Source organism: Harpia harpyja, chromosome 1 (assembly GCF_026419915.1).
Source record: "Harpia harpyja isolate bHarHar1 chromosome 1, bHarHar1 primary haplotype, whole genome shotgun sequence".
Taxonomy (NCBI): Eukaryota; Metazoa; Chordata; class Aves; order Accipitriformes; family Accipitridae; genus Harpia; species Harpia harpyja.
In genome coordinates, this window is record NC_068940.1 from 16,225,573 (window position 1) to 16,513,930 (window position 288,358).

The following is a 288,358-nucleotide window of genomic DNA, read 5'->3' on the forward strand; positions in this document are numbered from 1 at the left end:
CAAAACAGAAAAGCCTCACTTTTTGCCTAATCGTGTTATTTCATCAGTCATTCTGCCTTTGGCCATTTCTATTTATGTGTGGACTGACCGTGCTTTATTGTAGATCTGTTTAGAATTCTGCTAAGACATCTGTGTTATATTTTAAAAATAGTATTTCCTTTTAATGAGAGCTACATCCCATGGTGCAGACAGGCCTGCCATTCTAAGTCTCAAGTGTTCTCCTTGATGACAATAGGAAGCAAATAAGACCAGATCTTCCCAACTTGCTGTTTTCCCCTGGATGAGCTTTTCTTTCTGTGTTTGTTTAGTATGTAATATTGAAGTGGTATTTAGCTTGTAATCTCCTATTAAATCAAACGAGACGGGAGTGCTGATTTTGTTTTAAGTCTGTGGTGAGGAGAGCCACTTGCAGGAAGATATTTCTTTGCAAAAGGGACATGACTAAATAATTAATTAAACAATGATTAATTATTTTTTTTCAGGCAGCAGGAGAAGGAGGTCAATAGGATAAACACTCAGGGCATTTTTCATTAATTTAGAAGTCACTTTTATGAGAACAATAAAGAAATCACTTGTCAGAAGACAATCAAAAGTTAGCTAAGCCTTGATTCTGTAGCGATGGATTTGCTGTCTCTGGTGGTTTATATTATGCCTTTGGGTTAGCAGCATTGTTCTTTAAAGTTTGGTCTTGGAGTTTGATTACCTAAGAATTAAAATTTCATTTAAAAATAAAAACGGAGCTTTCTGCAGTCTAGAGGAGGACTTGAAAATGCCACCTGAGCCAACTGTGATTAGGATGAAGTTACTTTGTGTAAAGAGGGGGTGAAGGGACCTAAGGAGTATTTATGATGTGGATAACCCATTGGCCACTGCTGGTGGTGATCCATGTAGGCACGCAGATGCGCAGCAGAACTGGCAGCTGAACACATGCCATTTGTGTCCAAAACCACACTCATAAATCATGGGTGGGCTTGTGTGTGAGCATGGGTCATATATTGAATTAGACCTTTATTTAAGCTTGTAGGAAGACATTACAACCTTTTTTCAGTACGATTGACCACAAATTATAGCATTCCCTCTGTCTGTTACTGTGTTTTGTTTGATGTCGCAATGCAAGTAGACTGTCTGGATACTGAGAGTGCAAACTTTGGTATTAGTTTTGTAGCCAAAAAGGTGGACTTTTCCAAATGGATAGCTAACGTGGGATACTTATGCTATAAAACCCTAGTTGAAACAAGACATCTGTATTTCTTATCCTGTGGTGGCAAGGTGAGCTCAGCATTTTATGCCATACCTGTGGGGTAAACTTCTAACTTGCCTACAAGTGAAAACTACAGGAGCTTTGTCTTCCCTAACATTTTATTGAGGATAGCAAATGCCAACTTCTAAAGTGTATCTTCTTTAGTAGTGAAGAGTCTGCAAGTTTCTGAGTACCACCTGAATACTGAGTATTCTTTTCCACTGTGGTGACCATATCCTTCCCTGAGCAGTTCTGTGGCAAGTCATCACTCCTATGCCAATACCACCAGTGCTTATCCTAAGATCGTACGACAGTGTAGGAGAGGGAGAAACTCATACCTCTGAGGAAACCAGGACAGTTAATGTCTGTATAGGAAATTTCTGAATACATTACATCACTGCTAGTGTGCGCAAGTGGGGAAGGGGACTAAGCAAATTCACAGCAGAAGCGGTGATTTGCAATATTTGCTTAATGAGACTAGAAAAAGAATTATGAGGAAGCATTGCCTGACAGGGAATATCTTCCTTCCCATGTGAGGAGGCTTTAAAAATAAACAAAGCTAAGGTCTGTCCATGAACTGTCAAGCTATCGTTACTTCAGTGGGGATTTTGCAGTTGTTGGGAGAAGGGATGGAAAGTGGGGTTTTGCAAGCATCTAGGCTCGCATTGACACTAGGAAGTTTCTACCCAAATGCCTTGTTGCTCCCTGCTTATTATATACACTAGACTTTACACCTCAGAAATTCCTTGACCTCTATGATAAGAAGTTTCAGTCACTCTCTGTCTTTCCAAGCAGAGCTTTTATTCAAACATGCAAATAAAAACTCACATTCTTTCCCACAAAGAGGTAGAGTTATGCTTATCTACTTCTCATGGTTTTCATCACATGACTGTAAACAAAATAATGAACAATGAAAAATATTTAGCCAGAGTTAAAAAAGGCTAAAAAGATAAACCAACAGATATTTTGAAAATGGGTATTTATAGTTATATTAATCTCTGGTCTATGCAGATTGCATGCCATAGAATTCAGTGCAATTATACTCTCTTGTACCAGCAGTGAATATGACCCAAGAGCAAAAAGAAAAGAAAGAAAAACATTTCTGGCATGTTTGAATCAGGTTTATTTTGGTGATGACTTCTTGCTCAGCTGTGCACATCAAAACAAAGTGATTGTTATGCTCTCGGTGAGAATTGTATTTATATGCCATGACACTACCAGTACTGAATCATGGTGTTCTTTCAACTCTCCCCAAAACAATGGTCTGCCTAAAAGTATTTAAGAAAATACAGCTATTATTGTTTTCTTACATGTTTTCATACACTGAATATGGGAAGTCCAAAACCACAGCTGGAGTCTTGCTGACACTTTTGTTTTCATACAAGTGAAATTTACTGTAATTTGTTTTGAAAGGAGGGTTGCTCTCCCATCAGGGAAAATCAGAGGTGTCTAAGGAATATCAGTAAAAAAAAAAAAGAAGATTTCCATTCTTGTGGTCAGTTGGTGGGTTGAGGGCGCTTTGGGCTTGCTTGGAAAGATATTCAAGGCCATGATCTGCTATCTGCTTCTCACAGTAAAACAGTTAGCAGCATGCTGTGTTCCCTGCAGGGCTTTTGCTGAGTTCTGCCTCCACCAGAGCCATCTCTGGATGCTTTCATCACTGCTTTCATGTGACCTTATAGCTTTCCTGACTCATCAGAACTTGCTTCATGTCAGGAGACCACTTTCTTTGGCATCTTGCCTGCATCCAAATAGCTCCTTTCAAGGCCTTGTCAGAGTGCTTTAGGGGTATGACATTTTTGTTCATGACCTCTCTTTGGAAATGTATGTATCTCTGTGTTTAACCAACTAAAGGCTGTTCCTACTCTTTAAATCTAGACAAGTGCCTATTTCTTACCAGGTGGGCCTTTGAAGACTTTTCTTTCTGCTGGGCAGCTATTTCTGCCTAATGTTCCCAGCCCCACAGAAGGAACTACAACTGCAGGGGGTTATATAATTTTGTAACGAAGGGGAGGAAAAGGGAGGAAAGCCTGTTTCCTCTCTTCGCATTGTAACCATCTGGTAGGAAGCTACCCAGCAGCCTCTCAAGAGCGATAGATATTTGCTGAGCAGAAACTTGCTTCTGTTTACAACAGTCTGTGAGTGGTCATAATGCTAAGGCAGGAGTGGCTTGACTGAACCTTTTATGCTGAAGAGAAGCCAAGAAGTGAAGAAAGGGTAGGGGGAAGTCTGCCCCAGTTCCCATACTTTGTGGGAAGTACTAATCTTGGCTTCTCCAGTGAGTTACGTCCCAGCCTCCTTCATAAGCCAGAGCAATGCCTTTGGAAGGGCAAGCCCAAAGATCAGGTAACTGATCAAAAGAGGTGGAGAGTGTCTGCCTTGCTTCTCTCCCACTTCATGTGCAATAAACCCATACTTACAGCTACAGATCTGCTAAGCATCACTGTCCCAGTGGAGGGTGCTATTGTCTACGCGTTGTCCTTTCTCCTTCGGACAAGAGCTAGGTGACATGCCCATCACCATTGCTGCATGGCTTAATGTAAAGAGTAAGTATAAGTAGCCCTTCATTTCATTATTACTAGTTTTGCTGATCCAACAAACACTGATTCCTGGATCTTCTTCACAATCCAGTCCAGGACCTCACCCTAACTGCAGTATGACCCCATCTCCTTGAAGAAATGCGGCTCTTCCACTGAATTGTGCCCTGTACTGCTGCCTGTGTCTGTTTCCCCTGGGGTCCAAAAGCCACAAGGGTCCTGTGTCCCTCTTCGGTTACCTCAAACGTACTGGTGCCTTCTAACCACCCCCTAGCAAATTAGTTGAGCAGTAATCTCACTTTCTTTTCCTGGACTTCATTGCTTACTAAACAGAATTACATTGCTGTGAATCACAAGCGCTACTCTGGATCTGGTGTCTATTGTGGTGGTGCAGGTACTACACAGAAGAGCCTGTTTTTTTTTCACTGTAAAATTTTGTCATAGCCTCCTGTTTCCCATCAGTTTTAATGGCTGAGGGTGCAGTCTGGAGCATTGGTGTTTGCTGTGCTGACTGACAGCCTGCACTGATGTTCACCAGTTCTCAGCAGGGCTGAATTGTGATAGCTAGCTGCCCACTAATATCTTAGATAAAAATTCTTACGTGTCTCTACCACTGACCACCACTGTATGGGGGCAGAGCTTGGTAACTGATGAACAGGCCAGAGCAGATTGTTTTGGAGGAAACCTGAGCAGATATGCAGTGGTAAGTAAGGGTGAAATAACACTATGGATTATGATCCAGTGGCTCAGTGTGTAAATCGCTGGTCAAGGGTTGTGAGGCAAGTCTGCTTTGTGGGAAATCACTCATGAGACCCCAGGTACTCTGGTTGCTCGTACCAAGACAAGGGTACCATGGTAACATCTGAGTGGAATACCTGTAGGGACAATATCAGCTCCAGCTAATGAGATGCTAATACTTGTTAACATGTGATCTATATCCCAAAGAGCCAGAGAAAGCAGAAACGACTTCTGTGGCTAGTTCTGTAAAGCCAGATAATATAGACAGCTGTTGTTCTGGGTTTGAAATGCCATATAAAACAGATAAGGGTCACAACATGTATAGCCCACAGATTTTACCTTTAAACAGTAATAGTGATTGGGGAAGTGTAACAGATCACCCTCTAAGTGTGAAAGCTAGAAGTCACCTTTCCATTTGTTCAGCCTTCGTTGATGCAGAGAGATTGACTTTGCTCCAGCGAACTCAGCAGTTTAGTCTTGCTTTGCTCTGGGTAAAACAATCTTGTTTTGTGGAACATTATAAATAGAGACACGCTTTTCCATCTCCTGTGGAATCTCTCTTGTCCCCACTTGTACACAGTGGCAAGCTACTTATCTTGGGGGCTTTTAAAAAGCAACAGCACCAATCTAGGGTTTTATATTTCTGTGTGAAGAGGAGAGAAACTTCTAAGCATACTGTTCCCAGCCCCGCTGAGTTGCAGAGAATGGGCCCATGTTGTTGTACATCTTTCCTGTAGATGTTGATGTATTGTTGACACTTAGCTGTACAGCCCTTTGCTCTCTCTGATAAGTTTTAATTGAAGAGAGAAACTGCTGAGGTGTAAGTCTGAGTTCCTGAATCCATTCACAATGGCATGAGGAGTGATTTAGCAGGAAAACATAGAGCCTGTCAGCAAGGTGTTTTGCTCAACTGTTTCTGACAAGAAATAGAAATTACAGTAGAAAATCCCCTGGCATTAGAGTCAGCCCAGTCCCATGAGCCTGCCTCTGGAGCTTGACCTTCTCAGTGGCGTTCTTCTACCTTCTGGCCACTCCATTAGCTCTTCTGAACAGGATACAAGTGGAAGGAAGAGCAGAGCTGGATTTAACCCCTTGTTCACAGCCAAGTGCATGCTGGGTCACAAACCATCATTGCTGTGTCAGGCATGGTTTTTGGTTTACAGCTCTGTGTCATAACACAGCACTCAAATTCCATCCCAGCCCCTGTGGCTCAAACTGCGTAGGGTCATAGAAGACTCTGTCCTGCCCCAGATCATCAAGTCCTACTTCTGGGGTGCAAACACATCCTACAGTCTCTTCCACAGACTAATCAATCTTCATTTAAAAGTAGTTAGATCTTCTTCTTCTAGCTCGCTTTCTTCTGTCTCCCATTAGAAGGCTGGTGGTGAATCAAATTGCATTGCCAGGCCTAATTTGCAGGTGAAGTTTATTCATTATATGTCTTCATCCTATGCCTCTTTGGCTTGAATAGTTCTTTTCCCTATGTCATGTTCATAATGTTTCATGTGTTCATAAAAAACAGCTCTGACGTGTGCCAACCTCTTTTTCTTTTTCTTCTTTTCTAGGTGAAACAAGGCAATCTTGGTGTCCTCTTGTAACATAGGGCTTCCACTTTCTCTGATAATTTTGGTAGCTGATACCTGAGCATCTTTCTTGTACATCACTGATGCTTGGTTTCTTAACCTGTGCTATACTTCCCTCAGAATTCCCCAGCCTCAGATCCTGTTCCTGATCACATTAATCCAGTGGCATTCAGAGACTGCTTAAGAACAGTTTAAGGCTGTGCAGAAAGCTGGCTGTGTGTTGAGTACCACAGGTTAATCCCTGTGAATTCAAAAAGTCATTCTATCTTTTTATGGTAAGGTCAATGAATGTCATTTAGAAATTATAACCCCTGAAGAACAGCATCATTATTGGTACTGATAGATAACCATGAAAATAGGTAACAGAACAGACCAACACAAATAGCTTAATTTCTTTCAACCAAAAAGCTATTAAAAATCTGTTAAAGATTTTTTTTAAATGTGTCAAGCACAGAGACGCTGTTTATAAAGAACTTCCATTATTTATGTGGGTTATCAGGTGCAGTTTGTAGGCTGATATCTGAAAATGTGCATGTGGAAATGCTAATTTGAAAACACTAGGCCTTGTATGATAGTCAATAAAATAACGTATACCACATGTATACCACCAGTCTGTACACATGGTGATGCTGCCCATGTGAAACTGAGACCACTGGCAGTGTCTCTTCAAGATTAGATTAAAATCTCAAGGGCAGGCACTTTCTTCTTTATTTGTGTGTAAAGCTTTGTATGTCTTTTTGACAGCTTGTAAATAATATAGCAGGGCTCTGCTCATTTTCTTTCTCATATATGAGCAGTTTCTGTCACAGCAATAGACAAGGATAAACTCAATAATATATGAAGATTAAGGTTGGATGTTGGGGTTGACTGATATAGACCTTTTACTCTGCGCAAACTCTAGCTGAGAGTTGCAGGTGAAGCAACTATTTAGACTCTGAAAATGCTTACCTGTTTATATTTGCTCTTCCCATCCACTAGAAATCATTTAAAATGAGCTGGGAGATGGAATTAAGAAGAAAAATATGACTATAACTGTAGAATGAACACAGCTACTTGAGAAAATACAGATGACTCGTTCAGGATGGAGGAAAAGATACTGAATGATAATTGGAGTGTTATCTTTGAAGGTCAGTTGTTTTCTCATTGCTGGGCCAGCTGTTCAAGCAGTCTTCCTACAGTTGCCTCTTGGCTGGGGACATAAATCTATCCATGTAGCTCATGCTGTTCTTTGTTTTTGTTTTTTTTTTTTTTTTCTCATTGACAAGAATGAGGTAGCCTACCAACCTTTATTGTTCTTGTCGGCCCAGGAATGCTGACTATGGCATTATAGATATCCTCAAGAAACAGAAATTCAGGGCCCCTGTGATATGTTTTCTGCTGTAGTGGTTTTCACCCTTGGGGTAGTTATGATGTATGATGCTGATGTATTGGCCATAACTGTTACCTCAGCATGTTGCTAGCTATGCTCTGTGTGGAATTTAAGATCCTCTCTTATCTGCACTGTCAGATCAAGTCTTCTCTTCTAACATCTTGGCATTTAGGTTTTTTTTATCAACAGTGAGCCAATGGTGGAAGAAACTGATTGCAGAGGTACGAGGGTACTTCTTTGCCTCTTTGTACTAGTGATCCTCAACCAGTGCTGTGAGGTGAGTTGCTGTACTCCAGCATTTTTAACTATAGAGCATCTGACTGTAGGGGAAGGCTTGATTTTTGACTCATTTTCTTTTGTGTCATTTACATTGGCTTTTAACCTGTTTTACCCTTCCTGACATACTGTAGCAGCAGTAAATCCAGGATGAAAAAAAAAAAAAAAATTTAAAAGACCCAGTCTGTCAGGCAGGGTATAGTGCTGTCACAGTTGCTGTCCCAGTTTCATGAAGCTTATTGTCACCTGGGTGAAATGCAAAGTCTCTCTTCTCAGAAGGAGCATACCTTCCCAGGCAGCGGTGTGGGGAGGGCAGGGGAGACAGCCACTGTTTTGCTGGAATGTCAGGAGTGGCTATGCTGGATCAGAAGAAAAGTCCATGGGGGTCAGCGTCCCCAACTCTGACAGTGGCCAGTGGCAGACTCTTAGGAAAATATTGTAAGGAGCAGGGCAAGCCCAGAGGGATACGTCCTTGAGAAATCTTCCCTGCTGCCGGCTGTAGGAACTTCTCACACCAGAGCTTAATATTGGCCTCTCTTATGTTTTATAAGTGATTGAGATAGTGCAATTTTAAACACAGCAAGAGCTGTCACAGATTCTGCTACCAAATTATAGAGGAGGTTTAAACCAGAGCCTCCTGCTTTCTCTGTGTCCCGTCTCTTGCTTTTGTTCTGCAGCAGTTACATGCACTGTCTGTAGGGGTTCCCCCAGTCTCAAGATCTGACTTATGTATAGCAGGCAGAAGTACCGAGTGTGCCTGACGTGCAAGCTATGCTGATACATTTGCAACACTAACCACATATCAGATGCTTTCCTTAAGGGGTTGTGGGAAGAGGAATTCACTGGGGAGAATGAAAACCCACAGCAAAGATGAGTGGAAACCTTTTTCTGCAGCTTTGAGGTTCCCTTTATGTGCGTCTTCTCTTCATGACTTCAGTCACTATGTCCCTTGCAGTGCTGGGTGCTGATGGCACTGGTGCAAGGCAGAAAAGAGATGGAAGAAGTAGCCAGAGACTGCTTGGCCCCATGTCAGCCATTTATTTGCACTGGTATGGGGATCTCCCCCTCAGTAAAAGGAGATGCGTTTAAAAGGGTTGTCTGGTCTGAGTGTATCCTCTGACTAAAGCAGTCCAGCTATTGACTACTGAGGTTCTGCTGCCTTTCCATCACCTCCAGCTGCTAATCTGTAAATACCATCAGCATCTGCATTAAGCCACACTCTTCACATGATGCATGTAAATCAGAATAGCACCTGTGACATTTAGTCAGCAGCAGTCATTTAGCACAGCAACTTAATTGTCATTACATAAGACAGTCAGGTCATGACAGACTAGCACCTAATATCTGACTGCTTGCTACATGAAGCTATGTGCTCTGGCTGGGATTTTTATGTCCAACTATTGCTAAAATGAAATCAAAGAGAGTGATCCTGGCTAATGCTGCGCTGCATTTCCTCTTTTTCTTCACTGTATTCAATATACCCCTTCCCACCTACTGCTTTTTCCCATCAGGGTCTGTCACATGACAAATCTGCTCAAAGTCTTGCATTAATCATGCCCTTGTGAATTATCCAGCAACATATTTCCTCTGTCAGTCAGCCTCCAATTCAAAATGATAAAGCCTGCTTGCTTGTGACTACTGCATTATCACTAGTTGCCTTCTTACTGGCTTTAGTAGCAGAATAAATGGATTTAGGCTGGTTCATTTGTAAATCCACAGCACATATATCTGCCTCTCTCCAATTCTTGAAAGTTGGAAGTCCAGATGAAGCATAGGCAAGGTTTTCCAAGAGCTAATTTAGAAAAACCTGCTTTTGGCTGTAGCTTTGTAGCAGTGTCCTGCCCTCAGAATCACTCAGGATCCAGATGAAGTTCACCCTTACAGTATGATGCCAGTACTGTAATGTTCTCATTAAAGAATCCCAGATATGTTTTTTTAAGAAACTGTCCTGAATTGATTTAATTAAATCAGAGAAATAACACACCGGCTGTGTTGCATGTGCAGAGATTTCAGTTTTTAGCTCAATTAGTTTGTCTCTATAAAGAACAAGTGGAATGCCTAGCCTTTAAGTAAAGAAGGAATATGATGAGGTAAAGAGAAAAAGAAAAAAGTTAGGTAATAGATCATTTTAATGAAAACAGTGTTTTGTATGTGGATTAAGGAGATAATTTAGGCTCTCAGATACACTGATGCATGGTGCCAGATTAAAAAAAATCATACTTCTGTCTGCATGACTGTGGCTATTAATGTTACAGATTATCCAAGAGATTGCAGTTCTTTTATTACATTCCTTTTGTGTATTTCAAAGCACTTTTGCATGGAATAATTTCACTCTTTCCCTGATGTACTGTCAAATGATTTCCTTGATGCTTATGTGGATTTTTCCCACAACAGTGAAGGAGGAAAAATAATTTTAAAGGCAAGTGTAATTACAAAAACAGTAAGTGTTTCCAGGGGAATCTGGGATGGGGGCAGTGCTATTATCATCTCTTTGATAGACTGAAGACAGATAGTAAGTCTCTTTACTGTCCCTTTATAAATCCCTCTTCTTTCATCTCCCTCTCCTTTGCCTATATTTTCCCATATATGAGACTGATCCATACTCTGTGGCAGTGAAAGTTCCCCTGTTTCCTTCAAAGGAAAATGCCCTGGAAGTGCTAGTCACAGGCCTGCTTCTGAACACTGTTAACTTGAGGGAGTGGAGGAATACCTAGATCCTCTTTTGGAGAGTTGTACTGAAGTACTGGATACTATAAAGCTTTTTGAAGGCAATGATCTTGGACACAGAAAGGCCTTTTAGATACCTAGTGGTTTATATTTATAAGGGGCAAAACTCAAAACCTCCTAAGAGTCAGCTAGCAGTGCAGCTAGGGGGAAAAAAAAAATAAAATCAAAGTTATATTTTTTGCCTTAGGGCTCAATCATTTAGTGGTAGACTACAAATTGCTAATAGCTTTTTCTCCTGTTGAGATCAGGTGGAGAGGAGTGCTGTGTGGAAGTCCACAGTACTGGGTAGCACTGACCTTCACTATGAAAACACAGATGTAAGAAATGAGCAGTGATGCTGTATGAGGGCTCACTTTCTGCTAGTCCTGCCTATTTCTCAAAGCTGGAAATGGAAAGTGTAGTAATACTGACACAAAACTGTTCTTGTTTTCCCATTGATGTTAGAGCTAGAAGAAAACACTCATTCCCCACACACTACCACGATCTTAATGGCAGACTACTGTGTTGTTCTCTTAGCTAGTTCATTCCCTTCAAAGTTTCAACACAGCAGATCAGGCTGTTTTTCTGACACTCCACTTACTTGTGCATGTGCCAAAATTTGAAACTAGTAAATATGCCTTCTCTTTCTAAATGGACAGCTTCTGTTACTGCTGTTAATCTCCTGTTACTCTGCAGTTGCTTTGTGGAGAGCGTTTCACTGGGTAGCAGTAGCCCTCTTGTCCACGCTACCAGCCCTCTTATCCACACTGGACACACATCACGACCTCTTCCAATATGTTTATGATCTGTTGTAGTTCATCCTCCCCCTGCCTCCGCTCCCCACCAGGTTCTGGTCCTTGTCCTAGGTTGTGGTTTTCATTAACTCTGAGGGTTGTAGCTTCATGTGTTGTAGGGCTTCTCATTTTCTTGGATTTTGCCTGTTTTCACTGAGTGTCAGGGCCCTGAGGGTGCTATCAGGCCTTGCTGTCTCTGACCCCAGTTCCCCTCACGGGGCCTGACCCCCCCCCCCACGGGCCCACCTCCTGCCCAGCCTCGGCCCATTCCCCTCCCCAGGGCTGTGCCTGATGCCCGGGGCTGGGGCTGCCCCGGTGCCCCCCCGGCTGCCCCGCTCCCGGCTGGGGCGGTGGGACGGGTCCTGGCTGCCAGGCCCTGCCATGACCCACCCGGGGGAGCACCCAACGCTCCCGGCGCCCAGCCCCAGGGAGCCGCTGGCCCCCACAGTGCCCTGACGTTGAGCTTTGTGTGGCCTTTGTTTTCCAGTTTTATTTTGAGTAGTATCTTATTATTTCTATCATGTTCACAGTGTGAAGCCCTTGTCCATGTTGCCTAAACTCAACTTTGCTTTGGGTTGAGTTCCTGTGTTTTCACAACTCCTCCAGAAGTTTGTTTCCCTGTGCTCAGTCCCGAGGCACAAGCATGACTGGAGAAGTGCTCCTGTTCTTTGCATTAAAACAAGCACGAAGCTTTCGGTTTCCCTGCCTCTTGCTTGAAAGCATCTCTGCCAGGTTTTTATCTGGTGTGTAGGCCTCCTCCAGCTCCTATAATTGCATTTCATAACCTCCTGTACCTGAAATAACTAAAAGCTCTTTAAAATGTCAAATGATCAGAGTCAAAGCCTGTCAGGAATGGAGCTTGTCAGAGACAAAGCTATCTTCTGATTGCTCTCCACTTTGCTGGCACCCATTTCTTGCTGATACATAACGAGCGTCTGTTTAAATCCTTGGCAGTAGCCTCCTATCTTTCTTTCTATTTCCCATGAGTTTCGGCTCTGGCTGGGGCTCGAACCACTCCATTCTCTTAAGGTGTTTTCTGAGTTTGCCTTCCCCACAGGACCAGGCATTATTCGGGAATTGCTCACAGCCGAGGAGGCCAACAACAGCCTGAGCCATCCAGAGTGTGAACCCATCACCCCAGCCTCGCGTGTGGCCCAACACGTCCTTCCTCTGGCTGCCTCTTCCATAGCACTCGGAGCACATTCGGTTCCTCACAATCCCATTGCTTCTGCTTAACGAGGACAGGTGGTTGTCAGGAAAGTTGGAGGATCTGCTAAGAGCAGGCTGACCTTTAAGATTGTTCCCACAACTTGTATCTCTTTCTGTTGCTTGAAAGCAAACAGTCCTCTTACAGTTCTTAGTCCCAGGGCCTCGGTTCTCTAAGTAATGTCAGTTTTATACATGTGCGGTTTCTTTGCTGGTTTTACGTGTGAGTTACCCAGGTAAGAGCAGGATCTGAACCGAGAGCTCCTTCCAACAAGTTTCTCTGTGCGTCTGGGGGAGTAATATCTGGGTCACTCTGAGCACGAAGCCCTTCCTTATGCCTCTGATAAAACGAACAGGCAGACTGGGCTCTACAAGATCAAATGAGAGTTAACAACTGCTATCAATCACTTTCCTTTTCCTAGAAACAGCCATTCATCTAACCTGTCTGGGGCTTTTTAAAGACAGAAAGGTTGTGAGAAGCAGACCCAGCTTCTGCCTGAGACAAAATATGAACGTTGTTGATAAATGTTGCAAAACTTGGTGTCTCACTCAGCACTGCTCTACTGGCTGGTCCTGTGTAGTGCTGTAGTTTTTACACATCTTTGCAACATTCTGACTGGGAGTTTTTGCTTTAAGAAATTTACTGCCCTTTGCAAGCCAAGACTTTCAGAGGGCCCGTGTCCTTCTAGTTTAAGTCAGCACTGCCCTCTTCTGGAGATGACACTAGGCCTTTTCAACAGGAGTGATGGTCTTTCTCAAGCATCAGCTTCAACCAGGACCTGGCACTGAGTCAGCAAAAATTCAACTTGTATATGTAATGTAAAGCATGTGAGTAGTTCTGCTTAGGTGCTTAAGGACATCAACACATCAAACTGAAACAATTAATACTCTGACATAATAGCTTCAGTGGAAACACTGGTGTATAAAAACACATGTATTTATACCACACTGAACTGCGTCTCTGAATCTTAAATTTTGGGAGCAGCTCCTTATTTGATCCTTGCCAGAGGGTCAAAAATTTCACTAGGCTGTGATAATTTGCCCACACTGAGCATCTGCGCTTCAGCTGCCTTACAACCACACCACCTCTAATCTAGTGTCTGTAAATGTTTCATAAGGTCCCTTTCACAAACGGGAATAGGCACTTGTAGTTGCTGGAGAAGGCGGCTATGAATCTCAGCTGCCTTGTCAGGAGGAAGCCCAGGTGGCCACAACATCTATGCCTGTTTGGTGTGGGCTGGATGCCTGCTGCAAGACCCTGCCGTGAGGGTCTGGGTGTGCTTGGGATGTGCACATGGACCTGACAGCTGGCAGAAGGTGCCACGAGTTGCACAGCTGAAGTCACAGCCGACGCTTTGTGTAGGTGGTTCTTGTGAAGGCCTTGAATTTTAAGTTACCTATCAAATTGCACAGCCTTTTTGAGAGCAGTTTATCTTATGGGTTGTGATGTGCTCAAGTGGTTGTAAAGGCTGAAAAGCAGAGCTAGATTAACTTTATGACTGTCACCAAGCCCAGATTTCACTTTAAATATTTTATGTGGTGCATTTGCAGCCCGGAGAAATTTGTACCTTCCTGACAGTATTGAGTTTCCTGAAAAATATGATGTGGGGGATGAAAAAGGAAACCCCAAACCAAAACTCATTCAAGTACAATGAAAAGTACAGTGCTATATCACGCTCTAGCAATTTCAGCCAAGAATTAGTGCTTTTCAAGAATCAATGACAAATGATTTACAATATCCTTGCAACATCTAATGTATGTTATAATGACAGACCCATGCTAAGTGACTTACACCAAGTCATTCAGTACCTCATCTATAATTGAGGATACCTGATGTTTAATTGTATCAGACAATGTGGTTGTTTTGGTATGATTGTCTACCAGGTTTGCTAAAAAAATAAGAACTAAACTTTGTTGATGTTCAATAGTGTTTGAAATAGATGTTTTGCATCCTTTCTTTCTGTGAACTTCCTAAATTTAGACACTCCAAGAAGAAAAAAAAAAGAAAATTAAATAAAAAAAAAGAATGGGCTAATTGATCTTTTAAACATTATTATGCCAGTGGCATAGGAAAACACTGCATACAAGGCTTTCTTTTGTAAGTTTTACTTCCCGATTGGTAACACTTGGAAATTCTGAGGAATTACGCAAAAGGTTGAAAGTGGGTATTTATCCAAGCCAGGGCTCCAAGTTCTGAATATTTCAGTCACTTTCACTAATTATCACTAAGTCTTTGTCCAGCAAGACCCTGACATTGGTAAACTCTGATCTTTTCCTTTCAAGTTGGTCACATTTTTAAGAGAAGAGTCTTTCACAATATGTTTTGGGAATGTTCATCACAAGATGATTGCTTTTCTGATTTTCCCACAGAAAACAAATGTTTATTTGTCTTTTCATTATCTGTTGTGTGAAAAGATATGTACAAGGCTTCTCACATTCGCCGACAGAAATCTCTACTGCCAGTGTAAATTAGGAGTAACTCAGTCAAAAACTATGAAGCTCAACTGGTGTGAAACTGCCCCGAAGGATTGATTCAAGGGCAATTGGAGTTAATGGGAATGTTTCCATTGACTTACATGTGCTTTGAAGTATGTCATGTGTAATGCAAAATAAGTAATAGAGTTGTGGGCTGATGGAGGTAGTGAGGAGAAATGTTCAGAGATCAGTTTTAGCATGGGGAGAGCTGTTATCCTTAGTCTTCCTCTAGAGTCAAAAGGGAGAAGGCAGTTTCTCTTCTGGGCTGTTCTTCCTTGTCACAGCTTGCTCGGTCAATAATTTGCATTCACTTTTGCTCCAGTCCTGCCTGTCTGATGCCTTCAGACCTCCACTGAATCAGTAACTCACCCCCCTTATTAGTAGTGTTGATTAGTTTCAATTATGTTTTAATGGTTTTGCTGGCAATACTTGAAACTACTGAAAATCCCATGTAAATAGTACCCAAGTACGTTTTATATAGGATTAATCATACTGGATCTAATCAGGTACCCATTTCTTATAGTAGGGTCAACAATATTTTCAGTAGAATTTCAGTATTTAGGGATTTGAAAAAGCTATGAACATACACAAGGAGTCAAGGACAATCCTCCTGAGCACACAGAGTCTTCACATAGAGCCTTGTTGCTGAGCTACCTGCAAGAACAATAGATTTTGAAAGAAAAGAATGTCTTTCAGGATTGGAGGTCTCTCTTTTTTTTTTTTTTCTTTAAGCTTTCCTTAACAGTAGGTGATCTGGAAAAAATCTACAACAAGCTTCAGCAACAAAATGGCTGCTCAAATCTGAGCTAAGGGAGACTTCTTGAAAAAAAGAGCAAGGCAATGCTTCACGGAGCCTGTGCTCTGCATACTGCAGCTCTGCTCTGCCTTGGCAGCTTTTTATTGTGATTTGTCGTGATGTAAGTGCATTTTTCTTTTCATCTGACAGAATAGCGTTAATTTCTCCTGCAGTACCATGTTGGAAGATTAAAAGTTTTTTGGCTCCCGTGTGGTATATTATAATACAGGCAAAAGCTGTGCAGGTTTTTAAAATTATGTTTGGCCTTCTTTATGTCAAGATTTTATAGTGTTTCATAGAGATTTTATAATATTTCTGTGGTTATTACAAGCAGTCAATTACTATGGAAATTATAGACTGTGCTTGAATGTTTGGAGTGAGAAATTATAGATAATTTCTGGTATGTTGGTCCAGTTTCTATGGTAATCTGAATAAGTGTGAATTAATTGCCTGTTGTTGCCATGGTTCTTTATGGTAATTCAAGACCCTTAATGTTTGAAATATACCAGGTTACATTTTGTGCATGTCTTTAGTACTTGTTAACATATCTCTTAGGATGTTCCAAAGATTACTGTCATCTCATTTCCCCTGTTTTTCACTATCTAAGGATGTTAACATGAAGCGTTGGAAGATAATCTTCTTTAAGAAAGTCCCTCTAGCCCTATTGGCTTTTACTTTGCAGTCCAAGAAGAAGTCTATTAAGGCAAATTTCCCATTACTGCTTTAGGCTCTGGTTGGGGCCCATAATCTTTCTTGTGCAGCAGTGATTGGCAGGCCATTATTTTTAACTTACCTTTCTCTCCTGCTGTTGTTAACAGATGGAACTGCTGCCAGCTTCAAAAATGTATTGGGCAAAGTAATGACCAAGTTAGCATAAAAGCAACATTCAGATCCTTCTAAACAGGGATTTGGGGGGGGGGGGGGGGGGAAGAGAGAGAAGAATAAAATGCTGAAAAAATAAAAATGAGAACACTGAAAAATAAAAGTGTTCACACCAAAAGAAAATTATTCTCCTACTAGTGTTAACCTCATGTCTGGTGGATCCGTACTGGTGGATGATGACAAGGAATCACTGCACCTTGAACGAGGTGGTACAGCACTGAAAAATTGCAATGGTCTTTCTTAGGGGGCAATCACTGTATTCAAGATAAGAATTCATGGGTAGTGTAAGGTATCATCAAGGTGTGAAACCTATACTCCTTTTTGTGTTTGGCAATGTGGTGGGTAGGTGTGTGCTATTGTGTAAGTTACAGGGACATGCAGACTGCTATCCAACATGTTATTAACTCCAAGCATTGTGAGCTTCAGAACAGACTCAGGCTCTGCTTTATTTGTTATTCAGATGAAATTGTGTGAAAAACTTGGCTATCTAAGCATCCATCTTTCCCACCATGATAGGTAGATGATTATGGGTCTGTCATATTAGTCATCATTAGTTACACACAACCCCTAAATTAATTAATGTTATTCAGATTGCAAAGTCAAGTGTTCAGGAAATGCCAGTTGAGTTTATAAATGACAGAATTAAGGTATTTGCCTGTGCAGGCTTAACTCAATCCCCTTGTGCATGGGCTTTGTGATCCAGCCTTTGATTACATGATCACATACTGTTTTTCCCACATTCACTGCCAGGATGGCCAGTGCTGTCTTTATAAGCCAGCTAATTGATATTTTGCACTCATACTTTCTTAGTGGGTGGTGCCAGGATTATTTATGATATTCCGGTCAGACACTGTAGATGTGTTACATTCCCTATTATCTACAAGGAGTGTGAGGACACTGATCACAGACCATTTTCAGAAGAATGACATTTAAGAGAGAAAGAGGAAATTTGGGAAAGTTGACAAATTCCCTATAGTGGTCCCTCCACACCCCCATTGTTTTGAAAAATGCAGAGGAAGGGGAAATTTAAAAATGCAAAAAAAAAGAAAAAAAATTTCAGCATTCTGGAAATACTGAAACAGATTGGTTCAACATTTCAACACAAGCCTGTGAATCTTTCTTGTTTGAGACCAGTGTATCTTTAGCCACTGTCTTAAAAACAAACAAGAAATCCCAGAAAAACATTGAAATGGTTAAATAACACAAAAAATTGCACCGGGCAGTTGTCTTAGATTGAACAAAATGGTTTGGGTTTCCTTAAGTAAAATGTGTTGATGCTTGTGGTTGTCTGGAAAATATCTGTTTGACTGGATCTGAAACAGTTTTTTATTGTATTCCTTGTTTTAGCTGTTGTCTTAAAAAATCAATTATTTTTGCAGTAAAATGCAAGAGTAACTGATAGCAGTAGTAGCTTCTCCATTAATCAAAATGAAATTGTGAAGTGATCTTATCACTGGCTGTAGGTACTTATTGATGGGAAATAGCTGATCTCAGGGTAGGAGAGCATTATAACTTTGCTAACAAAGGTGTAAAAAGATTCAAAGATGAAATTAGATAAGTTTTATCTTGAAGTAAAAGGCAATTGCTTAGCAGTGAGCCTTAGAAATTATTATAAAAGCCGCCATGAAAAGTGGTGGACTCACTATTCTTTATGACTTTTCAAAGTGAAGCTGTGGTTTGTTTTTTGTTAGGTTTTTTTTGGTTGGGTTTTTTTGGTGGGTTTTTTTTTTTGTGGTTTGTGGTTTTTTTTTTTAAACATGAATTAAAGTAATTTCTGAGGAAAAAAGCTAGTCTGCATATTTGGGAAGTGGCTGGATGTAGAGGTTCTGCTGGTTTAGCAGTTCGCAGATCTCCCATATTTATCCTTTTCTTGAGTTTTGAGAACAACGTGTTGCTTGCATTATCTTCAACATAATCCTAATATTTGCAGCTACCCTGCAACTCGCTGTCTTTGAGACTGATTTGAATCATAGTTTATGTTTCAGGACAGCAGCTGTTTGCTTGCATTGGTCAGGAAGGACTTCTGTTTTCTCAGTGTACAGCCAGCCAACTCTATCCTACTTTTTTCCTTTCCTCCTGAAGCAGCTGGAAGATTGGATGGGTTGACACAGAGCATGATTTTCCTAAGCCGTCTGGCTGGTGTCTCTTGCTTGCCTACTCGGGGTCATATTGATCACTGTGTTTTGAGGAAGGCATAATCTCTCTGTCAGATGGGCTGAGAACTTGCCAGCTTTAATCTTTTCCCCACATACTTAGTCTGACAGGGTCATCTTGTAGAAATCTCAAGCACAAATAGCTCTTTGACTTCACCTGTGCTTTCACAGTAACACTCTGCAGACTGAAAAACATCCTTCTAGCTAAAATCTTTAGCTTTGGTACAGGTGCTGCTTTAATACAGGAGAGAACATAGTCATCCTCTCTTGCCTTGAGTTCTGTGAAACTCTACTTTGAATAGAACTAGAGTAAGATGGGGAAAATACCCTTTGCCAGAAGGTTTCATAGGTGTTTGCTAATAGTAGGGCTCAATAAACTTGCTCTTGGGCGAAGGCATGAATACTTCAGTGAGCACAGACTCTTTCATCTTTTCTTTTTCCTTTATCTTGCTCCTTTTCCTCTAATCTGCCTCAAAGGGGGCCGAGGAAAGCTTGATACAATATGGCAAATCAAGCAACTGAGCACTGGGAGTGATTTGTGAATTGAAGTTGAGAGGCAGATTCCAGGCATCCTGTGAGAAAACTTTGGGGTCTGGAGAGGGTCTTTCTGGATCCGCAGATCATAAAGACGTGGAAGCCACTGCAGCCCAATTTGTTTCCTTGTGTGACCAGTGTTACAAGGCCTCTCTTGTGTCACTGTACTTCCTTGGCACTTTATGATACTTCATTCAAAAAGATAATAAGAATTTAAAATTATTGTCATCTGAGGAATTTGCCCAAACAGTAAAGAGAGATCCTTGTAGCCAGCATCACACACTTCTAGTTCTGTTGTGTTTCTACACACTTTCTTAGCTTTGGGTGTTTTAATGTAGAGAGATGCATTAAACACTCTGTGGTAAAAGAATGTTCTTATTTCTTCTTTGTTTCTTGACTCCTAGATGTCTGCTCTAAACTTTCCCCTGTCAACCGTCTTGAAAGATTACACAAATGAATAGATATTTTGAGATTATAATGTCCTATCACGACACATCAATTTATTATGACAGCTTACAACATGTCATGACACTACGTATCCTTTCTACTGATGTAATAGAACAAAGTGTAATGAAGACAAATATAAATTTGTCTATTTGTATAGACAAGTAACACAGTATTTTGAAATTCTGTAAGGAAGAAATAAAAGGAGGGCTCCAAAAGGTACTGGTGAGTCTAAGAGGTAAAAGGCTAGAAGGAGATGGCTCACCCAGTTTCACCTGGTGTTTTTATTCCCAAAGACCAGCTGGTAGAAGAAGAATGGAATCAACAGTTTCCAAACCTTCACTGAAGCTCTTACCTTCTATGTGGTAGAAATCTGATTGCTACCCTGTAAACAGACAGATGCCTGGGAGGCATCTTCTCTGCCTGGTGAATTCAGAAGGGCTGTAAGTCTGTTAAGGAAAGATCATGAAAGGGGGGTGTGTAAAAGGCCACAGCCACCTCTGGGATTTCTTCCTGCTGTGTGCTTCTGACCCCCATGAATCATCTGGGAATGTCTATGAGGCCACCAAGTACTAACCACCTCTGTCAGATGGGGTGAGACTCTGCAGAAAGCCGTTACTACACCCACCTCTCCTCTGCAAAAGGATTGTCCTGGCCCTGTCTGCTCCTTTTGATGATCTTTGAAGATAACTAACATGCATAGTCCTAACAGTCATCCAGTCCTCCTAACATTCTGAGAAAAATAAAATGGTTATTCACCATCACTATAAAAAGAAACAAACAAATCTTGTACCTAATTTCTTGTTTAAATTTCTCTTCAGCTACTGGTCAGTATTGTACATTTCTCTTCTCTTTTAAGGGATTGCTGATATTTTCTTTTCAGGATGCCTCTTCCTCACCATTGCAATTACTTCTGTATTTGTTGTTAAAGGCATTGCATTCAATGCCTTTGTTCCTGTAAAGCGCTCAGATTTTTTTTAATAGTTTTTATTTTTCTCACCCATTTTTCAACATCCTTCAGGAAAACCAGGCAAAAGAACTGCATATGTTTGTCTGGAATTACTATAAAGTGCATGAAATACAGAGGCAATGTCACCTCCTTTTCCTCCTAATGACTCTATTCTTTATGGATCAAGGCATCTCATCAACTGCTTTTATTACAGCATGGGAGTGTGCATGGAATTGTTTGTTCGCTGTGGCCATAAGATTTTTTTTTTACCCCAGTCCTCCAACTGTGTAAGGCATATGTTGTTCTGACAGGAGGGCATGACACTCTGTACTTTATTTTATTATGTCACTTACCAAATTTTATATGCAGTGACTATTTAATATTTGTTTCTGAATAATTGATAAAAGTATTTGTAAGAATAGATTGGTGTTAAGAGGACACTCAGACCACAAATACTGTAAATGTGATCTTTTCTGCAGGATGGGAGAGGCTTGCTCTCCTTTGAGTCTGCAACTCAAAAGGTGTGTACGCTTGGGAGCTCTTTAGTCTGGGGCTCTAAACTACCTATAAAACATTGCAAATTTGTTTAAAATTTGCATTGTAAACAATTACCATATTACTATATTCCATTGCTCTGTCTTTTAAAAAAGAGAAAATACATCTAGCTTTGATGATTTATATTTTATATTTCATACTTATTATTTAGGGGAAGCTGAGTGAAATTAATATAGAGTCACTTGAAAATATTCTTAAGGTGACACAGTGCCAAAGCCATGAGAATTGCAGGCCCTTTGATTCCTGATCTCAGGATCTGTTGCCTTATCTTCCTTGTCTCTATTTTCTACTTCAGGCATAATTAATCTAGAAATATCTGCATGTTCTTTCATCATCTGTCATCAAAGAGAGGATTTTCTGTGATCTGCTGCCTGTGAATTTTGTCATGGTCTGGCTGAGCCTCCCTAGTGGACAGTGACCAGATTGTGTTATTTGGACCTAGTGTTTAAATTCTGTAGTAGAGCCATCTTCTTCAAGCTGAATTCACTCCTTTCCATGATGTGGAGCTCCTCAAATGCTCTTTCAGGGGCACATCTTTTTTTCTAGTCCCTTCCCTGCATCTCAAAGACAGTGTTGATACATCCTAAAGTATATACACCCTGACTTACAATTTAACCCCTGGGAGCTTCGTGGCAGTTGAAATAAGGAACACAAAATTTGCAAAGGAACTTCCCAAGCACAGATACATGACTTTAAACAGTGCAGGAGAACCGCAGGTCCATGGAAATCAATACCTACCTGGATGCAGTGCTCCCTTCATCCTCCTGAAACAATTTCTGCTGACATTCAGTAGATTAAGTCAGCGTCCTTCAGTTCTTTGTCTGAGAGTTCACTTTCTTTCATGTTTACTTAACAGTTAGTGTTACCTTTCCTCTTTCTTAGCATTTTCTGGATATTTTTTATGCTTCGAATCACTGTGGGATTACTATGGCAAAAAGTCATTAAAAGTCAATGATTTTGTTACAACAGCTGGCTGTCTGCTAGGACAATACTGTTCCAGCTAGAGGACCCCAAGAGGACCCCATTCAGCTTTCTGGACAGGATTTATTCTTGTTTTTAAGCTGAGAGTCTAAGTGATACTGAAGGTTGAAATAAGAAAATTACTGTATTTATTTGAATAAGAACTATATTCCAAGAACGTACATACCCGTGGACTATTAGCAAGTGGTGCGCTTAGAACAGCTATAAATAGCTAATTTTTAAAGAAAATCCTGAAAGAAAACATCCTGGTTATTATTTATGTACTTTATTCAATGCATTAAAGTAACAAACATAATATGATGTATATTCTGCAATCTGTCACAGGTGTTTTTCCTAGACAGATGCTATAGCTCAATCAGATGTTATGTACTCAACTGAGAAATGACATCTTCCTCCTTTTCCACAGCCTGGCAGTCAGAATGGCTCAGTGAAGTCTTCTGACTCTTGTGATCTTGCAGTGTCACTTAGAAAACGTGTATCTGTGGTGTTTTAGCTCAATCTTATCAGAGTTATACTTTTGACTGCAGAACAACAGCAAAAAATACTGGAAAAACAGTCCATTCGCATTAAAAGACAAACAAGTGAAATAAATCTGCACTCCCAACAAACTAAACAAAATTGCAGTGTAAAACCACCAGAACCTCCCCAGGCTGGTGGAGAGCTTGTAAGCCAGGACTGCAGTCACTTTGCAGCAGAGCTTGCACTGCTGGTGGTGGGAATCACATGTCTGGCAAGAGGGCAGGCACGTGGTCCTGAAAAACAGCTTCTTGGAGAGACACCATTCTGGCAGTGTCTTTGTTTTGCTGTGCAATGTTGTGTCGTGGTTTGAGGGGGTGGAAAAGAGCATCACAGAGGTTGTATAGAGATGAAAGATGAGAAACAAGGGTAAAGGTCACGATGAAGGTAAAAATGAGAGAATGATTTAATAGCTTTTGTCAGGAGAGAAAAGAAATGCTTTGTAGTGTTTGACTTACCATGTTTGTAGACCTGAAAAATACAGGTGGAGTTTTGGAATCAGGAATGAGGGTGCCGATGGGTGAAAACTGCACACTTCTGAGGGTGAGCAAAAGCTAAAAGAATTTTTGGGTGAAGTGAACAGACTTTAAAAGTGCATGGAGGTAGGACCTGGTTGAAGACATGAATGACCCTTTGCAGTGCCAGCCCTGACAGGTGCTATTATTGCATCCGGGCGTAGGTCTGCATTGCCCATTCTCAGGATTCCCTCTATAATTTTGGATATTCATGGTGTAGGTTCATGGCTCAGAAGTGAGAGGAGCTGTGAGTGTAAGGATGAGTAAGAGAGAAGAGAGCCCATTAGTGTCCACCATCCATTGAGGGGATCTGCTCAGAAGATAATCCAGCTAATTCAGGGGTTTCCAGAAATGTAAATATTCTCAGCAAGGAGTTGGCATACTGGGACCTGGTGACAAGAGAAATGCAGGGGATCTTCTGTATGTGGTAGTGTGGAAGTATGAGTATAACACATCACTGAGGGAGAGGGTAGGGTAAGCAGAGAAACCTGGTTTTAATTTTCCTCCTTGGAAAATGTGAAAGAAATGATGACCAGCTTCAGTTCCACTGTGGCCTCTTTTCATGTGCTTTATGTGGGAGGTGTTGCAGAAGAGAAATGCTAAACAATTCAGCATTGTTTTATTCTATCTTCCAATATTTTATGAGGTGGTGTATGCACTATGTAAAGCACTGTATGCAATAAATAGTGTGTTGAATATGATTATAGGTATTGTGGCATGGCAGATATATGAGAAATGTCATGTCATGTAAACACTGATAGAGGGAGATGTAAAATGGGAGAATTTATTATAGCAAAGTTAGGTATTGGTCCCCAGGAAGGAATGAAAGCACAATCACTAACTGCTGTTCCACCCATAAAAATTGATTTTCCTGTCTTTCTCTTTTGGATGTTCTTATGTGGTATTATAGATTTTAAAATATCTTCGAAGGAGTAAAAGAAGAATTGGGATGTGAGCACTTCACATTTAATCCAAAATTCTTGATATAGAAGCAGTGGCTCACCTTTGATTTTCTGAGATTTGTGCTTCCTTTGGACTGCCATATATTTTTTTTTTTTTCCAATGAGATTACCTCAAAAACATGTATTAGAAGTATCTGGTGTTGAGATAAGGATGGTGGTTACAGTGGCAGTAGCATAAAGACTAATGACAAACTGGATTACTGGAAACCTTGCTGACGCTGAAAAATGCTAAATGAAATACAGGATTGGAAACAATAGGTGGACCATAATTTTATTTGTGTTAATAATTTTTCCTAACATTATTTTTGCATTTAATCTCTGGACACTGTGGATCAGAATTGTTGCTGATTTTCTACTGGTGAGAAGATAAGTAACAGGTCTCTGGTGTTCATGCTTCTCTGGGAAGAAGCTAGCTGAGCTCTGGAGAAACCAGTGGAGAGTCACTGGCCCCAATTTACTGACTGAAGTGGTACAAGGTGGACCGCTCTGAAAAGAAGCTGGGTCTGCTGGGACTGAGGGCGTTCCCAGTGCCTGTTCTGTTACTAGTAATTTCATTTCAGGCTTTTTATTATTCTGTGATGCCAAGTTATTAGGGCTCTTTTTCCCCTTCCCAATGCTCTTTCAGGCTGATCAATGAAATGAAAATGTTTCTTTTAGGGTATTAACGTCCAGCAAAGACAAGCCTGAGAGGCCAGCAATAGCTTCTTCCATCCTTCTCTGGATGGCATTCGTGGGTAGTTAGAAGGGAGCCTTTCCAGTTCATCTAATCTTTTCACAGAGATTTTACCTCTGAAGAAGAGGCAGCTTCATATATTTATCTACCTGTTCCTGGGGTCTCAAAGGTGATTTGCCATTTTCCATCAAGGGAGGGAGTGGGTACATCCAGACCTCTGTTATTTCTCTGTAAGAACAAGGCAACTGAAGAGAAAGCTCTCTTATAACATTGTACTATTGCAGAACTAATGAGCACAGCACAGCCATCCCAGGAATATAAAGCCACTTTGAAGCAGGTGATAACTTTTTTTATAACTTTCTTGTCCTCCAACAGAATTTTAACCCCTGCTAAACTTGTTCGATGTTTTGGCTATTCGCTCCAGCCACTCTTTAATCTCGAAGAGCCCAGGCTGTGGCTTCCTTGCAGAAAAATAAATAAATCGTTTCATTGTTACCCATTTTTATTTTGCCAACAGACTATATTCTGGATTGAAGTCACTGGAGACTCATTTTCTGTGAGCACAAGAACATCTCTGGGATAAAAACATCCATAATCTCTGATAGATGAGAGGATAGCTAAATGACATGAAATGATTTTTAAAAAGATAGTATTAAAGATGCAAAGCCAAGTACCCGGAAACAAAGAAATGCTGGAATTCATGCTCAGCTGAAGCCTTAATTTGGTTCCTTTCCATGCAATATGCTTTTTGTTTGCTGTTTGGTCATGGTTTTTCCACAGGCCTCCTGTTTCACTCAGCACACAGGACGACCGGTGCTCATTCACTAAGTATCTTTTAAAATATTTTTTCCACTCTTCCTTGATATGGGCTTTTATGCTTTCCCATAAACATGGACTTCTTCATTTTGCCTTGGGCTTTTCTAAGGTGCTTGTGCTGCAATAACCTTCTAGCTTTCAAATACTAAAGAATTCACAACATCTTTTAAGTAGAGGCGATAATACCACCCACTTTTTACTGACTGCAGACCAAGACCTGAAGATTAAAGCCAATAGCATCAAAAGGAAATCCAGCAGCAGAGATAGAGATTGGATGCTGTTCTTCAGGTTGACTTTCAGTTTCTTTAGCTATGAAATCTTTTTGTTCTTCCTCCAGTTTCCTTCCTCCTTACTGTTAAGTCTTCCTATGTCAGTAACATCTGCTGTGATGAAGAAAAGCTTTATGTGGTATCTCCTCATGTGGATTGATTACAGTATCAGAAAAGCTTTAGCGTATCTATTTTATTGCCCTATAAACGTTTGGAAAATGTAGGTCATGATTGTAATATCTTCTTTGGAGTAGCAGCAAAACTGAAGTCTCGGTAATTTGTGCCACTGAATTTGTGGAGAAAGGAAGAATGGGAAGTTATTTCTCCTCCCAGCCTGGTCAATTCTATTTTGTGAAATAACATTGGGTCTACTTCAACACCTCCAGCAGAACCAGTTGGCAATGGCACAATGGTCACTTCCTCATCTTAACAACTATGTTTTGTTACTTCTCTCTGCTCTTGCAATTTTTAAGAGCAGTGACAGCATTTCAGGGATTGCTCTATCTGTGTTTGCATGTGTATGTGAACGTAACTATTAATAATATTATAGCGTTTTGCAGAAGTAGTAAGAAATTCATTCAGGTGCTCACAGTGTATCACTTTTGCTGGTTAAGTTTCTCTACTGCTGTAGAGAAGAACTGGTGTGAATATGCATGGCTCACGTGTGAAAGTGTAATAATTACCGTTGGGCCCCAAACTTGTAGAACCTCGTCTAGTCAATGAATGATTATAGTGGTTCAGTACTGATAATATCCAGAAGTCTGTCCATTAAATATTCATTGGTGGGGTGCCTACTATACAGAACTGTGTGTGAGGAAGGGAGCATTTGGATGAATACATGGAACAATAAAGAGAAACTTTAGCAGAGTTCAAAGAAATGTGGTCTCTCTGGTGTAATTCACATACTTTCTCACAGATGTGTTATTGTGCCCAATGAACTTCAGAAGAAAAAAACTCTAGCTCAGCCTGCTAGACACCAGAAGACACCATATGAAGAACTTAACTACAAAGTTTAAGACCAATTAGCTCTTCTGTTACCTTAGTAGTGCTAATTCATTTAAATGGATTTGATGGGGTACAGTTTGATCAAACAAGGATCAGAGAGAGGCAGTCATTGACGGTGGCTGATGGGAGGAACAGACGTCAGGAGATTTGTTTCTTTCTTCCCCCATCCCGTTGGGTCTCTGAGAATTACTGTTTGTAATGATAGCAGGCTTCAGAAGAGGCTTGCTGCAGTAGCTAACTTATGATCCTGATTAATTTTCTATAACTCAGTAAACTGTAAATAAATGGATTAAAGAGCCATTTGATCTTCAAGAAGAGGTTTAAAGTGGCTTTGATGACTAAGTACCTGGGGGAATACAATGGATTATCATGGATAATTGATTAAAGAGGAAAGGACATTAAATTGATGTATATGTGAATGCATATAATCTACAGCTCGTGCATGTGAGTTCTGTGTATCTGCGTGCATGTGTGTAAATGCAGACACGTATATGAGAGAGCAAAGTGGGTCTATAAAAGTATACACATTACTATTAATTTACTTTGTCTTCTTTCTAGTTAGGAAATGAGAAATGAGACATTACTCTGTTAAACAGTAATTGCATTTGGAGATACAGCAGCGTGCTACTAAACTCCAGGTGAAGTTCAGGCACCAGGCAAATTTCTATCAATCAGACATGCTATCCATTAGTAAAACTGTCTGAATGTAAAGGGCAGCACTATAAGCTTGTGTGAGCTGAAGCAGTCAGTGATGACTGAGAAGGTAGATGGGTGGTATAAACACTAAAATAGATTAGAAATCACATCCCAATAAATAAGAGCACAAGAAAGCATGCTTGCTCTTGCCGTCTGCCCCAGTGTGTCTTAGCTTGGATACCAACACTTCTTTCTACTATGGGTATGTGCTCAAAAAGAGGACTCTGAGGAAAGCTTAAAAACATGTAGGACAAATAGTAAGGGGACAAAAAGATCAAAGAGCTGCTCCCTCCAGTTTTTTAATAGAAGAATGCAAAGACTTGTCTCAGCTTTTAAAAGACCAAATTTTAAAGCCCCACGTGGCCAGAAATGAAAATAATGTAAGGTAACCCTAAGACTGGTTTTGTGACCTCTTCAGATTAAACAATTGGCTCTCCTGCTTTGTAAACTGGATTTCAGCCCGCAGTATATTAAGTCAGCAGAGGTGTATAAACTTGCTAAAAAAAGAAGTGAAATGGAAACAAGAAGTCTGTCTTGACCTTAGTCCTGTGAAGGCTAGCTTACAGGAACTGAAGCAAATCTATATATTGTTTGCTCTGAATTTCATTCTTTCTCTTGGATTAAATGTGTTTAATTTTACAGATTCATTTTTCTTTCCCTTCATTTTAGTAAAGACTTTGTGGAATAGGGAAGGGTGACTATAGCTTGGGGAGGGGAAGAGGGAGGTGATGTTTGTGCCTTGTGGCAGTTACTCTCTTGCATCCGTGATGGTGCTTTTAGTTTTGCCAGTTTTGTAGTTTAAATGGTAACTTTACAGATAATACAAATGCAAAATTATATAAAACAATTCAATACTTGCTTTTGCTCCTCTCCCACATATATTCCCTGCCCAGCCGACGTTGCTCTTTAAAATTAAGTGGAGAGAGAAGGATTTATTTTGCACCAGGGCTTTAGGAAATCTAGAAAGCAGCTGTTCATTTCCACTAGAGCAACAGAGACAGCACAGACTGTCCTCTGGGAGCTGACATTGAGTATAGTACTGCATTATAAATACCATTTCCTAAATACAGACTAGGCTCCCTGCGGCTGATGAATAGACCCATGCTGTCTTAGTACAGGGACTTAAAGAACAACATTTTCCTCACTTTCAGAGCAGGGGGAGGAGTCTCACAGCATTTCTTTTACTCCACCGATTGTGTGTGTAGTTGGATAGACCTTTAACAACCATTCACGGGCTGACCTTCACACTGGCTCTGGCATCATCATCTCCCACTGAGGTGAGCTGCGATTAGGGGTGCAGATCCTTCCCAGTAGAGTGAGAAGACAGGCGTGAGTTCGGACCCTTCTGTGCTTCTAGGCTCAGGCACTGGTTTGATGCATAGCCCTTGATAAATGACTTCACAGCATCTTTGCATCGCATTGCTGGTTTGTGAACTGGAGCCTAAACGTCCTCATAGTACTGTGGGGATATAATAAGCCACACTAAATGACTGTCGGCTTTGCTGAGTGCCTGTCTTTTCTTACTCATCTGAAATAACTTTCCAGTCTCATTAGGAGAGTTAAACTCCTCTTGCATGGTAGGAAGGAATTAACTTTGTACAACCAATGCAAACTAAAAGAGACGGTAAGTAACTGGGTAAGCTCCCACTGAATGACTGCTGGAAGTGCTCATCATTAGTGGATGCTCATCTCTTTGAGTGCTTTCTTCCTCTTTTGTGTTCCCTTTTCTGCAGGAAGATATGGCCCTTCCTGTGTTTCAGATTCTTATGCACCTGTTTGCCATGAGATATTGTCTGAGGAGGTAAGGAAGTGAAGCAGAAGGCACTTTATAGCTCCCTGTATCAGCTGGGAAAAGCCTACTGTGAATTACAGTTGAACAGACACGTTCTCTCTTCCTTAGAGAAGGCATCATAAGACAAGACTGTGCTGTCAGGAAACAAACAAGCTGCAGTGGGGTTTGATTTTTTTTTTTTTTTTTTAATACCTCTTAAGTGAGTCTTTACCGCTTTAAGAGCTTCTTAATCACCAGAATGGAAATGATTGTCAGCATTCAATATGCTAACCTGCATGATCATTTTGTTTCTGAAGATGTGAAATTGCAGTAGCTGGTAATATCTTAGCCCTCATTAGAGCTAAATTGCAATTGAAACTTAGGAACCTCCTGTCAAGGTCGCTTCCATGCTGTGACACCAGCCCAAGAGCCAGAGTTTGCCACACACTGCAGCGATATGAGTAGTAATGCAAGAAATAAGAAAAAATCCTGATTTTTGCCCTCTGCATGAGAAAAAAATGGAGCTAGAATAGGTAAATACAATTTTTCACAGGGTGGAGCAGGGTTGAGTTACAACTTCAAAGACATTGTTTTGGGAATGGAAGAAGACTTTTATGTTCTCTTGATACACCACCTCAGTTAAAGCTTAACAAGTGAATTACCAAAGTTTGTTCTTTCCATCTTATTTTTCAGTGAGTTGCCTGATTATCAGAAAGACAAGCACCTACCAGCTGCTGTTGAAGTCAATAAAAGCAACCATAATGTTTGCCTTTTAATAATTGCTTCTGTGCAGGGGATTCTCCCCTGTGAATCTGTCTGCTTTTAGTTAGAAAAATGGATATTTAGAGCAATGCTATTTGCACATACTATAAGAACCAATCAACCAAATTAAACTTGTGTTAAAAAAACTGATTCCCAACATTGAGGAAACCGTAGTGTAGATGAAATATTAGGAGGAACCACCTGGAAACTGGGTGAAGTTTTTCTCATGAAGAATTTAAATAATTTTTAATAATTTGTCAAAATGTTCAGCAGATGATCTTGTTTTTTCATTGAAAAAGTGAATAGTTCATTTTTTCCTGTCAAAAGAGAGCAGTATTCAAGGAAAGAATATACATTATGTAATGACAACATTATAATAATAATAATAATAATAATAATAATAATGCAAGAGGTCTGAGTTGATGGAAAGGATGCTGGAACAGGATGAGTGAGATGGAAAGGAGGCTGGAACAGGAGTCAAGGCAAAACTTATGGGTACCTCTGTGTGCTGAGGTTCCGAGGACCTGTCTCACCAAATAGCATTGTCTCAGCAGTTGAAGTTAGAAGAGGAAAATTAAAAAGAATCACAGAACTCTTGCCATTCATCTTTCATTTGCAGATGTTGCCCCCTCTCACTGTGTACCACCAGGCATCTTATGCTTTCTGATTAGCAAAGAAATTATTTTAGGATCGATTTAATGATTTATATTCTATATTTATATTTAGTTATTTTATGTAGATACCCTCTTTTCCTTTTGACTGCAGCCAGCTGAGCTGATGGGACACAGAACTGACTGCATCAGTACCTCCAGTAAGGGCACTTTAACTGTCACTGAACATGAATTTTTCAGGTTACTGTACTATCTGTGTTCCCTGTCTGAGTGTGCTGTTTAATGCTTTGTAGCTGTTTCCCTTGGAAATAAAACCAGAAATGATGATTCAAGTTATGTTTTAAAAATGCTGATCTTGTGTTTGCGGCTTTGCTACTTCCCTTGAGTGTGGGCAGAGCAGAGCTCTTAACCAGTGTGCGGTGGTACAGCCCGTAACACACAGCAGAAACGGTGCCTTGCCCCAAGGCAAATTCAGGACAAGGAAGCCCAAGTGCTGCCTTTCCTTTCCTGTGTGTGTCCTGTCTCTTTGGAGCAAAAGTATTTCTGATGTAACGATGACACTAAATGAAAGTAAACAGGGCTGATGGGCAACGTGCAAAGAGTTTAGCTCAGCTAAGCATTCTGGTGTTATTTCTTATTAATTATTAAGAGCAGCTGTGTGCTGGAAATGGTGGAATACACAGAGGGTGACATGAACTAGCGAACACACAGTGTGAGTCACTGTATTGCTCTTCCACCAAATGCAGTTTACTGGGGAAGAGCGAGAAAGGGAAACAGTTTTAGAGTCATCATGCCTGTGGGTCAGGCACGTGTAGACACAGTGACTTTCTGGAGTGTCCAGAGCACACGCTTAGTATGAATCCTTACATCAGAAAGCCTGCGCTTTCTTGCCCTTGCTAATACCTGGCTGTCAGGTGGCACAGAGAAGCACAGGCTCACCTCGGCGTCTTCCATGCCTGGTCGTCCTGGTGTTGGTAGTGATAGTGTCAATTTGCTTAAGGAAAAACTTGTTCTGGATTCTATTTTTTCCAGTCTATTGCAGCACATAGCCCTGACTGTGAGAAATTAATTCAGGACTGAGCCATGCCATCCTCTCAAGCTGAATGGAATTCAAGCTGATGACTTAAAAGGGAAAAACCAGAAAGGTTATTGGCAGTGTCATGTGCCTTCAAGCTCTCTATGCACCTGTAAGAAAGAGTCTTCTAAATTTTTCTCCTTGGAAAAGCAGTGGATGAAGTTGTTAATTCTTTCATAGTAGAGTCAAAAGATGTTTTCACAGGACTGTTTCATCTGGACTAAAAATTGCTGTAGGACAAAATCAGGGCAGATAGAACTGTTTTAATTAATGTGATGCAGTCAGTGCATGATGTGAATCACACACACAAACAGCAAGTGAATGTGCTCTGAGTAAATTGCATTTGAAAGCAGGTTTAAAAGATGGGGAATGAGACCAGTTTTCAAAACAGAGGTGTCATAGTGCCCTTTCAGATGCCCTCGATCTCCTGCACTCCATCTGCTTCTCCAGAAGGTTGTGGATTTCCAGTCTCATGTCGTGTGTGCCAGCCCCATGTGGATGCCTCACGTACTTAAGGGCATCTAAAATGGCACTTCATGCCTATGTTCAGGCAGCCAAAACCCCTCTGAATGACTATTCCAGAAAGTGCTTGGGTGGAGCTGTGGGGCCCTGATCCAGCTTTTTGCTCTCTATTAGTAAGTCCTATTAATATTTGGTTGCTCTGCATCACTGCTAAGACTGAAAATTAAGTAAAAGCAGCCTTTACCACAGGGTATTGTGCATTTATGTCTGCCCCACTGTGGGGCAGAGGTAGAAGCAGTAACTTCTAACTGAGGTTTGAAAAGTGAATAACTCTTACTGCCACATGAGGAGCAGGTGTTATTAATCTCTGCTTGAACCACACATTAGATCTTTTGACTGAGTCAGAGGATAACATCATTTATTTTGCTAAATTAGGTTTCAAAAAGATCCTAAAAGTGAATGTTCCAGATCATATGAAACTGAACATAGTATTTTCAGTCATTAAAAACTTGTCCAGACAAGGAAAAAGAAAATTAGCTGTGTACTAATCAGTGGCTACTTAAGACAGTGGTTAACATTACCATAAATGCTTGATAGTTCTTGGACTTGAATTTGAATACTGAAACATACATGTGCCATATTTATATGGTCTCATTCTCTCTTTTTCTTTTTCTCTCTTTTTCTTTTCCTAACAAGATAATAAATACAGTTCTTTGACAACTGTTCTAATTCTTTTCTTCCCAAACTGTTCAGGTTCCTGTCTGTGAATAATAATTGCTTTTTAAAGCAGTTGCGTGTGCAGTGGAGGGCAATACATTTGTGTTTGGAGAATCCAAAGTTTTCAAATAATTAGACTGAGAGAGGGATCTTGTCTTATTTGTATGTCCATAAAGTGCTGTTATTCTATTCTGTACATGGCCATATGTCATTCTAGCATCTGAGTTCCTTCTGGCACTGCAGTAAGCAGTGTGCTTAGTGTTTTGCAGTCCCTGAATTCCTCTAGACCAAAAGCAGAGCCAGAGATTGCATTTCATTTGTTTTTCCAGCTACACTAGGGAGCAGTGAGCACACTTAGTATTTGATACTAACACCTGATCTTGGAAACATCAGAGTTATAAAACCTTCTTTACATTGGCTTTATAATACTGTATGTTTCCTTGGAGCTCAGACAATCCCAGTTTTGCAAATGATTTGGACATCCTCTGAGATCTGAATGCAATTTAGCTTTCCCTGGAACAAAATAATGATATCTTTGGGTGTTTTAAGGGCTGCTACTTCCATCTAGATGAGTTAATCTGATAATAACTATATGCCTAGAGTTTGGTGATCCAAAATTTGCAGGTTTACATATAGAACTATTTCTTTGCTGAGGAAGCAATGTATAATGAGCTCTGAGAGCTGCCAGCTAGTGTCTGCAGCTTTCACTTGTGCAGCTAAAAAATGAATTCCTCCCTGTAAATTGTGAGCAGCTCCTCGGGAATCTTTTTAATAAGTGTAAAGTAGGGTGTGCATAGCAATAGCAAATGCACTGATACCACAGTGCAAATACTTTGAAGCAGGAAAAAAATGTTTTTCACACTGTTTTGTTTCAACTAACTCAAGTGCAGCATCAAAAATGATATCCAAGACTAACTTTGAATTCTTGAAAAGTCCCTGTACTGTGTTAAACTGCAGCAGTGGAATGATGTATGAGTGTGAGAGCGAAGGAAGTATGGCCCTGTGCGTTACGCTTCGCTGTGCTTTTGTAAGGCAGGCCTTTGTGACTTGTCATGGGTTATTGTCTATTTGGAGAGCACAAAGTTGTTCTGCAACGATTACTTGCACCAGTAAGTCGTCATACTGATGTTCTTATCAGACCACATTGCCAGGGCCTGAAGCCACTTCAGAGACAGCTAACTAACAAGTTACCGTGCTTGGGTAGTAAATTACCCAGTTTTACTGGGCCTCCTTGTGAAAAAGCTTCAATGAAGCAGCTCTCGCGTTTTGACCGCAGTTCATCGGCCGGCCAGCTGCAGCATGGTGTACCGGCTGGTGGGACGCTAGCTGCCTCTCCTGTGTCAGTGCTCACAGGTCACTGCACGTCCTGGTGAAAGCTGTAGGTCAGAACTGCTGAGACTGGAACATGACACTTCCCAAAAATGCTTCACTGCAAATGTAACTTTGATATCAAACATTGGGATGCATTTGCAATCTTTCTTTTCCAGTTAAGCTTTGGGCAATGATGACTCTTTAGAACTTTCAGTTGCTGAGGTTGTACAAAAGCCCAGCCTTTCAATGACTGTCATGTTGCCTCTTGGCACTTATGGACTCTGTGCCTTCTTTATTTTGTTTACTTTATTGCTTCTGCTGTTTTCTCACAGAATTCGGTAGGCATGCGCTGTACTGGCTGAATCATTTTTATGTATGTGATGTATCTTCTATGATACCCTAGTTCTTCAAAAACATCCTGGTAAACTTTCAGCAGTTTTGCTTCAGGTGTTCTTGCACTGTGAGCAGCCTTAGATTGATGCTTTTCAGTATTCTTAGTTTCTTATTTCACTTATCTGTAGGACATGATTGGCTTCTGGCATGCTGATCAGTCTTCGAGCAGAAACAGAAGAAAAGAGAAGACAGTGTAACATCCAGGCTTTTTACTCTTTCTGCCCATTTATTATTCTCTGTTACTAAGCGAAGCAGAGCTCTCTTTCTTAGTTCGTAGGCATAGCATTCCCTCTGTACAAGAGCTCTTTCTGTCATCTGGATCACCTTAATTTTTCACCATTCTCTGAACATAAACTATGAAGATTGTCTCTTTTCTTCCTCCCTACCTTGTGAATCCCAATTATAAATTGTGGGAGGGTCACGATCAAGATGTAAAGAATACAAGATGTTGCATTATAAAGGTTTTACTGACGCTCATTTGGGGTGACCTACATAAGTCACTGGTCATGTAATGCTTTAGAAAATTAGAAGGAATTAATTTATAAATGAAATTAATGGAAAAAATGACCATGAATTTTAATAGAAGTGTAATATTAACAGGAATGGAACTCATTAAACTTTGAAATATGAGGCAGCCTCTTCATCCACTAGACTCCACAGCTGTGATTATAACTGATGGGGATTCAGAGGTATTAAATTGGCTGCATGAAGGCTTTCAAACTGGCCCATGAATAGTGTAAGAGTAAGGGGAAAGGAGGGAAATAGTTGCAGGGGAACAGCAAAGAAAATCAAGAGTGAGGGCAAAAAATATTGAGCTTATACCGTGTCTGTTCTCCAGTTCATGGTGAGTTACAATGTTCATCATCTGCATTACCCCAGGGGTTTGGTTTCCCCAGTAAGAAAGCTGGAAGAGTTTTTCTTGCCCCTTGCATCCTTGCTTGTTTGTGTTCCCCAGTTAGAAGTATTTTTCTGCTCTGAGCATGCTTTTTCTCTCTCATAAGCAGAGGAGCAGCCTCCGTGCAGCCTGGTGCTTCCCTCTGACTACAAAGGCTTCACACCACTGAGAGTGGATCCAGAGCAGCACCCTTTTGAGTTTGGCTTGCTTCAGACTGAACTGCAGCTCTCTACCTTGTATCTCTTGATTTCTCTTGTTTTCTTTCCTGCCAGGCAATGCTAAGGTGTCCTATGAATACCTGATTACAAGTTTTCAAAAATGTTCTCCTAGGTAAAAAGCATTCCTCTGTAGGCTGATGCTACCTGACACATGCAACTGAAGTGTATGTGCGTGTGTTGTCTGTCTGCCTACCTAGTGACTAATAATTCTCTTTGTCTTTGGAAAATTAAAGCTCATCTATGTCCAATTTCTTCAGCTTGATATCTAAAGTTCGGTTCTTTTCGGCTCGTGCTTTTCTTGTATGTCTGGTTGGTGCTTAGTTCTGGTTCACTTAATATGCATGTATACACCTTACTTTTCAGTTGAACTTTTACCTGTCACGGGCTGAGAGGCAAGTTATATTGCCAGGCCTCAGTTAATTACCAGTGCCATTATTTTTTTATTTGCAGTGCCTGAGCAAGCAGGAGAACAGCAGGTTAAGTCACATTTGCAAAGAGATCATGACTTAATTAGTGCTTATGAGTTAAAAAGAAAAAAAGGGATAATTAAGGGTATGGCAGTAACAGCATTATATGCCTGCCTTAGTGCTAAGGAACCTGCTCAAAATAGAAGCCCAATAGAAGAACGAAGGATTAAAAAGGTTGTGTGTAGTGCCTGAATGCAACAGGGAATTTGTGTGAGACTCTCTTCTCACAGAGGAATTAGAGGAGCTTGTTAGAGCAGGGCACAAAACCTTGGCTCTGGTTTTGCAAAATCAAATGTCTTGGTTTTGGAGGGTTTGCTGCATGGCTAGTTTAATTTTGGTTGTGAAAGCAAAAATAAAAAGCACCAGACATTCAAGATCATCCCTGCCCAGTACAATCAGAAAGGCCTGAAAGTGTCAAAGTTTTGCTTATAAGCTCTGCTGTGTCTCACTAGGAAAACTGTTTTTCCTTTTAGGTTCAGCTGTATTTTTTCCTCCAGCAATTTATGGTTATATTAATTCCCATTATTTTTAACTACTTGCCTCAAAAAGTGCTGAACTGCAAACGCAATAACTGAATGGATCACTGCATGGGATTGGAAAGGCTGTCTGTAATTTTGTTCTTCTACTTAAAACCTGGTGGCGCTGACAGTCTGGACTTTGATGTAAAGCTAACTATGGGCAAAGAGGTGCAGCTCCCCTCAAGGTAAAAGAGCTACAGCAGTTGGAGCCAGCTGAAGAGCTAGCTTTTGGGGTTTTGTGTCCTTCCCTGAAAACTAACTTGAGGGACCTCACATATGTGCTATTTGTCAGCTGGGTGAAATCTTTCTGAATAAAGTGGCAGTTAAAGGATTTTTAAAGGAATTCTGGGGAAGAAATTGTTGTACACAGTAGCGGGGATATGCCGTGAAAGGTCCTCTAGCTTTTAAAATCTAAGGGCCAAATGTGTGCCCTTAAAATATGTGTGCTGATTTCAGTGAGAGCAGGGGCTGTCACCATCACCATGTTACCAGATCCAACCAGCGCCTGGCTGCAGAGACGAAGCCACTGGCTCCATGCCCTGAAAAATTCTGCAAGGATCACCCAAAGCCACAAAGCATGTAAGACCACAGTGTACAAAAAAAAAGAAATAACCCCCCAAACCTGTTAACTTCATTTACCACTGAAGAGGCGGCTCTGGCTTGTCCTTGTCCTCCCGGCTGAGAGGAAACAGCCCCTTGACTGTGACCTGCTCCTTCTCAATGCTGCATACTTGTCTTCCAAGTTTGTCAGCTTGCTCACCATCAGGGTAGTCTGTCTCTTTGTACCATGTACAACCGTTTGCCTTTCCTACAGGTTGCTGGCTGGGAAGATAAGGTGTCCTACATGAAGAGAATCCAGCCACTCTTAAACCTGGGTGCCTTTGGCTCACTTCTTTGTGGCACTATTTTACCCTTTCCTCTTAATTTTTTAAAAACTTCTGTACAGCCCCTGTGATGTGAGTCTGAGTAATCGGACTGGCAGCAATACACAGTGGGATGGGGAAGCCGAGTTGCACATCTAGTGCAGTAAAAAATAACACTGGCACCACCCCAGTCTGCGGCAATGACTAGATGGTGATTTCTTTTGAGCATGGATACATTACAGTGACAGAGGTTGGTTTTGTTGGGTTTTTTTTTTCCCTTCTGCATGTGTGTGTGTACAGATCATCACAAAAGGCAGATGACAGTGAATGTGATTTTTTTCACTGAGTGACAGATCCATCCAAAGATAAGACCCTAGAGGAAGTTGATTCTGCAGTGGAGAACAGGCACTCTGCTGTTGCCATTTGAATATACAAGTGCGAAGATGTTTATACCCCACAATGCCATGTAGCATACATGAGGAGTATGCTTCTTCTGCTGGGAGAAGTACAGTTTGGTATTGTGGTATTCTGCTCTAGCACTGCTATGAAGCAGGGGTTACTATTTTGAGAAAAATGAAACTCTTGTGCAGCCAGATTGCAGCTAATTAACATGAACTTTTTCTATGGGACAGGACCATCCAGTAACCCAGGGGGCCTCTGAAATCTCGTGTGAGGGAAAGATTGTTAATTTTTTTTTTTTTTTTTTGGTGTGTGTGTGTGTTTAAAATTGCACATGTGACTTTTCAAATGTTTACAAATACTTTCTGAATCTGGAAAACTGATTAGGAAGCACGTTCCTTCACAAAGCCTGCGGCCCTTTGGCAGGTGAGTTCAGCACAACCTTAACCAGCTGAGGGTTGCAGTGGCTGAACTTAGTGCAGACATTTCATATGGATCTAAACAGGCCTGAAGGTTTGATTACATTTGCTTTTCTTATAGAAGCATTGGCACCAATCTCTTCCCTTGATGGATAAAACAGAAGTGGACTAACCATACACAGAATTAGCCATTGCTCAGTGTAGGACTTGGAGCAGAGAGTAAATTATTTTTTAAAAGGACATGGTCCTGAGTCAGTGGGTGCTGAGTGTGATCTTTTCTCTGATACATATTTTAGCGGATGAGGATAAAGTGTTTTGCTTACTGTGTGTGGGAAATGGAGTAGAGAGTTGTCTAACAGGAGTGCTGAAAAGTACATTTCCTCAGTCTGTTTCTTTAAGTGAGCAGCAGGGTGCTCTTATGCCTCCTAGCTGGCCTTTGGTAGAGGCGAAGTGTTAACACTAAAGAGCAAAGGAGGACTATCAGTGTCCCAGAGTCATGGTACGCATGATAGAAAGCCCTGTCAGAAATGTTTGCTGTTGGAAATCCAGGTAATGAGATGGGAGATGCTGCATTTCCTGCTGCTCCAGAAGAGAGCAGGAGCCTGTTGACGTTCAGGGGTAGGCTGCCAGATTAGCTGTGCTCCTTTGCCCGTGAGCTGCAGGTTAAGAGCCAGAGATTAACAGCTTCGAGGGAATGGGTAGGTCAGCTGGCTTTTTTAACTTGTACTTGGGGTTGTGCTGAGGGTATGTTCATGACCAGAGTATTAAGGGTTAATAGAGCACTGAAAGATGTTTTAATATATGGTTAATTAGTTATCACGCAGGCTGATTGATTGCCTATCTATTAAATCTTCTGTTGATGGACCTATAAAATGTATTACTCATCTGTAAAATGGTTATAACAGCTATAAATCATTTAAGAAACCTCATAATTCATTTATGAACCTATTCTTTAGAGTAAAGCGGGATTGATCTTCATCTTCATGCCCTGTATTTTTAAATTACACATATGATGACAGCACCTCATTTGAACACGTCTACCATACTGGGCAATTAAATAGAAAGGATCCCATGTGTTTCATAGTGGCTGCCTATTTTCCTCTCCAAGTTTTGGTGCTTGTCTTTGTGAAAGTTATCACACTGCCTTTAAAGATGCTCTACAGGGTCTGTTGCAAACCCCTGTATAGCTATTGGAGCTGACTGGAACACAGCCATTTGCTCAGTCTGTGGAAGTACTGAGTTTTGGGCTGTTACACTGCTGTGAGGACCAAAGTGTGTCTGCCAAATGCCAGGTGGTCCCTTCCAGTGGAAGCTGGTGGGGTTCTCAGTGGCTTACGAAGAATAACGTAAGCTCTTGGCCAGCATTGTTTTGGTTTGATCGAGTTGTGGGTAGCCTGGTTTAACCTGGTGGTACCTGAGGGCATTTCTGGGGTTGTGCTCACTTATGCCTATTTGTGGAGATGAGGAATGGTTCCAGGGACTGTGGAAACCTGGGAGTGAAACTTGTTCCCAAACCCTCTTTTTCCCGGTAAAACACTCTCTGTCTGAAAGGGCGAGGGCTCTGCCAGCTTTAGGCCATCTCATCATTTCCCTGCTTTTGGAGAGACCCTGTGGAGGACTTGGAGACCCTTTTGCCTGAATTGGAAGCTGTGTGGCTAGGCTGACGGTGTAATTCTGACTTTACGGCCACAGTTTCTGGCACAATTTAGTTGTTTGTTCGTGCACTGGGACTTCTAAACTCTAACAGAGATGTCACCTGCTGAACACCACGGGTGCCGCTGCTGGGTGCCAGTGTGTCTCGGTAGGACCCGCCGGGAAGCAGGCGCACCGGTGCTGCCCGCTGAAGCCAGGGATGCAGAGGGCTCTGCGGTGGGAGTGTTGGGGAAACTCTCTGAGGACTTTTTTTTCTTTTTTTCTCTGATTCGCCTACAAATGTGCCATCCAGCCCCACCAATGCTGCTGGGAAGAGACTGCCAGGGCATTTTTAAAAATGAAATTTTCAAACGCTTCCATCCCACTCCTTTACATTTTATATTAGCCTCTTGGAAATCGGAAATTGAAATCTGTTTCATCCCTCAGGTTTTCTTTTTCTTTTTTTTTTTTTTTCTTTTCTCCCTCATATTGCTTGAGCATTTGATGGCTGCTTTTTAAAGGCAGCCTGTAAGTTCATGAAATGAAACAAGCAAAGAAACAAAGTGTACTGTATTGAGATGGGGAGGATGTTAATACATTTTGCAGAAAGGCTTTGCAGACTTCAGACACAGACAGGAAAGCGAGGACACTATAGGTAATATTAGCGTGGACTGCATCCCGTAAATACCTCTGTGCTGCTCTAGCACACACGTGGATTGCCAATAAGCAGCTGCTGCCAGACAATGAAGTCGATAGACCCTATGTAATTCCATGCAAGTCTCTATGCTGTGTGACGAAGATGTTTCTAGTTGCTGGGCGCCTAATGTCTGATAAATCTTTCAGGAGCTTATTCACATAGGTCTGTCCTATGGCCTGGAGACCTCGCTTACTTGCAGAACAATTAAGAGTCCCAAATGAAATGTGTCTCATTATGGCATATACTACATTACGCCTCAGGACATGTTGTCATGAAGGCTGGACATTGGTCCAACAAATGATGCCAATTTCTCTCCGTGTCCTGTTAGTGCAGCGGGGTGTGATGTCATGCAGCCGTCTGGAGGTGACGCTGACTCAGCCTGGGCCTCCTGGCACTATGCCCCTGAAACCCATCGCCTCTCAGAATGCATCAGCGCCACAAAGCGGGTGATGAGCCTGTGCCTGTCTTATTTCTCTTTCCATGTGCCCTTCCCTCCTGTCAAGGGATTAACTTTAGGTTTGAGATAGTAAGAAAATCAGTTCCTTCTTTTATAATAAAAACCTGACTCCAGGAGTCCTGGTCAGTGTTGCTGGCTTTGGGGATTTCATCACAAAATTCAAGGAATTTGTGTGTTTTCATTAAAAAACCAGCCTCCTAAAAAAGCAGCTCAGCTTTTCCATTATTTAGAGAAGCAAGGTTTTCATGACTGGGATGTGAGCTCCAAAGTTGCCAGTGTTAGTGGCAAATTGTTAAAAACAAAATGCAATTTTTTCTTAAAAGAAAAATGTATTACAATGAAGCAAAGAAAGTTTAATAATTTGGGGACAGCTGACTTGTGTTTTTTTTGAATGCTTGTAACTGATATAACTGTTCCCCCCACAAAAGCAACCACAGGGGTACAGCAGGATTAACTATCCTCCAAGCCTCCTTCTAATTCCAGTATGATTTACCCTTCGTCTGGATACTTGGTATTAATGACACTAAAAGTATAGATCAATGATTTTTGTTGTTGTTGTTGTGCAACTTTTAGCTTCATTATTGAACACGTGCCAGAGAAGGGCTTCTGGAAATGTTCAAATTAGCAAGCACAGTTATAAGAATAGGGGGTCCTTTTTCTCTTGGCCCATGGCTTTGCATGACTGTGTAACCTCCTCACCTGCATAAAAAATTCCAGCATTAAGTAGCTGCTGCAGCCATCACTTTCTGTGCATCTTCAGGTCTTTGTTCAGGCATTTCTAGCATGGTCCTTACTTCACTGTCTGCCCCTTTTCAGCTAAAAGGATGTGAAGTGGGATCAATGCTTTCCTATTATTGTCCTGTCCTCATGTTCTGAATGTATTCTTTGCAGGGATAAACTGAACATCCTCACAGCCGAATACCTCCAGCTTCTCTCCTGTGTCTGATTCCCAGCTCTTTTAAATAGTGCCTTCTGTCCAATGTGCCCCAAATCTCATGATCACACAACAGCTCCCCTCCTGCTTCCTGCTGCTCTTGGACCTGCACACTCCCCAGCCTTGAGACGCCACATCCCCCCTTCTCATGTGAGCTGCACTGCCCCTTAATACAAGTCCACTTGCACATCTCAGTCATGCACCCTTGTGCTTGGCTGACCCATTGCCTGGGTCCCACAGGCCTGCATGAAGCAACAGGGAGAGGCCGGTTTCACCCGATGACAGTTTGGGATACATGCAGCCTCCATGGGGTCTTGGTTCACAATCAGATGCATTTTGACCCCCTCTGATGTCGGTGTTTTTAGATGGAGCCCACCCACTCCAGCACAAGCCTCAGGAATTAATTACACTTTGCCAGGGCTATCATGAAGGCAAAGTAGTTATTATTCACCATGAACTCTGTCTTGCCTATCCCCTGCACAACAGGACCCCCTTATCAGTCATGCTTGAAGCAGCTCAGCACTGAGGGAAATCCTGAGCACAGTTAAAAAAACAAACAAACGAGCTCCGAAGGCAGGAGCTTCCAGCTACGAAAGACTTCAGTTAAAAACTCAGCTCATCCAAGCACCTTAAAAGTGTCACCAGGGTCCACAAACACTACTGCAGTAGGTCAACCCCGATTGCTTGTTGCAGGGAAAGCGAAACTTTTCCTGTTTTCCGAGCGGTGCCGTTGGAGCCGTTGTAGGGTCGGAGTGGACTTCGTTAGCTATGTGGAGCATGAGGGAAGTCAAAAGGGTTGAGGGGAGGCAGGAAGCTGGCATGTGCAATGGTGCAGTTGGCTCGCAAGAAGTTGCATTAGAGCCTGACCATACTGTAGCTCCTGATCCCTTGCCTCATTTTCAGCAAAGGGGGACGCTCCAGCTTTTATAATGTATTGATCAGCGGGAAAATAATGTGCGTGGCAATGCTGTCTGTAGGTTCTCTCTGCGAAACTTTCCAGCCAAAACTAGGTCAGGTTTAAAAGCCTAACATGTGCGCTGAAGCGCAAAGGCAGCGAGAGACATGACTTGTTCCCAGTAATGATATTTTAAACAAAAGGAAAGAGCCGGCATTCTGTTTGTTTAATGGCTGCAAGATGATCGGATATTTCACTACAGCTGTGTTTTGCTTTTAGACGCTATCATAGTATTTACTTGCAGAGACAGGACAATGAGTTGCAGGCAGAAGCTGGCAGGGAGGATGCTACAGCAAAAGTAGCTAAATAGCATAATTTTTCTTGTTATAATTCTGATACATTGCAGTAGCCATTATCTACACACAAAATGAGAGATGCTCCCTGGCCTTACAGGCAGAGTAGCTAAGGTGGAGGAGATCATTATCTCTGTTTTGTGGACAGGGATCTGATACTAATAGAATAAATGACTTGTTACAAGTCTAAAGAAAGTTTACCACAGCTGTGTATGAAACCAGTGCCACATTCTCACGTCTTCTCTTCAGTACAAACGTCTTTTTTTTAAAAGACAGGTTGGCCAGCTTGTTTTTGCCACATGTCAGTTTGAGCAGCAGAGGTGGTGGTAATTGGTGCTGACAGCAGGCATATCCACCGGCAGCGGCAGGTCTCACTCACCTCCTTTCTGGGTGGTACACCCTTGTGAAGCAGCGTTTGCAGCACTACAGGTACCCAGCCTGGCAATTTGGGTTCCTCTGAGATTTTACTCTTCACTAGTGTCTCTTGCACTAATGTCTCAGTGAAACCTCTCTTCACCCCTGTTGGAGACGTGCAGTCAGAAGTCGGAATGCCCTCAGCAGTCCCCTGGGCACCTCTGGCCTACATGGACACCTCCTGTGCGCCCAGCAGCTGATGGCCTGGGGAGAGAGAAACACTCCTCCAGGGGCAACTCTGCCTCTCCTGAGAAGGGTGTCTAAGGCAATATGGTTTTCTTGCTGCTTTGTCTCTATTGTCTATAGAAACAGCTTAGACATTTAATTTTCAGATCTGTTCTGCATTTTTCTGGAAAAATGGGATCTGCTGTATTATTGGTCTCAAATCCTGCTGGGCTACACCAAGACACTCAGCTGATTTTCTTTAGCAATAGTATTAACATGTAATACTCTCCAAGGGCTACTGATAACAGAGTCACCATACACATCAAGGATGCCGTGCTGCTTCAGTAATTCATATTTACTGTGTCCTTTGATGTTTTTGGAGAGAAGGTTTGACAAAGAAGCAAAATATTGTGACTACAGCTGATAAAGTGAGACAAAGGGAATGGATTAGGATCTGGCTTGCTACAGCATTTTGCTCAAGTCTGTTGTAGGTGGGCTTTAAGGCAGCCTGCATCACTACAATCTTGAGTGCCTTCCAGTAGCACGTTAAGAGATGCTACGAACATCTGCTACTTATGAGTCATCCTTCTTTTCCTCTTTTCCCAGAGCTAGAAGGGTATGTGCTTTTTGAAAAGAAATATGTGGCTTTATATCCTATCTAGCATGTGCCTGGGGCCCTAAAATGCTTAGCAGTCTGCTTAAATAAATACTAAAACTCTTCACGTTGTTATGCTACTTTAGAGTGGGTAGCAAAGATGGTTATCCTTGTGGTATGCTGGGTGGAAAGCCACAGCACAGAAAGACCGTGAAAATTTGTCATACTCACATGTAGCATCAACATCAGAGTCAAAACCAGACCCCAAGTCTTGTCGTGCCTTGGTGTTGCTTGTTAGCAACGAGCTAGGAAAGCACATTTGGTGATATGTGGTTTATACAGGGTTATGGCTGTTCACCAAAGTGTTGGTGGGAGACGCCTTGCTTTCTGTGAGCCCAGATATAAAAATATGATACTGGGACCATTGGGGAAGGCTTTCAGCCTTCCCTTCTCCTTCACCAGACATGTTGTCAGGGTGGCTGCTGTAGTGGTTTATACAGTCTAACTCCATCTGTGGGATGGAGCCATTTTCCTTACTGACAGTAGTTTCTCTTGCACCAACCTGCAAATGAAGTCAGGGCTGGGAAGGCACTGAGCCTAGCCCCCATCAAAGAATGCTGACAGAAAATGCTTGCTTTACTTGGTCTTGTTCTAAGCAAAGTCAACAGTTTACCACATCTTTGAATATGTTGTTCATTTATCAAGGAGATCCATGAGATGGCTGAAATTTTTCAGGGAAGATGAAGGAGGCTCAGTATCTTATAAATTGGTCAGTTTGGAGCTCTCACTATGAGTGATGTTTCTAAAATGCTAACATCTTCTCTAATTTCTCAAAATTACACATAATTTATGTTGTGGTTGTTCACTACTCTAACAGTTTAGGAAAATACTTTACAATTAACTCTGGATGATAAGATTTAATAAGAGCTTTTACACATTTTTATCCTACTCATCTGTTTAGAGTTGTAAATGCAACATTGACTTTTGATTTCTTTAGTGGTTGGACAGCTGGCTGAATAGTAATTGAGAGTTTGAAATATACAGGAATTATGAAATGAAGTTTCCTTGGATTAGTAGCAGAGATAATTTTCTGTTGTGGGACTATATTTCTCATTTAACCCATAGACACGTTTATATTATCAGTAAAAAATAACTTTGCACCTGAGTTACAGCTCAAAATTCTATTGCCCACCTGCTACCGATGCCATAGGCATACTTTATGAAGTCATAAGAGGAAGCTTGCTTAGATCAACAGACTGTTGGGACAGGTTACCATTTCTACAATGATTTCCTCTGAAACCTTCATATTGTTTTTTAACTTCTCTCTGTTTCCATTTATTCCATTTATTTGTCTGTAAAAAACCCTATGATGATTCTGTACCAGATATGGGGGCCTTACTTAACTGAGGTTTGCAAAACACTTTGCAATCTCAGGACAAAAGCATACAAGCTATAGGCAAAATATGCATGTTTTTCCTTACTTTTAGTGGACATCTTAAATGCAAGACCATGGTCAGTAGGCGGAAGATTGAGGCTGTTGAAAGTATGTACCTCAACTAGTTAGTTTTCTTTTTGAGAATGTGGCTCGAAACTGAAAGTAAACACAAGTTTTCTAAACCAAAAGGATGCTCCAAGGTTGGAAGAGTTCATATGCAGGCTGGGGCTCCGTTTCTGTTATGATTAAAAGGTCACTTGTTTGCTTTGTACCTCTTTTTTTCTACCTTTTCCATCTGTGATACCTATGACCTTACAGAATATTTGGTTGAGGTCCTTCAAAAAGAAATGGCCTTTCTGGACAGGTTGTCTCCCTTTGACTGGTCCAAGAAGAATCCATTGAAAAAGACGACAAAATAAGCCCAGACAACCCACCCTGTGTTAGCACTACTGCTTGGGAGAAGAGCAGCTTTTCTCCTCTGTGCTTGGAAACACTTTTCCTGTATGTTCATGGTGATACATGTTATATCTCAGGAAGGCAACATGAAGGTTATGAGGCTGTAAAAATTCTCCTGTTCTGAACTACATTGCAGGCTATCCAGGGGCAAATGCCTCTACACCTGAAGGAAAAAGGGGATTCTTGTGTTTTCTCATTTCTCCATCATAACTGATTTGAATGATGACCAGGTTAAGGCAATCTTGGGCACTTGGAGACCCACTGGGGACCAGCAGTGGCTCTGATGCTCTGCAGTGATCATGGCAGTGAACCCTCTTCCCATTGTAAAGGGGTAACAAGAGGTGCAGAGAGGTTTTGCTCTACCTATGAGAGTGAGAGCAAGGAGAGTGGGAGCAAGAGGGGAGGACAGGTTCCCTTGGCCATGGGTTATCTCCACTACTGGTTTCAAGACGATCTCTCTTTCCCTTCCTTTGTCTTTCCCATCTGGGAGGGGTGGCCCTTGTGCTGAAGGGCTGGTGTCAGTGGAGCCCAAGAGCATTAAGCTGTGCTGGGAGGAACAGGGCATTGCACACTGTTCCAGGCTCTCTGCATGCTCCAAACAGCATCCAAATGACATTTTCCAGATTTTTCTTCTTCTAGACATGGTGAAAAAGGCAAAATCTCCTATTCAACCCACGTTTGCTTGGCAGGATGAACGCCTGGAAATAGTGAGCCTTTAACTAGGAGTTCAGCCTCCCAAGTCCCATGGTAAGTCTGGGAACCTTCACCCTTCCCACAAAACAGGAACAAAATCTGACCCCCCATTATGATGGACATTGTCATTATTATTATTATTATTTTGTTATATGGCATAGCAAGCACTTCTGCCTCTAGTATTAAATGTTGTGGCTCATGCACCTTTGAGAAAAAATTATAAGGTCAGTCATTGTGTGACTGGCCTATAGATATTAAGATGCTAGTTTGAAAATTCATATTCCCCAAGAGGCCCATTCCTTAATGGTGGGCTTAATAACAACTGAGGTCTGAAACAGACAGTGTACTGTCTTCTGCGTCAGCTCTTAAAAAAAACCCCACATGATTTTTTAAAGTCATTGTAAAGTGACACTGTTCCACTTCATCCACCATATTACTCTAATGTCTCTTGGGAAATCCAGTATCAGCATTGCACTGCTGCTTCTGCTCAGAGCCGGTGATGCAGGTGGCCTGATTTGCCACCTCTGAGGCCAAGAGTAAAATATCTTGCATGCCATTGGGGGCAGGATCTTTAGAAGGTTGATATAGGAAAGCAAAACTGAAAATCTGTTCCTAAAGCCTAGGTTTGGCAGTGAGACTCCCCAGCCCCTATTGCTTTCCTTGGATCATGGCTCTGACTCCACCTCAAGTTCACTACTGTCCTTGCTAATTTTCCTCTGCCTGTTTAAAGAGGATGCACTGCTACAGATTATTACTGCATTACAGTCCAAATGAGAGGCAAATCACTGACCTCTATGCATGAGAACAAATCCCTTAGGTGATACAGCTGTTTTGTAGCTGTGGCTTTCTTGGAGCACTCTTATGGCATATGCATTGCCCTGAGAGAGGCCACTACTGAGTGAAAGGCAGCTCCTCCTCTTCTGAGTGCTGCAGGTCTCAGTAGGCACAATTTAGGATGTCTTGGACAGAACCACTCCCTGTTTACACCAGCTGCATGTGAAGAGAATACATTAAGGCCTATTTCTTGAGCAGGATGCAATGGGCTGCCTCACATTCTGACAGGCAGGAGGAGGGAGAGCAGCAACATATTTAGCTTGCAACAGTATGGGTTTCCTCACATGCCACCCTCACTTGTTACTGAACCCACCTTCTCTCCTGGGGAGCAGCAGCCTCTCCTGGGTTTGGTCTAGCTGATAGCTAAGCTAGCATAAACCAAGTGATCACATCTGACAGCACCATAGTAATAAGACCCTGGCAGCACAAAGGCAAAAGCAACTGAATGTCCTCAACTTTGAATTTGTCTATGTCAGAACTTTTCTGGAGTCTGTCAGGCATCATTTTTGCCTCTTTTGTTTGCCTCATTTCTCTTACTCATGGCCAGGACAGGTAAGATGTGGTGCATATGCAGGGCAGACCTCTGGGACCCATCTGTCCCTGTGGATTGATGGTTCCTGGGGGCTATGGTCAGGCAGCAGGCGATGAAGCAGGTTCTAGTTTGCGCTATATGACAGTTGCACAAAGCAAAACCCAAGTAGAGGCTAGTAAATCATATTTCAAGGTGACCAAAATATAACTTTTGGGTCCCCCAAGGATGTCTGTCACTATTGGTTTTAATGAATGGTCTAAAAGGGGATTGTAGGCAGCAAATGTGATGGTGGCATAAAATGATTAAGAGCAATAAAAGCTGGAGGAGAAATGACAAAATCAAGAGGGACCTAATAAAGCTGGATAAATGGGCAATGCAGCAGCAAATGAAACGCAGCGTTGCAAGAAAATTTATGCCAGAAAGAATGATGTTAACTCTTTTTATGCATTCTTGAGTTCTGCATTTTGCTCTGAAGAGATCTGGGCTCTTGACAGGCAGCTTAAAGTGCTACTCAGTGCCTAGACATGATGACCAATGCAGTATAAGAGATGGCACGTCATGCAATCTACCTAGAGAAGACAGAGGTGGGTGGTAGGGAAGGGAAAAGGAAAACATCAGAGACTTTAGTGTTTGCCCATGGTCACTCATAAAACCAAATGTAGAGCAGGGGGCTTGAGAACATCATGCCTAGGGCCAGGCTGAACCACATGGATAAATCCCCAGAGGCCAGGCCATTAACTGAGAGAGAAGCACCTCCAGAGGGCCATAGCATCATACAGATGGCCAAGACAGGGGGAATGAATCACTCTTTGTCTAGCTCTGTTAGAGAGAGAGTGCTTAGATGGGTTGCTTAGGCCATATGCTCAATTTTTAAGTGGCTGGAATTAGTCAAATGACTTACACCCTCTGTTATTTTTTCCTCTGAACCATTTATTTTCAGCCACAGCTGAGTCTAGGGCGTTGTTCCTGGATGGTGAGTCCTTTTGTTTTTTTCCTGAGAACTGGCAGCTGTGGGAAAAAAAATGTCATCAGAGGAACAAAATTAAATGAATAGTGGTAAAAGCTCTATGCACTCAGACCAGCCTTGGAGCACAGGTGGACTGGGGACACTGGTGAGGGCATATGGGATCTTGTCCTGGCCCTCTGACATTTCTGCCCTTACAGCAGGGCAGTGGGTAGAGCGTGGGTCCCATGCAGGACTAGGGCTGTCACTGAGGTGTCTGCTGGTGTGGTGAAGTCCAGTCCCTCCACCATGGCAGGCTGAGCTCCCTGGCTGTAAACCACTAGCAGGTTTTATGTAGTCCTGCAAATGTTCATGCACTGCCAGGCCTGGCCTTGAGGAGCCCCAGGGTAGGACACTGAGGACCTGCATGATCAGCAAGTTTGTTTCACTGCCAGCCTGTGGCACCGTATGTTTCCTTTGGGCTTAGAGTCTTCTCCCCTCTTCTACTTTGGGCCAGGCCTGCTGAGCCCTGATGTGTCCATAAATGGATCCTTTTTTTTACCTCATCAGTAAAACCAGAGCGTTCTTCAGTTTTGTTTGTGGGAGGGTGATAGATGCAAGTGTTGGTTGTCTGCTTAGAGATTTCACAGACTGCAAAAACACTGTCACCTCTTCCATAAAATGGAAAAAAAAAAGCTGGGCTGCCAAGTGCTTACTAAACACCAGCTGCTAAGTGTCACAGCATCAAGCTGTCCAGCTATTGACTGTGCTCACAAGCTGAGGCAAACCTGAGGATAATCAAATAGCCTAATGGTGACATGCAGCTTAGGAAGGTGGGTTCAGAGCCTGCTCTCCCTGCAGGCTCCCCTGTGGTGTGAGTCCAAGCACCTAACGAGAGTGCTGTTGGTCCTTCCCTACCAGGTGATACGCAACCTGGGAAGATGGTCTCAGCTGCTGCAAGCCTGTCTTGCAGAGGCCACTGCTGGGGGTTTCTGGAGAGTGAAACTAGACCTTGGAGCAGCTTGTCCTGGGAAAACCCTCAGTAAATGCAGTAGGTATCTTCAAGTTGAAGGCAATATGATGCTGGACTGCATTTCTGCTCCCCTTCCTCCCACTCTGCCTGCAATGGGAGAAGTAAACCATTGCGGTATCAGGACATGAAGAACTATCCAGAGGCTTTTTGTTACTGTAGACTGTGACTAAAAGGAGAGACAGTAATGGCCTGAAAATATCAAACAGTAGCTCTGCAGAGGGACAAAGTAATCTATGGGCATTGCAGGCTTGTGTGGCAGCAAGGGACACTTGCCTTATACTTGCCAGGGAAGGCTTTCAGCGCTGAATATATTGATGCAGTGGAAGATTCCCTAGAAAGGTTACAGAGCCTTAACAGTTGAGGATTTTAAGAGTAAACAGGCATCTGCTTAAAATATATAAAACTGAGGATTAATTCAGACAGGGAAGTAGTGGAATAGATGTTGTCTCTATCTTCTTTCCTGCCCTATGCTCTGTGATTCCTGTTGCGTCAGGAGGTGAGGAAGCTCTCAGAAGTCTCTCAACAGCAGTTTTGCTTCCTGTATACCACTTCCTTGATCATGGTGGTTGCAGTTCTTTTTCTAATGTTATAAAATCAATATGATATGTGGGGGTAAGTGCTACAGGATGAGTAAAAGAATCATTATTACATAATTTTCAGTGCTCTTTCTGCAATGGTGTAAGGCAGGTTCAGGTAATAAGCAGAACCCATGGCATATTATGTTTGTGAAGGCACAGATTTTCATCACATCAGATGAACAAATGTTTGAGAAGTCACTAAAACTTTTTTTTCTTTGCTGGCTGCCTGGCTCTCCAGGGGTGCGTGACTTTGTACGAGTCTGTGGAAACAATGTTCCTGTCTTAAATTGGTACAGCCTAAGATTAGGCAAAGTAGAGACAGCAGTGTTTTGTGCACACCTGCAACAGAAACTGAGCACAGTGCGCACATGGTAAAAGTGTGGTAACTGGGTGGTTGTGTCTGCACATCTATTTTCTGGGCAATTTGAGACGGGGAGGGTCCTTAGCTAGAAAGAAACCTGCAAATGCCATTACAGACTGTTCTGCTTTCAGAAGCCTTTTGCCACCTTCCATGAAACTTGTGTTAGTGTAATTTCCCTGGCCCTTCCCATTTACACATGCAAACAAGGTAAGATCCAGGCTCAAAACTTTGATTGCAGAGTAAGAATGACCATAAATGGATATTGCATGTTACAGTCTGTCATGTCTCTGAAGGCATGAGATTCTGTCAGGGCTGTGTAACTGGTTTCCAAGCTTCTCAATGCCCCAGCCATAATGTTTCAAAAAAATCAGCCAAGACTTTCTTTTGACTTCAGCATGGTTGGAATAGAAAAGTAACTAGTCTGGTGGGCTGCACCTGGGCTGATTCATTGCTAAGGAAAATGTCCAAGTGAACAATGATAAAAGAAGCAGACAATCTGTTTGAACCTGCAAAGTGAAGGCTTGTCTCCCTGACACGATGCTCATGAACTATTTTTTCTTGATGCTTAAGGCATGTAAAGCCACAGATAAGCACTAACTGCTGTGTGCAAAGCAGTCAATAAATTGCCATCAGACTTTCCCTTCTGTTTAACTTTTATTAAAAGAGGTGCTAAGGTACTGTACTGTATGCAGTACATCATATTTATTACCAAAATTAACAAATATACAAAACTTATACATGTAATTTTCTTACATCCATTTATTGGTCTATAATACTGCATTTGTTCAAGTAGGTTATCTACAGTATGTAAACATCCCTTGGATTGACCTCACACAGATTAGGAAAGCCCATCTAACCCATGTAGTTACCAAATATAGCTTTTTCTTTTTTTAAAATTTATTTGGCTTTCATTGGTAGAATCTAATCTTCACATTTGGCACATGGAAGAGACATCTACAGTGCAAAAGAGGCAGATTTTCTGGTTTTGTTCTGAGCAGTTTAGTGGAGTCATAGTTTTAAAGAGCCGAGAATAAATTTACACAAACTTGATAGGAGACAGATTAGTGTTAACGCCAATGACTCATAGATCAGCCATTAAACTAGAGCAGAAATTCAAAGCCTCTTCCCCAGCCCTCTCAGCCAGGTGGAAAAAAACCCCTCAGCCTTGTTTCTAAAGGATTAAAAAAGGACTCTGTTAGCAACAGAGAGAGGAGGTTTAGTTTACAAAGAGCTCTCTGAGTTTCCAGTTTCAATTTTCTGCTTTGTGGGATTTTTTTTTTCTCTTGTTAGCAAGCCATTGTTTTTCCTTTTTAATGGGGAGAAAATAATCGGCGGGGAACAACTTTTCTGTGCTGGCCATTTTTCAGTGAGTCAGAGATTACAGTTGGAGTTTACAGATCTTTGAACCCAGATGTATAGAGCTCAGTAAGCTGCCGTGTACAAGGGAGCGAGAAAGGGAGAGAGCGAAAGAGAGTAATGTCATTATATTCCAGGCGTGGAGCTTTCCAATTTTGCTGTAAAAACCAGGAAAAAACTTCCTTCTGCTTCTCACTGTTTCAAAAACGTGACTTAATGTAACTGAGTAAAGCTGATCCAGAGAGACCTTCATTCGCACCCTTCTTCCCATTCTCATCCAAGCACCGTATTGCTATTTTTTAGGAGGCCTCACCCATGTCCATGGAAGCATCTGATGAGAATGGACCTAACCGGACACTGTTTCACATGGAAAACCCTATGCCATTCCTTGTCCATTACCACAGAGCCCCGCTGCTGTCCGTGGCACCGTACATCTCGGCCAGCTTTTTGAAGCGCGGCCCCCAGTCCGTCAGGTAGTCGTAGCTCTGGTCTGAGTCTGTCGTCACCGACTGTAGGGAGCTGAGTGACTCCGCCACCGAGCCATTCCCTTCAAACATGTACGTCTGGAGGGAGTCGAAGGGAGGTGCCCACAGGTCCATGTCAGCTTCATACAGCTTGGCAAGCACGTAGTTGTGGACGTTGTTGTCCATGACGCACGCCTGAGGCACGTATCGGGAGAGGCTCTCTATTTCAGGAAGCATGTCCTGCCGGTTTTTCACCACCAGCTGGGCCTCCCGTGGGTTCCACATGGCGGCGATATCGAAGGCCTCCGTGTCCTGCTCCCCGCCGCCCTCGTCGTCGTACCTGACAATGTTCTCGTGGATGTTCTCCTCCTCATCGATGATGTATGGCTGCTTCCGCTGGCGCCGCATGGAGAGGATGAGGAGCACCAGCACTGCAGGAGGCAACCGAGACACGGGGCCATCAGCAAGGGGGCAGATCTTGCAAGGGCTTCAGATTCTCTGCTGCCCTATTTTCCCCTTGGTAAGCCCAGCCAGCCCCTTGGATTTAAAGAGCTGTGGTGTTTGCAGGTAGAGGTATGTAGAAATCCCCCACCCCCCAGTCAAAATTAGTAGCTTGAGGTCCTGCTAATCTGTCCCTTTTCTCACCTTAATTCTTAACTCTTGGTGACACTTAGGACATGTATATCCAACGGTGCTTGCAATGCACTATAGCAATACTTGAGCTACTTCTAAGCTAGCCAGATCAGTTATCAGTAACAGTTTATATCTGCAACGGCACCCAGCTCCATAGAGATATTTTTTTCCTGCTATGTAACTGGGTTTTGCAGCCTGCTTTGGGGATGCCTCTTGGGCTGGGTGCTGCATATGACATAGATGGATGGTGCTGAGACACCATGGTGATATGTCTGCCTACACAGCAAAATGCGGAGCTAGCCCCTTAGTCTGCTCCAAAGCATTTTTTTGTTTATCTGCAAGCTTCCTGCAGTGCTGTAGTGCTGGCACTCCTCATCCTCCTCCATGCTGCTTAGCATGGTAAGAAGTTGTCATACAGGCACCAGAGCCCTTTACTATTGAAAATGTGCCATCACCTGGTGACTGTATTTCCAGGGCTAGAACTCAGCATAGGTTTTGAATGCTGAAATTTTGAACTGAGGTGTCTAGGCTCCTTTGAAGAGCCAGAATTGAGGCACTTTTAAAGAATTTTTCCTGTATCTTACTCCACTGCTCCTCAAACTGGGTCCCCCGAAATTTCAGGGAATGTGTGTTTTGAACTAGTATCTCATGACTCAAGAGAGTAAATAAGGGAACTGAAGTTCTTTTGATACCAATAGCTAACAGGGGACATAGAAGGTCTGGGCAAGTAAAGGATGAAATTTATTTGTGGAGACAGAACACATACAAGATGCTCAGCTCCTTTACAGCAGCACAGGCACCCTTTAAAGGTAGTGTCTCAAGGACAAAGGAGGGAGGTGGGGATATCTCCTGCCAAAAGACAAGAGGTGGAACTGGGCTTACCACTCCTGTTTCCTGTGGGAGCATATGGTCAGAAACTGCTGAAGATGAGAAAGTAACCTTTCCTCAGCTGCAGCTCTCAGTACTTCCTCCTCGCATACCCCTTCCAGGAAAACAGGGCCATACCAGACACCCTGGCACTTTAGGCATCTGGAAGAAATATTTGCAGGCCATAGTTTTCCCTCATTCCTACACCACGGAGTCTGAAGCCATATGCAGCTGACTACACCACCTAGTCCTTGATTTGGCCCCTTAAGTATGTGTGTGTCTACATATAATATATACATATACATAGATGTGTGTGTATGTCCTTCACCTTTTGTGGATCAGCAGCCCCCTGGCCAGAATTAAAGAGTTTGTCCCCTCTCAAGAAGAAGCCAAGGGTTTACCTAGCAGGACAAAGATGCAGGCGAGGATCGCAATGAGTGCCCCTCTGCTCAGGCTGACAGGGAGGACGTAGGTCTCTGCGTTGCAGGACATCACCATGCCATCATCATCGCAGCTGCACACGTGCACAGTCAGTGTGCCCGTGCTGCTCAGCACGGGGCGGCCGTTGTCGCTGATCAGGATGGGGAGGTAAAAGGTGTTCTGCTCATGTTGTCTGAAGCCAGAGCGCCTTGTCAAAATCCATGCCGTATTGTCTAAGAGTAGAAAATAAATGGAGGGAAGAGCTTATATGCAGAGCAAATACATTCAGCAGAGAAGGGAGGTTAAAAGAATCAGCCCTACACCCACATCCGTTTGTCTTCTCTCTTTTTTCCTTTGGTTTTTATCAGTTTGTCACTAATCAGCATTTTGCCACTGCCTCCCCTATTCCAGTAGCTTCTCAGGCCATAGCTGCAAACCTGCAAGGCATACACACCTTAGGAGCTGCCTTTTTACCCCTTCTGACATAAAGTGCCCAGAGCAAACTCACAGCCTTCAGATTTAGCTAAAAGAGCTTTCAGAAGGCAAGACAGAAATAAACAGTTGAAGGCAACTTGTTGTCCCTGTTTGTTCATGCTCAGCAGCTTTTCTAGACCTCACTCTCAAGCACTGCCACCATTTTGAAGATGCTGGTGTATAACCCCTGTGGACATGTTAAGGTATTCTTTATGTTTTTTGATACATGGCATGGTCATCTGCTTGAGGCAACGAGAAGACAAAGGAAAAAAACCAGCTTGCTATCCTAAACCAGCAGCAAGTTGAAAATTTGCAACTAAACATTTCTCAGTGAAATACATGCAATTTCATTGGCACTTTTGCCATTGAAAAAGTCAGAATGCTTCATGTCATCATTGTCAGAATTATTCTGCTTTGATTTGACCATTCTGCTTCATTTATCCTGACCGCCTGTTTTTTATAAAAACTTAAATCAAAAGGAATCAAAATGATGCTGCTGAAACAAAATAGTAAGAGAGTGACCTAACAGCCAGTTGCTGTTGGTCATTTCAAGGGAAATTCCTACCTTTGGGGTCTTTTCCTTCCATATTCAGCATGTTTTTTAAAATGACAGAATTTCCCAGTGGCACTTGAATTCCTGTCTACCCCCTCCCTCAGATTCCTCTGACTGTGCACCAAGTTTCCTAATCAGAAAGAAATTTGATTCAGGAATTTGTTCTTCTCTGTTCTCATCTCAGGAATGCCAAGGAAAAATCTTTGGACACCAGTGATGATTTTGTCAGTGCTGACTTTCAAGCTTTTTGGCCTCAGAGACTTCTGGAAAGCACAAGACTGAGTGTCTCCAATGTCATCTGGGCCTCCAGGGAATCTAAAGGAACCTGCAGGAAAATTTGCCCTTCTTGCAAACATGTCTGCAAATCTTGGGCCAGCAAAGATAAATGGGGAACACATGTACTTTTTCTCTTTGGCAGACCTACAAGCCCTGACCCCGTGCAGTGATGCTGTGGGATTCTTGGGAGCTGATCTTCACGCAGTTTCTTTTATTACTTGATTTTGTTTCCTGTTCCCTTGGTTCAAGGGAGGTCACAGTCTGGCCATCTGCGTCTCCAGGTTTTTACTGGTGTGCATTTGCTATGCCTGGAAATGCAGGATACCGATCAGCTACTCCCAGGTGGATTGGCACAATGGGATTGCTACCTGGAAACGGCAAGAAACCTGCTGATCACAAGTGATCTGTGAAAACCACAAAATAATCAACAAGGGATTGTTCCATTTCATTATTATTTTCCTGTCAATTCACTGATAAAATTTAAATCTTGGGTGATTTTCTTCAGTGCAGAGACTCAGGTTGCATGCAGATAAATCAGCTGTATCATCTGTTGTAGTCTGAACATCAGAAATGATTTGATGGCTTTAAGGAGTGAAATCAGAGTGTTATATACAGCCAGCTATGGAATATATGCAAACTCAAACTAGACTTGCTAGACTTGCCTGCTAGACTGAAATTGTGCTCCAAGTTCTATACTTTGTGCTACAAATCTTATGGCATCAGACAGTACTGGCACACATAAGTATTGAGACTTTGGGCTCCGCAGTTCATGAGATTAGTTTGAATTTGTGACATGTTTTTAAAAGGAGTCTCAGGGTCTTTTATTTCTTGCACGTCAATGACATTTCAAGCTTTTACTCTGAAAGCGTAAAATTCTGAAGTGTGCGTGCATGTCTATATGTGAATATATAGTGAAATTGTAGTGTCTTGTTAAATCACATGATCCCAAGAGCTGGAGCTTTGAGGAAAAACCACCAGGTGCAAGATGAAATCCCCAAAGTTGCTTAAAACTGATGAAGTGTCAGTGTTAACTGATTTCACCAGCCTTTGATATGACCCGCAGCTCTGAGTATGTGCAGCGGGTCTGGACAGACATAGATAATTTTCAGGAACGTGTCCCAAAACCCAGCAGAGAGCAGCACCCTGCAGCTCCCATGGCTCCTGGGCAAGGGGTGTGCTGCTGACGGGAGCCCTCGCCTCCTGCAAACCTCCCCCTCCTCTCTCCTGGGGCACACACAGGTGCTTTCTCTCCCTCGGTCTGTTTATGTGCCCTCTGGTATGTGGTCCCCAGCTATTAATACCACATCTTTTCATCACTGGGCCTGGTTTAGCATGAGAAAAAGCAGCCCAAAGGGCAGAACATGGCAAAGTGCCTGCATTTATGCTGTGTCAATGGAAATGTCTGAGTCACCTTAACAGTGTAGTAATTTGGTTGCATTTCTCTTTCTTGGGTGAAAGACTCACTCTCTTTAAACTGACTTACAATAGAAGTCACAAATTCTATTCGGGTGATAGCAAACCTTCATTTTATGTAAAATTGCCCTTTGTGAGGGAAAAAGACTTCATTATTCTGAGCTGGTCATACTTTGCTTGTAAAAGAAGTCACAAGCAGTGTACCTGACTGAAGCTGTGCAAAATCAGCTAGTGAGAGATCTCAAGTGTTTTTTAACCATAATTCTTTTTTTCAGGCCAAACCCACATTTCTATAATCAAGTATTGAAAGATATATATGTAGATATATATTTTTGCTGTGATGTGCTGACCATATCTCCCAGGTCTTAAATGTTCTTGGTGATAAAATTCTCCTGGTGACTCTTGGCATTACATTTTGGCCCTTTTGTTTTGTTTTGCTTTGTACTAGGCAGGCATCCAAATCAACCCTAAAGAATCGCTCTACCTGTTACTCTGCAACTGCAATACATTGGTGCCAAAGCTTGTGGTGTGACTCATCAAAAGCCAATGTGATTTGACGTGCTACTGCAGTGCAAAGGACATGCTGGAATGTGATGCAGCATGGCAGAAACTGGAATACACAATTTTCTTCCAAATTTGGTATCTGCTAAGCCCCAGCCATCAAAAGAAGAGGGCTTGTGAGGACATGAAAACCCCATTATATTAAAAAAAAAGCAAGCATGATAAGAATGCACAATATTTTTGCATCACAGCTTCCAACACAGTGTCTTTGGCTCACAGAGGGCTGGATGGTAGCACTTAGGTACAACGCTGGGCAGAGATACTGAAGATTGCAGGATGGTGGGTCCCACACCTGTGTGATCAGCAGGAGGTGAAAACTGTACTTCCCGTGGGCATGCAGGCTCGTGTCTTCATGTGGTTGTGAGAGCAAGCCATGGAGCATCTCCTTCCTGCAGTTTTCTGCCCCACTGGAAGTGATGTACCTCCGTGGAGAGGTCAGGGGAATTAACCACTGTGTAGGTCCAAACCCTGAGATGAGAGCTAACCACACTCTTCTCACAAGAAGGGCTTGGTGTCTTTCTGTATGCATCTGTACAAGAACTGGGGATGATTAGCCCAGAAATTCTGTTAGTTTTTAAAAACTAATTGTAGTAATTATGAATAGTTAGGAATAACATAGAGAAATATTTCACCAGGAGTGGGAGAAAGAGCACAAGGAAGCAGGCATTACAGACACCACCGGCTTGAGGAAGGGGTCACATTTTTTCTTGGGGATTTTCAGCACACTGCTTTTGCATTCTGCCAAAGTGTGAGGTAGACCACAGTTTTAGGGAAGGAAGAAATAGCTAAAAATTTTCCTAGGACAAATTCAAATGCAATGGGGAGGACTGCCAGAAGTTTCCAATGATGGGCCTGGCAGTGGTATGACACTGATGCCTGCACCCATTAAAATGGCTGCTCTCTTCATCAGTTCCTGGTACCCAAAGACAGAGGGCAGCAGTTAAGGGTCAACAGAAGATCAGCTCAGAGTTTAATCTGGAAATGCATTAAACTTATTTCATTGTTCATCCCCTTCTTACAGCAAGCCTCTTCTGCCGACTTTTTCTCAGCATAATCTGACCTGGATTTAGAAGCTGGGGAAGATGGCTTGCCAATGCCCTACTTCAGTAACGGAAGAGATGGGAGACCCCAGCTCAGTTCCCTGCTTTATCACATATATCCTCTACGGCCTTTGGAAGACATTTAGGCCCAGATCTTTGCAGATACTTACATGTCTACCTGCCACTGATTTTCCTGAACTCAAAGGGAGCCAGGCGTGTAAGTAGCTTAATTTCTCCTTGTCCCGGATTCCTGTCTATAAAGTGGAGAACAACAGGATTTCTCTGTCTGCCAGAGATATGTGGAGAATGAATAGACTGAAGAAGTTCTCAGAGATTAAAATGACAAAGGCCAAAGAAATATGTAAAACAGCTCATCAGAATGCAAACTGTGATCTATCTGTTGCTTGGTATAAATCAAGGTTTTAATTGTTGCCAGGAAGGCTGCATGTCTTGCACTTTCTCTTACTGCTATATTGGACAACCAAGTAATCAGCACAATTGCTAATCTTAATAGCACCTTCCCACAGCCTGGGAAGTGTTGCTGTCTCATGTTTACGTGCACAGGCTGTGACTAGCAAGGTGGGTTCTGTTTCTTGTCTTGCCACCCTGTGACATAGAGTATAGCTACCCCCTCTGTGACTAAGTCATATAATTTATGTAGTCCTTAGTGGTCCCTAGATGAAAATAAAAAATTATTTTTAGTGAAATGATTACTGCACTGTAAATTGCTGAGGCAGTACATTAATCCTTAATGTGTATATTTCAAGTAGTCAGTGCTTTGATACTTAACATTTTTATTTCAAATTTGTAACCAATGCTACCCTAAGCTTCTTGTGATATATATCTCTGGAAAACTGGTATTTTACAGAAAGCAGGAGGCACAGCCATTCAGTCACTGCTGTCACTATAAATTATCGCAAGTATGGCCTTAGACAGAAAAAGTGCATCTGATGCTGGGAATTTTGTGAGTTTCTTTTTTTAGAACAATGCCTTGAGGATGAAATGGGCCTAGTTTGCCAAATGTTTTAGCAATAGTTGTGTTTTATTTGTTCACTTATTTTGGCAATATATATTCAAAAATAAAAAAGAGGGAGACAATGGGAGAGAGAAGGGGATAACAATGCAAGAAATTTTGTGGGGAGGCTTCAGGGACACTGAAGAGAAAAACAATAGACACAATAGAAAAAAATTGCTTCTGGAATGAAAAAGCATTAGCATGCTGTGGAGGAGGGCTCCAGACTCTGCAAGTAGCATGTTTTAAGACATGTTTGGTTAGTGAAGGCAGGGGCTTCTTTATTAGCCTCTATGTTGCTCTTTCATATGCCTCCAGAGGGACAGACAGGGGCTTATGGAAGTAAGTGTGACAAGGAGGCATGTATGGGAGCAGGGACAGGCACTCTGCTTGGGGACTGGCCACGGATGCTGCAGGTGGCCAGTCTTTCTCCCCATTTATTCTGGAATTGCATGCTGATTTGTGGTACTTTACAGACTAAACTCCTACTGAAATCCAGCCCCTTCATACTGACTTTCAAAGCTCTGCACTAGGTCACTCAATGTTGTCCCTCTTTCCTGATGAAGGCTGGTGTGGACCTGACCTCAGCACTGTTGTCTGCCTGTGGAGATCCTCTATCAGCAGCAGTCATGCAAAGGCCTGCCACAGTGGGGCTTTTCCGCAGGCTCCAGAACCACCAAAGCTTCTCCAAAAGAAGAAAATTCCACTGGTTAGGATACTCAAATGCCAGTGCTTTGCCATGAGTCTTCCCACTGGTGTTTGAATTTCTACTTAGCGCATCTTATGCAGACTTTTAGCTGTACACCAAGTTACCCCCCTAAGGCTCTGCATCTCCTCCCTACCTCCCTCTCTTTCCTAGGGAAACAAGGATATGCAAAGAGGAAGAAGAAAAGTGCTTGGGGGAAAAGACTGGAACAGTACAAGAACCTTCCCTTTCTGTGCCTGGGAGAAAACATGAAGAGTACAAAAAAAAGAGCAATGTAATTCCCTTCAGATTTGTCTCCTAGTTCCAGTTGCTATCCTACCTTTAAGCATCTCCTTTTGAACGAATGCAATTTCCACTCCGGTAATCCGAGATGCCTGCAGCCTGACCACAAGACCTGAATTTGCACAAAACACTGGCACATTTGCTCGAAGAAGAAAAAGGGGCCTATTGCTAGAGAATATTTATAGAGAGGAAAATATCATATAACCTTCAAGTGTATAAAGTAATATGTCATTTTATCACTGCCTTTAAGGAGCAGGTGTCACTTGGTATTATTTGAAATGGCAGTCTTATCACACACTGTAAGACACAGCCTCTCAAGTCCAACTCAGGCATTGGAAATTAGAGTAGCTAACCGTCTGTGTCCACTCTGATTACCTTGATTGTCCCTTAGAGTAAAGTTGGGGTTGTTGGCTGCCTCCGGAGCCAAGCTGTAGTAGAAGTGCTGACCCTCCTGTGGGTCATCCTTGTCAATGGCGCTCACTGTCTGGATCAGCTACAGAATATGAGAACAAAGCAGAAACAGGTGAGAAGCAAAATATATATATAATGTAAATAAACAAACAGGTAATGTATTTATATATATATAAATATAAGCAACTGCAGCATTTGAATAAAACTGTCTTGCAGAGGTACAAGAGATAAATCACGAAGAGACTCAAGACCTTGCAGGCTTCATTTATTTTGCTATGATCATGCAAATCACTTTTATACAAAGGAGGACGTAGTCATTTTGCTTCAAATAACAGACACTTTTCTCTCATACATCCCTATCTTCTGTTGCACGTTTCTTTTTTCTTCTGAGGGCCCAGGGTGTTCAGAAGATTCATTGTGCATTAGAGAGCTTGTAAGAAAGCCCATACTTATTTTCAGCTTAATTTTTCAGGTGAAAAAGGACTTCAGGTTGATTATTTTATCACTCTCTTAATTTTAAATCAATTAAATTCTTCCCAAGATGTCAGCGGAAAAGAAAGAGAGAAAAGGCAACCATGCAGACACTCTGCATATGCAATAAATAACACCATGGAAAGAAACTAAGACAATGCTAAATCCAGAAAGAGATTTGTCACCTCACCTATAGAGGCTTAGTAAAGTAGGTCTATCAGCTTGAAGCACAGTGAGCTATAGCTCTGACTGAATAAATATTCTGACATCTTTTTAGACGAGGAATAAATCTTCATCTGGATTTTTGCATTCAAAAGTTATTTTTGGATTCAAAGGCAAATGACAGACCCATAAAGTCTTATTCACCACCTTAAAACTGATTTCAGAACTTTTCAAATGTGGTAACAGAATTTGGCTTTCTCCACGGAAGGAAGTAGTACAAATTAGCGTGCATTTCTCAGAAAGCTTATTATTTAGGACACTCACCCTTCAAAACCAGGAACAAGGCTAGGCAATGATTTCTATTCCCTATATTATTAAGGACCTCTGTAAATTAGTGAGATGAAATTATCCTGTATATGACAGTTGTGAGGACAGTTGTCCCAGTGGTGAGTAGCTATTTCATTCTGCTTCACAGCAAGCTGGGAGAAGCTTCAGCCAGCACACAGTGATAATACTAGCATAATTTTTCTTTCGCAAATCATGAGTGGTGCATCTATGTTTAAACTGTGCTAGTCAGCTTTTCATTAGGAGACACAAGTCCCCACCGTGGACCATGGGTGGTGAAGCACCAGGTCGCCTCCCCATCAGCGATCAGCAGTAGAGCTTGCATCACCTCCTGCGAGGGAGAACTCATGTCCATCTGTGACACAGGCAGACCTTGTTCAAGGGCTTTGATGGGGTTTGGAAGGGAGAGGAGCAAAGAGGCTTCACCACTTGCTTGGAGGTGCTGGTTTACAGTTTGCAGACCGGGAAGTTCTGTGATGTCTATGACTCTTTGTCATCTCCAGTTCATGGCAGAACAGATTCAGTTTGGCACCCCTTTGAAGCTGATGTAGTATGTTATGTCCAGCTCCCGTAAGTCCGGAGGTGCTTAAGGCTGTTATAAATAGGGTCTTTTAACAGTAAGCCTTGTCTGTCGCATGTGGGCCGGGCTGACTCTGTGGCACTTCTCATAACACTTCTCCTCTCTTTGTTGCTGCTACAGGACACACTTGGTGTTTGCCTGCTGGCACCTGCCCAAAGGCAGGCTTTATTTCAGCCATGAAGTGTATTGTGCAGTGAGCCTGGAAACTACTGCAGGAGAAAAAAGAGGTGCTTTATACGATGCTAATCCTGGTGAGATGTGCTTGCCTTTGGAAAGCAGCACAAACAGCTGCTGACGAGAGTTCACATGAAACGTGTGGTTAGCTGAGCCCTCTTTCCAACGCTCACCCTTTCTGGCATGCTGTCTCTGTGTAGGACAGCATCGCCTCCCCAGTGCCTGGTGTTACTAACATTTCTCACCTGCCCCGCTTTGGCGTTTTCACAAACAAAAGCTTCATAAAACCGTGCAAACTCTGGCGCGTTGTCGTTCACGTCCAGGACTTTCACCGTCACAGAGACGCTGCCCACCTGCGAGGGGTTGTCTGGAAGGAGGAGGCACAACATAAAGAAAGGCAATATACAGGAAGGGGAAGGGGCTGCTCCTCGCTCTGCTCAAGAGGTAAAGCAGCTTTTTTGCTACTGACTTGCGTTACATGACATTTTCCCATCGGGAACTGCAGTCACTTGTGGGTTGTGTGACTCGGAATGAAGTTGCAAATGCTGCTCTCTATCTATCCTGGCTTCCCATCTAGTCACATCTTTTTCAAACAAATTCCGTTAAAGACTTCAACCTGGTTCAGTCCAATGGGACTATTTCTATAACAAAAGTTTTAGACAATGCCCCATATTTTTTTTTATTGCCCTTTGACTGGGCAGTACTGTTTGTTGAGCCTTGGTACTGGTGGCACAAATTAGGAAGGGACTCTTTTAAGGATAGGCTTGTTGTTTAGTGTTTGTTGAAAGTGGTAATTCTGCAGGTCAGATACGGTTTTGTTCAGAATTTATGTTCCTTGAACTCAAAAATAGTGTCTTTGTACGGGGGGTGTGTGTGTGTGTGTTAAAATGTAATAACACATGAAATTGTACAGAAAAGCTTTCACTGAAGCTTAAAATTGCAATGAAAATTTTACATTCTGCATGACATCATTTGTGATATTTCTGTCCCACTGGTTCATTAGCTTTCTTTGCCAGTAAATCCATACATCATTTCACATATCTTCACAATTCCCAAACTAAGTGGCCACAGAATAATTTTTTTTTTCTTACTGTATTTTTTGGCCCCCAAACATCTTTTTTTCCCTTATTTAATGATAAACTCTAAGAAGAAAGAAAAAAAAAGAATTCATTATTAAAAGGTCAGAAAAAGTGCAAAAATCCAGAAAATTCTTAAAAATTAGTGTTCTCATCTTCTTTTTAGCCATACCACTTTGTGGATTCGTCTCCAAATAGATGTCTCTCTATAGCATGAAATGATATGTTCATATAAACAATAGAGAATTCCCTTACACTCTGGAATTTTCTTAAATGTTCGATGTACTGTATCCATAACGTGTCACATTGTATCACTGAGATAATACTCTTAAACTATATTGTTTCTCCCTGATTTATAATTTAATCCTTCAGCTTCCTATTTATCCATACATACCTTGCTAACGCACCTGTCATTGTGGCAGATGAATGTCTGCATTTGCACTCTTAGTAATATTGATCTAACTTTTAAAACTAGGAGCTTTATTCAGGAGTGCACAACTATGACATTTTTGAAACTATTCACTGAATTAAAATATTGTGCTGCACATGTTCAGAGCAAAACTGACAGAGGATTGACAAAGGATGAGTCAAAGGAAGACATGCCTTCATATTGCTCTCACCCTCGAGTGCTGCTACAGGGGCAGCTTTTAAGGACTCATGTGTGTATGTGGATTTACATGGAGTTGCAATGGCCATTGGCGGCTGAAAATAAAACTACCTTCAAAATAGATGGGGGTGAGTTCCTATTGTGTCACCAACCCCTCTCAGTACTAAAAAGGGGACAGAAAGGCATTGTGTGCTGGAACAGCCTGCAAATATGTGGCAGAGTCACCCTGGCTCTTGTGAAATATTCCCTCTACTAACTTCAAGTTGGCTGGTTGCATCTTGGGCAAGCTTCTTGAAACTTTTTTCTCTCAAACTGACCCATATCTCTGGTACAGCCTGGATGTGCAGGGAGCTCTCTCAGACGTGAGGAATGACTCGGCTATTGGCAGCAAGCTTCTGAAAAGCTGCTGCCCCTCAGCAGATGAACAGATCCTGAGCAAAAGCTATGTGGACCAAAGAGATTTCAGGTGAAGATTGGGTGAACCTTTTATTTTATTTGCTTATATATCCCAAGCTCCTTTATGAAGCTCACATCAAGTTAATATTTCAAACTTTTAGCTAAATTTTTCATACTGACACTATGAAATGATCAGCATCTCCTTGTTCTCATAGCCTTTGTAAATACCTGGCACAGATGAATCCTGAGATGTGTTTTAGCTCACTGTAAAACTCCAAAGCATAACAAGTTCAGCATACTAGAATATTCCAAAGCACTATGGCCCAAATCATTTATGCAGCAAGCAGATGGTGATGACATTTACTTGCTGCTGAACCAGAGCAGACTTCAACTAGTGACCTAGCAGTGTAGGATCATTGCTGCCTACCAGTCCCTGCACCACTCAATCCTCCCACGTAGGACTGGCAGCTCTGGCAGCTGTACAGCCTTTACAACACCTGCTTTAGCTGCCTAGCCCTTCTGAAGAGACAGAGTTCTTGCAGAAACCCATCAGGAAGAGTTTTAAATAAATCCCTGGAATACTAACAAATTGAAAAAGCAGCACTCTGCATTTAATTGCCAGCCTCTAGTCCTCCCACCTCCCTGTGAAAAGGAGCATAAAAAGTAAATAAAATGCGGCATTCGCTTGTTGATGTCAGAAGTGTAATTCAGTTAATACGGCTTCCCACACAGTGCATAAGAACATGTGAATTGCTGAATTCAGGTCTCTCAGCCTGCTTTGTCTATTCTATCTCTTTAATCTATGTACAGTCTGCATTCTCCTTACTCAGCTCCATGGCCAGCACAGTGATGTTGTGCCAAGAAATGTCCTCCCGGTCAAGAGGTCTTGCAGTCATCAGTGCTCCTGATGTAATGTCAACATAAAAGAACCGTCCCGGATCACTGCTCCTGTCAATTGAGTATCTGCAAGAGTACATATTAAAAATATTATGCAACCCTTGTCAAAACCATGTATTATAGCCAACGTAGTACCCCAGCAATGGGAATACTGTCATACGCAGCAGATCCACATTCTTCCACAGCCTAGTTATGTACTCCATTGACTTGTATAGGTACAGAGTGAGATGCTCAAAAAACTAGGAGTTCATGGTGCTAACGGCATTTAACGGTGAGTACTACTTGGATGGAGCTGGAAGACAGGAAGATTTAGAGGAAGAAGCCTCAAAACAAGGCACAGCTCAGCACAGGAACCTCTGCTTTACAGAGAAAATCTGTCAGTGAGGAGTGTGATTTCTTTTACTAAGCAAAATAATTACGCCCTTTCCTTAGGAACAATTCAGACAGGATGAAAATGACTGTACATCAGCTCATTCTCTGGGCACCTAGGCTGATGTGGAGGAACTGTTCCCTTCCTCATGCTTTTGTATTCTGTCCTCCTTCAGGGGAATAAACTCCACCTGCACCCTGGACCATCCTACTGATTGAGCCATGTCAGCGCAAGGGGGATGATGAGTGGCTTTCTCATATCATCCAGGCAGAAAAACAGCTCCCTCGGTGAGGTTGATTCATCATAATTACTGAACCTGCCTGGCCAATATCATGTCAGTTTAATGCTGGGAACAAGCTTCTTGCAACCGTGAGCAGGGGAGTGTGGTGGTACCTGCAGACCAGAAAACTCGGACAGGGAGGCAGCTGACTGACAGGTCTCACTGCTGTACTTGGGCAGAGGGACCATTTCGCAGGGTGTGTAAAATACTCAATACCCTTCACATGCATCACCTTGCTCTTAACAGTAGATGTATGAGTTGCCTTCCTAGCTAACTATGTTAGCATGGTAAGAGATCCTTTGGCAAAAGCCGCACATGCGCCTATGTAAATGCCACAGCCCAGAACAAAGCCCAGGCATATTCTCATTTTTGTTGGTTCTTTCTTCGAAGTTGATGGGAATCGCAAGTATGAGTCATAATGAATGCTGAACAGGGCTCGCTCTTCTGAATTTTCTCCTTTCAGCACAAATGCATTCACCGGAACAAGCATGCCAGCCTGATCTTTATATAGGGACTTATTAAACTGGGATATAAATTACTATTGAGCTGTGTTGTTGGGAAATTCTTTTACATTTTTTTTCAGAAAAATCAAAGAGGGTAAGATGGCAGGTTTGCTTCCCTTTCCTTCCCAGTACTTCCCATCTCTTCTTAAATAAAGAGATTTCTAAAGTATTTGATTTATTTAGGAAATAAGTATGAGTGTTGCTATATTTTGCTATAATAATTATTCTTGTATGAGGGCTATAAAAAGAATTTCTCTCTGACAGTTTAAGGCCAATGAGTATCTGAAATTGAATATGACCTTGTGATTAGTGGTGTGGTATTAATCACTAGTGTCAAGAGGCACAGGTAGAGTTTTGTCTGGATTCTCCATGTAAATTCTGTTAATAATACCTGCTCCTTCACACTCGTTTCCACTGTACTCTTTAGGCAATCTTCCTGAATCACTTAACAATCATGGCATATTTCCAGCCATCAGAATTTCACAGTGTAGGAGTCCAGATACCGGATGCTGGGAAAATGAGGATTTGAGAGTTCCCCCGTATTTAGTGAGCCCTTCTGAAATGTGTCCTGGCTTTTCCATACATGAAAAAACGGCAACAGAAGGGGCCAGGTCACAGTTTTAATTTCAGATGGATTTCAGCTTGTGTCACAAAATACGTATCTGGGATTTTGGTTTTTTATCTTGCTTGCTCTGTGCAAAGTGAATGCAGAGCAAGCCTAAAACATTGCCAGACTGATAATGCATAAATTTGGCATGGATGGAGGAGACCACATGAGAGGCAAGGAGCACTAATTCTTAACATCTGCATTTTAGATAGCATTACAAATAGTATTTATTCTTTTTTTCCCTGTTTTCTCTACCCCAATCATTTACATTTGTACATAATAGGTGTGGGGGAGGAAGGAGGGAGGAAAGAAAGGAAAGTGGGAAGGGAGAAAGATGGGAAGAAAAAGAGGAAGAAATTTGGGAAGGAATGGAGTTACAAAGGAGTCTCTGCATATTTGCAACTTTTTTTTTTTTTTTTAAATATATCTTTGGTGATGCATTCTGTGCTTTATAGAGTGCTGTTTCATCAAGGGTAGTGACTGGAAAGCTCTGAAGAAAACTAAGAAAAACCTCATTAAAAATAACAATGAACACTTCTACCCTCTGATAGTCTGCAGAATTATTCTTACACTACTTTAAGCAGATTAGCACAAAGCTGTTTGCACTGCACTGTTTGGATAATGCTAGACAGTAATCAGCAAAATAGGATGCAAGTGGAAAAAGTTTAGGGTAATGAAATTGTGTTGCAGACAGTATAATACTTAGTTTTATTGAAGAATTTGAGACAGTGTCATGAGAAGTATGATAACCTTATAAAGTAGGTAGAAAAGATAGGTATATTAAGGTAGCAGAGATGAAAAAAATAATTAGAGCAGCAACATAGAAAGCAATATCATTAAGAACAGGCTTTGTGTCTGCTCAGATCTCCTAACTGAAGCCCACAGAGTGGCTCATATAGATTTAACTTCCTTCAAAAACTCCAAATATTTGATGTTTTGACTCCCTCCTGCATTTCCCAGGACTGTTCCTGAACGTAGACAATTCAGAAGGTGGACTGACGCAAGGTTAGGCAAAGAGCAGCGCAACACCCAAAGTGTTTCTTGGATGACAGAAGCAGCCGACCTGCTGGGATTATTAACTTGCAGTCACTCCGACTTTCTGCAGATTGTGAAAATTAGTATGTGGGCTGGCCTTGGAGAAAAACAGTCTTCTCTGATAAACTGGCCTGGCTTGGCAGCCACTATGGAAAAGAGTGCTGTGATCACACAGACCTGCTCCTTTGGCTCCTTGCTGAGTTGCAGCTACAAAGCTCCCATGGCTGTAAATACACCTTTACCTTTATTAACTCCTTATGGGAATATCTAGCTCTGCAGGTTTGACCAGACACTATATAATTTAGTGGTTCATTAATACTTATTAGTATGCATTCAATCTACTCCAAAAGCAGCTGTGTACTTGCGCTGCTGACAAAGGCAGGCTTTGAAACAGAAGGGGGAGAAAGGAGAAGTGAGTTGATTACCTTCCTCTTGGTATGGCAGCAGATTCTCAGCGATGCTGTCAGGTTTTATACCAGTAAAGGCACAAGAGTCTGGGGTTTGTTTTTAATGTACCCTATCAGGACATGCCTGACCAGTTCGTTGCAATGCTAGATGCAGACGTTCTCCATACGACAGAAAAGGCAAGGGTGAGCTCCTGCATTGCTTTGACAGTCGTAGGAGAGCCCCTCAGTGTGTGAGATCTAGTTTGACTAAACCCACTGATGACTACTGCTGGCTAAAAAGAGAGAGTCCCTCCCACCAGTGCTGTTTCAGCCCCATCACCACCCCACCAACCGGACGTACCAGGAGCACTTCTGGGGGAACACACAAAGATAGGACAGACCTGATGGAGTTGTTGGTCACATCGGGGTCCTTGGCAGAAATGGTCTGTATGGTGGTTCCAATCTCCACGTCCTCAGGCACTTCCACAAAGTAGAAGCTGGGCTCGAACACAGGAGGTTCATCTACATCCTCCACATTGATGTGGACGGTGGTGGTGTCACGGAAGGGACCCAGGTTCAGGAACCGCATTTCCAGATGGGGGTTGGCACCCTCTACTTTCAAGGTGTAGCTTTTCTTGCTCTCAAAACTTAAAGGCTGAAGAGAAAAAAAAAATCTGGCATTAGGCACACTGAGCCATATGATTTAGGCCATATGATTTTAATTTTTGGAAGTAAAGGATGGCCTCTAATATAAACTGATGCTTCTTTTTTAAAATAAATCTTTACTATGATTTTTAATCATAAGGGTAACAAAGGTAAATATTTGCAGATGGAGACAAAGCATTGAGTGACAGTAGTATTAGAAATGGCACTGTCTACACTTTTTTTTTTTTTAATTTAACAGTTGAACTGAAAAAGCCAGGAAAAATATTTGCAGATCATTGCAGAATACATATTCTTTCATTCTTCTTGCTGAAATGAAAATTAAAGCAGCCACACCACCATTGCATTGTGATTCACCCAGTGTGTTTCATGCCACTCTGAGGAAAATACAGGCAGAAACAGACAGTACGGGAGCACCTGAAAATAAGGTAAAGATGCAAAGAGTCAGTTCCTCAAAAATAGGTCCTGGTGGCAGGGACAAGGATGCTCACACATGAGGTGGAGGTCCTAGTTAGCATCCTCTTTTGTCCCTGAGCAGATCAGAGTCTTGTCTCCAGAGAGCCCTGTCTGCCAATCTGCTAAAGGGCTCCGGTGGGAGCAGGGGACAGGGTCAGCCTCTTTTGCAGGATCCTGTACCAGTTTTTATAAGTAATCCATCCTTCCTAGAAGTGGGGTTTTTCTCCTTTCAGTAAGTGTCTTAAACACATGTTCACAATCCAGGTGTGCTGAGTGCTAGGATTTGAATCTCTCCCTGCCTAGACAATAGTTTAATTTCAAAGCATTATGAGGTAGTCTGACCTCTTCCTGTGGGAGCTCTTCCACTTTGTATGAAATACTCAAGTATTATTTGAAACAAGGAGTGGGAATGGCTTTTATTCTTTTCTTTCCTGAGATAATGGATAAAGAGGGGGCAGCTTCCTCTGTTAGTAGTTTCATGAATTTTATTTCCTATCTAGATAAAACTACTTACGTGGTGAACATGGATATAGAAATAATTAATGCTGACACTGAACTTTTCAATAAATAAATTTTTCATTTCCCTTCCCTCTTCTTTTCACAGATCCCTGAAGAGAATAGGGCCTTTCCAAAACCCAATTAGAACTAAATGGAGAATTCCATATTTAATGTGCAATTTACCAGTCTCAATAAGAGATGACTAAAAGCATCTGACAAACCAGAATGACAGTATGGAAGGACCAGTCCAACATATACAAAAAATTTTCACCAGATGAAGTACACCTTACAGAGGACACAGTCATACTTTTCAAGCTGCAGTTAGAAGCTACAAGCAATCTCGCTATGGTTAAATGGTCACAACTCTTTACTTGTATAATCTGAGGAGTTTTAATGCTGAAAACCAACACAACTGAATCCCCTTAGCTGGCACAGATCCTGAGCAAGACAAACTTTGTACCAGAAAAGAAATGGCTCAATTCTCAGGGTCGGCCAGTGGGACATATACTCTTTTTGTTACATGAATTGCTTTCAAAATGTGGCTTTATTAGTACATAGGGATTTGAGCATCATGTGTGGAACTATCATGCACAGCCTTGGTTCATTTAGACTACAGTAAGATCACTGCTGTTCCCATCCAACACCTTTGCTTTTCCTATTCAGCTCTTTTTCTTTTTGAAGAACTACAACCAGACTGGGGCAAGGAGATGGGCAGGAAAATAGAGAAGAAGGAGGATGCCAAAGCAACTGGAAGCCAAAGGTGCAAAGATCATTACTGTAGCAGTGAACTCCTCCTTGGCCAGTCATAACCCATCTCTTTTCCGCCCTGTGTGATAGTGCAGCTGGCCAATTCTGCAGCCATGAGATGTGTATTAGTTTAAGCAACATCAGCAGAAGTTTCACATGCTCAGGCATGGCAGGAGTATGTACTATGGGCCTCAAAACACCCCCTGAATTCAGTGGAGGCTTCAGTACTTGTCTACTGCCACAACAGCTTCTTTCTTCAGAAATGGAAACATTGCAGTGACATAAAAAGGCTCACGCTTTCACAGTAAAATTACCAGTACTGATGTCCTGCATAGGAATGCCTGATGAAAGACCGGAGTTCTTGAAATTATAAAACTAAAACTCACTCAGCATTTAGTACATGGGGGTGAGGAATGAAGACTGGAATGGGAACTGGTTTTCTTGTGCTGGGGAGATGATGGTCCAGTGTTACTGGAGATGCTCTGCAGTAATACAGTATGAACTGTGCAACCTGTGGCAGCAGGTACAAACAGATGATCTGAAACTTGCTTCTGCTGCCCTTAGTTCCACTTGGTAAATCAGTGACTACTGCAGGCATAGCACTTGTCAGCAAGGATTTAGCTAGATCTACAAACATATTACCCATTACAGCAGAGTCATTATGGTCTACCAGTTGCATATTTATGCATTGTAAAAAATAGCAATAAAATATATTTACATGACCAAGCAATACTTATTGTCCATCTGGCAAGGAATGTGCAATGCAAAGCTGCCTAAACATATACTAAGAAGGAGGCCATTATATCTCACGGTTTCTCATGTGAAGAAAACTATGTGAGAAACATTGCACATACACTAAAAAGCTAAGTTATAAAAAGAGCAGTTAAATCACAGAAACGCTTAATAACTATAAACCCCAACTGCATTAGGAAAAGACTTAATCACCTAGTTAGAAAAAGTCAGAAAATCAAACAAGTGTGCAAGGTCATCATATTTTTGATGCTCCTGAGTTCAGACACCCTCAGTTTGCTTTGGACTCCTTCATCAGCAACCATGGCTTTCCCTCCTGATCCTCTCATGTGCCAGTGCCTCAGCACCGCTGCCCCACCTCATCAGATTTGTCTTCCGTGGGTGCGTTCAAACCTCTTTCCAACACCGGTCTCATGGGGAGGGCAAGCAGGTTGCCTTCTCCTACGAACCGAGCATGCTGCAAAACACAGCTGAGAGGAAAGGCAACGCATGGAAACCTCTCCTTGTCTTTGTCCACCTTCCCCCAGTGCTGAGACAGGCACCAGGAGGTGTGCCATGCAGGCGGGATTTAGCAAGACCTGCTAAGAGAAAGCGATTGACCGGGCAGTGGCCGGGGAGGAGGGCAGCACGGGGCTCTCCTGGGCGCTGGGCTCCGTGCTGGCTGCGTAACCCACCACCGTCTCATCCGGGCTGTCCTCCTCCGGGGAGGCCGTCACCGGGGTGAGTATCAGCCTCATGGGCAGGGAGCTTCAAAGGAGCTGTAGCTCTTCAGGAGGTGCTCAACATTTTGTGGGGTTAGTGGGCTGAGACAACCGGCCACACCACCACAAGCAGTGGTCTTATCTGTAACTGTAAATCCTGACTTTTTGATGTCCATGATAGAAATGTTAGTTATTTTGTTTGGGAAATCTGTCTAGAAAAATGAAAGTTTTGCTTTCTTTCAAAGAAGATTTCATTCTGGGTTTAGAAATTCTCTCTCCCCCCCCCCTCCCCCATTTTGATATCCTTTTATATCAACACCAGTTGAATTTTTTTTTCTTTTTTTGCTTGAGTGGATCCAAAGGACAACTTTCCCAATATCTGGCTACTGATAATCATAACATTACTAAAAGCTACAGTCATATATAGAATTTTACAAACATTTATGTACAGCAGGTGGTTTGAGCAGTATGTACCTGATGCCAGTACATATCTGGTATGATTGATGCCATAAATTTTTATAACTTCTCCTGACATACATGAACATCTAGTAAAATTGTATTCGTAATAACAAAAGTCAAGCTTATTGACACATTTACTGCAAAGAAACTATTTTCTTTCATCAATAAATAAGTGAAAAATTACATTAGAGTTTGCATTCAACATCTATTTCATTCCAGCAAACATGCTTAACTTTAGAGACTAGTGTGCATAAACAAGAGTTGGAGAAAGGTGACCATAAATACATTCTTAAATGCTTTGCTGTAGGGCATAGAGGCTTGCAGGGTCAAATCTCTCCCATGTGTTGTTCCATTTTAGTGCACAATTTAGTTCCAGGCTATTTAAATGGAGACCATACTTCCTTATTAGTACACTAGATATGCTTAGGCAGAAATATGGTTACAATTTCATAACCTAGAAACAGAGTTGAACTTGTAGCATTTATGTAAGATTGTAGAATAAATATCCTATAGCAGGGAGTCTAAGCAAAATACTCGATGCCTTTCTGCATAGCCTGGGGTACAGAGTACAAGCAGTTTCACAGCTGCCATTTTAGAGACAGCTTCTAGCCTAATTAGCATTTATGGATCTTCAAGCAGCAATTAAAAAAAAAACTGCCTGGGTTTTATTGGTTTATAAATAATTCTAAGGCATGCTTTATTATTGTTTGTGGGACACCGGAGTGAAAAATGTGTACAGTTCAAATGCAAATATTGATCTAATTTCTTGCATTGTAGGATAATTAAGCTACAGAGAATATTTAAATAGATAAATAGTGAATCAGAACATTCCTTCGGTGGGAAAAGACATGTTTATGCTAATGCTGTCCCCACTTTTTAAAGGTTGCTCCTAGGAACACAGTCTGCTTTCATATTTTAGCAATGAATGTTAAAGAAATTGTGTTTTATAGCAGGAAAGGGGCTGCTGTCATGTAATGGGAACCAAGTTGCTACAGGCATAAGGGAATATTGCACACATAAAATGTAACCAGGACCATTAGCCATATAAATTACTATAAAAAGGAAACTTTACTACCTTTCTTACAGTTATGATGCCAACTTGGTAATTAGGATCAGTGTTAATATCAAAGACATCCAGTCCATCTCCATCCACAAGGCTATACTTCATCTCCGCATTAATGCCTTCATCCAGGTCTTTAGCAACCACACGGCCCACAGTGGAGCTGACGGGAGCGGACTCCAGCACACTCATCTGATAATGCTCTGGCACAAGCAGCAGAGAGGGAGAAGGGAGCAAAAAACAGGCTGTGAAAAGGAACCAAAAACTGCACAACGATGCAAAGAGTGGATCAGGGCAGACCACAATACTGCGCAGCCTGCAGGGAGTCTCTAGTACCTTTCCCAAAGCTGCAACACCAGTGTGATTTCCCTTAAAAAGCCACAGCCCAACTGAATTGCCTGGGAAATTTTTATTTAGGTGTTTGTCATATCAACAGGTTTGTTCAACGAGTTCTTTTCAAAACAGCAATATACCTGAAAATGGGAACTTCAACTAGAAAAATAGGGCAATTAACACCAGTGCTGTTGCAGCCATGATATAAAGCAAGATATGAAACAGATTTAATAGGACAAGCACCTTTTACTAGTTCGGCTTGTACAGAGGGAATAAATACACAAGTTTTGAGGACCACAAATCCTTTCTCAAATCTGTTACAAACTTCTTTTCAGCCCTGAACAAGGGATTGAGAGCTCAGAAGCTTGCCAGTTTCTTCCAAATTTACCAGTTTTACTCTATTAAAATATACTACCTCTCCCTACAAACCCTGTCTTGAGCACATTTGGTGCATCACTAATTTGCTTAGCAGCAAGCCTGGGGAAAGAGAGTGCTGCTATTTTAAAAGTGTGTTTTAAAAATATAAATGTTGTATCTAAAATAGTTCTCTGCCATCATACTTTATGTTCCACCCTTCCTTGCTGCACTCTCTCTGATGACTCCACCAATTATTGAGCTTTGTAAGGCAGAATAACACCAAGGATGGGGTTTGATCTATTGTCATATTTCTTAATCAAGGGTTTTATATCAAACAGATACAATTCATGCCACTTTCAAAACAGGATTGGTAATGGTATGTTCAACAAGTTGCTCTGACAGAAGAAGAAAAGTGGAAGTTGAGGCTTCTTGCTGATCTTAGTGGAGTGCTTTGATTTAGCAGTGCAACATGCAGAAGCAGATGGAGAAGAAGAATAGGAACAAAAAGAACTGCAGGAGTTTTCATTTCTCAGCTAGATGAGAAAGATGGCAAAACCAAACTGGCTTGAGACTGATCTACACCACCAGAAGAATCAGCTTTCTTTCTAAAAAAAAATAGTATAACCTTTGAAAGATTTAGTTCAATCAAACCTGAAAAGATTCTTTCGAATTTTTAACAGCAATATAGAATTATGTAGATAAATTTGATCTAAAAATTTTTAAAAAGAAAGAGCAAAATATTGCAAACCTTGCTTTGAGACTCACTTTTGTAAATACAAAGTAACTTTTCTGATAACAATGGAGTTGCCTATTTTTGCATGCCATTAACTGTGGCTGTTGTTACATATCTTAGGGTTTAACTATATATTGCCAAGATTTAGGTGAACCTTTCCTGGAGAGCAATCTGTATGACAATGCACTCTATACTGGCAGCACAGCTACCAGATGCTCCCCTACAGTGGCCTGGCTGGAGTGTTGAATGAATTATCTTTCAACTTCAACCACCGCCACATGTGCCTGATTTGACAGACATCCGTTTGGAGATAGGGTGAAAAGAGGATCAGGGCAGCAATTAGCAGCCAAAGGCAATGGCCATGAGCAGTCTAGGAACACAAAAGATCTCCTCCTTTCCTTTTTCTGTAAATTTTCCACCCTTTAAAAAGTGTTGTTTTTGATGATTTTGGAGGTCAGACACCTTTTCTGAAAGACAAGGTGGTAAATGCTCCATTTGGACATTTTTCTGAAGGAAAGTTCCTTCATCAATCTGAAATTCTGCCCATCTCTAATTGTCACTATCCTGAGTTTGAAAATGGCTGTAATGAGAGCAAAGAGCAGCTGTACAACTCAGCCAACTCTTTCTGCCTGTCCTGGCGCAGCAGGTACTCACTCTGTGGAAATCTGGGTGGGTTGTCATTGACATCAGAGAGGGTGATGTTGACTGTGGTTGTTCCAGCTAATCCTCCCAGCTGTCCACCCATATCCTTGGCCTGGATAATCACTTCGTAATATTCTTTTGCTTCTCGGTCCATGTTCATTAGAGCTGTTCTAATTAAGCCTGAAATTGAAGGGGAAATGGGGGTTTGGGAACAAAAGAAACGACAGTTAAGGAGTACACAAAAAAGGTGGAGTGTTCTCGTTCCTGTGTCGTATTCCCCATGTCAGGAATGAGACCAGACTCCGCATTCAGTCTCACCTTTCCTGGCAGAGTAAAACTCACCCAAATTAAATGCAGCTTAACAGAAGGCATGAATTTTAAAGAAGCCCAGTTAAAATGCATCAGCTCTGGGGCAGGCTGCCTGTTCAAAATTAAAATGTTGCCTTCCAAGGGAGCTGGAAAGGCGTTTCGGGAACAGAGTGCTGTGTCCGCACGAAAGGTGGGAGTGATGTGATTAGTTAAAAGAGGGAGCAAGACCAGTTTTCCAGAGCGTCCCTACCCACGCGGTCCTGGAGGCAACCTGGCATAAGCGCCCGGGCTTCGCTCGGGTCCTTCGGGACCCACGCCGGGGACTCCGAGAGCAGGCTTTGGGGAGATATAGCGCTGGGTCGGGCAGGTTGCTCCCGCCCCGGGGGGGCGGCGGGAGGTGGCCCCGCTCCCCCCGCCCTGCGGAGCGTCCCTTTCCTTGGGGGTAACACTACTGCGAGAGGACATGAGGTGGCAGCAACACTTCTCTTATGGAGGCTGCGAGGCGCCGGCCCGGGCAGCGCTGCCGGCGCCGCCGGGGAAGCGGCTCCCGCCGCTACCCGCATCCGCAGCCTCCGGGTTCCCGCCTGCGGCACCGGCCTGGCCTCGCCCGAGCTTCTCGGGTGTCTGCCTCAGGGCTGGGAACCTCCTCTGGCTTTTTCCTCGGCCGTCAGGGCGGCTGGCAAACGCGCTCCTTCCCTTTCCCCACGGCCGCCCGCATTGAATCCCGCCCTTCCCTATGTCCGTCTGCCGGGACGGCGGCGCGCAGGCCTGCGTTTCAGAGCTGTCAGACCCCCAGTACTCCCAGTACGACCCGTTCCTCACGCCTTCAGCACCTCTTTGCCCACAGCTGTGCGGGCGGCTTGCTCCTCTGCGGCACGCCGGCCGTGCGTGGCCGGTCAACAGGCTGCTCGACAGCCCCAGGGTCCCTGAGCAGGAGAGCAGCAGTGGCTGGGGATGCAGCCCAGGGCATGTGCTGCCGGGGACAACTTTTAGGGCACTAAGGGCCCCGTGACGCGCTCGGGCTGCCCTCCCGTGGGGGGGCAAATACGTGTCAGCCCCAGGCACCGTCCCAGTCACACGGCTCAACATGCAGTACTTGCACATCAGGACACTATTAACTTGAGTGATCTGCGTTTAGTCTTTATTTTTAGCAGAAAGACAATGTATGGGTTTAATAAAAAAGCAGTAAAAAGATATTGCGGTGGCAATTATCACTGTATGTAGAAGGGAAGAAATAGTGACCAGTACCGAACAATTCGCAGTGCATTATTTTAATCTTGTTACCGGGAGTCCTTAAGAGTCTCATCCTGCAAAGTTGAGTGACTCCCATGAAGTGCTGTAGCTCCTTAACTCCCATAGATATAAATAAGATATGAAAACGCTTAGCATTTTGGGAAGTATTTTCTCCATATACAAATACTTTGTAAGGAATTGCCACTCTTGGCTTGGCCTTAACACAGAACAGGCTAGATCTAAAAAAAGACGTCAGTGCCTAAAAGCCAGGCTCTGCCATGCCTATGTTTGGGGCCTCTGGTCCCTAGAGGAGGCCAGTCCAGGACACCAGGACTCAGAGCCAGGGCGGGATTCATGCTCCTCCAAAAGGGACCCAGAGGAGCAGCCATGCTGAGCAGGGAGCCTCCGATGCTGCTGCACACAACTGGTCGGCAAGGAAACGCTGAGGATGGTGATGAACCTTAAAACCTTATGGGAAAGGCTCAGATCCCAAAATAAAGGTGCTGATACCATTTCTTTCACCAAACTGCGTGAGGTTTGCTCTCTTAAAAAAAGTAGTAAAGAGCAGAGGTGATGTCCTTTCTTTTCTATAACAGCCAGATGGTTTCTTGGGAAGTGGGAGACTCAGGGGCCTTTGTCTACTCCACCTGAGGGGATTTAAATCAATGTTTTTCTGCCTTCTAGGGGAATATGATCTTGGACAGGCTGTAAAGGTATTCTGGAAAAAGGGAGAAGGAGGCTCTCGGCTTTCCTTTGAAGTTGTGCCTTCACATATACATTCATTCAGCATCTGTGAGGCCAAGGACAGAACAGGAACAGGAGCACACTCCTGGAACCAAGAGCTTGTGTCGGTAGGTGAAGGATAAGGACCCCAAATGCTTCTAGCAGTGGAGTGTACTGAAATGGGTTGCCCGCTGTTGGTGCTTTAATCACTACCCATCAATATAAAAGAGCTGGTGATTGTTTATGCTCTCGCTCTGTTTTAGAAGAATGTGAGGGCTGCAATTGCATTTTGTGGGTTACCAAATCCTGCAGGTGGATTTGCACTGGGGAAGCTGGTTAGAGTTCTGTGCCTGTGATGGGGAAACAGTTTCTGGCTCACAACTGCGCTTAGCCTAAACAGGTGACCTGTTGCCTGCTTGTAAAGGCTGAGGCAGCTCTGGACATGTCCAGAGATGCACGTCTAAGTGACTGGGAAATTAATAAATGGAGAGAAAGACCTTTTCTGGGTTAAATACCAATCAAGTACACGATTTTGGACTTAAGGGCCTATCTTCTGTCTAAGTTGTACTCTAGCAGTTAATCTGTGCTGGATCTGACACTGAATATTGCTGCTTTGCTTTCTTAGAAATCATTCAGTACTTAGCCAATCTGTGATTATGCCCTCATTTGTCTGTGGTTGATAACCTCATTACAAAATGAACATTACTGTTTTATTTATATTGTAAAGAGCTGAGGAAATAACATGCCATGTACAAGTTCGTCTTTGGCTAGACCACCTACTCCATAAACTGCTAACTTTCAGAAGTATATTATGCAGTCTTTTTTCTATTTTGTCCCCCAGGGCTCAGCAGTGACTATCATCTCATGAGTTTCTGACCTTAGCACTGCAGATGCCCTTTAGAAACTGTCAAAACCTGTCAGATTCCTCTTTTGGATATAAACCTTGGATATACACAGAAAAAGAGAGAGAGAAAGCAAGCAAAACAGAGAGGATGTCCTATAGATAAGTTTAAGGTTATTAACAAGAACACCCTTAGGTAAAACTACTCCAGATAACTATCCTTTAGCTTGCACTTTGCAGTCCTGGTTGGTTCATAGATTGCTTTTTTCCACTAAGCCTTGTTACCAGCTAGATGTGCTGAAGACATTGTTGCAATGATAAAAGCCAACACCAGTATTTACAGCACCAAACCCACCCAGCTCCTGAGCTGCAGAATATGGTCATTTAGATGAATATATGACTGCAGAAAGCATGTCCTTCTTCTGGAGCTCATTACCACAGCCTTGCTTTAACCCTCTCACAGTGCTGCTCTATCTTGGCTCCAAGACATAGAAATATGTTGCTCTGACCACAGAGAAACTGCTTGCCTTTTTTCCGTCTGCTTGAAACTTTTTTCTTTTGGTTTTAACACTGCCTCATTCCGTGATGAAATAACATACCTGTCCGAGAGTCCACAGAAAAATATGGTTGTCCTTGGAGAATACTGTACACTACTCTTGCGCTGTTCCCATAGGTTGGGTCATCAGCATCTGTTGCTGTCACCTGGATAACAGAGGTGCCTGACAAAAAAAACCCAGCAGGTAAGACCTTGTGGGAAAAAATGCTGGCCTGAAAAGTACACAGTTCAAAAATAAATTGAAAGGCCCAACAAGAGCTTTCCCACACTGAACTTCTTCATTTGATGCTCATAGTGCTTGCACTTATTGCTCATACTCATATCTCATTAGCAGTAAAGGAATTAATAGGCATAAATTCATCAGGCATCTGTAAGAAGATATAAAAGAGCAAGTACTCTGTGGACCACAGTTACAGATTTGCTGATCTAACAGCACTTTGTTACAGTTTGAAGAGAGCTGGTAGTTAAATACTGCTTGCTTCTCTTCCCCTTTTCTTGATTTTAACTATTATTTAAAGACAGCTCAAATAAGATCTATAGCTATGCTGACATAAATCATGAACTGCTATAGTGGGCATATGGATGCTGTATGTTGAGTAAGGGATGGAAATTGTACACAAATAGTGAGCGTGAAGGGATGTACCTCTGAAATAATCTCCCTGTGGGATTGCAGTTTACATTGAATGGCCTAGAGATTATACCCTGCTGAAGTGCCTTTTGCAACCCGCACAGATGCATATATATTTCTTTTCTTCAATTGGTTTTCAAGGTCTGCTTCCTCTGAAGCTAATAATGGCTTGCAGGTGATGTAATTTATCAAGAACAAGGAGAAGGTAAGGCATAACTGTTTGAAATATATGTGAGTTTTGACTCCTTAAAATGTCAGACAATGCCTTTATGAATGTATCTAGCCTTCTACATAATGTTTTGTGTTAGAAACAAATCCAGTGCTATTAGATACGCACTGGAAAATAAAGCTGAATTCAAGCTAGCCATTACCATTAAGAAACATTATTTCTGAATGGAACTTTTGTATTTGATGCCTGTCTCTAGCTTTATGTCAACATAATATCGAAGAATGAGAAGTTGAAGCATATCTGTAACTTCAAGACATGAGATTTATATGGTATTATTATCTCTCTAATGATGTCACAGAGCCAAAAAGCAATAAGCAACTCCAAAAGAAAGAAAAAAGTCCAGAAAAACAGTATTTTATGTGACTATTGGATTTGTTATATGGAAGTGGTTTCTCCTGACTTGTGTAGGTAGGAAGGCTGCTGTTTGTCTTCTGCATTGCAATAACAGGACTGTCTTTGACATGATCCCATTCTCTGAAAGTGGAGAGCAAACACTACTGGAATATTGGGATCCACTGAACTGTGTTTAGTGCAGGCTTACACGGATTAGAAGGAGCAAAGGTGCTAGTAATTGTTGTCATGTCTCCATGATTTCAAGGGCTCCTGGATATTATTTCAGCTCTCAGTATGAACTAGAATAGGTTCCTAAAATTGTGTTATTTTCTGGATGTCAATGGTTGTCTAACGGTCATTACTATGGCTACCATCTGATGGCAAGCGAGAAGGGGCACTACGTTACTGCAAGTTGTCTGAGGATGGCATGTTCGAATGACATCTTTTTTCAGCCCTTCTGCTTCCCTTGGCATGTTTTCTTTCAGAGGGGCCCAGCTGATGGTGATGTAAAGCCTGCTATCCCTCTTCTGCGGCAGTCAGGCACCCCGGGGAAAGCTCTCCTGTCCTGCAGCTCTTGCGCAACGGGCAAAAGCTAGAGTCCAAGGAGTCAGGAAATTTATGTTTTGGTGACCATCTCCAATTTGCATATAGGGAGAAGAGACTCCACAAAATCTGCCTTACCCACAGGTGACATTTCTGGAACAGAGGCTACATAAGGTCCATCCAGGAACTTGGGTTCATTGTCATTGATGTCTTGGATTTTGATGATGAACTCCGACTCTGGTTCCATCGGCCGGCCTGTTCGCCTGTCCAGAGCCTGCGCTCTGAGGGTGTACTGTGACCTTTCTTCCCGGTCCAGTCGCTGAATGGCATGAATGTCCCCTGTCGTATCATCAATTGTAAACACAATGCCAGCTCCCTCTCCTGAGAGGATGTATTTGATCGAACCGTCTCCCCTGTCCATGTCAGAGTGGAGCTGTGGAAAGGAATGGGATTCAATTAGACCATGAGCTGGGCAAGCAGCTGCTGAGAAACTTGAAGCATGTGAGCATCCTGAGGATTTTGGTCTCACTGTTGGGACTCACAAGCTGGTTTTAATGAACTTGTTTTGCTGAAAGAGGCAAATACTCACTAAAGTCTGTATCACAGAGTTGCAATTAGAAACCTTCTCCTGTCTTCCCATTTCTGCACCCACAGCTGTGCCAGAAGAAAAGGCAGAGACTCCTGAACAGGAACAGGCTCTGTGCCTTTTTGAAATCTTCCTCCACACAATAATTATCTCTTGCTTGCTTGCAATGGCCATTGAGAAGGACTCACTGCCAGGCTTGGGATAAGGTGAGGTCAGCAAAACTGCAGGCTATGCTTGCTCACATGGCTTAAGAGGAGTCAGATATTCCAGGGGTAGCATAATGTTGGGGCAGATAAGGCAAATCTGTTTGGGATCAAGGGGAAAGCAGGATGGGAGAGCTACTGAGTAATGGTGTCGTGGTTTAACCCCAGCCAGCAACTAAACACCACGCAGCCACTCACTCACTCCCCCCCAACCAGTGGGATGGGGGAGAAAATTGGGAAAAGAAGCAAAACCCGTGGGTTGAGATAAGAATGGTTTAATAGAACAGAAAAGAAGAAACTAATAATGATAATGATAACACTAATAAAATGACAACAGCAATAATGAAAGGATTGGAATGTACAAATGATGCGCAGTGCAATTGCTCACCACCCGCCGACCGACACCCCGCCAGTCCCCGAGCGGCGAATCCCTGCCCCCACTTCCCCGTTCCTATACTAGATGGGACGTCCCATGGTATGGAATACACCGTTGGCCAGTTTGGGTCAGGTGCCCTGGCTGTGTCCTGTGCCAACTTCTTGTGCCCCTCCAGCTTTCTCACTGGCTGGGCATGAGAAGCTGAAAAATCCTTGACGTTAGTCTAAACACTACTGAGCAACAACTGAAAACATCAGTGTGTTATCAACATTCTTCGCATACTGAACTCAAAACATAGCACTGTACCAGCTAATAGGAAGACAGTTAACTCTATCCCAGCTGAAACCAGGACAAATGGTCATGATTCAGAAATTTTTTTTTTTTTTTCATGAAAATTTTAGCAATAAAAAGTAGGCTGGATCCTTTGGATCCTTACATCTTCAGGAAAGAATTACAGTCGAAAAGTAGGTAAGGTAAGCAGCGAGGAACATTTGATCGTGTCCATGGCAGACTATAGAGATGAGAGGCATCCCAGATTTTCTAGGGAATTAGCAAATGGATTTATTGCATGACTGCTAATTAGTTCTGAGCCGCCACAGATAGCTGTGAATGCAACAGAACAGAAGAAAAGTAAATGCAGTGCTAATTATCCTCTAAAACAGAGAAACAAATCATCCTGGGGACTACCATTCTGTTAAACACCTGGTTCCCATGAAATACTGGAATGACTATCAAAAGACAAACAAATCACTTAATTTCACTCACACTATGAAGATACTTAACAGTATGCTCAAACTTCCATGCTTTTGAGGAATAGAGCATAAAGACCAATGCCCAGAGGTGGTATTGGTTCAGTCCCAGAAGACAGGAAGGCAATAGACTTAAGGTGCAATAATCAAAATGAGATTTTCAAGAATGGTTCAGGTGTGAATACTGTTTTCCAGTGTGATTATAATTTTGAGAGATGAATGAAGAATAGATAAATAATTAAAAAAAAAGTGGTCAAAGTGGGCTGGATTCAGTTAAGCACATTTTAAAATGCATATATGAGCTAATTATCTCAAGAAATATGGTCAGAATTAAGTGTGTGTTTAATGCTTTGGTGAGCTCAAAGGGCATATGGGAATAATTGTGGAAGATGGGGCCAAACAGAGGTAAATATTTGTACTGGAGAGAAAAATCTCGGAATAATAAGCCAAATATATGAACACAGGATTGGTAGGATTTGAAGAAAGAATGCAAATAGAAATGGATAATCTGTGTGGAAAAGCAGAAGTCAAACTTGATGCATTTGAGTACAGGCTATTCTCTCAAGAAAGAAAGAAGAAGTCTCATCTCTGAGCTATTTAAAAACACACTGAAAACTATACAATAACTTATCACATCGGAAAAAAGTTTTATAGGGATGTGGACAAATTGGCTTATCTGACCTAAGCATTTCTAATGCCAGTTGACCAGCTCTTCAGCTGTTTTAGGGCACATGTTCCCATTGACTTGGGAGCTGAAAGACCATTTCCCCAGTGAAGGGTCTGGTTGGAAGATGCTCATTCTCTGGAGGTTGTTTTCCTTACTAGCCTCTCAGCGTGCAGCACATGACCTATGCAAAACTTGGGCCTACTCCTGATTTTAGGGTAAGACAGATTTCAGCTGAGGTGGGATCTATATGTGTTTCTACGGCATGTCCCACCCTGCAGACAGATCTGTATGTAGGTTGCTCATCGACTCTTGATGTCTGCTAGGACGCCAAGTGTTAAGGGCAGCAGCACTGCAAAGTGGCTGCAAGAGCTGGAGGTGCAGATTGTGACAACTGCCTTGTCAGGTCACTGATATTTCATTTCATCGCTTTGCCACTGGTCTCTGCAGTGGCTACTGCATCTGAGAGACATCGGTCCTTTGGAGGAAGGCAGCTCTCAGGTGATGTATCAGCTAAATGGAGGAAGAACAAGCCCAGAAAAATTTGGCAGTGGCAAACAGTTAAATTTAGATGACTGCCATGTGTATTAATTCACATGCAGGCGCCAGGACTGCAAACTGGCATATCTTCAGGAAACACCATCTTGTGATTAATTTAAAAAAAGACAGTGGTTGTCGTTATTTACCCTAAACACCCATAACTCAGAGATTATCACTGTAGGAGCTAGTAAACAGGATGCTTCCAGAAGGAGGACACTATTATAGCTTTTCTAATTGATTCCGAACCACTAAGCTACATCTTGGGCATTTGTTTTAGTGCATCAGTGCATCAGTGAGAGAATGCAGCTGCTGAGACAGATACAGATGTTAGACCTGATTGGGGAATTAGAGTTGGACTTGATGGAAGAAAATGTGTTTTGGAACATCAACAAGTCCTCATTAAATAAGAAAAAGGAAAGAAAAAGAAAGAAGTCAAAGTCAAATTCAAAGTCAAAGCAAAGGCAAAGGCATAGAAAAATGAAAAAAGAAATAGAAACAGGAAAAGAAATAGAAAAAAAGGAAAAAAGAAAAAGAGAAAGGGAAAGAAAAAGAAAAAGGGAAAGAAAAAGAAAAAGAAAAAAGAAAAAGAAAAAGAAAAAGAAAAAGAAAAAGAAAAAAGAAAAAGAGAAAGGGAAAGAAAAAGAAAAAGAAAAAGAAAAAGAGAAAAGAAAAAGGAAAGGGAAAGAAAAAGAAAAAGAAAAAGAAAAAGAGAAAAGAAAAAGGAAAGGGAAAGAAAAAGAAAAAGAAAAAGAAAAAGGGAAAGGGAAAGGGAAAGAAAAAGAAAAAGAAAAAGAAAAAAGAAAAAGGGAAAGAAAAAGAAAAAGAAAAAGAAAAAAGAAAAAGAAAAAGGGAAAGAAAAAGAAAAAGAAAAAGGGAAAGAAAAAGAAAAAAGAAAAAAAAGAAAAAGAAAAAGGGAAAGAAAAAGAAAAAAGAAAAAAGAAAAAGAAAAAGGGAAAGAAAAAGAAAAAAGAAAAAAAAGAAAGAAGAAAGCATCTTTTAAAATAGCAGAAGGTGTTTGGGAAATTCAAAAGACTTAGAAGATACTGAATCCAAATCATGGGTTAAATTACACCTTCTGTCCAAAGCCCTATTTGGAAGGAATGCAGTTGTGTAGGGAGCAAACAAGGCATGAACATGGCACACTAATAAGAATTTGGGAGTACAAGAGGATCTCTGTCTAACTGTGATTTGTTAAAAACATTGGGTTTTTACCAAGGCTAGGCAGTAAGAAACGCTAGCAGCACTTTTGCAGCTTCTCGTATAACCTGCTTTTTCTAGACAAAGCAAAGAAGAGCATAAAAGACATAATACTACCAGACTGCAATAAATCTGAAAGAATTTGGTGTCTGAAGGGACTGAAGCTCACATCAAACTCAATATGAAGATGCTGCAGTTTGGGGTGTATGTAGAAGTCACTGTATTGGAAAGGTGATCCAGTTTTAAATTGGCTCTGTTTTATGGGTGGTGCAATAAATTGTGCTGCCATGTGGCTGACACAGAAGTAGGAGGAATTAATTTGTACTTTCTCCTCCATATTAAGGAATGGACTACAGGAGGAACAAAGCCGGTAACTCCTGAGAAATTGTTAACTGTGTCAACCTGGGTTGCTTTTTTTGATGAGGACAGTATAAAAGATTAAGGAGGCTACATCTGCATCTGAACGACACATTTCCCGGCAAAGGGCACGTGGAAGAGAGCGGTGCTGCCAAGGGCAGCTCAGGGGAGGACTCGTGCAGCTCCACTAACTGGGCTGTGAATCCATCCTTGACGTGCTCTCCCTTTACCTCCAGGGAGGTAGCACCTGCAGGGGATTTTTGCGAGGATGCATGAGTAAGTTGGCTTGATCTGCAGTGATAGTCTGTAGAAAGAATGCATTTTATTCACTCATTCAGCTGCTGTGGTTCAAATGCCTCTTTCCTTTGAAACAGGGTTAGGGAGTCTCCAGCACAGCAAAGTGGTGAAGTCTGTCCCCAGTTCAATTACTGATGCAGGTTAGGCTGCTGGATGAATGTGGAAAATACCTGCTGTAGCAAATGTGGGGTCTTTGGTTTCCTATTAGCCAATAATGGCTACCTCTAGGAAAGTTGAAGCCTCGTACTTATCTGTGACAGGACCAGGAACCCTCTGAAGCTAAAATACTTTAAATTAGGATCATGAACACTGGAGAAAAGCAAAAATTGTACTGACTTCACCTCAGGAAGTTTCTTTTCATTTCCCTGTCCAGAAGATATTTTGCACCTTGCCTTACAGCTACATAGGAAAGTATATTTTTCATAGCAGCCTTGAAAAATCATATTAGGCAAGCCTGGACCTGTGGTTCAAGTCAAGGTGCTTTTTGGGTTGCTCCAGTCATACATAGCTAACCAGAAACAGCCATACAAGAGCATCAGAAGAACCCCCGTCTTATGGGAAGCCTTTAGACTTCAAAGTAAAGACAACTGGACCTACGCTGCGCACTCTTTCTCCTGACACGGCCTTGGAGAGGGCAGAAGGATAAAAGCAAGGCCTGGCGAGTGGGATGTTTCAGGGTGTTGTGGGTGGTATCGGTCAGAAGAGGCTCTGCCTGGCCAGGCCTGGGACCCGGGGCCGCTGGCAGGGCTGGTGCCAGCAGCGAGCCGTAGGCTGGGAGTCCTGCGCCTCCGCCCCGCTCCGCACAAGCCCTGCCAGGGCTATTTCTGAGTCGGCCTGGGGTGACTCGGGCTGAAAAACTTCTGGCCTGCCAGAACAATTAATTCAGCCCACAGCCTGTTCCCTGCTGACCCCTTCACTAAGTATCCCTAAGACACAGGCAGCGTGCACACAGGCAGGGCGATGAATCGTGGTGGGCTGCAGCTTCTCCCGAGAGCCTGTGCCGTCAGCCGTATGAGAGGAGGGGAAGCCTTTCCCCGCCGGCAGCCCCCGCCGCGTTCATCCCACTGCTTGGCTGGCTGCTCTGCGCCCAGCTCAGGGATGGGAGAGGACGAAATGTTGGACCCCCAGAGGCCCATTTTGGCAGTGGAGTTCCCTGGTGTCTGGCCTACGCGGAGCGGTGCAGAGCGGGGAGGCCTTCAGAGAGATCCAGCCATGTTAGCTCAGCAGCGCGTAGGGCTAATTGGCCCTGTTAACCGTGGGAGCTAATTAGCCCTTGCGCGCCCCTGTGCTAACGCAGCCGCGGCGTAGGCGGTCCTGGAGAGAGCTCACTTGCTGCAGCTTGGGCCTTTGTGTGGCGGACACAGACCATGAAGGGTCGTCTCTTCGTCCCCCTGTCCAGCAGAGCTGAGCGGCAGTGAGCTCGAGAGCACTGCCAACCGCGCCAAGTTTTTGTGCTCCTAATGACACTGTCAAGTCTGAAACAAAGAGGAGTCGGTTTCTTCCAGTACTTGTTTTAGCTAAAATTCAGCTCACAGTGCAAGTCTGGAGTCGTTTCAGATGAAACTGAGTATGTGAAATAATGTGTCTGGCCCTTGTTCCAAAGATGGGAATTGCATGAAAACAAATATTAATTTCTTTAATCAATAGAGATATCAAGAGCTGAAAAGCTAGGTGCAGAGATGAATGAAGACTAATGAGGTCTCATTTGGCGGCAATCACTAGTAATGCCATTGCTGTGGGAGGAAGGAGAGCACATCTTGCTGTCAGTCACACAGGGATAAATCAGGAGGAGGTCTTTTGAAGCCCATGGATTCATTTTCATTTATACTGGTGTGACTGAGGGCACAGTTTAGCTCTGTGGGGTTGTAGAATGATAAATACAAGTCCAAAATGGGCCTCTGGATATATGATTCTTTTTTTCTTTTTTTTTTTTTTTTTTTTTCCTGCAGATGCATAGCTTGGAAGGAAAGAAGGAGCCTTGATCATGTAAAAATAAGCAATGAAATTTGAAGGCATTGTTTACTGACATCCTTTCTTAGTTCTTAATTTTTCATATCTACCTATATCTAGTCTGTACTCATCATAGTGGTATCTGATATTCTAGGCATGTAAAATCTTAACTGTATTGTTCAAACACTTAAGCACACTAACTCTCCCCCTCCTCACTTTTTCCAGATTTATCACCTTGGTGTAGACTAGAAGCAAACTTGGTGCTGACCATAATCCTTGGAATAACAGGATCAATACTTTAAATAATTCAGAGTCTTTAAAAACAGTCAGAAAACAAAAAAAGGAGGATGCTCATAGTGAGGCAGATTGTGATGGCAGACATCACTGGTCTGATTTCCATTAGCTTGTTCCTAAAGGAGCTACAGAAAAGTGAATGCAAAATACTACCAAGTAGATGGAGTGAGCTTAGGGATATCTGTACTGATGTGAGGGTTCTTGGGGTATAAGGGATCAAAAAATAGGACCCTTCATGGTTGGATTTAATGAGCTGTCCCTCTACCCTTCTAGATCTGGAGCAACTTCTCTGTATTCCACCAAATTAATCTGAGGTCAGGCTGTGGTAAGCAAGAAGATACTCTGACCCTAGACATTTGCAGAAAACAAAAATTGAAATGTCAGTTTTCAAGAGAAACTGGCTATTTAATTTGATTGTGAATTTCAGCTTCCAGCTGACTTGATCACAGACAGAAACATGATCACGAACTCTTCCTTTCTTTCCTAATCCTCATATGTCAATATAACCTTGCTTTGCCTTGACATTGTAGGAGTCCCTGGAAAGATCACTGCAGATTTTCTAACACTAACTCAATTACAGATGACGATTGATGCAGCAGATCTCTTTGAAATAGGCAAATATATTGACAGCCCCTTGAAACAGAAATTCTTCCCAAATGAAGGTGACACTGGTCAAAAGCTCTTGGGAGCAGAAGTGAAATTAGTGTGGATAAATTCACTGCCAGAAAGAAGGTAAAGGCACTTAGAGAAACTTCCCATGTTTCACCACGGTCTGCAGATACACAGATGTGTATACCTTATCAGATACCCTTCTGGTGCGGGTCTTACCTTCCCAACGTAGAGAGGGTCAGTTCCCGTGTACTCCTCCAGAACAAAGAACTGGTTCCACACCCAGCTCCGCTTCATACGCTGATGCAGCTTGTCTGACAGGTTGTCTTCTTGCCCTTCAATGAGGGGCCTGGCACTTCCTGACAGCACAGTTGTGGTAAGGTCCATCAGTCCCCAAAAATACAAGGAGACACCAAGTCCAAGCAAGTTCTTTGCATTGCTCATTCTACCTGAAGTCCACATCCGTTTACTAGGGCTGACTTAAAAGTCAAAACACAGTATCTTAGGTCCCTTGAGAAGAAAGTAGGTCCCGTGTGTAGTCCTTTGAAATGTCCAAGAGAGATCCTAGTTCTGAGAATGGCAGTCTCCTGTAAAGTTAAAGGAAATTCATAAGAGGATGTTTTTTCCCCCAAGGTGAAAGAGTTTCCTCAATAGGCAAATATGTTATAAAATATTTAATCTTTTATATAAAAATATAATATCAGGAGGCACACCTTCTGAAACTAGGAATCCTATTACCATATAAGCTGCAGAACTGGAGCCTTAGATACAAGAATCGTCAGGGGTTAGTCAATAAAGTAACAGTTCTCTACTTTGCTAACTTAGCTGTAGTGTTGCTTTATGGTATTGATTGGCATGAGTTAAGTGCATACTCTTTAGAAATATTTATGACCAGAAGTCCTTAGAGAATATTTAAAAACAGTTTACTCTGCAAAATTATAATAGCTGGTGAACACTTTGGCAACCATCTTTCTCTTTCTGTTTGGAAATTATGTCATTGTCGTTACGCTCACGTGCACGCACACATCTACATAAATATAGATATTACTGCTATATTGCAAACCTTGAATATAACTTCTAGCAGCTCCAAGTTATTTCTAATTTTAATTACTCTTTAAACCTCCCCGTTCCTTGAATTCAGGTTTCACACGCTGCTGCCTCCTCTCTGAGGAGCTGATTGCTGCTAAAAATGCAACATTTCTAGAATTTGAATGGTCAGTTAATCATTTTATGACCCACAAAAGCTTTCACAGTGCTGATGGTCACATGCTATTGTGTGATATGTCCAAGCAAGTCAAGCTAACACATTTTTTCCTCCACCAGCCTCAAAGACCTGTTTAGGCAGAGGAATGCTGACCTCTATCAGAGGACACTTTCTCATCAGTCTGGGATCTTTTGTTATCATGAAGTCAGTTTTGTTGGTGACCTCACTCCAGGCTGTGGATTGTAGCAAACCTTTCCTTCACCATTTTGCTGAGTTTAATGATGCAGTCCTGCACTCAGGTTACTCTGTCAAAACACTCCATACATCCTCTGGGGGCCTAGCATTTTTGCTGTCCTTTTTAAGAACTCTTCTTTCTTTTTTTCAGGAGAAAACCAGACTCCTTAGGAAAGGCGTATGGGGGTCTGAGGCTTAAGCAAGTAGTTCACACTTCATTTTACTGCTGTTTTATACTTAAGTCTTTAGGCTTAATTAACTGTTTTATCCTGTGGAAATAAAATATAGCAGGAGATATCTGTCAAATATTTCTAACTTCCTTGAAATCCTTGAAAGGTTTCAAAATCATAAAAAAAATTTTAAAGTGTTGCATGATAATATTTTGAAGTGAAGACTGAGACAATGCAATGTTTTCAGCAGAGAAGAAGAGAGTGTTTGAAAATTCCCCAGCATTCAAGCTGGGAGAACTGGAGGACTGAGTACACTTAGAAATCTACTGAAACAGAAATTCAGAATTTAATCCAAAAGTTGGCGGAAATCTGAAAAAGGCAGCTTAAGCCTGGAACAGATGTCCACAGGGGAAGTAAAGACAAAATAACTATCTATCTTAAACTAATTACTACACAAAATAATGTTTCCAAGTATAAAGCCCAGAAGGAATATGACTACACAGTGCTGCTAGTTTATACAGTTGTGAAGTGCAGCAGACAACTAACAGGTCCTTTACCTTGAAAAGTTTACAACCTAAGGCTCAATAGATACAACAAAGAAAGGACAAACTGTAAGCACAGAACACGATAAATCTCTTCTAAGCAGAGCAATGTACAGAACTGCTGGTTGTTTAGACATTGGCTATGTAATGTGCTAGGGCTTATTGTCTGCAAAGCCAAAGAATGGGGATTTATCTAAGCAGTACAAGCCCAGAAGGACCACAATAATCTCTGTGTGTCTGTCACTTCATGAAGAAGCTGGCAGCTGTTTGTGAGAGGCAGGGACAAGGCTTAGCTTGCTGGATACCCACAGTCAAAGGAGTCCAGGAGCTGTGTGTGCAGTGCTTGCCTCTCTCTGTCCTGTGAGTCCTTAGCTCCCAATAGCCAATATACATTTAGACTGGCGAAAGGAGGCTGAAGTCCTCTTTACGTAATAGGTACATCCACCTTGCTCTTGGCGTGTTGTCAACAGCAAGTTTTTCTCAGCATAGTCAGGGGGACATCACTGACAACCCATGTTTTGCTGGCAAGTAAATGTGGGGAAGGGCCTCCCACCATCCCCTCAACATGATTTGAGGGAACTCAGCACTGCCTCTGCTGTGCAACGGGAAGGGAAAGTGGAAGCAGGCTATGATCCAGTGGCTAAGGTCCTGCCTGGAGTTTTTACTTTAAGAAATTCCATCTACTGTACAAGTCATTTACATTTTTGTTCATGTGACAAAAGAGGTGATACAACATGATGGACCAATTCCTGTGGCAACGAGAATTGTGTTTGTAGGTGAACTCCCAAACCACAAATTCAAAACTAATGGTGCCAGATGTCTCCTGCAATTAAGTTCAGCCAACAGTGCTCAGGCAAGGTAATATCAAGACATGGTTAAATAAAATTGCAGAGTTACCAGTATGCCTGTAATGAGGCAATAGCAAAAGAAATCTGATCATCAGGATGCTTTTTCTGCACATGTACATTATATCATCAGAAAGCAAAGTAAGTAGAAGCAGTGAAATAAAGGTCAAGATCAGGGACATAAATGCTTCAGGCTCTCTGTGATAACAGCTTTTGTCATTTGAATGTCACTTGGCATTGCAGCGCAGTTCCATGAGGAACCTTTCTTGAAAAGAGTGTGCAACTCAGTGGCCCCCAGGAGCAACATCCCTAAGAGCATTTCCTATTCCCAATGCAATCTCATTCTGGGGTATGGCAACTATCAGGAAACTTGTCATTAAGTAATATAAAGTCTTGTAAAAGGGTGTTCATTCCCTGAGTACTAGTAATTTCTCCATTTAATGCCAGCCCACGGTGATGCAGTCATATATTTTTGTAGAAACAGAAGAAAGCACAAGTTTTGGGGTGGCACAGAATTTTTTTTTGTTAATACCAGAGTTTCTGGTGTCTCATGCCTTTCCAAAACTGTGAGCAAGCAGGCTTAAACTCATCACATTTTGCTTCTGGCCTAAAGGCAAATTAATACTATTAATAGCAGTATTTAATCAAGAATGGTTCCTCTATCTCTGAGGCTGAAGGAGAGTGAGTTTTTTTTTTCTGTCTCAGGTCCTCAGCTGGTATTAAAAGAATGAAAAAGACCTTTGTTAACTTCTGGCCTGAGGAGCTGCTGATCTCTCTGGGGCTCTTTACCCACAGCTTCACCAGCCCCAGGCGTGTACTATTGGCCTCTGGATCTGCAAGGCCTACTGGTCAAGCAAAGTATTTCTCAGCAGTGCAAAAGGCACTCACACACATTTAGGGTTTGAATTGTGTGGTAGCACAAGTGGCGGCTGAGCTACAGTTAAGGTCATGGATGACTGAGTCTTTCAGAGGACTCATGCAGATGGCTGCTTCACCAGCCGAGTGTGATGGATAACTATGGGGTCACATAGACTGTAGACATGACAGTTGGTTAGGATGATAGCCATATGCTTTGAGTGTGCTAGCTTGGTGGGATCTCTAGCTTTAAGTGGACCTTAGCGGTTTTTGATGCAGATGGATGACACAGGCTTTGAGGCAGAGTCTGTTCTTCTGCCTCAGGCTGGGTAGTTCCTTGCAGGGAGATCAGGGGGACCAGTCATACAGAAAAGCACTTGTTGGCATGACTGAGTGAGGCAGAACTGAACCTTTAATATTCTCTAATGCAAGTTGTTTCTTGGAGCCTTTCAAAACGGGTTCTTAAGGACATCTGCAAAGATGGAATTGATGAGCCTTTGCTTGTCATATGAAATACGTTATAGAAACACATTTCATGGCTCAGCATGGGGATGTGCAAAGGATTTGAAGGCCATAAAGGGAGGGAAATCTTGTTTTCCTTGCTCACACAAAAAAATTATCAAACCCAGGAAGACTGCATGACCAAAACCTGTGGGATTTTTGCAGAGGGTATTTTATATTTCAAGAACAATTTAAATGTTTCAGAACCCTGTTCATTACCCACGTTGAGTACTCCATTGTAATAGGCTTAGCTGCATCTGTGCAGTTTAGATTCCTGACCCAAAGTGAATGCCTTTCTTGTCCCTGCTTTTGTGATGAATATTTGACTATCAGTTCAGTTGTTTAGGTTACTTTCTCTGTTCTTCCCTTGCAAACATTGCTGAAAATTCTTTTAACTGTCACTCAACAGTTACAAATATGGCTTTTGGCTTCGTAAAGACCCGTGAAGATCTGACTGAACGCTGTGCAACTGGTGGTCTATACATGGTACAAAGGAACTAACTAATTGTTCTACACAAAAGAGTCACAATAATGCACTTTTCACCAATGCAAATAATACAAATTTCTCTTTTAGCCCATATTATGAATTAAAGTAGGCATATTCCAAGTATGAGCTACTTTTCATGCTCCAATTTTAAAGACACCCCCCACCCCCAACACATATTTGTACATTAAACTATTCTTAATTGAATATCTACTTCTGGGCAAAGATGAAAAGGAAAAAGAAATATCTGCCAGCACCAACTTCTAGCTTTTCTTGCAAGTGACCCATTTATCTTCTAATTCTGACAAAAACAGCACTTCTAAAGAAAGGATAAAAATATTAATAGTTTGGATGACCATATGGGCATCCAGAGAGTTCCACTGGGATTGAAATATATTGTGGTCAATACATATTTGCATAAATGCCAAGGATTTTGTAGTTAAAAAGCTCAGACTTGAAAATGTTTATACACACGCTTAGTTTATTTGTCACGTTGAGCAAGCTGTCTCCCAGAAAGTCAGTGGACTATCTGCATTCATAAAATTAATTACATGCTTATATCTTCTATGCCTGGTCCTTCCAATGGATTTTGCCATGTAGACTCAGCATTCATGTAGAATGCTACAGACCTTAGTGGATCCCATGCAGGCACATTGCCTGAGCAGGGACAATTCATTTGCAGGAGACATATTACACTGAGAAAGTGGGGAAGAAAGAGGCAATCACTTTTAAACTCCCTCCTCCAATTTCTTTGTACATAAATACACAAATACGTGTGATATTTCTAGTATAGATATGTGAATGTTTCTTAGCAGCACGTACACTGCACTAGGAATATGTTAATGGCAAATTATTTCTGTGTTTAATGACACATTTAAAGAGTTTTCCCCCATTATTTTACCAAAAGAAACCAAACAATTCAGTAATGACCACAGTAGGAAGAAATTAAATTTGAGTGAAAAGAATTCTCCAAGTGAGCTATTTACTTTGTTCCTTGAATTTCTTGGATATTTTAAATCCAAGGTGGGGGTGTAAGTATTGCGCAGTTTTTGACTCCCCATTAAATGGATTATTCTTTTATGTTTTCACAGATTACTTAGGTTTCCTGTACCTTCAGTTGCTCACGGCTTTGTCATAAAATGCCCTTGCAATAACCCTGCAGGAGCGCCAGTCAGTGAGAAAGTGTAGGCTGCATTCCGCACGAGGCAGACCACCCGCAACAGGTGCCTGACACCAGCCTCCAGGGATGGAGGCTCCACTGAGACAGGATCTAAAATCTCCTAAGCAATTTATGCAATACTTGTCTTATTTTAGAAATCCTAATGCTTGCAGTACCTAAGTTAGGTACCTCTAAACAGACTGTCTGATTATAGTCCTAAATGTTTTTGTACTGCTTCCAGAGCTTCATATGTTTTATCTCTGGCCCAGGCCAGTCCTACTGTCGTTATTACCTATTGCTATACTTACTGGGCAAGTTTAAATTAAAAGGAAAAATCTAGAGGCATTTGTTACTTTTCTTGAAAATAGACTGGGCCTGAACATGTGTTTTTATTTTTACTTCATTTTATTGAAATCTTCATAAATACAATGAAACTTGACAACATACCATATGGCGCATAAACATTAACTCAGAATACAATCCATTGTCATAAAATTACATCTACAGACCACTCAACAATCTCTCCTGGGACACATCAGTGAACTCATTTTGCTCAAGATCTGAAGTCCTTCAAAGCTACAGAGCGCCTGCAGAGTGAAAAATCCCACAGAACAACAGAGGGAGTCCCATCATATAAATCCCAGCCTGTGGCTATAGACGCATAAAAAGATCAAAAAGAATGAAACACAGACACACAATCACAAAGTAAACATTTCCAAATAAAATGATGCTGATAACTTGCATCAGGGGAGGATCTGAGCCCCAGCTTTTACTCAGTGTGAGGTACTGTAAATAATACCGCTAAAAAGCAGGACAGAAGTACAAGAGGGTTTCAAAAGCTCCATGCTGGTCTAACTAACTCTGCTGAAGTCAGCCTCAATAGGAACTAAGTGAGGCATTGCAAATACATTGGAAAATCCAAATAAATGCCAGATAAAACAACCCCTCTTCAGTCAAGGATGTGCAAAAATATAGGATACATGAAAACAATCCCTCTTCAATCAAAGATGTGCAAAAATATAGAATACGTGTGAAAATCATACTAATTAAGCTTTCACTATTAAGGAAAAACTCCTTTTAGTTCTCACAGTCTTCTGACTACTTTTGCCATGCTGTCAAGAAAAACCCTGTACAACTGACTCTAAATTGTGACTTGATGTTCGTGTAAATATGATGTTCATGTGATAACCCTCTCAAGCACATATCTTTTTTTTTAAAAACATAAAGTCCCTCCTGTCCCCCAAAGCGTGACCTTTCTCGCTGGCTTTGCAGCTGTACCAGGAGCCTTTGCTCAGACCTGTCTCAAGGGTCCTAAGCAGTATAGGCAAAATCTGTAATTTCCTGCCAAGAATGAGAGGGCTGGGTGGGAAGTGTGGAATTTCCTGTGCTATAAAAAAGGAGGAAGGAGAAGGATGGGTCAGGTGTGGGGTGAAGATCTGGTGCGTGTCGGAAAGCCAGGGTTTCTGCAAAGGCATAAGAAGATAAGACTGTGAATACTGCTGTGACAACTGAAGCTCTGCAAGCTGAGAGGCCAGCAGGAATAAAGCTCAGGAATACAGCCTGCTGCCCTAGGCACTGGAGTACTTATGCCCTGAACAGGACCTACTCACAAATGTTACCATCCTCTTTGAGAAAAATGTACTTAGGCCTTCCCTCTATTTTTCATTTGCTTCCTTCTGCCCATGTCCCTCCCCTCTTCCAGATCCTGAGCAGGTGCCTTGCCTGATCTGCCATTCCCCTGCAATGGGATAACACCCATTCCTGTTGTACACTGGGAATGCATTTTAAATCTGAGGTGTCCCTGTCTGTGCTGCGTAGTGGCTATGGTAGCAGACCATGTTCTCTAGCTACAAAACATTGCATTTTGGGTATGCTAGTCCCCAGAATATGACATATTTCCACATAGCAGTGAAAACTGGACTCTTTCTTATCCCATGGCTGCTGGATAGACGATAAGGCTCTCTGAACCCCTTAAATGCCAAAGATGGAAAAAGTGTTATCTCCTATCTGGAGACAGATAGGAGAAGCAGCTGTCTGCCTGGAGCAGATAGAGGTAATATTTCTTCCCATGCATAAAGATCAAAAATAATGATAGGTAAGGGCCTATGTCCTGTCACTGGGGAAGACAACTTCCTACTTTCATTATGACTATGTTCCTGGTTAACTTGGCATTTCATACAGCATTTTGACATATTAGAAATGGACCCAAACCAACCCACTTCCAAAAGCAGCTGTTGAAGACAAAGAAGTGAATGGGTAATTTCTTTTTCCTACCAGAAAACAGTATTTGGCCATCTTTCATAATAATTGTATGCACCCACTGGCACATAGTGTTTTTGGTTTTTGGGGGTTTTTTTGGTTTTTTTTTTGTGTGGTTTTTTTTTCTAAAATTGTGGCTGTATTCATAGAGAAAGGATCATCTTTAACCTACAAAACAGCTGTAGGTGCTCTAAGAGGTGAAAAATCTTTCCTCTAATTCATATTTCTTGACTCTGACATTGCTTCAGCTGTACAACACTGGCATCTGTACCTTGTCTTGACCTCTCTGATTGTCTTGTCTGAGCCTGAAGACATACAGCTAACCAACAGAATGAACATTTTCAAGCCAACCTCAAGCTGCTGTCTATGAAATCAAACCAGCGAAAGAAACAGAAGTCTTACAGCCTCTTTCTCTATCTGAACTGTTAAGAGTCTACCTTGTTCTTACCACCTAGCTTCAGAGTGGTTCTAGAAATACAGAATATGAGTGCCTAGCCTTCACAGGACACTTTCAAGCTGAAAGAATAAAGTAAGAAGGAATAAAGATGTGCTGATCTCATTTGTCCCAGAACTGTTCTAGTACAGCAAGAATAAGGTTCGTAAAGCCTGAAAAACAACCTCAGATGTTTGCATGCCAGCCTCCAGATTTTGGTCTTCAGACTCAATTGTTGCATTCTCCACAGGGAGTGTATGTGAGGTATTATCTAATGGTCCTCTGTAAATGTGACATGCACTAACCACACCCCTCATGAAGAGGACTCTAATCTATTTTCCATTTTCTTCATAATCCACTGCTAGGACATGTTCCCAGCTTTGCCAGTCTCTCCCATTTCAGAAAGTGAGTATCCTAGATGAAGCGGTTCCTCTGACTGGATTTCTTAATGGCTAAGAAGAGCTAGCATTTACTAGAATATAAAAGATTTCTTAGGCTTGCTGGCAAATTCTTGGCTTGGCAGTTTGTTACAGGTGAATCTTTCAGAGGAGACTCCAAAACCCTTCACTCCATCTGTCTTAGTATTCGATTTGTAATGTTGATGTAATAACAGCTTTTGTAAGAGCTGAAGTATTCTTGGCCAAAATTCCCACCCTTCCATTATCTGCTGTGAGCCATCTGGTTGCTGTCCTTCTTCACAGGGAAGGATCTTCTGCAGCTGTTTTGAGTCTGACTTCCCAACGAAATGAGTTTATGCAGTGATATAATTGCATTGATATTCCATTAATATTGTGACAGACAGGTAGAGATCCCAAGGATTACTGTATTTCTATCTGCTCCCTGGGAATTAGCAGGTGCAGTAGGGAATGGAGACCCAGATTAATGCTCCCAGTGAGGAAAGGATAGGCAGTTATACAATCTCTTTGACCAAGTGATCATCTTGCATGCAGTTCCAGAGCAGTAACTGAGGTGTTTTAGCTGGTATGGCAAGGGAGCTGGAAGGAGCTGGAATTATTGTGTGCATGAAGGAAGAGTTATGGGGAAAAGACATAACTATAACAAACCAGGCTTTGTAGTTCTGCTCCTCTTCGCTCGTTTGTTAATAACCTTATAGGAAAATTTTATCCCTATATAAATTCTAGGGACCACCCCGCTCCTGAAAGCCGCCTTAGTGATCCAGTGGTGCACACCAGTGCAAACTCTGAGTATGGACCTGAGAGTAAGGTATGGCTTCCATTCACTGTTCTTCACTGGTAGTCACCAGCAGGTCATTTGGGGCCTCTTTAATATCTAAGTGTACCTTTTTTTTAGGTAGGGAGACATCAGCCAGTGTATGAAGAATTAATGACCCTGACCACAGCACACAAACACAGGAAGACCCTACAGACAGCATGGGACATCAAGGCCCATTTCTCCCACTGTCGGTAGTCACTTCATGTAATTCCTCAAATAGTTTGAAGATCCTTTCTAAATTCTCAAGAATTCAGACACAGACTGACAAATATGCAATCAAAAGAGAGCAAGAAAATGCAGGAGGGCTTAAAGGAAAGCAAATTAAAATACATCGTGGAAGACCTTCTCAAACGAGATTGCAGCTTTGCTGTTAGGTCACCTGTGTGTGCATTGCAGCAAAAAGATTTTTCTTACGTACCTGCTAAATCTATTCTTTCTTACTTGTGGATCTGCATTTTTATTAGCAAGTTCTGCACTGTACATTTTCGAGATATCAGGATTGCCCTGCCAAACCAGATCTCTACTCTAATGTTGAGATTTTTGCCTTTGGATATTGCCAATAACTGGTACTTCCAAATAGTTAAACTCCCTCTCATTATGCTTTGGAGGTGATAGTTCAGAAATGAAGGAAATTCTGACAAAAGAAACTTGACATCAGAATAGCTGTGATTAATAGCAGCAAAGAGGATTATACCAAGAAGCTGGAAAGATAGTACTTCCCAAGTAGAAATGGAGTAGGCTTCTAGTCTGACACAAGTGAAATCCTAACCAGAGAATGTGTAAGAAAAGGAGAAAAAAGTGGTATTTTTCTGAGATGTTGAGCTATGGGTTGCTGGGAAAATGTATGAGACGTGAAAGACATGTGCATGCAAACTTAAATAACTTGCCTGAAAGGCGGTTGCTCAAGGAAACTTTGCTTCCAGGTTAAGCTGAAAAATCCAGCCTTGATGTAATTTTGTTTCTTTCTCTTTGTGGGACAAATTTGAACAATTAAATATTTTGTATTTGAAGTTTCAGAGAGGGGAAGGAGAAGTGGAAAATAAAGAACAATGGCAATATGCACCAGTGCTCAGTGCTGATGTCATTAATGTGGTATTGCTTGATACATAATCTTTAGTTAATCATAAAAAATTAAGACTACTCTTGTGAGATGCTGAAAATGGTGAGAAGAATTCCTAGCTGACCCTTGTGATCAGTTTATGCACTGAAGCATGAGTTTTGATTTCTTCCTTTTAACTGAAGAATCATTTTGTCTCTTTAAAAAATGTGGCAGTATAAATATCACCTTCAATTTCTCCCAGATTTTCAGCCTTTTACTACATCTTCTCTTTTTAAATTTGGAGGAAGCATAAAGAAATCGGATGGATCCATTTTTACTTTACCAACTTAGCTTGATCTCAGCCAAAAGCCTGATCTAGTGTCCAGTGAAAATTGATGGAATATTTAGATATTATGTTCTGTCTTCTCTCAAGCCATATAACCTACATTTTTGAAATCTCTTGTCAAATTAATCAGTCCGCACAGAATTTACCTTCAGGTACTTAGGAACCCAGCTAAAGCAATAGCCAAAACATTAGTGATTCTCTTCATGCAATTATAGAAGATGAATGAGTTCCTAGAGGACTGGCAGAGGAAACCCATGATACCTATATTTAAAGGGAAAGGGGGCAATGGGGAAGAAGAACCAGTGAATTACAGAGCCTTCATTCCAACTTCAATATGTCAAAAGTTACTGGAATGAACAACCAATTCTTCAGCATCTAGGGGATAATGAGGTGCTAAGGAATAGCCAACATGGATTTGTGAAGAACAAGTTAACAACAAAACAGCCTAATTTTCCTCTCTTTGGTAAGATAACTGGCCTAGCAGGTGCGAGATGAGAAAAATGCAATACACCTTGACCTTCGTAAAATGTTTCACACAACTCCACAACTCATTGTCGAAGGCAACATAGGGCAATATGGCCCAGGTGAAATGAGAGTAAGACAGACTGGAAAACAATTCAAAGAACCACTGTCAGTAACTCAGTGTCAAACTGGGAGTCAACAGCAAGTGGTCCTGCAGGATTTTGCTTCATGACCAGTACTATTCAATGTTTATGCTAACAGTTTGGATGATGCAGTACGGTTACAAAATGTGAGGATGACATCAGGCTGGGAGATGTTGTAAACACTTGGGAAGATCGGGTTAGAATTCAAAATGATCTTGATAAATTGGAGAAATGGTAGGAAATCAATACCAGAAAATTCAGTAAGGACAAGTGGGAAGCACAAGCCTTGGAACGGCAAAATCAAATGCCCAGGCATAGAGAGGTGAATAACGGCCTAGGAGTCAGCATTGTAGGAAAGGAGCTGATGACAAACTGAATAGGAGCCAACACTTTGATTCATGGGTTGTTGCAAAGGAGGAAAATGCCACTCTGTGCTGTGTCAACAGGATGTTGGGCAAGTTGCTCAGGTCGCGTATGTGAAGCACTTTTACTGGCATCTTCAGCACAGAAAGGCAGCACATCACAGCTTAAAGGAGATATGGACAGACTCCCAAACTGCTGCCAGGAAGACACCAAGAAATTTGAGCAGAGGTCTAGAAAAAAAGAACTTGTGAAAAAGTTAAAAAAATTCTATTTGCTGAGTCTGGAAAAATGAGATTTGTGGGAGGGCATAAAAGCAGAGTTTAGAAAAGTGTAATACATACTAACAGGTATAATAGGAAGAGGCATGATCTACATTTCTTCTTAGTTTCTAGGGACAGGTGAAGGTGCAATAAGCCTAATTTGAAGCAAGAAGAATTTAGGTTACAAGCAAATCAAACCTCTAAGTATAAGGTGGGTGACATATTGAAACAGATGACTGATAGAAACTGTGAAATCTCAATTTTTTTTAGCTTTTAAGAAAAGGCTAGAGAGTAGTCTATTGGAAGTTGTTTAGGTGACCTCTGATCTTGTATCAGAAGCAAAAGACGGAATTTAGAAAAGTCCTACATTTCTATAACCCTGAAATGCATATAAAATCACACCTTATAATGTAAAACTAAACGCATGAGTGCTCATTACGTCTAGTCTTCTATCATTTCTTTTGGTCATTTCATCTCTTCCCCTCCTCCTCCGTTAGGCTGAATCCACACATGCTGTGAATTGCCTCTACAGTGTAAATACTCAAATCAACCAGTCAGTTTTACTAAGTGGTAGAGAGAAACCTTATCAGGCATGGATAATATTTTTAAGCTTATGTGAACATACCAAATGAACCCTAGAATGATCAGTGCTTCTCATGATAATTAGGAAAAAATGTGAAGAAAATACCTCATGCTTTTCTTGATCATCATAAGAAATTGGTCTTTCCAGGAAAGAGATGATCAGAAGGTGCTTGACTGTGATTGCCATAGTGTGGGAATAAAGCATTCACTCCAGCTGCACTTTGATTGCCCTCGTGGGTCCCCACTTCTATAACAGCAATAATCTCACGACAGGTAAATCAGATCCAGAGCCTTGTATGCTTAAATGGCATTCTTTTAGACTACCCCTTCAAGCGGGGGGATCGTACCCTTGATCCCAGCATAAAAACTTTTGTGGTGCAAACTACTCTGAAGTCTCCCTAGCCACATTGAACTGTCGCCTCACTTCATAAAATGACCATCAAAAATGTTCTAGTGATTCAGAAGGGGTTTCTGTTTCTGCATGTGCTAATTGATACTTTATTAAAGTCTAAGTTAGCATACAAAAGTGATAACTAGGCCAAACTCCCTGCAGCTTTGTAAAAGACCATTATTCCCCATTACCTTTCAAATCCCTATATGAGAAGATAAGGACTACCTACCCACTTTTCTCATTGATTCCTGCCTCAGAGTATAGGTTCACAGTCTATGTATCCAAGCAAAAATAATTAACTGACCCTTCCTATTAAGTAAGTAGAACATATTTTCAATAAAACAAAGTTTGAACCCCGGTGACTCCATCATAGTGTGCAGTACAACATCATGGGGCACAGTAAGACACTCCTCTTTGCATTAGTCAGTTGAGATATAAAAGAGACCTTAGCTATTTCTGTCTTTTAAAAATTGATCGACACTTACTGTAAGAGTACAAGAGTTCTTTTTCATGTCCTACAAAGTCATTTTTCTGTTTATCTAAATCCACTTAAAGCTAGCATTGACTCTCACTTTTGGTCTATGCAGTCTCATAGCAATGCTTTACATTATTGCATTTGATCTTGGATTTGCCATGTTTCAATGCGCATAAGACCAAATTTTCCCCAAAAAAGCTTCTGGCCAACTGTCTAGATTTGTACAGATTTTGCACAGGTGTGCTGGTTTTGGCTGGGATAGAGTTAATTTTCTTTGTAGTATGGGGCTATGTTTTGGATTTGTGCTGGAAACAGTGTTGATAACACAGGGATGTTTTCCTTACTGCTGAGCAGTGCTTGCACAAAGTCAGTGCCTTTTCTGCTTCTCACCCACCGCACCAGCGAGGAGGCTGGGGGGGCACAAGCAGTTGGAGGGGACACAGCCGGGACAGCTGACCCCAACTGACCCAAGGGATATTCCAGACCGTATGACGTTATGCTCAGCATATAAAGCTGGGGGAAGAAGAAGGAAGGAGGGGCTGTTCTGAGTTATAGTGTTTGTCTTCCCAAGTAACTGTTATGCTTGATGGAGCCCTGCTTTCCTGGAGATGGCTGAATGCCTGCCTGCCCATGGGAAGTGGTGAATGAATTCCTTGTTTTGCTTTGCTTCCATGCACAACTTTTGCTTTGCTTATTAAACTTTTATCTCAACCCACAACTTTTCTCACTTTTACCCTTCCGATTCTCTCCCTCATCCCACCAGTGGATGAGTGAGCAAGCGGCTGTGTGGGGCTTAGCTGCTGGCTGGGGTTAAACCACAACAACATGGCAAATATTACTTGCTTTGCTCATTCACACCTTCCAGCTGACTTCAGTAAGAATATTCAGGTGAACAGAGCCATGAAGATATGACCTGCAGTTCTGCAGAGGTACATAAAAGACATATAAAAGAATTACAACACCTAACTATATACTTTGTAGGTACAAATGTAGCTTTGGCATTCAGAAGGCAGAGTTAAGTGCCTGTATTATATCATTTGTGCCCATTAGCCTATTAATTGTCTCATTAGCAACAATGAATAACTGCAGGCACAAAATATGTCTGAAGAAACTAAAATTTTATTCAGATACTATTTATATTACTGTGACATTCCTTGGGATGGAAGTGCAATATAAATTCATAGTATTACCTGTCAAATATCTATCACCTCTTCTCCAGCCACTAGAATATCTTTCCTTCAAGAAATATTTTTCCTGCCAATCACATGATAATAAGCAAAATACAGCTTAAATGAAATTTTCTACTTTTTAGTGTCAGAATGATCTCCACTTGCATAATATAAGGGGACTGGATTTCTTAATATTTCACTCATGTAAAATAAAGTAGTATAATATAATGTAATATAATATACTATAAAGTGATATGATATAATGTAATGCGATATAATGTGACACATATGGAAAGCACGGTGTCCATTCTCCCTAGAAGATATGACGTGCTCATGAATATGCATCATTTGATAATACCAGGAAGGGCAAACCCAACACAGGTGCAGCTCACATCGTTAAATACTTGGACAGCTCTAAGGCAGGGGGTATGAGCCACCTTTAAGTCCACCAGTTTGAGTTGCACTGAAGAGATGATCAGATCTGATTAAAGTCCATTGCTGCTAATTTCTAGTTAAATATCGAAGGCAGAGTAATAAGCCAGTGAATGTGACCGACTCAGGAAGCCCCAGCAATCAACTGCATTTTCAGGAGGATTTAAATAGGGAAGTGGCATCTTGCAAAACTCATATAGGGAGAGCATTGCAGGCTGCTGGAGTGACACGGAGATGCGGAGGGCTGGGGTGTCCCGGTTCCGCACGGAGGCAGCCTCAAGCACTGCCGGCCCAGGCTGGAACAAGGTCTTCCTCTTGTCCTGAGGTTTGGCCACTACACCCGCTCTGCCCGCCTGCATCTCCCACCTGCCCCAGCTGGCAGAGACGGTATCTGGGATCCCCGCTTTGAGAAGCGCCTACAAATGGCCGTGGGCAATCACTGGGTGCCTGGGTTACCACCTTCTCTGGCCATTTTGAAATGGAGATGAAAGACCCTCTTGTGGCTGCCCTGGGCAGAAGCTGAGCACCCTGAGGAGTCTGTACACATAAAATTTGGGCAGAGGAAAGCCTTCTTCTCCAGGAGCTGCCCCAAGGGCTGCGGGTCCCTACCTGCTCTGGCCTGTGGAGATCTCACAGACCCCCTCCGATAGTGGCACCTCACTACGTGGGGAACGTATCTGGCTGGGAAGCTGGAGGGATGGACCTGATGGAGCAGCAAAATAATCAGTGCTCCTCATGCTGTGTCAGAGGCAGGAGGAGGAAAGCAAGAATTTCCTCACGCACAAGAGCCAGAGTGCTTTGCTTGCAGAGGGTTTTAACCAGCATTCACCTGTCTTTGCAGCTTTCATTAAAAAAATGCAGGAGTTTTTTCTTTAATGATAATCCCCCCCCCCCCCCCCATTAATTTCAGAGGGTGGACTCTGTAGCAGTATTCATTTTGCTATGAAGAAAAAATGAATAAACTAGAAAAATGTGAACAGTGAATTGGAAAAAAAAAAGGCAAGGACAATGAAACTTTTGATATCTGGTTTAACATTCATTCAGTATTTCAAGAAAAGCTATAGTGTCTGTCCAACGTTATTAATTAGCATGAGCTTCATTCACTGTAACTCTTCTTTCTCTTCAAAGAAACACATATATTGTTATATATCCCCCATTTTGTTTTCCCACAAGGCACATTTCAAAACATGTGCTGTTTCTGATGCAATACCATATCAATCTGATTATGTTGTACATAATAAGATATGCCCTAAGATAGAGCACTGCACAAATATTTATTTAGAAGGACACCTTTGATGTTGTGCGAACTAAAGAAATTTTTAAATTCTACTGAAATAAAAGTGAAATTCTGTGTCACTGTAATCAGTCTTGATTCATTGTAGAAGTCTGGGCTCTGCACAAGTGCCATTCTAATCTACTTCCAAATATAAGCTTCCAACTAGACAGTCAAGACACGCAGATTAGCTCTTTGAACAGGAATTTTCTGAAAGCACAAATAGAAATGTATGTGCCTAATGCCTGTTTTACAAATCAAGTTTTCAATTAGAAGAGTTTTACAACTTCTTTAAGAATAACACGTCCATGTCACTGTCACTCAAGTAATGCATGGGTTTAAGCTTACAGCCTCCTTGAACAGATGTTGAGGAGCAAATAATACAATTATTCCCAAGCCTTTTATAGGATACAAATGACTGCAACAGACAGCTACCTAATATTTCTGAAGCACTGTTTCAGACAGCTTGTCCACATCTTAGAGAACACAGGGTGTTCATTTGTTTCTTATCAACACAAAAATATAACGCTTTCTAAATCTTCCCTGTTTTTGAGCAATCCACTGCATTCAGCGAGAAGCAATAGAGCAAATATGCTTCATGCCACCAAGAGAAATAAATAGTAGCATTACAACATACCTTTCACTATGTTTGCACTTCTCTGTTCTCCCGTCCTTTGCTACAGCAGCTCACTTTATATACTGCCTTTCTCTTGTGTGCTTCTGGGCAGTATGTGCAACAGGCGCTTCAGCAGCTCTGTCCTCTTTTTAACACAACCCGCTCTAAAGAACAAGTTGCGTTTGTATTATAGTATGCGGCAACTTCCAGGAAAAAGAAAAGACATCATCCCAAACCAATCAGAACACTCTTTCTCTGACAATTCACCCTCTTTCTCAACTGATGCACCAGTATGTGAATGGGACCAGAAATCCATGAGGTGAGGTATACAGACGCCATTCACTAGAAAGGATGCCAGAACAACATAAGCTACATGGGTGGACGGTGGGAACAATAGCAAACATTTCATGTTGAGGTGGCTGGGAATGAATAATGTATGTGTTGGGGAAGCAGTTGCCCCATTCTGGTGTGGAGGGGGTGGAAAGAGTGGGCGTGGGAGGTACTTTCCTGCTAAAGTTAGCATTTCTAATTAAAATCATCGTCTGCATAGATCTGGAAGACACCGTATGATGAGAAAACAATGCGCAAATATCCAAGGGGGAACAAGTTACCGTTGTATGGACCCACAAAAAAAGCAGCTCAGATGCAAACCCAATATTTTATGCAGACAAGCAGGCAGGCAGACATTCACAAATGAAACCAAAGGACCAAGAGAAATTTTAGCAGGCTACGTGTTCTTTTGATATGGTATTGTTTAGATATGCCATATAAATGAATGCTTCATCTCAGCTCAACCACCCTTTCAAATTATTGTTAATTAAGTAATAATCCCTGAGAAATCTGTCATTACCAACAGTTAGGAACTGGTTTATTATGTTTGCTCCAGGCTATTAATGCTCAAACACAATGGCCACTAATTGCAATAAGAACTAATTTCCCTGGAATTACATACGCATTTGTAACTATCTGGCTGCATAGTTTTTGTTTTTAAACTTTGTTTTTTAACTTGTCTAAGTAAAGCATTGGTCAGTCAAAAAAATATTCTCTAATCACCATTAACAAAAAGAAAGCTGATTTTTGTTAGCTTTGTACATTTTTAAATTTTTGTTGCAGACAACAGCAGCAGAGATTATAATCCCTATAAACAATGCATCAGCTCCAAATTCAGCAAAGCTAGCAAAACCATTTTCAGTCAATGCAGTGAGCTTTGGATCAGTCCCGACAGTTTCTTTAAAAACAAGGCGGAGGGGTATGTTGTTTTCCAACTTACATTACAGCTCTTCTTCTGTAACATATTATTAACGTAATGAGAAATCATTTCTGGGATGTCAGTGACCAAACTTTGACATTTATTCCTGTCAGCTGTTTTCAGTGTAGACAAGTTAGGTGGCCATAAGAATTATTATTAAGTATTGTTAAAGGGATAAATTGAGAAAATTAATCCAGAGGCAGGTGAAAAAAATCTACCTGGAATTTAAAGTGATTTGCTCCACAAACACTTTTTCCCTGAGCTCAGGAGCAGAGTATAAGGAAAAAGCCATAAAGAATAGCTGCCATTGTCATTGCATTTTAAAAGCATCCACATGACAATTTAAAAAGAACTGCCATTTCAGCTATTTCTTAAATAACCTCTTTCTTCCTCCATAATCATGTAATATATTTCTTTCACCTTTTGACTAACATTTTGGTTTTTTTAATAAACTTACACACTCATTTTGCAGGAAATTATATTTTAAAATGCTTCTCAGAGGTGTTTCATCCTAACAGTTTCATTTGGGTTGAATTAATGTTGAATCCTGGTTCGCAGAAATAGAAGGAGAGGAAAAGAGGGAGAGAAAGAGAAAAAAAAAAAAGAAGCTTAGCTTGTACCCCAGGTCCAAAACACACTTATCTTCAATTCACATTTTCCAAATCTATCTTACAGTAACCTTTATCTGTAATAACAAAATTATTCTGATACTTCTAAAACACATACAGCAGCAGTGTAGTTATCTGCTGGACTAGATAGTCAAAAGAGTTTCCTCCCCTCTCTTCATCAGTGCACAGTTTGTTTTCAACCCTTCAATGCCAGTTCTCACTTGATAGTATTTATTCTTTTCTATTTTTTTTTTTAGGTCCTCGTCTCCTTTTTTTCCCCATTAAGATGCGAATGGGCTGCTACCTCAGCCAATATGTCTATACATGCCTGAATAGACTTGCAGAAAAGCGGGGTCTCCTTTTGTCTGGGCCCGTATGGCTGTATGTCATTCCGCACCGATAGGCAAGGGCTCCTCTCTCCGTGGGAGATTTCCAATAATTGCCAGAACAAATTAAACTGGGGCTTATCTGTTCCTCTCTCTTTTCAGCTTGAAAATGGAAGAACAAGACCAATTTTAACTGGTGACAATGCAGCGTAGAAATAGATTGGATACAGCTTGTGTGAAGTCATGTTGTAGACAGCAGTGGCAGGACACTGCTTTGAGGAGCGAGGTGATGTTGTGCTACATGGATTCGGTCAATCCTTCTGATCGGACAAAGAATAAAAAATGAGTTGGGAGGTTAAGAGCAGTCCATCTAGTCACCATTGTCACAGGCAGAGATGAGCAAAGGAGTATTTCTGATCATACTGGAGTGGACTGGCCAGCACATGGAAGTGGAGTGGACTGCAGTGTGTAAAAACAACAGGCATGGCATATTTTGAAAAAGAGAAATGAAGTGTACAATGAATTTTGGATATTCCCCCCACACATGCCCAGCTCCTTCCCGCTTCTCATCCCCCACCATGTACACCTTGTTCCTTAGTCTATGGGCAAGCATCACAAAGTACAGTCTTAACCCTTGACAGAGCAATGGGGAGAGTTCTGCCCTTTCTCTGCGGTGAGTATTTGGCAGTCTGGGGCTGAAAAGAGTGTATTAAGAGATAATATAGTTATCAGACACATATTTTCTATAGCAAAGAGCTGTAATCTTCCTTTGCAGATGAGATAAAGTGAGTTCAAAGTGCTTTCTCCAGGCAAAGACAGACTCGAAACCACGCAAAGGAAATTAATTCTTTGGCAGTGTCTGACAGACAGAAATGTGAACCATCAGATTTGAAAGGGACCCTTAATTCCTGGGGCTGCTGAATGCCAATGAGAAATGTTAGGATCTTCTCTTGGCCAACATGATTACCGCTATCAAATGAGAATATGTCAAGCAACTTTCAACATACTGTTGTCAGTCAAGCTCTAAAAAGCCATGATTCACTGTAAACTATCTTCTCAACTGCCACTCTGCCTCAGTCATGCTCTTCCAGCCCCACAGTTAGGGAGAAACTAATAGTGAAAAAAAAGTCCAGCAGTACTTAATGTTGTCAGCTTTCCTTCTCTTTTTCTGTCAAGCTCTCATGTTCCTGCTCCATGTCAGAAAACAAAGAAGGAAGTTGTGATACAGTCATTAATGAAGACCAGAGGATGTAACTTCAGGTTACTGGAACTGGATGCAACAGTAAATTTTTGGATTTTTTTGAAATTGCTGGATGCAACTCTATCAGTAAAGTCACCCTTGCATCCTATCATGGGACATCAGAGAGAAGACATCATCACCTCCCTCTCCGCTCCTCCTCATGAGGAAGTTGTAGACAGCAATGAGGTCACCCCCCAGTCTCCTCTAAGCTCAACAAACCTGGTATCCTCAGCCACTCCTCTTAAGTCATGCCCTCTAGACCTTTCACCATATTTATTGCCCTCCTTTGGACACATTCTAATATTTTTATATCCTTATATTGTGGAGCCCAAACCTGCACACTGCACTGGAGGCGAGGCCACGCCAATGTTGAGGTGTAGAATATTTGGTACAGAACTTGGGACAAATATTCGTCTGCCACAATAAAGTACTAGGATCTTGCTTTTGTCTTTTATGCAGGTGAGTTCATTTTAACATTGCATACAAAAAGCAGGAACATAGTAAAAGAGGTGAAAACATCGGGGAAAAACAGATGGATTGAAAAAAACTAAAATGCAAAGTTACATTTTCAATTTGTAATGTCAATCCTGAGAGCAACCCTTTGACCTTAATAACTTCTGTAACCTGTAAATCTTAAATAAGCAATTGTGTTTCTTAAACAGCCCGTAACTAAACTAATTGCCTAAAGAGATGGTATAATTTTAGATCATTTTTAAATGTCTCTGGAGGAAGCTATGCAAAATTCATAATAGGTTCATTTTCCATTAGGTACTCAAGAAAAAAATTAGCAAAGTGCAAGTTTTACAGTGTGATCTTCAGTTCTAAAAATTGTGAACAGTCAGCAAAACTGGAATGGCAAATCCATTCTGAATTGACTTTTTTATAGTCATAAGCCTGTGAATTCAACTTTTTCAGAAGCATGCACTTCAGAGACTCTCCAGTATTTTAGTCCCATACATCCTCATTACTAGCTCTTCTTTTTGATCGGGGCAGATATGGGCTAGTCACCATCCAATGGACAAACGCTCACATTTGAAAGGGGTATTTTTAGAGCCCAGACAGAACTCAGCTCCTCTGTTTCTGACTTGAAAACACAGCAAAGTCAATAAAACCTACATTCTCGCAAAGAAAATACGATCAATTTTAGTCATTATTTATAGTCTAGAAACCTTTCTTATTTAGGAGGAGTCAGTGAAGGGGATTCCATGTCTATAAAATGGGCTAGATTGTCATTGGCCTTAATTAATGCCATGCTGGAGAAATCAGAATATGGAATAAAATTTGTCCTTTCTTTTTATAAATAGACAAATGTAAAAATAGAAAATAAACTTTTGCAGAAAGATAAAGAGTAATTGCACATCAGGATGAAGTGATGGATGACCTCCGAAGTGATTGCCAACAAAAAGCGAAGAAGAGGCAGCACTCACAGGAGGAATTAGCACCCATCTGCCTGCCCACTGGTGACCTCTCTTCAGAGCGTCGGGAAGACAGGACTGACTTTGCTGACTTGTGGCACTGAATCTGCCTGGCCTGCTACTTTAAACAGGAACAGAACTGACGGCTTCAAAAGGCACGGGGTGCCTTGCCAACCGTCCACATGGCTGGGCAGAGAATGAAACTTTCCCAAACCAGTCACGGCAGAATTGACGTCTGTTAGCCCTTTATTGTCTCACTGTGGCTGTCGTTAAAGGCTTAGGAAGCCTCGCGGCATTCATAGTGAGTGCAGCAGTAGCCAAAAGCAGGTTTGTGCCGGTGGGGCGGTGGCTGCCCTGCTGCTCCCCATCCTTGGAGGAGGACAGTCCTAGCGAAGGGCTCCCTGGCCAGGGGCTTTCCTCCATCCTGGCAGCCCTGGGAGGAGGTGCGGGGTACCCCTGCAACGAGGCAGCTTTGCCAGCCATGCCAGAGGAGACGAGGGGGAGAGGAGCCGGTGCCTGGCTCACCCCTTTCCACCTTCCCCTCGGTACTGATGTCCCAGATCATTTCTTGCACGGTCTCTCCCTTCAAAAACTGGAGGCAACAGTGAATGTACAGGTAAAGGGGCCTCCACTTGGAATGGAGCAGGGGATCTTGACTGGATGGAGAGCCCCAACCTTCAGCGCAAGAGCAGGTGGTGCCTAAGGGTGGGAGCTCTCCTGCTCCTGTGACTGTGCCGCTTGTCTCAGCCAGCTGCTCCATGCAACTACTTAATTTATGAGCACTTTGGGCTGGCCTCGGTTGCAAATAAATCCAAAATCTCCTTCCCCTCTGCAGCTCTAAATTAATTATTTTTGAACATCAGGCCAAAGAGGCTTGGCTTTCCCTTGATAGGAGAACCTAATCCCCTCTCCCGTCTGTTGAGGACCACCTGTTTTGCTGTTTGATGTACTGAGGCAGAAATGACACCCGGTTGATCTCGACAGCCTTTGTGGCTGCTAACCTTGTGCTCAAAGCACTGATCTCTCGGAAGGCCACTGCGGCTGCTCAGGTTTTCTCTTCATACACTCTTAACAATTCCTTTCCTGATTCAGCAAACCTACAGTGCCCAAATAGAAATAGCCCCCTTCCTAGATGCAACCTGCAGTAGCTTTTAAGCATTCACGTCACTCTGCATTATGATTTCTGGGGCTTTTAAAAGCTAGGGAAGGGCTGGAAAATGTTGTGAGTGGGAAATCCCCGAGGAACGCCCACTTGCCACCGATACTTCTTGCTAATTCTGCAGATGGCATGTTCTTTCTTCTGAACAGGACATTAAAATAAGCTCTTGCTTACGTGAGGCTATTAAAAGATGCAGCAGTCCTTTCAACAAGGGCTGTGGTGAAGTCTTCTGTGTCCTTTCCAAATTCCAATTCAGTTAATTACATGTGTAAGGCACTGTGCAAAGTGCCACCACTAGATGCTTGATTCCTGCTAATACTTTCTGGCTAACTAAATCCCCTCTGTTGTTTCATCTGTGTGTAGCAGTCATCTTCAGTTCCTACCCTGGGCTATTTGAGAGTGTACATCCTCCTTCACTGCTGCTCTGTTTTATTCCAGATGTGATCTGGGGAAAACTGAAATGATTCTTGCACATATAAAATCCATAAAGATGAAAGGTGTTATAACTGTATGTTAATTATTCATTACTAGTATTATTACACATACTAATGTTTTCCTCAAATTATAGTGTACCCCACTGAGCCATAAACATGTTAGAGAGCTGTAGTTTTTCACATAAATTTGGCACAGAACTCCAATGAATTTCACCAAAGAGGTAGGATCAAGATCAGATTTTGTGAATATAAAATCCCTTCCTCACGTAGGATTGAGTCCAGAGAAGGAAGCAACAAAGAGTTCAGAAATATACATTGTTGATAGCTCATAGTGCACCATGAAGTCTTTGCATCAGATGATAGAGCACAATTCAAAGCCAGCCACTAAAGCACATCACCATATACACAGCAAGGATACTGAAATCTCTACTGAGCACAAAACTGCTTAACACCAGCTTCACAATTACCCTGTAGGCTGTCCAGCCTGATTGACTACTGACGTCAACAAAAATAGTGACTGGAAATTCCTGCAACTAAATATGTTTTTGCCCTATAAAGCTGTTTTGGGTCTAAATACAAAGATCTCTGCACAACTGTGTGAAACAATCAACTACCAGCAGTAACGCTTAATGGCTCTGTTCAATGTAAACTGTGCACTTAGGAGTGATCATGGTATAATTATAGAAAAATGCATTAACAAATAAAGCTCTGAAGGAAAAAAGTACTCAAAATCAGATAGTAAGTTAGAAATGATGTTGTGAATCTCAGGTAAATTCAATACAAACTGCAGGCATTTAAAATAGGGATAGCAATAAAAAAGCACTGGTATTAGGTTGTTATGAATGTGTCGGTGAGTGTTCTGGTGTTGTGTTGCTTTTTCTAAATTCTACCAACAGACGCTATTAAAAGGAAATAAGATTAAGTTGTAAAAAGGAATCTTCTGCAGTGGTAATCACAACAGACTAAACAACTGCTTGTTCCCGGTTTCAGACGGGAGGCAGCTAGGAGCCTTCCACTCAGTAAAGGGGTATTAATGCTGGAATTTTCTTCCCTTGCAAGCCTGACCAACCCCAAGGCTGAAGTGAAACGATGGACTACAGGCTGTAAGCAGTGAGGTGGGAAAGGGTGTTGGATGCGGTCCTGTTGCCGGATGGAAATGTGTGTGTGTATATGCATGTGTATGCTTGTGTACCTACGTGTACATGGGTATATATTTTTAGCTACACTAACATCTTTGGATCAAAGAGGAAAGGGCAGTTTCCCAAACACGCGTGGCAGAAAAGGCAGAGCAGGGAGCTGCTGCTGGCCAGCGAGGAAGCCTTACCTATAGTACCCTGTGTAAATCCAACATTTACCTTGCTGGCCTTTTCATTAACGGTGACTGGAAAACACAATGATCACTGCAAGCAGGAGATGAGTGTAGTAAGTTCAAAACCATTTTATGTTTTGGATGTGGCACTGCATTAACATGAAGAAAATCAGAGGAGTTCATGCTCAATTATTTAGATTTGTCTCATCTGTCCAGACTGAAGAACTATGCAGGGTCGCAGAGCTGTTATCTCATGTCTTTTATGTCAACAGATGACAGGATTTTTGTTACACAGGAAAATTGTAGATATGTACATCTTCCGGGGTTTGATGACTACACAGCCTGCCTGCATTTTCCAGTAGTTCATGAAATATGCAGCCCATGTCAGCTTTTCAAAAAGGCATGTCCCTGGCACTCCTTGTAAGCTCCAGTCTCATCAGGAGATAAGATGCTATACATCATAAAATCAGCACCAATCAGCCACCTATTACTGGTGCAGGAGAAAGGCCCATTCAACAAGTGTTCCCAGTAAGAAATAATCACTAATAATGAACACTGGACTAATTTCTACATTATCTATTAAAACATAGGCTACCGTACCAAAAAAACCATCTCCAATGCTGCTGAAACTTGAGCATAAGCGCTAGAATGACACACCAAAAGCTGTTTGTAATTAGATATTTGGATTAACAATTGTGCACTTATTTAAGGGCCCTCAGCACTAGCAGCTCCCAAATGAAGCATCCAGAGACACATTCACTGACTATGTTTCAGGCTGTGACATGCTTAGGATGGTACACTAGCAGACAACTTTGTTGTGAAAAAATTAGCATGCATCTTAGGGCATTTTAATCTCCAGTTAATGTGATTGGAAAACAGAATTTTCCCATAGCATAGCATGTATTTGAGGGAGTAATTTTCAGTTGAAACAAACACTTTCCTCCAGGCTTCCCATTATAAATTAAATCTTCAAGCATTTTTCTTTCTTTTTTTTGTCTTTTTTTTTTCCCCCCCTTTACTTTTAGCTACTGGGGAGGTGGGCAGGATAAACGGAGGGCAAGACTAAGGAAAGGTTAAAGAATAGCAGGTTTCTCGGGCTGTCTTGTAAACACTAGACACAGCCTACTCTGGACTGTGCAAGCACAAAATTGCTGTTCTGAAGAGCTAGCCATACGGAAAATTTCTCTCTTTCACCAAGGAAAGAAGGAAGCTCTGTGCTAATCTTCCACCCTCTGGGGCCACTTCTGCCCTGCCTACCATCTCACTAAGGTGGGCTCTTGCATCTCCCTTGAATTCTCACTCCAGGCAAGACAAGGTTTTTATGCAGCTTTTTTTGCTCTAGACTCCCAAACCTTCAGCACCACTTCAGTGCAGACATAAACGTTCATTTCTTTTGCCTTTTGTGAATCTCAGAGTTCACCTGACTTACAGTGCAAGGGGGACACTGATGTCTGACTATAAGGATGGCATGCAATGTTTGCTGGCACCCATTGTGCCCATACACAACCTCCCTAGGATCTGCAGATGTTCAAAGGGCTCAGGGGTGCCCAGGACTTAGGCAGCAGGAAAGCAGCCTCTGATAGACAGCATCTGTGTAGCCTGCCATTTTTTGCAGCCCCAAAATACAGCTGCATATCACATTGCTGGGAGTAATACCACTTGTATTGTCAACCTTGAGAATAAAGGATTTTTAGCTGGATTTCCCAAAGAAATGGGTGTACAGTAGTTTCTTTCTGCCTGTCAGTTCTCATCTAATAAAATTGGAATCCATTTAGCCAATTTCAACCCTATTTGACAGAGAAGATGTTATAGTGCATAAGGAAGAGGATTATGTGCGATATACCCAAAGGACTTATTTTGCACAGAAACTTTGTATATGCATGCATTTGGGTCAGGAGCAAGCTCTTCAAAAATATCTGCTTCTTTAATGTGCCACGTATATGCTGCTTGCATGGTTGTGTAATGGATGTCATCTTTTTAATGTGTATTTACAGACAGTTTAAAATATGCACTGGGATCTTAATTTGGAATGAGAATGATAGTATGCAATTAAAATCTGAAATGAAATATAGCAAGAACATTGTAGGTTGTAATTGCAATTATTACCAGTAAAAAGATGACGTGCCTGAGATATGGTCTGTCTATCATTTGGTGAGTGAAAGTTCTTCAGGGAAAGAACTGCTATTTGTTGTGAGCTTGTACACTGCCAGTCGCAGCGGTCACCTTGATCCTCTCTACTAGCACAATAAAGATGAGTTGACTTGAGTTGGGTTGAGTTCAGTTGAGTTAAGTTAAGATAAGATAAAACCAGGCAGTATCACAGATGACAATGAGTGACATTAGAGCACTTCCCCTAGTTTTAGAAGATGGCGTCAACACTGCATCTTCAGCAATCCCTGTGTGGTAAAAGTTAGTGACCTTTTAATGGTGACAGTTATATGAAGTGGTTTGAATAATTACCCATGAAAAGATCCTTTTATATATCTTTACAGACATCCTGCAATGAGATGCTCTTTTGTGGCATTTTCATTTCCATTCTAAACCATATTAATGATTCACTGAGTTGGAGAATCAGATGGGGGAAAAAAAAAAACCCCAACACAATTTGCTGCTTCCAGTGCTATTGCCTGGAGGCTCTGCCTCGCAAGCAGCCAAGCACCTTCTGCAGCCATGGTGGGTGAGGGCTCCTCCGATGGAGCAGGGAATTTGGGGTGCTCCACCTCTCACAGGACTGTCTCACTCCACTGCAGCCGTTTCCAGGCAGATGATGGCAAAAGAGCATCTGAAACAGCTGCAAACAGCAGTAAACAAGCTGCAAACAAACCTACTTAGGGAAATTCTCATTTGATGTTGCTGGCTTTATCACTTGCATCTATAAGTTTGCAAATAATTGCTTTCATTTAATTCAGCCTATAGCATACTGCAGCAGAAAAAAAAAAGGGGGGAGGAGCTGAAAATTGGAGAAAAGGAGACTGTGTAACAAGCAAAAGGAGAGACCTTAAAGCTGTAAAGCAGTTTGAAACATGGGGGGTTTTTTGTTGTTACAGCTGTTTTCTTTTTTTCTCACAGATGTTCAAGGAAATATCTATAGAGTAAGAAATATCCTGCCCATATAGGAGAGGAATATGAGCTTAATTATATCTGTGTGCTTTTGCAGGAAACCACTGGGGTGATGGAACCACTTGTATTAATTTCATCAAACTCTTCTGCATTATTATCATCCTGCAGTAAAGTCAAGCCTACATAGATCTAAATCTCCTTCATTCAAAAGACGGATCCCAAATCAGTATTTCTTTTCTGTTTTGCATTTTCAGCATGATAGACAGAATAAAAAATATGTTTAGAGAATGGAAGCAGGCTCCACAATGCCCACACAGACCTGTACAGGATATGAAATGGAATTTAGAAGCATTTTATGCCACATTCTTTTAGACCATTGGTGAAGCTTAAAACAGTGGTGATGACAACTGATAAAAAATATCAATATTCATCTTTTCAGGGAAAAGTAACCTCAGATCATTATGAACCTGAGGCTGAAACTTAGTTTTGTGAGATTCAGAGGTGGTATCCTCAGAAGCCTGAAGGAGTCTCAACCAACCTTAATTTTTCTCTGCAGTTTGTTCATGGCTACATATCACCAGACAATTCTCTGAGCTCTGTTGCAGGTGGAGACGGTTCCACTGCTCTGAGGATCCTTACATAAAGTGGTGTAGGGCACCAAAAAAAATAAACTTAAGTAGCAATCAGACGATCATAACTTTCCTGAGAGTTGCAATACTCTGTTAAAAAACAACTGTACTTCAGCATCAACTTTCCTAATATTTCAATTGGCTCTTTCTTGTGAGAAACAAAGTGGGGTAGGAGGAGAGAAGGCAGATTTTTTCCAAGGTCTAAGCAGCTGTTGCAGAGAACATGAGAAGCACAGAGCCTAGGACCTCGCAAGGAAACTAACACTACAAGGTTCTTTCCTCATGTTTTTTGCCCACAGTCAATATTTTCACAAATTCACTTGATCTGATACCTTCTGTCTTTAATTAAGATGTTGGTGGGTATGGTTTGCTTGAATTTATGCCAGAAGATTTATTCTAATCTCCTCCTTCTATGATATGCTCATCTGGAGGAGCAGAAAAAATGGTTCACCAGTTCTTATAAAGGGGATTCACATACTCCCATAACTGTGTTGGAAATCCCTGTGAATCTGGGCAGAAGAGAAACATCACTCAGTCATGTCACTATTTTAGAATAGTGTTTGCTGTCTGCTGCACGCTCTGACTCCTTGGCTTGCAATGAGTGGGACTGAAGTCAATGAGTGCTCCCTCCCGTGGAAGTCTCTGTTGCGATAGCTGGAGCTGAGGGACATCACTTTGGAAGGTCTGAGGCAAGAGAACAGTACCGGTCTAAAAGTCATGGGCCATATTCATCAGAAAGTCAGAAGTGGAAAAAAAAAGCATCAGTCTAGACAGTTCCTAACACAGCTACTCAACCAGGACCAAATTTGCCATTGATGTATATTAAGAAAGTACTTATGAATAGCTCACAGAATAAGGTAGCCCTCAGCATGAATACATGTATTGCAAAACAGCCACAAGCAGGGAAAAGTGCTGCTTGAACAATATCCAGTGAATACGCTATTCAGCTGATCTGTATGGTTGTTGTTTAAAAAACATCAACAAAACCTCCCCCTCTCTTCTCAATATTCAGATTGCTCTGTTCACCAGAAATGGTACAACATGTCCCTGCCATTGTAAGCAACCTGCAGCCCAACCCACACCAACAGTACATCTAGGGCACAGCATGTCTTATAATGAAGGGCTCCCAGTGTCCGTGTACTCCTTTTCAATGCTCTCTGTACCTGCTGTTGATACAAAGGACTCAGAGGAGATGCCCCTCTCCCTCACCCACCTCTCCATCCTTCATGCTTTGCTCCCCACTGCCGCTTTGACCAGATCACAAAGTCGTTCAGGACGTCTCTTTCCCATTTTGACTGCTGCAGCGTTTTTTCTGCCCTCCTCTCCTTTGCTCCAGCATTACAGGCCATGTGTTAGCAGCCTGGTTTATCTTGCAAGCTAAATGGAAGGTGCTGTTAGTGCACTCAGCTGGGGATGGGCAGAAAGGGCCAGCCACAGCCTCACAGTGCCGACATCGTGCACGAAGCCTGTCCATGGTCTCGCCATCCCCAAACAGTCTCAGGACTGAAATACCTGCCTTTATCAGAAGCTGTGAATGTTTGGCTTTAATGAAGTCCAACAAAGATACACTGGGGCTCAGCAGGCTCATGTTTTAGATACTAGGGTAAGAAGGTAAGGCATCGCTCCATTCTCTGCATTAAAATGAGGATTCAGCATGAACTGCATAATTAACGACTGAAAGGAGAAAAAAATGCAATTGAACTAAACCTGACAGCATAATGCAAAGAATCAATAGCTTTATTTGCTGTTTAATGATGATGATACTGTTTTCATTTCATTATATGAGTCACAACCAGCTTTACATTGGCTTAATTGTATTCCTTAGCAAGTAAACTGAGGCATGCAATTTACGACAGCAACACCTGTTAAAGAAAGCTTATTTAAGGCTATCATAAATTGGTCCTGCACAATGAAATGAATTTGTTTCCAATCCAGCACACTAGATTATTAAGACATGACATCCTGTTTTGTTTTTTTTTAATTAACAATAACATAATAAAGATTTCTTTTGACTGACAGGACAGAAAACCCAAACAGCCTGTAGCAATGCATCTTGTGATCTGAGCTCCACAATGACCTGTTTCAGTTTTCACATGTTTGGGATTACACAGTAAACCCTACATCCCTCTGTGAAGTGTCTCCAGCTTTTGGCAATGGTTGAACACACTGTATTTATTGCCTTTCCTTTTCATGGCCTCTCTACCAAAAATATCACATAAAAGAAGCAGAAAGGGGAACAGAAGTGGGTGAGAAAAGAACTCAAAGGAGCCAGCTGAGGAAGGAATGACTGTCACAAGACTGAAGTCATTGTAGGTGTTTTTTTTAAGCAAAGTAGCAATGGGGAACACTCTACTCATTCATTTTTTTCTGAAGTCTTACAGAGTGGTTCAGCCTTAAAGAGGTTTAGCTGTGGTGTATCTGGGAAGGGACAGAGCTGCAAATGAGTTTCAGTAGACTGCGATGCAAGGAGGCACTGGTAAAATGACAAACGGGTCTGGGGTAGCCAGTGACCAGTTCCTTTGTCTTCAGTTCTCCTCTCCTCCTGGTCTGTTTTGTCCACAATTCCTCTTTCTCCTCACTGTCTGCCTCCCTGTTGGTCTGGGTCTTTTTAGCAGCCTCCCTTTCCCCCCCGCATCCTGGCGAGGTCCCGGGTGGCTGTGTTTGTCATGGCCCGGGTGTGCAAGTTCAGAGGTGTAGAGCCCTCCAGGTCCCTGGGGTGCTCTGTGACCCCTCCAGGACCCAGCTGAACGCCCAGAGCGGGGTGAAGGTGAAGGTACAGGCACAGCTACGTCCATCCCGGGCTGAGCTGAGCCCTGAAGCGCAGGTAAAACAGGCAGGTGCCAGGGACCATTCTGGCACGCATCCTGCCACGAGCACAAGGGATGCCAAGTGCTATTTCTGCTCCTCAGCTTTGGCCTGAAGTGGCAGCTCTCTCTGATTGAAATAGATTTAGTTTGCTTTTGCCCAAATGGTCTCTTTTCCCTCCCTCTTCTGCATCCTGCAGTGCCCGTGCTACTGCTGGATATTCAGTAGTTCATGTTTCGGGGGGACTCATAATTATTATTGCCATTCCCAAGTTGCCTGTGCTTTACAGGTCTGCCCTTAATTCTGGTCTCAATTACCAGCGATTGCACATTTTAATATTACTCTGAATTGCTGAAGTGAGGAGCTTTAAACACCGGCCATATCACAGCTGAGGCCTAATATTGTTTCTCTCTAATCACGAGTTGTTAGCTGTGGAGAGGTGTTGAGGTGGCCCTGACAATAGGGTGTCTGCATGGAAAAGGCAGATTTTCATGGCTTTGTGTAGAACCTGCAGATTTCCTTGGGGACCTAATGAATTAAACATGAAGCTTATGTATACCATGGTAGATATAATTCCATGATTAAATTCAGCAAAAAAAAAAAAGTAAAAAGGCATCTACATGTAAAGACCTCCAAGACCTCTATGTCCCACAGCGTAATCAGGAGTGTTAAAATGCAGCGTTACCCTAGGAAGTTCTGCTACAGCAAAAATCACATTGTGGGTGTCTATTTGTTATTTCATGTTGATTTTCTGCATAAAATACATTCAGGTTGAGAGTAAAGTGCGTATTTGTTTTCTGACTGCAGAACTTGCAAACCATATGTAGATCCGGACTGGCAATGTCTTTTACACAGCTACCAAGCACGAATGGCTAATTGGCCAAACTGTGCCGCTGTTGAACCTTGTGCAGTTCTATTGGCCTCACTGCAACTAGGCAGGTTGTGACTAATTAGCTCTCTGTAAACATTTCTGAGGATGATGCATATGATGATAGAAACCTCAACTTCTGTCTGCCTATTTGCATCGATTCTGCAGGGCAAAACAAAGGCAAAAGCAGAAGAAACTCAGAGCTTTGTTAGACACCCTGAGCAAGAAGATGCTCTTTTAATGTGGTAATTTTTCAGAGTAAAGTTACATACGAATGGAAAAAAATCCTCTTCTTCCCCTGCCTTTGGGCTACTGAATGCCTTATTAGATGCTTCTCTCCTGGTGTAAGAGGAATGCCTGACAGAGGACCGTCAGCTTCTTGGAATGATAATTCAGGATCTTCACTCCAAGTGTTCACGAGCCCGTTTCTCATACACAAGGCCAGGAAGGATTTTAAGTGAACTGCGGATTAAAATGTGTTGCCTGGTTCTTCCCATGATAGCTTCTGAGAGTAACAAAGGAAAGTGCTTTGTGAGCAATTGGCGTCCGTTCCCTTCCATCCCTGTGCATTCAGAGGATCACACGCAGCCTGAAGATAAGAACAAAGCATGGCCATGGAGACCTTCGGAAAATAACACGCCTCCTCTTCAAGTTGCTTATGGCTAATGTTTGCTACTTTCCTTGTATGAAGGCAGAAAATGGGGGTAAGGGAATCATCCAGATTTCCAAGGAGGCTGTGAAGATAAATACACCCAAAGCTTGTCAACAGCTCTGTGCTATTTACCCAGAGTTGATATTTCAGTGCTGGCACATGACAATCTTTTTCCACCCAGAGGGGCATCTGACTCTTTAACAGCCAGGATGTATTACTTCTGAAAGCCTGTCTAGCCCAGAGAATCACAGGTATTTTCTTTAAATGCAGGCCTAATGTCTGACTAAGTAATATGTCAGGACTGGTTTTGCAGGGATTTCTGTTTTGCAAGTTGTATTGCTTTAAATGCAAAGGAAAGTAAAGGTTAGTTTTGTTTTGTTTTTCTCCTTTTGAACTTTAAATAAACAAAGAAGGAACTGCAGAATTAGAAAGAACCTTTATGTTCAAAGCAAGACTTGACTCACTTTGAATAAATAACAACACTTTCCTGTGCTTAAAGATCCATTAAGTAAAATCAAGTTGCAAGGTCTTGATTGTCATCAGATAGCTGCCGTATGTTAATAGCCTTCATCTGTACGTGAGTACGGAGAGGGAAAACGCTTTCATAGAAAATGAAGCAAACAAACAGCACTGTTTTGTTTGCAAGGGTATTAGGAGTCTGCAGATGAGTGAGATAAACAATTGCTTTTATTAATAGCAGCAGATCAATGCCACTAGATTAGCAGAAACTGAGAATAAAGCAGAAAAAGAGAAGAATCTCTCTGTCCAGTCACACCCTCTCTCCCTCACTGCTGAGCACAATCCCTAGCTATGAACAGCAGCAGCAACATACCCTGCCAAGTATGGGCTCAAATTTTGAGACCTGATAAAAAATTTCCCCAAATTTGAAACCTAAACAGAAACGTAGCCATCTGCCTACACTGAGGATGGGCACGTTATCTGTGCTGATGTAAGAACAGATGAACGAGTGAATGACTCAGAAAGGGATATGGCTCCTCTTTGGCTCTCCACTTTTCTTCTGGGAAGAAGAAACTAATCCAACCTAAGAAGGGTTGGCTTTCTGTCTTTTCTTGGCCAGGGAATAGCTGCCCGACTCCAGCTGCTTCACCCATACCCATGGCGGGAGGCAGGAGGTGGGAGGCAGGAGCTCCTGCTCTTCCTCCTAGGCTGGAGTCAGAAAATGATCAGAGCCAACTGAGAAGCAAAGGCGCGGAGGCAAGATGTGCGGCTGGGAGTTTTGAAGGGGTCCTGGGAGCTAATTACCAGGCTGATTAGCACTGAAAGTCAGTGAGTGCTTGGTTATCTTTGGGCTTGTCTCTTCATTGGGGTTGGAAAGCTTTAACCCTCACAGGCCAGAAAAAGGCTGTATGAACCCCAGTCCTTCTGCTGGCACGTTGCTATAAAAGCTTCCACGAAAAAAGGAAAACGAGTTATTTATGTAGGCAGTTGAATGTCAATACAGCAGTGGTTATACCAGAACCTTTGCCAGCGTATCTGCCTGAGAAAATCTCACACTCTTCATGGCTTACACAATTGTGTCATTTGGAAAGAAAAGGTGCAATTTAGGTACCTCTTCTCTATGGATATTTGAAAACTTCTCTCTATAGAATTAGCAAAAAGAATCAAATTTGGAAATTATAAAAACAAAAGGTGTGACAACTTCTGAAAATTTTAGTTCAAGACATTAATAATTACCAAATTATTCTCTTGATAGTCTCTTCATTACATTTTGAATGTTTGTTTTTTAGTCTCAGCATCTAACATGATATTAACATATCTGAGAATTTACATTTATTGTTCTATACATCACTGTAACATCAGTGACAAAAGCTTTGCTCATATTTGGGTCAAAACAGTCACTTCATGATGTGATACATTTCTGTAGTTTATCTTTCCTAGAAGATCAATAATCATCAACTCCTGAAGGAAGTTAACTAGTCAGATCACATATTTCCATGACACTATTGCTGACTTCTGTGAAAACTGCAAAAGGATTTCTGTTTTGCAAACCCCCACACGACCAAATTCTTCAATGCTGCTAAATGTTTTCCTGAGATTCCCAGTCGTAGAGAATTCAGACTTCGGCACGGGATGTTGCAATTAGATGATTTGCTATTGTAATAAATAATGGAAGCTAAATTACACTTAGCAAACGAAGGAACAAGAGCTCTTTAAGTGACCCATTATCCTCTTTATATTATCTTGTTCACATGGTATATTACAAAATTTAGTCATTCAAAATGGGTACCCCATTTCTTATTTTACACTGGATGCAATTTGAGAGGGGAAAAGTGATGTATATACTTTCTTTGGGTTAATCAGCTGTATGTGTCCAGGGGGAAATAATTTGCAACTTGCAGTTCTAGGGAAAAAAGCTCAGAGGTTGTAATGGATCACACCCCCAACGAGACTCAAAAACGTCCTGCAGCTACAAGAAAAGGAAATGCTGTAGTGGGATGTACGAACAGGGAAAAAGCAACACATCTGAAACAGCCCTTCTCATTACACTCAGCACTGAGAAGGCTTCACGTGGGGTCACGTTCAGGTTCGGGCACTACGCCTCAGCCAGCGTGTGGCTCAACTGGAGAGAGGGCAGAGGCAAGCACTGAGGCAGATTAGAGGTCTGGAAAACGTGACTTCAGAGGAAAGCCTGCAGTTAATTAGCCGAAGAAGAAAGAACTAAGGAGGCAGCATCGTAACAGTCATCAAACACATAAAAGCGTGTGGTGAAGAAAGGCACAGCCCGGTCTCAGAGCCCAGGGTGGACAGCCGACGCAGGAGGCCTCCCTGCCAGCGAGGAAGAATCAGGTCAGACTTGAGGGAGACCTTGCAAGGACAAGGCTCATCAAGCACTGCGGCAGGTTGCATGGGGAGGCTCTTGTACCTCTGTTCCCAAACATCTTTAAAACCAGGCTAAACTGGAGGTATAATTGATCCTGCGTTCAGGCAGGGGTGGCCTCTTGACCCCGAAGCCCTGCTTTATTTCCATTATAGAGATGTACAAACGCTGCTAAGCCAGCGCAGAGCACTGACACCCCTCTCCCAGGCGCCCGCCGCTGCCAGTGGTTGGCGACTGAGGTTTCAGAGGACGTGCAAAAACTCTGTAACACGCAATAGCAGAGCAAACTGGATGTCAAAGAACATGTTAGTATTTGGCTTCCTCTTAGAAGAACATGGCTTTATGATCTGCTATATTTTTAAGCTGACCCAGGGTAACAATAGAGTCTCAATGTATGTATGCATTTCTAACCTTTTAACATTTTTTACTAGACTCTTGGCCTCAGTGATAGCTAGTGGCAATGAATATCACATTTCACTGTGCTTTTGGGTAAAATATATCTCATCTTAGCAGTTAGTTATATGTTACACAGAAAAGGTAATTAGAGTTCCCAAGTTGCCTCCTCTATAGTATTTGTTACTTGGTATACCTCTACCATGCTTCGTGTTATTTGTTTAATCTCCAGACTAAACAGCTTCACGATTTTCACTATCTCTTCATATGGAAGTCTTTTTGTTCCTGTAGTAACTTTCATCACTGGTCCCTGAATCATCTCTGCTTTTTTCTGACTGAAGCAAGGGAAGCAAATGCATGGGCATTTTATTTTTTTTGGCGGGGGCCGGTGGGGGAAGGAGAATTTTATGTTCCTGTTTGTTTTTAGAGCATTTTTTGCATGGCTGATTTTCTACAGCTTTCAAAATATATGGCTACAGTTCTGAGAGTTTGTTCTGAACTTAGGAAACAGTGCATGCAAGGCATATTGATTTCTTTTGTCTATATTGATCCTTCTTCATTACTTAACTCTCAAGCCCATAAAATCTGATGCTTAGAAAGAAACCTGATAACTTATTATTAGCTTATTAGAATTTCTATTACAGGTGGTATGTGTTCTCCCATTTTAAAAGAAGAGCAAAAACTGAATTCAAGATTATTCTATTCTCTCATAGAATTAAAGTTAATCTAAATAAACATAGAGAAATAAGGAACTGCATCCAAAGTACTGTATGCTGTGTTCTGCTTGCCCACTACATATGAATAGCAGCCTTGTACTTCTTGTCCTTGCTCTGTCTTTTTAGGAACTGTAGATTTTTCAACCAGTATGCAGTGCATGGTGATAATTTGCACGTTTGCTTCAATGCTGCACTGCTGCTCCAAAGCAAATTGCTAGCATAAATACAGTCTTGACTCCTAACACAGCCAGAGGCTGAGAAGACACGACTGCATCCCAAACTCGACGCCACCTCCATACCCTTGCTAGAGGAGCTGACTGGCAATGTAAGAAGTACAAAACTGCCCCCATGAGCAGAAGTAATAGTGGCAGGAGGGTTTAATAGTGTCAAGGAGGTAAGGAAGGGTCCCACAGGGCAGAACATCCCAAGGCAGTCTCCAGGGGGGAAGCGAATCTCAAGCTTTCTTAGTGCATGGATGTGTCTCCAAGAGGTATCAAACCCTGCCTTATGAGGTAACAAATCATGGCATTTAAAAAATATTTCAATGACAATGTTACCGTTGTGAAAAGTGATCAGCTGGGCATACTCACTTTGTCTGCCTTCAGGTCCTTTTGTCACAGAATTATAGCATAAAAGATGACATTTTGTTGGAACTTTTTACTGATTTGCATTATGGCTAGAGGTAGACACAGAATTCTAATATCATCAATGGGTTGCCTGGCATTTGAGGGCTTATGTCAGATCTTTTGGGTTATATGAATATTTCCTTTGATGTAATGATATTCTTTATTCTTACAAGAGCTATTTAAAAGACAGAAAAATCTCTTTTCAAAACATGTAGTTAATGAAATAGCAGCCCATATCACCTAATGCATTGTGCATTTCATAAATATATATTGCAAGTTAGGACAGACGGCTTTTAACATTTGCCATGCCCATCTCAGTCTAATTCTTTGATATCTTCTGGGTCACGGTAGCTTTCTTTGAGAAATATGGATATAGTGTTGCAGCTGATCTGCCTTCTGGATCTTACATCAATGCAGATAAGCCATAAAGAGAGTACATGGACTCAGAGCTCCCAACCTTTGAGTCCTGGAAGTATACAAGTATACATTTTATCTACTTGATAATTCATGTATCTAGCTACAGTTTAGAACAGATTCATGTATCACTGGCTGCTCCTGTTAAACCTCTATAGACCCATTATGACTGTGTGCGTGTTGGATTGCAACTTGTGAATATTCAGATCTGGTAGGGCTGTTTTTCTTTACAGTCTTTTATACAGTAATTGAGCAGCTGTGAGTAAGAAACTACGTTTTCTGAAGTAACAGGCATCCAATTCAGTCTGTTGCACAAAATTGACTATACGAGTCAGCAGAAGTCACAGAGAACAATTAGATGTCTAATGAATAAGACTGGGAACTCTGCTGAAGTCTGAGCAACAGGCATGAGAAAATAAGACCAGAAATCAATGGTATAAAAATGGTGTGCTGGGAAATAAGCTTACCAAATAAAGAGTGGACATGCTACTCCACCTACCATTTCCTTTGGGAGGGCTATATTTGGAAAGCTGATTGGAAGGAAATATAATTAGACACTAAGGCCAAGAATACAAGTAAGCAGATAGTAGTGTGTGTGATGGGGACACCTCCTCTGATCACAGGATGCACTCTAACACTGCAGGACCTTACTTCCCCTGATCCTGGAAAATGATGCGATTGAACCAAGGAAGTGTCAGAGGGTTCTAAAGGATACCAACACCTCTTTTGCCTCAGGACAACTTCTGGAGAAGGTCTATTGTGTAATGAGTAAATTCCTAGTTCTCTCTCTTCTTTTTATGCTCTTTTCCATCTCCATCCCTATTTGTTCTTTTTCCATACTCTCTTTTTGCATGATTTGGATGTTCCTATACATACATTTGTGTGCTTTTTGATGTGCCTGTGTCTTTTTGTGTGCATTTGATGTGCTTGGCTAAGATGGCAGCTTTTGTTGCTACACTGAGCATACCATCAAAAAGGGAGCTACCAGCAAATCAGCCCAATGCCAGTCCAAAGACACCAGCTCTTGAAAGGGCCAAGAAGAGCATGTGTGGTGCCTGCCATTCTTTAGAAGCACCATTGCAAGTAAGAGCCAGTCTCAGAGGCCAAAGCCAATTTTTTCTGTCCTTGATGCTCTTTGCTCCTTCTTTGGTGCACATTTTGTGCTTTTTTTGTCTCCAGGGAACCCAGACATGGCAAAACAGTTCTAACCCAGCTCAGATGACATTTTGCCTTTTCTTTAACAAGAACAATTACTATCATCTCTAATATCAGCCAAATGGTTGCCAAATGTCTCTCTACAGCTAAAGTCTAAGGAAATGTGGTATATTGCTAAAAAGAAGTTACTTCACTGTTTGTCAGATGCATTAATCTTTTTCTTTTCTTATTCTGCATCTTTAATAAAGGATGATAGATTTTTAAGCTAGTTGTTTACCATGGTATTAAGCAGACTGAGATTTCTCTGTCAAAACCATGAATGTATTTAATTGTCTAATGTTCTGCAGTGACAAGGTCGTGTTAACACCATTAAGCCTCTAGACCCGTTAACCCATTGAAACCAACACAGAATTCAGCTGGTTTTCCCTTCACGCCAGGCTGTGTCCCAGGAGGCACAGAGGGTATTTTACATAAAATCAGACAATGATTTGTTAGCAAATTTTCCATTTCCTAATTTCTCACAGTGCTCACACCCAGCTAACTTTTCCAGTCTCCCTTCAGATTGCATCTTAATTACATTTTCTCACCAGTGAACTGAGTATCACCATCCTTCTGTTCAGCAAAGCAGACTGTGGGCATGACACTAAGGCTGCTACTCCTCACCAGGTCCCAGGCAGAGTTTCCAATGGCTGCCTGTTCTGCCAGAGGGACAGAGCTCACGTCTTTAGAAGTCCAGCCCACCCACTCATTCCTGGACCATGCTCTGCTCCTCCTTTTCCTGGCTGCACCTGGGAGGCCTGCCTTTGATACTGTAAAGCTGACTCCCCATCAGCCTCCAACGTGGGGAACTGAAACTCAAAAATAAGGCCACGCCTGCACCCTGGATGAGCTGAGCTGCTCCTGCATGTGATGCCCAGGAAAGCTGGGGCGCAGGACGGTGCGGTGCAGGGACTCTGGGCACGCTCCAGCTGCAACCAGGGGCTGCACTGCTGCATCCACTGGGAAGGGAGCTGCAGGGGAACGGCACCTACTAATCCAAGAGCCTTTATATTGCTTCTTGAAACAAGCAGTAAGTCTGCCTAGCACCATGTGCTACCGTTGGAGTTTTGGGTATGCCCTGAGAAAGTTAGCTCCGGATGTGAGCTGTTAGGCTATCTTTACCTTAGTAAATTAAATAATGATGCCTAGGCAGTGGACGGTGGTTGTCTGTCTTTCAAGATTGTCAGAACAGTCTCCAGTCTCATGGGCTGTTTCATGCATACTGGCCTCAGTGCTGGAAAGCAGTCTTAGACATGTTTAATTAACTAGGATAGATGTAGCCTCAGGTTGCTTTTATCATCTGCCCAGATCCTGACTGGCTGGGCTGCATTGCTCACTCTCCTCCCAGATTCTGCTACTGCTGAGCACCCAAATATTTTCATTGGCTTACTGCTGTTGTCCCTCATTGGAAAAAAAACGCTCAGCAGTACCTGAACTGACAATAAATTACAAACCGATAGAAAGACATATGCAAACATGACATAGTAACTAATTCATTCAGTAGGAGTGTGTGCATGCATGTCTGTCTGTGTGTAGTGTCTTCTGAAACCCACTAAGCTCTTGATAAACCCATGCAATCATCTTCTGCTACCTATGGTTTTGTTAAAGTATAACTTTAAATAAAATGTGTCTGATATTGTAAACCTGAGTTTATGCAAATCTAGAAAGTTATGCAAATGTGAAACCTACTTCTTGTTTTTACAGGTGATGTTGGCAGGTATATATAGCCTATCAGTTCTTAACGTGAAGACATTGTGGTGATAATACTTCTGTGTGTATTAAATGGTTCTGAAATGAAAGCAGCTAATATGTGTGCTCTAGCCAACATTCAGATGTTCACAACTCAGAAATTTTAATTTGAAGAGAACAAAAAAAAGAGCTCATCTACATCATTAACTGATGTTACACAACATTTCATTTTGAAGAACAAAACTACTTTTAAATTATAGGAGTCTTGAAAAATAGCCAAAAATCTAACTAATTTCTACTTTCACACATTATAACCAACCTGAGAAGTAATTTACCTGAGCTTTTTTTGCTTTGGATTGCAATGTATTAACAGCATGTGCAAAATTAGCACTCTCTGAAGGACAGCAAATAACTGCTGCGAGGAGAGGTCTTACTAAAAAGCACCAACAATGTTGCAAAAGCAGTCATCTGAAAATAACCTAACCTTTTTTCTTTTAATACTCATTAAAAATACCAGATCAATAACAACAGAAGCAGAGCACCTCTGGTCATTTATGCAAACCAGACAACAACAAAAAGAGTCTTTCCCCATCTACCATAAAAACACATCACCTGTGCATCAAATCGCAAAGATCTTTGCAACCATTCAGTACCTTTTCTCTCTTATAAGATTACAAAGAAAGTCATGCCAGCTGAAAAACTGGAGATTTTGTTCTTCTACTATTATATAAAAAAAGCAGCTACAAAACATTAAGTCTTCCTGAGAGGGTTTTTCTCAACAGCCAAACCAAAACAAAAAGAGAACTACTTCAAGCCACATTTACTTTTTCCACTCCTCACCACTGAAATAGACAAAAATCAATCAAAACATCCCACATCACTCTTCCTCCTCCCGTTCTCTTCACTTTCACTGAAGAGAGATTTCAGTGCTGCCTGAGCTTTTTTTTTTTTTTAAAAGAAAGCAATCAATAAAAATAAAAGCTCTAATAATATGCTTTGGAGCATTCTACATGTACTCAGGGTACTCCACCTCATGAGCTGGAAGGTAAGGATGAAGAGCATAACATACCCCCCTTAATCCAGGAGGAATTAGTTAGGGACCTGTTATGCCATCTGGACACTCACAAATCTATGGGACCTGATGGGATCCATCCAAGAGTACTGAGGGAACTGGCAGAGGTCCTTGCCAAGCCACTCTCTATCATCTATCAGCGTTCCTGGTCAACAGGGGAGGTCCCAGAGGACTGGAGGCTTGCCAATGTGACTCCCATTTATAAGAAGGGTCGGAGGGAGGATCCGGGGAACTACAGGCCTGTCAGCCTGACCTCGGTACCGGGAAAGATTATGGAATGGTTTGTCTTGAGAGCACTCACATGGCAGCTCCAGGATAAGAGGGGGATCAGGCCCAGTCAGCATGGGTTTACGAAAGGCAGGTCCTGCTTGACCAACCTGATCTCCTTCTATGACCAGGTGACCCACCTAGTGGATGAGGGAAAGGCTGTCGATGTTATTTTCCTAGACTTCAGCAAGGCCTTTGACACTGTCTTTCATGGCATACTCCTTGAGAAGCTGGCGTCTTGTGGCCTGGATAAGTGCACTATTCACTGGGTGAAAAACTGGCTGGATGGCCAAGCCCAGAGGGTCGTGGTGAATGGGGTGAAATCCAGTTGGCGGCGGGTCACGAGTGGTGTTCCCCAGGGCTCGGTGTTGGGCCCTGTTCTGTTTAATATCTTTATTGATGATTTGGATGAGGGGATTGAGTGCACCCTCAGCAAGTTTGCAGACGACACCAAGTTGGGAGGCAGGGTCGATCTGCTTGAGGGTAGGGAGGATCTACAAAGAGATCTGGACAGGCTGGATCGATGGGCTGAGGCCAATTGTATGAAGTTTAACATGGCCAAGTGCCTGGTCCTGCACTTCAGTCACGGCAACCCCATGCAGCGCTACAGGCTTGGGGAAGAGTGGCTGGAAAGCTGCCTGGCAGAGAAAGACCTGGGGGTGCTGGTTGACAGCCAGCTGAATGAGAGCCAGCAGTGTGCCCAGGTGGCCAAGAAGGCCAATCACATCCTAGCCTGTATCAGGAACAGTGTGGCCAGCAGGAACAGGGAGGTGGTTGTTCCCCTGTACTCGGCGCTGGTGAGGCCGCACCTCGAGTACTGTGTTCAGTTCTGGGCCCCTCACTACAGGAAAGACATTGAGCTGCTTGAGCGTGTCCAGAGAAGGGCAACCAAGTTGGTGAGGGGCCTTGAGCACAAGTCTTATGAGGAGCAGCTGAGGGATCTGGGGTTGTTCAGTCTAGAAAAGAGGAGGCTGAGGGGAGACCTTATTGCTCTCTACAACTACCTGAAAGGGGGTTGTAGTGAGGTGGGTGTTGGTCTCTTCTGTCAGGTGTCTGGAGATAGGACAAGAGGAAATGGCCTCAAGTTGAGGCAAGGGAGGTTTAGGTTAGATATTAGGAAAAATTTTTTTACTGAGAGGGTTGTCAAACATTGGAATGGGCTGCCCAGGGAAGTGGTTGAGTCACCATCCCTGGAGGTATTCAAAAAGCGAGTGGACAGGGTACTCCAGGGCATGGTTTAGGGGGCATGGTTAATGGTTGGACTTGATGATCTTGAAGGTCTTTTCCAACCGAAATGATTCTATGATTCTATGATTCTATACTTGAGGAAGTAGGAAAACAGACTTCAAATCTCTGCTTTGAAACAGGGAAAGAAGGGATTTCAGATTGGACTTCTAAAGCCAGAGGGTCGTAAGAAATTTGGTTATGTGTCGCCTTTAATCTCTCATGTTTATTTTATGCCACTTTGCATAAATAATTAAGCATCCATGGGTACAAGAGAAACGAGAGGGACTTTATAGCTCTGTGGTTAGGGTACTCACCTGAGAGTCTGGAAACCTGCTTTCAATTTCCACTCCAAATAATATTTGTCTGTTTTACACAGTGGAACAACAGTGCTAGGATGCAGAGCAAAGACGCTGCTTCCTGAAATAGCCAGTACCCTTTTTCAGGGTTCAGCATATGCAGGTTCTCATATGGAAGAGAGAATTGACTGAGATTGCCAGGATGGACATCAGTGGACATCAATGGCAATTGCAAACCCCCTTCCCTTTTAGCTAACACACTGCCACATCCCATTTCTGTCTGTCCAAGCTGTTCCACAAATACAGCCTAGATTCACAGTTATGTTTGGAAATGGCATATTTTGGAAGGGCATTATTTTATATATTTAAATGTATAGAGAGACAGAGAGATACATTTTCACCGTAATTTTCAAAGAACATTTTTGAAGACAGACAAAAATATGTTTCTGAGGTTAGCTGGTCTATATATCATATTTAGGACATGGTATTTGCCATTTTCTAAGTCATATAGGAGACTTGGTTAAACTTTAGGCAAGTTATGAACAGCCGTATGTGCAGATACGTACTTTCAAACTGCTGACACATTATGAACTGCAAAAGCACCAGTAAAAAAAAAAATTATTATTTCTCAATATAGGTCTCTAAAACACACACATAGTTTAAAATAAATTGACTGAACATTTAAACCTGCTTAATTTTGGAATCAATTCCGCGTTTGAAATAATCTACAAGTTGAAGCAGCCGAAGCATAAAATTTGTTTGAAACTGAACAAGTTTAAATATTGAATCAATTTTGACATAAATGTGTTTGCATATTAAGGCATTAAAAATGAATCCAGTTTAAATATTAAGCTGATGAGAGGAAGAGCTGTGCTAGGGAAAAAAAGATTAAGGATGACCACTAAAATTACAACACACTCAAATATTAGAAAATCCTGGAGTTTGTTATTTAATCTTAGCGAAACAGCTATGGCTAAAGGAAGAAGAAAAATCCTGTAAGCATTGGTACGTAAGAGAGTTAGTAAGGCATCTGAGAGCACAGAATGGTGATGGGTGAAGAGTTTCTTATTCAGATTTTACTCAGTGTTTATCTGATTTCAAGGGCCATCCTTGAAAAAAATCCTCTTCCACTCACAGCTCTAGTCTGGTTTTTCCCCTTTAGCTTTCCTTGGGAGCAAAGGAAGGGCCCACAAACCTCACTCTTCCACCCTGCAATGCCACCGCACTCACAACCCATAATCTTTTGAAATGAGTTAGCTGTAATTGATTGGGACTCAAAACAAGGTTTTCTTTGTATAATCAAACATGACACGTAAACCTCTCCAGAGTCTGCTGCAGTCTGAGGAGGAATTGCCTGCCCTTTCCAAGTAGAGGATAAACTGCAGGTCATAGCGCTGTCTTGGTCATCCCTTGCCTATACCTGTGCATGCAGGATGCACACTGGGGTAGACAGGAGAGGAAGGAAAGGGAAACAACAGTGGGACACAAAGTTCTGTGTGTAAAAGGAAAAGAAAGCTAAGGCAGTGGGGCAAATGTGCTCAGGCAAAAAAAAAAAATATCACATTCTGCCACAAGCAATTTCCTTAGGTTAAGAAGTCCGGCTAAATTAGGGCCCTCTGCCTTGGACTCATCCAGCTGCAAGTGGCTGGTAAGCCTAGCATGAAGGAAAGGGTGTTACGGCTTTCCAGCTTAGCACTGCTGCTGGGAGCAGCAGCAGGTTCAGTAACTCAGCCTACATTTTTCACCTGAATTCAGATGACTGAGTATTGCCAGATTTCATGCTATTTAGTCAATTACTCACTTGGGTCACTCATCCTCTGTTGGGATAACTGCACCCACCTTGCTCTGTGTGTTGCTCTGAAAGCCCACATGGCTGGAGACAACCTTGCCCTCGCAGAGCGTTCAGCTGCACGTGACTGTGAGCCACCGATGTTTCCCAGCAGCAACCTATATGCACCTGAAGCCTAAGTCTTCCTTCACAACCCTTCCAACAAGCTGGCTCTATACCAAGGTTCACAGACCAGTTTACATTCTGCCTCTGACATTAATTCCACAGCCAGAGGGACTGTTGCTTAACCATTTTAACCATGAAATTGTCTCTTTCTCCACCCCACCACCTGGCACTGGTCCTGCTACAGAGACGAGCAGAGCTTAAATAGCATGGGTGCTCCAGGTGAGGAGTATGGAAACAGGCAGAGACACACCCTCTGGGAAAACACCCTGTAATCATTAGCCAATAGCACTAAATTGCCACTGTTGTTAGTTTTGGTACTCAAACCCAAAATTACAGAAGGATCACTCTCTTGAGACCTGGTTGTCATTTCTCCTAGACTTCACAGTGCTAACATTTACTAACCTTAGTAGCAAAGTCCATGCACCACCTCAACATCTCTTCCTGCCACCCCCAGTACAAGAAGGTGGTGCTTTAATAAGAATGAATGAAACCTGGGTCTGAAGCCTTGAATACCTGGAATGCTTAGGTCCATATTCACCAAAATAACCATTATTGCGAATACTAACAGTCCATGGGCTAAATCATTCCTCAAGGAGAACATCAAACACTTAAACCTCTGGAATGGAGTCTGCTTGTTGTTGAAGTTTCAAGGAGGATGGCAGTTTTAGCTCTTTGTACTCTCTGTGTGGAAATCTCAAAGAAGTTATTTTTTTACTGGAATTTTATTTTAATAATAGAAAAGTTTATGCATGACAAGAACTATTGTCTGACTATGTGACTTTGAAGACCATTAAGCTGTGGTTATCAAAAGACAATGTTAAAGAAGTGTTGCTTGTAGTTGTGTAATGCGCATTAAAAATGTAGTCTTCAGAGAAAAGCAGAGAGTGATGCTTGATGGTAGCAGGTACAGAATCAGCCTCCTGCCCCGCAGCTGTGAAATTCCTCACCACTGTAAGAGCAAGGCACACTGATGCTATCACATCCACCTGTATTTTTTATATTTGCCTGCATCTTTTAAATAATAATGGAACCTGAATACGCAGTGTCTCCCCCTCCTCTTTTTCTTTTCTTATATAGATTCTCCTTTTGCCCATGAGGATGGCAGACAGTTTCACTCTGTGACATGTTGCATGTCCCTTGAACACGCTGACTGGAGTTTACTCACTCAGTTTTATTGGTTTCAGGGTAACAACTCAGAGAGATAAATATTAATGAGTGTGAATAGGAGCTCAATAATTTTATCAACTGCTTGTTGTCTTTTTCTTTTTAAATGACCTGTGATCCATGAAAATGGATGATCCATGAAGTTGTTCCAAAAGTCTTATGAATGCATTTGCATCACCACCACTTGACACAATAGCAACTCGCTGAAGTGCTTCACAGCCCTGGGTGCACAGGGGTACAGGGTGTCTGGTGGGCAGCGAGGCAGTTACACCTGTTTTGCACAGCAGATAGCAGATGTGGATGTTTTACACATGCTGAAGAAAACTCCTCTGGTCTACTCTGTTGTTTCCCTCCGAGACGAAGGCCCTTCTGAACCACATGCAGGTGAGCTGTATCTCTCCATACTCTTCTGTGAGAGAAGTCCCTCACGGAGCTCATCGTGGTGATGTAAAGCGAAATCCTTTCTTCTTTCAAGTCAGGGGGGTTTATCATTAACTTTATAGGGTGTAAAATCTAACACAGCATTTTTGTCAGCCCTAGCTGTCAGGACTGGCTGAGTCGGACACCTCCCCAGCAGCTCTGGAGCACAGGACAGCCTCCCGCTTCATGGATTTTATTTAATTTCCTTTATTCATTTGCTGACAACATTTCCTTTATCCTATATCATACCTGAAGCACTTTCTGTATAAAAGGACCGAAGGAACTCGATCCTGCTTCTTCTTATCTCAGCCTGAATAGGTTAAATTGCCATGGTTACCTCTCCTGTGCTGCTAGACCTTGAAATACATCTCTATTTCACTTCAGCTTTCCAAGCTCAAAGCTGAGCTCTAGACAAATTTAGGAAGACTTTTCATCAGGATATTAGCTCCCCTCCTAGAAGTCCCCTTTTGGGTTTTGTTCATGCCTCCAGCTTCCTTCTGTGCCTGTTTAAACCAACAGTTGCAGCAAACCTCCAAATCAACAGCCTTGTCAGGATGAATAATCTAAAATTAATGTGCACTTGTCGACATGCATTACTGTTCCTGACGGAGACGCGTTGCCTGCGCTGGCTACAAACCGACAATCCTTCAGAAGAAGTTTGCTCACTGCAGTCCAAGGGCTGATGGAGAGCCGGGATAAGGCTGGGAGTCGGATTTCAGATGATAAGTACAATGGTTCCTGACACATAAGACTCAGAGTGAATTCACCAAAGACCAGGCTGCTTACTTTTTTTCCTGCTGTTTGCTTTATTCTCACTGGTGATGGTGATCGCATTTATACAACACCCCCTGAGAAATCATCTAGATCAGTTTTGAACATCTTGTTTTTACCACCCTCAATTTCAAGTTGTGGAGCAGGAACGTGAATAATCCAGCACACCACTGATACATTACAAACACACGCTTTAACTATTAACTTTGTGCCTGGCACTCCCACTCCCACCTTTTTTTCCCCATCCTTCGCTCTTGCAAGCCTTTCTTGGCAACCAAGTGTGCTCTTTTGTGGTGGTGTGGGCAAACTGCAGAGAGACATGGGGACTTTGGAGCCAGAGAAATGCAGTTCATGACAGCAGTATAGGGTTACAGCTGTTAGCACTGCACCCGCTGAAGTAATGAAATCAACTTAGAATGAAAATAACAGAATAAAATAACTGCTCTGATTTTTTTTTTGCCCTTTTTTTACACAGCTCAGTAATCAGCATTCAGCATATTGCTGTGCTTTTAAAGTTAACTGTTATGGAATTCATGAATTCTTCTTCATGAATACCAAAGGACTTGGTCTTTTGCAATTTAATAGGTAACAGAGTCACTTTAAATAAACTGTCGCTAAGCTTTCGTATGTCAACACAGTTATACGAAAATTGAGAGAGGCTTTTATTTTTGGTTTTGCTTAAACTTCATCACTCCCTCACCCTCTCTGCTCAGCTGCAGCTCGGGCCAGACTCCTCTGTCTCTGAGTCTTTCCGTTCCGGATGACCTGGCCATAGCAGGGTGGCACCTTGCACAAGGATGCTCTCACGGGGCGACCCAGAGAGCTTCTGGAAACTCAGAGGCAAGCGGTGTCCCCCAGCACGGGGATGTATTCGGGGAGAGAACACACGCACTGCCTGTACTGAAGGCAGCTGCAGCCTGGCTGCTTCTCTCGCTTCGAGCAAAGGAGAGCCCTGGGTGCCCAATCTCACCCTGCCTCACCCAAATCAGGGCTAACCCCACACCCTTTGAGACCGAGGTGACTCGTGGGGGCCTGAGCACTGCAGCCCTCGTCTCCACACCTTACACCAGCTCCCACCCGTCTCTCGTCCCCTGGCAAGGCCACCACAGGCAGGAAAATGGCATTTTTCTCCTCCAAGCCGGCGTGCACCAGGGAGGCGACACAGCTGCTGACATTTTAGCGTCTTACTTCCCGGCTGCTTGAGGCACCGAGGCTTCTGCCCTGGGAAATACCAGCCAACTGCCCTGATCTGGCCGGACGAATCCTCGGCTGGGAAAAGCCTGTCCCCAGGAAAGGCTGCTCTCCTTCCCTGATGCTGGCCCTGAGATGCTGTGGCAGGCTGGAAGCACATCTCTCCAGGCAGCTGATCTGGGGGTGGCAGCAGGGGCAAGACATAGGAGAGGCAGCTTCTGGCAGTCAGAGAGGAGCAGCCCGCTCCTTGGGAAAGTGTGCCGGGAGAGGCGTGACTGAAGGGCGAAGGGAAAGAGTCAGCAGAGAGGGAGGCTGCAGAGGTTGGGGCAAGGGGTGAAAATGCCACGGGGCAGCGGTGGCACGAGAATAGCTTTGCAGGCAGGAGAGGAAAGGGCATCCCCTGATGCATCCCCTGGTGCTCTTCCTGAGGGATGATTCTAGGTAATTTCTGGGGAATTGTAGATTATTTTTCTTTATTGTTTTCCCCTAGTCTCTTTCCACTTTTCCAAGAAGAAAATTACCTAGAATTTACAAAGCTGCACAAATAGCTAGTTGGCAGCTTTCCGCATATTTGGAAAAACATTTCCTTGGCAGAACAGCACACAGGTTTGTAACTCCGGGATGACAGTGTCATAATACATCATGGGCTCACCCTAGCATCCCAGAAGATTAAACCTAAAAGAGTTAGCAGCAGTGTTTTCTCACAAGGGACTTATTGCCTTAGAAATACATGTCCCTGCCTGGTGCTGAAGAACAAACACCTAAGCAGCCCTTGGCTAATGCTGCGTGGCCCATCTATTCATTCTTTGCTGACTGCAAACAAAACTGAGGTCTGGATGTGAGGCATGCCTTTATTTCTTGCTCTTGCTTTTGGACTCTTGTCTAGCCACGGAGGAGCATGCTAAAAGAGATCTGAATTTGAGCTAGGAGAGTTTTAGGGGCTGGAGGAAGGAGGGATCATGTGTGTGGGAAATGGGAGCAAGAAATTAAACTGCAGGAATTAGCTCCCAGTATAAAGTGGAGTTTCATGGCCAGGCACACTCATTGCTATTGTGAATGTTCCTACAAAATGCTGGGAAGTTGAAAGGTATCTGCATTTTAATAGTAAAAATGGCCAACTTGTACACTCGCAGAACTTTCATCTTTAAGGTTTCAGCAGAGGAATGACACACAGGGAACAAGGTTCAGGGAACCTTGTTTATGTCAAAAGGGAAAAGAATCAATTTAAACCCAGGTGGAGTTTGAGTGCTGGCTTTAGGGGGCTTCTGAGCCTCCAAATCATTTTCTCCAACACCCAGTTAACACTCACTGCTCTGGAAACAGGCTCTGGGAAGCTGTAGGCTCAGATGTTTCCCTGTGCTCTTTATCTGTTCACTGCCCTGCGGGTCCTGGGGACACGCTAAAGGGGGTGAACAAACCAAAAGTGGTCCCTGACAATTATTTTCCACAGAGAGCATCAGGTTCTTAATGACACATATCTCACCATGTACTGTTGGTTTTGTGCACCTTTCCATAGGAGCTAGGTGAGCCAACCTGCCTTTTTTCTCTTTTTTTTCCCTTTTGAAAGGCTCTCTGAAGACAGGCTGCTGGGAGGCATCGTCAGCATACTGACTCCCTGCTGCCTATTAGAGTACAGGTTACATCTCATCAGGTTATGCTATGGCATGTGTCTATGAAGACAACATGAGGCGAGATCATGCCACAGAAATTAACAATGCAGAAAGACATTTTCTTGATTCACAGCAAGGCATCAACTTATACATCTGAGTAGTGGATTAAGGGCTTCCAGCAGTGAGGTGGGGAGGAAATAAGAGAGCAAGCTGCCAACTGGTAAATATCCACACTAATTTTGCAAATGCAGGTATTTCATGTCTTTCCTAATCTAATCGTGAATGCAAACTGGATTACTGCATCTGACATGACAAGAACAAAACAGCACCAACAGACTCTTGAAATTAGCAGAGTGAGTTTGCTGGAGGAATTACATTGCTGATACAAGTCACTCTTGTAATAAAGGGCACTCCTAAAAGGGGGAAAAAAGAAAGTGGGAAAAATGGAAAAAAAGCAGAAGTAGGCAGCCTTTTCCCCTAAATGAGAGGTGCAATTAACAAGGTCTTTTTGCACGAAGAACAGAAGATTTTCCCTTCTGATGCTCACTGCACCATGGAAATTAGTGAGACCATCTATGATCACCTGAAAGGAGAATATAGGGAAGTATGTGGCAAATACCAAGGACAGTGGTAGCACATTCCCAGGGATTGGAAAAGATGGGCCAGTGGAGGTGTCTGGAGGTTCAGGGGGGAAATATATGAAAGTGCAGAGGGTAAGGAGAAGAGCTGTAGCCAGGCGCTTCTCTTCAGAGAGGTACCAAAAGGGGCCTCACCTGCCTTTCAAAGGCCCTCAGCTTTGGGCAGCCATTTAAAGTACTACAAAGTTACTGTGAAGAGAAAGCACTCAAAACTGGTTTTATTTCTGGTATCATGTACTATACAGAAGTGCAGAGCAGTAGAGAGTCATGCTCTGAAATCTGCTTCTCTTCTGTGTCATTTTCAGTTTATTATTAACCTGAGCCCTTCCAACTAGCAAAGCTGCACTGTTTCTCCAAGCTCCTATCTTCTGTATGGAGCATGGTTGAGGTGGTCTCCAAACTACCTAAATCTCATGTCTGGAAGAAGAGGAGTTGCACCTCACCCTAAGCTTCAGGCTGTTTCCTGACTGCTGCAAGCGTAAAAGATGACAAAAGAGCGAAAACTTGCTAAGAGAATGGTTGCAAAAAGAAAGGCTCTAAATGAGAGAGGAAACAAGAAAAAAACCAAGCAGGTCAAAGAAAGTTAAAGTAATAATAAAAAAATAATATCTCCTTTTACAGGTGTCTTCTGTGGAGAAACTGGGCTGAAAGCCAAAATGAAAAAGCTGTGACAGCAGAGAGGAACAGATCCCACGGAGACAAAATGGGAGAGGGGACTGTCTCTGCAGGACTGGTGAGAAGAAAACCCAACCATTAACATTGCTATGGAAAAGACCAAAATAATGTGAAGAATTAAAGGAGCAGGAGTTAATGGGTCTCATAGTCCTTTTCCCCCTGTCCCCTAACCCAGACAAGGAAGCTTTCCTTTGCTGATAAATGAGCATGGCTGGGATGGAGAGGCTGCTTTCAGCGAGCTTTGTGCAGTACCAAGACTTCCTAGAGAAAAGCCAGTGGCCGGTGGCAGGACTGCCTACGAGCCCTTCCACTGGGGAAGCTGGGACCAGCTGCTACAGGATGGCAGAAGAAAACAGTAGGACGCTGAGCACAGTCTGAGGAGGTGAGGAACGGGGAGCAGCAGTGATGGAGGACCTGGGGATTGGAAGCAGACAATGGCAAACACTGTGAAATCACCACACCCAACCAGCACTGCACCCCTGAGTGTGTGGAAAACCTGCCTTCGGGAGTGAAGTGTTAAAGAAAACATTAAAAGAACAAACTAGTCAGGCCTGAAGCAAAGAGAAAAGAAAAAGCCAGAGTCAAAGAGAAGGAGATGGAAAAGATCAAGCCTCAAGCCAGAAATTAATAAGCTTAAAGCTACTGAAGAAAAAAATTAAGGCAGGAAACAGTAAAGCACAGAATATAATGAAAGAGAGCCAAGTGACTATAGAGGCAAGCTAATCTCTGTTCAGCTTAGCTAGTCCTCTGCAATCAAGTTTACCATGAGGCCCAGCAGGACACTTCAGTGTTAAGAACTCTTTCTGGAATTAAAAAGCAAAGATGTTTTGAGAGGAAAGCTAAAGCATTAATGCTGGTTGTCTCACTACACCCAGAGGTTTTGGCCATCTCCTGTGTTATCCCTAATCAAGGATTTACCTCTGTTGCATCTGTCTCTGCCTCTCTGCACCAGACCACAACAGCACTGTGGTAGAGCAGGTATTCTCATGTTCACGTACCACGAGGGCTAATTTGCCTTGGCTGAAAATGTTACTGCTTACTTCGGGTTCTCTCTCCACTGGCAATTGCTTATATAACTATATTTTTTTAGCTTGGCTGCAGCAAGCCTCCAGTTACAAACTTCTCATTCTGATATGTCATCGGCATAATAATGTCTCTGTCTACTCTGGTGATGGGGAAAGATTATACTTTTGGGCATTTTTTCTCAGAAATAAAGCCTTAACCCATTTCATTTCAGTCACACAATTGATTCTTAAATCTTTCTCCCCTGATGCCTTCTATCAAACTGATACATTGATTTGGGGAGATGGAAGCTTGGGCCGACCTTTTAGCCCCCATTTTCCCAGCAAGAGAGGTCTGACTTAACTAATGAGAGGACTGAAGGAAGCAAAGTACAAGGAAATAAACCAGTAACAATCATGAATGTAAAGCAACCCGGCTTTAGCTCAGTTTAATGAGAACAAAACTTGCCCCCAAGCTTTCAAGGTATTGCATAGGCTCAAAACACAACTCTTCCCTAGGTTTTTCCAGACATTAACAGAGCTAGGATTTTGCCCTACTTAGCAATTGTAGAGCTAAGAGACAGGAGGCTGCTTGAGCAGCAATAGAGCTTCAATTCCTGGAAATCAAATGCTGGTTTTGTTGGTATTCAAATAATACCCAAGGGCAATGTCTTATTTAAATCCTAGGAGCCCAGGAAAGCAACAGCAAAACAACTTTGCCTACATATGGAGAAAATACTTCCCAGGCCATAGCTGCTGCCCCAGAATTGGTCTGAAGAATTACTGAATGCTCTCCAGAGCAAATCTTCCCAAATGGTGGCATGAGGTGGCATCAAACAAATCCCATTCCTGCTTTTGTCCTCTTGTACGTCACACTCCCAATCACAGAGAACGAGCCATACCTTCCCTTTTGACCTTTTCCTTCTGGACTGATGAGGAGCCAGACTCGGCCAGGATCACTGAGAAGCTGTCAAGGGGTCTTGTGTTCTGTCCTAGAGACTGATGTTTTCCATGACTCTACAGAAGATGGTTGTGCTCACCTACGTGGTCTTGCCAGCACCCTTCACCTTCACAGTGACCGAGAAGGTAGTTTGGCCAGTAGATTTCACCACTTAACTCTTCACTAATGAAAAAACTAATGACAAAACACATCACACAAAGGCTACCACAATTTTCTGACCTTTGTGTAGTTTGTGTTTGAACCCTTGGCCATTAGGTAAAAGGCTTTATGTTTTCTAGCAATCTCTAATAATTTAGGTACCCACATAGATGTACTGAACACTTGGTTTTGTCTTATAGGGGAAAAAAAGGAAAATACAAGAGAAGGGGAGGGGAGGGAAGGGGAAGGAGAAAAGGTAAAAGGAGAAGGGGAGAGGGAAGGGAAGCAATTCAATCACAACTAACCAAGTGAAAGTTTGCTGGATGGAGTCTGCACTCTATGAATATAGATGCTGCAATTTCATGCCATCATCTTAGTGTAAATTTACAATACTGTTCCAGAAAAGCCCTAGCTCAGGGCTTGGTGCCCCTCCCAGTACCAGAACTGCACCCGTCTCCAGCGAAATCCACCTCTCTGCCCTGGCAGCCCATCCATAAGGATGGGGAAGAAGGACAATCCTTTGTCTTTCCAGCTGGCTGCTCCTGCCCATCGCACGCTGGGTTTGTAACACCGTGACATTTTGCAAAGCGGTATTGCCTGATGATGCCAGATGGACGCATTACGAGGGGAGGATGTAGCTCAGGTTGGGGTTGCCTAATAGTGTTGGCTGCAATTCAAATGCAAGCACCGTCCAGCTAACTCACTCATCCCAATTAAAGGTCAGGGCCTTACATGGCACTGCCCCCACTGATACGTACGTCGCACCGTCACCGGGGGAGGACAGGCAGCTCACACAACAGTCCTTGAAGAAGCACTGGTGCAGAAGAAGCTCCTCTGATAAAACTTAAAGGAGACTGAGGAACACACGACTGATTAGACAAAGCAAGTTAATAGAACTGATTTAAAACACTCTTAATTGTATTATTCTTGGCTAATTATTTTTTCCAGTAGGAAAGAGAAAAAACAAAAAGTCGACCAGCCAGAACTAATGAAGAAATATTTTATGGTAACCGTTTGCATTAATAATAATATGGAGTGTTATGATTAATCAGAAGGGTAAAAACAGAGTGAGTTAATTGCAGGTTGCTGATTACAGATTCTGAGACTCAGACTAATGTGCTAAGTGGACACAGAGCCAAATTTAAATATGAGGTAGCATTACTGATTACCCTGAAGTTTTCAGCAGTGTAACACAGATCCAAATCTGACCCATGGTCTTCTTTTTCTACTTGGTTTGCCTTGTTTGGACAGGTAATTAGATCAGCTGAATGCCCTATTCTTTGACTTTAGTACATAAATGGAAAAGCTTTGTTCACCAGCTCATAGTGAGCCTCGTCCCACTGAAGCAAGGGTGCATTCAGTCATTGACTCCAAGAAGCTATTGACTCAGCCCTATGTTTTCTGGAGAAACTGAACTTGGCTGTTCAGTTGACGGGTAAGGCAAGTTCCTAAAAAGAAGGAAAGCGATGGTCACTAAAAGGGACAGGCTAAGGTGAGAAGCCTGAAAAATTTTCTGTTGGTTTTGGATTATGGGCATTATGTGGGTTGCATTATTTCTAGGACACAAAAGCAATTGCTATTTAAACAAGCATTAAATCCAAGTCAGGGGCTTTGGGTTTCATCTCTGGGCCAAAAAACTAATTACTGCAAGGGTTAGAATGAATTTCTTCTTCTCCTCCTCCCGCACCTTCTCCACAGTATTTCGTAATTGAATGAGCCCATTAGAGAGGTTTTGCTTTCATGTTTACTATTTTGCCAGTTTTTGGAAGAGGGATAACAGCCTATAGGATTGTTCAAGTTTTGGCAACGCACACATTTCATTACAAAAGCTTTTCCAGCAGCACCAATGTATAGTGCAACCCTAATCAACACAGATTTTAATTGCAGGTAAGCATTAGTTATATTGTTATCCAATAGCTATTAATAAATTTTTAAATAATAGTGTATTACCCTGTTAACTGCATAACAATTAGACTCCTAAATACCTGTAATGAAATGAACAGTTCAACGCATGTTCATTTCTAAGCAGACGTCTTTGTACTTGAGATGGTCATCTGCTTCAGGAATGGATTACAGCAGGTACTTAGGGACTTTCAGAAAGTTAAGCAGGTACTTAACTGCTGTCCTACAGTGGGATGGACTTCAGCACCATTAAATTTACCAAGGCAGAAACGTGCATCTTTTCTTAAGCATGTCCTTAACTGAATAGAGACAGTGCCAAAGGATGGGGTGCTAATGAAAAACAGGGTCAGGCTTACATCTCAGTTTTACTGCATACGAGAGAGTTGCATCATATTCATTTTTAAACTGGCTAGTCCTGAATTCACTCCATTTTACAACAATAAACAGGAATATTCATCTGCACTTTAGGCAGGGTTTTTCCTGCCTTGCCGATGTCTCTCTGCTCTCTTGTCCTTCTGGGAATATAATCCCTTTCAGTGACTGCACCATTTCAAGCGCAGTCATAAAGAAATGACACAATTTTGCCATCCCTCTGTGTGTGGCAGAGCCACCACACAAACATTGAAGGACAGTGCGGACTGGGGACCTCGGCGATTCTGGATTGATTCTCCAGTGCCTGTGGAGCAGGGTCTGGGCAGGCATGCTGCCCATGGGAGGTATAGCCTTCCTGCAGATGCAGTCCAGTACATCAGATTTACAGCCCATGTCCGACTTATCTGCAAGCAAACAGCAGTCAGTTTCTGGACGTGCAGCAGTCTGGGGTGCTGAGCTTCTTGTTGCCACAAAAATACAGAAAATACCTGTCCCCTCAAAAGGTTTTCCCATCTGAGATCTGGGATTGGATCATCTATACAGGACTGCATAATACAGGATCATCTCTATTATCAAGCACAATCCCAGCACTGACTGACAGGTCTCCAGGGCCTTTTCAAAGTTGGGGCCCTGGGAGCTCACACACTCACAGCCCGCTCCTTAAGACAGAGCTCTCTATCTATGCCTGTCCATCCATGCTGCCCCTAATTAGTTCGAAACCTGTTGGCTTATTTCAGTTTCAGTTATTTCAGCCAGTTTCAGCTGGCTTAATTCAGAGCTGACAGCACCAGAAATCATTAGGACCCTACACTTACTGTATAAAATTGCAACAAAGAGAAGAAAGACCCAAATGAATGTCCCATGGAGAGAAAACCTATGGCAAGTTCTACCCAGTTAATTGTGTTTTGGGGCTTGGCCCATGCTGGGCAGCCTGCAGATGTGGCTGGCCAGCTAGCACATGGGTGGCTTGGACCTTGTCATGGAGCAGATCCCTGGGGCCTTGAAAGAGTCTGGAGTTTTGTGGGGACACTTATGGGACACAGGGAGGCAAACTTGAGATGTTGTCAGAGGGGCTCAGACTATAGAAGCCAGAACAGAGGCAATAAGGCTACTCCAGGGAGGGACAGGCATCTATGACTATAGAAAACAAATCTCTAGGACTCTGGGCTTTTTTAATTGCAATGCTTCTGGAGCAACTTGTTAAATTTCGTGATACCAACTGTTTCTCTGCTTACTTCTCACTTGGAAGTCATGTGAAACAAATCCCTGATGAGCTCTCACATCTCACTATGGGATAGACCTCAGCATCTAAGAGTCAGGAATTTACTTTACCTTTGTAGTCCCTAATGACTTCATTCAGTATCTTGAAAGCCTGATCTCCACTGCCTAAAATACTCCATGGTAATTTGTCACCATTATCTATTGCTTTACTAATGTTACTTAGGTAAATTATTATAATCTCAGGAAAAATATTTTAGTGTTTCCTTTACAACTTTGTTCGAAGTAGTCTAACCAGAATTAGATTAATAAAACATCTGTCTTTTAATATAGTTCAAAGTAGCCTAGCAAGATATGTGCATGCCCATTAATTTTGCAGTAGCAAGCAGAGTGTACAAAGGCTGATTTTAGCTACCAGGACAAGTAGCCACGTCTTCTATTTTTCTTGAAAATCTGCCTGTAATGTAGGGGTTTTAGTTCAGCCCTCAAATCAAACATTTTGGTCTCAGTTAACAACATACTTCACTAGGCAAAAGTACCAACACTCAAGGTATGTTGCGATCAAGAGTCACCTTTTGCTTTAAAGATCCTAAAGTGTTCTGCTTTCCTATATGACTTCCCATTTTCTACATCTGCACTGCTCCTATTTGTCTACTAGCCTGGGACTGCACATGCTCTGGTCCCCCAAAGCTGTCTCCATGGCCTGTACAAGAAAAGCCTTCCTAAAATATCCTCTAGTTTACAGTCAGATAACTCCTGAAGGCTCAATTCCAATTGCTCATTGGCGTCTAATAACACTGAGGTTAATGGGCAAATAACTGTAATCTATTTATTCTCAGGTGCCTACCTTCAAGAGAAAAGCCATTATGTTATCAAGAACTACCTTACCAATATTACAATACCATTACCACGACCTATTTCTGCCTTAACTCCTCTCTTTCCAGTATACGTTATCTGAACATAGCATCGACTCAGGTTCTCAAGTCACAGGAACATCAACCTTGCTTTTTTCATTTGTTTCTCCAACACCCACAACAGTCTGAATGCTATCTGAATTTAAACAGTAATACAGTACTGCAATGGAAAACTAAGTGAAGATACAAGAACAAGATTGCGCCCTCTACAGCAATTCAAAAGCAGTGTTATTTTAAATTGATCTATAGTACTTATTAAGAGCAGTTCCTATGTCTTCATTAAAACCAAAATAACATAAGGCACAATACTTTAATGACACTTTAAATAAAATTTACTGTCAATAGTGTAAAAAAATGTGGAGAAAAAAAATACTACGTTTGTCTACTCTATAGGTGGGATACAGAGCTTTTGGGAAAAAGAATGCACCTCATCCACCCTGCGCCATACAGAACTTGACAAGAGGATCTGTGACTATTTGTTGGCCAGGTCAAATATAAGAAGGAAAAATAAAAAGCTCGTAATTCTTTGAAAACGCTTTCCACAGGGACCTAGACCTGGTGGTTAGAGGTCGAAGCTCTCTGCTACACGTTTCTGTGGAGTGTGTCATCCCAGTACCCAGCACTCCTTGGGAAATGGTCCTTAATAATAAATAATAGTAGTGTAGGATGTAGGGTAGCTCGTTTTCCTCCAGGGTCTACTGATATTGTCTACCCTTTCCTATATGCATTAATGAGCCTAATATTTCAGTGGAATTCAGTGCTAAAATTCTCATTAAACTCAGTGGCGTTGGATTCAGACCTGATGCTTAAGATATGTTTGAAAATTTTCAATTCTACTTTTATAAGCAAATATTTCATGTTTGAAGACTAGCATCAGCAATGACTGAAGTCTGCCGTCAGAAGAGACATCTCTGCACTTCCACTATCACAGTCTTTCCCCATAACCTTTGCAAGGCATTCCCAGTCCAGAGCAGGGGAGAGGCAAAGGGCACTGAGAATAAGAAATGCAATTGCTCCGGGCTCCCACTGTTATCCTTCTGCAGCAAACATTGCCCATTGGTCTGGACTGCAATAGGTTACCTGTGCTGGTACGATGAAGGAGTTAGGGCACCTAACTATCTCATTTAGCCAGATGAGAAAGGACTTTCTTTTCCTTGCAGCCTACCAGTCACTTTCATGAAATAATTGGTTTTTACTAGCATCCACTGCAATGCACTCCATAAATTGGGAAGACATACTCCTGAAGGCTTGAAGCAAGACTGAACACAATTTTACAGAGCTTTTTCATAAGTGAAATCAACAATCCATGCTAAGCTATTATTAGAAGTTCAAGGTGGAATTTCTATCCTGGAAAAAAATTATTTTGAACACCCTAGATTCAAAGTCTGCAATTGCTCTTGGAAGGGAAAAAGGACCACATCACTTAAAAAAGCCCTATTTTTTTTTTTTTTTGCTGCTCTGCCTTCCTAAGCCTGCCATATCTGTACCAGCTCCTCAGAGAGGGATTTCAGTGTCGTTGCAGGAACTCGTCAGAAGAGTGCAGTGTATAGTAAGCGAGAGTAGTACTGGTGTCATGCAACGTCTTGTGAGCAGAATTAATATCCTTCATTAGTCAGGCTGATATAGCTGAATCGAAGTTATGGGTCCAAAAGCTTGCCCAACTTTATCATCTGGCCCAACAACGGCTACTACCTCTTCTTACAAAGGTCCCTTTGCGAGTCAGAGGTGCAGTAAGCACCTTCCAGTAAGAGGCTGGACTAGGTGTCCTCTGGAATGCACGCTGCGCAGGCTGCCTACAGTGCTTGGTGAGATGACACCACATAAAACTACCTCCATCTCAAGAACTCAGTGGAAGTTTTACAGCAGAGTACATCTAATGGATGCTAGTAAAAACAAACTCCACTTATTTTGTCACAAGAAGTAAATAGGGTGAGAACATCTACTACTATATTTAGGTACTTACATTCTGTTCTAATTCTAAACTAATGTACTTAGTATATAACTTTGCAACCAAGAAGCGTAATAGAATCTAATGTACTAATGCATAATACTTTTCATCCTCTATACTGCAGCCAGACAGCTTTTTACAATTAGTATTACTTTTTTTTTTTAAAGTAATACACGTATAGTCATTAAGAACTGCAATGTAATACACAGGATGTCCACACTTTTCCTCCTCCTTTATCTTCTGCATGAAGAAAAAGGAAAGAAAAAAAGATCACCTAATGTGACTAGAAGATGCATGCATAGCTAAGAATGAATACTGACTGTGTGCTCAAAAAAAAGCATTAAAACATTAGGGCAGGCATTAGTAATCCCACACTATGTACTTCAGAACAACTCCCTGCCAGAAAGAAAGATAGTGAGGACAAAAATAAAATAAAACAAACAAGCAAACAAAAAAACAAAAAAGGAATTTTATGATTTCTTCATACAAGCTAACTGAAATATTTGTAGCACAATATGGGGATGTTTCAGTCAGTCACAAAACAGCCTGATTGAATGACAATCAAATTAATTATCTACATTAACTTAACAGTTGAGAGCTCAGGTTGAAATTTAATAAACCACACTGCGTGAGGATGCTTAAAGATAAATCATAGCTTGTGACTCTGTGAGAATCATTTATTTTAAAACACTGCACTGTTTCTGCAAATTGCATTTATTAAAGCTATGCAAAAGCTTCCAAGTCTTTTCAAAGGTGAATACGTTTTGATTGTGGTGGTTCTTGTTATTTAAGAGGTACTTATCCAGTTACTCACGTTTCTGCACCCTCCCCAGTAATTCTTGGTCAAATGCGTTTGGCAGCGACATGCTGTGGGGAAAAGCATGGGTCCAGCTGTTTGCCCAAGCTTGATCCCGCCTTTCCCTATCGTCCCTCTTCAGCTTACAGCCCCAAACCCATTCACACCATTTATTCCCCCAACAGATATGCCAATGTCCCAGACACATGACCCTCTGTGTATATGGCTACTCCTCAGTTTTACTTGCCTTCCCTATGCTAAGATGTCCAGGGCACAGCCAGCGTGCTTTCAGCTGCCCGTAGGGACGCAGAAGAGGTGGCCACAGGGTTGTGTCTTATGCAGAGACACCCAGCTCCTGCCCCAGATATGGGAAGGAAGGTGCCAAAACCCTGTAAGAACATGGGTCTTACCAGCCCTTTAATAATAGCCCAGGCAACAAGGAGAAATGAGGCCAAGCAGACTGCGGCACAGCTTCCCCCTCCTCTCCCAGCTGGCAAGACCCCGGGCACCGGGATCGTGCCAGGCTGAGGGGGAGCAAGAAGTCGTGGGGTGCGAGAAAGCAGCTTCCCCATCGCTATTTCAACAGGGTTTGTGAGACAGCACAGTGCACGGTCTCAGCTTTGGGGGGTCCCGGGCCCTGCCCCGAGCGGCCCCCCTCCACCTCGGCCGCTGGCTGCATGGGGGACGTGGGGGATCGCTGCCGTCCGTGGCTCCCTGGTGGGGAAGGGGATCCCGGGGGGCACCACGGCAGCCTCACCCCCCGCCTGGGACCAGCCCCGAGCCCCTGGGGTGGCCGGGTGGCTCCCGGCGGTCCTGGCATGGGAACCGTGCTCCTGTCCCACGCAGGGTCGTGGCACGCGTGCACGCTTGACTGACGTGTGTGCGCTCAGGACCCGCAAGGTTAATTATAATGCCACCTGTAGGAGGTACTTTCCCGCAAATATTAACCTTCTGGTTTTTCCATATGCTCCCATATGGTCCAATTTTTCTTTAGTAAGCAGAGCTGTACTAGAGCTAAGAAACGACAGCTAAGCTTTACTTTTGTAATGTCAAAACCAGAAGTCACCTGACTTTGATAAATCCAGTTTTTTTTAAAAAAATTAATATTAATTTAAATAAATTTCACCTTTTCCTCCCATGCCGTAACTTCTTAGGAATAATTTGCATTCACAAGATAAATGCAATTTGATAGACTTTGTCACAAAACATTTTCATCTGTGCCTGGCAGGAATTCAGTGAGAACACTCAGATTGCCTTATCTCAGTGTCCTTTCTGCAGCCTTCTCACTTCGCAGCCTCGTTGGAGTCCAAATATGCCCAGTTCTACAAATGTAGAAAACATTACAGAAAACATTACAGAAATCAGATACAATCTCTGTTAATCTTGGGAGGAGCAGAAGAACCAGCTGTATTGCAATGTAATGCAAAACACAGTATTAATCGCCCCAATAATAGGTGAAATAAGCACACATGTTCTTAATCAATTACTACTAATTCTTATCAAGAATAAAAAAGCCCCAGACACTAAAAACGCTTGAAGCTTCTCAGGTTTCTCCACACGGTGTCTGAAAACAGACTTTGCTAGCAGATTGACTGAAATCTTGCTGGCCTTAGAGATGTACAAACGGTTGTGAGAGGAATGACCGAAACAAATCACTTCTAGAGGAGCTTTGAACAATAAAGGGCCTCTGTTTTCCAGTGAATTGTGTGTATGCACACAAATGCTCATCCATAATGTGAATTTAAAATAATCCTGATGGGACTGAGGGAAGGGGAGGGAAGGGACACATGGAAATAACTAGGCAGACTTTGACCCTTTGTGCCAGAAAACAAAGCCTTCTAGTTCGAATCTGAGATAGCAGTTCCCCTTTGACATGGTTTCAACAGACATACGGGCCTTCTGGCTTAAGCCTGTCCCTAAAGGATACTAAGACCAAGCAAAGCTTGCTTACAAGTTGCCCAAGCGCAACATGATGGTTTTAAGTGGAAACAAATGAATGGAATGGATGTAATTAAAAATCCAAACTGAATTAGGCAAAATTGCTACAGCTTCACTTTACAAAGTCAGTGAAGGGCAGGAATGGAGCATCTGAAATAGCTATTTGGCATAGGGTCACTATGAAGATGAATTAGGGTTAATTTTCTACTGGATTGTAGGCCAGGCATTGTGCTGTGGCAGAATGCTCATTTTACTGGGTATGTTTTGGCCTACTTACAACTTTAGAAAATAAATATTACAATGTTAAATTAAATATGCTCTGTGACAAGGACTTGCAACATTGGGAGAATGTGATTTATATGCAATTGGCTCATATATACCATCTAATATGATATGCACAGTGTAACGAAAGCTCAAGGGTCTGATCCGCAGTGCAGAAATGCTTTACAATCCTCTTTCAGGTTGCATGTTGTTTTTCCTTCCTCCTCTTCTTCTTTGGGTTTTTTTTTTTTTAATGACTACATGAGTTAATTAGTGGTTATGTACTCTGTCTCTTTGCCTGGCCTAGCTTATCCCTACTGCAATAAATCTCTTTTCTTTCCCTCTCCCAAGGATCATTACAACATTAGCCAGCACTGTCAACAAAACTAATTGAAAGCCACCTGCTTTTAGGATCACCCTAATGAAAAACAGCGAAGTTAAGAAACAAAATTCAATCAACTTTCTAATAGTCTGTAATTTCCTATTAATTCACACAAATGCAGAGGTAGAAAAAAACCATGCAAGACCCTTTTTTTTTTTCCCCACTGCTGGCCTTATCGTCCACTCCTCCTTATGTCTATATAATTAGAAATGATTATTTTTGTAACCTAAATCTCTCATCACTCCTTAAAGTGGAACTAATAGTATTACATTTTGTCTTTTCAACTGCAGCTGTACAAAAAAGGAAAGTACTTGCATATAGCCTTCCTATTATAAATCGATCTGTTCTTTTTGCTAAACGTTTGGGTTCTTTTAATCAGGTAGGCCCAGATTCAGCAGAACTTTTAAAGATGTCAAAGTCCACTTAAGCGCTTACACAAATGATCTAAATCTCATTGCTTCTGATGAAATTCAAGCACCTGCAGAAACCTGGGGAAAGGTTGAACATGCAGGACTGAATAGGTATGGATTTCCTAAGAGGGGCCTTGGTCCCCAAACATGCAAAGCCCTTCAGCACATGCTGAACCTCAGGCAGGTGATTAAGTGTGATTGAAGTCGATAGGAAATAAGCAAAGTGCTTCAAGATAAGTATTTTGCTACCATTGCGCAGGAGCACACAATTTAGTCAAGTGAGCATGAGTAAAGAAAACGTTCTTGAGATAGCTTAATGGCTAAACTGTCTCCCATAAGTAGTTTCCCAGCTTGTATTTAATTGTGGAGAAATAAGCCTGGAAAAGGATAAAAGTGGCTGATTTATTTCTGTTAGGCCAACTGATGTAAAATACTGAGAAAAGAAAAAAAAAAGGAAAACACGAGACAGACGGTACTAATGACTATTTGTGTTACAGCAGGGCTTAGATGTCCCAGTAAAGCCTGAGATCCCACTGCGCTAGATGCTGTGCAAACATGTCAGTGAGGGTGTTCAGTAAAGGAGAGCTGCCTGTAAACATGACATGTGGAAGTCCCTTTGAAGTCAGCCAGAACCCAAGCATGCAAGCAGTTTGTACTGTCAGGCCATACGATTCAAGCTATATGATTAATTGCTATCAAGTGTGCTGAAGCAGAAGACAAGGTCTCTCATACTATGGCCACCAAAGATATAATGAGCTGAGGAAAAAAAATAAGGTCACAGATAATATATTGGTTGTATTTAATAGTCCACTGTTTACTTCCTGGGAGTGTAAACATATCATTATTTTTCCTATTTCAAAAGAATAAAAACTCTATTTAGATGAAATACATTTAAAACAATGCAGGTGACATGCAATATGGGATAAATGCTACCTTCATGCAAATGTATGCCTCTCTCATCGATTATAGTAATGAGATATGCAAAGAAAGATCAGAGGAATATAATTTGATCCCTTTCGGAAGCTATGCCGAAATTCATGCTGGATGTAGTGTGTGTGCCTGCACAGAAGAGGAAGAAGAGTAAGGAGTCATAGTATTGCGGAGCCATCCCCAAAAAGGGCAAATTCCTGCTGCTTCAGAAGTGGACTGATGCCTACAGAAGGTCAAGGGACCTAGAAACAAGGTGAGCCCCCCAGTTTGTGAACCCACAGTTTCAATGATGCAAACATTGCTACAACACGAAGAAAAGGCTTGAAAATAAAGGCATACAGAAGAATGAAAGGAAGGAAAAAATACCAGTCAGGAATAATTATCACAGTGTATAAAACTTTCCACTCCTTTATTATCATAAATTGCAAAGTTTTATTGATGCATATTTTATCACAGCACTCTTGCCATATGTGATCTGAAGATTCAGAGCCTGTCCCCAGGGACAACGGTACTGATATAGATAATCAAGAATTCCTTTTATGCTCCTCTCAACACAGCCACAGCTCAGATTGAAATTAACATCTTTTACAATGAAACACCAGTTTTCTGCCACAACTAGACATGACAGCTGGAGAGAGAGGCCTGCTTATCCAGTTATTCCTTCAAGTCTCAGTTTCATTACGACCTGTGAAGATGTAAACTATGTACAAAGCAATGCGGATGGTCACTGAATGCCAGAAAAATGAATCTGCATGCAACCTGCCACATGAAGAAACGGGGCAGAAATGCTTCCAAATAAACCCAGGGATGAAAAGCGAAGATCAGAGGCAGCCCCTAAAAAAAAGCAATGAAGAGGAATCCAAAAGCTTTGAACTTTTGCAGTGTACACTACCTGGGTCAGACTGGCTGACGCTCGCGCACACGCATGTGCACACGGGAGTGGAACCCATGGCCAAAAAGAAACCCAGCGTGGGGCTCTGTCCTACTTAAATCCTCCAAAGCAAGGATTTTACCTAGTGGAAACACTAAGGCTGCTTAGTGTTGGCACTTGTTCCTGGTCATCTTTTTAGGTTGACTGCTTCCACCCATACATCGGCCCTGTTTCTCACGCTGCTGAGGAGGGGGGCATGGAAGTTGTTTTGCTCTGCTCCCCATGGGGTCGTACGTCACTTCGTCATCCGAGTGCCTTCCTGTAGAGCAGTAAACGACCAACATCTGCCATGTGTGGTTCATTCTCCCTCTCATCCTACTCCCAAGGGAAAACTGGGTATGCAGTGTAGTGTTTTGTTTTGGCAGGACTTTGTTTTTGTTGTTTTAAATGTACACGCTGCCATATGTTAGGAAGGAAAAAAAAGAAGCACCTTGCTTGTGAAGGAGAAGGTGGCGGGGTTTGCAATGGTCATTAGTTTCTGAGGGAGCGAGTGCCAAGGTCTCAGTCTGGCTTCCCAGAAAGTGCAGCTTCCCGCTGGCTGTTAGAAAGGTGCAAACTTCACAGGCTGTCACAGGGAGCTGGGGATGATAATGCCCTGGAATTGCATCTCTTTCATGTGTGAAAGTGGTTCAAGTACAGCTTTGAGCACATGCCTACCTGCCACAACATTTCGAAAGAGCCTGTTGCTTTGGTATATTACATGCTGGGACAATACACAGTAAAACCTACTCTATCGATCACTGGCTTTTTTCCTCGTCTTTCCTGATTAATGTCATGTCATCTAGAGGTCATCGCCAAACAGTCACTAGAGAAGCATAGAAAAGAGGATATCAATGTACATTTTGAAACATGTAAGTGGACAAATGCGCTATTAGAGGTGCAAGGATGTTCAGGAAACATTTAAAGCACATTGCATGCCTTCACTATAGATCAGGAAGGAAGTACACAAAGGAAGGTAGATGCCACTTTTCTAGCTTTGTGTCTTTGTCTTTCTACAGGTTGCACAAAACAGTACTTCTACAGTTCAATACTATGGATGAGCTCCGGCTAAAAACACGCATAATAGCAAGGCCACGTTAGGGTCATTATCAAGTAAGATAGGGAAACAGAAGGCTATGAAAAGAAGATAGGTATATGGCAGAACTGCAGCGTAAGGATCTAATTTATATTATCAGCAGAAAAAATAGCACTAACACATTAGTTGGATGATTCTTCAGTGGATAAAAAGGACAGGGCAGGACCTCTCACCCTGCATTAAGAGATCGTCACTTTCATTTTCCTGAAGCCAAGGAATTTTTGGAATTTCCTGCTCCTCATCCCACTGGAAGGACTCATGTCACTGGAAAGGGCTGATTCCCAAACCCTCAAAACTTTTTGCATTCATGAAGGAGATTCTCTTGGGGGTTACTCATTCTCTCTTCCATTATATTTTTAATTGACACATTTCCCAGAGTTCACTTTTATAGGATATTGGAGGGATTTAATATTGAAAATATTCTTCTGCATGAAGGAAACTTTGGAGTATAGGTTCAGATGACCAGGATTTCTCCAGTCATGCACACACACACACACAGAGTGATGGTTGCAACCTCACTCCAACTATAAAGTCTAGATTAGCTAAGGATCATTTGAAGAGAAATGTAGCAGTACCGATTATTTTTCCTTTTACAAGAGATTTAAGATAGAATATTTACTATGATCATACAATTTTTATATCAGATTAAACCCCCAAATTTCCATCTTGCAAGAAGTTATAGTATTTGGCATTTCTCCCGAGTCAGGCTAAAAAACCAAAATAATGTAATTTATCTCTCCATAAATTTTTTAAAAATCAGTTTAAAGAAGCAAAAATATTAACTTCTATGTTATGAAATGGGTCATCTTGAAGTTTTGGAAATAAAATGTTTAGTGTTGGGGGACAGGAGGGATGTGGTGACATTGCTCCTTGACTCCACCTAAATGGCCACAACTGGGAGCTGGTATTCTTGACCCACTTGTCTCTATCTACCCCACGGATCCTTCTCCCCAGTCAGGCTTAGAGCCCCATGAGGCATGGCAGTCTCATGGTGCTGCTGTTCTCAAGATTCTTCACACCACTGCAAAATCTCATCCCAAATACAAAATATATCTGTCAGCCAGATTTTCCTCTGTGGAGCATTTTGCCAAAAGGTCTATTTTCCCTATGAATATTTTCAAATTTAATGAACAACAGGAAAACACCTAATTTGACACTTTTGTGATCAAACCTGGTTGTTTTATTACAGCTTGCCTTTTGAATCCTTTGAGTGGGACTATCAAGGCAGAATACCAGGTAAGAACACTAGTATCAAGCTAGAGTCTCAGCGTGATGTGTAGATAAAGAAGGACTTTGAAAAGCATTTCAGATTAATCTTTCTCACAACTTCAAGTTTTAAAAGTACTATTTATAAGGAACCCTTTTCATCATTACTTTCATAGTAATGGTGGTTTTAAAAAGTATTTTACAAGTGGGAATCAAGAAGCATATTGGAAATAAACACTTTTCTATAAAACTCTTAATAAGGTAGAGATGTCATCAGGAATCTGTACAAGGTCTATCATGATGGATAGAATGACCAAGCCAAAGAGGGGGGGTCATCACTGTAACACAACAATAACAATAAATTAATTAAAAAAAAATCAGAGACCATCAAGCAATCAAAAATCAATTGCTTACTATGAACAAAACTCAGACCCTCTTTGAGTGAAACCTCATTCTAATTTCACCAGCCTAATCTCATGGAAACCAGTGAGCTTGCATTAGTGTATTAAAGAGCAGAATAACATAGACACATGCCATGTTGTAAAGATATTTTACATCTTTCTTTGAAATACTGACATGGGTCATTTTCCCAGACATGAGTCTGTCCTGAGATAGTAAATCATGGATCTTTAAGATAGATAGGGTGTAATTAAAACTAGAATATGGTCTATGGAGAAGGATCTCTCCCCACTTAAATCACATTGTTTTCATTGCTGTACTGGTGTAAATGGTATTTTTATGTATGTGTCCAGAAGAGAACTCAACTGCAATATTTCTTTTCTACTGCTGAAATATTAGCATTAAAAAAGCAGTATTTTACAAAAGTTATATAAACATAGTGCCTATAACACAATCAATTTTGTTGGAATTATTTTACACCAGCGTTCATCCTTGAAATGATATCTCTTCCTTTGTGGAATGTTTTAAAACTTAAAAATGTTATTTGAAGTAAGAATCGCCAATACATTAACTGGTAAAAATCAAAGTACTCCTTTTTTTCCCCAAGCCCAGAAGAATTAATTTTGTTGCCACTAAAGAAGAACAGATACCCAACTTTTGAACAGGAACTGACCTAATATTTCTGAAAACCCCACATGCAATTAGCTTCTTGTAAGAGCCACCTTTCAAGCAGTCTTTTTCTGCCTCTGAACTCCAAAAGCTGCTCGTCAGATCCAGCAAAATTAGGATATTGATAGAGAACCATTTATCAAGCTCGATAGGTTTGTTAGAGGCACACTTGTCTAGTTAACCAACACTGTCAGAGCATCCTTTAAAGCAGAAAGATATTAAGGCCCTCCTGAAGTGTTTATTTCTGCTCCAGGTTCTCCACACCGGTGTTTCTCCAGTGGTGGGCTGGAAGCAGTGCTGCCCTAGGAAGTGGTGCTCAGCTGGCAGAGGGTGTCCCCAAAAAGGGACCCCTCCTTGGCTATGGGGTGGTGTGACGGCCTCGTCCCAAGATGTCAAGATGTCAAAAGGGACACCTGTTACAGCAGGGCTTATGCTGGCACCCCTTAGTGCTTTGGCATTAATGGTGGGCATCAAAAGCAAAGAGCGCTGCTGTCTTCCTGACCCCAGGGCTTGCAACCCTCTGGCCTAGGTTGAAAAGAGGAAAATGTCTGGTGAATTGGGATGGCAAATTGGCGGTACGGGACTGGGAAGCGGGGGGCTGACTCCAGTGTTTGGCTTCTCCCCCACCTTGCTCCTTGATGGCCCATGCTGTTCTCTGGGCTTGTCCTACCATCACTCTGCCTTGAGTTTTTAGTCCACTGGTCAGAACTTGTTCAGCAACATTTTGATTTTCTAGATACATTCTCTTTCAAGTAAAAAAAGCACTTGTTTTTGTTTTTGTTTTTTTTACCAGAAACATACAAACTTCAACATTTTCCAGGGAAAGATTTCTCAGATCAGGGCTCTATCTTGTGACTTTCTGAGACACAAATCAAAATCTTGACCTATTCATTCCTAAATGTGAATGCTCTGATAGCTCTTTTGTCTGAGCATTTTCTAAAAGCTTTGGTTTCCTTCTAAAACACGATGATTTTGAAATCTAAGCTTTGGCGAAATAGAACTGTGATCTCCCAGCTCTGATATTTGGATTGCAAGCACTTCGATGGAGCGCTATGTCCTATGTGTTTGTACAGCACAGGGGTCTGCATCATACCTAGCACCTGCAGGCACCTCTAAACCACAAATTATAACTACTAATAGAAGTTTTACCTTTGCCTGGTGCTTTGGTCTCAGAAGCCTAAACCCGTCAAGCACCCAGATCTACTGTGTGGACAAAAGCAACAAAATCCCTATAGTATTGGGAGATTCAGAGCCAAATTCAAACATTGCCCTTACCTAGACATATAATCCCATCAGATCGTGAACCTTTGGCTTTGCCAATAGGGTACCTAACAGTGGCAGAACTTGTGCTAAGGCTGGATGCTTCTCCCACCCCATCCCTGCCTCCTTTTTCACCCAGCGTCACTTGGCTGTGCCTGCGGCTCTCATTTACTGGCACCAGTATTGTACAAGTTTCAGAGAAAGCAGCACCATTCTTTCCTCTCCTTTTCCTTAAACATTTAACATGTCACATCTGTGATTTTTCTAGCTCCAGGGTTTTTTGAGACAGGAATATTGAGGTTATCTTACTGATGTTGACAATACCCCACACATGGCAGAGGACAAGAGGATAAAACACTGGGAATGCTGCCTCTTCCCCCTTTCCCTCTTTTTTCACTTCCTGTAAACATACTGGAGAAGATTGTACTGCAAAGTCATAAATAAAGTATACTTGTCAGAAGCTATGGTCTTAAAATATTCTAACGGTTTGTTTGTGTTCTCTCCATAAATTGTTTATTGGTCAATATGGCCAGAACTTTCAAACATATCCTCCTTTGCAGATTGCTGATATTATCTCCATTCTAAATACTTTCATCTAGTATTGAGCTCTCAAAAAACTCTACCTTTTTTTCATTGATGAGAGATTTTTCTAATGCTGAACATTCAGATTATGCAGCATTACATTACCCTGTGTTTCTTATCCTTACGGAGATTGCTAGCATTAAAGGAGAACTGTATGATTGTTACTGAAGTTACTATCGGCAGTAGGGTCATGCAGCAGGGGGATGCTTTTTGAGTGGGCTCTATCTATGCAGTAAAGCAAATCAGAAAAGAAAAATCTCTGTATAAAATATCACTCAAATTTGTATTCTACTTCACTACATCATGTAAATGTTCTTCAAGTAACAGATTGACATTGTGAAATGGTACCCTGATGAGTAAATTATCATAGAAAGAAGTTCATCAAAGCAATGATTTCAGACATGTGTCTGAACAGCCCGTGAGCATACAGAACCAAAGATATCTCTTTAGCCAGAGATGACACCAATCATTAACATAGAAAACAGACTTTCTTCTAACTCTCCTGGAGCCCTGCAATGCAGGGTGTCTTCCAATAAAACAATCATCCTGCATAGGATGATATTTTAAATCAGAAGTTAGGTGGTTCAGTCCCCTCTTGATTGTTCCTAAAGAGGTTAAAGAAAGACCAATGGACTTAAAAACACTTTTAAATGCACGTAATGGTTGATAGATTGGATATTTACAGCTAGTAAGTCAAATATGTTATGACATTTGGTAATTGCTTCTTCAATAAATAACTCGATAAGTTCCTGGAGAAAAGAAGTTAATTTCTTTCAGAATAAAAACAGTTTTGGTCCACCAACTCTTTGAGGACAATTTGGTAGGTAACAGTAACTACATGGGAATTTTGATGCTCAGCAATCATTAAAAATAACAGGAACTTAAGTGTCCGGATCCTACAGTAGCTTCAAAAATCTTAGCCATGCACTGCTGGGACAATCCTTTTTGCCCACTGCAAAGGTATTAACACTGAAGCACTCGTATCTTAGAAAAGAAAGAGAACAAATCACATAAAAAACTATTTCAAATGGTTATCTATATGCATTTTACTGGTGTTTTACTAAATTGATACATGAAGAAGAAAACAAGTAGAACACCCTATAAGTTATTTTTGATACTACAATTACTGCTGTTTCAGCAAAACAAGGACCTTGTAGTCAAAAGGTTGATTGGCAACAGGATTAAAGCGGCAACAGATTTTAATCAAAATGCATTTTTTGAGGCTAGGAGTTTATAGTAAAAAATAAACACCTACCTGCCACACATCATTATATATGTTTATTCTGCAAAAACACCTATACAACCCAATAAGGGATTACAGAAATAATGCAATGGAGTGCCTTCTCCCAAAGGTGAGAAACGAATGGGATGGAGATAGCAAGTAGTTAGTAAGGAACAGTTAATGGCTATACTGGGTATCACTACTGTTAGCCATGGTTCATTCATTGCCTCACTAATAGGCACATATTTAGCAGTCATCATAACACAGATGAGTCTTAATGGGAGCTCCTTCCACTGCCCCAGAGCAGCATGACAGCAAGCAAGAGGGCACTTGAAGAGCTGGGGCAAACAGGCAAGGAGAACAGACAGGCAGAGAGAACAGACAGGCAGACTGACAACTCAGTGTTGAGCTGCTCTTTTTTCTTTTTCCTTTTTTTTTTTTTTTTGCCATTTCTCTTCTACACATCTGAACCTAACATCCAGTTCCTTAGTCCTTGACTTCATGTTGAGATGTACCATGCACAAGAGTCAGCACAACTAGCCCACCTAAAAGAGTGGATCCTCAACCACAGTTTATTTAACACAGTGCCCTTAGCAACGCCCATGAACTCACCCTAATGAGGATTAACCTTTCCAAAGTCTATACTACACAAGAAAGGTTTAGCCATGATTCGGTCCAGCATTTCTACATAATGGTTCCACTATGTATATAACCCTATTATCTACGACACATTGCTGACAGATGCCTTTCTCTTGGCATATTGATGCGATATAACCTGAAACTCCACACGCTAATCTAGGAGTCTGATTTTTTTACAAACCCCCTCCAATATCCTGTACTCACCCTGGAGATTTCTTGTGGGATCCAGCTGCTGTTATTCCAATCTCTATCTATAACCACAAACTGCTCTGCTTTCTGCCATGCTCATTCACAAGCCTGTGAAACAGTTATTGTCTTCTTTTTGTATTAGTCCCTCTCCAAGACAGAGCCAAATTCTATACCTGCCACCGATCAGATCTGTCCTTTTTTGTCTCTGTTATTTTATGAAGACATTTGTCATTTCTTTCTCTCTGCCTCACTATACAAATCCTCTGTTTTCTTGCCCTCCTGCAGCTTCTTCCTCTGTTCAGTCTCCGCCAGGTTTTGTTGCTATTATCATCATTTTCTCTCAACATGCTCTCTGTCCTCTTGAAGGCTGGTTTGACAGATCCTGTCTTGTCAACTGCTTGAAGGCTGATTTCAGCTCTTCCTTACAGCACTGTGCCTATGTGCCTCCTCCGCTACAAGTGCTTAGTGTGGAGCCTGTTCTACCAGGGCAATGTGTCTGCTCCTCATGGCCCTTCCTCGCAAGGACGGTCACAGGGACGTAAGGTGTGCAGGGCCGTGGGCTACAGGCGCTAGTCTGATAATGTCAATAGTTGACTGCTGCCTTTGCAATAGGCCTAGCAGCTCTTCCCCTTGTCATTATCAAGGACGTGCACTAGTCATTTGCCAGGATCTCCCCCGCGTGTCCATGGGATGCCCAGAAAAAAGGATGTTTAGGCTTGCTATCAGAATAAATTTACCAGCCTGTGCTCATTCCCCCTTGCCTTAGAGGCGTTCATGAGGAGCAGGCAGCCCTAATTGTTTGCATGGTGCCTGCCCTTCTCCATATCACTTTCTGAAGGAGACACAAGACTACAGCGAATCCATATGGGAAGCAGAAACAAACAGGCAAGTGCAGTGATTCCTCTCAGGAGATAGGGGAGTTGGTTGATACATGCAGCCCTCCTCTGACACTGAAAGAAACTGAGGGTCCAACTAAAACAGACATGCACCATTGATACACACTATTCCTAAACTTCCCTTTCTGGGGAGGCATTTGTCTGCCCCTCATAAGGCATGCTGATTTCCATCTTATTTCTTCAATCTGTTCCCTAAACCCATATATTTTTTGTGAAGCCTTAATATATTATACCTGCAGGTCAAGCAATACATAATATGTACCTAAATGGTTAATGCCCTCCAGATTATGCACGGATTGGAGGACGCTCAGGGCAAAACTTCAAATACTTTTTGCAGGGAAATGCTGCTTTTCATTTAGGAAGCTCCCCTTTCCAGAAGTCAGTCTCTTAATTCTCACTGAGAGTCAGCAGAACTTCACTTGCTAAAGCACTTCTTTCCTCTTCAAAAGTATCTTAAAATTAAAAAATAGACTAATTTCAGCAACGGGCTAAGCACACAGAAGGCACTCCATATATAATAATCTAGTGAGGTACCTATATTATTCTTAAGGGATTTGCCAACTACTGATCTACTACTGCTATTTTGATTTATGTTACAGCATGATTGCAATTCTAAATTAAACTCACACAAGCAAAGAAATTCATAGTTAAGCCTTTCACTCAATCCTTAACCTGCTTTGCTGTAACTAAGTTACATATTACAAGGGCTCGTAACTGTGTCTCGCAATACCTAGGCATGTAGAAAGGTTAATTACTGTATTGGGTTTGTGTGGCAAGGTTTTGGTAGTGGGGGTGCTACAGGGGTGGCTTCTGTGAGAAGCTGCTGGAAGCTTCCCCTACATCCAACAGAGCCAATGCCAGCCGGTTCCAAGATGGACCCATTGCTGGCCAAGGCTGAGCCCATCAGTGACAGTGGTAGTGCCTCTGGGATGATGTATTTATGAAGGGAAAAAAAACCTGTGCAACTGCAGCCGGAGAGAGGAGTGAGAACATGTGAGAGAAACAACCCTGCAGACCCCCAGGTCAGTGAAGAAGGAGGGGGAGGAGGTGCTCCAGGCGCTGGAGCAGAGACTCCTGTGGGGAAGACCATGGTGAGGCAGGCTGTCCCCCTGCAGCCCAGGGAGGTCCACAGTGGAGCAGATATCCACCTGCAGCCCAGGGAGAGAGGACCTCACGCCAGAGCAGGGGGATGCCCAAAGGAGGCTGTGACCTCATGGGAAGCCCGCGCTGGAGCAGGCTCTGCGCAAGACCTGCGGCCCTGTGGAGTGAGGAGCCCACGCTGGAGCAGGTTTGCTGGCAGGACTTGTGACCCCGTGGGGGACCCACGCTGGAGCAGGCTGTGCCTGAAGTACTGCAGCCTGTGGAAGGGATCCACGTTGGAGCAGTTCATGAAGAACTGCAGCCTGTGGGAAGGACCCACATTGGAGAAGTTCATGGAGAACTGTCTCCCGTGGGAGGGACCCCACACTGGAGCAGGGGAAGAGTGTGAGGAGTCCTGCCCCTGAGGAGGAAGGAGCCGCAGAGACAACGTGTGATGAACTGACCCCAACCCCCATTCCCCATCCCCCTGTGCCGCTGGAGGGGAGAGAGGTACAGAATTAAGGAGTGAAGTTAAGCCTGGGAAGAAGGGAGGAGAGGGGGGAAGGTATTTTAAGATTTAGTTTTTATTTTCTCATTATCCTACTCTGATTTGATTGGTAATAAATGAAACTAATTTCCCCAAGTCGAGTCTGTTTTGCCTGTGATGGTAATTGCTAAGTGATCGCTCCCTGTCCTTGACCCACGAGCCTTTCGTTACATTTTCTCTCCCCTGTCCAGCTGAGGAGTGGAGTGACAGAGCAGCTTTGGTGGGCACCTGGTGTCCAGCCAGGGTCAATCCACCACAACTACATAGACTCATTTTTTATCTTTGATTTGCTTCTGTAGGAGTCTAAAAGGAATCGTGTAGAAGAATTCAGCCCTGGTGTGCTCTCAACTTGAAAATGGTTAGCACCTCTTGGGCTACATTGTTGGGTGCTGCATAGTGCAGCAGGGCAAACCCTACGCAGTTTGGTGAGTGCTTGCTCCACTGGGTATCTACATAGAAGCATGAAGGGCTTCAGTCCTTCTGAAAAAAGTGAAATAATTTACAGAAAGGCCCTACTGAGAAACAAATCCACATGTTCTCCCCAGAGGCCCCACGGCAGCCCTAACCAGCCCTGTTCCTTCCCTCTTTGGTGAAGACATGGACGTGAACTAAGGGCTTGGACCCATGAGAGTACCTCAATACTGTCACTGTCAGAAAAACCAGGAGACGACACAAATGGCAAAAAGGAGAAAATCAAGAGAAAAATTCAGAAGGCAGTACTGTAACCTGAATACCTCAGTGTTTCACTGATTCTGGCTTAAGCTTGGACTGGTTACCATTTGGGGTATCAAGCCCTGCATGCTCAGGCTTTTGAAGAACTATTACAAAACCAACAGAGACAAACATTTTAAATGTACAGAACGCATTTGACAGCATACCTTCACCTTGAGCATCTGAAATCCCTTTAATTTATTTCTTAGCATATAAACTATACTTATGCTTTTCAAAGCCAAACAATTAGTTTAAAAATTGGAACCTCCTGTGACTGCATGAAATGCTTCTTTCATCCATTCATTCTTTAAATGAGGACCCGGGTCAACTCCTTCACAACAGTTACCATTTCTCAAGTCTGCAAACTCTTTTCAAAGGTGGGCTCCATCTTTTGGAATACCATCATGACACGCTTGGTAGCGTTGTAGCTGGTGAATTTTAAGTGTTTAACTTTCAGATGAAACGTATGTAACTATGTTAAAAATTCCTGTGAAAAAAGTAGGTCTTACACATGCGTTGCAGCCAGTTTTCACAGTTCTATCCTTTTTTTAATTACCCAAGGCATTCTGATTACAGAGCTACAAAGTAATCTATTTAAAACTGGGTTTTACAGTGATCCAATGGGCACAAAAAGCATAAGGAATTAAGAAGCATTTACTTCTCTTCCCCTTCTTCTTATATTGCCAAATATATTTAAATCAAACTTGTTTTAAAAACAAATATTCCCAGGGTAAGGACTTTCATATCAACTTCTTGTTGTTTCTGCTGAATTAGAAACCTCTGGCAATTTTTTCCCAATGAAATGTAAATGATGACATATCGTTAACTAGCAGCATTACACCACTAAAATACTAAGACACGTCTTGCTTGCCTCAAACTTCCCTTTCCTGAAGTGCAATGCCTTAGAGGCAGCAGTGTTTAAATGGTACAAAGTACTCTACTACCACCAGCCTGAATCTTTATTTAGGAGAACAAGCTGCACATTCTTCCCTGCCAACGCAGTATATGGGCATGTTCGGCTCCTCCATAAAACACACTCATACACTATTACTGTCTAAAACAAGGTACAGTACTGACATGACAGATTCATGTTCCCAGCTGTGACATAAGGGCTCTTTGACAATACCACAGTGAAAGCCCTATTAAGAAAACATGTGCCGGACAGTGCATCTGATGCAGTTAAATGCTATAAAAGATTTTCCAGGTGTTAATGAGTTACATGAGCAGAATGAAAATGAGATGGATCCGTGCGCTTGGAAATTCTCAAGAAGCAGGACTCAGGCTCTCAGAGAGACAGACAAACAGCGCTTTATAACCATCCCTGGCCACGCTCTGCACCTGACCGCGCGAGGTGATGAGCGACCCTGACTATTCACTGGGGGAACTGTTCATTGAGGATCGTTTGCATGGGAAAAGACAGACTTTCATGTCTTCCTGCAGTTTACTGCATCCTTTTTACTTTGCTCTATTTGTGAAAAAGCACTAGCTATTTTCCCCTTTTTATGCTTTTCTTTTTTTCCTAAAGAGAAGGAAAACATTATGCCTGTTACTTCATTTCTTGTTCTTAGTTTTATGAGGGATTCAGCTTGACCCAGTACAGATAAGAAACTGTCATTTAACCCATGCTGAAGTATCACTACTTACAGTTTATGCTTTTAAAGGACAGAAATACAGCCTTTTGCATACTTTGAAACAGCAGTGGTTGAAATTTTTCAAGTCTGGGGCTTAAGATATATTCTCTTAAGCTATGTATAAAGTCATATGTATGGGCTGCCCTGAAAATTTCAACCACTGATATTTCAGAGTATGTGCATACATTAGTTTGCACATCAGGTATCTACAGTAGAATTGTTTATTCATTTCGTCTGTTGACTTGATAAAAGATTGTTTCATTTCTTTTGCATGTGTGAATTTTATGGTTACTGTCCTTGAGGAGCTAAGTTTTGTTTTATCTACATATGACAGGTACAGCGTGGGAAGGCTGCAATGCAGATTTTTCCATGCTGTTGTGACCACAACCTCAGTCTTAATCCTGGCATACAATTGTATCTTGGAAAAAAAGATAATTTTGTCTCCATGCTAATTCCAGCCTGATTTTCCTTAAAGGGGAAGCTCCCAGTAATACAAGAACCAATGGAGAGTCTCCTCTCAGAAATTAATTTAGACCCACCTATTTTATTTCCCACAAAGACAAGTCAGTACTATTTTATCTTTCATTTCCAATCTAATATCCCAAGTCCTCTTCCCACTCTTCCCCCACCCCAAGAGAGTTACTTAAATTAACTTGGAGAACTAAATTTTCTTAAACGTGTAAGACTAGGCGGAGAGAATGAGCAAACCGATCTAACAGCACATTGACACAGATTCTTGAAATTCATGTCTTAAGGGTTAAAATTCCTCTAGCTTGCCAGGTGTTCTGTGCAAATGTTGCATTCATACAATGTAGTATCTGACCATTTAACCATATGTCAAACAATCTCTGCTATGACAACCAGATGTAGACATTGCCATGGAATGAAATTATCATTTTATTAATTACCCTTTAATTAGTTGATACAGCAGAGAACATGCAGTAATTTAGTCATAATTGGCCTGACTGAGACTCAATACTTACAGGGATGGAATCTGTTTGTGAGACTACTTGTTATGAATAACAATTATGTCTGTGACAATGCAATTTTATTACGAAGATGTACTGTGCATTTCAAACAACTTTTAGGTATAAGATAGTATTCAGGGTTTAACTACAATTTGATGGCAAATGTTTTCCTTGAATAGAAGTGTATAATCCTCTGTGTATTTTGCTAAACATGTTATAACAATGCAAGGAAGACCTCTTCCCAAACTTACTGTGGTGGCTAGAGCGTGGTTTTGACGCATTTTATTACAGAAATGAGAAGCCGCTTGGTAAATTTTGTATTTGAAAATGTAGGAAAAAGCACTTCAGACTTCTCTCAAAATCTTGTTTTTGGTCTTCAAATTATTCTAGAGTTTAACGTGGTATTTGTGTAAGGGGTACACTATGCAGATTTTTAGAAACATTCCCTCAGAACATCACAAGCACAAACTTGAGCAGTGTCTCTTACGCGATCACTCGATCACTACACTTTTTGGATTTCTGTAAGAAGAGTAGAACATCCTTAGGTTTCTCAGACTAGATAGGTGCAAATAAAGTTAGTAACATCCCCTCTAGACTGTACTAGTAAGTAAAATGCCTTGAAGAAGTCTTTTCAGTATAGCTTGGAATTAAATCAGGAATACTCTTCACAGACAGAATAGTGAGTATCACTGTGGTAGGACAGAGCACATTCAACAGCTTAATAAAAATGCTTGTAAAGTGGATCTTAACATTGGCCCTTACATACCCAATTGTTACAAGGTTTTTATACCATCATTTTGGACAAAAGTCTGGAGGCACCATTCTGTCCTTGCTCTTCTAAACTCTGTGACCTGAGCGAAGACTGCAGTGTTTTAGATTAGTTTTATACTGTTAGACAGTCAACATGCCTCGTGTTTTCTCCACTTGGCTTTCCACAAAAATCTCACAAAGTGCAGGTCAAAACCTTCAAAAAACTCAACTTCAACAAAATATAACAAATTGCTTCACTTTTCAGTGTTGAATGAAAGCTCTCTCTTTGTTTTTTCGGTAATGGGTAGCTCCTAGCTTTCTGCATGTGCAGTGACAGAAAATTACACTTAACTGAACTTCTTTTTAAACCTTGCCCAATTCCAGCACATTTACTTATTTATTTATGATGGATGGGCAGGCTACATGGATGTCTCCAAGCCAAATTAATCTTTCATATAACTACTTGAAAGTCAAGGAAGTTATATGAAAGATGAGTCTGTTTCGTTTACAGTTAGACTTTGGGTAATCCATTTACTTTGCTCAAATGACTATGGACTACTTTGTAAGTTTTCTTTGTTTTAAATAGAACATCCTGCCATCCTTTCTGATAATTAATCCACCTATTATGCTTCTTTATCATGAATTTATATATACAAAAAAACATGCTATATAGGAAAGAAAAACATTTTTTGCCTATGGTGCCATCTTCCAGTTAATATCAGTAAGTCATATTCTATTCCTTGTACGTGCATCTTGCTCGACAACTTATAACCATCTCCAGTACAAATACACACAGGTTGTATTTTCCTGCTGTGTCACAGGGAATAGCTAATACAGCGTAACAAGAGATCATTTCATTAGATTACCATGAAAGAGTCACCACTGCAAGGAACTCGAGTTGAACGGGGACACAATCACAGTGTTAAAAACTCAAAACAGTTTACCATTAAAACCTTGTGTGCCTGCTTGAAAAATGTCTTAGAGCAGCACAAAAGCTGGCACCATTAGCTTTCATCCCTGCTGAGTTGGCAATAAAGTGCACACATAAGTAAAATGCATTAATTGGTATTAGTCAATCTAGTTAAGATGTTCATTCTCCAGGCATCTTCAGATTTCATTTCCATAAAATAGGATTTCTTTAAGTCTCATAATTTGATTTTGTCCAGACCGAAATGATGTTGACACAGTGGCAGCAAAAGCACAATTACACCCCGGCTTTACAAAGGTGTTCTCTATCTAAATAGACCGGGACCCACGTGCTCCCAGTCTCACCAAGGGGAAAAAAAAAAAAAAAAGAAAGAAAACCTGCGGAAGAGGAAAAAGTGATACATTTTCCTATCATTTTCCTATCGCTATTTTTCCTCCCTTTCCCCCGTATTTTTCCAACTGTGCACTACTGATTACTGCACTTTAAGATCAGAATGAACAATTAACTGCCTAATTATTCCAGTCACACCAAGCCACAATGAAATCTTTATTCAGTGTTTACAGCAATCTTTGGCAGAGACTGTCTTGCTGTTTTTAAACCAAGAAGAACTGCTCCCTTTGGCTCCCCTCAGCATCAGCTGCCTGGGTTTCAGAGCTGGATGCCAATAATCAGCCTCCTTTTTCTCTTCCAAAGTGGCTATTTTTTTTTTTTAAGGGTGAAAAGACCTATTCTCATCAACTCCCCATATATTCTGCCTGATTTATGTCCCAGCCCCTGGGTCTCTTCCTTCCGTATCTTTTACCATTTGTGCCCCCCCCGCACCCCCTCCGCGCCGCTCCCGCAGCGCCCGCCGAGTCCCGGACCCCCCGGACCCCCCCGGGGAGGCGGTGGGGGGGAAGCGCTTCTTCCTCAGGAGCCCCGGCGAGACGAGGGGGCTGCGGGGGGGGGGGCGGAGGGGGGAGTTTCTAGCTCCTGCTGTGCAGCCCCCCCCCTTTTTTTTTTTCCGATAGGTTTTCCACTTTCTGCAGACACCCCCCCCGCGGCGGCTCCCCGCCGCCTCCGCCCCGGGAAAGTTGGAGGGAGCCGCTCCGTGCCCCGGGCGGCTCCTTTTGCCCCCCCCCCCCCCTCCGTCTCCCCGACTTGCTCCCGGATCCCGACAGCGACCCGGGACACCGGGACACCCCCCGGCCCGGCCCGGCCCGCCCCGCCCGGCCCTGCCCGCCGCGGCAGTGCACCTGCAGGGGGGGGGAAAGATTGTCCCAGGCAAACTCCAGAGCGACCCGGTGTGGGCTTGCTCCGTCCCTCACCGCCTCTTCCTCGCCCTCCGATTGCGGCTGGGCGGCGAGGGGGCCGGGGAAAGGAGGAGGAGGAAGAAAAAAAAAAAAGGATAAATAAAAAAAAAGAAGAAAAGGAGAAGAAAGAAAAAATGAAGAAAAAAATGAAGAAAAAAGGAAAGGGGAAAAAAGAAGAAAGAAATAAAAGCAACACAAATAAAGAAAAAGACGAAAGGAAAGAAAAAGGGGAATAAAAGAGGGGGAAAAGGAAAAGAGCAGAGGGAAAAAGTCCCCGAAGGATAGGACGGGTTTACCTTGCAGCGTGGAGGAGCTCCCGGCTGCCTTCCCGGCGATGGGACTTCCCTCGTCCGCCGGGTGCGCCCCCCACATCGCCGGCCCCCCCGCCGCTCCTTCCGCAGGGGCCGCGCCGGGCGCCTTCGCGCAGCGCTGCCGCTCGCTGCTGGCTCTGGCTGCGGAGGGAGGCTGGGGGGGGGGCGGAGGAGGAGGAGGAGTAGGAGGAAGAGGAGGAGGAGGAGGAGGAGAGAGGGGAGCCCCGCGGCCGCCCCGCTCTCCGGCGCTGCCCCTGGCTCCGCTGCCCGTGAATACCGCGGCGGGTCTAACGCTACCGCGGGGACCTGCGGAAAGCGATTGGTGCCGCCCCCGCTCTCCTTCCCCGGGACCCCCCCCCAGCTGCTGCCCTCGGGCAGCTCCCCGGCTGTGGGAAAAGCAGCCCCCGTGTCTCCCCTCTCTGCAGGGCTTTCTACATCTCGGGGGGATTTCCAAACGCGCCAGGCGGGCTGGGAGAAAATGGGCTGCTGGGGTAGACCAAAAGTAACGCTGGAGAGACGAAGCGTTGCTTTATTTAACAGAAACGGTATGGAGATGAAAGCTGAATTTCTTTAGAAGGCTGAATTTTAGTTAATAAACATCCTGAGACTAATGTCAGAGCTACTTTTATGGGGGTAAACAGTACAGTTTCCTGGAGGGTTTGTGTAAGACTTTGGAAAAACAACCAAATAATAAAGGGCTTTTACATCCACTGTTAAAGATCATTTTAGTGTTCATAAAAGCTGCCAGACTTGCTGAAATACTCCCTACCCACAGTACAACAGCAGCAAAGGCAGCAGCAGGACAAGGCATCCTCTCTGCCTACCAATTCGCCTCAATCTCGACCTGAAGTAACTAGGAGGGCAGATATTTCTTGTACCGTCCCTGTGCTAGCCTTCATCTTTCTGCACAGTGTGGGAAGGTAGCAAACTTGTACCAACTTTGATGACACGTACGTGTGAAAGAGATAGGGAAACTTGTCTGCTTGGGTACGAGAAGGTTATTACCTCTGTAATAGCTCCCTGTAGTGATAACTTCTTTCTGCTGCCAGCACAGAGCCCATTCCCAGTCTCAGTTAAATTGGTAAATCTCAAGCAACTCCACCAAACTCAGAGCAGAGCTGTGCCCGAGCAGTCTGTGGCCAAGCCAGTGACTGGCAGTAGGAGACTCTAAATCTCATTATCCATTCCTTGGGATGCTGCCAGTCCCTCAACAATTAGATCTTGAGATGAAGATTCAGATTATACAGTCAAGATTTGTTGTTGTTTTTTTTTTTTCTCTCCAGATTTGCACTAATGATTATTTGCAGAACTAAGGTCACACTGGCTGGTTTTCTGGCCCCACATTTTTCGTATTAACGATAACATAGTGATTTCCGCATTACAAAAGAAAAAGGGCATTCAAATCTCTGGAGAGAAGTTGTTGGAAGTTTGCATGCTGGCAAAGTGCCCAATACAAATGATGAATTACAGCTATGATAAATTAATACTTTGATGTGTTGGGAAGCAATACAATGTTCTCCCAGTTTCCTCTATTGCATGTTCATCTTTGGGCTCCTCAGGCTGATTGAACATTTTTAGTGCAACATTCCAAGGAAGCAGAAATGGCTCTCGTCAGCATCGCTGGTCAGCATCAGAGACTCAGCACGCTTCTGATAATGATAAAGCAAAACATGCCCCTCAGTACCACTTTTCCCCGATATTAGGAGAGAATACTTGTAATAACATCCTGGAAAGTTATCAGTACACCATTACTGCTGGGAGTCTGATTACAAGAGCAATGACCTGTCCCTAGAACTGAGGTGGTTACTGAATCAGGGTGTAATTTTTTCTAAACTAGGATTTTATTCACAATACTTGCTTCTTGCAGTGTATGTACACATCTCTATTTCTCTGCTTCACTATATAGTATACTCAGAATATGTCTGATTATAATTTAAAAGGCTAAACAGATGCCACTTGAAAAGTTTGCATCTCAGGTTGAGTGTAGTCTGTGAGTTTGGTTTTTTTCTCCCAAGTTGGAGTGCAGTAAGGGAAAAAAAATTAGAATGAAATACATATGACAGCTTTAATGGAATGGCGACTGCAGTGGATGCTCTTTGATTATTGCTTATACCACAGCACCATGAAGATAAAATGCAGATACTGTCTATTGTTTAAGGTTATAATTTAGGATTAATATATAGTACATAATGCAGCACTCATATATGACACAGAAAACCCAAAAGAATTCTATGATACACAGAACGAGCACTGGAAAAAATCCACACATTTAATACATGAGCTCCTCAGTTTCACATATACAGCCGAACAGGTTATCCAAACATTGTGCTTACTAAAGCAGATGTGGCTGCATACTCTAATTTCTGCCTCATGTGTAGTCTTCCTTCACAGGGACACATTTCAGTAATGTGCCTGTGACTTATCTTTTCTAAGAGCTGTTGTGTGACATACAGTAAAATAGGAGGAACTTAATTTTCACTGAGTGTCTCGTGCTCCCCCCCTAGTACAGGGCTGAATCATACAATCTGAACAGTGCTCTTCCATGCCTCTGAAATCAGAGTTGAGAGTACATTGCAAAGAATGTGTCCATCAACTCACCTGTCTCAACATTACGTGGTTTCAACCACCAGGCTTTTTCAGGAAAAATGAGAGACGTTTTCAAACGTTCACATGCAGAATGCACATATTATGTACAGAACAGGTGGGTGAAGATGTATCTTGCCTAATTCCTCAAAACCAAAAAATAAAATTACAATTTTAAACTAAAGAAACTGACCCTAACTCTCATACCTTACATGAACCATAAAAATCAATTCTTGAATACAGAACATTTTATTAAGCACAGTTGTGATTAAATGTCCTTACATGAAAGGACTGAATCTTTTCTCTCCAATACTTGATGTTCTCCCTGCCACCATACTATACATAATGCTATAACCATACAAAATAGAGTAAAAAATACTAAAGAATGCAGCATGCTGAGTGGTTTTAAAATTTAGAGGCTTTCCAACAGATGAAAGAAACATTTTGCTGTCACTGTTTGAACAAGAGAATATTGTATGCTGCAAGCTATTTACACTGTTATCCTACAAGGAAAACTTGGAAGAAGCAGCATTATATATGGATATTGCTTATGTGTTCATACAGTTTTCTGTCTTGCAGGACTGAAATGAGGAATGAGTTACAAGTTACCTAAATGACAGAGGTGAAGGAACAAGAGACGAGAAAGCTGAAAAACAACTATTTTCCACTTTTGTGTTGTCATTTCATGTCATACAGCAGCTTTTATGTTTCTGTCTTATACCTCTGCCTCACTTCATCCAGCTCTGTTCATGATTCTTCTGACAAAAAAAAAAGTTTTTGGATTTTGCAAATGTGGGATGTGTTGCGGTATCACTTTACAGATGGCTAACACGAAACACTCATTCTTTACAAATACTAGAACCAGATATTTGCACCAGGAAGCGTTGCATGAATCGATACGATGTAGATTTTGTTGCACCTTCATGGCTTTTTCAAATACTGGGTGCTCATTTAACCATTGATTTGCTTTTGCAGTTAATCATGACCTAAACTGTATTGGTTTTTATTGTGCAATAAATCATGGCTTTTCAAAACACAACAATTTTTAAGGGCCCTACAGAGTCTATTTGAGAAAGGGAAAAGGTGAATATTAACTAAAAAGAATTCCACATCCCAAATGATAAAATGAGGCCATCACCCAAAAGGAAGAAGTTTCCAAAGCAATAAACCAAAACTGCACATTGCTGAAGAAGTGACGTATAAAGACAATGCATATATAACAACAAGAATGGTGAAAGGACTACGTACGGTCATAAAATTCACATCCACCTTTGTAAAATGTTACTAAACCAGCAATAAGAATAGCTTTCAAGTTGTCATGTCCACAGGCAAGAATACCAGCTCTACTTCTATCCAAGAAAGCTCAGAATGTCACATGCTACAATGGTGAAACTACTAAATGCTATAGAGTCTGTTTAAAAAGTGTGCGTGCACACGAAATCCAGTGGAGAACTTAAAATGACAATAGCACAGCAGAAGCAAAGACACCACATGCATGTACCTTGGAACCTGTCATTCAACAGGCTTCAAGACACTACCTTCTCAGTCACATGCCTTTCTTTTTGCCTCCACTCTCCTTTTCTTCCAAGTAACCCGTGATGAGTCCCCAGGCCTAGCTCAGGACAAGGGCCTGAGTTTTCATCCTTTTCAGGGGTTTACCTGAGCTTACCACTGCCAGGCAAACTTTGTACAGGTCTCCTCCCTCAGAACTGTGTGTCTTTGCTTCTTTCCTTGTTTTGCCTTCCTTAGTCACTTAATGCAGTGACTTAGCTTCTATGTTGCTTATGTAGGGTAGGGGAAGGCCAATCTGACAAGGCTTTCTTCTTAGTCACCTTCTCTTCTATGTTAGTTAAAAAAAACTGTATTCAAACATATATTCAAACTTACTGGCCATCTGGCAGCACAGCCTCGTTTTGGAGTATTTCCTGCTCTTTAAAATAAAACCTTTGTTTGTCTCTTCCACATCTTCTTAAACCTAATTCTCAGTTTATCATTTTAGTCTTGTTTTACTCTATTGTTTCTTTGAAGGGATGTAGGATTCGGCATCTTCTTTCTCAATGGCTGTCCTTAGGGAATACACTGAATTGAACATGGACTGAATTGAACATGGACTATTTCTGCCCAAAAGACCATCACCATGGTCTACTCCATCAGTATCTTCAGGAGAGTAATTTGTGGTCTGGAGCCACTGAGGAAAACACTGCCTTTTCTCCTGCTGACAGATGCATTAGCTTTTTCTTCACACTGAGGCTTTAGAACTTCACAGCAGTGCCAGGGAATCCCAAGAGTAGTAGTAGTCAACTTTAAAGCTCTGGACTTTATTAGTTTAGTTTGAAACCTTATTTGGTTTCAAGACAGCAGCAAAAAAGTTCACAGAGTCCTACCCACATCTGAAAATTTCATCCCAGACAGAGGGCACCATGAGGCATGCATGGCTGAAGGTCTCAGAGGGAGCTGCCAAGGAATTGCTGTGGCACCTTGGCCTTGTCCTGGCCTCCGCACCATTTCAGTTTGCTTACTTTTATCATATGGCATGTGGAATTTCCAAATGCAAGATACATGCAACTGTATTATTACAATTTTACTTACTTTTAACAATTTTTTCTCCAACAATGTTTCTTATGGAATGCTGACAAGCAGATTTTCTGCTCTTCCAGCCATTTAGTAAAACAATTCTGAATACCTCTAACTGCACCAGTTAGGCAAAAGGATTGAATTATTTGCTGTGCTATCTCTACCGCAGGTTATGATGTGTGTGCTATGGACAAACCACAGGTAGTATGATGGCTGGTATACAAGCAATTGTCAAATTGCTAGCTACACCCTCGTGTGCAGTGAGAGGTAGGTAATGAAGGATTGTCTTCTCCCCATGCATGATGACAGGGGCTAATGGGAAAGGAATAAGGTGAAGAAGGAAAAACACCTCAGATCTCTCTATATGAATATTAAAAGGAACAGGCTTCTATTGTCAGAACTTAAGACAGTGACGTCTGTGTTTGGGCTGCTTTGCCTGATTGCACTGAATGTCACAATACAAAATGCAGCATAATTCTGATTGCCCAGCACTGTTCATGTTCTCTCTATGGGAACTGGGCAGTGATTTTTCTTTGAATACATCATTTACAGCTTGCTACAGTGATTCTGCAAAGTCAATACATATCTTTAGCACAAAGCAAAGAATGAAGGGCATTATGGAGAAAGAGAGAAAGATACTACAGTGACAGAGAAAGATGAATTCCATTGCACAAGCACATTACGGGTTCCATTCATAGGAATAAAATTACTTTTTTTTTTTTTCAAACACAAAGTATTTTTCAAAATGCATGTAATATGGTTATATTTAAAAAGATCTTGTGTGCAGCTTACATGCCACTACTGACATAAACTCTCTGGCAGTGAGTTACCATATGATTATCTATTGTGCAAAGAAGATCTATTTATTGATTCAAGTCACATATATTTGCAAGGCAAGGTTTGTAGACACAGGTAATATTTTTTATTAGACCAACTGATTAGAATGGAAAGACAGATCAGGCACACAAGCCCTTCCCAGAGCAAAAAGTGGTCTGTTTTTTTCCTGAGGTACTCAAGCTGGCTTCATAAAAGATGTTATTTCTCCTCACAAACTTAGCTTCTGTTACAGTCTTAGATCACTGTGACTGTTACAATGCTGCTACTTATGTAATTATAAAATACCTATCTGGGAACCTGGTTACTCCTCTGCATTATTAATAGTGTCTGACATGTTTTCACTACTGCATTGGGAATACATTTAGTCAAAATCTTCTCCTGACCACCTGAAGTAATCAAATTGCAGCCTACAAGTGTTGAGGAAGTTTACGGAAAGTAATTTTCAGCCACAGGGTTTAAGCTGTGCTAGACGTAGCCTGCTAGAAAGCAGTTACATCCCTTGGACTTGCAGTAGGTATACCCTGTCACTCCTGTGTCTTAGTTCCACAGATAACAAAAAGAGTTAGCAGGTGACCTGCCAGCTTTATATTTGCCTCTTCCTTGTGATCACTGCTGTTGCAGGGAATGGCTTGGAGTCCGTGTTTTCTGAGTGGACTTTAGGATTAAATAAGGAATAAATGAAAGATAAGCCAGACAGGGCCCTCAGTCTCTTGTCCTGATTCAGGTAAGATTTAGGATTTTCAATGGGTGCTTGACTTGAGCTTCAGAAATCCACCTCATTTTTGGAGAAACATAGCATCTTTTTCCTCTTGAAATCTACGTAATAACCTCTTAGTAATTTCGTTGCAGTTCAGAGGGTTCTTATTAGCTGTGCTCCTTCACTGTTTTTCACATGTGTTTCTTCTGGACTTTGGTTGTGCTGAGGGCCAGAGGCAAAGAGCTCAGGGATCTCCTGAACAGAGTCACCTGCAAGTCCTGTCCAGCCAAGGGCAAATGGTCTCACAGCATGTGGATACATGTCGGTGAAGAGCGCAGACATCTCTCGGTGCCCCTGGAGCCTCAGCGGTGGCTCTGAGGGGAAAGCTCTGCACCAGAGATGGTTGGTTTTCTCTGAGTGGGGAACAGAGCACGGGAGATCGCTGGGGGACAAAAATGGGTGCGTTGGACTTCTCTGCAGAAATCCCCCTGCGTGGTTTGAAGAACGCTCACTGACCTGCTGTAAGCAGTGTAGTGTGAACAATGCCAAACTGTCAACTACATCAATAAGGAGAAGTTTTAGTCTCATCTCGCCCCTTCGCAATCCCCACTGACAGGCAAAAATTGAACATGTCCTTAACACTAGAAGAGAGAAATCTATTTTGTAGTGTGCTACAGGCATGATCTAGACAAATTGCACCTATATTTTATTTGAACCCATCACAATACAACATAACAAGGCATTTCAATTACCTCAACAAGCTACCAATACAACTTTATCATTTCCATTTTTCATCCCTTTTCTCCAACTCGGCGTTTCTTCTATATATCACTGTAAATCTCATCAGTCCCAGCCCAGTTTAGGCTAATAAATTTCAGTTACCATCTCAAGCCTAATGAAAAGGGGAAGCTTGCAGTGAAGAAAGCCAAAGGCCCCAGTTACTGCCTTGGGCCTCGAGCTCACCCGTGTGAATGGGGAAGTGGACGGGCTCATTCATCCCCGCGAGCTCAGAGGGCTATGGAGCAGAGAGAGGCAGAGCCGTTGAGTCCCACTGCAGTAAGCAGGGCTGCAGGGTCGCGCCACCCCCAGGAACAGACCCATATGTCCCCCTTACGCAAAATTTAGGCCATGGTTTGAAACACGCCATGCCAGAGCACAGTCTTAGTTGGCATACGTAGAGCCCAAAGACAGACCAGAGCTATGCATGCAGGTCTGGGGTGATGTATTTAACCACAGTAACTTTTGTGGTCTTCTGGCATGCTATTCCTGTCTTCAAGGAGGGGGACAAGTTTAGCAGGAAAACAGTTATTTGCATATTAACTGGAAATGCACTGAGATCCCAACAGACAGAGCGAGAGGAAACTAATTTTGTACCATAATTATGTTTTTTCTAAAAGACAGTGATAAAGCTTAAGGTTTTCAAAGATTTTATGGATACACAGAAGAGGCAAACAAGCTAAAATAATACTGCAAATCAACATACTTATATGTTTATTAATTCTGACTAAAATTTGCCATCTGTGACTGAGCGTTTTACTAAATAAACCCCACAAATTATAGATTATTGTAGCTAAGAATCTTCATGGCACTCTTTCTTAAGCTCTGCTACTGAAATAGCTCCACTGTAAATGAATATTTACAATAAAAGTATGCTCATAAAAGTTCCAAGTGACAGTCTGTTCAACTATTTAGTAATTCGAAAGAAAACTCTCCAAGAAAAGCTCCATATCAGTGCAGTACATAAAATACAGAAATGTACGAAAAATGACAAAGGCAGTATGTTACTGTTGAGGTGCCTCTAACTTGATTGCTAAGCTGGTCGAAGTAGCTTTTCATAAATGAAATATGTCCTCAGTTTTCCTAGAATAGATAGAATAACAGCAAAATCAACAAAAAGTCTCTTCATTTTCCTTTGAAGACATTACTTTCTCTGGAATATAGTAAAAATCTGTGTTCAGGGCATGTTAGCTAATTCTGAGGCGTGTGTTCACAAGCAGATGCATAAGATGCTAATTTACATGCTTAAAGGCAACCGAAACTTTGTTTTGCATAAATAAATGTACCTGCCCAGCGTAAGAAGTGGGCTTTCCAGAATGCCCATGTGTGAGCTGGGTTTACGGGCTTAAAAAAAAAAAGTCTGATCCACTACTACTGTCACTGTATCTGTCAGTATCTGTCATCATGGCACAATTGAGGCAGAAAACCTCATGACACCTATCAGACCAAATCCTGTGGACCTTACTCAAGCAAAAAATCTTGTTGATGTCAACAAACATTTTCCCCAAAGAATGTGTACCCAACTGAGCCTTTTTTACACATTCATATTTTAGTATCATTGAATATCTGCAACAAAAACAAAATAGGTTTTCTTCTTTAACTCAGGGATCAAGGCATTGGGGAATGAAAAATAAAAAAATGCCCTCCTTTAAATCCAGGTAGGGACTACTTTTATAATTTTAGGATACGTTGGAAGGGTCTGAGTTTTTTAGGTGAATATAGAGAACTGTTTGAAGAGCAAGTTCCTTTAAAGACAAGTCACAATGGACAGATTTTTTTCCTATGAAGCAATAATTTTAATATGAGAAGCATGCACTTAATATCCAAAGCCTTCAAAATAGTAACCGTTAGTCAACAAACCTGCATCTTGAGTGCTTTTTTTAGGACCCTGCCTAGACCAGGGCCCGTTGTGTCAAAGATAGTATGTCCTTAGGCCATAATTCTAGCTGTGGTCTGTTTGCTGGAAATGACATACACCTTCAGTTTCCAGGTCTGGTAACCTCCCTACCACAAAATCCAAGTTCAGAGTTTTAATGTAAACAAACCACCATAAACTGTCAATGGCACAGAGGATTTTGCCCTCAATAGCACCTTTGGGTCCAAGAGCTGGAGAGAAGACCCCAGTCACCTTCTGCAGAGGAAGGGTACCTGCCAGAGATAAATCTAAGAGGAGCAAAGAGAACATTTTCAGGAAGCACCTTACTGGTTGTCATAGTCAGAGCTGAAAAATCATAAAAAAGAAAGTTACCAGAGAGCTCAACCTACTTTCAAATTCAGCAGACATTTTTAGCAACAATAAAGAGGAGACAGGTCTGGACATTTTCAAATGGTTTCAGAAATGCTGAAATAGTCCCAGTCCAAAACAGCACTGCACATTTGAAGGTAAGATTTGTGTTTGTTCAAAAATGAAAGACTATTGAGAAAGAAAATTAAAAGATACAAGATTAAAAAATGCCCAACGACTTATAAATGAAATAAGACATTTATTTTTAAAATATCTGTAGAAGAGACATCACTCTTTACTAAACTCTACCAGCTATTAATTTAGCATAATGTAAATGGTTTAATTAATGTTTAATGATACAGCACTTTCCACAGGAACTGATCTCCAAATACACTGCTTTAGAAAAGGGATATGGTACCCTGAGAAATACATTTATGTGAGATGGGACAAATGCATGGTTCATGTAAATCATTTTAGCTCCAACAAAGTCAGGAGAATGGTGCTGATTTCCACAAGTTTACTACCTGCATATGATATACAAATAATGTACATTAACTTAGTGCTTATCTCGTACATCTGTGTGTGTATATGTCTTGGTAGCTCTTTTTGTTTTCTGATGACACAAACCGACTTCGTAGAATCACTGAATTACATTGCTTGAGACAAGTACTTGTAAACTACAATTTTTGCAGTGCTACCCTCTAATGCTATGTATTCTGATGGCAAATGTCACCAGTCTACTAGTTGCTAAGTTATGTAGCAACACTCACACAAGATAAAATGAAGAGACTGTAAGAAAAGTCAGAGTACTCAATAACATTACTTAATAAGGTAACTTATTAAAGTAACCCCAAAACTCCAGCTGCTAAACTGCCTGTAGACGTAGTAAGAGCAAATTCAAAATTATGGAAAAGGTTCATATTGAGACAGGTGTCCTCCAACTGTACAGTATTGTAAACATAGAGCGTATCACAGAAACTAAACAAAAGACTTGAGTAGCTTTTACAGCTTTTCTTCCCTGATTTAGTATTTTTCCTTCTCCCAGATGATTTTTCAAGTTTCTTTCTTCCATACAATACGGAAACAAAACAAAAGACATTTTCAGTTCTGAAGTTCTCTAAAATGTGGAGTTTCAAACAGATGTAATTTTCCGAGTGCTTTGGAGGCTGTGTCAGTCACAGGGCTATTCTTGGTATAGCCACTGGCAATCCAAGAGCAAAGCAGAATGAATTCTGGAGCAAGAGGAAGACCAAATACCTCCAAGTCAAATTCTAACTAGGTAGAATTATCTGTAGGAAAGAATTACTAGATTAAACTATCATAGTGTTTGGCACAGAACTCTCTGGCAGGTGGCGAGAAATAAGTTAATGTAGGTGCTAGGATTTTATTTTCTTAAGATATACCTTTAAATATCAAGAGTTTTGGAATTTTTACATTGCTTTTTTTTGTTTGTTAGCTTTTGGAAATGTAGGGATGTTGTTTTCAGCGATAGTAAATTTGCTGCTCCTACAGCTTTAGCTCAACCCTATACTGGATCTACTGCAATTCAACAAAACACTGAAGTTCAACATCAGCGTAACTGTTTTCTGAATTAGTTACCTACATGCAAATTTATAATTTGCTTTCAGTTTCTTCACTGGTTCCATCACATGGTACATGTACTCCAGACAATTTAAGCTAACTCAGCCAGTTTGTCTCCTGCAATGAAGGGCCCATTTCCTTCAGTGACAATTTATGTTAATGATAATCAGATGCTTTTTTAATTAACAATGACCTACAAGCAGCCTAATATATTTCTCTCTCTCCCTGATGGTAGTTTTTTTACAAGACTGTGTCACTCCATTTCATTTGAAACTTGGGGGCTCTTATATTTGTTCAGACAGCACAGGTCCCACAGCCCCTTCATTTTTGCTTTTGCAGCATTTGTGTTCATATTTCCCTGTCAGTGCGTGTAGCTCTGAAAACAGTAGCACAGTGGGGGGCTGAGGGGGAGCTGTGTTGCTCCAGCAGTGCAGAATTGATCTTCACATGTGCAACAGCTCTGCAATTGCCCAGGTTGGCTAGACTTCCTACACATACCTAGAGTGGCTCCATATTACACATACAGAAGTAGGGTTGCCTTGGACACACTACCAAAATAGCAAGGTTATATGCTGTCAGTAATAGCTGTGGTGTAGAAGACAACCAGTAAAATCAGGCAGTAGAGACAGTAGCATATATATACAAAAGACTGCAATGCAAAATCTAATTCCTTTTATTCTACATCATATGTATTTCTAAGAAATAATATTACTTATACATTTTCACTGCAGAAGGATACAGTCCCTAATCTTGCCTCCTTCACAGAAAAAAAAAAACCAACTAGGCTTATAGTTCAGAATTGTTATACTTTCTTTTCCAGAGCCTTTTTTCTGCAGTTCTTGTCAGGGCTATTGCTACCCGAGAGAGAGTGCAGGCAGCTGCCTACGACAGAAGACTGCAGAGGGCAGCAAAAATGTGCCCCATCTCAGCTGTCCCATGTCACACTCTGGCATGTTAATACAAATCTGCTTGCCCCTTTGACTTCTGCTAATAATGCAGGAGTGTGACTTGTGATGGCTGAAGCACTGTGCATCTTGTGCTCCCGGCCTTCCCTGCTATGAGTGCAAAACCTCCTGCAGAGAGCAGGTCACACATCTGGCTAATGCAGCTGGGGTTTGGATGTCTGCTGCAGGTCAGAAGTATCTAGCAGGGTGTCAGCATCTTTTTATGCTATCTGATCGTAGCCTGATCACGTATCTGGAAGTCTTGTTCTGAAGTCTCTTGAAAACAGTTTTTCCAGTCGATGCTGTTTCCAACCCATGGCTATGTGGATGCAACAGTTTTCCTTCAGTAGCACGGAAAGGGATGTGAGCTCATTCATGTCCTAAGGCACTTCCTAACAAGAGAAAGGGAGACGAACTGGATGCTATGGTATGCTGATAACTCCAAATTTGGGAGAGTCAAACCTCTTCTCAGATCCATGTATCCTTACACTAGCCTGTAGATTCTATTGGGTTTAGGGTTTTGGACTGCTCTTTAGATAACTAGGGATCTAACCCTTACCATGTCACTATAATAGAAAAACTTCACTTAGAAAAGAGACAGTGATCAGGCTCTGGAGGCAGCAGAAAGATGACTTCTGTGGCTGCTGGAGCTGATACATTGTTTTAGGTACAGGGAATTTTGTTAACCCAGTCAGGAGCTGATAAATAACTGATCTGGATCACAGGAACCAGAGACACACTCGGAAGAAAGGATCAGCATTTCCTTGAAATCTGAAGCTGAAATACAGTGTGTGTGTGGTGGGGGGTGTTTTGTTTTGTAATTACTGGCACTAGCTGATCATCCAAGCTTCGTTGATGATTCAGATAACACCCCAAGGTTTTATCCCATTTTGGCAAATTCAGCATCGTCCTCCACAGACTGGTGGTGTATATTATGTTTTTTCTTTTAATTTGCCTTGGCAATCATGGACAAACTTGCATAATTTGTCAATTTGCAAAGAAGAGTCTTCTTTCTGTTTTTTTTTTTAAAGGAAAGGTACACAGCCACAGACTTAATGTACCAGTCTGACAATAATTTTGTATGAAGCATATCAGAAACTCAGATTATGGACAATTGGCTGTAGTTGAAGCAGAATTACTGCAGATAATTCCTGGTACTAGGACTCAGGAGGAGGTATTAAGAATCAGAGAAGGGGCAATCAGAGAAGCATAAGGGCTGAAGATTAAGGATGTCAGACTGTCAAATGGATGCACTAGCTGATATGTTATGGTTTATTCTGAGTGTAGGGGCTGTTATATGACATGAGTAGACCACAGATTTTTATTTTATCTTAAATTCACCCAAGAAATACTTTGCATTTTGTCAAATCAGAATAAATTATTCAGTTTTCACTTGTTTTCTGCCAGATCAGTTACCTGAAATCTGTATAAAATAAAGCTACTCCTGAGAAAAGAGCTGGGTGCTAGACAGCTGCCAGGAATTTCAGTGTTTCTTTCCTCACACCACATTTGCCTGCCAGCCTGCAGGATAGGTGTCACTGATGGGGATGGGGAAGGGAAAGGAAGGAGACTATGGACAGGCAGTCCTCAGAAGCAAAAAAGAAAATTCAGCAAATTGCACTGGAGAATTTTGTCTGAGCTCCAACTGAGACATGACAGCACACTGGCTAGTAATGAATATGCCTACTCTCTTCAGTATATTGGCCTTCTCTATTTGCCTACATTTAGCCCTACTGGAGGTTAGCAGAGAGGAAGACATGGGGACGGAGACTGCCAGAGGCTTGGCTTTGTCTTTGTAATTTTCCTTGAATTGGACAACATTGAGAGGCTTACATGGGCCTGGAGTATTTATGCTCTTAAATTAATTCTCTAGACTTTCCTCAAGCTCATCTTTAATCCTACACAATGTTCAAACTTTCACTTCAGCTCCATTAACAGCCAAACACCTGTTTTGGCTGACACATGAGTGTTTGAGTTCTGTTTTGACAAAAGGTGCCAGACTGAATGCGCTAGATAAAAATGTCCTTCACACATTTACACTCCTGCAGTTGCAAACAGATCTGGTACAGACATCAAAACCATGTTTCAGTTCAAATGCATGAGAACCACTCTGTAGTAATACGGGTGCTTATTCACTCATATTCTTTCATGCCTCAAATTACTCAGGATTTAACAAAACTTCACTGAGCTGAGATATCAGTTCATAGCTGTCTGGAGTCTATGACATTGGCAGTTGTTTTTGTTGCAATAATAAAGTTTATTAAGGATACTAAAACCTGTAAATGAAATCCAGCTAGACCGGTAAATATCACACATGAATGTGAAGGCATATGAATGTGAAGAAAATTTAAACAATTGACTTGATACAGCAAAGTGAATGTAAGAATTTGAGTTTCTGCCCTCCTTCCTTTCTTGCTTCCTCCCTTCCTTCCTTTAGAATAGACTATTTCAGGTGGAAGGGACATACCTCTAGTCCAACTGCCTGACCAATTCAGGACTGACCAAGTTAAAGCATGTTCTTAAGGGCAGTGTCCAAATGCCTCTTGAACACTGACAGGCTTGGGGCATTGACCACCTCTCTAGGAAGCCTGTTCTGGTGTTTGTCCAGCCCTCAGTAAAGAAATGCTTCCTAATGTCCAGTCTAAACCTCCCCTGGTGCAGCTCTGAACCATTCCCATGTGTCCTATCACTGGATACCAGGGAGAAGAGATCAGCACCTCCCTCTCCACTTCCCCTCCTTTCTGCCTATCTTCTGTCCTGCCTGCCCATCTTAATTCCTGCCTGACTGCCTTCCTTCTACCCTGCCTTCCTTCTACCCTGCCCGGTATCCTACTTTCCTGCCTGCCTTCCTTCTGTCCTGCCTGCCTTCCTGCCTTACTAAGCAGCAAGCTAGGCCAAGTGGCTTGGACCATTTAAGATCTTGCCTTCTGTAAAAAATTAACTGAAACATCCAACTTTTTCATACCTGCAACACGGAATTTCTTCTTCACCTCTGTGCTACACACACACTCTAATGAGAAGCTGCTTTGACTTTGGAACTGGAAAAGTTTCTTTCCGTTCCTCACGACAAACAAAAATAAATCACAACAGTATACATATCAGCCTTTTTCCTTGCACACTTGCAGAAATTTTTGCAAATTAGAGCTTCTAGGAAGTGTTATTGTCCCCTTCCTTTAAAGGAGTAAGCAGCATACTGTAGCATTCTTTTGTAGAAATCCGTTTGCAGGTACATGCCAATTCGTAGGATCTGATCCTCAACAGGCATTGCAAAATATCCTTGTCCCTTTTGCACAGCTAAGAAAAATGTAGTTTTCAAAAGCTTATCAAAATAATTTTATTTGGTATCTCCCCCCCCCCTTCTTAAATCTAACAGGCACCACTCAATGTTTCCCAAGCGCCCTTACCAGGGAATATTTCCCTATTCACAAATAACAAATGGGCTTACAAGACTGAGGAAACCGTAAGGAGAAGGGGACATGCAAGAGGCAGAAAAATTGGGTATTATTATACCTTCCTTAATGACCAGTGAATCTCACTCCCAGAGTAACTTTACTTGTAGTCCATTGCCTTTTTTTCATGTGCTGGTATGAACATGCAAAAGGCAAGGGTAATTTATTATATCCCAATTCCCATGCAGTAAACATTATTCATGGTTTGTTGGCACCCTCTTCCCTTAGGAAATATTATCTAGTTTTGCTTTGAGGGTCCTGCAATTAACACATCTCTGATGATTTCTGTTTTGTTGCAAGAATAGGCAGGAGAAGCATCATAAGAATTCACTACTGTCTGCTCTCATCCTCTGCAGTTTGCAAGGGGTCTCACTAGGAGGACAGTTTAAGTCATCCTTGACTGAGGAGTCGTCCTTGGTCATCTTACACTGAACAGTGCTCCCAGCTGTTCAGTCTTTCCGTGGGAAGCAGCCACTCTGCCAGGAATATTGGAGAATAGAAGTCTTTCTCTTGCTCTGAGTTTGGCTCGATTCCCCAGCCAATTTTGCTTTTGTTTGTAGCTATGGTGGCTGCCACAATATTGTCAGTGGAAACTCAGAAGGAAGTTGATATAGAGGAGACACTTTCTCTACTGAGTTCTCTAATCTCTGAATAGGAATAAGCAAAGAATTTCTCCATTCCTGAATTTTCTGCTCATTTCAAGTTCTGGGTAAATAAGCTGAGGAACTGTCTCTCTGCATGTTCTTTCACCTGCCCAACAAGACATAGGAGCAGAGACATCGTTATCCTCCACATCACATTTATACCTGGCATCCTGAGGATCACAGGGCTAGGAGCAAGTGAGTCACACCTAAACGTAGGTTCCAATTTTGAAGATCCTATGGGTCTTAACAGTTGCCCACAGATGAACATGTGTGACTTATGGTGCAGTGCCCATCTCCATGGTTTTACTGTGTTTTTTTTTCCTTCTCTTCTGGTTACCCTGTTATGAACTCTGCCACTTCCACAGTATGAGCCTTCTAGTGCCTCTCCCCAGCTTTCCTGTCTATGATGGTTTTAATTTATTTCATCCCAAACATCACAGACTCAAAAGCCTACCAACTGAAAGGAAGGCTTCTCTATGTTTTGACCAGTTATGCTTATCAGGCTAGTGCAAAATGAAGAACACAAGATCGTCCATTCTTAGCACAGAGTTTAGTGAACACCAAGGTCTGTGGGGGCTGAATGTGGTTTGGTAGATATTGCACGTGTATGAAAGACTAAGTCACTTCACTGGTAGAGTGATCCCAGAGACCTGTGGAAGAACACTGTGTTTCTTCTCACGGAAACTTCCCCATGAGTTTGGGTACTGAGAGGACTGAAAATGTGGAAGAACTTAGCTGAGGACACCGGCAGATGTTACAGGACATTGACGTCAAATTCACTGAGATTTAGCTGCCTGTTTCTGAGGAGCGAAGCCCCCGCCTACTCCTGCAGCAAGCAGTAGGTGGCGGGCACCTCTGCTCTCATGGAGGCCATGGGCTCACATGAGATGCCACAGAGGTGTCTCATTGCACTTTTCTGAGAGTAGGGTAAAGTCCTCTGGCAAGTGCTTCATGGTAATATTTTTGGGGGGAACTCCTTTAAAGGTTATATGAAACAGGAGAATCTAAATCAGAGTGTTTATTGTGTTTCAATATACAAGGTTTTCCTATTATTATTATTAGTATTCACAAACATCACTACAACTATGTTGATACTGTCCACATCCAGATTGTTTTGAAATAAAGTACCAGAAAATCAAATGCCAGAATTTACATAACTCTGGAGCATTTATCCTAGTACATTATTACGCCCTTCAATTGCCAAATACATGCCACTTGTCTGAGACAGTTTAATGTGACCTGGAATAGCTTTGCATTAATATCCTCTTAGGCTAGGTCTACATTAGCAAATAGTGCTGCACAATAGGAGGGGATCTGTAGAGTGAAACAGCTGACACAGAGGATCTGGCATGAACAGTGTACACATTTTGGAAGGGTTTACTTTGGACTAGGTCTAGTCTGATCCTGTGAACTGAATGACTGTTAGTGTCTGGAGCATATTGGTGTGCACCTAGAGTGTATCTTTTGGTTTATTTTCATCCAGAAGTTGCATGTTTTCAATACAAATATGAAACAGAGCAGAGTAGGGGTGACAACTGAGAAATTTGCTTAAAAAACTCATTCCTCATCTGAACTAAAACTCTTATGTAGAAGCACCTTGGAGATCAATTGTTTTTGCATGTAAGGAATCGAAATCTTAAAGTCAGAGAATTCATACTATGAGGCCTTAGCTGATTGATTTTAATACTGAAACCAACTGACAGAGTCCCATGTGAATTTTGTCACAGGTGTCAAGTGGCTGTGTCTACATTCAGCTCTGGCATCCAGCTGTGCACCTTCTGGAAGGAAAGGGGATGTGGTCAGATAGTGTGGATGGTGGAAAGATGGGATCCATGTGGTGCAAGGCAGAGCATACCTGCATCTCACAGCTTATCTCAGAGGGCAGATCTGGTCATGGCCAAGGTGTTTCTTGAGGAAGAGAGAAATCGGGACTCAACACTGATCACGTCAGCTTCATAGGCTGTAAGTAAGGACAGGCTGTGACCCTCTGTCTAAATGAGATATACTAACATACACTTCTGAATAGATGAGAGCTACCTGAAATATTCCAGCTTGTGAAACATTTGGAATTTGGCTGATAAACTGCAGGAAATAAAACTTTTAAAAAATGTAGCACAAAAAGAGGAGAAAATAAAAAAGCTCTTAGTCATCCCCTGGAGCTCAAACAGCCGTTCAAACAATATTCTGAGTAAAGATGAGATTTAAAGCTCAGTGCATGGGGCAGACGTTGTAAACATCAGGGAGAAATTCCCATTTCCATCTATTTCTGTTGCTAGAGCCTTGCTGTTGACTGGCATAAAACCTCATCAGCAGAGGATAACTGAGGCTTCTGGATTCTCTGACATAAATAAACTTCAACAGGTGTAATAAAACCTGTCACTATTATAGCAACATTGGAACTGACATACTTGGTCAGATCATTTCTGAGGTGGAGACCACCAGAACCAGAAATAATACTGAAGGTAAAGGCATGCTACCAATATCTACAACATCAGTAAAGTATTTTCAGGTTTATTCTCTTGACATTTCTTAATGCAGACAGTTTTGGTTTTATGCCTTTTTTTTTTTTTTTTTTTAATTTCGTGTGCTTACTTTTTGGCTAAGGTTTTTCACTCAGCAGATGTTTTCACTGAGCTGGCCACTATGACACATAGGTTTTCCAGGATTCATCTATCTAGAGTCCAGCAGAGGCTATGTGTTGTATGGATTACATCCTTTCCACCTGTTTTAATCAGATAACACATTATTACCCAAATGTTTACCTCTGGCTTGGATTAGTTTATTCAAATTTACATTGAGATCTCTGCAAAGAGCCTTCCCTTCTGGATTCTCATGTCCAGGTATCCTGAAGGACTCTGTTGTTGCATGAGTGTAAAGGGCAATATGAGGGCCTGATTCAGAGACAGTGAGGCTCTTTATATTGACTTCAACAGCCTTTGAATCATAAGCCAAGCAATAAATTCCTGCAACGTCTAAACTGTGTCAAGGACATCACGTAAGCTTGATGTAAGCACACCAAGCCACACCCCAGGTCCTTTCTGGAGAGGCAGACTTCTTTAAGCCATGTAATATAAAGACATAGCCAAATAGACACAAAATAAAGAAGCCAAATACAGGTTTCCTCACTCTCCAGTGATAGAAAGAGAGCTATAAAAAAACCAGTTACTGGCTGCATCACATAAACCACTGCTGGACACTTATCATATTCCAGCAGTGAGATATTGTGAGGCTGAATGTAGCCTTGACGAGGATAAGAGGGAGAGGAAACCTGCATAATAACTCCCACCACACCAGAATCAGAGCATTCTCCCCTCCAGCGGTGCTAATGGCATTTGCACCTTATTCCTCTATCTAAAGCCACTGCTGAGCAGAAGGTAAACCAGAAATCATTGTCTTAACATCCACATTTGGGACCTTGCACCGCCAGAAAGCTACCCATTGCAGATGCTCCTGCCATTCCCACCAGCAGGTGAAAACACAACCAAGTGCAACATGCTGCTATCAGCTGTGCTGGAGCTAACCCCATATTAGCTCTTGCATGTCAGTATAGTTACTTCAGGTGTACATCCAACTTGGCTGAGAACAATATCTGACCACTACTTCATGTTAAAAAGAATGGAGCTGTAGTAATTGTAGTTACCTAGATATACTGAAAAGGAGAGGTTTCTAACAGACCACCATGCTGCCAGTGTTGCTGGTGGCTCAAACCCTTACTTTTTAATCTAAATAGCAAAACTTACAATTATTCCCTTCCTGTCTGAATCTCACAATGTTAAGCTGATTTTCTACTCACTGAAAATGTCATATTCACAATATTTTGTTTCACTGAAATTGCACCTTTATTACATCTCTTCCCCATTATTAACTCAATTCACAGACATGGTGGTCTTAATCTTGACCTTTTCATCACTGAACCTCAGGGTTGCTACCTTGTTTGTAAACATCAGCTGGTGAGTTATGTCAAATAAAACAAAACAAAACAGAAACAAACAAACAGGCAAAATTGCTGGTAGTTACCATTGAGAACCCAGAACAGCTTTCTGAGCTTTTTCTGCACCGTGCAATGACTTAAGGGCAAGTTTGAAGAAAACAGGTGAGAGACAGTGTCTAAAATGATATGCCTTGTTATATAGCACCTGCTTTACTGAAGTCCTGTTCCTTGGCCTTTGCCATTTGCAAATGCCCTTGTATCTTCTCATTTGAAGTAACTTTTCTCCCTTTGGCTCCTGATTCATGTTCAGTATCTTTAAAATCTGATGGTCAGGTATATTTGCACAATTTTTTCATTTCAGTCCCCAAACAGCAGTGTGGAATCTCCTTACGTATGTGTTTATATGCTGCTCTTCCTTTCTCTTCTCCATCCCTGCACTCGCCTGGGCCCCCAACATCTAAATGCTGCCTAGCGTGCTCGCTCCCTGCTCTGCAGAGATGGAGGGGGCACTCTGGACCACCATCTGCTAGCAGGGTGAGATGTTCATTAGACATTCAGGGTTTAAGGCTCCTGAGAGAGCCAACTCCTAGGTCTGTGGCCAGAATCAAACACCTCTGCATAACTTCATCAGATCCTCAGTACTCTGCACAAGCTCTGTCTTGGGAGCTGAGCACACTCCCCAGCTTTTCTTCCCTTATAACAAAAGCGTTTACCATTATAATGTGCAGCTACAATACTTTTAACACGCAGCTCTACACAATTGCAGCCAGACTAACACCTACACCAGGGGCTCAGACAGCGTGCTGCACTGTTGCTCAAGCTCACAGATTTCCCCTCCAACTTCAATGTCACTTGCCCAGGGAGGCAATAAACCTTACGATATGACTCTGACATCTGTGTCCTGGAAGTCCCCTCTGTCTCAGCCTGCCGGGCTCACTGCCTGGCTGAGGACCCCTCAGAGGGTTCTGGCTGACCTCAGGCAGCCCCAGCCTCTCTCCTCTCTATGACTCTGAGAAGGTGACACTGCTGTCTGGGTTGACAATTTCAGGCAACTGCAGATAACCACTACCTCTGGTGATACCATGGCAATTCACAGCCAGCATTTACTGGCATGGGTAGGTACAGTTTCTTTTTACAAAGTAGCGGTGGCCCTAGGGCCCCCAACTCACATCAGTCGGGGGGGTTTTTTGCCTTAACTGTCACTTTGCATATATGTAATTCCCCAGACTCTGGCATCTGTTCCTAACAGCCCAGGCATTCTTGTTTTCAGCAGAACAAAATGTTATGCCTGTGGACTAGCCACTGTCAAAACCAGTTACCTTCTGATTGTCTCTCTTCTTAATGCACCTGTGGATGCTGTTTGCAGATAGACTGAAAAGCCATCTCACTTTCTTCTTGTTTTTCACAATTCCAGGCAATCTCAGGACTCTCATTTTTGCTTTTTCCTCTTCCTCCACTCAGCACAACATATATTTTGATTACCTTTTACTTCTGGAACCATGGGGCTTTCAGAGCTTACTCAGTACTCAAACTGCTTCAGGATGATTGGCTCCAGCCTTTGCTATTCACGTTGTTCATTATATCAGCAAGAGTTTATGAGTTCCTGACTCAGGCTTACTGGATTCATCCTGCTTAGCTGAAACACCTTCAAAAGGAACTTTGTGTCTTCACGCTTCTTCTTATAGTTAATGGGGAAGGAGAGGAGGATGGGAGCTGTTCTTTGGAATTGCCTCTCCCTCATTCTTCCCCCTTCATTAGCTGCAGGAGGAGATAATGAATGTAATGAGATAGGGTTCATTCTGGAGGTGTCTCAGAGAACCAAGATGGAGCTGGGACTGTGAGCAATCCAGATTTTGGAGTGTTTTTAGAACTCCTCTTCAATTGAGCAAATATAACCGGAAACAAGTTAACCCTGACTGACACAGTTAAACACCTTGCTATACCAACCCTTTATAAAAAAAACTTCATTAGGCAGTTGAATTACTTAGGGTTGGGGGGTAAAACGTGTTTTTTCAGTTTCTCTGGAGCAGTCAGATCTTTCCAAATGAAAAAGTTATAAATCGCAGTGAACAGAAGGTACACAGGGTCTGTTATCTTAGCAAGCATATTGTTGCCTTCAGTTAGACTGGGCAACATATCAGACCTAGCTTTTTTGACATAAAAAAAAAAAAAAGAAAAAAAAGAAGTTTTCCTTGGGTGGAGATAAATTCAAAGAGCTATGCACTCCCTGTAACAGCGAGGACTAAGACTCAATTATCAATTACATTGCAATTCTGCTTTTATCCCTGATGTCTTAAGAGAGCAGGAATCTGGCATATGGAACCTCCTCGCGCCTTCACAATATAGAAGAACAATTGGAGAGGAGAGACATATATCCCACTAGCTGTGTGCACATCAGGACACTACAAAAGCAGAACACTGAATGCTGGTAAATCCTTGTATTTTCTAAAAATAAAATAACAAACCTAAGAAGTACTTCCTGCTAGAGTTCCCACCTTGTCAGAGAAGCATATTCTTCTTGCCCAATCGATGTACACTAGACTCCACAGCCTGCCAGGCAAGAAGCACTAATTTTTTGTAGCTGTCTTGTGGACCCTCACAGAGGGACAAGAGCAAGTCTTCACCTGATACCTCTCACTCTGGGTTGAAAAAACTGCCGCCTCAGAGCAGTGCCTCTGTGACAGTGTCAGGCAAGAACCTTCCTGTTTTCTCCCATGTTATTCAGCAGGTTTCAGAAGAGCTCCCTTTTCAGGGAGCTGTTGATGTTCTGCAGCTGATGCCTCTCTGGCTCATAAATGCTGAATGTTGTACCATAATCAAATTCTCATAGGTAATTTGAGACAATAAGCAGCTTTTTCTTCTGTGGTTAAATACTACAGTCAACAAGGTACACACTGGTACCCTAGCAATTCATTTTCTGCTGTGAGATCGTGGTGGGTTGACCTTGGCTGGCTGCCAGATGCCCACCTAGCTGCTCTCTCACTCCCCTTCCCCAGCAGGACAGGAGGAGAAAATAAGATGGAAAAGCTCATGGGTCAACATAAAGACAGGGACATCACTTACCAATCACCATCACGGGCAAAACAGACGCGACTTGGGGAAATTTTATTTTATTTATTGCCAAATATAAAAAAAAGTAATATCTTGACAAAAAAAGACAAAAACTAAACTACCTTCCCCTCACCCCTTTTCCTGGGTTCCCCTTCACTCCTCCATTCCTGACTTCTCTGTCTCCCCTCCCCTGAGAGGCGCAGGGGGACAGGGAACGGGTGTCTGTGGCCAGCCCATGGCGGCTCCCCGCTGCCGCTCCTGCCTCCTCAGGCTGTTCCCTGCTCCAGCCTGGGGCCTTCCCCGGGGCTGCAGGGAAACCCCTGCCCCACCGGGGGGGGGTCTCTCCCGGGGCCGCAGGGCCATCTCTGCCGGGGAGGGGGGCCTGGAGCACCTCCTGCCCTCCTCCCGCTCTCCCCTCGGGGCTGGCAGGGCTGTTTCTCCCACCGTTTCCCTCAGCCCTTTTGCCCTTTCTTCCCCAGGCTTTCCCCGAGGCTGAGGGGCTCAGCTGTGCCCGGCGGTGGGGCCGCTGGAGCCGGCGGGAACCGGCTGGGTCCGGCCCGGGGCAGCCCCGCCTCTCTCCTCACAGGAGCGGCCGCTGCCCCTGCAGAGCCTCCGCCATTGCTGCTGCTGCTGCCAGCACATACATATAAAACACATGTATGCAGTGTACACGTATATTATACATATGTGTAATTCAAATACACCTGTAAATACATACATATGGCTTAATTATGTGATACAAAAAAGCTGTTCATCTCTGTAAACCCTTTGTTTGCTCAGGGAGCTAAGAGACATCATTTCTCTCTTCCACACCAGCCCTTCTTTAAGCGATCGGCCAGACCCCCAGCTCTCACAGACCGGGCACCAACACAATCATGTGCATTTCACTGCGCAATCACCAAGAAAGAGGCCTCTACAAGTAGCGCTTGAGCTAGGAGATAAATCAGGCTGAAGTACCCTTCTTTTTACTGACTACTTAGGTAGCTTGTCTAAGGATTATTTGATCCACTACAGATATTCACTTAAATCTTTTATTTTGGGATATCAGTTGTTATTTAAGACTGTATGATCTCTGGAAACTGTGAGTGGAATATCGGTATTTCTGTACTAAGTGTCCTATCAACAGCCCGTATTCCCAGATTGCTATTTTTACCTACAGTTTAGCTCCATCCAATTTAGAGATAGAAAAAATATATTAGCTAATCCAGTACATTTCCTAGAAATGTGACATTGCTCCCTGAAGTGCCTTGTATAGGCTTTTTTTCTCTTTAAACAGACACAAACCAGAAGCATTTTTAATGGGGACAACTAAGGAGCTTTTGTTCTGTTTAATGGTTTTGGTGAGATGGTTTTTTTCCTGGGTCACATGGCTCAAAACTGTTTTGTGCCTGATGTCCATTTGATCTGGACAAAACCTAAATTGCAGGCGAGATGCTGTCCACATCAAGCTCCGGGTTCCTTCGTTCCTAGTTGCCTATGCTGGGACCAGTTTAGAGACGACAGCAGCTCTCTGCGTACCTGGGTTGCCTTCTGAGCATGGTTCATATCAGGTCCCATTCTTCTGGCATCAAGGCACAGCAGCAAAGTGCCATGGCAAATGAGAAGCATCACAGGGTCCGGAGCTTAGGGTCAGCCCTGGGGGACTTAGGATCCAGCCCTTTACATCCCATTTAAAAGCATTTATCTGGTAAGCTTTTTGGTGCCAAGTTCTCCCCCTTTTCAGGCTCATGATATCTTGAAGGATGAAGGGGGCATCTGAATGTAGAAAAATCTTGTGTTTTTATTATGCACAAATAAGAAGACTTTTTTTTCTTAAAATCATCCGTTAGCTTTCTTTTTCAGTTGAGAAATGCAGCAAGAATTAAGGTTCACAATATCTGCTTGAGAACTGAGAGTGCTGATGTGCAGCATACTCTTATTTTTCATGCTTAAACTGCTGTAATTCTCTTTTAACTGGTCTTCCCACTAGGCAAATTTAACGCCTTCAAGCTGCACAAAACTATGCAGCTCATCTTCCCATTGGGAGTAAGCCAAATCTACATATTTTTGCTTCGTGGCAGTAAAGTTCTGCAGTGATTTCAAAATGTTATCACTCACATTTTTTAAAGCTCTCTGTGGTCCATCTCCAGGACCTACTGATAGCATATTCCCAGCAGTTCAAGCAAGAAGAACCTCTCAAGTATCCTCAGACTTAATCAGAAAGACGTGTCAAAGTTTCCTCATTTGATGCACAGACACAGGAATATTTTTTAAACCATATAATATTTGACAGTCGATTTCCTCTTTGCATTCCACACTTAGATGAAAGGACTTTTTTATTATTGTTATTTGGCCTTAAGTATTTTAACTTATAAATGGCCTAACACATATTTTTTAATGTGGTTTAAAACATACTTCAGGTCTGCGAATGTCTCTGCCTACTTTTAGCCCAGATTAAATTTTTATGGCTTGGTGGGGCTTATAGGGGAGACGCTGACACAATCTTAACTTGGTAGCACAAATAAGCCTCTTACATCTTTTTGCCCGCAAAAGTGAATTTGGGGCTTGTGAAAAGATGATGGATGAAAACATATGAACATTCTGCCCTTTCTTTATTCACAGGAAGGAGCAAACTGCAAGCACTAACACTTCAGTATTCCTCAAACTGCCTGATTAATCTGTTTTATCTCTGTTTTGGAAGGACCAACTATAGTCCTTTCATAAGAGATTAATTCCACCTCTGTGCCCAGCCTGTCTTTGGCTTCTACATTGAGGCTTATGTGAAGAATGCCAAATGTAATGATGGGATTTTTTTGATGGCACAGACATCTGTCAACTAGAAATTAGGCTAGAACCACCATTCATTTTACATAGGCCACCCAAAGGTAATAACTCTCAGTTAGTATTGATTTGGAATACATTTGAACCCTTGACCTCTGAGATGAGAGTCCTCATACGAAATCCCAACCCACTTAGGTGTCTATTCAATCATCTGTAAAATGAGACAGCTTGACTATTTTTAACCATGATATTGATGTCATGTGTAGTATAGGGGTATATTTTATGTGTAAACAGCTTATACAGACATCTTGGAAATACTGGAAGCTTAGATTACAGTCAAGAGCATTCAGAGTTTAACCAACTTCACTGTTACATTCAGTGCAAAGATAAATCACTACAGCAGATGAAATGACTCCATTAACGCCTGTGTGTACTGAATGGGATTATCTCGTTTTAAACAAGTTGGTCAAAATAAGTAGAGACCAGGTGACTCCATGGCTCATTCTTGTGGATGGATCTGAACCTTTGCAGAAGTCTACAACTTGTTTTCTGTAGTATTGAGGCTGCCAGAAGAGCAGCCTGTTTCCCTTTTCTTTCCTCATTGTTTTTGCTCCCTCCTGCCCACCACCACTGGTTTGTGCCTCTCCTGCAAGGACTGGCAGCTTGCACCAACACCTTTTTTACAGTTACATTACAAGCATAATCATCAAAATGATCTGCATTAAAAAACTCTAAAGAAATAGATTTAAAAAAAAACAAAGAACTTTGGTGTTCTGGTTAAACCTCCAAATTACTTTTGTTCTCTGATTTAGATTACAAGGGTCAGGTGGGGTGGGGATGGTGCAGGAATGGGGAATCAGTAAGAAAAGAAGGGGAGGAAATCTCTTAAATGAAGAAGTTTTCATTTGAAAGATGAACCTTTCAAAGAAAAAGAATACACAACATCTTTGGTCTCCTTTGTGTCATCTCCTGAGACAAGTGTGAATCCACCTAAAGTAAATAATGGGGCAAAAGATATGAATAGATGTTAAGTAAAGCCCTGTGAAATTTGAAACTTCACTCCTTTATGAATTATGAGCTGAGACACTTTTGTCCTAAATTGTAACATAATTTTCCAAAATGTAATTTTGAAGACAAAGGAAGTGAAATAAAATAAAATTAAAAAAATGCTTTTAGAAAGGCTGGAAAGACCCATTTTAGAGTGCTTGAATGTCTTATTCCAATCTTCACTTTCAAACCAGACTATAAAATTATTATAATTAAAAGAAACACCATGCTGATAATGTTCAGAAACACTTCAAAATAGAATGTTTTGATACCACTAAAAGGATTCATTTACTGGCCCTCCCCCCCATTTTGTCATAATCGACATATTCCACAGAGATTGTTTTGTTCTGATTAAATACCATTCTCTGACAGGAAATGTTGCAGTAAAAAGTTTCTGACCAAATCTAACACTGAGAAGAAAAACCATGAATATTTAAGTTTCACTTTTAATTTTCAGTCCACCTGATCTTTTTTTATCCATTTGTTGTCCATAGTTATTTTTAAATAACTCATTTAATATTAAACAAGTACTTTAAGAAAAAAAAAGTGCTGCAATTTAATTTAATTAGCTTTGCCTTTTTTCCCAGCCCATTATTGACTTTCAGAATGTTGTATTTAAAAGTAATTTTTAACAGTACCTGAATGCCCAACTTCTTATATTTTTAATGAGAAATACCACAGCACCTGTTCCAGTATTTCACGCGGGGTTCCCTGCGATGAATTTTTCTTATGCAAATGGATTAGTTAAGTTTTGCCTTGAGCTTGTGCGATAACACCACTGACTAGACAGGAGGCAAAACCTAGTGGCACATAATGATGCAATAGATCAGCTGTTGCCCACAGTTTTTCTCCTTACTATGTAACTTGCAAAAGATGCCAGAAAACAGTGTTAACTGCCTCTTGGGTCCATTGTGGAACTCTGTGCAGACCTGCATTGGCAGGTATTAGCAGTATTGCATCCATTAGCTCCATATACACAAACATTTGCCCCTGCTTGCTGCCTCCTTGGCTTCCCTGGAATTTTACATAGTCATGGGCTTCCTCCTTACATCCTCTTTTGCCACCTGTCTTATGCTACCAGGAGTCTTCTTATTCCTGTATAGAAAGGGCTACACAGCCATCAGCAAAAACTGACCTTTGGCTCCAAGAATCAAAGGTCATTGCCTCACTTGAGCTGAGGACAGCTTCCACTGACTGTGTATCTGACTAGAGCATCTTAATTAGGGTCTTCTGGGTCACTCTCCAGAAAAAAAGATTACATTTGACAGGCAGGTTAAACAGGTCTAGTTCTAAACCATGCATAGCTATATGTCCGTCAAGGCTGTTTAAGAAATCAGATGAAGCCATTTGCCCAAGCCCCATATTGAAAGATGAGGGATGGCCCAGATGTGTGATGTACATGTAGAGAGGCTTGTCCTCCCAGTTCTTGTCAGTAGCCCTAAGAAAGCTCCAAGTGCTCTTCTGTAGTTACTCCTCTGTGCACATGGCTGAACAGACTGGGTACAGCCAGAACCGGTACAGTATTTCTAGTACAACATTTCCTACATGTTGGACAGAGATCCCAGACTTGATGGAGGAAGATCATAGAGGACTGCCACATCCTGGTCACAAAATCAGAAAACGCTATTTGCAGTGGTGGGGGGAAGGAGGGGAGGATGACATCGATGGTGCTGTTTCCATGGAAAAGCACAAAGTGAATTGAAAAGATGTTGCTTTTGTGTACTTGGTCTTGAGTATGGACTTGCAAAGTTACTGTTCTGTTGCGAGATCGAAGTAAAAAACCGGTAACTATTATTTCAATATCATAGGGTTTATTCTCCAGAATAAAAAGGCAAGTTGTTTTGTACAGATGTTACAATGGAGTGTTTCGTCTTTGCCCTGGAGGAAACATTCTTTGATTTGCCCAAATAGTGTCCAGCATCTGATGCTTTTTCTGTGGCACTTGAAGGTATCTGAGGTAACTCTTCATTATCCAGGCTAATGTGGGAGGGAAAATGGGAGTGTGTTAACTTGGATAAAGCAACCTCCCCCACAATTTTAGTGTGGGGTTTCAGAGTTATACAGTGAAGTAACAGGAGAAACAAGAAAGGATAGTGATGTTGCTGCCATGGAGGATAGAGATCTTTAGGCTAGCAATGACTTAAGCAGGTTAGTCAACTTAGTCTGCCTAATACTACTTCCAGACCTAGCCTGCTGGGTGGAGACAGCTAGGGATCATAGAGCTTGGAGCATAGACTATCTGCAATGTGAATAACCCCTCCTTAGACAATTCATAGGTAACGGACAGACCAAATTACTCTTTTTAAAAAAAAAAAAAAAAATCTTTAGACAACACCCCTAAATCCACCTGTCTGGAAACTTTTGAAAGATCTGTGGGACATTTTGTACTGCCAGTCAGCATGGGCTAATATAACATTAATCTCTACCTTTTGTCTTACCTCTTGAGGCTGATTTTATCATAGAGCATTAGATTTTAGCTCCTTGCACTGGCCCCATGTCTATGAAAAGACATGGGAAAGACTGTAAGGCATGTAAATGTAGAGAAAACTTGCAGATGGGCCTCATTTTCTGAATTACCCTTAAATAGTAGGCATAAATAAGGATAATAGATACCTATCTGATTTGTAGATGCAAACAAGAACTGTGTTGACAAACCAGACATTTAAATCAGACATTTACTCGCACACCTTACTGTGCTTGCATAATAGAGGTCCATTTAAAAATCTGCTTCAAGAGGTAAAGTAATGAAGAATGTACATTGGAAATTTATTGTAATACTTTTTCACTCATTTAAAAAATATTTTTCAATAGATCTGTCTTTAAATGGGTTCTATGTAATATAGTTCTCTTGGGCTGATTATCTCTAGGAAGGCTGCTAATAAACAAAATCCTGACTCTTGCGATTTTTATCACGTGTACTAGTATTGGTAAGAACCTGTGCATTCTTCCTTTTTTAAAATGCCAGGTATCTCTGGGGAAAAAAAATCTATGGCTTTTATAGATGTTGCCTGAAGATAAGCAACACACAGACATGTTTCTGTAGGGCTCATTTCAGAAATGCTCCCAAAGGACGGAATCAAGAATACATATAATCAACAAGATTTGGTTCAATGAGACTAGGAATCTTTTCATCAGCTTTCTATGCTCATTTAAGTACTTCTGTTAAGAACTGCAATTCATGATGATATTTGCATTATAATAGTATACATATGGCTTTTCATATAGAAGGTACTCATCAAACTTTGCTCAAATTCTTGTGACTTGGTTGTACTTGGACCTATGTTTTCTTTCTCACTGGGTCCAAATACGATTTGCCATCTAGCCACAGAAATCCCTTGAACCCTTCTGATTTACAATATGGAAAGACACCATTCTCTAATACAAAATCTTGCATGAATCCCAGTTCCTAAAATAAAGGAACAAATACTTCCCTGCCTACCTCTATAAGCCTTACAAAAAATGCTGAAGACTCAGCTGAACTTGGAAAAGCTCAAGCTCCCTCTTACAACCTTTTGGTTTAAACAATTACCTAGACACTAAAGGTAAATGTCTGCAGACAACTTTCTTTTAAAATTACACTATTAAGCAACAAGCATAATATCAATAGCTGACTGATTTATGTAGTGCCATTTCCTCACTTCCTAGTGCATCATTGATTTCAACTTACAACACATGCTGCATCCTTTACCAAAAATGCAGCCCCTTCTGGAGAGAAAACTGGTCCCTGCCTAGCTGGCTGCAAAGCACCAGGAAAAAAATGTTGTGGCAGGAAACTGGAGGGGAATATCAGTGAGCAGAATTACTTGTCTGCTGAGAGCTCAAGTGTGACTGTCACCAGCCCTGTGCAAAACAGAAACAAACTCGAGTCACAGAGAGACAGAGGCAGTGTTCCTTCTTCCTGGCTCCCACTCGCTGTGTTTCGGCATTAATGCACGCCACTCACTGCTCTCCCAGTGCTGCACATCTCCTCCCTGGGGAGCTGGCAGGCGAAGCCAAGACTCCCTTGTTTCCTGAAGCTGTCTTGCCCCTTCACTTCCCTGTCTAGGCACATCGGGTGCATCACTGCTCAGCCCGCAGCCTCAAGGTCACGCAGGCATCCTGTACCTGAGTCCTGCTGGAAAGAGTCCCAAGCAAACTGCCTCGCCCGTGCCCATATACACGGACCACGAGCTCCCCACGTTTTGGCCATCCACGGCGTTGCAGTCTTCTATTTACCTTTTCTAACCTTAATACTGATTTTCTGTTGCTAATCAACACTATATTAGGTTACTCTGCCAGTAACTTTCACTGAATAACATCTCACCTGAGACAGAACCTGTTTTTCCTGGGCTTAGAAGCAGCAAATACAGGGGGACACACTCCAGACCCTGGCTGGTCACCGGGAATGCAAACCCCTGGCTCTGTTATGGCTCTTCAAAATATGGTACCGTCTGCACAAACCAGTAAATGAAGTCTGGTGTGCTAGTCCTCAGCTTGTGACCCTGTAGTTACTAACATTGCTGCAGTCTTTGTCCTATAGTCATCTTGCATCCAATAAATAATACGTGGAGAGGTGATCAGCATTAAGTTGATAGTGTTATCAGTTTATTTAACAAATAACTGAAATTCTGCCTTGGCGTAAGGTTAGGAAAACAGGCTCCTGTTCAATATTACCTGCCACTCTGTAATTCACCATTCTAACAAGAAAGGCAGAGCTTTCACATTAAAAACACATTGATAATTCTGTAATTTCACATAGAAGACAAATGGGCATAAAATCATGACAAAGACAAGAAATATAGAAAACACAAGTAATTTGATGGCAAATATTCCAGAGAAGGAGGGTGAGTTGGAATAAGAAAGCCCAGAAGGGAAAATCTGTTCAGGTAATACTCTTTTTCACCTTGTTCTTCCTCAGTCTCCTGATTTTCTCAAATTTGGCACAAATGGGAAAGTGCTGTTGTTATAGGAGGCGATGCTGAAAACTTAAATAAATCACCTCTTGAAGGCTGAAGGCACAACTGGTATGTTCCTTTTAAAGCAAACAATAGATAGCTTTTGACCATGTGTTGTCTGAGAACATCAAACCATCTGCCTGTCTTTGCCATGCCTAGTTAGCTTGAACCAGATAATCAGAAAGTTACTAATAACATCTAATGAATGGTCTTCAGTTAATTTTTGTCATATCTGTCAAAAGGGAAGATGATCAGAATAAATTTGTAATGTATATATTTATAAGAAACATTCTATTCATGTGTGTGTGCGCGCGCGTGCGCGCGCGCGCACATCTCTGACACAGGTTTGCATTTTGGCATACTTGTGGCCCAGGAAAATGAGAAAGATACAATTTACTTGTGTTTGTGACAGTATTTATTCAATTATTAGCTGATTTATGGAGATAATTCAATAAGTATGTTAAAAAAAATAAAAATCAATGCCTGCATTTTGTGCCTGAATAAAGAAAAGTCAGTGATAAATAATTACACACTGATTTGCAGGAAAAGCCAGACGCTAGAACAAACCAGACTGAGTTGGAATGATCCAGATCGCTGTTTTTCCTTAAAATGAACAACAACAATTTTAACACAGAGCATTATGCTCTGCTATAATTAATATGAGACTAAGCAAAGCCAATATTGCACTTGTTTCAATATTGGATTGCTTTTTATGGAGCATGATTAAAAGGTTCCTTCTAATGCACAGCACTCTTCACTCCGAATGATTGTCTAAGATCAGTAAAATGATCTCCACCAATGTTAGTATCACTTTTTCTCTTCTTTGACCATATCTGGCAAATGACATTTTATTTGCAACACCCATTGTACTGTGAGAGAAACAAGAGGTAGGAGAAAGCTATTAATTCCACCTCATCCCAAATCCTGTGGGTGTAAATTCTATGGCAAATGAGTCAAATATGGCTGTGACTTGGCAAATGCAGCAACATCTTTCAAACTGCAGAAGCAAGCATGATAGTTACTCTGTTTTTTGCTTTGTCTATACCCAGTGTTCACAAAAGAGTGCCCTATTTTACCTTACTAGAAGGTATAACTACTGTGCATTACTTTAGCAGGAGGCACAGATACCTTTCTGGCTGTCAGTATTTCTAAAAGGCCAGAACTTCTGTAAAATATCATTTGGAGGGATCAGAGCAGCCTAAATTGACAAAACAACATAAATGCCAAAGAAAGCCTTTGTACAAAAATTCTGCTAGGGAGAATGACTGTTTTTACTTTATTAGGCAGCACTTATTTAGGGTTCCATCCTCATCAGTCTGACTACTGATATATGTAAGCTGTTGCACATGCTTTACTCTTTTCAGGCTCAAAGAACCTTGCTTAAAAGGTAAGATTAAATCTATAGAAGAGCTTCAGTGGAGAAACTCCAGGGCCTACTCTGCAAGACACTTGGGCTTAAATAGCAACAAGGGAGATTCAAGTTAGATGTTATGAAAATATTTCTAGCAGCAAGGATTGGAACTGGTTTTCCTGGGAGAGGAATTGTCAACACTGGAGGTTTTCAAGAAGCAGTAAGAGACACTTCTGCCAGGGGTGGCTGAGGCATCGCTGTTCTTGTCTGGGGATGGACAGATGTGCGAGACAACTTCTTAAGGTTTCTTTCAGCCCAATTTTCTCCAGTTCTGTTGCATTAAAGCAGCACCACGTCAACAGAAAAAATCACACAGAAGACTGATAAACATTAAGGGGAAACATCTCACAGGAGTTCATTACGCACCTCACTAACCACTTTAATTATGCATTAATTTATTATTGATGAAAAAATCGGTATTATATCTCAGCATCTTTTCTGACAGAGAGGGCTATATAAAATGCCTCCAAGCCTAAAATAAATGGCATAAGTAGAGCTTTTTTTTTTTCTCAGCAAAGATAAAGCATCTCATCATTATCAATTAAAGAACTAGGGAAGTCTTTGAAAAGAGGACTTGTTTGCTTAAAGTACGTGAAGGTCATATTCACCCTGTAATAGTCAATGAAGAGTAGTCATTTGTTATTTTTAAGCAGGCTGTCATTTAGCCATTATGAAGATGAATAACATTTGTTATTACCTAATAATCCTCCTGTTGATTACAGAGGAAAGACACTTGCAGACACCTTATGTGCCTTGCTTAGGTTTTGTAGATTATTAATGTATTTTGATTAAACTTTGTAAACAAAAAATTACGATCCCAGTTCTCTGGATATAGTGACTGGCGTGTAACGCAAGATACAAGAACATGTCCAATCCCTAACATTTTGCTCTGCATATGTTATTGGCCTAATACTCATGTAACATAGTAAAAACAAAGTTCATTTTTTAATATCAAACAGATTGTCAATGGATCATATGCTGCTCTATTAAGGTTAGTTTTTGGATGCCTGCCTTCCCGAGGAGAGTTAATGAAGCTATAAGTTACCTGTGTGGCTTCATTTGGAGTCAGGCCTAATTACCTGGATCATGGCCACATTTTGGAAAGTCCGAGCCTCATTTCCAAAGCAGATGGAGTCACTCAGGAATGACTTCATTTGTATTAATTTGTTACACTGTCTTCTGCTATTCATCTCAGGGAATGTTGCTTCTTTTGCAGTCTAGCAGGAATGGAATTTAAAAGTTTTAATTTGGGAATTTTTACTTTATTTTTTAAAATAAATCCATTATCTCCTCCACAGCGACCAATGGTGAAGCACAAAGGCAATTAAGTGGGGTCCAACCCATGGTCATCACATGCTGCAAGATGGTGATTATGTCACCAAAGATTTATGAGGCTTTTGCTTCTTGGAACAAGTGAAATGACCAAAACAGTGACCCAGCAGCTTTATCAAGATAACCTATGGAGCACTTCCAATTGGGCTTCATAAGTGGAAGGTTTTTGATGTCAACCTTACCACAGCAAGAAAATCAAAAGAGGAAAAAAGAGAGCTGGTTAAAGGCGTAGGAACAAGGGTAGTTTTACTGATGTTTTAATATACTTGTCTAAGAGAAAGGTTAAATTACTCCAGCAGGGCAACTATACTAGAATTTCTGATTTGATACAGTTGTTTACACATTGAGTAATGGAATTATAAGAAATAGAGACTGGATGACTCAAAAGTCATTGCACTACATTTCTGAGGTTAGGAGCATAATGCAGACTAAAGCCAGGGGAGTTTAAAGGTGTCTGTGGCACAATTACTGTGCTGTATCATAGCTGACATGTCCTGGCCTATACCCTTATTAAATGAGGGCAATACTCAGCACTGTTAATCCGTGAAATACTTTACCAGTGAGCATTACTATTACCATTTTGTGCAATTTGAGAAGAGCAAAAGGAGCAAGGACAAATGAAAACACTGTCAAAGGGAAAAGTAAAGAGACTCTGTGTCCTATCATCACAGCACCTCTATCTAATCAAATTATTACTTGTTGATTATTTTCTGCAGAGAACACAAGTGCTAGTCTACTTTTCTTAAGCTCAGAAAGTGGACAGGTATATTTATATGTTGTAAATTGCAGCCAAATAATTCATTTGGGGTTTCTCTCATTCTGGCCTTGTGGCAGCAACTTTTAGTTATTATGTGTGATTGAAGACCCAGTGGTATCTGGGATGCTCCCAGGCTACAACAGGCTGCTGCTACCAGCTCAGGAGCCATCTGAGTGATTCACACCCAGTGCTCTGTGAGACATCAGCAGGGCTACATTGGTGGCTGTGCTGAGGAGTGAAGGAAAACCTCACCCAAGCAAAATGTGAATATCCAAGGCTTCCCAGTTTGTCACTTCTAGGCTCTTTTGAAGTTCATGAACACTCTGGGAGCAGGGGGAGGGATGGTAGTACTGAGCCTGCCCTAAGCATGCTCACTTGCATGTGTCGTGGTTTAACCCCAGCCAGCAACTAAACACCACGCAGCCGCTCACTCACTCCCCCCCACCCAGTGGGATGGGGGAGAAAATTGGGAAAAGAAGCAAAACCCGTGGGTTGAGATAAGAACGGTTTAATAGAACAGAAAAGAAGAAACTAATAATGATAATGATAACACTAATAAAATGACAACAGCAATAATGAAAGGATTGGAGTGTACAAATGATGCGCAGTGCAATTGCTCACCACCCGCCGACCGACACCCAGCCAGTCCCCCGAGCGGCGAATCCCTGCCCCCCACTTCCCCGTTTCTGTACTGGATGGGACGTCACATGGTATGGAATACACCGTTGGCCAGTTTGGGTCAGGTGCCCTGGCTGTGTCCTGTGCCAACTTCTTGTGCCCCTCCAGCTTTCTCACTGGCTGGGCATGAGAAGCTGAAAAATCCTTGACATTAGTCTAAACACTACTGAGCAACAACTGAAAACATCAGTGTTATCAACATTCTTCGCTCTGAACTCAAAACATAGCACTGTACCAGCTACTAGGAAGACAGTTAACTCTATCCCAGCTGAAACCAGGACAGTATCCACCCCTTATTCTATACCATTGACGTCATGCACAGTTCCCATACCTTTAGTTACATCCTGATCAATCATCACCTTTCCATCCCTTTAAGACATATGAGCAATGATATATATATATGTATACACACACAGAGATATCATTCCTTTAGTTCATGGGTCATGTTCATAAAATGTTCATTGAGTTCATTTAGTTTCCGACTCTGGGCTCCATCTGTCATACCAGTCTTTCTGGGCAGGAGGGATGGTGCAAAGTCCTCTCAGTCGGTAGAGCAGAATTGGGCTTCAGTGCAGTGTGACAAGCAGGTGACATTTGGCGCAGCAGGAGGATGGTGTGCACCGTTGGATTGTTGCATGCTGGAGTCAGTTCTGGTTCCATCACTACTGCGCTTTGCTCAGTTTTATCACAGTTCTTTTCTTGCTTGATCTAAGTGATTCTTACTATAGTACTATGGATATAGCACATAATTATAGCAAGGATAACATACAGTAGCAAGGTTATATAGCAACTAATATACAGTTTAATTCTGGCTGTTCTCACCTAAAATTAAATCCCCTTGAGGCACACATCGGACTTCCCCATCTTTTCGCATCACCCACCAAGTGCACCCAGGCCCTTGAGCAAAAGCAATCCCACGAATGGGTTTACCTTTGCCTGAGGCAGGAGTAACCCAGACTGTCTTCCCTAACATATTTTTTATGTGCACTACAGGGACTTTATCCCCTTCTACAGTATGTAAAAATTCCGACTGGGCAGGGCCACCCCGATTGGCAGATCCTCTGGCGTTGACTAACCAGGTGGCTTTTGCTAAATGTGTATCCCAATGTTTGAAAGTTCCACCCCCCATTGCTCTCAATGTAGTCTTTAACAGTCCATTGTATCGCTCAATTTTCCCAGAGGCTGGTGCATGATAGGGGATATGATACACCCACTCAATGCCATGCTCTTTGGCCCAGGTGTCTATGAGGTTGTTTCGGAAATGAGTCCCGTTGTCTGACTCAATTCGTTCTGGGGTGCCATGTCGCCACAAGACTTGCTTTTCTAGGCCCAGGATAGTGTTCCAGGCGGTGGCATGGGGCACAGAATATGTTTCCAGCCATCCAGTGGTTGCTTCCACCATCGTGAGCACATAGCGCTTGCCTTGGCGAGTTTGTGGGAGTGTGATATAGTCAATCTGCCAGGCTTCTCCATATTTATGTTTCAGCCATCGCCCTCCATACCACAGGGGCTTTAACCGCTTGGCTTGCTTAATTGCAGCACATGTTTCACATTCATGGATAACCTGTGCAATAGTGTCCATGGTCAAGTCCACCCCTCGGTCACGAGCCCATCTATATGTTGCATCTCTTCCCTGATGGCCTGAAGCATCATGGGCCCACCGAGCCATAAATAGCTCACCCTTATGTTGCCAGTCCAGGTCCACCTGAGCCACTTCAATCTTGGCAGCCTGATCCACCTGTTGGTTGTTTTGATGTTCTTCAGCGGCCCGACTCTTGGGTATGTGAGCATCTACGTGACGTACTTTTACAACCAGATTCTCTAGCCGGGATGCAATATCTTGCCACAGTGCGGCAGCCCAGATGGGTTTACCTCTGCGCTGCCAGTTGCTCTGCTTCCATTGCTGTAGCCAGCCCCACAGGGCATTTGCCACCATCCATGAGTCAGTATAGAGATAGAGCACTGGCCACTTCTCTCTTTCAGCAATATCTAATGCTAGCTGGATGGCTTTCACCTCTGCAAACTGACTCGATTCACCTTCTCCTTCAGCAGTTTCTGCAACTTGTCGTGTAGGACTCCATACGGCAGCTTTCCACCTCCGATGCTTTCCCACGATGCGACAGGATCCGTCAGTGAACAGGGCATATTGCCTCTCATTTTCTGGCAGTTTATTATACAGCGGGGCCTCTTCAGCACGTGCCACCTCCTCCTCTGGCGACATTCCAAAATCTTTGCCTTCTGGCCAGTCCGTGATCACTTCCAAAATTCCTGGGCGACTGGGGTTTCCTATGCGAGCCCGTTGTGTGATCAGTGCAATCCACTTACTCCACGTGGCATCAGTCGCGTGATGTGTAGAGGAGACCCTCCCTTTGAACATCCAGCCCAGCACTGGCAGTCGGGGTGCTAAGAGGAGCTGTGTTTCAGTACCAACAACTTCTGAGGCAGCTTGAACTCCTTCATATGCTGCCAATATCTCCTTTTCAGTTGGAGTATAGCGAGCCTCGGATCCTCTGTATCCCCGACTCCAAAACCCCAGGGGTCGGCCTCGGGTCTCCCCAGGTGCTTTCTGCCAGAGGCTCCAGGTAGGGCCATTCTCCCCAGCTGCAGTATAGAGCACATTTTTAACATCTTGTCCTGTCCGGACTGGTCCAAGGGCTACTGCGTGAACAATCTCCCGTTTAATTTGTTCAAAGGCTTGTTGTTGCTCAGGGCCCCATTGAAAATCATTCTTCTTTCGGGTCACTTGATAGAGAGGGCTTACAATCAGACTGTAATTTGGAATATGCATTCTCCAAAACCCCACGACACCTAAGAAGGCCTGTGTTTCCTTTTTATTAGTTGGTGGAGACATAGCTGCTATTTTGTTAATCACATCCATTGGGATCTGACGACGCCCATCTTGCCATTTTATTCCTAAAAACTGGATCTCCCGTGCAGGTCCCTTGACCTTACTTTCTTTTATGGCAAAACCGGCTTTCAGAAGGATTTGGATTATTTTCTTCCCTTTCTCAAAGACTTCTTCTGCCGTGTTGCCCCATACGACGATGTCATCAATGTATTGCAGGTGTTCCGGAGCTTCACCTTTTTCCAGTGCAGTCTGGATTAGTCCATGGCAAATGGTGGGGCTGTGTTTCCACCCCTGGGGCAATCGATTCCAAGTATACTGGACACTCCTCCAAGTAAAGGCAAATTGTGGACGACACTCTGCTGCCAGAGGGATTGAGAAAAACGCATTAGCAATGTCAATTGTAGCATACCACTTGGCTGCCTTTGACTCTAGTTCGTATTGAAGTTCTAGCATATCTGGAACGGCAGCACTCAGCGGTGGCGTAACTTCATTCAGGCCGCGATAGTCAACTGTTAGTCTCCACTCCCCATTAGACTTTCGCACGGGCCATATGGGACTATTAAAAGGTGAGCGAGTTTTGCTGATCACTCCTTGGCTCTCCAGTTGGCGAATCAACTTGTGGATGGGAATCAGAGAGTCTCGGTTGGTGCGATATTGCCGCCGGTGCACCGTCGTGGTAGCAATTGGTACTTGTTGTTCTTCAACCCTCAGCAACCCCACAATCGAAGGGTCTTGAGAGAGACCAGGCAGGGTAGACAGCTGTTCCGTGCCCTCCGTCTCCAAGGCAGCTATACCAAAAGCCCATCGATACCCCTTTGGGTCCTTAAAATACCCTCTCCTGAGATAGTCTATGCCAAGGATGCACGGAGCCTCTGGACCAGTCACAATGGGGTGTTTCTGCCATTCATTCCCAGTTAGGCTTACTTCAGCTTCCAATACAGTTAACTCTTGGGATCCCCCTGTCACACCAGAAATAGAAATGGGTTCTGCCCCTTCATAACTTGATGGCATTAAAGTACACTGTGCGCCGGTGTCTACTAGAGCCTTATACTCCTGTGGGTCTAACGTGCCAGGCCATCGAATCCACACAGTCCAATAGACCCGGTTATCCCTTTCCTCCACCTGGCTGGAGGCAGGGCCCCTCTAATTCTGGTCAGAGTATCCAGTATTCACTTCTCGTAAAATTGGCTCAGAAGTCCCTTCAAGAGGATCAGAAATAAGATCAGCCCTTCTACTCTGTTTGGAAACCGGAGCGGCATTTTTCCTGGTAGAATCCCCTTTTGTGGTGTTTTTTCCTCGCAGCTCACGTACCCGTGCATTTAGGACCGAGGTAGGTTTTCCATCCCATTTCCTCATGTCCTCTCCATGATCACATAAGTAAAACCACAGGGCACCTCGCGGTGTGTACCTTCTATATTCTCTCTCTTGGGCAGAGGAGCGCTCACTCCTAATAGCTGAGACATTGGTCCTTACAGGTGGGCAACAGGACATCTCCTCTTTGAATTGCTGGAAATCCTCGGACAGCTTCTCCACAGCCGAAATGCAGGCTTGTAGGGAGGAGGAGAGATTCTCTTCGTATTGACGGAGTTGGCGAGCCACTTCATCCACTGTCGGTGCCTCTTCGTCTTTCCAGGTCATTATTGCCAGTGAGTTGGCATAGGACGATGGTGCGCTCCGTACAAACTTCCGCCACATGGGTCGTGTGCATTGGACTTCGTCTGGATCTTTGGGTAATTGTGGGTTGTCCGGATCATGATGAATTGTCTCTAGCACAGCTAATTCCCTCAGATATTGGATACCTTTTTCCATGGTTGTCCACTTGCTTGATTGACATATAACATCTTCCTTAAAGTGGTACCTTTCCTTCACACTTGACAGGAGTCGCCTCCAGAGGCTGATGGCTTGTGTCCCTCTTCCAATTGCCTTGTCAATGCCACCTTCCCTGGCAAGCGATCCCAGCTGCTTGGCTTCCCTACCTTCTAATTCCAAGCTATTAGCCCCATTGTCCCAGCATCGGAGGAGCCAGGTGATAATATGCTCACCTATACGACGGCCAAAATCTTTTCACATATCCCGCAGCTCACTCAAGGATAGGGACCGGGTTATTACCTCTGGTTCTGCCTCTTCCTCCTGTTCCCGTGATGACCCTGGTTCGCCTTCATCCTTCGCTAAGCGAACTGATTTTTTTGTATATTTCTTTTTCTGTACGGGGGCAACTGATACTGGTGCAGGTTGGTCCACTGGTTCAGTTGCAGTACCGCTCGCCGGGTCTTGGATAACCGCAGTGTCTGTTGCCAAGGTTTGGGTAGCTGCTGTGCTCGTTGCTGGGGCTGGAGGGACCTCAGTGCCCGTTGCCGAGGTTTGGGTAGCTGCCGTGCTCATTGCCGAGGCTGGAGGGGCTGCAGTGCCTGTCGCTGAGGTTTGGATAGCCACAGTGCTCATCGTTTTGTTGTTAGGTCCAGAGACCTTCTCTTCCCCTTGAGGGTACTGAGTGGTGTCGAACAGGGCTCGATAGGCATGGGCCAGGCCCCAGCACGTTGCAGTAATTTGTATCTCTCTGGAGCTGCCGGGGTGACAGCATACCTTTTCCAAATATTTTACTAGTTCTTCTGGATTCTGCACTTGTTCAGGGGTGAATTTCCAAAACACTGGAGGTGCCCACTTTTCTAGGTACTTGCCCATACTACCCCACACACCCTGCCACTCATAATTATCCAGCCTTGGGGCAGATCTCTGGGTGATTTTCTTAAATAGTTGTTTAACCTTAAATGAGAGCTGAACCACATTCAGAAGCATGCTAATTCCTAGCAGTAGGGCTAGGACCGTGCTGGTCCCAACATCCCAAGAGTATTCAAATTTTTCAAAATTCTCAAACACCATTGTAACTGGACTGAAGGAGAAAGGAGAGGGGAAGAAAGGTATCCCACCCATAGACTGGTTTTCCAAGGAGGAAAGGTAAATGGTATAATTATTAATAGTTTCCCACAGATGGCTTCCACAGTATAAAGGTGACAATGCTGGGTGCAAGTACCGGATTAATCCCACAGCCGACGACTTTATCATACCATAAACCAGTGTTATACAATACATCAAAGCGAAAACCTTAATCCACCTCCCACGGATGATAAGCAGCAGAAGAGGGACTACATACAGCAAGCGAGGTGATACATAACAGAACTTTAAAAACCAGAGCAACAACTCTAAGAACACATAAATCAACATAATGACCAGCAACTATTAGACCGATATAATGAATGCTTATAACAAATTTGTTTTAACAAGCTCTGGTCAGGTTTGTCGTTATCTCAACCCTTCGAGCCCCACGTTGGGCGCCAAAAAGGACTGTCGTGGTTTAACCCCAGCCAGCAACTAAACACCACGCAGCCGCTCACTCACTCCCCCCCACCCAGTGGGATGGGGGAGAAAATTGGGAAAAGAAGCAAAACCCGTGGGTTGAGATAAGAACGGTTTAATAGAACAGAAAAGAAGAAACTAATAATGATAATGATAACACTAATAAAATGACAACAGCAATAATGAAAGGATTGGAATGTACAAATGATACGCAGTGCAATTGCTCACCACCCGCCGACCGACACCCAGCCAGTCCCCCGAGCGGCGAATCCCTGCCCCCCACTTCCCCGTTTCTGTACTGGATGGGACGTCCCATGGTATGGAATACACCGTTGGCCAGTTTGGGTCAGGTGCCCTGGCTGTGTCCTGTGCCAACTTCTTGTGCCCCTCCAGCTTTCTCACTGGCTGGGCATGAGAAGCTGAAAAATCCTTGACATTAGTCTAAACACTACTGAGCAACAACTGAAAACATCAGTGTTATCAACATTCTTCGCTCTGAACTCAAAACATAGCACTGTACCAGCTACTAGGAAGACAGTTAACTCTATCCCAGCTGAAACCAGGACAGCATGGCACTGGTATCTTAGGGAAAGGAAAGGCAGGAGTAGAGGAAGAACTTCCTCTTCTTTAGAAGGATTGCTGGTAGAAAGAAAAGGTAAGATTTCTCATGGGAGACTAAAAATTTCAGTGATTAAAATGTACACTCTGACTGTGGCACAGTATGTGAAGCAAGGGATCCAAAAGGATGGAATCATATGGGGGGAAGACAAAAGAGGCACTTGCAGGGAAATTGAGCCCCAGAGTTGTTGCAGGCTCATTTATGACTCCCTTATATCATAAACATCCTGTGCCTATTGGCACCAAGTACCTCCTGCAGGTCTTTAATCACACAGAAACAGAGTTATAAGCCTCCAGCTCTTTGTGTTTGCACATCAATAATATTATTCATGTCTCCTGACTATCAAGGCAACAAGCAGAGGGCATTCCTTTGGTCTGACATCTTCTTTCTGAAATGAAATATTAAAGCTTTGATTTCCATAGGAAGAAAAAATCAACCATATGTCTGTCCCTGTTTCTGACACTATTAATTACACACGTACCCTTCGAATTGTTGACTATTGGAAGTACAAGGAATATCATCTTTCAAAGTGTTCAGAAATGCCCTAGTATGTCAGAGAACAAAAACAACTTTCTGTCCCAAACAGCAGCCAGTCCAAACTGTAGAAAATGCTAATGCACATAATTAATTATCTTCCTCTCTGTGGCAAAAAGTCCAGATTCCTCAGCTGAAATCAACAGGTTAAATATTACTCTGATGGGAATCAGCTACCAAAATGCTTTTTATGAGCCAGGCCCCAAACTCTAAAGATGTGGAAGGAGCAAAAGAAACAAAGGAAATGTTGGATGGTTAAATGGGGAAAGGATTACTACAAGAGTAAGATCAAACATCCTGAAGGGTGCTGAAAATATCATACATATAGAAATAAACACTGTTCTTAAATATTCCTGGACTGTCCATCAGAAGGAGTATGGACTTTGACAGAAACAAACCCAGGATGAAATTATGTAAGGTCTATTTTGAGTATTTGAATGAGACTCTCACAGTAAAAGAAGTTAGCTTCACCAAAGAAACTAATCCTACCTTTCTAAAGTACTGGAATTTACTTTGTGCTCTTTGGGTCACTTTCTTAGTGTTCTATTTATTTTATGAATTGATATGTGGAAATCTCTGATGCTTCCCAAAGGACAACAACTTCATTTTACTGAGTACTATACAACCTAGGACACTACTTATACTACATAGCCACTACTTATTTATTGACTGAGACCTTAATCCTGCAAAGGATTTGTAAAGTACTTGTAAAGTATTTCTGCCATATGAATAGACCTGCTGGCCAAGGGACTGATGTCTGAATAAGCATAAGATAATATTTGCAGAGAGTTTAGAGTCTACTTGATTATGGGAACAATGGAAGAACTTTACAGTAATAGTAATGTGAAGACATAAGTTTCAACAGGTTTTAGTGAAATGAACAAAGTAAATGTCTACAACTTTTTAACTTCTTTTTTTTTGTAATTGGGTCAAAATGACAGATTCATAGTGGGACACATAAGACAGAGTAATTAGAAAACTTCTACATGTTGGAATTTTTTCTCCAATAATGGGGTAAAGTCCCAGCATTAGGATTTTTATGTAACCAGGTATGTGAAACTTAAGCATTGCATTTCAGAGTTCGTCAACAACTACGAACGGGTCAATCAGTATCTGAATTGGAACTTCAAACTCATTTATGCATTAGTTTCCTCATCTACAGCCTTTCAATACAGGGACTTTTCAATGAAAAAGTTTGTCAACTCACTTCCAATTTTTCAGAGCCAAAGCAAGTAAGTGAATGAATGAGTGAATTGGCCATTTAATATAATATCTGTTTCAACATTACCTTAATGATGCATTCTACTTCTTGGTTCAAAATGTCCTCAATTTAAAATTTAACTTAATTTAAGTTAAAGGGCAGCCAAACATATAAAGTACTTCAAAAAGGTCAAAACCAACCTAAACATTTCACAACATTAGAAGAAATAATTTTTATTTAATTTACAAATTTTGTTGGACCTTTTAGTTATGGATGTTGTCACGTTTTGACATTTTGTAGAAATTTAACAGAGAAAACATTTCCTTAACATAGAAAAACTGCTTCACTGAGTTCAGTCTTCAGGAGACAGTCATTCTGCCACTGGACAAAGTAGGTTTCTACTTCATGTGGACATGAAGTCATTCAATATTTTTTCTTTTCCAAACGAATAATGGAACACAGTTCTTGAGGGGTGTGAGAACAGGTTTTATTAGCTAACACTTTTTATTGGGAGATAAAAATCATCTAATCTGAACCTAGATGTTAGGCGTTCCTTGTAATACATTTTCTCCAAATCTCTCAAAGCAGAATTGAGAAATGTGGATCAGGTAAAAGGAGAGTGGGAGTAAAATCTTTCATAAACGTGACCTTTGGTGTCAAGGAAGACTGCAGATGGTAGTATTTCAGCTATTATATTATATTGTAATACTAAACTCCTCATATTGCTACATTGGTTCTGTATTGATTTTAAAGGAAGATTGCTTATTAAAGTTACGAAGTTCAGCAGAAATTGGGCTTACTCTCTTTTGGATAGGCTTGTTTCCTCTTATATGGGAAAAATGGAGTCTGGAGAACTTATTTTAGACTTGCCTTTTTTTCTTTCTTTCTTTTCCCCTTAGTTGGGTAACACTTTGGAAAAAAAAATTTGACTACTTTTTTAATTCCAGTAGCTAATACAAAGTTAACTTGAATTTAGGACTTGGTAACTGGTTTATTACAGCTTTTTATTAAAGGCTTGGTGTTCTCTCTTGCAGTCCCTGCCCACGCTACTCAGTCCCTCAGAGAATGACTGCATAAACTGTTATTAGATGTTTAGCACAATAGAAGAAGTGAGATGAAAGAGGTAAGAAAAAAGGAGACAGCAGGACCTTCCTAAAGCACATGTGTTGATGCTGGAGTAGAAGCTCCCTCCTTTGTTACAGCTTGCCTCTTGGCAGTTCCCTCCCTCCCTCCACTGGTGTCACTTCCAGCTGCCCTTTTGCACCCACCGCAGTTTCTGCCAGGGGAGATCTCCACCGCTTTGTGTGGCAAATGGCAGATCAGCTGTTGGTGCATTAAGATGCTCTAAGTGGGCAACAGTTTCCTGGAGGGGCTGGTTGGGAGTTATGACTTTATTACATTTCTTTCTTTCTTTCCAAATCAGTGACTGGTTGCACTTGCAAGGCAAAATTAACATCTGTACTCCTATCACCACAAGTAACCTTAGAGCATTAATTTCATCAATGTTCAGACAGAGGGTAAATTCACACAGGTGCAGACCAACTGTGTGTTTGCTTCAGGCATGGCAGAAGTGAGCTATTTCCATCTGGAAGTCACCTATTTAAGCATGGTGTTGAGTTCAGTCCTAGTGACCAAATTTAGAACCAGTGTCTTGTTAACCCAGTTATATGAGTCCTGAACTGACTTGGAGTAGAGCTGGGTATTTCTTCCAGCTCTTAGGTGTCTGTGCAAATATGATGTAGGTTCTTATATGTTTTTGAAGAGGTCTATTTCTGCAGTTCATGGATGATATCACAGTTTTTGGACACTTGCTCAGGTGACTAGTTACTTTACTGTCATGTTTGTAGAAAACCAGTATAGCCCAGATCCATTTTAATTTTTACTTATCTGTTCACCTCAACAGGTGAACAGAAATAGAGGTGGAGGGAGAAAGTACAGATTGTGAAAAAATCCTATAAGTTTAGAAGCTACTACAGGGAAAAAGAAATTGATTCCCCTAATTTTGTTTGAAATGAGTGTTCCATAGAAATCAAGACAGATAATATGTGCTAAATAGCCTTTCAGCTGTTTTTGAATTGTGGAGCTCTTTCTCATGTGTTGTATCACCAAGGGGCAAAACCCACACTACATTCAAGGAATATTGCCTGAATGATATTCATATGTAGATGTATGCAGCTTGTACATTATTACAGCAGAAACTGTAGGAGAAATCCAGTGCTGTATTGTATGGCAAGGCCCTTCCAAATAACTAGGAAACTGGACATAAAAAGACCCTCATTCATACTTATTTGGAAGTCCTTTGTTCATCTTTCTTCATGCTACTTTCACGCACAAAGCTATTTGGGCATTCATGATGAATAAGGATCAAAATGGTTTTGTACGGCACCTTTTTGGGCTTACTGTAATTACCTAGGGACACAGATTAGCACTGCAATAGCTATAAGTGCCAAATGTTGTATTTACTGTGGGAACACTCAAATACACAGTAGTTTGTCAGCACATCACTATATGGCTCTTTCTTGAAACTGCTTATATGATTATTTTTTATGTTGCATTTTTATCAGAGTATAGTGCAATTGTTTACACAATTCTACATAACCTATAAGAAGTCAAGAAACAGCAAAAAAGATCTAGTCTAACATCATGTGACTATTCCAAAAATGATGAGAAAAGCAGCTATCAGACCAGACTTCATGTCTCTTGTCCAGCCTCCTGTCTCAGACAACACCCAGTAGTAGGTGCCTCAGGAGAAGGTATATGATATTTATGGCTTAACGTGCTCACAGCTCAGCTTGCTTCCTACCTACCTGTTTTGGCTTTAAGTTGGCATATGCCCTGAAGCATGAGACTGTATTTCCCTAATTTAATGTTATCCTATCTAATATTGGATTATCAGTTTTTAAAACCTCAGGGGAAATCCTGGCTCTCAGAACTCTACTGCAAATAGTTGACTTGGTTCAGCAAATATTAGGCACCACAGAAAGCAAATAGTGTCTGGGATTCTGACAGGTGAACTCTGGGAAACTGAGCTGGAGTGGTTTGCAGGGTTATTACCCAGACTCTCTCTGCTAAAGTCTCCTGCCCTCCTGCTACGTCGGATGTGTACTGGTATGCCAGCTGCACCCCTTCCCTGCTTTCTCAGCCCAAACCTCATTAACAAAACCTTGGTCTTCTGAGCTGTTGTGCTACGCTGTGGTGTCAAGCCTTCTGCTGATTGCTTTACCAGGCTTGTAATAAGTCATGGGAGGAGGGTGGGAAACAGGAAGGTAACATCTCACACTACCCCCCTGGGGCTTGCCTGTAGGAAGTCTTCAACTTCTGTAACTCAGCATGCTTAACCAGGAAGATCCCAACCCAAAACCCTAATTTGAGATAATCATTAGAGTTTGCAAGTCACATCTAAGCAAAAGACTGGCAAATCGTGGCTATGGTATTGCCTGTATGGCACATATGTGCAGGGAATGACTGTGCTTATGGCTGTGTCATATCTCAGATAGAGCAAGACGCTCACTCAGCAGCCAGCACTTTCTCTGTCAGCTCCACTTTTACAGCCCAATTCCTGGGCCCCACATTGCCTGGCACACTTGCAGCTCCCGCAGATGTGAGTTGCTGCCCCTTGTTGCCCTGTGGTTGCACAGTGCCCTGCCGGGGTGGTTCTCAGAGGCAACACCGGCTCAGCAGGGCTCCTGCACTGCAGGTCGTAACAGCAACACACTGCTCACAGAGTGTTGCCTATGTATGCAAGACAGGTTTTGAGATATTTGCAGGAAAAGCTTTCTAAGAGTGTTCCAATTTTTTAATAATGATTCTCATTTTTTTTCTAGTCCAGAAAATCTAGGGCTTACACAGGTCACTAAATATAACTTCTGCCTTCTTAATTAACTGCTCCATTCCTTCTCTATTTTACACATCTTTAGCCTTTGTTAATGGCATATGAGTACTGGTAATGCCATTGACAGAGATCCACTTGCAGTGTTTTGGGTGTTTTCTGTCAGTGGTCTAGGCTGGAGTTTTCTCCAGCTGGCTATTGCACGTAGACTGTCTGCCAAGTAGGCTTGGATCACTTGAAAGCCATATTGACTTTAATAAAAACAAAAACTGTTGATTATCATGTTTTCCATCAACTAGAGGCAGGCACCTTCTGAATTTGCCTCCAAGAGAGGAAAGCGAATTTTGAGGCCCTGACCTGTTGGAGCTAAAGGCATCAATCTGCCAAACCATCCCCTAGCACAACTGTGATGGTTATGCTGTCTGTAGTTACTTCTTCTGACATGTACATTTTACCAGTGGTTTCCCTGACTCAGAATTAAGAAATTCTGCAATATGGGAAGTAAAATAGGTGGCCCTGGAGAATGCAATATTTTTATTACTCTCTTTTTTGTATTGCTGAAAAATATATTAGTCACACTGCAGGAAGCACTTGGAAGATATGCCCTTCCTTGGGGAACTTACAACTTAACTGAAGAACAGAACAAATAAACATAGGCAAAGGAAGAAGTGGAATACAAGAGGAAGGATACAGTCTAGGTAGACAGATTGATAAATATTTCATAACATAAGCATAGGCTGGAACTTCTCCTGCTATCAGTTGGTGGAGATTTATAGATAAGATCATAGAAACATAAGGAATATCTTGGTCAGATCAATGGTCCATTTAGCCCAGGAATCTGTTTCAGCGGTGGGAATACATGATGCTACTTAAAGAAAGGACATAAGCTTGGCCACTTTCTACAGTCTATATATAAAACCACAGGGTACCACAGTGCTCATCCAGTCTGACCTACATGACATAAAACTACAGAGCCTCACTGAATTAATTTCTCTTTGAACTAGAAGAAGACATCATGCACCTCGGTAACACCCTGTTGCTTAACATCAGCTGTGGGTTTACCCAGAGATCTTTGTGGCTTTGTTTTCCCTTCATTTAACATGTTTGAAATGTTAATGTGCTTCCTTTTTTTTTAATAAGTTATCATCACCAACATCAGCATTTTTTTTTTTTTTTTGCCTTGCTAGCTTTCACAACCCAGCAATAGAAAGAAGAAAAAGAGCTACCATAAAACTCCATGTATCAAATGATAGAGGATAGGTCCCTGATAGCAAAAGTTGGGAGAGGGAAGGGCACAGATTCCCTACACCTGGAACATTTTCTGTTTACAGCCTGATGTCCATCATACTCCTAGTATCATAGGATAAAGTCACTCTTATCTGTCAGTTTGGAGGAGGGGTTTTTCATCCATGTGTCTGTATGCCCAGGTTTTATATATTTTATATTTTGGTTTTTTGAAGCCGTGTGTATGTCTGTGCCTGTATATCTGTGTTATTTTTAATTGTTATTGTTTGTTTTTTTTTAAATAGTGTTTTTATGCCAACAGTTATTTAAATACTTATGTGGTGGTTTGCCAACAGAAATACATAACATTAAATCCTTAGGGAAGTTTTCTGCTTCTACTAACCCCACAGAAAAGGGCTATGCATTTCTTAAACAACTCTGAGAATCGTGTGCCAGATCCTTGTTTGATGTAAACTGGCTTAGCTCCGCTGAGGTAAATGAAGCCTGCTGAATAATGGTAGCTGAGGCACTTAAGACATATCAAATGAAGTGTTACACAGAAATGCACAGTGCACAGAAGCATTGCAATCCCCTTACAAAAGGGTAATAAACATCTGAAAAGGTTTTCTGCAGATATCTGTGATTATCTTGTGGAAATTCTTCACCCTGCAGTTTGCAGAACTTCTCTAAATTTTCCCTCTTTCTTTTTTGTTTTTATACTCCAGTACTAAATATAGCCACTAGACAGAAGGAGGGCCTTTTTTAACAAATTCCTCATCAGCTGTAAAGCAAGTGAAAAGCAACATAACCTTTGCTCTCTCAGTGACTTTCCAAAACAGCTGCCTAGCATAAACAACTCGGGAAATATTATTTTGTCCCCAACAGAGTAAATCATCTGACTTGAGAAACCGTTATAATATTTCAGCTCTGTCATGATTTACTAGATGCAAATCCAAAATATTTATGGTTTCCTTGATGGGTTTACATTTCTTGTCTTGATGCTAGGGGAAAAACTTCCTGTAAATAATATAATTTAAACTGTTGTTCAGCTATATCTGAACATCATTGCTCAGAATTTCCAATAGTCTTTGCACTTTGCATAGATGCTTTTATTTATACTTTGACATGATGGCATATATTTCCAAATTTATGCAGTACATTAGGTTCGCTGTTATATTTTTACTTTGCAGATTTTCAACATTTACAGTAAAAATATGTATGCATTTATTTTAATTATGGAAGTGCTTAGAGGCCATGCAAAGCATAAAGCTATTGTGTAATTACTTGTACACAAAACTGTCAGAGTTTCCAGTCTATGAAGAAACTACTTGCAAACTTAACTTTGAACAGATACTGAAGGAACGTCCTGAGGAGATGGCAGAGCCCTTCCCCTTGAGCCAGGCCATGGCAGAGGCAGGTAGAGGGATTGCTGCATGGACCACTCTGCAGGAGAGTTGGGGAAGAGGGACCCGAAATGGGGCACACATGCCCCAAGTACTGAGGGTGGCCGCCCTCCTCCCTCCGCCAAGGAGAGTATCTCCAAGCCCCAGCTGCAGCCCAGCTGGAAGGAGGAGATTCAAGTGCCAAAATGTCTTTCTGTGGCTCGGGCAACCCAGACTGCCTTTCTTCTTTCTTTTCTAGGTGGTTTAATCAGAAATGTGTATGTATATGGAGGAGTTTTTTCTGTTGGTTTTGTTATTTTACAAGGTACCAGCACTCGTATGGGGTCCTGCTACTAATTTTACTGTTCATGTCATCCCTGTATTTATGGTTGCTGAATCTTGAACGTTTCACCATTCAGATTTCAGCCTTCTGTTCAAAATAAAATAGATGTTAGGGGCTTTGGCTCAGGGTTTACATAATCTTTGCTAACCATGGAAAAGCTGCTGTGACTTCAAGGTTTGGATCTTTGCAGCTGTCTCCCTCATGGGGAGGGTGTACCCAATTATTATCTCCCGCCTGTTGCAAGGCTGCAATGTATCATCCGGATCGCAGTGCCATGGACCCTTGGAGCTCAGCATTACATGTCAAGTCCTTGTGGAAACCCATTAATAAGCAGTAGGGTCCTCCGCTTAGCTACGAGCCAGGCTGGCACTGAGTTTTAACTCGTTTTTTCTCATGCGGTGGCTGTGGAGACATTCCAGTCACACAATTAATCTACAAAGAGAAAGGCTGTAGAAAGCAGTTGGCCTGCAAGCTCCAAATGAGAACACTGCAATCTGTTGTTCACTGGTAGGTCTGCACATGGGTGGCATCCTAAGGCAGGACCCCACTGCATGCAGTGGTGTGACACGAGGATGAGAAGAAAACCATGAAAAAGAGTCCTTCTGTCTTCCCTCTCCCTGGGAACGGGTCCAGGGCAGGCTCCAGACAGGTCTGGTGAAGGCCACAACCACCTCAGGGTGCCTAAATGACAACCAGCAGCCAGCGGGGCTGGGGGACTGCTGGTCACATCCCCAACACTGGCAGGAAAGTGGGTATGACATGGTGGCTCACATGCTGCCTCTTGGCTCTGGTGGTTCAGCCAGGATTGGCGAAGGCAGGTTTCTCAGGAGAAACTGCTGGCAGTGCAGTGGGAAACAGCAACCTCGGCCGCTAGAGCTGGTCCTGCTTTTAAACTGACTGTTATCTGTGGCCAAATGTCTTCTCTGTTGACCAGAGCACGATAAAATTTCTCTAATGAGAATATATTAATGTTAGCAAATTCCCATCTAGTCAGCCATGCTCAGAAATTGGCTATTAGCTTTTTATTTAGATTTCTTTAAAAAAAAAAATGAAAATGCAATACCCCTGTCTAAAACTCGGGGCATGAACAAACAAGACATTTTAATAAGTGTGCTAATGTTCTTATTACAAGCCTCTTGGTGCACCAAAATGAAAGCCTTTCCTCACAACTCAATTATTTCCATTCATTCCATCTGCACAGAAAGCCCAGAAAAATACATGAGCTTAAGCACATTGGGAAAATCAGCGATTTTGAGTACTGTCAGATCAGGGTTGGGGGAGTGAATCTCCAAAGACATTTTGTAGATTATGCCCTCCACAGTCTATCCCAGCTTGCTTTCTAAACCTCAGGCTGTTAGTTAAAGCAGCTCTGCCGATTTTATTTCCAATAGTAGTAGACAGAGGAAGAGAGAGGGAAGGTCTCTACGACATCCAAGACTGAGGCAAGCTGTAACTGTATATGCACTTACGTGCTGTACGGATGACTGCTCAGCCCAGAAACAAAATGGAAGGCAAAGCAAGATCCGTGTCTCATGACAGCTTTATTGCTTTTCTCCCCTGGAGGCATTACAACACTTATTGTAGCATTTTTGGGAGACTTTGAAGTTCCTTTACTTCTAATTGCAGAACTCATGTCATTTGGGGAATTTGAAAATAGCCTCTTTTCATCTTTTCCAACAGTCAAATGTTACATGTTAACGTTTTATTCCGCACATTATGAATTCAGAGAGATAGAAATGACTGGCATTTCGCTCCACATCTTGCCATGATTTTCTCAGCTGAAAAATGCCTATTCGAACCCAGCCACCGCCACTCTGCCAGGAGACATCTATTAGAGAAGCGTCCTTTGGAGTCAAACTCCTGCCCCACCAGCGGCAGCCTCGCTGCCCCCAGACGCAGCACATTGTTTGGACCTGCTCCTCCGGACCTCTGCACCTGTGTGTGGTCCCCGTGCCAGGCGCTCACGGGAACAGGCTGGGGGAAGATGCCTGGAGCTGCCATCCCTGTGCAGGATTTGCCACTGAACAAAGCATGGACTGGGTCGTGATAGCTGGTGTTGGATCCCTGGGGCAGGGCTGTGCATCTTCTGCTGAGTTTGGGCCGTAACAGACCAAAACGTGGGTATCAGTAGAACGTAAATAATAAAAGGAATAATAAATTGCAAAATCAAGGCCTGTAATGAAAAAATAAATAATCTAGATAGAATGTCTTAGAGTGTCTAAGCCTGATTTATTAGCAATTCTGGCTGACCGTTTTTATTATTAGGCAAGCAACTTGCAGTGATTTTTCACCTGATGCTCTGCAAATTAACTATGCCACAGGATGAACGCAGAAGATTTGTGTTTATTGTTTTATGAAATTATACAGTAGGTAAAAATTCACTTGGAACATCACCACCATCACATTGCAATTTTATGACCTATAGCGCATCTGACACACAGTAGTACTGCTGCTCAACACAGATGAACAACAACATCAGTATCGCTGGTCATCTGGAGCAGTGAATAATAGAGACAGGAGCAGAGCCAACGCTTATTTCAGGTTGGCACAGAAATCCACTCACCTGCAGGTTATTCTCATGTTTATTCCATGTGAAAGAGCAGAGGGAGGCTTTAGCTTTTCTGACACATTATACGCTAATGTTTTCCAGGCCAAAATTCTGTGCCAGTTATCCTAATTATGTACAAATTCCCTCCCATCCACCCCCATGGCAGCGACAGGTGAATCACCGGCTGTGTTTATTTGCCCTTCTCAGACAGGATGCAACTATGACCCTGAGGAAAAAAATGCATTTGCATATGCAGAAGAACCTGGTGGCAATTTGTATTCTAGTGTAGCTCTTATTGTAGTAAATGACATGACTGTAGAGCTCAAATATTTCTTTTATGTCAGATTCTACTTACTGGTTTCCATTTCCTAGAGTCAATACAGAAATCAATCATGTCAAAAGGAAAATTCAATAAGAAAATCCTTTATGACATAAGCTTAATTATAGATATGTTTTCTTTTGTCAAAATAGAAGAAATCCGAGTACCAGAGCCCTTTACAGATCTTTCTACACAATATGAAGTAGATGTATTTATATATAAAAAATTATGAGTGAACTTTTATTATTCCTTACATAAAAAAACTCATGGGGAATGGCCTGAAAACATTTTGTTCTTGGCTAAATCACCACACGATGTCATCTTAACTGTGCTGACAGAAAAGGAAAAGCATTGCAAATTAAGTATGATACAGCAATATTTTAAAATCTTGATGCCCTTCCTGCAACACATTGATTCAGTCATTAAAGCCCACATATTGAAACAAGTTGAGAAAAATATTGGGAACCAAGCTGTCCCTGGTGTCCTCAGATCTATAGAAACTATGTTTTCAGTCTCTTAATTATCTAGCTAACGAACTGGACTTCAGAATAGTGTTTCATATGAGTTTCGCTGGAACATACTGAGTGTTGGTGGCTTTTATGCAAGGAGGGATGAAGGGCTCACCCTGAGCTGGATTCTAATCCCTTATTATTTTAGGAGTTTTTTTGTGTTTATTAGTGCACTAAGTGCATATGAACTCTTACTGGCATGAAGCAGAGCATCAGAATCTAGCCCAGCTTGAGATACATATTTTATATGATTGTAAGATTGTTTCCCTAGGAGAATTTAGATATCAAGAAAAATAAACAAGAAATGATGCAATTCAATATGCTGTATAAGAGTGGAGTGGCAGATTTTGAGGGCTGAAAACAAAATATTTACAACAGATCTAGATTCAAACCTCATATGTGCATGTTTTCAGAAAGTTAGTCAACTTTGCTTTTGAAAATATCAGAAAGTTCAGATTTAATTTAATCTCAAGAACAACACCTACTATATGAATTCCTCTACACCTTTTTCCCTTCTTTTTGTGTAATTTCCCCCACCTTTTAACAGGGTTACAATGCTAAGAATTCCCCCCACCATTCTCAAAGCGGTAATCCAACACTAAATTGTTTCCTCCTCATAGCACGTAGATAGCAGTGATGAAGTACGAACTTACATCTCCACTCTTTTGCATTGTCCTTTGCAGGATTTTATGTGGGATAGCTAGTTCAGTGCAAAAGCACGCTTTCCCTATTCACTGAAGACACAATGCAAGATTTTAACATCTTAGCTTCAAAACTGAACATCCATCCTAGAAAAAGTACAGAATGAGTGCTGTGCCTGCTGTGTGCAGATCTATGCTAGAGGTAGTAAGTTAGACTCGGTAGAACAGGCTCTTAAAATTATAGCTTGTTCCCAGACCAGTGCTTAATTTTCCCCTCCAGCAAGCTCTGTCACTGATGCTCAGCTGTGCTACGTCTGCCTCTTCCCTTCTTTACTTGCCCAGACTCGGGGCATGAGGTTCCCACCCCACCTCACCCCAAGATGTTCAATCAGCACAGCCTTGGCTACAATGGTAGGCAAATATACCCCAGATTTATTTGGCTAAACCGTCTCTTGAGAGCGGGAGCAGAAAGGAGGCAGATGTGGTAGCCCTTTGTTATCTTCTCTACAAAGTTACTGTCAGTAAGGAGCAGAGCAAAAATCAATGGTTTTTCTTAACAGAAATTGGAAGAACTCAATACCTAATTAATTTGTGCCTTTCAGTTCCTGTAACTGCTAACAATGCTGGATGCAACATTGCCAGTGTTTGTTAATGTGCTTTTTTTTCTATGTCTGTTGTCTCCTACATGACACCACTTAAAATATCTTTTTGATATTTCCTTTTTGTGCTTAAGGCTTTCCCATTGGTACCTTTCTCATGAACCTCCAGAGATAATTCCCAGAGGACAAAACACCGCCAAACTTTATGTTGACTAATCATCACCATGACTTCATGCAAACTATGAAACTATCAGCCACATCTATGCCCAGATGCAGATTAGCTGCTACTATCAGAGAGAACCTTCATAAATAAAGACATTATAGCATTTTCAAAAAGCCAAACGATGTCTCTCAGATCGAAATGTAAAAGTGTATCCTACAGGGTATTATCACTAGTGGTTTTTTTCTCCTGTTTCCATTTAGGTATTGTATTGATACATAATGTACTATTTAAAACTACTACACTGCATCTAAATACACTGCGCTTTCAGCTCAAAAGTGCTGACAGTCATACAATTTTAGTAATTCACCTAGTGAACTCCAGAGGGTAATCTCTGAGGGTCTATTGAAAACCCATTAACTTCATCAATACCGTTCTGGGCCCTGCACTGTGAGCTGGTGAGCTACAATACTGTTTACTTGGCTCGGGGGCGGGGGGGGGGGGGGGGGGGGAGAAAAAAAATCACTTTTATTCTGATTTTGAAACACAATAGTACACATTTTTTTCCTTGACATGGATGGGATCGGTTTTCTTTGCACTAAAATGAGTGAAGTAACTTCCTCTAAGAGGCTTTGATTGAGTGTGACTTAGTTTTTAATACTTGAAGTATACTAGATAGGTTACTTAATCAGTTTTTCTGATAAACTATGCTGGCTGGTGTTTCTAGATTATTAGAGAGGTGTTTGAAAAAAAAAATTTATATACATGCACACTGAAAGCAAGACTGAAGTTGTGCATTTGCATATTACTGAATAAGACACTACCTTGACAACCAATTTAAGGGCTCTGAAGAAAGTCTGATCTCATCAAAGTCCAATAAAGCAGCTTCCTGAAACTAAAAAAAAAAAAAAAAAAGAAAGAAAGAGAACTGTGATGGAAGAAGCAAATATTGCTCTTTCAAAAATGATAAACCACAAATGAAAAGAAAAATAATAAGGTCTAGAAGTAAATTCTTGGCTCGACAACCTGTCTGCTAACATTCGCACAGCTCTGACAACACCTGCTGAAGCAAGTTGGAATGTGACAACAGTCCTGAATGGTACTACTAACACATGCCACATTATCTTTACTAAAGATAATGCATATACGGAATACATCATTAATCTTCTTTTAAAGCCTCTTGAGAGCAAATATAAAGTAATATAAAGTATTTAACTGGAACCACTGAATTATCACTTTTATACATTCAGTTAAGTGGGAAAGGACTTGGTTATTAGCACTCTGGGCTACTCCTTGCCCAAGTTGCAGCTGCTCTAGCATCATGTAGGATAACACTAGGCAGTAGGGAGGTTGGAATATGAGCCCTTTCTGCAGGCCATTCCAATGCTTGGATACCGTTTCCATCCTGAATTACAATGAAAAGTCAAAATAGAGACTAAAAGTGGAAGTGAGGAACTCTGCAAGTTTTCTTTCATTTAAATATGTCAGGGATCTCGGCTTTTGCATGGAGTGACAACTTAACTCTGCTTCTCTGAGCTGCCGCAGAGGTTTGTGCAAATTGTAATTCTAAATCATGCAGTCCTGTTCTCTTGGATGTGTTGGTGTCTCTGGCTTGACTACATCTCCTGTGCTACATTTTAGTCAGGGGTTACACTGACTCATTATAGTGGGGAAATAGAATAGAGGGAACTGTAGCTGTTCAGTGCAGAGATTAACTGAATTTCCACTGAATGTATTAATTTGGCTTAAGTGTATTGTAGAATTGGGTAACTGTGATTCAATCTCTTTGATTTACAAAAACCGTTCAGAGCCCTGTTCACGAGTAGGGTGATGGGGCAAATCACACCACAGGAAACAGTTCACGCTTCTGAGCTCCTCTCAGGTCACACCACAGCCAAAACAAATTCTGTAGATTTTTTTTCTTGGACTTCTGTCACTAGACTGTGTTCAGAGTGGTGTTTTCTTCCATTTGTGCACCTGCCTCGGTGACAGTATCTTACTGCTGCTTTTTCACTTCCTTCCTCCTGCTCTACATGTTCCAATTCCCCTCTGCCCACACCAGCACACATCCCCCCATCTATATGTGATTCCTTCTTGGATGCTAACATGGTGCCTCTCCACCTTTCAGGAGCTGAGCTATTTCTTATGGCTATGTCAAGAGAAGAAACATCGACTATAGATATTTTTTCTGAGTCATAAACCCTTAAAAAATGTCAACGTCATCCACATTACTATGTATTTTTGCAAAAATGCTTTGAAAGAAATGGAAAAAAAAAAGTAGAAGAAGAAAAGAGAGGTGAAAATCCTGTGAGGTGAAGTAGTTTGGGAGCTGGCTGTATATGCTCACAGAAAACTATGATGGAGCCTAAAAAGCTCGTTGTTGTCACTGCAGCAGCAGGAGGCTGAGCTCTGCAACCCCAGCACCGCTAGAGTGACACTTGATGCACAGTTGGTCCCTTCCTAATTTGAACGATCAGACTTCAGAGAGGATGGAGCAACCCCCTTCACAGCCACTCAAAATGTGCTGTTGTGGAAGCAGTGAGGGAGCCATGGTCGGTGCAGAGAAGGAAACAGAAGGGAGAGCTTGGAGGCTGTCTGTCCTCGACAGCAAAGGTATGGACAAAGTGTGGCGAAGGGGGAAGCAGGATGGAGGGAACCAGGGAGTGAGTGAGATGAAGAGATGTCCGGAGCTCAAAGGCCATAAATAGCTCCAAATTTTCCAGACAGGCTCTTTTTTCTTTTTTTTTTTTTTTTTTTAGGAAGAAAGGCTGATGAAAGAGATGAGCTGACATAAAAATATGTTTTGCAAAGAGCAGCACATTTTCTTTATTTCTAAATCATGGGAATCCTTTTTTATTATTATGGAGATAGGAATAAAGCTTATTATGGTAAGTGGTATGATTTCTGCTACGTCTTAACAGGTTTTATTTTGTTTGGCAAAACTTTATTGATCTGTGCTTCATTCCAAGTAATATGGGCCTTACTCACCTTTTTCAGTCATGGAAGAAAAGTTATTTATTTCTTAATTACTGCTGTTGTATGAATACAGAACTTGAGTTCCACATAATCCCACAGGGCAGGCATGTATGGCTGTGTCTACTAGTAAATTAAACATGCTCAAGATTGTGCCTAGGCACTGAATGTGCCTAGGCTACATGACATGTTACAGATTTATGCTACTAAATTCTCTTAGTCTCTAAGACGTAGTGACCACAAATTACCTGTTAGGAATAGATTCTGTTAAATTCCAGCTCCCAAAATTTGGCTGGGAATTGTTCGGGAGGATTGGATACTAGGCAAAAGCATGTAAGGAAATATCCTAACAACTCAAGAGTACAGATCATTGCTTTCCAGTGCTCAGAAACAGCCCTGGGCAGTATTTTACTAATGTAAACTTAGACTGTGGTTAGTTGACTTCCAGATCAATGAAGCAGACTCCACCATTACTGAATCTTTGGACATTTACACAGATTTAAGTCTATTCAAAACAGGACAAGAATCTGTTGTATTCCTCACACTCTTATCATGCTCATCCCTCACAGTGTGGTTCTTACTGTTGGTGTCCTAAAATAGGGAGATAACTTATAGTTTATTTAATGTGTATATTAAAATAACAATAGAGAGTAAAACCTTTCCATTTTATGAGCAAGTATAAATATAAGCAAGCTTATGGGATCCCCCTGTACTGAGTGCTGTGCAAACATACAGTGTGAGACAGACTCCTGGAGATTACACAGAGCTCACTTCAAATTGACAGAGACCCTGAAGCAGCAGGGGTAAGGAGCACATGCAAATAGAATTAATGACTCAAAAAAGAGCAAGCAACAAGTTAGCAGCAGAGAGAAGGGACAAAGACAATGACTTGGGGGTTACGGTGGATGTCAAGTGGAGCATGAGCCAATGAAGTACTGTCACTGCAAACCAGACACTGGGCTGCTTTAGGAGGAGGGTGGCTAGCAGGCTGAGGAAGGCTCTCATCCCCCTCTGCTCAGCATTGGTGAGGTTGCCCTGGAATGCTGCATCCAGTCCTGGGCCTCCCAGCTTGAAAGGGATGTGGAGAAACTGGAGAGAGCCCTGAGAGAGCTACCGTGATGAGCAGGAGCCATGGGCATGTGCCCTACAAGGAGAGATGGAGGGAGCTGGTATGAAGTGTGGTGAAGAAGAGGGTAAAAAGCAATATTGTAGGAGCCTACGTGTACTTGAAGAGAAGGTGCAAAGATGTCTGACCCAAACTTCTCTCATTGTCAGCAGATGGTATAATAAGAGGTCGCAGTCACAGACTGTGGCTGGGAGAGTTGGATTAGGACAGTTTAGGAGAAAAACCTTCTTCCCAGGAGAGTAGTGCAGGAGAGGAAGAGGCTAGCAGGAGAGGCTGCTGAATCTCTGCCCCTGGAGGATTGCAAGGCTTAGCTGGACAAAGCAACAGCTGACCCGATCTAGTGCTGGCGTCATCTGGCTTTGAATGGAAGTGAGCTGGATGGACTTGGTGATCTGCAGCCAGCACTGCTCTTTCTGTGATGGAGAACCCACGTGCACCGATGCTGGGCATCAGCCTCATCCAGAAAACAATCATGTCAACCTACCGTATTCTAGTTCAGTGTATGATATTTTTGACACACAAGGGTAACTACTCTCATAATTACTTTCTCTCCTTTGTTTTATACTCTGCCCCAGCAGACCAGCAGTGGTGTTTACATTTTGGAGAAGCGTATTCTGGTTATTAGTAGAGATTATTTCTTTCACGTGCTGGGAAATTTACTTAATCTGCAGTCTAGATACTGAAGGTCATCATATATTTCAGCTATTTTTTCTTTCTAATAAGTGGTATGCAATTGCAGTGTTCATCTTTACAGGCTTTTTTTTACATTCCTATTATGAAATGACCTCAAGGAGATCCAAATTCTGCCTATGTGCACAGAAAATACTTGAATCTGCTGACAAATATATGTCAGTACTTTACGAGAACTTGGTATGCACTGATGGTGGGATGTATTTGACAAGATTAATCAAAGACCAGCTCATGGAGATATTAGCCAGACTGCACAAGTATGAGCGGAAACCACTCAAACCCAAATTAACTTAATAGAAATGCTGTTGCTAACACAGCACAGTGCAGTAAAGATAAAATACAGTGACTGGTTCAAGTGGAGACCACAGCTAAGCATTTAGGCTGTTAACTATGCAACTTCCAGTTTGGTCAAACAGTGTGACAGACAACAGTGTACGTTTTGTATGTTTGAAGCAATGGTACAACAGCATGGCCTACTAACAAAACTGCTGAAGACTTGTGCACCCAGTGTTGAGTACATAACAGCAACAAGCTGCTCAGTATTATCGAACTAGAAAGGCGTACCATAAAACTCAACATCGGCCTCCTTCATGCCCCCCCGTGCAGGGTGTCCCTCATTAAACTCCTGCAAACTCCTGGTCTGTGAACATCATCTTACTACAGTCTGCATACCAGCTTTGCTGATACGGCCATTCTAGAAAATCCTAAATTGCATTTAGGGCCATTTTAAAATGTGTTCAGGTTTACTCTCTGGTCCCATTTGAATACATTTAAAAGTTAGAATTGACTGGGAGTTATTTTACGTATTTGTGAAAATGCTCTCATTTTCTTGCAAATCTTCTGCTTTTTAAATAAAAGTAATAATTTCTAAAATTCTTCAAACTGAAAAATTCTCTCCCCTTCAGCTTTTGGCTGCTGAAAAAAGCCTCAGTATTTGGGGAGTCTCAAAACTTAGTTTGAATTTTGAATTGGTTAACGTGTTGTTGACACCGTCTTCACTTTTCTCTTAAAAAAAAAAAAAGAAGAAAATGGACATTTCATAAAGAAACAAATTAGAAAAACAACAAAAACATGCTGGTTAAAACTATTTCACAAGCCCTAAAACTCTCATTGGCTTAAAAAAGTGCAGTGCTAGACCGACCCTGAGCACTTTTGTAAGAAGAAGAGAAAGGTTTTGTTTCCTTGGTGTTCTGCATGTTTGTTTCATTCTGCTTCATACGAGCTTCTACTTTTGTTTTGGTAAATAGTAGTCTTGTTATTGTAAGAGTGCTGCTTCGCTTGGTTCCCCATGGAAGCAGAGGTTACACATTCACCTAAGTGTGTGCTCTGTGTCCGTCTCCCCAGTACTTTCTGAAACCACTGGTCTGTCAAATCAAGTTGAGACTGCTCTCAAAGATATTAAGCTCCTGCAAGTCACATGAAAACAGGTGGCTGGGACAAGAATGATTCTATCAGCATCCCCACAGAGGGGAAAGTTACAAGGTAACTTCACCTTTTATTCAACACTGGAATTCAACAAGGCAGAAACATTTGATTGAAAAGTGGCTCCTTCCATTGAAGAGACATCTTCAGGTGGCACCCACGCCTTATTAGATGCGGAGGAAGCTGACCATGAGATCTGACGCTGTGGGAAAGTAGGCTCCACTTTGTTCACTGAGTTTCTTGTTAAGGGGTGCATTTCTTCCATGGGGTCACTCTTTGTTTAATCTCTCCCTGCATGTTCAGAAAGACTGACACGCAGAGCAGTGTAACTGCAGCTGTGCATCAAAGAGCTTTTGGAAGAAAAATGACAACCAAATACCTAAAGCTCTAGGTACATTTGGCTGTGGGGTGACAACTGTAAAGGAAAGAAGGCAGTCTTGGCAGAAACCATGCAGGTATGATACAGGGTCAGCTTGCGGAGTGGGCTGAACAGGCAATTATCCAAAAGAGTGAAACACCTTTGGTGAGAGTGGTCATCACTGCATTGGAAAATAGGCTTGTCCTGCTGCGACAGTCAAGTCAAGGGTATTGGTGGGCATGGGACAGCTCCTCACAGAAACCCATTCTCCCCTCACTCACAGTGGGAGCAACAGGTCTCACTCGTGCCCCAGGTCTCTCTCAGTTGCCATTCCCCTACCCTTACTTCTCCTGGGAGCAGCAGCTTAACCCCAACCTCCTCTCCAGCTCCCCCCGCACCTCACAGCAGCAAAACTGATCTTCCCCACAGCTCTGAACAACCTTGAGCTGGCTCAGGATGCAGTGCAAAGGAGACAACCCGCTTTCGACAGGAGGAGTACAGCACACCGGGAATGCCAGTCTCTTCTCTTGACAAGTTAAGCTAAAACTCTTAAATGCCATTTTTTACAATCCTAAAGACATGCTAGCTGCTGCAGTGGTATTAAAACATGGGACCTGATCCTATACCACTGACATCAGAGAAAGTTTTGCCACTGCATTGAATGGGGACAGTTTAAAAGCGTATGCATTTAAGACAGATTATGCTTTGCTACTTTAGACTGTAAATACATAAACTCTGTGGATGTTTATGTTTATTTCTTACACCTGTTGTAATATTAAGACTTCAGTAGCTGAAACTTATTTGTCTTTGTTGCTAGACTGTTTGTTGCAAGCTTCATGGCCTGATATTTGTGCAAAAGTTGAGCAGAGGTATTGCGGAAAGTTGTCTGTTAAGTGAAAGAATGATTCTGATTGCACTTTAAAAGTCCATTCCAATCCTAGAGATGTTACTGGTCCTCCTGGCACTCCAATTTTATGCACCGGTACCTTCAGCAGAATCAGTCACCTCTCTGAAACTGGAACAAGCCGTGCAAGTAAACCCCATGGGAGAACTATGCAGTAACATGGCCTTGGGGAAAAACTGCAGAAATTAACCAGCCAGGCTTCATCCAGTGTAAGCAGTTTGCAAAACAGGAGCCTCCTCCTCAAAAAGGCAAGAATAAAACAAGGTCCCTCAAAAGGAGCCTCCCCTTCGCCTCTGCCTCCCCAGGTGCGCGCCTTCCCACATGGCGAAAGGGGCTTTCTCCTGCCAAAACCAAGCAGCCGGGGGCCGAAGCTGGGGAGAGGAGCCGGCCGGACTTCAGCTGTGAGGAGCAGCCGTGGAAGCCACCCGAGTGCTCGGGGAGCTTCCCACCGCTCCGGGCAGCCTCTCTGCGCCCCGAGCCCTCCGCCTCAGCCCCCCCACCCTCCCTGCGCCGGGGCTGCACAGAGGTGCTCAGACGTGTTGCCTCATGTTACCTCTTCGACTGAGAGCTGGGCTTGCAGAGGAATTAATTTCTATGGAAGAAGAACAGGCCTGATGCAGAAAAGTGAGTTTGTTCTGAAAGGAGAGGACTTTCTGGCTAACAGTCAAAACAGTTACATTTTTCCTTCTTCAGTGAAGTGTTTTGGGGTGAGGGCGACAGCGGGAAGGTGCTAGCGTGGGGGAAAGGACTACCTCTTCACCAGCAATATATTTGGAATATAATCCTCCGTTTCTAACTCCAGGAACAGAGACACGTTTTAAATATAGAAAGACTGATTGTCTTTCCTAATTACAGTATGCACCAGAATCACTACAGTGTTAAAATTCAATTTATGAAGTATGAAAAATTGATAGAATTAGGCGATCTGTTTTCCACCGAGTCTTGCCTTTATGCTTAGCTGCATATGAGATATACGCAAGGTATATATTATCAAATAATGCACGTAAGACTGGTTATTATCAACAGCTAATAACACACTTATTTAATGACCCCAAGCAAACTCTGAGTGTGCTAATGTGCTAATGTTACATCAAATCAGTCATTAAATGCTGTAATGACCACTTTTGTGGAATTTACTGGTACTATACTAAACCCCATATTTAATGGTTTAACAGTCTTATTTTTTACAGGAAAAAGCCTCTGCTGTCTACTTGCTGCAGAAGTGCAATCGAGATTTAGTTTCCTTTCCTGTATGAAATATAGGCTTTTACTTTTCTCAAAAAAGTTATAATCTACAATATATAATTTCCTATCAGCTCATTTGCATCAGCATACAGACAGGATGCGGGTAGGCACTTAGTAGTTCATGATTAACACTCATGCAGCTACAAATTCTCATTTACTAATAAAAAGAGGGAAAAAGAAAAATACAACCCCTGCTGTAACTTAAGTGAAGCCAAATTTCATTATTAATTTAATAACATAGCTTATTTATTCACACACAGAGACAATTACAGAATGCAGGATGGCTGAGAGCAACAAAGACATTTACATTCATCTTCACGAGTGAGCAAAGTGATAACTCATAACTGGTACAGCCAAGAGTGAGTTATTAGATCACTCCTTGGAGATAAAAGGTTAGAGCAGATTGCAGCCATCAGATCTTTTAATGTCTCTGTGTACATTCAACAGTGAATATGAAAAGATAGACCATTTTTTTGCTTCATGCTCTAGCAAACCGCTCTGCAACATTTCCACAATTGCCCTTGGTTCTCCCTATATTTTCCACCCAAGTTGTGCTGACTTTGCTGCTCATATTTTTGTCTTTTTCATCTCGACATCTGTATGAACTAGTTATTCAACTGAGTAGAAGATCAACAGCTGTTTTTTTCAGAGACAGATTAATAGCTTGATTTTTAGTGGCACCAAAGAACACACATGTAGGGAAACTTCTTATTGGCTTAAGCCTGTTGTTCAGGGAAAGGGTAATTTACATGTGCATTTAGCCTGACCCTTTCACTTTAGCGTGACCTTTTTATTCCAACTGCATGGTGGCTCTTGAATAAGGCAGCAAGCAAAGCTTGTTTTGTCCCATAGCACGGTGGCTGTGAGCACTCACTGGACCCGGGGCCCTCAGGCAGGACCAAACAGCTCAGCAGGGTACAGATTTGCAGCATCTATATTAAACTGCTAAACTCATTTACTATTCTGTCTAAAGTCATGGGTTTGATTATAGAAGTCCAAAGATAACATCAATGATGCAGACATTTGCAGTAGTTATTTCGGCTGGCTTGCCACAGGCTGACCAAAGCGGAAAACAAAATCTGCTGCAGCTGAAGCTAAAGAAATACACCTTTCTTGTAGGCATTGCAAAAAACTCCACTGAGCTGTTCTGGAGCTCAAGCACTGACAGTGATCTGACACACTCATAAATGCATTGCATAATCAAGAAACCCTCTAGCTTTCATAGATCTTACTATTTTGTATTAAATCAGTTGTCTACAGGTATTTCTTTATCATATTTTAAAATTACAGAATCTATTACTGCATGTGCAATGCTGCCTGTAAGTGCAGCCCTGTATTTTGCAAGTGTTCTATTTATGAGACTTATTAATAAAACTCAGGTGAAACTCTTATCTCAACTAAGTGTGAATATAAAGACACACAGGTTACTTTCTCATATTAACTTTGATTAATATAAGGAAGATTTCCCAGGGTTTAAAGAAGGGGACTGAGAATATGAACTCCTGATTTACATCTAATAGTAATTAACGTCATTGGATTGATTGCAGCTGTATTGATTTCTGCTAGTGGACTTTCTAAACCACAGAACTCAATCCTCCAACTTCCCAGGACTCATGCTGGCTGCGTCCCGAGCAGCAGTTAGACAAAATTGGGTGCATCTGTTCCTTATTAAAAGAAACAATCTGCTTTTGGAAACATTTGTGTGTCTATGACAAATAAGCTTTGTTTTCCACTTGTGAAGACAGGGCAATGTTTTACAGTGAAGCTTTCCTGGAAAGAAAAAAGTAGTATGTACTGTAAATTAAAAAAATAGTGGTAGAAGCACATTTCACCTTTCTGCAAGTGATGCATGTGTATGCATTTCCCATCAAGGGCTTTCAGTCATAAAGCTAAAAATACAGGCAGAGTGAGAGAGGAGAGAACGGATGAGATTAAAAACTAAACCAAAACATGCTGTAAGATGTGATTACAAGAATGAGGCAGGGTTGACAAGGTTTATTAACTATCAGCCTTCCTGCAACAATACTTCAGCCCCAGAGGCTTTTGTCAAAATTTCTTATGAAAAGGTGGGGGAGGGGGGTCTCATTTTCAGAAATTGCCAACACGCACCACTTCAACAGGAGCTGCAGGTCCTCAGAAAATGAAGTTCAAGGTCTAATAGGTTTCAGTTGCCTCTGTTCCTGTCTGCAGGTCGTGCTATAAAATTACAGCATTCATGCATAGCAGGTATAACACTCAGAGGAATTGACAGTGGAGCACAAAAGCTGTCCAAGGTTGGGGACCCAGACAGGTTTCTGTAAAGCACCAGATTATCAGGTATTTGCAGTGAAAAATGAAAGGAGAGAGGAAATCTTATCTCCAGGACTTGGCATCAGTTAATAAGAAACCTTAAGTTGGAATACAAAGACTTAATGGTGAATAAATTGTTAGCAGCCTTATTACACATATCCATTCTGGGTAGATATTTTTGCACAGGACCAAAGCAACCTATTTCTTCTACTGTGCTCTTCTATAATGCACTATGTTGGACCTAAACCCTGCAAGAGAACAGGGGAGCTTTCAAATCAATTTGTTTCAAAATCTCCGGGAGGATTTACTGCATCATTTTTTTCCACCATGATGTTCTGCAGAGTGGCCAAACAGTTATAGGCCTATCCATTTGAGACTGGTGTTTGGTATAAAAAACTTAACCCACAGCTGAAAAAAATTAAAAAATTTCTACCTCAGAAGAAAATATAGCAGAGCCTGAGAAATGCAAGACAACCTGGTGTTACCTTTGGTTTTGGGAGAGGATTGTTCAGACCTTACCCCTCCAGGATGTGTGTGTTTTGAGTGGAGCAGAACCAGCTGGGAAATTTCAGATTTAAAAAAAAAAAAAAGCAAGCTCTAAGTTTAATCTTTTTAAATGTTATAATTTTTAAAGTTTTAAAAAAAATCTTGATTTTTTTTAAGTGTTGAGAGGACAGAATTTTCAGATTGAATGTAAAACTTCTTTTCAATGAAGGATGTAATTTTTTGGTTTTTTGTTTTTTTTTTTTCAAAAACCAACCAATAACTTGGTGGCTAATGAATACACTTAGGAGCCAGGGAAAAAAATCATTGTTCTTTCTGGTTCAGGCCAGAGGTTTGATCTGAAGTCACTGACCTCCAAGATGAATGCCCAAGTCATTGGGTTATGATGCTCTAGTCCTCTGCTCCACGTGCCTGCATCTGAACTTCTCAGGGGAAAGCCACCCCACTTTCTGCTGCACAGAAGCCTAACCCCTTGGCTTTTGACACCCCACGTGCACAGCATAAGCACTGGGCTGAAGACCCAGTCTCTGCTTCACTGAGCATTTCAGTAATACAAAACAAAGGAGCCATGACAGTGGCAAGCAAGAGCTCTTCACTGCTCAGCAGTCGATAACCTGATTGCTATCAGCATCAGTGAGTGATGGATCACCTAAAAAAGAGCATATTTTTCTTCTCTGACCTAAGAAATACAAATAATAGAGCTCCTTTTCCTGGTATTCAGGGTATTAACATAAATGCAGTCAAGCTGGGAAGATGCTTAGGCACACATGCAATTAAAATGACTTTTGAAGCAGCATTGTCACCAAGATGCAGCTATAAAGCAGTATGCTGGCAAAGACCTAGCCAAAAATCTATGGTAGCAGTTGCACTATGCATAAACAAGAACCTACTGATCAATTAGCAGAGAATCAAGGAAGAATTGTTGTAATGAGACTCCAAAGTCACAGAACATGAAATCTAATTTCTAAATTATGCTTTTTTTAAAGACCATATTTACCAATAGTTCTAAATGATAGAAAGACATTGTAGACATTCATCCAGGAGTCTAAAGTGAGAGTAAAGCCTCGGTTTCCCTCTATAACAATTTTCTGCCAGTGTAAAACCAATGACTTCAATAACATTACTCCTGATTTACCCTGGTGCAAAGATGATCAGGGCTCTAAACCAGGAAATCGTCATATTATCATAATTGTCAAGAAGAAAATGGGAAAGCGGTTGGGAATTTTCCAATGAGACATGCCTGCATCAGAAGTTGTCAATTCTTTGAAACAGAAATATCTCTCAGAAATACCATTTAATGAGCTGCCAATAAGTCACAGAAAGGATTTCTGTCAGAAATCTGCCTGACTTTTTGCCAGCTCGTCTAAACAGTTGCTGTGAGGCCTGGGTTTCTTGGGTTTACAAATGTAGGATGGCCCTCCTGTGAAGCATCATAAAAGTATGGTCATTGTGCTTTCTGCACAAAGCTTGAAAGTCCTGAGAAAACCACGTCTAGCTTTTCTTGAAGCTCACAGCTTCTGTAGGTGTTTTACTGCAGATTTTTTCTGCAAACGGTGGGAAACTGGAACCCTAGAATACCTTGTTACCGCAGCAAAAGAAAACTTCCTACTAGCTCTAGCTGCCAGGCTCTTAAATTTTGACATTTTCTGAAGTAAGAGTACTTTCTCTGCTCTCTCCCTAATGACAGTTTAAAATTTAAAAGCAGCAAGTTTTCTCTTCTTGCCCCATAAACAAAACCATTTGTCCTCTCCTTGCCACGTTTTCCCTTGATTTCTGGCAATCTCAAGAAAATGGATCAACAATGCCGAATTCAAACACTTGAGTACTCCACTCAGTGTACAGGACGTAAATGTACCTCCCTTGTGGAGCAAAATATATACCAAATCATTCATATATAAATGCATAAAATATATATGTACATACATATATGTGTCTATATTTATATTATGTATATGAGTACGTATATGTGTATATATCTCCATAAACTATACACGTATACCTCCCAGTATCTTGTATATACTTCTATTTATAAGTTTTCAGTTGAAATCTAGCTTACTGCTGATTTTAGAGGAATCAAAGAAGGAACAATGCAATCTAAGGTAACACAATTTTTCAATCATTGTAGTCTTAACATTGAAAGAGGAAGGCAGTTTTCAGAGAGGAGACTTTAGGTAACCAATTGACAGGTAGATCTGGGGTGTACTCATCCACCAGAGATAAGACTGGCAGAAATAAAGCTATTTCTCCCATATATTTCACATTCCTACACAGCCTGAGGCTTTGTCTCGCACGCATTTCACATGCCTACAATTGGGGGTTCCTGTACTCAGTGGGTCCTTTCTCCCAGAGAGAGTTCACGTACAAAAACTCTTGGCTGAGGCTATTGTTGCTAAATGAACCAGACAGTGCTGCAGTGCAGGAGTTAATTTCCTCATTTGTGGCTATAGTCCATCATTCAGGGATTTAAATACGCATTGTTGAGTAGCTGTGATGTGCTATTTGATTTCTGAAGTAGGTGCATATCAGTGTTAGGTAAATTGATCCCTTTATCACCTAATTTGCAGTATCTCAATAAGATATTTTGAGGCTTAATTGATAAATGCTTGAAAATACATTCACGTCCTTTGAAAGGATAGAGTGGGTGATAATATATGATCACGATGAGTATTTACAGGGACTCAGAATGGCAACTTGGGTTTTGTTGATGCTCAGCTGTAATTCGTGTGTGACCTCTGCAAGGTCTCCCCCGAGAGAGATCCCAGGCCACAGTCTCTCACTGAGGTTGCATTGTCGGTAAGAGGCAAAATAACTGAGCTGCAGCTACATAGCACTGACACAAGAAAGTGCAGCAATTGAAAACCACACCCCAAAGCAGCATATTTAAAGTTATTATACAGCATGGGGCCCAAGAATAGATGCTCACCCTAAAGAGTTTAAATAACTACAGTGATGACATTCCCAAACGTGCGAACTCTTAGACAAAAACATGACTGAGAAGGCTGACATTCAAAACCCTTCCCTTCGTGAGCAGCACCAGATCTGCAAAGAGCAGCACCAGATCTGCATGAGTCACCAAACGATCAGAGCGAAGTTGCCCAGCCCCCACATCAAAAGCAGCAGAGGAGTCCAAGAGAATTACGGGTGAGAGATGGTTGCAGCTTTCCAGCAGGGAGGAAACAGCTGGCAAAGCAGTTTTGGGGCTCCGAAAGGTTTCCAAAGCCCTCTCTGAAATGGATTGAAACTGGCGTTCCCACTGAGGTGTGACTACAGCTGAAGTGCAATTTTCCAGGATCTTGGACAGAAACAGTAAATTAGACTTAAGGTTACATTTTAAAGAGCTTTTTGGGGTGGGGGGCTTGCTGTTCCTCAAACCTGGAGTGATAGTGCTGTGTAAGAAGAGGTGGGGAATCTTCCTAATGTGCAAAAGCATTACATTAAAATAATGCAAAGTGGAGAAGTGAAATGCTGAAAACAGCTTTAGTGTGCCAGAAACAAGATCACGAGCTGCTGGACCAGGGGGGATTTTCCTTGTCTGTTTTGGACGAGCAGGGTTCTGCAGGAAAAACAGCAAGTGGTCTGGCAATGAAAGATCATCTCAAAGTCCCTGCTCACCACTGAGCTGAAATAAGGGGGCACAAGCAAACTTCACTTCGTTGTAGAACTTCTTGATTTAAGCGATGGCCAAGTGACCTCAGTTTGGGTGGTGGCTGGTGGCTTTTTAACACACCAGCTTTCTTCTCGTGTACTTCATTGTATGAAGATGAAAACAGAGTAACACAAGAACGCTTTGATACCTGGAAACCTGTCTAAGCATACCAGTTAGGATAGTAAGAAGGCATCTTTTGTTTCCACAGCCTTACTCATGAAAGCCCCAGGATATAGACTAGAAAAAAGCAGCACAGCAATTAATACTCTACTATTCATAGACCAGCATAAGTTGCCGATACCTATAATCCTACACACACATTCATAAGACAGCTCCTTTTCTTTAACATAAATAAATACCAGAGACTGTATCAGCTGCTCTGCTAATGTGCAGGACTGTCCTTTGTCCTAAAACCAAAGACTTTGCACCATTTAGAACAGGCAACTTTTACGTGTTGCCTTTGAGAAAAGCTCAGGCTGGCCTTAGCAAAGGCCTGAATTCCCTTATGTTAGTTAACAGCTGAGGAACTCCAGGGGGAAGATATCTTTTATTTCTCCGGGGACAAAAGGGATCATTTTAATGAACAACAATGTTCTACAGTAAATTACTAACGAAGACCTACCAATTGTGATTTCAGCCCACACCACGTGGCTAATAGCAGCACGTGGTCACAGTGGGATACCGTTGAGCAGAGTCTCTTTTTGGTGCTAATGAAAAAGTTTATTTTGTAGTTCAGGCCTGAGACAGTAGTACCTTGCATTTCCTCCAGTCTGGAGATGATTAACTTCAGATGTCTGAAGTTCTTCATACTCCACCTGTGAGACAGTCCTGTGTGCCAGGGACATGCCTGGCAAGTCCAGTTACCTGGCAGGACAGCAGCTGATTGCAGCTGGGGACTTTGACTTCAGTGGGGGAGTCTTCCAGCATAAGGCCTCCCTCAGTGGCACCATTCCTCAGCTGAGATCTCCTTCCTGCTGTGTGGCCTCATGTGCCAAGCTCAGCTAGATGATGGATCAGATGAAGTTGGGCTGGCCTGTTACAGCGGGCGCACTGGGGTGCGTGGCCGGGCACAGGCTCTGATGCTGCACTGCAATGTGTGAAGTACCAACCTAACCAGAGAAGTGAGCACAAGATGTCAGAGCGCTGTGTGGCTTTCAGACAAGTGTGTGACATCTACAGGTTTTTTGGTCAGAACGGCAGGAAAAAGTCTAATTTCAAGTAATAGATATTTTTAAAAAAAATATTCTAAATTACATGTGCTTAGAAACAGCAATTGAAAAATTAATAGGCCTATTCACGCAGGAGGGAAGATGCATCTTTTTCCCAAGAATGAAATTCTTTTGGCAATGGTTCTAATTTCTATATATGTCCATCGTATGTCTCCAATAGAAGACATGACTGAGAGTAAAAATAACTCATGAATGTCTCCTGCAAATGTCTCAGTGCCCACAGTCTGTCCCTTAGCTGGGTAGGGGAAGCAAAAGAAAGAAGGAAAGATTATCATGCTTTATAGCACTTGCAAACTTCTAGGTCTGGGCTGGGCAGCATAGAGCAAACAAAGCCCGAGTCATACCTTATAATCTGTTATGTTTCTGTCCATAGCATTTGAGAGATAAGGACAGAAAAGGGTGTGTAATAGTTGCCTCACTCAATGAGTCCCATCTGTCACTTGCACCGGGTGGGATATCCGAACCAGGGAAGAGGCTGCCGGTGCCTGTCCAATGAGGAAGACCTTCTCTCCCCAACATATTTTGTCATGGCAGATGAGCCCACAGTGCTTTGATAGCATCTGCTCTTGCCCAGCTGCAGCCCAGCATCATCTTGCCATTATGGTATCAGGTACCAGAAAGGACAGGCGAGCTTGATGAGAGCTTGCTCAAGCTTGTTCGAAAACTGCATCAGTTTGCAGGGAAAGGTCTGCTGAGGAATATGAACTTGGCAATGGAGGAGGGGACCATGGGGAACTACAAATGTAATGGGCAGTCTGAGAGGTCAGTGCTCAGGAAGGCAGGAGGAAGGACAACTGCCAAGGACAGCCACCAGCAATGAGAACAGTAAGGACCAACACAAAGCATGGGTGAAGAGGATTGTGAGGCTGAGGAGTGGGTGGCAGCTGTGAAAAAATTCTGCCCAAGTGAATATATGAAGGGAAGACAATCTTGAAAGGACAGCTGCTGGGAGCAATACTGAGGGAGCAAAGAGAGGAAGAGGATGGCTGTTATGGTGCCATATATGGTGCCAACCAACAAGGGAAGTTAACTTGAAGGGTTGCTTCAAGGGAAGGCTTCCTCTTGGAGGGCAAACTAAGGAAGAACGTGAAGTCGCAAGAAAGAAGATAAAGCAAGGATGAGAATGCCGCATCCCTCATCAAGGGATGAGAATAATTGAGCACACAGAAATGGTGAAGATAAGACAAGATTTCCAAACAAATGACTACAGTTACTGAACAGACCTTCCCAAGAGGCCATGTGGCTTTCCCCCCCTTTGCAAATCAGATGAACTCATTTGGACTTCATGGGAAGAAAGAAGATGAAAGCTTATTCCTTGTATTCCTCGTCATGGATGTCACAGCTGGTGGGAATAATGAACATTTCTTTGTGTGGGATCCAGGGACACTGCCTGTGCTCTTCCCTTTGCACTAGTGGGTAGGCTTCTCTGCAATTTTGCTCCTAAGGGAAATGTCACTGAAAACTTCCTCTTTTGGCTGTGGTTTCATGGGCAATCCTCTTACTAGATTTTACAAACATAAATTTTTCCTCAGTGGGTAAAATTTATTTTACACACACCAATCCAGGGGCTGTGTGCAGCAGAACATCTCCATACCCTTGACCATCACCGCCCTTTGTTGTGTGCAGACAGGTAGCTGCACATCCCTTACCCACTCCTGCGCAATGTTTGCCTCGCAACTATAAAATGAAACAAAAGCAGGGTGGAAAGTCTTTATGGAGTCCAAATCACACTGGATACAGCCTACTTCATGCACTCCTATGTGCAGAAAATCTTTCTTTACAGAATAAGAACAAAGAGGAAATGCTGATATTTCAAAAATATTTTCCATCCTACATCATAACTAAATATTTAAATACCATTATTCTTTGTAAATCAGAAGTTTCAAATATTTTCAGCTCATGAATCATTTCAGGGCCCTAGCAGCAAAATGTTTCAGTGGGACCTGTTTAAACAAATTGGTCTTGCCTCCCTTTTTCCTCAACCCTCAGAAAAAAAATTACCTACATTAAAACATGTTACCCTGCAGTGGTTTGCCATGTCATGAGAGTCATATTCAAGTTCCACACCCCCTGAATAAGTGGTATTTTCCACGGGATACTCCATATATCCATAACAAAACAATGTGCTTAGGCAGAAGAAAAAATGAATGATATTTCTGGATAGGTAACCTGGCTTGGGACCCTGGTTCTCATTGGTACATTTATACTTGTAAACTGACTGGGCCAAGGTTACTGTCTGTAACTGAGACCAACAGACAGAGAATGGCATACAAGCATGCTGTTAAACTCTCTTATCCTTCAAAACAGGATAGCCACACGCTGACTGCCTACTTGGGATGGTCCCTGACCCATGTAATTGTCTGGGAAAAGTGCTGATTGGCTCAGGCCAAAGACATGCCAAGAAATATTTTTACAATTTTATGATACTGACAATAACATTTTAGTGTCTGGGAACATTCCTGGCAACTGCTTAATTTATTAGCATAGGACCATATGCAGCCCCAAATTACAATTCCTTTAAGACAGCATTCCACATCATGCAGTTTAAAGCTGAAGGGATATATTGTTTAGATTTTCCCTGAGAAACAATTGAAAAATGTTGAAGTAATGGATATTTTGTCATAGAGAACACCGATTCTGCAGATGCCACACTTTTGCTTTGAAAATCATGAACGAACAACTTGTACTTAACGAGACCCAAATTTTAATTGGACAATGAATTCTTTAGGCCTTTTCCTATGTCAGCTTTGTCATAGATTTTTTTTTTTAGCGTTTCATAAATAATCATTCTCAACACTTCTGTGAGTACAGAGTAGTATTCCATAAGTGGGAGAATGAGTTTCAATGAGATCAAAGTAAGAAGCATGGAGTGTTCTGCAGGCTAACTCCTACTTAGCCAGATAGCAGCTCTTCTACCGATAGGATTCCAGGACCAAAATTTAAAACACCACCATCCCAAAAGAGTGAGAAGCATACCAAGAGATACAAATATTTCTGGTGACTTGCCAAATATTGTGCTGGGACTCTGGGTAGAAGTGGGACTACATTAAAATCTCTAGGGGCCCTTCAGCTTCCTTAATCACAAGACTATCTCATCTTTCTTTGGCCCCCTATTTCATTCAGCTCATACCTCTGATTTCCCACAACAAATGAGCAAGGATGCTGGGAGAAAAAAGGCAAGTCCACTATGGAGTTCCAACTCGTTCCCAGGGCACACTGCAGCCTATGTGCAAGTGGAGCAGGAGTCCTATGGAAACTCCGCTTGGTGATAATGTTGTGAAAGGATATCACTACACAGAGCAGTTAATTCACAAGACTAAATAAAGTTGAGGGTAATGTAATTTTTGGTGCCCCCTCAATTCTGAGTGAGTGACTTTACACTGCTAACATTGCTTTAGCATAATTTTATGCCTATAAAATAATTTACATTGGGGTGTGACTGTGTAAGAAGCATTTGGCATATCAGTTCAGATTTCTTCTGTTAAGATGTGATTACTTATGAATAAACTACGTAGCCAAAGTTTCTAAACAAAGTATATCAAATAGAAATATATAAGCCTATGTATATATAAAAAAAGAATAAGACTAAAGTAAGGTAAGGGAAACCAGGTTATCAAGTTGGGATATTGTCTGAAGACACAGTGGAGCAGACAGCTAATGATTCAAAGGTTACTGGAGCAGGGATATCTCAACTAGATTTCTGATGTCATGATAGTACGCATTTCACATTTGAACTCTGAAGAGCACAGTTGATCATATAGCCCAAAATATCACTGACTTCCTGTGAAGATTCTGAATCTTTGTCACAGCCTTTACCAGGACATAACACTTGTTTCTTTTCTATTGCAAGTTGGTTGTAGGACTCAAATATCCATTTAGTGCTCAGAAAAAAATTTTCAGATTTGAGATGTATATGAAGGTTGCTAAAATACTGCTGGGGATTTTTGCAGACTTTTTAAAGTTTTATTTCTATTTACTTGGCTTTTACATTATACTGCCCAAAGGGGAGAAGAAGAGAGAAAAATCCGATGTGAATGAACTTTGCCTGCTGTTAGTGCATGGGAGAGCTCCGAATGCTCCATCTATTTTCAGAACCCAATACAGATTGAGCAAACCAGGACTGTTTTTGTCAGTACAATTTTCTTGTCTGCTTTTTTTTTTTTGGTAAGACCAAAATGAAAAGTGACCTGAATTTGGATACTCTTTTTTTTCTCCAAACTCCCTATGTTCTTTAAAGGGGCTTAAAGTTGATGATAGTTCCAAGCAGGAACTGTTTGTCCATAAGTAATCTACCTCAATTGCACACCATCTGTAGACATCTAACAGCGACCTAATTTACATACTGAGGATATGGAGAGAGAAAAGAAACCCTCACTGGAGGCTGTCAGAGCCAGTTATCCCTATATAGCATGGAGTGGTTTGCACTGGCACACACATGAAAAATCCAGAAGCTCAAATGATCATGCAAATCTGCCAAAACTATCATCAGAAATGAAAGATGTTGAACAGCAGGGAGAGGTAAAGGGATGGAGTCCGCCATGAAGTGTCTATTCTATATAGTTTTTCTTATCACCCTCTATAGCCCTAGAAGGGGGACCCTTACCATGAAGGAAATATTTCAAAGACAGGGAATGCCTTATTGTATTTAACACACACACACGCACATCAAATGTGTATAAGCAAAATATAAGCAATATATATATTTGCCATTCAGCTTTATCAGAAATTCATGTAATCATCTTGTTTTCCTCATTTTTATCCTTTCAGTTTCTTATGTGCTCTCCCTGCCATGCATCAGTGAAAGCTTTTCAATCTCATTTCCTCTTCTCACTTTCTGTTCTACTTCTTGCTGCCCTGAGCAGGTTTAACTACCTTCCTGCTTCCCAAATTCTCATTATCTTTCCACCTCTCTCCTTTCCACTACAATTCTTCTTCCTTATTCCAATGTTTCCATCAGGGCTCCCAAACCACCTCTCTCCACTCACAATACTCCAAGCTCTCTTCCCCCATCACCTTCCCCAGCCCATCACCCTTTATAGTCTCTTGTCTATTACCAGTTACTACTGTACACAGCTGCACATTCATTTAAGATTGTAAATAGCTCCATTCCTTGCGGTTCCCAGTACTTTAAAGGAAAAAAAACACCAACCCTTAATCCTTTCCCCCCTTCCCGTCTCATCTTGGAGAAGAAATAAATGTTTTTGATAGTTTTTATTTGTTTGTTGAGTGGGGTTTTTTTGTTTCTTTGGTTTTTTTTTTTTTGTGTGTGTAGGTTTTGTTTGTTTGTTTTTAAGATGTAATTTAGCAGTTAGCATGTGAGAATCACTGTATGTTTCTTGAAGGAAAGCGATACTGAAAAAGTGTTCTGTAGAAATGTTGCGTGTTCACCTCTGACAAGAACCAGCTCAGCATTCTCCTTCCTGGGAGCAGGAGTATACGCATCCACTGCGGTGAAAGCTCTGCCACTACACAAGTCCATTATCTGCTTCACGTTTTAGCACGGAAAAGTGGGAGCTGAGGAAAGCAGAGATCTCTGTGACCATCAGGGCAGCCTCACAGGCTTTCCTGGCTGCTGGCAGGGAGTGCAGAGCATGTGGAGAGCCGAGGCAGAGCAGTGGGCTGGTGTGACCACCATAGCCAGGGGCTACTGACTCCACATGGGTGAGACAAACCAGGCTGAGGGCTTCTTTGTTCAGCAGACCCTGATCTTTGCTCAGCCTGGCACTCTGGGTTACTGTTCTTACCAATTCTGCTTGCACTGGCATAAATATTTACTATAAAATTCATGAAGTTGCTCTACTGAAACTCCTTCCCCATTATTTAATATGACAAGCTTTCCTGATCATGATATTTGGTGACTGACATATGCAGCTAAATACTGTTCAGCTCTGTTTGGCCTCCTATATTTGCAGTACTGCAGTTCAGTAAAATGTACTTTATTCCTCATGTTAGGGGACAGAATGAAGAGGCAGGACTGATTAATTTTTACAGGGACCTTATTAATTTTCAATACTTCAGCCAAGCCTTCTATCCCTTTTTCCTTCTCTGGCAGGATAATCTGAGGCTATTTCTCAACACATGCAAATCCCACCAACTCTCTGGAGACAACTCATGGAAAGCGCAACAGCATCACTTTTGTGCTAATCCAAACCTTTTCCCGGAAGGGCTGAACATATTTTTTGGCAGATCAGCACTAGCTATTGTGCAGTTTTGCAGTCTGTTGTCCTGTCCCTCTTCCTTGCCTTTTGGCAGGTTGTCAAATACCATTAAGATGATCTTAGTGATGTAGCATTGTACATTTAGTTTTGTTTATTCTTTGCTTAAGAATAAAGTTGCAGCAGGACATAAGTTTTGTGTGGAAGGGGCTGAAGAGCATTAGCCTTTTCTGTTCAATTAAATGATATTTTTGTGTGCGTACCTGTGATGTACAAAAGTGAATGAATATATATGCCAGCACCAAAGTGGAAAGACCCAGGCAATCCTAACATACCTCTTGATCTTTGGCTGCTTGTGCTAGGGAAGTCCTAAGAAATCCGCTAACAAGCTAGAGAGGTCACATTTTCAAGTAAACTAATCAATTTTCTGTGACACTGGTGTTATAGGAAAGTAACTCTACTTCTTCTTCAAAAACAGAAACTGATGAAACTTCCCACAGCATTAAGTATGAAATCTGACAGATCAGTCAAGATGGCTAGGAATGCTTCAAGTGAGAGCTATAGCTGCTGGCTACTTAATTAATTAATTAACTGTAGTAAATACAGTTGCGGTTTATTGAAATAATGTTTCTTTAATTTAAATAATGTGCTTAAGCATGTGATTGGGAATTTTACAATTTAAATTAATTTGGGGGCAAATAGAAGAGCTAAGGAGTATTCAGGTGAAATGAAATTTTTAATTTTGAGGCAATACATTCTTCTCTTGTATATTACACTATTTAAAACACACTTATAAGTTTTTTAATGGAACTGAAGGAAAACATGGAAAAAGCTTTTTAAAATATGAGACTGTTCAGAAAGTGTCAGAACAAAAACTTCCTTCATTATCTGCCATACTTTTAAAGTATTCTTCACCCTATTGAAGAATTTATAAAACCCCAACTGGTATAGCTTCATGAAAGGTTTTAACATCACAAAATCTGTATTGTTTTGCCCTCAAACTCTGTAGTATGAACATACTTGTACAGGCCTGCCTTTTACTAGATAGAAGACTTCAGTTCTCTCCTGACTGTCTAATCCACATCCATTTCCTCTGTAGAGGAGCTCAGACTATGCAAACTTTTCTTTTTTGGCTGCGAGTTAATTAGATACACATTTACAAACTTTTTGCTTGTCCCTGAACCTCATCACTCACATTACACTGCAAGATCTTTATAACAGACTCAGTTCAAGGAGCTATACTCATTGTCACCTCACATACAGCACATCATCACTGGGTCCCCATCGGCCTTCAAGTTTATTGGCAAAGTGACCCTTGCAATTAAACCATGACATTACAAAACAGTTTTGTCAAAGGGGATCTCTACCCTACCAGTGTGCTCCCATGAAGGTCACAGACTCTGTTGTGTGGGCAGCTTCAAACACGACCTGAATACAGTTAAAGGACAATCCTTTCTACTGTGTAAAAAGCCTCAATCATATTCCCAAACCATGCTATAACCTTGAATAAAGAGGCTTTAGCATGGTTGAAGGCAGAATGTAGGTCCCTTCTACACGGCAGAAATGGAGTCATGCTTTAATTGTATTGCAGGGATAAAGATATTGTAATTGGGTCCCCTGGAATATATTTTTCTTTAGATATAGCTAAACAGCAGGCCTTAAATCTCTCAAGGACATGAGATGTCATTCTATCTTTTTCAGTACTGGTATGAGACTAAAGAATTGTGAAAATGAAGGCGCAAGAATGACTTTCACTGAAGTATGTTGATTTATACAAGTTCAAAAATTGACCCCAGACTGGGTGGTAAGGTCACTTTATCCAACCAAACAGAATAAAATGTCTTTTGGTGAAATAATTTTTCTTAAGCCTTAAGATTAATGTTTCTTCTTTACCTTCAGACAACTACAGAAACAAACATATTTATGTAAGTATGTGTATACAAACCCAAAAGATTTAACTTAGGCTATATCCTAGCTTTGTTAGTTCCTAGTAGAGAGGATTTGTCATCTTTGGACTCTGAGGAATCTGTTCTAATAAGAGTTTTTTCCAGATTTCCATAGTGTCTCCAGCTGGTCTCCCCTCCTCAGGCTTTTGCTCTCTAGCATAGTGGAATCTGTCTTACCTGACAGTTCTTCCTGGTGCCTCTGCGCCTCAACATGAAGACCACTCGGGACTTCTCCATGGCATGTACCACCACCTCAGCATCTGACCCAGCTGAGAAACAGACTCCAAGATCTTTATTTTTCTCTTATACAAAAGATGCTGAAACAAAAATTAAAGGACTGCCCATATGTCTATTTCAGAAGCCTTCACTCTTTCAAGTTTTGCTACTGTCTACCCAACAGGAAAAAAAAAACCCCAAACCAGGGAGCTATAAATCGAGTTATGCTCTATGCTTCTGGCTTATGGTGGGATTCGTCTCGCCTAACCTTAGCAGTCCAGTAACTAGACTAATTTAGCTTAATCTAGTTGTCAGGCCTCCTATTTTTGCCAGAGGACAGATATAGGTACTTTCTGAAAATTAGTCATCTTGCTAACCAAGACATTTATCTTAAGGTGGGAATAAATGCCTTTTGGAGATGCCTTTCTCTCTGAAGCAACCACAGAGGCAGCTTGGATAAATAGCTTATACTAGATACATTTTTTAAGGCACCTCAGCTAGGCAAGAGGAATCCTGCCCTCAAGTCTGCCATCAGGCCCTTACTCTGAAACAAACTTTTCTCAGTCCTGTCTCCAGTAAAGCCGAGCCCTAAACAAGAACAAGAACCTTCTGACAGAAGCCAGAGCCCTGATGCTCTTTGTTTCGCATTAGGAATACCACTTCCACAGAGCTAAAAATAGGAATGAACTTCCCAATCTCTTCTCCACCAGTACAGCAACAACCAAAAAGATAAGTCAGTAAAAAGAACAGCTAGAGCTTGAAAAAACAAGAGATAGGATCTTCAGGAAGTCATGTTTTTAGAGTCACTTTTCTGCTCATAAATGTATCCAATCCTTCATTTTTCTAAGATTTTTTTTTTTTTAATCTCATTCTTTGTATTACTTCCCTACTTGCTACAACTGTAACAGACTGTCCCTTTTCCCCCTTTTCCATTTCACTTCTGATTTTTATTTTGATGTTGTAGACAAGTCACAGCTATGTGAATCTCTGGGATCCTGAGGTGGCTTTTTACTCCTTCCTTCAGGCAGCAAAATGTCTGGCAACTGTTTGTGTTCAGCCCCACACTGTGAGGGATGCATAGTCTCCAGTTTTCCTAGAGTATAAACATGAAAAAAAAACCCCATACTGGAGCCAATGCTGTCAAATAAAAACAACTGGGTCATAACCAGCTCTACTGTGCATTTCCACAGCAGGACCATGGAAAGACTTGAAATGGGAGAAGCACGATGGGGATAAATCACTGCTGGCAGTCACACATATGCTACTGCCTGCAGTTGCATTAAAAGAAACATGCTATTGTGTGATTTTTTTCTCCCCCCTCCTCTAACTCAAACTAGTTAAGCTCCGAGGTAACAGGCAGAAGTTTCCTATCTACTCTCCAGACTACAAAGTTGTCACATACATTTCCTGAGAACATTACGGGAAAATTTCTGGCAAGCAATCCAAAGACTCCTGCGCATGCCAGCAGTCCAGATACCAACAGCACCACACCTCAAGTGCCAAGAGAGAATCCATTCATCCGGCAGCAACTGTATCTGTTTGCAAATTAATTTCCTTGAATATATTCCCATTACCCAAAGAAAACAAATTCACTGAGAAATGTGCACCCTGTAGATAATCCGAACAAAGCATGTTTTACAGATGGGAGATTAGCTAACAAAATCTGAGATAATGCTGTCTCAGCTTAGTGCTAGATTACTCGTGTGCATCGCCTTCTTACAAATTAACACAGGAAACAATTACAAGATTTAGAAGTATGCCTTCTTTTTTCCCCACACTGTCCTTGACAGGTTTTGTAAACTGGCTCTTTGGTTGGTATAAATCTGTGCATCTGCACTGAGGATGTTATGCTTACTTATATTCTCTGAGGAGCTGAATATAAGTTTTTTAGTCAAGTCTTCATTGTAGAGCTACTTATAGAACTGTAAAGCTTTTCACAAGAGGATACTTAGTCTAGCCATCAAAGCAGTAAGTTAACTGTCAGGAAGGCTAGTCTCCATCCCAACACAAACTTGGATGCATCACTTGGTCTTCTTGTGCCTCTATTTCCTTCCTGAGAACTGAAATTAATTTTACCTCTTAGTACTTGTTTCATTGATTTTTAAAGCCAAAAAAGGTCTGACAGAAGTCAAAGAATCTCTTTGTCCTCACACAAAGAAGTCTGCATTACAAAAAACCCCTGCATCAAATATTTAACTTCCAGTTGAGTAGCAGTGCATCTTTTTAAAAAACGTCCAGTCTTGATTTTAAAATTTAATTAATAGAAGATCCAATATATTTATAAGTTAGTCATTTAATTGTTTAGTTACGCCCCCCTCCAAAACCCTTACCTCTTTTGAGATCTGACTTTCACTTATATCAACTTCCTATTATCAGGCCTCATCAAGTCCTTGGAAATATATTCTGTTCTTTACTATATCATACAGGCATGTATATAAAGGATGAATAAATACTTCATTTTTTATAAGTAGATTAAATATCTTAGAATAAGACTGGAGAGAAAAATTCAATTGCATGTTTGCTCACACACCTTCTACTTTACCTGATGAGAAAAAGAGTATGATAGCTCTGACTCAGTGTCTTCGTAACAAGACTACTATAACATACCTATCTGACTGGTAGTAAATACAACAGGCCACAGCCCTGTCAAGAATACAAGCACAGGCATAAAACATCAGACGAATGGTCCACCCAGCCCCACTGTATTTGCCACACTGGCCAAAAGAAAACACTCAGAGTATAAAAATAAGGAACCTATACATGCTACTCTCTGAAATACTGTTTCAGCCTTCAACAATTTGCAGCTACACATTACCTGAGAAAAATGTAGTTTTACACATATGTAAAATTTCTCCTTCCATAAACTTATCCTCTTCTTGAACCCATGCTGACTTTTAGCTACCACGACTGCTGTGGCAAAGAATTACCCAGCTAACCTCACATGCTGTGAAGAGCTGCCACCTTCTGTTTGTTTTACATCAGCCACTTGGTTTTTTCATTTGATGCCCCCCTAGGTCGTGTGTTGGAAGATACTGAGCAATCAACCGTGCTCACCCAGCCTGCGATTTTATGGACATTTACTCTCACATCAATCAGCTGTCTCAGGCTGAACCAGCTGTCCTATTTTCCAGGCTGAAGAATCCTAAGCTACTAAGTAGTTCCTTGTATGGAAGCCACTCAATGATTTTCATCACAGAGAAAGCCTCAATGATTTGTCATCTAACTTTTAGATGGCAAAAGTTAGGAGAGTTGAACACCACCTTTCATATTCAGAATTTCCAGCCCAGGTGAGTGCCTCTTTGCCTTACAGAGGAAGAGTTCCTGAAAATTTGAGCTTTAAGTGGACAAGGCACATACTAATAGACAACATGAGGCTTAGTTCATTGAGAAAGTTTCAAGATATACAATGGCAAGAGCTTTGGGAACAGACATGGGAGCTGATTCTATTCTTATTCATGCCAGCTTGCACCTGTTTTTCCCCCAAGATGTCAGCAGTGGTGCAGTGCCATAAATGACAGCAGAATCAAGCTTATAAAGTTTACATTTTATAACTTGCAAGAACATATGCACAAGTCCCAGTGCTATAAATGTTTCTAGAAAGCATGCTTTGAAAAGTGTTTGATCTCCCCAACTCCTTCCCTCCAGCAGATAACACTGCATGATGCATACCTACAAAGTCCCATCAGCCAAGCCATTCCTCCTCTGGTGAAGATTTAATCATCAGTTGCCAGCCGAGGATCCAGAAACTATTTTCTTTAAACACAAATACCATGTCACAGGCACAGAGAAGAAAGCAACTTTTTTTTTTTTTTCAGGATTGTCTTTTGAAGTGAAAGGGAGGAAAGAAGCAAAGAATTAGCCAGACTCCTTAACTTTTTAAATATAAATTCTGCATTGCTGTAGTAAGTGACATAAAACCAGGGAAAAGGCCTAGCAAATGATAAAAACTAGGATCGCACTATGGCAAAGCCAGAAGGTTATTAGAACGTACAATGTCTGTATATTTAAAGATGTCAAACATTGGTCAATATACCAAGTAATTTAATCTATTCCTCTGGCTTCCAGCCACTACTACCTTATCTGGACATGACTAAAGAAAAGAATTACAAGCAGGCAAAGAGCAAGCTCAAAGAGGTAGAAATGTTTTGGGATATCACCTTCCCAAATTAAATGGCTATAGAAATGGCCAAAGACAAAACTATATCAAATCCACTAGTTTGAGTCAGCTAGCTCCTGAAAAATAGGTCTGAACAGTCCTGCTTTAACTACACATTCTAGATGTAAACAAGCATATGTAGTCATATTAGTATTCATCCCTTTCTGAAATCCTCACTCTATCTGTGGCCAAAACCGTCCCCCCAAAAGTCATTACCTGGGTGCAGAATTTATTTCTGCTACTTATTGTCCCCGTTTTCTTACACATTAGTCAAATCTTAGAACTGACAGTGTGACAACTAGTATAAAGGATGAAAAGGTCTTTGAGAAGGAAAATATCTGGTGCACAATGCCCTACCCAAGCATTTTTTTGGTAGACAGCCTCCTTATTTAAAAAAAAAAAAAAAAAAAAAAAAGTAGTACACGATTTGATTACTGTAATCTAGTAAATGTGTGTCTTGGCCATGTTAAAAGATACAATTAATGTCTCTCTCTTCTTTTCTGTTCAATGGCCCAAAGCATGCAGCTGCAACAATATTTACTGAAGCTCAGGGGATAAATCGCACTGAAATTTTACCCAAGTGAATTCTGTTGTCAGATGCTATAGGTAAATAAACATTTTATTTCAATACATTCTGTATTAGTGCTTTATTAAATGGCACAGGATTTGTATTCTTGAGAGAGCTTGCAGACAGTATGTAATTGAAAATTTATTTTAAAAAATGTTTTAAAACCCCAAATAACATAGGGAAAAAACTATCAAAGCTAGCAATTTTTTAGTGAAAAATATAGTTTTAATTAAAAAAATATTAAAATATTTCCTTTTCCAAAATGAGTTAGAAATAATTTACTGAGCATTCCCCCCCCCAAATCCTTCAAATGAAATATCACTCTAGAATTTTTAACTTTTTTTTTTTTTTAATAAACCAGCAATAGTCTTTGCATTTTCCATACTGATGAATTCTGAGCAAGCCTCAATTCTCCAGATGTTTATGAAACTGGAAATCATGTATGCAAAAATGCATTGGTTCAGATGGAAGGCTTGGAATTTTCCACGGACAAAATTCTCCAATTGCTGTTTTATTTTCATGCCAAGTGCATGTTCTCCCACTATAATCCTCTGATTAGGCCACATAAAATGGCCTTTAGTTTCAACTGCTTGTTGTCTCCCTGACCTACTAACAGCATTAGGTTTGCAGAGAAAAAGGCCTCAAGCTAATATAAATCAGTAAATTTCATTTCAAGCTATTGTCCTTTATCTTTCCACACTGGGCGTACACAATGGGGACAACTCAAAAGGCTGGTTAATTGCCTTAGGAGTAGCAAGTTCAAAGTCAAGCTCAGAGAACACAGCACTGCAGGAAGAAGAAAACCTGTAGTTGAAAGACAAGACCCTGTTTCACAAATCCTTGACTACCCTGGGCTGAGATTGCTCTTATGATCTTTCTTCAGTTTAGTGTTGCTGGTGCATCACTACTGCTGCTAGTGAGAGATGGAATTATAACATCATCCAGCGGTCTTATCCCAGTGCCATGTACATTATTCTGTGCAGGTCCAGAAAATGCCAAGAAATTGCTTAGAAATTGGACACTCAACAAAATTATAGAAAAATTGAAGTTGGAAGGGACACATGGAAGTCTCTAGTCCAACTCTCTGCTCAAAGTAGGGCTAATTTCAAAACTAGATCAGGTTCCCCATGGCCTTTGGTAGCTGAGTTATGAAGATCTCCAAGGATGGAGATCCCATGACTTCTCTGGACGCCTGATCTAATGCTTGATGCTCGACCAGCTTCAGCAGGATTTCCGCCTCCCCCCCCATTTCGTCCATTTGGAGTTTCCAATGCTATAGCTTTTGAGCATTGCTTCTTGTCCTTTTGCTGTGTCCCTCTGAGGGAAGCATGGCTCAGTCTTCTCTACGATGACCTTTCTGGTAGTAGAAGATGGAAATTAGATTCCCCAGTGGTTTTCTCTTTAAGGGTAAACAAATCCATCCAGGGACCCCAAACTGGACACAGTGCTCCAGCTGTGGCCTCACAAGTGCCTAGTAAAGGAGAACGACCCCTTTGCTGGACCTGCAGGATGTGCGCTTGTGGGGGCTGCCCAGGCTGCCATTAGCTGCCAGGGCACTCCACAGGCCTGGGCTCTCGAAGTGCAAAGACGCTCCACAACCAGTCTGTACCCAGCTCGTATTGCTGGGGATTCTTCTGCCCTCTGTGCGGCACTTGGCTTTTGGCACTTTTGAATACCTTGAGGTACCAGAACTGGGACCTAAAGCTTCTCGCGATTCATCTAACAAACATCTGGCAACTAGTACAAAATTCGGAACAAGGCCTTCTCTGCCTTTCACAGTTAAAGTCAATCCAAATATACAGAAAATAACATTGTTAATATTCATTAAGAGCACATAATACACACACGCAAACTTTATATATATACACGCAGTGACTTGAAAGTTCAAATAAGCAAATCAAAAAAGCTCAGCCTGTTCTGTGCCCATGAAAAAAGGTGTTAACTAAAGCTTTAATATTTTTCTTGTCATCAGCAACAAACTGCATAAATCCAGTTAATGAACTCCTCAGGTTTATGCCTGACATTAATAGGAAGTGAAAATTACCTCTAGACCTATCAACATTTACAATAGACCGCTATGGATCTTAAGTATTGTTAATGATAATTTCTTTAAACAGAAGAACAGTGTAAGCATCAGCTTTATAGCTGGCACAACGAAACAGCTGAGTCTCACAGACAAGAGTAAGCATCAATCAGTAAACATCATTCCACAAAGCAGGTGGGGACACCTCTCTGCACTGCCTGAGACCAAGCCAGCATCTGCACGATTATTAACATTATTGATATTCACAGTCATATTACAAAGTCCATTCAGCTCGCTCAGGGCTCCGGCAAGATTCCCAGGGTCAACACAGCATTGCTACAAGATGACAACGCAAATATATAGTAGTAGTGCAATAAGATCTCTAGTATTGAGCAGGGTGGAAATGCACCGTGCTGCAAAGGAAATTGTAGTGTAGCACTGGGATTGTAAAATCTTTGGCAAAGCAACCATTTCAAGGAAGTTGCAAGCTGAGAAAGGAATTTTTTACAGAGTCATTGGAGCATCAAGTCCCTTTTGGGTAATCCCATTTCTGTTTCTTGAATGAGTAATACAAAGCAAAGGAACCTCATGTTCATAGACACATTTAAAACAGATGAGTGGTGCATCTTGGCACTAGTAATCCTCTCTCTAACAACATGGAGATAACAGTCATCACTGCACTGTTTGCAGAAATCACTTTTTTTCCTTAATGTACAGCTGATAACTGTTCTGTGGAGCCTCCATGAATAAAAAAGTGCACTTGGACACATACCTTTTTTTTACAACACAGATGCATAATTTGGAAGCAAGAAAGAATTCCCTCTCATCAAGGTGTTGCAGTCATAACCATAGCCTACTGTGGCAGAAAGCAGGTGAGGCCAGCTCCTCAATGAATGAGGCTCAGGTAAGCTTCATGCTGGAGTTAAGTCAGCTGGCACCAGCTATAGTTGAAGGCCTGGTTTAAGGGATCTTTGTGGCAAGCAGAGCAATGCTCATCCTGTAATGATTCATACATGCAAATCAAAGTAGTGAGGTCTGTTACTAGTAAATAAAGGTTAAATGCTCCCAGCTATGACAGCACATTTGCAACAAGAAGCAGTCTTCAAGAGAATGAAAGTGGGGGATATTCAAGCAATTGCACAGCAGTACAGGATATGGAGCTTGTATCTTAAGCTCAGTGTTGTAAACCTCAGATGGCTGAACTCCACGCTGAGCAGCGAGCCCTTAGGCCTTATTAGCCCTTTCTATATAGTACAACTTCTTTACACAGACTATGAACTTTTTTCATGACCTTTGCGTTATGGCAAACAAGTAAGATATCTCAGCTCTTGTGAGCTTACAGAGGAGATCACCAAGAAAACGGATTTCAATCTTCATTCATTTGTATGACTGTGAAAATTTCAGGACAGCTGCAGGTACCTGAATAGTAAACATAACCCTACCAACAGCCTTTTTACAAGAGCAGCACAAGTGGAAAACTGGTGAGGTAGGTCAAATGTCTCCTAAGGTGCTGGAATCCACTTTGCCTGCTGAAACATGCTTACAATTTTCATAAGCTAAACATTTCCAAGGCAACATGAAATCTTAGACAAAGCTGTAACTGAGGTTACACACCCACAAGTAGATTTGTGATACTAAAGTTAGCTGGCCATCACAAAGCTGAACAGGTACATGGGGAAGCACAGAAAGACAGTGCCACACGTTCAAGAGTTCTCCAAGCATCAGTTCCAGCAGCTGCAGCCCTAGCAGCAGGCTACTCACACAGCGCTGCTTCAGCAGCTTGCCTATAGTGTTTATATTTGAAAATTCCTGGCTGCAAGCATCAGGCTTCTTTTATGATAAAAAGGTAAACATTAGGACGAATGGCATATTGCATCCTATATGTATGCTTCCAAGAAAGGAGATTTTCTACGAAAAAAGTAATTTCTTTTCCACATCTCCTTCTCCTCCCCTCCAACCTCACTCTCACAATCATGGGATTCCCAAGAAATGCATCCCAACAGGCCTCAGAGAGGGTTGTTTTGATGCTTGATGGATGTTTTGACTTTTTGGCACCGTGGGAACCACTTTCCTCTCCCTGTGGATAATCTCATGAGAAGACCGGGTGTGAAGAATGTTTCTCATAGCAGCAGGAGCATGGCAAATGGTCCCAATCTGAGAGATAAATGACTCTTTTGTTTTGCTTTCCCAAAACTCTTGTTTTATCTCAGAACTCTCTTCCTTTATAGTTTAGGTGCAGCATTGACATCTTAAACACAAGCATTTGTAAGGGGAGCAACGCAACGAAATGAGACATTCAGATGCTCAATTTTGTTATAATGCGGTTAAAGTGATCAGTTGCTTGAGCTTTCTCACAAGGCTCTTGTTCAGCTGGAATTCTCCCAGAGGAACACAAAGCACAATTAAAAGACATTTGCAACCTTAAACAGTATTTCTTAGTTCTGCAGAGACATTTAATTGGAATTATGCTGCTCTCTGTAAGAGATTAGGAAGATGAAGTTTTATTTCAGGTCTTGATTTCACAGAATTGTTAATACTATTTTTCAACTCGTACACTTGGGACCTAATTTCCCAGTCAAAAAGGTCAATAGCCTATAAATCAGAGCTGCCTATAAATCAGGGCTGTAACTCAACTGGAATCAGCAGACTTTATGACAGTTTTCACTACTTTAGGATCCAGCCCAAAGTCATAAACATAGGAAGTGCTCACCGTCTTCCAGAGGAGAGCAATGGCTGTGGGAACACCAAACCAGAACACGAGTGGAGTAATAGTAGCAAGACTTCCTCTTATCAGCAGGGTAGGTTTGCTCTTGGTTATATTTATATAATCCATTGATGGCAGGACAAGGCTTAATGGGTTAATTAAGGACGGAATTGGCACACGCTCCCATAATAGCATTTTGAATTCCGGGCCTTTGTAGAAAGCAGCCAGGATAATTCAGAGGATTTTAATATCTATTTCTCAACATGAATAAACTATGCTTAGAGTAGTTCTGACCCAAATTTGCTAATGTGGGTTTGGATTTAGGGCACTTCACTGAAGCTTACAGCATAACTTTTTCAAAGGTTTTAGCCTTCCCAGACCTAGCCTATCTTGTGCCAGTTATTCCAGAAATCAGACTTTCTGCTTCTAAAACCATCCACCAGTAATTGGAAGATAAGATTTGAAAATTGGGCACAATTCAAATTAACTAAGATGCTGTAATGAGCTCACAGCTCCTTAACCTCTGTGTTTCCTGGATCGCAGTAATAGGAAGCAAATGGGAATGATTAAGACAGGAAGAGGACATAAATTAATAGTATTGAGATACAGTCAAAAAGGCTACATTTAAGTAGGAAAAGGAGCAGGATCCATTAAGAAAGGAGTTATTTCCCAAAGGAAATGGTGGAAATTCCATGGCTTGAGAAAGCAAAAATTTAGAATAGGTAAAGTTTTAGAAAAGGCCCTCCAGATACCATCTTCCACTGTACTGAGGCAGCCTGCAGTGTATACATACAATTTTAAAGCCTTTTCTATCTACAGCTATAATGTCTGTGCATGGATGTTTGTCTTACCACTAGACTGGGCAATGGTACATCTCACTTATTTTTTCCCCAAAAAGAAGACAGAGACTTCTTGCTGGACAGGTCACTAGTCAGATTTTTTTGAGGAAGGGGAGGGCTGAAAAACAGGCCAGCAAGAAATAATGAAAACATTACATTGGTTGTTCAGTTGAAAGAAATTCAGGAAGATTTTGAGAGCAGCTATAGGTAGGAAAAAAATAGTAGAAAGTAGAACAGAAAACAGCATAGTAAGGCAGGAGGATAAAGTTGCCCACTTAATTGAACTTATTACTACATTGGCAGCCCCAAAAGACATGGAAACCATCTGTGGCGCTTCTTTCAGGGGTAGTGAGACTGCGTCCTTCCTTCAAGGGGAAAAAAACCCACCGCAAAACCCCCTGTCCTTTCAATGGCAGGTTTTTGTCCTGTGACATAATCTAAGCAAGATGAACCTGGAAGGAAAGGGTATATAATTTTGCATTGAACTCACGGTAGTCTTGTTTGTGTAGGATTTTACAGCCCGATAGCTAATACAAACTTGTTATCTTGGGAAAAGTACACACTAGTTCTTCCCCTCTTTTTTTCTGGCACTGAAGACACAGCCTCAGTCTGACTTTGCCCTCAGCTCTAGCAGTTCTTGTAGATATAAAATTTAAGCCCTTGGCTCTATTCCATTTTGCTACCTTGCAGCTGCTCCTCAACCCCCCTGCCCAAACCTCTTCTTCCAACTGCACATGGCAGGCTGGAAACATAGAGTTCAGCAGCCTCGCAAGCTCCTGTCCTCTGTGTGCATGCCAAGACTGCCCTGAAGCCATTTCCCACCTAGCCTGCTGCTGTGTGCCCTGCGCCCATGGAGAAATATGGCTAAACCCATACTTACTGGGGTCAACAGGAGGACTCCCACTGACAGAAAATACTAGCTGTCACAGTGGCTCTCTATTTTTAAACAACCACACCAAGAGGGCTCGAGAGGAGGCTGGTGTCAGACATTTGGGATTACTGTGCAGATAGGGGGAAAACGTATGTAAAGTGAGAACCGATTCCTGCATCAAACATCATTTCTAGATTACAAACCAAGCCTAACTCATTAGTCATATACATACAGAATCACATGTGTTACAATTCCTTTACATTGAGTAAAATCCTCTATGTGGATCATACACTAATTCCACTTTAAGATGAAAAGCTTACTTGAATAAAATATCATAATCCTACTCCAGACTATGAAGAACTACTTTCTGATTTGTCTGCTTTGGAGGCAGAAATGAGGAATTTTAAAGAAATATGTAGATGCCATATGCTAATGCAGAGCTCCCGCATTATAAAAATACATTTATAACAAGATTGCAGTATTATAATCATATTTGTGGATCTAACATTCTGTTATTTTACCCCTACTGACTTATTAACTCTTCTGTGCTTGCATCTCTAGAAATCTGGGGTAGGTTGCATCTTTTATTAGGATGTGGGCTTTACAAGAACAGTTTGCAAATAGCTCGTTGACAAAAAAGGGAAAAGAAATCCTCTGGTCTTTGCATTCTTTCCATACAGGTGCAATTTGTAACACAAGAAAGAAAAAGAACAGGTTTCGGAAAAAAACCCAACCAATATCTATATTCTGTAAGTAGATGGTGGGGGTTCACGGCATCATTCAAAACAAAAAGGATTGGCCTGAATGTTCAAGTTTCTGCCCGAACTAGGTATAATATAAACAGCTGAAAACTCGGTTACTGTCCTCCTTCTGCTCTAGAAGGACCTATATTTAAACACTATTATGCGAGTCACCTCTGTTGTTTGGCATTACTGTGAGAAGAATAGGGAACACATTCTCTTATGTTTCAGTGATCAATAGAGATGACTGCATATTTCTAGAGAAACTTTAGATTAAAACTAAACAGTAATAAAAAATTGAAAAATGGTGCTTAGCCCCATCTGGAACTAGTTTTCATTATAAGACGACACATCCATGTTTACTTTTTTTTTTCCCCTTTAAAGGGCAACATATATTTTCAACACAGTTTTTATCAAGCTGCAATGGATGTCTCAAAACGCATCCATAATGCAGCATTTTGGAATTATGTCATCCATTCAAACTGTTTCCCCTGGAAGAAGGGCGGGTAACTCAAATACTCTTGCCATTTACGTAGTTCCTCCTCTTCCTGCACATACAGCAGTATAAATCATAGCTTTCATAGATCTTGCAGTACTCTTTCTCTCCAGACCACAGGAGAGAAAGGAAAGATCGCACACTAATTTCAACCAATATTAGACCGATCTATGGTAAGCAGCTCTGTTTATAATGTGTACCAGAAACAGCTGCACAGTATAGTCTCCATGCCAGGCTTGTAAAGCTCTTCTTCCTTCTCTGTCCGTGACAATAACCTTTATTTTTGACCAGCAACGAAAGTATCGCTGGGGGTTTGTTTTCCTGGTTCTGGACAGCTTCAGGAAGGGAAGAGTAGAAGAAAAATGAATGCTACCTTTTCCTGCTGGCCCAGCACAGATTGCTGCAGCGTGTTTATGTGGTTTAGAGTTTACTCAGAGGGCAGGAATAGAAGCCATTCTGAAATGTTCATTCAATAAAATCAGACAGCCTCGTGCAAAATATATTTCCATGCTACAGAGCTGAGGAGGTTTACCCACCTTCCTGGGAAAATCTCCTCTTGCTTTTATTCATACACATCTTAAACATATTTACTTGGCATTTAAAGTTCTCCATGCACCATAATTAAACAAAGCAAACCCCAGTGTTTTGCTGCCACTTTTTCCTCCTCCTGTGTTTGAGTCAGCTGTGGAAAGGCCCATATGCTCGCTGCTCTACGGAAGATACAGGACTCCCCAGCAGCATGCAGACCAGCAATTGGCTGGAGCCACAGGCAGCTGTGTGGATGGCTTGTGTCCAGTCTGTCCAAAGTGGCTGGCTTGTTCTCTGGGAAGTCATTTCCTCTGGATCCATTTTTAATTTTAGGGAACTGGCACACAAGCCCTCTATTTAAAAGTTAAACTCCAAGAAGAGTTGGTTGTCACGCTGATGCAAGTCCTATCTGCCACAAGTTTCTCTTCTTTCTTCTCCATCTTCTCCCCAATAATACTACTTTGTTTTGTGACAGTTCTTGAAAAATGCTGTCTACAAGGTAGTCTCTCGGTCTTTAGAATGCAATTCTTAGTTTAAAAAAAAAACAAACAAAACCCCAGTACATTTTATTGGCAAGGTGCTCTGTAAAACTAAGTCCCCCTGTTGTTAGAAACTGCTGCTGCTAATAAAGTCCTCAGGCTTCCTTCCTCTTCCATTAACTCAGTTTTTAGGCAGTACCTGAATCTTCCTCAAGCTACTGTCTTCCCTTTCAAAACTTACTGACACTGGTCCTTAACTGGCCCACAGAGACACTCAGTCTTAAAATACAGCCTCCTCCTTCTAAAACCTCATTGATTCGTGAGGATTTTACAAGAACTGCAGTGTACATAGAGCTTCATTTATGAAAAACTGAACACGAGAGCTAGCCACATGCACAATTACTAATTAACACATAGAACTTACTGAAAAATAGGGGAGAAAAATAGAATCAATGGGTAGAGTGTGCATGTGTGTGCCTGTGAGAGATGGGGACGTGGGGGTGGGAAGGGATGCTGAGACGTTTTTTCCACTATTACCTGTGGTCATTTTCCATGGAAGCTGTTTGTTACCTGTTCATGCCAGTACCACGGAGAGAGAAAAAAAACAAAAAACAAAAAACAAACCATCAGCAATTCTTCCACTCAGTTGATTCATTGAACTAGGGAGGACAAGAATCTGGACTGAATTTTTGTATCGACTTTAAGAACTGCGGCTATGCCAAGGGCAGTGTACTGTATGTGAGTTTATAGGCACAGTGGATCGTTTCTTTCTATTTATGCACTTTTCCCTATTCATACCAATGTCATTCAAATAAATAGGGAAAAACTTTCCCACTAATGAAAGAGAAAGGAAAACTTATACCATTATTCTTACTGCAACAGCTTGGAAATTGACTTTATTATATATACTGATTGGGTGATATTTGGGAGACTATAGAGGACTAGAATGCCTGATAAAAGTCTTGTCAACATTGACATATTTGATTTATATGGCCCCTTCCATAACAATGATATGATTTTTAAATTAAACCACATTTCCCCACCAAGTAGACTGCAATCTTTTTTAGTCTTCTTCCATTTCATTTTTCTCCAAAGTGTCTGTCTTTGTAATGTGTCGATCATTAGAATAATGCATATTTGATGAAAACTTGCAATAAATAACATTTTGGACACTCTTTCCAGTCACTGATTGATGTGCATATTATTTTGTCTGCTGTATTTAACTGACATGTCTCAATTTTTCCAATATCCAAGGGACATGTACAGTATAGTAATGGAGAATTCAGTTTCTTTTATGGAAATAAAAGATTCACTAAGTTGCAATTCTATACAAAGAAAACCAGTGTAATTCACTGAAAATCCAAGCTCACCAATTTTCACACATGCTCACACAGACCAGAATATATAGTATATCAAACAAGAATCTGTCTGTTTGTAAAAACATGAAAAACACTGCTATTTATGGGAATACACAAGAGAAATTGAAAACAGCATCACTTCCTTTGCAATGGTAGAGTCATAATTGCATGTGATGAGTGTGAGATTTATTGGTCACCAAGAGTTTTGTCTCCATCCTAGAGTTGTCAGATGCCTCACCAGCAGAACCAGCTTTGTTTGTCTGTAAAGGGACAGACTGAAGTTAAATACACAGGGTGGTGGGTATTCTAACTTCTACTGTACCATTGAGATGACTTTAATTATGTTTCCTCCTAAGTTAGTGTGCACATGGGTCTGGGACTGAGGCTGGTGAACAAGATGCCCCCTGATATCAGCCTCTATGAGCTCGGAGTGCAAGCTCTGTAATCAAAGAGGAGAGTGCCTTTTGCCCATCTTCCTGTGAAAGTCACCTTCTGCAGCTTCGATTTTCTCTGAGTTAATGCTGGTAAGATGATATATCTTGAAAAGTGACTGGTAACTGAGTGAAATGCGCTCCTCCCTTAAGGGCACATGGGTATGCGTATGGGTAGAGCTTTGTAACTCTTGTGTTTTGCAGAAGAAAATTCCAAAGAGAGGGGAAAGAAAGAATTTGGGGGTGAGGAAAGCATATTTTTGTATGATAGGACTTCTACAAATCTGCATACTTTGCATCCACTGTCAAGTGTTGCCTCAAGCATATGTCTGCTTGCAACCTCTCCCCAATCCAGTTCATCTCAAAATGGTTACTCTATTTAGGACAGAAGCTTTTATAATTCAGGTTGTTATGCATGGGATAAAAGGGATTTAAACAAAAAAACTGTCTGATTTATGCTTTTACCTACCATCTAGAGCAGCTATTATACCTGACTGATATTCCAGATCTTTCCCAGACAACTCTTGTAGCAAAAAATAAACTGCAAGTTGCATATTGGTTGGTTTGGGTTTTTTTTCCATCCATCTAATATTTTGTACCTGATCATTTGTGTATGGGGCTTTTAGTGCAAGTAAATCAATACTGACAAACTTTGGAGAACAAGCATTATATGGCTCAGCTGAGCACTGAACATATCAGCTCTTTTTCTGCTAAAGCCTCTCTCACTCAACACGATGAAGAGTTCCTGGATCAAAAGCATGACTAAGTTACATTTATTTTGTCGTACCAAGAACTGGCTTTGTAGCACAAACATCAAAGACTTAAAGGACATGCTCTGTTATTTTGGAGCTTGTATATTAGAAAATCTAATACTTTTGGATATTACATTATCTTTGCAACTTGCAAATGAACAGTAGTATGTACAGTCCTTAAAAAAGTTTGCATCCCTAAAAAGCTCCATTTACCCAGGCACTCTGCAAGTATGAATCACAGCGACTCTTCAGTAATAGAACATGGGGGAAAGCAGGGGCACTGGAATGCTTTGGTTGAAAGTAAAAGAGAAAAATGGTTTGTGTTTTCTCATTAGAAAGAGGTAAAATTGTCTGTTTTGGAGTAGAAAACCTATATTGTCTGAACTTCATGCTACAGATGCTCAGGTACGCCTCAGGCCTGATGGTACAGCTGAAGAACTGTAGAAAGAACAGGTAGTCCCTACACTGTTGAAGCAACAGCCTAAGGAGGCTTATTAGGTGACCTTGATAGAAAGATGATTTCAGTTGTTTTATTTTATTGTTGGGGTTTTTTGTGTTTGGTTTTTTTTTTTCCTGCCCCCCAAATTAATGTGAAATGTAGATGCAAGAAAAGTCCAACATGAGACTGGAGCTAGGGATCAATACATTAGCAAGATCTCAGACTTACTCAATGCAAAATAGAACAGATGATCTGTCTAGGACACCCCTGCAAAAAAAAGCTTGAGAAGTCAGGTGTCCAAGTAGAAGATCTTCATGTCATTATAACATGGTGTAGTAACAACATTCTCCTAGCCTCTCTACCCTTAAAACAATTTTACTAGGTCATTGATTGATGACTGTCTAGAAAGCTCCCAATTTCTTGCCTACTTCAACCAATGCACTGTCAAAAAAAACCCAACCCCAAACTTTTTTATTTTATTGTATTTAATTTCAGTGCACACACATGCAGAGTAAGTCCCTAAAACTAGGCCAGAGAAACCGAGTTGTTTATACGCCTTTATGGAATATTTTGCAAAAGTGATGGCAATCGTTATATCCTCAATGTATGTACCAGTCCAAATGGCTAAATAGCTTGGGGGAAAATACTGCTGGAAGACTAATTTTGAACAAATTCAGTCACTGCCCCCAGTAACAAAGGTCTTAAAGTAAACCATAACTTTCATGTTTGGCCATAATGAAACATCACACCTCAGGCCATCGTGAGCCACAAAACCTCAGCTGAGGTTATGATACTCTAGGGTGTGCCTACAGAGCAGATTTGTTAACTCATGTTGCGATAACCATTACTTGGAAGAATTTTATTTCTGGTGATGGGAGACTTCATGGAACATGGAAAAAAAAATAGGTATGGACGTACCTGTGTGAAGAAATATGAAAAATTAAGTTAGCTAAGACCTCTGTTGACTGGTGAACATTATAAAGAAAGACTAATATCCCTTATGTAAACACTCTGTTTATAGGAAAAGGTTTATTTCTTGATTACTGCACAACAGTGTCTACATTACCCAACTAAACAAAAAATGCTTAGCCTCTGATTTCACAAATTCCACAGAAGTGCTGAACATCCATGCCAGATATTAATTCCTTATATCCACCGGCAAATCTGGATTAAATATTTCTTCCAGACTGTTTATCAAGTGCCTAATCATCTGAATAGAGAAGAAAAAGAAAGCAGAGAGACTTCAAAGGTAAACATCTGTGATAAGCACCTTTCTCAGTGCCCCTAAAGGTACATTTTATGTGACCTTGCCTCTATCCTGCAAAACTAAGTGCTCAACTCAAAGCATCAGGTCTAAAACCCTCAAGCAGAACCTATTCAATGAAACACTGGATTCTGTTTATACAAAAGAAATGAACTTCATTGGTCATAGCCAGCACGGGCTCATGAGGGGAAAGTCCTGCTTAACTAACTTAATTTCCTTTTATGACAAGGTCACCCATCTAGCTGACCAAGGGAAGCCAGTAGACGTGGGGTTTTTGGATTTGAGCAAAGCTTTTGATACTCTCACAGAATACTTCTGGACAAAGTGTCCAGCATGCAGCTAGACAAGTCCACAATACGTTGGGTGAACAATTGGCTGATGGGTCTGGCTCAAAGAGTTGTAGTGAATGGGGTTACATCAGGCTGGTGGCCAGTCACCAGTGGGGTTCTCCAGGGCTCAATTTTAGAGCCAATGTTCTTCAATGTTTTTATAAATGATCTGGATGCAGGAATCGAATGTACATTTAGTAAGTTTGCCAATGATACTAAACTAGAAGAAGCTGTGGACTCCCTTGAGGGTAGAGAGACCTTACAGAGAGATCTGGATAGACTAGAGAGCTGAGCAATCACCAACTGTACAAAATCTAACAAAAGCAAGTGCTGGATTCTTCACCTGGGATGGGGTAATCCTGCTTATACATACAAACTGGGGGACAAGAGGCTGGAGAGCAACCCTGTGGAAAGAGATCTGGGGGTCCGGGTTGGTGGCAAACTGAATATGAGTCAACAGTGTGCCCTGGCAGCCAAAAGGGCCAACCGTGCCCTGGGGTGCATCAAGCACAGCATAGCTAGCCAGGCAAGGGAGGTGATTGTCCCACTCTACACTGCACTGCTGCGGCCCCCCTCCAGTACTGTGTGCAGTTTGGGGTGCCTCAATATAAAAAGGACATCAAACTATGGAGTGTGTCCAGAGGAGAGCGACCAAGAGGGTGAAAGGCCTCGAGGGCAAGACTTACAAGGAGCGGCTGAGGTCACTTGGTCTGTTCAGCTTGGAGAAGAGAAGGCTGAGGGGTGACCTCATCACAGCCTACAACTTCCTCAAGGGGGGCAGCGGACGGGGAGCTGCTGATCTCCTCTCTCTGGTGACCAGCGACAGGACACGAGGAAATGGAATGAAGCTGCGTCAGGGGAAGTTCAGGTCAGACATTAGGAAGAGGTTCTTCACTGAGTGGGTGGTTGGTCACTGGAACAGGCTCCCCAGGGAAGTGGTCATGGCACCAAGCCTGTCAGAGCTCAAGGATTGTCTGGACGATGCTCCTAGTCATATGGTTTACTTTTAGGTAGTCCTGCGAGAAGCAGGGAGTTGGACTTGATAATCCTTATGGGTCCCTTCCAACTTGAGATGTTCAATGATTCTGTTGCTAAGACAATAACAGAGCTACCTGGGGGAGAGATAAGACAAAAGGTAGGGGTCGGGGGGGAGATTGGTAGCAGAGGGGTTGATTTGCCACCGAAATCCAGATGGCCTGCTTTGTTTAAATGGCTTGTTGTTTCCTGCACTCCAAGTATGTGCTTTGATTACCCTGCTATTGGTATAGCTGGGGGCAAGGATAAGGAGGAGAAGATACAAGCAACATTTCTCCTCTCTCTGTGAGGAACTTAAGAAAACATTTTTGAAAATCCTGAAAGGGTTTCCCAGGACAGAGACTCTGCTTCCAGCACTAGCCTACAGCTCAATTCAACATTTGTTGTTTAATCTCACTGCAACCAAGGCTTAAGGAAATAAAACAGTCGTTTTAATTCTCAGCCAAAGGAAATTTAGAAATAACTGGGTTATTGAAATTTGTGTTTGTTAGGATTCTTTTTTTTTTTTTTTACTAGTTTGAGTTTTTGTGTACATCTTCAATTTGTGTAATACGTTCAAGAGCTATGTGAAAAATAAGGATTTGTTCAGGATAAATGTATTTTCCTCTGGGAAATTTTGAAGACCTGATACTTAGCTTTCTGGTTGAAGTTTTATGATGATGGATTTTTGCTCAGAATTATGCAAAAAAAAGGGAAGAATAGATTTTTAGCACATTTCAACATATATTAGAGCAGTGATTGTCTTTGATTATATAAAGAAAGAAGACAAAGGAGTGGATGAAGTTCAACTGTCAGAACCATAGGAAAAGTACCTACCATATAGAAATATTTAATCCTAAATGAAGGGGGTCTTGCATTACATTTAATGCACAACATTTGGGAAGCACGTCACCCATGGATCTGTTCCAATCATTAAGCACCAGAACCTTCCAAACATTTTTTTTTTTTTTTTTTTTTTGAGATAGGCACCTTACTACAGATGATGCATTCTGGCCTAGACTTGCACCAGTTCTCTTCCTTCAGTCTTTAAGGAGCAGCTAGGACATTACTAGATATGACTTTTGCAGGTTAAGCATTGCATATATACTGTCAGAGAGCCAAAGACTGTCAAAAAAAGCTTAAGACAAATTTATTAGTCTTGTCCAATAACATATCATCTTCAGCAGAGAATGCCAAATCTACTTCTGATAGTACCCAAGACATCATACATTTGTCATAGTTCTCTTTTGCTTTCTGTTTAATGAATCATTTTCAACCTCCCCTTCTAAATGGAAACAAGCAACAAAAATCTAACATAGCTTTGTAGGCTTTCAGTTCATGGGTGGTGCACTACTTTGTATTTTCAAGTTCCCCCTGCAGAACAATGAACCATAAAACAAAGTAATACTTTTTCTTCTCCCTCAAGGTACTTCCTATCCTGCTGTTTCAACTTGAAGTGGAATAAAATATTTAAACAAGAAAATGAACACAGAAGGAGGAAACACAACAAGGCTAAACATGAGAGCTCTTCTTACAGCAATTTCAACATTACCAAATGGTCCAAGCTTCCCCCATACATCAGAGTTCTCCACTGTATATCCCACCTACATGCACCACGCATATGAAACCAGAAGGCATCGCCTTTTTAGAAATGAAAGCTGGTCTCTTAACCCATGAAACAGAAGTATATAGCAACACTGGTACTCAGCAGAAAAATAGCTGGAAGCAGGCAAAGTGTACTCTACATATCAAAATTCCTTTTGAGGAGTGCAAAAAGCACTAGATAAATAACATTGCAATGGTACTATAATTGTCATTTTAAAACGGGGGGGGAGGGGAAGGAAATGTAGGTATGAAAGACTACATGATCTTCTCAATGTTATGTAGAAGCCATCTAAATAAATACCTGTAGAAAAATAAATGCATATCTGTGTATAAAGTGCCAGCAGTGAGGGACTCTTGGAAGGGAGTGCTTCAAAGGTACCCAGGTCCTACGTAACGTCAGCACTGGCTAAACCTGCCTGGATGCAAGTCAGCGGCAACAGACAGAGTCCATTTCCCCTAGCGAGCCCCACAGTTAATCTAAATTCATACAACTTCTTTGGCCAGAGGTTTTAAACTAAAAGCATTATCACCAAATGACTTTGTTACTTCCTGGGTCATGAAGGTGCAAGAACTAGAGGGAGGAAGAAAAACATTTCTTCTCAAATTTCCAGTTCAGTCAACCTGTCCTTTGTAAGCCTACACTGTTGGAACTTTTTTCATTTATGTTTTATCTCAGCACTTATTTTCTCCACCCTTTTTGGATTACTTCTCTATGTCAGATATCAAATCCAAACATTTGCCTGTCAAGGTTGATCTTCATCCTTCTAAACCCCCATTGTTCAGCTAGAAAACAGGCAGCTTCCTACAGCCCATCGAAGACTAGCAAGCTGACTCCAGGGGTAGAAAAAAAAAAACCCAGCATGAAGCACCAGACTTTAGTACACTTCAGTGCAACAAACATTTAAATAGTGGGGAACAGACAGGATGAGAGAACAACATGCCCAGCACTGTGAATTTCTTTGCTGACGTCTGTGTTTTCCAGTGATCAGAGATCTTCATGATAAAGGACAATTTCTTTTAGCACTTTCAGTTTCCCACCAATTACTTCAAAGTCTAGGCTTGACGATGCCTACACCATGCACTTTCTCCCCAGAGACGCAGATCTCAAACTGGAGATACCAGCTAGCATGGCCTCTTCAGAAGAGCAATGTTTCTGCCATGTTGATGGTATCCAAGCCAGAAAGACCTGAAAGGGAGATGCAATTCTCTGCCTGCCAAAAACTCAAACTGATGTGGCATCTGTGTGTTGATCTGATTTTCTACCTTGAAATGAGTGAATTCAGAGCATTTCAGGAGCTCAAAAAAAGATTTAAGGACCAGATGCATCAATATGTTGGGAACAGTACTCACAACCTTGCACCCCCAGTTAGACCTGTTTGCTGCTAGTCTGGAAAATACTTTATGTATTTTGACTTGACACAAAACATCACTTTTAGCTAAACCCACAGCCAAACCTCCTGCCCAGCTGATATTTGCCTTTTGCACATTCTGCCAGTGATATGTTTTGCACGTTCTGCCATCGCACTGCTGTGCGAGCTTGCTGTACTTTCGCTATCTCTTGCCTATGCTAAAGTCGCCTCGAAAGATTAATAGGGCTCCGTTCTTCAGCACTGTCATTTCAGCGCCTTTTATAAAGGTCATTCACACTTAAAAACGAGGCGGTTCAAAAACAGTTAAGCATCTTTGGCAGAATGACTTTTAGGTCACAGGATACAGAGGGCCTCAGCTCCGGTGTGCGTCACTCCCATAAAAAACCTAGTAATTTACTGATAACCAAAATTGGTATAATAATTCATGCATGCAAATTAAATAGAAAACAGAGGTATTTTAGGAGGATAACATCCATTATTACAACACTGTATATGCCCGAGACAAAGCTGACAAGTTTCATGGACATTTTCACCATAGTCATGGTGAAAATATTACATTTTATGGTTTGTCGCAGATTAATGAGAAAATACTTTTAAGTGCAGTTTTAATATTAAGAAATTAGCAGAGATTTAATGGTCCTTATTTAGTTGAGTTAAGCAAGAGAAAAAAGCCCTTGAACAACTACAAACATCAGCTTGTGATATGTGCCTCATTAATTCCTTTCACACAGCTGGAAAGTGGGTGAAGCAAAGACAGCATCCAGCAACAAGTGCCTTTGTGTGAAGATTGATTTTTTCTTTTTTTTTTTTTTTTTCTTATGTTCTTAATGCAGAATGTGAATAGAATCCACAGAACCAGAATCCCAATAATTTGAATTGACCCAACCTAGGTTTTATTCTGGGGGAGGGGGAAAGACCTGCCACCCCAAGTGAAACACAAGGATGTGATGTAAAGCGGGCAGAAAACAGACAAGTCCCAATTCATTGTGGTAACTGTTAACACTTTTTCAATCTTCAGAAGATCATGTTGGTGTCATTCACCAACAAACACTAGAAAATTGTTGAGGTGAAATATAAGTTTTGCCTCCATCAACAATGAAGTGTCATTTACAACTGTAAACTTGACAGTGCAGCATTCCTATCTGTCAGATGAAAGAGTTATGCCAAGTCGCAGCTTCAGGGTTTAACTTCGCCTACCAACAATCCCGTGAAAAAGTATGTGGCTCCTTTCCCGAAGGGGTAGCAAAATAACCTCTGCAGAGTGTAACATGGAGGCTTCCTCCTCACAGGCCACAGCATGTTGAAGGCAGCAACTTCACTGACTGCATGGACCAGCCATCAAACTGGTGACTGCCTGCACAGCTATCACATTTAGGATTTCCAGAGATTTGGCAGCTCTGTTTGGAGACACAGAAACAAGAGCATTGTACCACATCCCTTGGGCCCCATTGTAGCTGTGAGAATCATATAGAATGGGTTGTTTTCAAGTCCTAAATCTGCATAGGAAAACCTTTGTGCCTTCCTCTATAGTCTCTGAAAGCACCACACCCCCAAAATAACATGAATTTACATCTTTCAACAACCTTATGTATTAATATCTATGTTTCTGGATAAATGAAGGCAGGAGATTTAGGTCATTGAAATCTGTGTCTTATCCATCCCAGTTATGACATACCGTGTTACAGTTTTCCCAAAATATCTATTTTAACGCTGCTGCTTTTGATTCAGCACCAAAGAAGTGCTTGATGTCACCTGAATTCTTCCATCATTAGAAAATATTGATTTGCTGAGGAGGGAGGAGGGTGAAGGTGACACTTCCTTTGGATCAGGCTTCCAACAAGGAGGAACCTACCACAGAAGGGACCACGAGGGCCTCAGAAAGGTTTCTCACTCTGCAGGTGGATTTTTACACCAAAGCTATAGAGGCAAAACAACCAGCTTGATGTCCTTGCCTGACTCCAAGCAAGGGGCTGAACCTGATCCTGCCACAAACTTACTGCCTGCTTTAGCAGCAGGATCTCAGTTGCTTATGTAGAAATTTGTAGAGAGCCAAGTGCAGCAGTTAAGCAGTTCCACATCCATCAGCATTGCAGGACATTGACCACGGATGGATTTATATGTCCCAAAAGATTAACACAACCCATACACTAATAGCTATTCTAGCACATGCAGTTCTCTGTGTCCATCACCTCCATTTTAGAGGCTTTAGGATTTTAGGAATTCTGCTCACAGGAGCTAGTTTTACCGTAACAATTTAAAATTCTAACCAAATATTTGCATGTATGTATTGCCACTGCATTATGGAAGTGATTAATATGAAGATTTACGCACTTGGATATTGTAGTATGCATCCTTCATAAGGTGCTTTCATCCTGCCTAAGCACTCTGGATAAGATTGAGTCTAGCGGGACACATTATAATTAAACAAATCTATCATTTTTACAGTTATACTTATGTTCTTTAGCTAGATTAAAACACAGTTCAACAGATTCTTATCATGGACATCACTGGTTTGAAGTACAGCCAGGTCAGTTCCCTGCTGCTGTACTTTTCCCCATCATTGATTTCTTTCCCAGAGAAGAGAGAAATATTAAAATACAGTACTTGAACAGAGCTCTTGCTCTGAGTGAGCACAGGGGGGCACTGGATGGAGGGAAGGAAAGGAAGGCCAGGATGAAAATTAAGGGAAAACAACATGTAACAAGTAAGAGGCAAGGCCACAAATTATTTTGTTGTATACTGATTTAAGCCACCCTAAAAAAGCACTTCCAGTTCTGAAATTAATTTCTTATGTACAGCACTATTAGTAAATCAAATAATTCAAGTATTTGCACAAAATGGATGTGCAAAAGGATTGAAGGCATCAGCAGTCATAAATCCAGATATTCTAATGCACAGACAAAGCATATGCCCACCCTGCACAGAGTTTGGTCACTCCAGACAGGAACGTGACACCTGCTCCATGAAAAAGATCTGCACCAGCCCCTGTATTTCAAGACAAATGCTGTGGGTCAGCCAGCAAACAGTTAAAGTACTGTAAATCCTCAAATGAGTCCATAATAATTTATCGCCTCTCTTCACATAGAAGATATTTCAGAAGTTACTAAGATTAAAGGCTAAGATTTCAAAAGCTTTTCCTTTTTTAGGGAAAGAAAAACAAACAAAAAAAAAGGTGGGGGGAACCCACCCCACAAACTGAAGAGCCAAATTGATACACTAAAAATTGAATCCCAGTTTTCAGAGCTTGAATGCTCAGGACTTTTGGAAGATTTCAGCCCACTTGTGAGACTCAGGCTAGGTGTTTAGAAGCAGCTAACGTCACTAGTTATTTTGCAATTTTTCTGCTGAGAGGCTGCAATCAGCATGGCTGTGCCACAGACTCCTGAGTCTAGTCAGGTCAAAGCATCAACTGAAATCACAGCTGGTTGTTGAACTGCCCATTACAGCTTGTCCTCAGGGCCCCCTACCCCGAGCCACTGCTTCCAAGAAACCCTGCTACCCAAAAGCCCCTGTCCACTACCCGAGCTTCCTTCTCAGTCCTACAATGACTGTGTTCATCTTTGCAGAAAGGTTTTCTCCCTCCAAGTCATAGAATCATAGAATGGTTTGGGTTGGAAGGGACCTTTAAAGGTCATCTAGTTCAACCCCCCTGCAACGAGCAGGGACATCTTCAACTAGATCAGGTTGCTCAGAGCCCCGTCCAACCTGACCTTGAATGTTTCCAGGGACGGAGCATCTACCACCTCTCTGGGCAACCTGTGCCAGTGTTTCACCACTCTCATCATTAAAAATGTCTTCCTTATATCTAGTCTGAATCTAGCCTCTTTTAGTTTAAAACCATTACCCCTTGTCCTATCCTAACAGGCCCTACTAAGAAGTCTGTCCCTGTCTTTCTCATAAGCCCACTTTAAGTATTGAAAAGCCACAATAAGCTCTCCCCAGAGCCTTCTCTTCTCCAGGCTGAACAACCCCAACTCTCTCAGCCTTTCTTCATAAGAGAGGTGTTTCATCCCTCTGATCATTTTTGTGGCCTTCCTCTGGACCCACTCCAACAGGGCCCTGTTTTTCCTGTGCTGAGGACACCAGAGCTGGATGCAGCACTCCAGGTGGGGTCTCACAAGAGCAGAGTAGAGGGGCAGAATCACCTTCCTTGACCTGCTGGTCATGCTTCTTTTGATGTGGCCCAGGGTACAATTGGCTTTCTGGGCTGCAAGCTCACATTGCTGGCTCACATTGGGCTTTTCACCCACTGGTACCCCCAAGTCCTTCTCTGCAGGGCTACTCTCAATCCCTTCATCCCCCAGCCTGGATTGATACCAGAGATTGCCCTGACCCAGGTGCAGGACCTTGCACTCAGCCTTGTTGAACCTCATGAGGTTCACATGGGCCCACTTCTCAAGCTTGTCCAGGTCCCTCTGGATGGCATCCCTTCCCTCCAGCCTGTCAACCGCTTAGTGTTGTCTGCAAACTTGCTGAGGATGCACTTGATCCCACTGTCTATGTCATTGATGAAGATACTGGTCCCAGTACAGACCCCTGAGGGACACCACTCGTCACTGATCTCCATCTGGACATTGAGCCATTGACCACTACTGTCTGGATGTGACCATCCAACTAATTCCTCATCCACCAAACAGTCCACCCATCAAATCCATTCAACCTCAGACACAGCACTCTGCACCCAGACTTCCCACCAGGTTTTTTTGCTGCTTGCTCCTAAATTGGAGCATTTTGAAAGGATTAGACAGCCCTGGGTGCCAGTCTCACACTCATCGGAAAAATGCAGATGCTACTACCAAGGTCTCAGAGATGATCTATGAATGCCTTTTAAAAACACAGCATTCTGAGGTAGAAATACCATGGTAACTTAAAGGTAACACCACCAACTGCAGAAATATTACAACACCACATTATTTAGGTTATACAAATCATAATTAGATTGAATAAAACATTCAGAATCATTTAAAAAAAAAGGGGGGAAGGGAAGGGAGAGAGAGAGAGAGAGTTTCCACATGTCACTTAAGAGACAACGAGCTGCTTCTTCAGTTCACACTCCCAAGAGATTAAGCAGAAAAGGTTACCAGTTTCAGCTTCAGCTACCTCTTCCAGGCTGTAGTAGTTCACTGAGACTGTTCTACACTCAGCACTTTGCTAGTAACTGCAGGGTATTTTTGTGGAGCAAGTCTAATGTATCCACATGCTGCAGGTAACAAACATGCCTCTACCTGTCCCTCATTCATATGGAGACACCAGAGGGTTTGGTAGATGAACCACTAGCACAAAAAGCATCCCAGACTTCTCGGGCACATGCTAGGATCTCTTTCAAACAACAATATTAGGGGGTCTTCCATCATATACACAGACCAGCCACTGAAATGCAGTATCCCTCCATGAAACAGATATAGAGTTAGTGTTACATATATCATATTCTGAGAAAAATGTTCTTTCTGCCCTCTCATCAATTCTTCAAGACAGGAAGACTTCAGTATTCTTAGTACTCTTTACCCACCCTTTTCCTCCTTTACAAGATCTTCCACACGTACTTTTAGTTAGAAGACAGGACACACTACTCATTAAAAAAAAACTCCAGAGCTCTACCCCATTGAGCAGAAAACATACTAATGTAAGAAAGAGATGGTCAATTATTAAAAAAAACAAGCAAAAGCCAAATCCACTTGTAGCACTTACCACAAACATGAAGAATCCCAGACCACTGAGTTTTGCTGCTTTCCTCAAAAGTAATACTACTCCCAGTAGGCTTACAGTACCTCTCAGTCAGTCTTAGCACCTGCTGCATCAGGAATAATCATAGAATCATTTCGGTTGGAAAAGACCTTCAAGATCATCAAGTCCAACCATTAACCATGCCCCCTAAACCATGCCCTGGAGTACCCTATCCACTCGCTTTTTGAATACCTCCAGGGATGGTGACTCAACCACTTCCCTGGGCAGCCCATTCCAATGTTTGACAACCCTCTCAGTAAAGAAATTTTTCCTAATATCTAACCTAAATCTCCCTTGCCTCAACTTGAGGCCATTTCCTCTTGTCCTATCTCCAGACACCTGACAGAAGAGACCAACACCCACCTCACTACAACCCCCTTTCAGGTAGTTGTAGAGAGCGATAAGGTCTCCCCTCAGCCTCCTCTTTTCTAGACTGAACAACCCCAGATCCCTCAGCCGCTCCTCATAAGACTTGTGCTCAAGGCCCCTCACCAACTTGGTTGCCCTTCTCTGGACACGCTCAAGCAGCTCAATGTCTTTCCTGTAGTGAGGGGCCCAGAACTGAACACAGTACTCGAGGTGCGGCCTCACCAGTGCCGAGTACAGGGGAACAACCACCTCCCTGTTCCTGCTGGCCACACTGTTCCTGATACAGGCCAGGATGCGATTGGCCTTCTTGGCCACCTGGGCACACTGCTGGCTCATATTCAGCCGGCTGTCAACCAGCACCCCCAGGTCTTTCTCTGCCAGGCAGCTTTCCAGCCACTCTTCCCCAAGCCTGTAGCGCTGCATGGGGTTGCCGTGACCGAAGTGCAGGACCCGGCACTTGGCCGTGTTAAACTTCATACAGTTGGCCTCAGCCCATCGATCCAGCCTGTCCAGATCTCTTTGTAGATCCTCCCTACCCTCAAGCAGATCGACCCTGCCTCCCAACTTGGTGTCGTCTGCAAACTTGCTGAGGGTGCACTCAATCCCCTCATCCAAATCATCAATAAAGATATTAAACAGAACAGGGCCCAACACCGAGCCCTGGGGAACACCACTCGTGACCCGCCGCCAGCTGGATTTCACCCCATTCACCACCACCCTCTGGGCTCGTCCATCCAGCCAGTAATACAGAATAGAAGCAGGTGAGTTGCTTGATTGTGATTATAAACTGCTGCCTTTAGCAGAAGGGTGTGGCAAAGTACCAGCTTTCTGGAATTAAGGGAGCAACCACAACCCTTCAGTATATGGTTTGCATTGATAAACACAAGGCTACCTGTTTTGGGGTTAAAGAGGAGATGAATATAGTGTCCCTTTCATGTGCAGGAAACAAGGGTTGACTTAAACATAGTACACATGCCCTCTTCCATAGCGTCAAGAGGCAAGACGTGAAAGCTGTGTTGTGCGTCTTGGGGGTCTTACAGTGAACAGGTAGGACAACCCAAGTGTGGCAACAGGGTCAAACAATACCAGCATTATAGATCCCAAACTAGGTGTTTGAGCTACCACAGTAATACATTTCTGCCTTAGAGCCTGATCTTGTAAAGACTTATGCAGGTACTTAGCTTTAAGCACAAAGTGCCACTGCTTTCAATAGAGGTATTCATGTGTTTAAAGGCCTGGAGCTTTAGAGTGCTGATTCCTTCGGTCTGGGATTAGCTAAAATTTATAGCACCAGTAATTCTCAAGAAAGGCACAATCACTTGTCTGGTCTTATTTATACCAACATTTCCTCCAGGTAGAGGGAATTCCTTTAGAACAGAAATTACCTATACTGGAAAGCCAAATGATCTTTTTGTAATACTGTGATAGCCTGCAACCAAAATAAGACTCTTAGGATGACAAAAGATCAAGACCGCTTACATAAAATTGGCTTAACATGAAAGGATATTGGCTTGGTTTCATTTCCCCATTTCTTCCCACAATGGCCCATTATAACTAATCATTTAAAAGGATGGTTAGCATTCCAAAATGCTGACAGAAAAAACATGCAACAAATAAAATACAGAAACATTTATTTCCAACACAGTAGGAAGGACTCCAGTGACAAGATTACTTCAGTAGTTTTCTGCTTTATTATGTTATCTACACCTGCATTGACAGTTGTTGATGGGGACCTCGGAGATAAAAGGAGACAAATCAGTCCATTTTTGCTTTTTTACTTCACTTTATTGAGTTTAAAATTCACAGGAAGGTCTTCCACCTACTGGTTTTCTTGAAAATGAGCAAGGTTTTTTTGAAGCAAACTCCTCTAATTTTGGGGGAACATTTGGGAAGCAGTTCCAATTAACCAGGTTTGCTGCCATTTGCCTTCTACCTTTAAGGATGTAACTAATTTTTGGGGGTGGATGATAAGGGGTTGATTATGCAACTCTCTGTACTGTTACTCCATCCCCACAGCTAAAAGTGATGCCTTATTTCAGCCAGCTCCAAGCTGGAGCATGCAACTCCATATCCCACAGTGGCTGCCTACTCAAACTTCATAGTGTAAGCTAGACTCTGGAAACATGTATGTTGTGTTCGGTATCACACCATGTTTTACTCTTTCAAGACTGACTGCAAGAACTGCTGCATCAGTAAAAATTTTGTCTGCATAAGGTATACAGTATTCCTGACATATGAGTATTCCAGACTCCTATGTGCCAATTCATGCAGATACATGAAAAAATGTGCCGGCTAGTATTTTACCCCCGCTGCAGGAAAAAAAAAAACAAATTACATGAACAATTTCTATGGATAATTCATTTTTCATCTGTTGTTCTAGCAGAAATATATCTGATAACTGGGAAGAAGACAATCTCTTCTGCCCATTGTATTTTCCAATAACTTTAATATTTCCATTAAAAAGAAACCTGAGGTAAGAATTACTTTATAAGCAAATGCTAAGTCACACAAACCAACAATACTGCACAATTTGTGCTGATAAACTCTGGCGGTAGTTTATTGACTCCAGAAGGCTTCAACATGAAAATTAACATTTAATTCTCAAAGGACAAAATATTTCTCATTTCTCAAAATATCTCCTTTTACACTCTAACTTGAAGAAACCAATCCCCAAACTCTGTTCTCAGCAACTTTTGTGTCAGAGACAGAGTGATAGCCGTTGAAAGCTCCATTCCTCGCTCTAACAAGGTTAATCACTTTAACAACTTCCATGACATTTGCCAGTGCTAGTACCTTCCTGCATAAGGCTTTTTGGTACCTCATTCATTGAAAAGGTAGGAAGTTCACTCCATATTTCTTTTTAAGTAAACCAATAAAACTGTTGACTCCCCCCCACACACAGCTGGAGAACCGTCAGTCACCACAGCTGTTATTTTGTCAAAGCCACCAAAGCAATTCACAGTGCCCTTCACAGGATTAAAAATAAAATCCTTTTTATAGTGCCACGCAGGGATAACAGCCTCAGCCATTCCTCATGAACCTTAAAATCCTTGTTAATCATATAAAAAATATCAACAGTTGATTTAAAGTACAGCAGTTACCTCTGCACTTTTCACCAAGTGCCAAAGAATAAACAACTCCATTATCCATTTCCAGTTTCAGATTTTCAGTCAAAATCACACATATAGCTAACTCAGGTGACATTTGTCATGAAAGGGACACAGATTCAATTTCTGTTGTTGTTACTAGTACTTTCTCATCTTCAGGCACTGTGACAGATGCTACAGCACTGCTATATGACAAATTCTGCGTCAGCTAAACCTATTCTTTGGCTATGCAACTGATACATTTTACAACATTAGGTGCACTAGTTTTCTGGCATGAAATCCTGGCTTCATTGAAGTCAAAGGCAAAAATCCCATATCCTTCAAATCTTGAACAGTCAGGGTTTCACCTCTGGCTTATACCACCCTCATATTGTTGAAACTCCCACTCTGAAGCGAGACCATCTCTGTCACTGACAAACAAGCTCCGCTGCCTCTACATTCATTAGATTTCTCCAGCCTTAATGAAAATAACCTGGCGCAGCATGCTGGGGACCTTCTGTCCGTGAGTAACAGGTCCAGTAGATGTGTGCTACAGCAGTTCAAGATGTAAGTTTTTTCCTGTCTTGGTGCTACAGCTGTTTAAAAGCTTTTATTTTACTTTATCCTTTTGATAGCTGTGACTCACTCCACCCTGTCTGTTATAACTTTGCTGTCTCATAAAGCAATGATGGCCATTGTGCTGTTAAATGACCTTGCCCACAGCTAGTCTCTATTGGAGAGACCAACCTTAGGAGCAAACCCATATTTCCCTCAGATTTGACTGGGAGAATGATGGCCGAGTTATCAGACTGTCTAAAATCTTATTGCAGCCTGGAAAATGCCTTCTTAGCATATATCATAACCATAGATGTCTTAGTGAGTAAGGAAATGAGCTCCAGAGTAAACATTCTTGCTGAAGTTTGCCCACCCCTGTCAACATTTGTTTAAAAATATGTCGACATGTTGGACAAGGTTATAAAGATTTCCCCTATGAACAGAAAAAATGTGCTGGATGAAACTGTAAGTGCCAATTCTGTTTCCATTTTCATCCTCCCCCATTTTTTTGGCCTGTAGCTCACTTCTGAGAAAGCCAGAGAAGAAAAGGAAAGGTCACCGGCATGGCGACAGGTTATAAAAAGAGGGAAGGAGTATGATGCACTGCACACCAGCAGCCAGAAAAGGATGTAAAAAGGAGCGAGGACTTTATTTGAGACTGGACCTGCACTGTGAATCCTTGAACCTTGGCTGAGGAATGCCCAGGCAGGGCAGTTTAAAGAAAGAGTGGGGACAAAGCTCTCCTCCCCCTTCCAAGTATTCAGTATTTTTTTGTAACTTAGACACAAGACTTGATGAAATGTAAATATCTCAGTACAGATTGTTTTATTATTATTTCAGTGGTGATTAAAGGGAATAAACAAATACGCTGCACCCTTGCCTGTAGCACTTAAAATTCAAACCCTGCCAGGATATGAAACCTGGAGCTAGAAATCATAAGAGAATAATATGTAGTAAATTCATTAACCTTGATTGGCCAGCATAAAGCAAAGAAAAATAAGTAAACCTCCCAAACCCAGAAATTAATTTAAATTATTTCTTATAATTATCTAAGCAATCGAAGGTTTTCATAGTAACATAAGTAAGAACATTTTATTTTTAACAATGTGATTTCTTTAAACCCAAGACTGTAACTCTTTTTCCTCAGAACGGTACTTTAAATTGCAAAAGATGAGAGGGACACCTTTCAGCATTAATAAACTGCGGAATATTTATGAGAATTAGCCTGGCATCTTCTTTGAAGCACCAGACCCCTGAGATGAATACGATGGGTACAAGGCATACCTATTACCGGTGTGAGAGATGCTTCAGAATTTGTGATGCGGTATCACTCCAAGGGCACACGGGCACACAGGAACACACGGACTCACTGTGGTTCAGGACACACCTGACATTAATCCTCATGGCAAGAGGAGCCCAAATGAGGAAGCCAAAGTCAGGAACGGGCTTCTAGGGTGGATGCCCGTGTCTGTGCAGGCACATTAGCTTTGGAAGCCACATATTGTTATTTGATGGGTTTATAGTGCTCCAACAAAGGAAGCAGAATGAAACAGAAACTCACCTTTTTAGCAAGTGGGAGAGATAAAGAATGAAAATAAAGTATATAATTAAACCTGATTAAAAATGATTACATTTCCATTGCATTATCCATGATAATAAGAAAGAAAACAGAAAATAGAGGAAGTGCTATGAATACTGCCTGTGATTAAAAAGAAAAATGGGCTATCCTTGTCTGACTCCCATTTAGTACGAGAAATGAGCTGTTTGGCTTTTAGTATATTGGGCTCTTTTCCTGTACCACACCACGGAGTGCTGAGAACACAAAGAAGAAATAACCTGTTCATAAAAAAAAAAAAAACCCACTGATGACCTTTCAGCATTTGTTGGGAATGAAATGTAAGCAGCAGTTTGAAGATGAAAAGTAATTGGCATGGCACCTTCTTAATTATTTTTCCAGTTCCAGGCCTTTAATATAGTTCTGGCTCTTGCTGACACACCTAAATGAGGTTTACAGAACCCAGAGCATGAATTTTGTGCTCATTAATGGAGAGGCTGCAGGACAAAGGCTGCAGGTATTATATTCTTTCACCGAGTTTAAATCACCACCCACCCATGACTCAGACTTCGTGGATGCCAGTTGGCCACTGAAATAGAAATCCTTTAATGCAGCTCCAGACAAACATGGCGCTGGCAGAAAGAAGGCGGGCAAGATGACCCCTCTAAAACATCTTGATTAGCTAATATGTAAAAAGCTGCAATCTCAATG

The 288,358-nt window shown here is 41.8% G+C and overlaps 1 protein-coding gene across 2 annotated transcripts; it reads right to left on the bottom strand.

Annotated features, from left to right (window-relative positions):
- Positions 1-52,302: 52,302 nt before the first annotated feature.
- CDH20 (cadherin 20) lies at positions 52,303-173,543 on the bottom strand. 2 transcript variants are annotated; one of them, XM_052780892.1, is made up of 12 exons: positions 173,354-173,543; positions 90,751-91,118; positions 82,848-83,142; positions 81,020-81,139; positions 77,327-77,494; positions 75,265-75,452; positions 70,317-70,570; positions 66,664-66,800; positions 64,004-64,125; positions 61,991-62,108; positions 55,280-55,531; positions 52,303-53,809 (listed from the first exon to the last, which is right to left on the bottom strand). In XM_052780892.1, the coding sequence occupies exons 2-12, from the start codon at positions 90,991-90,993 to the stop codon at positions 53,310-53,312; spliced, it is 2,397 nt and encodes a 798-aa protein (XP_052636852.1). In that variant the 5' UTR covers positions 90,994-91,118; positions 173,354-173,543; the 3' UTR covers positions 52,303-53,309. The 2 variants fall into 2 exon arrangements, with proteins under 2 accessions (XP_052636852.1, XP_052636862.1); XM_052780902.1 differs by lacking the exon at positions 173,354-173,543 and adding an exon at positions 108,023-108,164.
- Positions 173,544-288,358: the final 114,815 nt, after the last annotated feature.

What these genes read in the sequence shown, in the direction of transcription:
- CDH20 (XM_052780892.1), bottom strand. Translation starts at nt 90,993, where the DNA reads ATGTGGACTTCAGGTAGAATGAGCAATGCAAAGAACTTGCTTGGACTT. An exon ending in ACCCTCTCTACGTTGGGAAG is followed by an intron (nt 83,143 to 90,750) that starts GTAAGACCCGCA and finishes TCCTTTCCACAG; the next exon opens with CTCCACTCTGACATGGACAG. An exon ending in GCATCATAACTGTAAGAAAG is followed by an intron (nt 70,571 to 75,264) that starts GTAGTAAAGTTT and finishes TTTTCTCTTCAG; the next exon opens with CCTTTAAGTTTTGAGAGCAA.